Consider the following 288,358-nt stretch of genomic DNA (forward strand, 5'->3'; position numbering starts at 1 on the left):
ATAGAGAAGGCATGTGTCAGTGGAATGGGATGTTCTGAATCCTGATTGAAATTCATACATCAGCTTTTTTTCGGTAAGGTACCTATCGACCTGTTCATAAACTATTTTTTCCATAAGTTTCGAGATGGAATTAAGAATAGAAACAGGTCGGTAGTTGCCTGGGTCTAATTTGCTTCCTTTTTTATACAGTGGGGTTACCCTTGCTATTTTAAAGTCAAGGGGGACGTGTCCCTGTTTGATGGAGAGGTTTATTATGTGGGTGATGATTGGGGTAATGGAGGCAGCTGAGTCTTTTAGAAATCTGGCTGGAATATTGTCATGGCCCGTGGCCTTTTCTGAGTGTAGAGCGCCTAGCTTTTTAAACACCTCATCGTTTGACACCATGGAGAGTTTAAAATCATCATTGCGTACACCCAGTTTATTGTAGAACTCACGGATGTGCTCTACACCATAACGCCCTGAGTGGGGTGGTAGATTGTTAACTAATTTAGTGGCTATGGTTGTAAAGAAAGTGTTTAAGCACTTAGCCACATCCAGCTTGTCTGTAAGGAGAGAATCACCAGATTTGATGCTGATGTTTGTAGACCTGGTTTTGAGTTTTTGACTGCAACCTAGTTGGCTATTAAGTAGCTTCCAAAGGTCACGTGGTTTGTTTAAGTTTTCTTCGATTTTGTTATCGAGGTATTCTTTCTTAGCAGATTTGGTCATGGTAATTACCTGATTGCATAGTTTGTTGCATTGTTTTTTAATTTTCTCAAAGTGGGTTTTGTGATCTTCGTTTAAGTGTTTCACTAATTTTGATTTGTATTTTTGAACTTCAGAGCATTTTAGGTCTCTGACTTTCATAGCATTTAGAATGTCCGAATTCATCCATGAATCAACCTAGATGTTGGCGAAGTGTTCCTGCTGTCCTGCGAACGTAGCCAAGAAGATTGTTCTATCTCGAACTCCTAACCGCTACACATTTGATCACTTCTGATAATAATGGACTAAACCACATGTAAAGCCAAGCTATAAGAAACATTGACTTTCTTGACAAACTAATGGGAAATAGAGATTGACGCGCCACCACTTCAGCACCTGTGCACGTGGTCAGCTCCCTCTAAAGCGCTGTGACGAGAGCAGCGAACAGCGTTGCGTCTTTCTTCAGCCGCGGAGAAGACGGATGGTTGGATGTCTCTGAAATTGATTGGACATTGGACCTTTGAGTGATAGACATTTATCAAGAGGTTTGGAGATTTTCGAGGAGGGAAAAATAGAAAAAAAGAAAAAGAAAACGAGTTTAAAGAGTGGAAAAACGAGTGTTGCTTTGAAGACTGATATTCCATAATCTTGGTTTTCAATTATTTTGGATGCCGTGGAACGAGCGATATTGAAGATGATGAAACAACACGTTGCATGATGGCTTAGCGCCTTAGCTGATTCAGCAACCATTCATAGGCAACCTCAACTTGCAAAATGCATTCGAAGTGAGTTGAGCATTGCACGAGGTAAGGGTGAGCATATTTATCTGCATGTGACTCTTATGATGAATTGAGGATGTGATGAGATAGACTCGAATCTCATAAGATAACCACATGATATCCAACTGTAGCATGGCACATAAATCACTGTACATTTACATTACAGCAGTATTATAACATCAGGAGATAATAACATCATATGAGCCATAGCCTACTAGTGGTCCCACACTGAAAAACCGAAAAGCACCCATATCAAATTCAAAAGGCAAAACATATGGATTGTTCTTGCTTTACATTTTTCCGAGGTTGGATAAAGAAATTTCCCTACTTAAAGTTTTTTGCTCGTATTGACCCATTGCTGCCTGAGATTGCTGAGGGAAGCAGTTTCTGAATCCACCGATAGATATTTTTCCTTGCACACGCCAACAAGCAAAAGCAACACAATGTAACAACTCAACCGCCGTTAACATTTACGCCGAAACGAATTCCTGAAAATGTATACAATAAACACAGAAGTCATTACTAGTAATGTTGGCTCTCGGATGACGGATATAAACCTTGAAACGTGATTCCACCAACGTCCTTCAGACACCTAAGCAAGCCAGAGATGCCTGAGATAAGATGAGATAACAAATCACGTCCACTAAAAATAACTTTGCTAACTGTGATGAGCAATTAACACCATGACAAGTGCAATGTATAAGACATTTCATTAATGGGAGAGCCTTTCACATTCATTAACAGGTATGGAGAGAAGATATAGGCATCTTAGTTGATGAGCTGGGGGGGGGAGGTCTGGTCGTTGGGGGTTGGGGGATGTACAGCTTAACCATTGCAGTAGAAATGCTGAAATGTGAAACCAGAGAAATCTATGCCTATAGGCATCTCCACCATACTGATTTCCAGCACAACACCATGCATGAACAGTGCAAGAGTGTCAGGGAATGTGACAAATCACAAAGCAGTCTTCTGAGAAATCAGAATGTGGGTATTATTGATTTGTAGGTGGGGTAAGATTAAGAAGAGAGCGGGTGATTACTTGTTAAACCAGGGCATGTTCCAATTATTGACTCTTCACCCAGAAGTTTGCACTCATGCACTTCTCCTCATGCATTTACAATAATTGGATTGGTGCAAGTATGGCTGGATAGAGTTTACCCCATGTTTCTTAATGTACACCAGTCTATTCCTTTTAAATCCACGAGGGGGAGTGTACAAGGGCACACTTCAGGAGAAGGGTAGAGCATTGTATATCATGCAACCCTGGTTTAACAAGTGATTATCCCCGCGATCATCCGTTATCTATGTTGGCTGCAATTGGCCCAATGAGTTTAGGAAAGTAAAATATTATTGCTGACAGTGGCTTTAATTCAAATATAAGCAAACAAATTCCAGGTAGCTTGCTGTTACACATCCAAGTCGTTGCATAGTCCTAACTGTAAATTGCCACACCTGCCACTATTTGTTTTTAAGCTTTGATTCATAATGAAGCTGTAAGCAAGAATGCGTCGTACACAAATAAACAGACAGACAGAGAGAGACACACACACACACGCACGCACACACACACACACACACACACACACACCACACCCACCACACACACACCACACACACCACACACACACACACACACACCACACCCACCACACACACCACACACACACACACACACACACACACACACACACACACGGGGGGGGTAGTGGTGGTCTAGTGGATAGTGAGTTGGACTTGTGATCGGAAGGTTGTGAGTTCAAATCCCGCCTGAAGCCACACCACTACTAGTGTGCCCTTGGGTAAGGCACTTAGCCCTCAGTTACTCCAGGGGGAATGTCCCTGTAATTCGTAATTGTAAGTCGCTTTGGATAAAAGCGTCTGCTAAATGGCAAAATTATTAATTATTAATTATACACACACACACACACACACACACACACTTGTCATAAGGTCATCTGAACTAAGAGGTGGGCTGGGTATTCAGCACCACAGAGACAAAGAGGAAGACGGCTGGCTTTGTGCTCCACCGAATACAAGTGTCAATGTTATCTGTAGAGCAGGGGCGGAGCCAGATCCTTTTGAGGGGGAAAGAGAAATTGTGACAAAGATGTGCACTGAAGGCAGGATTTTTACATTTAAACAATAAACTTTATTAACTTTTTTATTTGGTTAATTTTAAGGGAAAATAAAAGAAACATGCATGTTCTATAAAATAGAACAAAGAACAAAGTATATGAACAATTTAACAAACAAATATATATAGTATCACTATACAGGCTCTATAGTAATCAGTAGTGAGCAACAGTCAAATTCTCACAGTGGAATTTCAGTTCTCATTAGAGGTACTGTAGAAAAGGCTCTGACATTTCTGGGTGCTTATCACACAGTAGGGCAAGGCCATTTTTCAGTCTTTCAGTTCATGAAAGGCCACATAAGCTTTCAAATGATGTGTCAAACATTGAAATCTGAAAGAAGAAGTTATGCATATTTTAATGCTGATACCCCCAAATTAACGAACAATGTGAATCGTATTGAATCGTGAGTTGAGTGCATCGCTACAGCCCTAATAATTATAGTCCATAATGCATCTAGTGGGACTTGTGTAGTTCCTTACCATCCCATCTGGGCATCAAAGCAGTAATACAAATAGAAGACAGTACATTTAAAATGATTGCCCACTGTTACCAACATACCATGCCAAACCATTTCCCTCCCCTTGTTAATTGCGGCAGTATTGCACTATTTTACATCTTATTTTTCCATCTTCATAAAGATCAATAAGTCGGAATGCTGCGCAAAAGTAGGACCCCTGCAGAGTGGAGTATCTTCATTTCGACAGTTTGACTCTTCGGGGCTCTTTATGTCTGCGTGCACCCTCTGGGAGAAGGTTGCGGCTGCCTAAAATGAATGAATGAATGAATGGTCTTTATTGTCATTGCTATAGTACAGGTACCAAACAACGAAATTTAGGAGGGGTGGCTCCCCTGGTGCTAGGAAAGAAGAAAAAAACAAACTAAAAAATGAAAAAAAAACACAAGAAGGGAAGGAGCTGGTTTACATAAATAAAGGCTATGTACACTATCCACTAATAAAACAGTAACGGCCCACCACAGGCTCAGTTTTTTCCCCTCAGCCGCCAGGCTGCTAAATGACTCTGGCTTCCCCCTCCCCCCCGCCCCCAAGTCTGCCCAGGACTGAATATGCACTGGACCTCTGAAAAACTGCACTGCACTTATATAGCACTAGCCAATGCACTGTCTGTCCTGTTTTTGCATTTGTATTTGTATTTGTATTTGTTTTTGTTCATATACATGTGAAAAAAAGCATAAATGCACCTACTGTAATGCCAAAACAAATTCCTATATGTGTCAAGCATAATGGCAATAAACGTTATATGAATCTGAATCTGAATCTGCACGCGCCCATATCGAGGATTTCTAAGTCGGTGTTCTGTGAACACTCATGACACAAGCCTGATCCTCGTTCGAGGAATCACCTGAGGCTTGAATTCCAATCCCGAGTTGCCTGATTGCCTGATTTATTTTTATCGCCGCTATACTAATCAACGTTAGTGGAGCAGCCCCCTGCTCTTGACCCTCTTTGCTTGAGGTCAGAGTGACCTTGAGTTTAAATCATTAATCAACATCAATGTCATTAGATAAAATAACTATTGGAATGGAAAAAATTTTTAAAGTCATTCATTGATGTTTAAATGGTTGCAAAGAGAATGGTTGCGGAAACACTTTACACTGTTCGTATTATTACGCTGTTATAAGTACTGTAATTACACATTGTTACACTGTAAAGACATAGGTGTAACAATAAACCTTTGTTGTAACGTGTTTATAGTGACATAATATATAATAATATATGCCATTTAGCTGACACATTTCGCTGACACACCAAAGCGAGTGAGTGCATACATTTTTCATAAATGGTACCAGCGGGACATGTTGATCTGCTCATTGATCCTCAGAAGTCTTAACAGAAACTGTATGACAAGGCAGAGACAGAAAATATATTGTATTATTGTATTAGAAAAAAAATCTACATTTCTAAAATTATAATAATAATATAATACAAAATTCTAACATGGTTTGGTCTCAAAAATCACTCTGAAACTATCAGAAATATCCTAGTCAACCGTCTAATGCAGGTTTCTTTCCCTGTGTTATAAACCAAGAGTGAACCCACACCTCTGCATAGGAGTCCTCACTAATGACAATGTTGGTTTATGAACACTATTAGTCCACCGAAGACGTATAACCCCCATTAGTCCTTGTGGCCAGCTGAGGAATATCTCCTTCTGGCATTTCCAAGAAAGAAAGCAAGCTGCACACTCTTGCTCTGATGCCATTATTTTATTTAACCAAAGTACTGGCATTTTCCACCACATTTCAGTGTGACATTTCGCTCATGCAGGGGTAAGAACTGTCCCTGCTTTCTGCACATCAGCATTTTTGTTAGTGTTCACAAAGCTATGTGTGGAGAGAGCGTTGACTGCACTGGTGAAGTGTAAGGGCAGCTTCTGTAGTCCTCCACATCGACTCTTGAGACAATATTTGTCAGGAGGTGGATAAACAACGGTGACCTCCACCGTCGCAGCTTTCAACACAAAGGCTTTTCTTGTCTTGAGGTTCAATGGCTCTCGATTTTACTCTTTGAAGACTGACACTACTTTGGCAATTTCTGGTTGAAGCATAAATCTACCGTATGTGACCGACTGATATCATATCCTGATTCTCCTGAAGGCCACTGTAGGTTAGCCCACTGAGGTAAAGCCTAGGTGTTGGCTTGGGGAGCTTATGAAAGTCCTAAAAGGCAAGATTACTCATCACGGTTTTCTGAACCACCTCCATTACACATGCAGTATGCTATCACTAAAGGGCTCTGCACACAGCGTGCGATTTCTGTTGCGCGTCAACATTCCATTTTGAAGTTTGAATGGAAGTCTATGAGAACATCGCATCTCAACACACACGGCCCCGATTTTAATCGCACGGCGAAAATTCGATTCCATTCATTTTGAAGCTAACATTTGCAAAATTTGACAGTGCGACAAAACTCGCACGCAGTGTGCTTTGTCCCATTCAAAATGAATGGAATCGAATTTTCGCCGTGCGATAAAAATCGGGGCCGTGTGTGTTGAGATGCGATGTTCTCATAGACTTCCATTCAAACTTCAAAATGGAATGTTGACGCGCAACAGAAATCGCACGCTGTGTGCATTGGCCTTAAGAGAGACAGAGAAGAAGGCTGGTCATGGTCACCGCAGCAATATACTTAGAAGCGAGATTGGAGACTCATTTGATCATTATCATATACCAGGTATCTTCAATTCTGAACAAAGAAAGCCACAGGGTGCAGACATTTGTTTCATCTCTGAACTAACACATCTGATTCAGCTAATGGTGGCCCAAACTGAAGACCATCATTTGTATGATTGGTTTCGTTTTGTTTGATGTGTTATCGGGCTGGAATGAATCCATACAATGCAGCTCTCTGGAACTGGAGAAGAAAAGCTGACAATATGTGACACATTCTAATGCTTTGGTCCTCATGTCGGGTTCCGATGTAATGATCGGACATTTCTTTAAAAAAATCAGAATACATTTCCGCGTTGTTGAAAATCAATGACACATCGCTAGTCAACTAACACAGCTTGTTTTGTAAAGTAGTGTTATAGTTAACTAGGTAGCAGTGGGGGTTACTCACCGAATCCATTTCGTTGTAGTATTTTGGCTTGACTAGTGAGTTTGTGTTGTTTTTCGAGAGTATACAATTGTGAACATAGCATTTATACAAAACAAAAAAAAAAGTACTCTCTGTAGAAAAGACTTGACAAAAATGAAATGGCAAATGACATAATACTAAACAACAAAACAACTTACAAAGAGTGACAAAAATTAAATAACACAACCATAAAACAACAACAACAACAACAACAACAACTGTGTCAGTATCACCCACACCACAACAAGCACATTATTGCTACCCCTCCAGTGTTACCTCAATCCGTAATGAGTGGGAAATGCATCCTCTGAATGATTGGAAGAATGGACCCCATAACTGTAAGGCTTTTTAAAGACTGTTTGTCCAACCAGAGGTGTGAGGATGGATCCGTGCCTATGAATCACAGCCTACAAACAGCACACACACAGATGCTTCAGGGCAGTCATGTCAACCACTTAGGCGGGCTGGCTTATTGTACTCTGTGTGTGTGGGGGACTGATTACAATTGGCTATAAAGTGGTATGAAAACAGATCAATCATGTTCATGGTCAACCTGACTGCCTATACCAGTAAGCCTTTTTTCTTTAACCCAATAGGGGGTCAACGATCAGAAAGCTCCAATACAGACTGATTGCAAAAGTGTGTAAAATGGTTATCGGACATTGGATTGTAATATGTGATGTTTGTTTTATGTTATGTGGGAAATCTACAAGGTGATTTCCCTTTTTTGAGCGACACTAAACATCTATAATTACATCTAAGTAACATTCTATGAGATATCATTTTAATAGGTTAGATTCAGTGAAATGCTGTTATTCCAAATGCAACACACAGAGCATACAGTACATCCTATGTATACAAACCTGCCCTCTTTCTTTTTTTATTAGGACTTTATTTTTTATTTTTCAGACACAAAATACAATTCCACGTACAGAGATATACAACACATGTGAATGGGAGGGTGTGTTGTCTCCGTTAGTGGAGGGTCTGGGTCACTGCATAGTTCAGCTCTTAACACCCAAGCCCACCACCATGGAATGAATGTCAGTATTATGTGTAAGCACGTACAAACCTCCCCACTTTCACTCACAAATGGAACATTATAATGTTCCATTTGTGAGTGAAAGTGGGGAGGTTTGTATGTGCTTACACATAATACTGACATTCTGACATTCAAGGTATATACAGCCACTGTCACTGAGTTCAACATCATTGCTTGGACAAAGATAAACACTGGGGAAGAGTTAGCTGACAGAAACAACTATATTTATTTCACGGGGCGAGTCAGGGATATTCGTGAGGCCAACGAGTGCAATAAATAAGACTAAGTCCAGATTTATGAGTCGGGAGGTTGCAGCGCTGGTGTGATTACTGTGTGAGTTATACTGCAGAGTTTGGTTATTAACAAAGGAGACTGCCTCTGATGCCTCATTAGGAAGATAACCGTCTGGTGAGGTGTTCTGTTACTTACATCTCCTGTGGCTTTCTGTGTATATAAAGTTAAGCAATGGGCTGCAGAATATTCTCAGCACTTTGAGGTGAACATAATACAGTGCCCTGTGAAGTGATGGGACAGTGAAGCATTTGTTCTTCTTTAGGCTCTAAACTCCAAAAGTTTGTATTTTAAATCAATTAATATGAGGTCACATTTGAGATTATAAAATGTTCATCTTTTATTTGTTGGTATTTATGTTGCTTGATTCAGAAATTACAATGTAAAATCCCCCTATTTTAGGGTAAGTGATTTATGAAATGTCGAAACTAAGCACTCATGTTAAGTATTTGGTTGACAATCCTTTGCATGCAATAACTGCCTGAAGTCTGCAACCCATTGACTTTACAGTGTGGTGCAAAAATGTGGGCGCCCCTAGTCAAAATGCCTTTTACAATTAATATCTGAAAAGAAGCAAACCTAACCTCTAAATGGTACAAAGTTTTCGTACCTAAGTGGTACACATTTCGTCACATTTTAAAGGAAGATTCATTTAATTTTTTTACTTTTTACAGTTTCAAAATAATAAAACAAGGAAAAAGGAAAACGTTTGGGAACCCTGTCAGCTAGTACTTTGTAACTCCTCCTCGAGCCACTATAAAAGCTTGCAAACGCTTCCTGTAGCCAGCTAAGAGTCTTTACATTCTTGTTTTGGGAATTTTTCCACATTCTTGGTTGTGGCCAAAAAGTTACATTTTGGTTTCGTTAGTCCAAAGCACATTATTCCAATAGGCTTCAGGTTTGCGTGCTTCAGATGCTTAATTTTGTGTTGTAGGAAAGGCTTCTTTCTGGCAACTCTGTAGGTCTTAGTTGTTTAAGGTACGCTGTATATTTTCTTGGTCTTCCAGATCTTGCCTTGACTTCCATTGTTCCATTTATTTTCCATTTTCTCATGATGTTATTGTTTCTGACAGTGGAAATGGGTAGTTTGAAACATTGCGAGAGTTTATTGTAGCCTTCTCCTTGATGGTGGTAGTGAACTATCTTGATTCTGACATCCTTGGACAACTGTTTAGAGGAACCCATGGTTTTTAACACTAGACACAACAGCCACCGCAGTCTGATACTTTAGAAGGCATGGAGTTACTTCAAAATATATAGTCCTTTGAAGTCCATTGAAGCCCTAACGAGTAAATCACCTTGGTCTGGGCCTTAGTAATCATCTTCTCAAAAGGTAACAAAGAATAATCCAAAAGGGTTCCCAAACCTTTTCACAGGGCCCTTTTCCTTTTTTATCATTTAAATTAAATTAAAATAAGAAGAAACCTTGCATTTAGTGTTCAGGTTTGCTTTCAATCAGAGATTAATTTTAAGACATTTGAACCAGGGGTGGCCACATTTTTTGCACCCCACTGTACCAGATGCTGGGTATTTTCTCTGGTGATCCTCTGCCAGGTCTGTACTGCAGTCATCTTTAGTTGTTTGTTTCATCATCAGGAAATGCATGATCAATTGGATAATACAATTTAAAAAAAATGCTTCACAGCTGTCCCATTACTTACTGATAATTATCCTTTAATCATCTAAAAGTCATTCTGGTTTTCACTAATGGTATTGTAGGTTAACTAACTTTTTTTACTTGGAAATAAAAGTGTCCTTATATTATTATCTTTCTTATATTTCAGAGGGCTTAGCAAGAGCCTGAAGAGAGGCATAACAATGGCTTTGATTCACAGCGACAACTTGTTAGACGTTTTTTAACTTATCTTAAAGCCATTACCCTAACCATAGCCTTAACCAAGTTGTAACTTAAAACAGTTAGCGTTCAGGATTAGTAATGACATCAGGATTAGTAATGACGTCAATTAGTCAATCAGACACTAGAATCTTGTCGCGTTGTAGTCCTCTTGCGGGTGTCTTATCTCCATGAAAAATAAGCACCAATAGATCTCCAATGGATTTGCAGATGATTCTTATTGCTAGGAAGGGACTCACCCAATGTCTTTTCCCTCAGGATGTCTGGCAACCTGTCCATCCTGAGGCCTCCCCCAGTGGGCGCTACTGAGATGCCAGCTCTCCGCCTCGACAACACCTCTCTTCTCCCGACACTGGCGGATTGGGAGGCACCCACCTTCACCCGGGCCGCCCAGTTTCGCGTTGGAGCCACCTTCATCCTCTTTCTATTTGCCGCATGCAGTAACCTTGCACTGTTGGTCAGTGTGTGCCGAGGGCGTGGCCAAAGGTTGGCCTCACACCTGCGGCCGCTCATCGTGAGCCTGGCCACGGCTGACCTGATGATGACGTTTGTGGTGATGCCGCTGGACGCGGTGTGGAACATCACAGTGCAATGGTACGGAGGGGACGCCATGTGTAAGCTGCTGTGTTTCCTCAAGCTGTTTGCCATGCACTCCTCGGCGTTCATCCTGGTGGTGATCAGTCTGGACAGGCACCACGCCATCCTGCACCCGCTAGACTCACTCAGCTCCCACCACAGGAACAAAAAAATGCTGGCCCTGGCCTGGAGTCTGAGCCTGCTGCTGGCGTCCCCACAGGTGAGTGGGAGTAAAGAGAGGAAAGAGAAGTGGTTGAATGCAGGGCTTTACCCAAAGTGTGCACTCGTGTTTCCAGGTAACGCAAGGCAAATCTCTCACAAGCATCAACTCCAGAATAATGAAAGATTTCAGTATGAGAGTGTTGGTTTGTGTTTATGGTTAAGTTAAGTGACAGGTGTGCACACTAGATGTTTCATACACTGGTGTGCACTCTTAATGAGAGCAAGATGGATCTCTGTGGTCAAGTCATCTTGTCAATGTCACACACACACACACACACACACACACACACACACACACACACACACACACACACACACACACACTGTTTCTAGGTAGACTAGTTTTTGCTACATAACTGACTACACACTAGTCCCAGGGGCAGTGTTGCTCTGAAGTGGTCTCCATTTGTACTACTTGACTTAGAGAAGGGTGTGGCCCACATGCTTCCTCTACTCAATGCTATGTCTAGTCTGGCCTGGACACCAACATGGCTGCCATGGCACATGGCAAGTGTAACGTCCCGTCCTGTGCGTTAGTGTCGTTTGTCTTTGTTTTTGTTATTCTTTGATTTCCTGTTTTACTCACATAGTTTTTTGTTTCTGTCTCTTCGTTATCTGCCCTTGTGTGTTTTCCCGCTTGTGTAATTGTCTTACAGCAAGTGCGTAGTGAGTGTCAACACTGCAGGGGGGTATTCCGTCAATGTCGTTAAAGGAAAATCCTTATATAATAAATGTTCCTTTAGCAGCGTTGATGGAATACCCCCCAGGTCTGAGAACAGAAGTTGTAAGGCGTAGGTGAGTGCATGTCACTCTGAGGCTTGACAAACACATACGCTGACGTTTATACTTCCGCGTTTTTAACACCTTCACACAGTCAGGTTGAGAATGTTAGTTTAGTTAGAGTCTATTAACTAACTATTATAGACTATTTTCTCCCTCACACCGCTGAAAACGTGTACAGCCTGAGCGTACATACAGCATGGGTAGTATGACCTTTAAGAGACATTTTGAATTTTTGATACCAGATGTGGACGCATTGCCCAAAGGACCCTTTAAAGGGGCAATCTTAAACATAGTTAAAACTATCATGTTGAAGTTACTGTATACAGTGTTTGTTTACAATTACATTGTTTACAAACAATGCCATAAACAAGCTTATATTTTAGGTTCTGTTGGAGTAAGACCCCATGTTGTTCTTCAAGAATCAAGGGCTACACAGTATATGAATCATTTAAAAGTCAAAGAAAATGGATGTACCAATTGCACATTGCACCTTAAGGATGATTTGCTGTCCTGCCATTGTGAGTCATTCAAAACAGCACTGCTAGAGATCCCGAGAAAAGAGTATTCTGAAGATTATGTAAAATAAAGAAGTAACAGTGCACTGGTGTGTGAGGGGAGCTGGTGGAGAGAGGATTGTGGGTGCATTGATTGGGTTTGACTGGGAAACCAAACGTTTCCTCAGCTCATTACAGAGGGGTTTAGGCAGAGACGTGAGAGCTTACATATATTGCAAAGCTATATAATACCCTTACCATACAGATGTACAGTATGAAGTAAAAAAAAATATAATAAAAAAAAAATGAATCCAATAGGCCAGTGTTAAAAAGGTGCATACTCCCATGCTGCAGCAAACACAAGCTGTGAGGATGTATGAAGTGCCAAATCATGGAAATAAAAATGTGTGAATGGTTGGTGATGGTTTGCCTTATCAGCTTGTCAGATCGCCAAAGTTTATTATAGCAGCTCATGAATTACAGAGATAAAGAGTGTAAATGGTTTCAATATCAACTTGTATGGTTTCAATATCCTTATCCATTTTGCACTATTTTTAAGTGTCAGTTATTGATAGCAGTAATTATTTACTTTATAAAGAGTAGTCCAAATGCTTTCTACCTCAACCCACAGTTGAGGTACACCTGGCCACAAATAGAAGCGCCAATAACGCTTGATAACAAGTGTAAAGTGCCATACTTTATGCTGCAGGGGAGAATCAATGTGTAGTTTAGAAATGGGGTGGTCAGGAGTGGGTGGGGTAGGGTGGGGGAAAAGGAAAAGAGGCAGCATGCATCCCTTATTAGGGTAGATTCATGAACCCAGAGAGACAAATAAGCCTGATTTGCTGTCAAGGCAGAACCGAAGCTTCTGGGAGCTTAATCTCTGCATTTGTCGGGAGGTGATTCATGGAGCTCCAGCATCTCGCCTTAGGGCACTTACCCCGTAATGTAATATTCAGTACTGACGTAGAGAGGGAATGGCAGGGTTGACGTGGCGATGGGAGCCATGGGCCCTGCCTGAGGCCCCACGTGACAGCCCTTTGATGCAGCAGAAGGGACAAGGACAGGAGCTAGAGAGAGGGGAGATACCTTCTGAAGATGTTCCCACCGTCTCCCATGTTAGGGGAAATAGCTGCATGATGTTTTGGACTCCTGCCATCCAGACATTAGCTAATTGCGTCCCCCAAGGACTGTGAGCTTTGTTTGGATTACTGAGGATCAGTGAAGTTTAGAAAAAGCAGGTGTTCTTTGTTGGGGGGGGTGGTGGGGGGGTTAAGTCAGCAAGACTCCATTTAGAACACAAATGAAGGCACTCTATGAAGAGGTTACCTGTGTGAGACTTCACAGCGTACTGTATAAATAGCGTCCAGTAATCATACTACATAGCCTTTACATCATAGGATATAGCCTTTATTTATGTAAACCAGCTCCTTCCCTTCTTGTGATTTTTCTTTTCTTCTAAAAGTGTTTTTTTCCCCCTTTCCTAACACCAGGGGAGCCACCCCTCCTAAATTTCGTTGTTTGGTACCTGTACTGTAGCAATGACAATAAAGTCCATTCATTCATACTGATTTTTCTAACCATTCATTAAACATTGGAAGTTGTATTATAGGAAGAAGTACAACTGCATTATTGCAATATTCATTAAAAAGTAATAATAATTTTAAAAAACTCAGATTAAAAGATTTAAACACAATTAACATAATTAATTACAGTATCTGTCATAGATACAGTGCCGTCCATAAGTATTGGAAAGAGGATTCATTTTGTCTTATTTTAGCTCTATACACCATCAGTTTGGATTTGGAATCAAACAATTACTATGGAAAAATAGTGATCAAAAGTCAAAATTAAGATTATCAGATTTAATTCAGTAGAATTTTAAAATAGACTTCCCCTATTTCAAAGCTCCAAAAGAATTGGAAAAAGTCATATACAGTGGCTATCGAAAGTCAAACACACCCCTTTTTCCACATTTTGTTGTGTTATTTAAAATGTAGTAAATAACTTTTTTGGGCATCAATCCACACACAATACCCCATAATGACAAAGTGAAAACAAGTTTTTAGACATTTCTGCAAATTCTAAAATAAGACAAAATGCGAACTATTTTGAAAGCCATTTCAGCATCTTGCTTCCTGTGACATAAAATCCATTTGATGGATCCACCTGGAATCTAATTTGTGACAAGCATTCAGTAAAAAGAAGAGATGTTGTGTCAGTTGGTTGCTGTTGGCCACTGCAGTACAGTAATTAAACAAAGAATGCTGCAGACATGACTCAGCTGCTGCAATTTCTCTTTCAATTAGACCACTAATTTATTAGCAATGCTCTGGCACAAAATGTCTACCACCAAGGCAGTTCAATCGATCGCCAATTCAATGCCATTGGAAAACATTTTAGATGTTGCTGTTTCTTTTTTGTTGCTGTTACTAATCCGCCCTTTAATCCCCCCGTTTGATAGCTGTTCATCTTCCGGGCCATCAAGGCAGAGGGTGTGGACTTCACCCAGTGTGTGACCCATGGCAGTTTCAAAGAGCGATGGCAGGCCACGGCCTACAACATGTTCCACTTTGTCACACTCTACGTTTTCCCTCTTCTGGTCATGAGCTTCTGCTACACGCGGATTCTTATCGAGATCAATCAACAACTCCACAAGAATAAAGGTACTTCAACCTAGCAATTCACTACACCTCACTACTGCTGGCTGCACACCCCTGGTCAATGTGATCTCTCTTTACCCTTTGCACTAGTGCTGTTTACAATACTACCTTTTCACATACCGCATTATTGCACATTGCACATACCTCTTTTATACATCTGTACATTACATACTGTACCAATAAGCTACTTTAACGGTGTGCTCATAACTGTATATACCTCTAAACTACCATACATGCCATACTGTACCTATCACTATCATTGTCATGTTTTTTATATCATGTTCTTATATCACTATTTGCACTTCTGGTTAGATGCTAAACTGCATTTCATTGTCTGGTACTTGTACTCTGCAATGACAATAAAGTTGAATCTAAGCTGATCAATTGTAGGGCCAACATTGCATCCGAATGGTTCAAACAGTCAGACTGCATCATTTAGCACAGGACTAGTCTTAATCTGTGTCCGAGGATCGGCCCTTATTGTATTAACCATGTAGAGGACAGAATGTTACAGATGTATTCACCTTCACAGGTGGAGAGTCATGCCTGAGACGCAGCGGCACAGACATGATACCTAAGGCCCGCATGAAAACGCTGAAGATGACCATCATCATTGTGGTATCCTTTGTTGTGTGCTGGACTCCGTATTACCTGCTGGGCATCTGGTACTGGTTCCAACCAGAGATGCTGCAGCTTACACCTGAGTACGTCCACCATGCCCTGTTCGTCTTCGGCAACCTCAACACATGTTGTGACCCTGTCATCTATGGCTTCTACACACCCTCCTTCCGGGCGGACCTTGCGAAGTGCTTGGGCTGCAGTAGGACCAGGTGCTGCACTAGGACCAGGGACTCCGGCGCCTCGCCCAGGTCTCTGGATCACCTATCAGCCAAACACGGCCCCCACAGCGGAGAACAGGAGTCGGATGCCCCCAGTGTGGATCAACAGGGCCCAGAATAGCACCCCCTGAGGTTATACGTATTGAGGGTTGAGGGGGCGAGCAAGCCTGGAAGTAAGAGGCACTCAGGGCTAAGTGACCAGACCAATTCTGTGAGATGGAGACAGTGAGGGTTTCAGTGGGGTGGCCAAAATGGCGTCCCCCTAGTTTGCAGTGATCTTTAACAATTTTGAGAACATTGTTGGACAGAGGCACTTGAGTATAAGGTGTTAAATACATTTGCACGTTGCATATATTTGTTAGTATATCAATCTCAACTCATCCAAACCTGCACTACAATCTAGTAGGAGCCTATGCCAAAGGGCACCACTACTCAAAGTGATCGCATATTGGCAAATACTCATGTTCCCTACTGCATCATAACATGGCCAACCTTTATCACAGAACCATGATGAACACCTGATAAGTGGGTCATGATGGGCAATGAATTACAATATATGTAGTGGTGGGGGAAGGTGTGGAATCAGGGAAAGTGAGTGAATTTGTCAGCAAATGTGAGCTGATGTCATCTTCTGCTGTCCAATATACTGTAGGTTGTTATCACTAAGCATCAATAGGCTCTGGCAAATCTATGCACACTTTATTGGCAAATGACAAATGAAGCCAAATTGGAAGATGGAAGTTTATGCAGTCAGTCTGTCGGAAAATTCATACAGTCCCCATGCATTCACTGTTTTTAATGATAACAACCAGGAAGGAACGCCAGGAGGGGGAAGCAGCCGCAATAAAGGCTACAGTAAAATCAATGTTTGCATGTCAATCTTCTATGCACAACGGAATTTGGTAAATGAAAAACGTTATTGTTCTAGGGGAGGAGTGGAATTGGATTGTGCTCCTCATTCGAATTGTATTGCTCTAGTAGTGGCTGGATAAATTGTCATGCTTTTGTTTGTTAATGGGAAACATTGGCAAACAACAATTTGAGCTTGTTGTAAGTGGAGCTCAAGCATGCACACAGGAGCTGAATCAAAATGTGTAGTCTACAAGTCATGAATGTCACACATATCAGCAGCTGTCCAAGGCTACAGAGATTATGACACTTATATGAAAGTACTTCATTTGTAGCCAACTATGATACATCATAACGGACAGGAGCAGAAAAGAAAACTGTTAAAAACGGACAGAAGGCTACTACAAATTACTTGTTGGATGTGCGTAGTAAGACACTTTAATTTGTTTTATTCTTGTTGCACATGGCATGTAAACATTTTTGATTCATTCATTTTGATCTCATTTTCACGGACACACATATTCCATGTCTGACATCATTTCATGAAGTGTCCATGAAGACGAGATTTGTTCTAAGTTAAGGTTTATCCAAGGAGCATCATTTCAAATTTCTCAGACCAGACAATAATGTCCTTTTCCAAATTGAAACAACAACTCATAAGCTACTCTTCACATAACGCAATGTTTGCAAACACACTATAACACGCTGAAAGCATATTCATTATGCTCAACGGTGTTTCCTGGTGCTTGTGTTGCCGAGGTGAATGACCTGAAATAAAACTCACTAGTGCCGTCACAGTACTCTTGCGACATTGTCACACTAGCGGCCAACTTCTAAACTCAGGCCTACTTTACGTTGAGTGGGTCCAATTTCACTGGAACATAATGAGCATGATTTCTGAGGCAGTTCAAGATTCAGATGCTGGCATCATAGGATAAAGAGTTCAGTTGGGTAGAAAGAGTTAGATTCTGTACTCTATAATCACATTCACTGTGTCAATTACCTTAACATGAAAGGTTATTTTTAGTGCTGTTCCACCAACACCTCTAAAATGCCACCAATTAAACCCCTGGTGTGCCCTACCTTATACTCATGACAGCGTGAGTCACACATCTTGCCATCTCCCCACAGGTTTTCCATGCAACACTGGGGCTTGTCATTGCCACAGTGCACAAGAGGGTCTTACATTCACACAAGACACTATGCAGAACGTCAAATAAAAACCACGTTCCACAGATGTAACAGAAGATAATGTAAATTAATCGGCTGCTTCACCAAAAAGATACTGTCCAGAGAACTGTTGAATTTGGTGCATGTCATGAGAATATTGTCACATGTTACACCAAAGATTCATACCTTCATGAAATGGTATGTACAGTATACCTGGTGTGAGAGTAAACAACAGATCCAATTTAGCTACATTTCTTTTAGCTACAATGACCTCTGAGACTTCTGGTTACCACGTTGACATTATTCTCACTTCATGAATAATCAGAGATATGAATGCACATTGCACTCCCAAAACAAATCCTCATTGTTGGGTCTGAGAAAGAACTCATTATAACATGAAAGTCTGATTTGTGGATTTAATCGATCAAACTTCTAGGGGAAAACACACAGTACCTGTACTTGCCGAATCTGAGATTATGTTAAGAATTGTTACTCATCCAAAGAGATTATTTATGAAGATGTATGTATCACTTTACTAAAATAGACCATTATCAGACCACATTATCATTCCCTAGCACCAACTTGTGATGTCTTTTTTTTGGTGCTAATAACAATAATTATAATGCATTAGTCACTGTCAGTAGAGTGCAATGGGGTAGACCTGGGAGTCTACCATACCTTATTCTGAATGTGTTCAATTGAATGTATTTTTGCTGTTGTTTGGAATGACTAAGTATAACAATTACACTGAACAAAAATATAAACAACATTTTTCACGAGTTGAAATCAAAGACCTAAGACTTTGTCTATGTACACAAAAGGCCTATTTCTCTCAAATTGTGTTTGTTGAAATCTGTGTTAGTGAGCACTTCTCCTTTGCCGAGATAATCCATCCCCCTGACAGGTGTGGCATATCCAGATGCTGATTAGACAGCATACTTAGGCTGGTCACAATAAAAGGCCACTCTAAAATGTGCAGTTTTATCACACAGCACAATGCCTCAAGTTTTGAGGGAGCATTGTGTACATAGAAAAAGTTGTTGTTTGTTCAGTGTATTATACCAAAAACATGTCACCATTAATTTGCTACTATAATCATTTACTTTAGTTTGATAACACCTAATATCCCATAAAATGGAATGTTTGGTCATGAACATAATGACATTTCCCTAGGAAACTTTGGTGGCACTAAGGATAAGGATAATCTGCACTGCTGATTGTCTAACAGCCCAAAAAAGAGAAAAATGTACTGTAACAGGATAAAAGAGAAATATAACAGGGAGGGATGTGTTATTTTACCGTGGTTTGTCTGCTCCTCTTTACCCAGACAGAATGAAGTAGTATGACAGGGAAGACATAAATGACTCTTCTATTTGCTGTATCAGCCAGAAAGAGAGACAAGGAGACAGGGAGGTATATTTTAACGGTGTAAAAAACAGTCTGCGCAAACACAGGCACTGGCAAGGAGTGATGGCTGTGGCGCTATGGGGCGTGTCTGAAATATTTGTGCTATTTTCAGGACCAGAATCTTTCAGTGCATCTGATGCTCATTGTCATGGACACGCCTCTATTACTGCTATTCCACCCACATGAGTGCAGGCGACAAAGCGCTTCAACACTGTGGTATTTTTATTGACGATGTTTGTGTTTGGACTTTCATCCGTTTCACACTTGCTGAAAATAGACCCCAGGGTATACCAGAAATGAATGTGTCAAGAGTGATGGAGACAGAGAGAACAAGAGAGAGAGAGAGACTAACAGAGAGGAAGACAAAAGCGGCAGAAAGATAGAAAGCAAAAGAGATAGTTAAAAATACAGTGTCACTGTAGTGGCTGTCAGTCACAGGGGCGGGGGACATTCATCCTGTGAATCAGTGAGGCAGGAGAAACAGGAGAGCTGTACTTGGCTGAAAGACTCTAATCAACCAGGGACAGAATCAAGAGAGGACAATTTTATCTTTTGGAAGGTCCATAATGGCTCCTCAACCCTGTTCAAGGTTCCAACTGTCACCCGGCATTGTTTACATCCAACTCACACGTGCACGCACACGTGCGCGAACACACACACACACACACACACACACACACACACACACACACACACACACACACAGACACTCCATGAAGAGGCAGCTCATTAAAGAAGGCACCCTGGTGTGTGTTTCTTCCTTTCTTTCTCCTTTGTTCTCTCTGTATTCTACTGTAGCAAATGACCTTCATTTTCAAGCAGGGAGGCAGAATGATGTTCCCAGAGGTGTGGAAGATCTTCCATACTGAAATATGAAAATCCACCTCAGAAGTGAGCTCCCCCGTCCCCCCAGCTAGTTATGAGTAATCAGATGGAACATGAACGTGAGGAAGTGGGAATTAAAGGGATTATTACTGCACACCTAGAGGATCATTCATTATGTATTCTGAAACTTTTAACAAAAAGGAGAGCCCTACCCTGTACATGTTGACATCCAATGAAAATGGCACCTTTTATGTTTCTAAGTTTGTAACATGTTCTTACCTGTACTTAAGAGGAAGCTCCACAGCAGCCTCAGCCACCGGCAGAGCTGACTCTTTTGGACGGGCCCATATACGAGCCAAAATGATGTTTTCATTTTATTATTAATTTTATTATTGATTACTTTATCTCCATGTCATGTGTAGTATATTATTCTGAGCAATGATCTGAGCATATCCACAAACAAATTAAAGGTTTTACCTATCAAATGGCATCCTGCTTTTGCATCTGATCATCATATTTCTAATGTTATGTTAGGTAGAAATTAGTCACATAGGGCTTTCAGCACAAGGATAACAGGACCCATTAAAGAATGACTAAAGAGTTAAAACAATCCTTTGAATCTTTTAGTTCAGAGCCATGAATACTAATTTGGATATTTCATCATTCAGCTCTGTTCAGAGAAAAAAACTCTCCAAATAAAAGTAATATTGAAGTATGGCTCTTGAATTGGGGAAGGAAATCAAACCTGGATGAGCCACTCAGTTGCTAGTGCACTTTAAGTCTGTGGTTGCCGTACGACTAGTCCATACATTTTGGAATCTAAATGAGTTTGATATTTGATCCGTCAGAATTACTTTTACAAAAACTCAACATCAGTTTTCCTGGTAATTTACCCTTAGTGGTGTGACAGCTAATTTGCTCTAAATTTGCTCCTAATTTGATTAATTAATTAAATTTGCTCCTAATTTGAGTCTCCAAATGCACTGAACTTCTTAGGAATAAGCACCAGTGAGCCATCTTCCTGGTTGTGTCCTAATACTATTTTCTATCATCCTCTTATCTCTCTTCCTTCTCAAAAAGCATTGGAGAAAAAAGGGAGGGACCATAGGATGCAAGGAAAAATGGACAGACAGGAGCTGTCCTTGAACTTGACCTGGACAAACAGAGAATAGCTGACAGGGGGCCCAGGGGAGGGAAGGTTGGTAGATGTAAGAACCCCCCCCCCCCCACACACACACACACACTACTTCCAATGCAATGCAGCAGTTATAAAATACACCATGCACTCCCGTGGTGCTCCCATAATCCTGCACTATAGTTTTCTCCCCATGTCTTCTCTGTGGTTGCGTAACGTCTCTCTGGAGATAATAATAATAATAACCTTTATTTGTATAGCACTTTTCCTGCAAGGGTTGGAGCTCAAAGTGCTTTAACATATCCACACAGCATACAAATAATAGAACAACAGTAATCAATAAAACACACAATAGCAATAATATAAACTACATAATAAAACAAGAATAAACCATACAATCCAAGGGGCATAGAACAAAGAGAAAAATAAAATAACAAAAGAATATAATATATCTGTGCTATACCTGCTGGTATTCTCTGCCTCTCTCCGGTTCAAACCTCATTGGTTACATTGGCTCAGTTAGTTAGTTAGTTACAACCCTCATGAGATGACATGAAAGACACAAGCCGAAATGAAAATCAATGTCATGGATGAGGTATAAACCGCTCATCTTGTCCAGTCAACTAAAGGTCAACTTTACAACAACAAGCACAGGCGAGGGGGATGGCCACACACACACACACACACACACACACACACACACACACACACACACACACACACTGGGTAAACAGATTTTATGTACCAGACAACCCTGACAAAGGTCTGATGCTTAGCCTTGATAAACTAAAAGGGATATTTTCCTTTTTTGTGGAAGGCAAAAAACACCCAGACCTTGGATGACACCATTGGAGTGAGTGAGATTTTTTCAGGGGCTCACACTAGCTATCTATCTAGTGCATCTTGACTGATTTGTGGTCTTTCAAATGATCTTCGCCTCTCCTGTGCCAAGTCCAGGAGGGGGAGAGAACGCCTAATCAATGAAGTAACTTTCTTATTTCAGCAGAAAGCAGTTGGTAGAGAAAGAGAATGTGAGAAAAGTGAAATAGCTATAACATGGCTAATGGATTTCAATGTAATACAACAGTAATACAACATTACAATGCGACATTGGAATGACTTGCTCCTGACTTGGGTGCTTCAAGTAGGCCTAAAGCTTTACCCAACAACACATGCAAGACAGTACTTAATATCCCATATTATGAAACCGATGACCCTACTAACACAGAAACTGTGAAATAATCCAATTCAGTCAGGTTTTTGTGGGCTGCATATTTCTGAAAATATGTGATTCACAAGCCATTCAGATCGGCTGCCTACGTAAGCTGGGGTCTTATACCGCCCCCCCCCCCCCCCCATCTGAGTATCTCCGCCCACGGCAGAACTATCAGTATGTTTTGTTGGAGAGATAAACAAGAACTGGGGCAATTCCTGTGAATTGTGAATGTTGACTCGTGTTCTGGTAAGACTGTTCCATAGATATCCATAATCAAAATACTGTGATGAATATGTTAGAGATAGTTACGGGAGTCTACGTCTCATCCAAGTCATCTGCGAGTAGGCATATACACACACACACACACACACACACCTTATGTATATTGTTCCTCTGGCCTTCTTGAGCACTACAGCTAACTAACCATTACGGAGTGGGGCATGGGGAGAAGAACCTCATTTGGATTTAAAGCGACAGACACAAAAATAGCCTATCGAGAGAAGCACTGGAGCAGAGGCATGCTATGATGGGATCCCAGAGACCTACATTAACTTGTGGGAAAAGAGCATCATAGGTTTCCATTCATGTTTGTACCAGGCCAGCTAACAACATCTGGCAAGCACCAAGAACAATCAGTGTTATGTGAACGGAAGCTTGTCGAACAAAATACCAAATACCTATGTGCTCGATATGAGCAGCCCCAATAAATATTGAATGACATACAGTATCCTCCAGTGGCCTTTTCTCTTTTCTTACAGATCTTTCTCTCCACACGAGTCACTCTGTATTCCTCTTTCTCTTTCCATTCCAGTCTAATGTCACTTGGATGAAACATATACCGTAGAGCTCTGGGGTATGTCGACTGTTGCAGTCCCCTGGTAATTCTCTGGGCTCTCAGCTACTGTGTGGATCCTATCAGGAATCATATTCACCACAGATCTCACCAATGCCAAGGTAAAGTAACAATGGCAACCCCGTAGCCTGTTATTGGGAGAAAAAAATAAACATATCTTTCCAATCTGTCTACCATCCAAATAGCAGCAGAAACAATCAGAAACCTCTGTTGGAGGTGAAATGGCTCATGGGAAATTAGATGGACGAGTATGCAGGCAGAACACTTTGGTCTGTTTTCCCCTTTGGTTTACTGTTTCCCCATGGTCTTTGTTTGGAGTTGTAATCTGGATCAGTTTGTGTCATTTTCTCACCTGGAAGATTAAGAAAATGTTTAACTGGGTGACTATCAGGGCTTGTGGTATGTGCTTGAATTACAGTACACACTGTATGCAAATACAAGATGGCTGCTATGGGGAAAGAAAATGATTGTAATGATTGTATGTAATGATTCCTTATTCCTTTATTTGAAAGGATTTTGACAAGGTAATTGAAAATAAGACGTTAGAAGGCGTCATCTCACGACTAAGTCAGTTTTAATCAAAATAAGAAAGATTAGACGAGTTGTTTTACTGAAATGTGAACGGAGCACAATCACATGAAATCAAACACTGCAATAAATCTTTGCAAAAGCTCTCTAATATTGTTTTGGTTAATGTACTTGGCACAGACCTGCAAAGCCATTAAGCCCATTTGAGAGTAATGGAATTGGTAAATGGTGTGTAATCCTATTAGAAAAAACTTTGTTTTAGCACCAATCAGGATTTTATTACCAAGCACAACCAAAATAAACTGCCGACAGCCATCATTAGTTGTTTTGTCTCCCATCTTGGATTGAGTCTAATATTATTTCTACTGTTTGTTTTCACCTCTGATTTGACACCAAACCAGACTATTCATCATATTATTGCATCCTTTCTGATGTATTTTTATTCGATTAACTCTAGGAGCGCGGACCCATATTCACCTACTCTTTGCGCGTCCTCGAGGTCAAATGACGTAGTAGTCTTTACAGTGGGAAGCTGTGTACTGACGCGCAAAGATCGCTGGATGGCGCCGCTTGTACATTAGCCTGGCTCCGCAGCCTGAATTGAATTGAAACTCTGAAACTTGCAACAAGGAGTCATGGCTGAGGAACGAAAAGCTAAAAAAAGAAAAAGAAAATGACAACATTGCTACTTGTAAAAATGCATATGTTCCTATGCGCAGAGAAGCAGGGAAATGATTAGCGCAATCTGACATGAATAAGCGTGAGTTGGCTGAAAACTAATTTTCATGCAACATGGAACAAATTAAATTATATATAATGTAATCAAGCTTCAAGTGTATTTGTCAGCTGATATTGGCAGATATGTCTTAAATCTGAAAAATGGTCACAAGTTGATTATCATCCTTAAAAAATAATAGTAATAAACAGAGCTGCCAAGTCTCACGCTTTGGCCGTGAGACACACGCATATCAACCAGTTACTGCCTTTAACATATGTTATTGTCATACATCCTAAATGAATAAATGTTATCAGGACAAGCAGAGAATTCTAATAATTCAAGTCAGACAGACTAGTAAGAGAAGAACAATGGCAAAAAGATTATGGCAGAATACGCTAGATTTATTATCATTCTTAGATTTATTATCATAAATCATTCTTGCCTAATTTTCAAGAACAAGTTTTGTTCCTGTTGTTATTATTATATGTAAATTAAGCACTGTGTTCTCTGTTTACAAACATTCTCAGGTTTTCTGGATTGAGATTTGTTGATTGGTTTGCTAAAGTTGTCATACGAGTCTGAAGGAATAAAAGCAGAGAATTCTGATAATTCGTAACGTTTATTTGTCATTCATGATGATCATTGCTGTGTTTCTGTGAATTCATCTATTCTCATACAGTACTCGTCGTCTCTGTCAAGTTAAACCCATGTTAATCACACACTCGCACACACACACGCACACACACACACACACACACACACACACACACACACACAACTGACAATGTAATCTATATTAGTTTTACATTTGCTAATATAAAGCCTGCATAATTATTGCTCTACTGCCCCTTTCACCAACCCAAGAATTTTACTCTGTGTACCTTTATATTGATGTAATAAAAACAATCAACTTTAGCAATAAGAAATAACACATTTATGTAGATGGGCAATTACAGTGGATGGCACTGAGGGATCGCTCGCTCCAAGCAGGTTTCAAACCCCACTCTCCAGCTTACACATACATACAGTATCTTAATATCCTATCACTATTGCGTATGTAACTTGGGTATACCCTGCTGTGGAAAGCTGGCTTCAGCTCCGACATTTCAAATCCGAAGGATTGGATTTGGGAGACATACTGTACAGTTTATCATTTCATAACTGTCTGTACATATACAGTGGGGCAAAAAAGTATTTAGTCAGCCACCAATTGTGCAGGTTCTCCCATTTTAAAAAGATGAGAGATGCCTGTAATTTTCATCATAGGTACACTTCAACTATGAGAGACAGAATGGGGGGAAAGAATCCAGGAAATCACATTGTCAGATGTTTTATGAATTCATTGGTAAATTCCTCTGTAAAATAAGTATTTGGTCACCTACAAACAAGCAAGATTTCTGGCTCTTACAGACCTGTAACTTCTTCTTTAAGAGGCTCCTCTGTCCTCCACTTGTTACCTGTATTAATGGCACCTGTTTGAACTCGTTATCAGTATAAAAGAAACCTGTCCACAACCTCAAACAGTCACACTCCAAACTCCACTATGGCCAAGACCAAAGAGCTGTCAAAGGACACCAGAAACAAAATTGTAGACCTGCACCAGGCTGGGAAGACTGAATCTGCAATAGGTAAGCAGCTTGGTGTGAAGAAATCAACTGTGGGAGCAATTATTAGAAAATGGAAGACATACAAGACCACTGATAATCTCCCTCGATCTGGGGCTCCACGCAAGATCTCACCCCGTGGGGTCAAAATGATCACAAGAACGGTGAGCAAAAATCCCAGAACCACACGGGGGGACCTAGTGAATGACCTGCAGAGAGCTGGGACCAAAGTAACAAAGGCTACCATCAGTAACACACTACGCCGCCAGGGACTCAAATCCTGCAGTGCCAGACGTGTCCCCCTGCTTAAGCCAGTACATGTCCAGGCCCGTCTGAAGTTTGCTAGAGAGCATTTGGATGATCCAGAAGAGGATTGGGAGAATGTCATATGGTCAGATGAAACCAAAATAGAACTTTTTGGTAAAAACTCAACTCGTCGTGTTTGGAGGAGAAAGAATGCTGAGTTGCATCCAAAGAACACCATACCTACTGTGAAGCATGGGGGTGGACACATCATGCTTTGGGGCTGTTTTTCTGCAAAGGGACCAGGACGACTGATCTGTGTAAAGGAAAGAATGAATGGGGCCATGTATCGTGATATTTTGAGTGAAAACCTCCTTCCATCAGCAAGGGCATTGAAGATGAAACGTGGCTGGGTCTTTCAGCATGACAATGATCCCAAACACACCGCTCGGGCAACGAAGGAGTGGCTTCGTAAGAAGCATTTCAAGGTCCTGGAGTGGCCTAGCCAGTCTCCAGATCTCAACCCCATAGAAAATCTTTGGAGGGAGTTGAAAGTCTGTGTTGCCCAGCGACAGCCCCAAAACATCACTGCTCTAGAGGAGATCAGCATGGAGGAATGGGCCAAAATACCAGCAACAGTGTGTGAAAACCTTGTGAAGACTTACAGAAAACGTTTGACCTCTGTCATTGCCAACAAAGGGTATATAACAAAGTATTGAGATTAACTTTTGTTATTGACCAAATACTTATTTTCCACCATATTTGCAAATAAATTCTTTAAAAATCAGACAAAATTACAGGCCTCTCTCATCTCTTTAAGTGGGAGAAGTTGCACAATTGGTGGCTGACTAAATACTTTTTTGCCCCACTGTACATATCTTAATATCCTATCACTACTGCTACTATGTGGACAAAAGCATGTGGACACAATTATTGTCTGGGACTGTTTTCATGGTTTGGGCTAGGCCCCTTAGTTCCAGTGAAGGGAAATCTTAATGCTACAGCATACAATGCGATTCTAGCTTCCAACTTTGTGGCAACAGTTTGGGGAAGGCCCTTTCCAGTTTCAGCATGACAATGCCCCCATACACAAAGTGAGGTCCATAATGACATGGTTTGCGAGTTTGGTCTGGGAGAACATGATTGGCCTGCACACAAAGCTCTGACCCCAACCTCATCGAACACCTTTGTGATTAATTGGAACGTCGACTGTGAGCCAGTCCTTCTCGCCCAACATCAGTGCCCGACCTCATTAATGCTCTTGTGGCTGAATGGGAGCAAATCAATTAGATAAACACATCTTATTCACTTCTTAGTGTCCCCCTGCGACCTCGGCTAATATTGAAGAGCATTGCAGCCTTGGAAAAAAAAGATGGCGGCCAAATACTAGCATACACAGAAACACAGAAATACTGCAAAATAACTTTATACTAGCTAGTTTTTAAAAATGTAAGTATACTGGGTGGTAGAACACACATATCTAGGAAAGGTCATGAAAGGAGGATCCTGAAATTTGATCAAGTGCAAAAGTATAAAAAAATGTTTACTCAGTCACATGACCCCACCCGTCGCACTTCTAGTGTTAAGTCAGTACAACAGTTGATATTTACAGATGAACAATAGTCCACGAGGCTTACTCTTCCTGCGTTTTCTCCTTAGTACATTTACAGCAATGAATTGGACATTAGGTATTTGTTTCACCAATACAGTTCATTCACATGTGATAAGGAAAGGAGGCAGGGAAAATAACCCATTACTAAGATGCATTCGCTGTGTGCGCCTGAATATGAAATTAGAGGTTCACATTTCCTTCTGAAATTGCCTTATCTTTACATACAGCATGGTCATGCTGTGATTGAGTTTCCTCCCTGGATATGTTTCCCAGCAGGGTGTGGTAGTATGCTAATATGCAGCAGACAGCTGTTTCAGCAAACTGATTCCAGCATGATGTTTTCTAACACAATGCTTCTAGTGGCTGCCCGCTTTCAAGATGATAAGCTAATAACAGTCTGAATGTGCTATTAACAGTCAGTATGTTGACATGTCTCCATAGGGCAGTATTCACTATGATGGGGGGATTAAGTACCTCAGTACACACAACATTCAGATTTGTGAAATTAATCATTTAGATACTAATTTTGCATTGAAATTCTGGGATGGATAATGATGGCTAATGATGATCATACTTTATCAGGCTTCCAACAAAGACAGAATGAACATAGCATGTTCTCACCTCTATCTCATGTCTCTTCCTCATGATGCAACTTAACACCGAGAATAACGACTACTCCACTGTGTGTATTTATAGCACTTATGAATAATTGATATGATCCCTAGAATGCATCAAACGGGGGAAGAGAGGAGGTGGTGGACTTGGGTGACGAGAAAGATAAGATAGATAAGATATCACTGAGAGATATCAAGGTGTCCACACATGTTCTTGATGTCTGGCTGGATCGCTGGCCCTCTCTCTCTTATTCTCACCAGTGTTCAAATCAGATACTCTGCCTGCAAACTTATCTCTCAATCATGAATAACAGGTACTGATTGAAGCTGTCTGTCATGAGCTCTGGCACAGGGGACTAGGCTTTTTTTGTTTAGGCTAATGTGGATTTTAGTGCCTTGGACAGCTCCGATTCCAAGTGAAGCAAATGTAGTAGTGAGAACACACCCTAAGAGTCTAAGTCCATGTTTGTGTTATCCAGAAAGTCATCTAGTACCATGGTGCAGTCATGCAACTTTTTCTCATTAGCATAATTAGCATAAATTAGGTGTAAATTAGGTGAAAATCAGGAAATGGCTATATTTTCACTTGTAGTGAACTTAGAAAGATTATCTTAAAGTCTAAGGGGGTATTCTCACTAGAACATTTGCTTCACTTGAAACAGAGTTTAGGATAAAATTTGCTTTGCTCTGCGTCTGCTTTGCTCTGCGTCAGAACCAACGGATGCTCCGCTTGAAAAGGGTGGTTTCGCTCCGGTTACAAACGACGCATCCATCACTTTGCTTCGCTTTTGGTGAGAACGCTGCCCGAGGCAGTCCATAGGAAAACAACAGCGCACGCGTGTTGATCTGGATAAGAGAGGGACAACAGCCAATTCTAAATGTTTCTGACCAATCAACTACACTCCACAGCAAATGCGACTAAGAACGGCTATAAATGGCAATAAACCTAGGTTAAACAACTCCGGTTTTCGTATTGATATAGGCCAAGTCTCTGTATTAAATTATGCTGCATAACAGACTTCAATGACAAAATATTATTCCCAATATTACATTACAATATTAAGTAAGGCTATGCCCAAATTCGTAAGGCTATGCACTAGGCTACACTCCTAGCTCTCCACATTGCACCCTATTATGATATTTTTGATGATGAATCGTGTCACCTCGAAACTCCTAAAACAATCTACGACAAGACACATTTTTTACCATAGTTTCGTCAACATTGTGCCAATCAGTGTCATTTAATAAATGCCGCAGCTGTATGCAAGACCCATCATTCATCATCAAGTTGTTCAAGTTTCAACAAAATTGTCCTAGTAGTGTCAGAGAAAAGACGTGTGACCTACGAACAAACACAAAAGTAGTATGTTTCAGATTTAACACATCTCAAGGGTATCGGCAGTATTGTAAATACTCAGACACGACACACCGTAGTTAATGGTCTTATTTTTATTTGGTTTACACTGTGACAGGTGTCATTTCATCTGAAAGAAGGTAGGACTGAAAAAGCATATTGCTTCAGTTAACATATTCAAACAGTCATATCAACCAGAAACCTATTCATCAGAGATTAATAGAGATGAGAAAAACTAAATACGATCTTACTCCTTGATAGTTCCATTCATTTCATAATCAACAATGACTCATTTGTGCAGTTAGAAAACCAAAATAAATGGCCAATGTTTAGGTTTCTGGTTATTACTTAAAAAGAACACATTCAACTCATGTCCTCCTCTCTTCCATTGGGTTTCAAAAGCAGTTTAAAGCTTTGGGGCTTTTTGTATGACACACAGACAAAGTAAATGGTTTGAGAGAAAAGAAAATTCTGAAGATTAAAGCATTGCTTTTCTCATTGGTTCTAGCATTCATTCACTACTTCTCTACATTTCATATGTTTATTTCTACTCAGTGTAAATGTTAAGCAAGAGGTAGGGTGTTTGTCTGACATTGAGAAATATTTAGTTAATAGCTTCTATTCAGTAGGTCTATCAATATAGAAAACTTTTTTTATGTACTTAAACAGCTAATAGGTATTGTTTTCAATACAAAAGTCTGTAATACTGCATTTGTTAGACGTGATATCAAAGTATGGACGAAAATACACAGCAGTTGTGTAGAATATGGCTTAGGAAAACTCCTATATGGCTTACTATGGTATGGCAAGTGTCCATCTTTGCAAATAATTTAAATAATATGGTGGATGCTGCGAAGATCATAAAAGTTGAGATCTGACAAAGACAGTGGAAATATACATTTGGAAAATGCAAGACAGTTTGAAGTATCGTTACGATGTATGACTCTACCTTTTGCCGACAACACACCTTTTTCGAATTCTCAAATTTCTAGCCAACATTTTCACATCATTCAACTACAATTTAAGAAATAAAAAAGTCAACCAACATGAAAATCAAAGGGAGGAGGAAAATCAAAATTGGCAATAATTATAATATTAATAACAATAACATTTTAAAAATGAACTTATTAATAGGTCTTAATTTTGGCAATATTTCCTCTACAGGACAGCAAAAAATGAAAGAAGAAATGTTTTACAAAAAGAACAGCCAAACGTATTATCATATTCTTTTTTCAACATTTTTTGTTTTGTTCAAATACATATTGAGTCTCAAATTAAACATCTTGTAAGTCAAAGAATAAAATATTGACCGTAATGTTTTTTTTGTTCATTTTGCCCCTTGGTATCAGGTTTGTTTTTCATACTCAAATAGAAAAACAAAAACAAAAGCAAGAATGTTAGATGAGGTAGGCCTATTCACAGTAAAAAGAGAAGGCATTGGTGAAACCTACAGCTCCAATAGTCGAACTATAACCTTGAGGACAGTGTAACTAAGTGTCTTTGTCTATTGTCTAATTATATTCTGCACCAAATTCTAGAAGCAGAAATTGGCAACAAAAGATGGGCAGAGAATATTGAGATGGCCTACTGGAAACTCAGAGAGAGAAACCTGAATTGCAGCCAAGTCACAGACATTCAAGTACTTGCAGCATAACATACTTTGAGGTTTAAAAAAAAAAAAAAATACTAAAATGGAATGCTTGAAAGATACTTGCCAAGAGTCTCAAATAGATGGACAGTCATTGGCTTGAATGAACAAAACTGGAATCAGGAATCTGTTCAGCAGAAGAATAGAACTATAGTAAGAGGTAAACTGTAGCCTACCACTGTATGCTCAAGGTTAAGCAACTATCAGTAACTCAGGGAACACACCCATACAGTATAAAACATTTTAACCACACATACTGTACACACACATGAATATCCCTGTGCTTTAGTCATGAATAAATGTAACTGAAAAATTATTTGAATATATATATGTTAAAATATGTATGAGGTATTTGGTCATAGTGTTTTTATAATTCAAAAGACAGTTATTTGGCAATTTCAACTCCATCTTTATAAAGAGAGATCTTTTTGTATATTGTATGAAAATATATATCCCATTTTTCAGTTTTCAAAGTAAAATGTTATATTGAAAGGAAAATGAAAATATGTCGAGTTCCATGTCATAAGAAGCCTACCAGGAAGATGCATGAAAACCACCCTTGCAGTGTTAAAGGTGAAATACACTATTGTTGTTAAGTATTTGCTTTTTTGGTTTAGTTGGCAGTAAGCTGTTGTCCTGCTCCTGTGTTTCTTGGTTTGTCTCATCATAATGGCAACCCCTTAAAACAGGAACCCAATTGAAAACAACAATGTTCCCAGCGAAAGAATGTTAATCATGGGAAAAAAGACTGAAAACCGTAACAATTGTACATCTTTGGATATCGTTCAACTTGGTTTTCATGGAATATTTGGAAGGTTTTGTTGAAACAAAGGTCTACACAGTAAAAGCTAGTATCGCACCATGTGAACTTAAGGAAATAATTTCAATACAGAACAACATAAATGAGTCACTTGAGAAACTGAAACATGGTCCACCGACCTTGAAAACAACAGCAGGTTTCCATAACAACAAAGGCCTCAGAGGCACTGCTAACCAATCACCTGTTGTTTGGTGACGGAAAGATTCCTGAAGGTGGCCATCTCAGCAACAATACACATTTCTAATATAAAAAATCATGGAGTCCTGCAGGAAAGGGCTAGAACATCCACCATGTCATCCATAACAGAATAGCGAAACTTGGAGCTGGTATCACAATGTCCATGCAATGCACATATTCAGATGTGCATTTATGTTTGTCCCTCACTGTCAGGCTTTCTATATTTCCCAGCACACGATTCCATGTCAAGTCGTCCTTCATGGCGAGGAGATGAGAAGTTTGGGAGCAGCCGGTGGTGCTTAAATATAGACACATCCCTCTCTTATCTCATGCTTCCGATGTTGACTGAGGATGACATGTTGTTTTGTTGTTTGAGTCGAGCTCAGCAGCTGGGTTTGAAGACATTATGTGACGTCATCAAAGATGGAAACCTCTCCATCATCCATTTGAGAAGCTGCAGAGCAGAGGGTGAATAATAGCCATGCGCCTCCATGCTGTAGTATGGACGGGGATAGAGCTGCCCAACTCTGGATGGTCTGTACTACGTGAATGCAGAGAACCAGGGTTTGGGTGACGTGTTTAAAGCCCAATAGCACAGTTCGAAGCTGGCAGTGGATTCAAACAGGGAACGGTGGTTGGGAATTATACAAAAGTTACAAAATAAAGGTGAACTGGCATTCGTCCTCCACTCTGTCAATCTATCAACCTTCCACTGTTTTGTGACAGTGTGGGACGGATCCAACCAGATACATTCTGGGGAGAGAGGGGCCCAGTGACACAATCACAATCGAAGTTTCCTGCTTTTCTTCACAGGAAGGGGCTAAAAAGGGGCGCACCACCCCTGTGAATGTAGAGAGCGGCAGCAGCGACGGGCACAGGACAATTGGCATTGGCATCCAAATAGGAAAGGGGAAAGAGGGCATCCGAAGAAACCTTTTGGTTATGAGGTAGGTATGCTCGACCAGCAGCACAACAGGCAAAATTGGTTACCTTGATAGCTCCGACGTTTCTCGTCGGGCCGAGGTAGCTATCTTTGGAGGTAAAGAGTTTTGGTGGGGGAGCAGAAAGGTAAGGGAAGGTTGGTTGGGATAACAGAACAGGCTGAGTCTCTGATTCCTCCACATCGGACCGCCTCGAGGCTAACTCGGTGAGACAAACAATCCACTCAGTCGAGGTCGGATAAGGCTAAGGCAGGCTGTAGCCCTGAGGTAAACCCTCCTGTAGAGTTAACCCGAGCTAAAAACGTATCTACTGAAAACATGAAAGCTACGAATCACTTTGGTATTGGCCTCAGTATTAAATGGAGTAGTCTTGGGCTAAAATACAACAATATATTTAATCTCTTCTGTCAACTCAACTCAAGACGTCCACTTATCTAAAGGACACGGTCACTGTTCAAATTGGTCAAGGGCCTCAGTCTGTCTGAAGTTGGCAGAAGCTGAAACATGGCACTATCGGCAACAAACTTAAACTACGTTAAATGAAACGGGGCTAAAAGGTTTTGGTTTTATAGGAAGCTTCCTTGAGACTTGAGGGAGTGCCTTAACAATGTCTACTACCACACAGGAAAGATGCATACTACATTGGTGAGTTTTCACAAAGGAGCAGTTCGAAATGTTCACATGTGAAAACAAGCTAAAATAGACTTTCAGCTTTGGTTTAAGAGTTAAAAAGAACAGATAAAGAGGACAATTCACAATGACCAATGAGTCATTGTGAATTGGGGTTAAATACTGGATATCCCTGGAATTACTTCAATCATTCAATAAACTGGTGGTATGCGCATGTTGCTGGATGCTTATGATAAAAGGTTTTTTGTGTGTGGTGTACTGTGTAAAACACATCTCAAAATCTCCATCTCAATCTCATTCACTTCTAGAACCAAGTCTGCTAGCTGCAAGTAGTCAGGCTATGGATAAGGCTTTGGTGGGCAGGTGAGGTGGAGGAACCATCGAACGATCAGCCGTTTGTTCCCAGGGGGGAAGGAGGGGAAGGAGGGATGGGGAGGGTTGGTAAAGAGGTGTTTGGGCGCTTTAGCCAGTGCCTGTGCCAGGAGGCTGCTCGATGAGGACTTGGCACTGAGCCGACGGAGCTTTTTGCCCCCCCGCGACCATCACTGGGGCAGTGGGGTCACACCTCTGTGGATAGGACAAAGATGAACATGTTTACAGTTAATGGTAACTAATACATAGGAATTACAAAACAAATAGCAAAAGGTACACCTAAAATGAAAAAAATGCGCTTGTGTGTGTAGTGTATGCTAGTGGATTCAAACGTTTGAGTGTGTGTGTTTTTATGTGTGTGTGTGTGTGTGTGTGTGTGTGTGTGTGTGTGTGTGTGTGTGTGTGTGTGTGTGTGTGTGTGTGTGTGTGTGTGCGTGGATGCGTGTTTGTGTGTGAGGCGTTCAGGGGTCAGTTAGTGGCACTGCTATTTGGCAGGCTTGGACAAGTGCATTACCTGACATACCTGGGGTACTGGGGTTCTAAATAATTGTGTGTGTGTGTGTGTTTGTGTGTGTGTTTGAGAGAGTATGTGTGGATCAAATCGTTTCACCTGAGGCATTAACTCTATGACTTCGGGCATATGGATCACCCCTTCTTTCGGGGCACCAGCCCTATGTGCCATGTGTCCTGCATCCCCTGACTGGGGTAGCCCCCAACCATCTTGGGTCCCTTTCCTACAGAAGAAGCTGGGGAGAGAAAGGATCATTTAGACTTTTCATCACCCAGGCACAGGAGACCTTCTTTGTGGGCATGACTTGACTTATGCCGTTGAATCTCTTGCAGAGCAAAGGCCATCATGCTCTTTGTGGGCATGGGAGAGATTATTTGATTTTGAATACCAGGTGTAGACGCACATACTGATCAGATTGTGATAACAGAAGTCTGGGTTTTAGTGTCAAGTGTAGAAAAGGCACATTTGTTTTGTCCAGTTAGGGAACATGTGAGTTTGTTCTTGATGCAATATCCACCATTAATAACTAATAAGGCAATGCACAAATGTCCTTGTTCCATTATCAACTCCCATAGACAAAATGAATAGAAGAGTGACCTATGACCTTACCTGCGGCGGTAACCGAACATAAGGAAGAGCACACAGAAGATGATGCAGGCCATGCCAATGTGGATGCCAACCACGATGCCTGTCATGGACCCCTCACCGGCCTCACAGTTGCATGGGCTCTGACCACCTGCTCAAACACACAAATACAGATATTAGTATTAACTTATTAGTTGTATATAAGTTAGTCCACACACACACACACACACACACACACACACACACACACACACACACACACACACACACACACACACACACACACACACAAACACACACACACACACACACACACACACACACACACACACACACACACACACACACACACACACACACACACACTCTCTACATCACCACCTGGTGTTTCAAACCTGAAATTACTATGTTTTGCTTAAAGTAAATAGGAAATGATCCAAGAGTTGTTCAGTTCAGTTTAGTTTCTTGTTTTAAGGTAGGGACCCACATCACACTTACATTCATTAATTCTTGTCTGTTCTACTGGCATCCAATATCACTATTACAGCTGTTGTCAAGGTCAATGTAGAATTTTTTTTATGCAAGAGGTTTTTGGCTTGATATAGTTGATATACTGTAGCAGCGTGTGTTCTGAGGTCTCACCGGCACTGTTCTTGGCGCTGGTTCCACCCTCAGCCAGGGAGACCAGGCGCTTGTTGGCAGCACCGTCCCCGTTGCCGTTGTACGCCACCAGCTGGATCTCATACACAGCAGCAGGTTCTGACGTGTGAAATTAAAATCAAAATCAAAATGAGTGATAATGGGAATCAAACGCAAATACTGATTCTTTCAACTGACTGACTGATAGTGACTTTCCACTCCGAGAGATTTTTGTGTTTTGTGATACTTGGTCAATAATGGGCATCCAAAAACCTGTGCATTACAAATGCATGTACAGTAAATCTTAAATAAACTACATTTATGTAGAGTAAATCTCAATGTATTAACTAACATCTAAACAAAACCCTAATGTACAGCTCTCAATTGAATCCAAAATACCATTGATTCAATTCAAGAATTTGGTACTACTTCACCTCGGTATTGACCATGGAAAATGTCAAATATTTTCAAGAAAGTCCAGTGGCTTTTGCTATGTGTGTGTGTGTGTGTGTGTGTGTGTGTGTGTGTGTGTGTGTGTGGCCTCACCCAGGTGGGAGATGGTGTGGGTGTTGATGTGGCCAGGGAACACTTCCTGCCTCTGGAAGTCGGGCTGGGGGACCTCGCGGTACGACAGCTTGAAACCCTCCACCTTGCCCGGCTTACTGGGCAGCTCCCAGAACACCTGCATGGCTGTCTTGTTCAATACCTTGGTGAAGAAACTAGGAGAACTGGGAACTGTGAGGAGAGAGAGAGAGAGAGGTGGGGCGGTAGAAGAGATAGAGAGGAGGATATGTGAATTATCATACAAATGGAATTCCGTTTGGATGAAGACAGAGAGAGAGAAGGGAAAGAGATAGTAAGGCATACATTAAACAATCAAAATGTGAATAAAACTAACAGAGAGATTGGAGAAGAATACAAAAAAATATATAAGATATCAGTAAAATAACCCCCCCCCCCTTCCAAAAAAAAAACAGGAACGAAACAAAACAAACAAAAGAAGGAATGCGAAAGATGTGCAAATTAGAAAGATGTGCAAATTATCCACAGTATTGTATTGATTATTTCTCCTTCCAACATTGCATCCTTGTGTACATATAACGTGACCTACCGCCCCCTAGTGTTGTGGCGATGACGGTGCTGGACTGCTGGCTGGCGCCCAGGGGGGAGTAGGCTTTCAGGTAGATGGAGTAGGTGGTGGCGGGCTCCAGGGTGGTGAACTCGTGCTGGAAGGTGGTCTTACTGACTGCCTCCTGTAGCTCTCTGCTGTCGGGCTCTGGAGTAGGACAATAAACAGGAAGTGAGATATTCTCAGGAGGGGAGTCAGGAGAGGAGTCAGACGAGGAGTCAGGAGGGGAGTCAGGAGGGGCTATAGACTTAAAATAAGTGTTTTAGGGCATTTCTACTTTATTGGGATAGACACAGTAGAGATTGATAGGAAGGATGGGTGACAGAGAAGAAGGATGACATACACGATATGTTCAGGGTCAAAATCAAACCAGGAACCTTATGATGCGCTTTGGAATAAGGCGTCTGCTAAATGCCAAAAATGACTTTTCCGTCTAGACTGATGATCAACTGCCCTTTTTAGGATTGTTGGGACGGTCTGGTGAAAAGGTCTGCATGGAGGCAATTCTCAAGTTGGGCAAATGACCAAAAAGCTTATTTTTGTAAAGAAAAAATAAATATGTTTTCTGTTTTTTTCATTACGAAAGTGTTAAAGAGCCCACTCAAAAAAACGAACAGAAAAATGACCTTGCCCTACTTGGGGACTTTTTCACCCGACCCTGTCACATGTGTCAACAATTCCTACAAATTGTATGAAGAAGACCTTTCGTGCTGGACATGAAAAGGTGGAAAAGGGAAAAGGTGTTGTAGTGATCAGTTCTAGTAGTAGTAGTAGTGTGTATAGCACTAGTGACCATGGCGGTAATCTGGGATAGTACAAGCAATGATCATAAAAGCAGAAACGTAACTATCCGCATGTCCACGACTAGTAACTATGCACTATGGGGCAGTAGTAACATCTCTGTGTCGACACCGTCTCCTCACCTCCCAGCATGCGGATGTGCAGAACGTATCCGATGATGCCGTCAGTGACCTCGGGGGCGGGCTGTGCCCAGGTCAGCTGCATTGAGGTGGGGGACAGGGCCGTGGCTGACAGGTCCTCGGGGGCCTCAGGGAGCTCCGTAGACTGGGTGAGGGCCAGGCGGGCGCTGGCCTGGTTGGTGCCGGCCGTGTTCTCAGCGATGCACTGGTAGATGGCCTCATCCTCTGTGGTGATGCGCGTTACCGCTAGCGTACTGTAGGGGGAGAGACGTCTCTTAGAGTCAGAGTCTGGGAATCACTGTCGTCATGTGACAACCAGGCTTCAACTACAACTTCAAAAATGTGTAGGATAGAATGACGCATAGCATTGCAGCAGCGTGATGTGGCAGCCTACATACTGTACTCAATATCGACCCTTTTTAGGCTGGTATCCTTGGTTTCCTGTGGCGTACCTGTTGTTGGTGGTGAGCTTGACGTTGTCTCCTGGCGTCAGGATCTTGCCGTTCTTCAACCAGATGAGGTGAGGCTCAGGTACGCCCTGGGCCATGCAGGTGAACACAGCACTGCCCCCCGCAGGTCTGGAGACAGATTGCGGCCACTGGAGAAACTCAGGTGGAGCTATGGAGAGAGAGAGAGGGAGAGAAAGTGAGAGGGAGTTAGTTTTGTGTGATTTTTCAATGTCGTTTAAAGCACTGTCAAAATGTCCACCTTTACACTTGTGCTGTATGCTATGCCAATGTAGTGTATTGAATTGATAGAAATCGGGGAAAAAGAGAAAGAGAGAGAGAGAGAGAGGATGGATGATATCTACAGGAAGGACTGCACTCCAAATGGGTCTATGAGGCTGCCTTGGCTACGTCCTGTGATTACAAACAATTCCCAGTAGAGGGCAGCAAAGCTGTTTCAATGGAGCTCTTGAAATGACAATGAACATGCATGGCCATGAACATGGAAGATGAAAGTGTTGAGAGGGGTAGTGGAAGTTGGGGTAGTGGAAAATATCTTGATTCAACAAAAGGGGAGTCTAAGCCTCATAGTCATGCACTGTCAATATCAAACTCAGTTTGGATAGAAAATATCAGGTACCCTTTAAAAGGGGTGAAATGTCATCCGATTTTGTCTGTCTGTCTGTCTGTGTGTCTGTCTGTCTGTGTGTCTGTCAGTGTGTCTGTGTGCCTGTCTGTCTGTGTGTCTGTCTGTGTGTCTGTGTGTCTGTCTGTCTGTCTGTCTGTCTGTCTGTGTGTGTGAGAGAGAGAGAGAGAGAGAGAGAGAGTGTGTGTATGCGTTTTTTTGTTCCTGCTCGTTCTGTTGGTTTTCACAAACCCCCCTTACCCATCACCTCTAAACGCCAACTAGATTATTTTTTTTCAGACAAGCCCAGACCACGACTAAACATGTGGCCTAATAACTAGGAGTCAAGTTTGTGACCTGTGACAGCAGCGTCCCGTCCCCAAATTAAACTGACACTCTGCTCGTCCCCTTCTCCTGTCACACCAGAGAGGGACAGATGCAGTCTCGCCGACACTTTCGCCTCCACGGGGACACAATGGCCCAAGTCTGTGTGCACTCCCCCACCCATCTATCTATCTCTCCTTGTATCTCATTGATCTACTACCCTCCCCCCCCACCCCTCTCGTAAAAATGGGCCTGCTCACAAACCTATTGTCAGGTCTCTGGGAAGGGACCAAGGGGAGAGGGTGGGGGTGGGCTGTAGGGGTTAAGGAGCAGGGGACATAGGGAGTTAGGGGAGGGGGTGGCCGAGGAGGAGCCCGCTTGAAAAGGAGCACCATTAATCAATGGAAGGGGATGGATTTTATTTCTTGCTGGGGGCAGCGGGGGCCCCCAATCTCTTTCATTAAGGAAGAGGAAAATAAAAGATGATTTCGCAAGCTGGGCCCGTAAAGATTTACGGCCATGTAGACCTTTTCCTGAAAAATACTTTCTTTTGATCCTACAAAGATTTATATATTATTGTCAAAACTATGGGCTTTTAGGACTGCACATGGTAATTAAGGAAGATATGATATCATAACACATTAGAAATACATAAAGCTAATTATTATTTTCGAAGTGTCTTTTTCCTCGGTACACCTATCAACTATCAACTCTTGTATCAACTAACCAACCCCGTTACGCCTAGACTGACAGGGATACTCCAGAACAATCTAACATGAATGTATGTCTGTCACTTCAGCTCAAGCATTTTGGAGAGCTGAAATTGAGTTAGAGTAAATTGTGGTGGTGTTGTGTGTGTGTGTGAGAGAGAGAGACAGAGAGCCTGCTGACAGAACCCTCATCAAGGTCAGTGTCATTGTCATTGTGTTTGCAGACGCCCCCCAGCTGTCCCAGACTGTCCCAGGGAGAGAGGAGGAGGAGGGAGAGAGGAGGAGGAGGGAGAGAGGAGGTGGAGGGAGAGAGGAGGAGGGGGGAGAGAGGAGGAGGAGGGAGAGAGGAGGTGGAGGGAGAGAGGAGGAGGAGGGAAAGAGGAGGAGGAGGGAGAGAAGAGGAGGAGAGAGAGAGGAGGTGGAGGGAGAGAGGAGGAGGAGGGAGAGAGGAGGAGGAGGGAGAGAGGAGGTGGAGGGAGAGAGGAGGAGGAGGGAGAGAGGAGGAGGAGGGAGAGAGGAGGTGGAGGGAGAGAGGAGGAGGAGGGAGAGAAGAGGAGGAGGGAGAGAGGAGGAGGAGGGAGAGAGGAGGTGGAGGGAGAGAGGAGGAGGAGGGAGAAAAGAGGTGGAGGGAGAGAGGAGGAGGAGGGAGAGAGGAGGATGAGGGAGAGAGGAGGTGGAGGGAGAGAGGAGGAGGAGGGAGAGGAGGAGGAGGGAGAGAAGAGGTGGAGGGAGAGAGGAGGAGGAGGGAGAGAGGAGGTGGAGGGAGAGAGGAGGAGGAGGGAGAGAGAAGGAGGAGGGAGAGAGGAGGTGGAGGGAGAGAGGAGGAGGAGGGAGAGAGGAGGTGGAGGGAGAGAGGAGGAGGAGGGAGAGAAGAGGAGGAGGGAGAGAGGAGGAGGAGGGAGAGAGGAGGAGGAGGGAGAGAGGAGGTGGAGGGAGAGAGGAGAAGGAGGGAGAGAGGAGGAGGAGGGAGAGAAGAGGTGGAGGGAGAGAGGAGGAGGAGGGAGAGAGGAGGTGGAGGGAGAGAGGAGGTGGAGGGAGAGAGGAGGAGGTGGGAGAGAGGAGGAGGAGGGAGAGAAGAGGAGGAGGGAGAGAGGTGGAGGAGGGCGAGAGGAGGTGGAGGGAGAGAGGAGGAGGGAGAGAGGAGGTGGAGGGAGAGAGGAGGAGGAGGGAGAGAGGAGGAGGAGGGAGAGAGGAGGAGGAGGGAGAGAGGAGGTGGAGGGAGAGAGGAGGTGGAGGGAGAGAGGAGGAGGAGGGAGAGAGGAGGAGGAGGGAGAGAGGAGGTGGAGGGAGAGAGGAGGTGGAGGGAGAGAGGAGGAGGAGGGAGAGAGGAGGAGGAGGGAGAGAGGAGGAGGAGGGAGAGAGGAGGTGGAGGGAGAGAGGAGGTGGAGGGAGAGAGGAGGAGGAGGGAGAGAGGAGGAGGAGGGAGAGAAGAGGAGGAGGGAGAGAGGAGGAGGAGGGAGAGAGGAGGAGGAGGGAGAGAGGAGGAGGAGGGAGAGAGGAGGTGGAGGGAGAGAGGAGGTGGAGGGAGAGAGGAGGTGGAGGGAGAGAGGAGGAGGAGGGAGAGAGAGGAGGAGGGAGAGAGGAGGTGGAGGGAGAGAGGAGGAAGAGGGAGAGAAGAGGAGGAGGGAGAGAAGAGGAGGAGGGAGAGAGGAGGTGGAGGGAGAGAAGAGGAGGAGGGAGAGAGGAGGTGGAGGGAGAGAGGAGGAGGAGGGAGAGAGGAGGAGGATGGAGAGAAGAGGAGGAGGGAGAGAGGTGGAGGAGGGAGAGAGGAGGTGGAGGGAGAGAGGAGGAGGAGGGAGAGAGGAGGAGGAGGGAGAGAGGAGGTGGAGGGAGAGAGGAGGTGGAGGGAGAGAGGAGGTGGAGGGAGAGAGGAGGAGGAGGGAGAGAAGAGGAGGAGGGAGAGAGGAGGAGGAGGGAGAGAGGAGAGGAGGAGGGAGAGAGGAGGTGGAGGGAGAGAGGTAGAGGAGGGAGAGAGGTGGAGGGAGAGAGGAGGAGGAGGGAGAGAGGTGGAGGAGGGAGAGAGGAGGAGGAGGGAGAGAGGTGGAGGAGGGGTGATGTGACGGGTTAGGGTGCAGGTTTGCTAGTTTACACACTTCAGCCAAAAGAGATTGTTCTCATTGTGAGAGTGAATGGGGGCTACTCCATGCTACCGTTCAGTGTGTGTGTGTGTGTGTGTGTGTGTGTGTGTGTGTGTGTGTGTGTGTGTATATGAGTAATGAATCGACGCCCGAGAACCTCCCCATCTCCTGAGCTGGAGTACACTCCATACTTGAACTTTTGATCAAGACCGTTGACCATTGCCAACAGAAACCCAGCTATTTCAACAAAGGTCTGCGTTTCTCATTATTTCAACGAACCAAGAGAGGAAAAAGCAGTGAATGCTTTTCTCCAGGACCGTCTCTCTGTCTGTTTCCCAAAGGTGGGGCCTAAACCACATCTAAAGTAGTGCTCACTTCACTCCTGGTTATGAAGGTGTGTGAGCCTTTGTCTCAGCCTTGCACCACCACGCCGGATTCAGCTCGTCAAGGATCTTGCTGATGAGTTCAGTTGAATCAGATCAGGGCTGAAAAGAGTTCACACCCCCTTCTCTATATACGTACATCATACAGTATAGATCATTGATTCACACATTGTTACATTATAACACTGTCACTGTCATGTAAGACCATCCAAAATTAAATGAATGAATGAAGAACACTTTTGTTCTTTAGAAACAAACGGCATACTTTCATATCTTAGATACACACATGGTTGTCAAATGGTATTTTACAATCCTAATCATTTAACTCTATCCGTTGACTAAATCTATCTATTTGAAGTTACATTATGGAAGATTTTGCTAAAAGGATCCTCTAAATCATCCAAAATAATGTCCAAAAATGACCTCATTGGACAGAACGAAGGATTATCTGGTTTAGCAAGGCAATTGATTACCATACCGCTGAACAGTATACACATACAGAACATCAATCACAAATATACTGCATGAGTTCCTCACTTCACCACCATCGGTATGATATCCTATAATACGTTATTCAGTTTGTCTATCTATCCTCAGACAACTAGAAACCATGAGAACTCCCTGACCCGACACCTAGGGTTTCAACCCAACATCCAACAACAATCGCCATAACATCGGCAAATATATATGCACATATATTCAGATTCTGTGAATGAGGAATGATGCTCAGCTTTCCCTATGCATGAGGCATGCTAACCAAGAAGCCATGGGAATCGGATTTGGATGGATAGACGTCCCATAGAATTAAGCTGTTGTGCACACACAATGGCCGCCCATGTCCCATTGTAGTCGCCCCTGAGCCCCCCCTGTCTATCTGTCTGCCTGCCCTGTCCCCCCCTGAACTCGGCCTTGCCTCTCTTGCCTGTCGCTCGCAGCTGTGACAAGGACAAGTGTCCCCACAGGCCAGAGAGTGTGTGTGTGTGTGAGAGAGAGAGAGAGAGAGAGAGAGAGAGAGAGGGGGGGGGGGTTTACAGGGGGACAGAGAGAAGGGACTGTCTCGCTGTTCCATCAAGCCATGCCAATCAAAGTGTCTCTCTATAGCCCCCAGACCAAAGCCCCTAGCCAATGTAGCTGTATCATATAGTCCCACTCCTCCGTACCTCCATTACTCAGAGCCCCACCCCCCACCCCTCTCATGCATCATTTCCTGGGGGCCTGCTGGGAGAGGGGTCAGGGGTGAGAGGTCAGGGGTGATCCCTCACTCTGACACAATTATTCTGCTCCCCCCACCTCCTCCACTTGGGGTTTGATAGTATTGTCTTTTTTTTTTCTTTTTTTCTACCAATAGCTTATTATTATGCATTTTTGCTTTCCGGATTTCTATTCTCCTTTTTTCTTTATATTTCCCCTGCATCTACCCTTTTTGCTTTCTGTTTCAAATTCTGTTTTCTCTTTTAATCATCCCCTATATATAATACATCCTCTCTTAACATCTGTGTGTGTGTGTGAGAGAGTGTGTGTGTGTGTGTGTGTGTGTGTGTGTGTGTGTGTGTGTGTGTGTGTGTGAGAGTGTGAGTGTGTGAGAGAGAGAGTGTGTGTGTGTGTGTGTGTGTGTGTGTGTGTGTGTGTGTGTGTGTGTGTGTGTGTGTGTGTGTGTGTGTGTGGTACATCTATCTATGTATATCTACATATAAAACATAGATAGATATAAAAGATAGTAAAACTCTTTTATATCTATCTATGTTTTATATGTGCATGTTTTCTATACTTGCATATATCCATATAACTCTCTCTCTTTCTCTCCCTCTCCCCAGATGGTGGCCAGCCATTGTCTAAAACCCTAAACCCTGTCCCTGCATCTGTCCAGGTCAGGTAGTCCCTTGGTAGGTCGCCTCCACAGCCCCTATCAGCTTGGACCACATTATTGGTTAGGGGAGGGCTAGAGGGGAGGGCTAGAGGGGAGGGGAGGGGTAGGACAGATGCGACCAGGGAGACTGGGGTGCAGGGTGTGAAAGGGCATCCAATGATATGCTAAAGCAAGTCTAGACCCTAAACTTGCCTGTTAAACAGTGAAAAAGGGTGCAGGAGGCCGAGGTGGTCAAGTTCAAATAGAATCATTGAACTTGTAAGATGTCCAGACACTCTAAAGCAGATGGTAATGATGTAATGATGATGACGATGATTATTTTAATGATAGAACAGACAGTAAGACATTATGCATTTTACCAAGAGCTTAAGGGCTAACTAGCATTGATATGGAATCATAATTCATGTTCATTTTAGATTTGGATTGGTACTGATCTAAATGGTTCTGAATTATGGAGTGGTTTTGTTACACGGTGCCCTCCATAAGTGTTTGGACGGTTAGCCCAAAAATTGTATTGTACCTCTATACTGCAGCACTTTTTAGGGGGGTTTGAGATTAACTGATACATACTATATGTGGTGAAAGTAAAGAATGTCACCTTTAATTAAGGATATGTTCATGCATATCTTACAATACTATCTTACAATATAAAGCTACGGATCACATTAGATGTTAGGCTATCTGTCTAAACTATTATCAAGTACACTGTATATGCCAATGAGATGTGGAAAGTATAGAATATCAATAAATAAGTCAACAAAGTTTTATCATGGTTGTCTGGAACCATGTCTACTGAATTTCATGTAATACTCTGTGATGCTCTGATGCTTTATTTGTAACTTGAACCATGAAAGAGTCTTAGCATTTCTCAGCGGGTGCGAGTTCTATGAAATATGTGTGAGAAGTGTCTGAGAAAAAAGGGCAAATATATATTCAACCATGATGCAAGATTCTTGCTTGATTTTCTGAATGACAATGTACTGACAATGTCACTAACATCCACACTTTAACAATACTATGTCAGGTCTGACTGCTTTGTCCTCAAAGGCAACGGTGGTCAGGTAAGTCTCTTTGTTCCCTTTCCAAAGTCAATCAATAAATTAATGAATATATTAGACCACCAAGCCAGATCCTGACTGATAGAAAGCAGATATTGATTGATTGAGTTGGATTAAGAGGCAGGGGGATTTGTAATCTATCTGATATACACAGCTATACCTAAGACCAAACACATAAAAAAATGTGTGTACCAGAAGACATTAATAAAACACACACACACACACACACACACACACACACACACACACACACACACCTATAAAATCGATGTGTGTGTGTGCATTTGAGTTTTAAATGCATGTGTTTATATTCATCTAAACATGTAGAGGAAACATATATTGTCTCCTATATGTAGGTGTAAATCAAACCAAGGTTATTAGGTTATAGTGAAATAAACAACAAAACAAAGCATCATGACACAGAATAGGCATTTTGGTAGACAAAGGAAGTGTCAGGGAGGTGGTAGAGAAGGGGTCATTTCTGTTATGCATGTCATCCTAGTCCTAGTCCATCATCTATGGCCAGCTGGACCCCCAATATCAATATCCAGCCCTCATTACAAAATGGCCACTGAGCACAAAGCCCCAAGGCCTCTCTGCTCAGGGGTCAAAGGTGACCAAAGTAGGGGGATGGGTCTCAGCTCAGCCTTAAGGTCATGGTCAAATCCAGCAAAAGGTTAATATAGTCTGACCTTCCCCAAAATAACCGACACACACACACACACACACACACACACACACACACACACACTCCACCATCCTCATTACCCTCCCACCCCCCCCCCCCCCCCCCCTCAATCTCCCCCTCCCATCCCCCCTCTATCTCCAACCCCCAAACAGAGCCCAGTGAGTGTCAAGGGTTTCCCTGAGGACCTGGCCCAAGCAGAGGGTGCATGGAGGTCTGTGGAGGGGGACGGTTCAGTGGTTTGAGAGGGGGGCTGAGAATGGGCGGTGGATAGTGGGATATTATTGGGGGAGGCTAATGCTAGGGATCTGGACAGTGCTGTGTTAAGACATTGTATGCTATACGTGGATTAAGTCTCCAGAGGCTCAAAATAGTATAGTGCAAGGTTTAAGGCAGGTACAATGCCAGTGCACAAACACTCAATAGGTAGGGATGATAACCAATCAACCACCATGTATCTCTGCTCTATTGTTGTACTATATTTCCCTGTATTCTCTGAAGGAGGTAGACTAGTGTGAAATAAATGGAACATACATTAGTAGGCGAGTGCTGAGTGGGGAAAATATTTGAGCAATGTGCAGCTATTCTCCCATCCCCTCGTAATACAATACCCTGTACCTGGGACTACCTTGAGCTACCTATAGTTTCTCTAGTGTAGTCCCTCTCCTCACCAGTGGTGTAGTCTAGTTTTTTCTAGTGGGTATACTGTGATTTTTCCCTCCCAGCCTCATATCGTTCATTTCGGAACGCTATAAAAATAAATCTGCGCTCCCTGTCTAACGTTATATAACATTACATGTTATAAGGCTGATCTGTGCATGATAGTGCTGCATTTGGACATATTTCATGTCGCATCTCCCCCCCCGTTGATGGTATATGATGCTATAGTCAGTCCCAATGGTCCAAAATTCAAGTGCTTCGTAACACAGACACAGAGAATTTTATGAATGAAAGTGAAAGTTCTGTCACAAAACGCTGTTACGTATCCTCACACATTTTTAAGTGGGTATATGGAAATCCTTGGCCTTTCCTAGTGGGTATACGGCGTAGTCCTGCGTATCACGTAGACTACACCACTGCTCCTCACTACAGTATCACTCACCTTGCACCACCAGCCTCCCCAATGCCGTACGTCTCATCCTGGTCCCCGGGCGGTTGGCAGAACACACGTACACCCCAGAATGCTGCAGCGTGGCGTCTGAGATCATCAGGTTGCCCGTGCCCAGCACCTGGATGCCCTCCACCCCAATGGAACGCCCATCTGGAGGATGAAAGAGAGAGAGAGAAAGAGAGAGAGAGAAAGAGAGAGAGAGAGAGAGAGTGAGAGAGAAATAGAAATAGAAATAAAGGAGAGTTAGATGGTCATGTAGGCCATTCTCCAAACATGATTCAAGAATGGACAACATGGGGACTACCACACTCCAAAAAATAACCTTTAAAAGAAAAAGATATTTGGAAATGAATTTAGGGTAACCGGGTCCTACCCAGTCGACTCCAGGACACAATGGGTCGTGGGTTGCCAGTGGCGATACATTCCAAGATGGCGGTCTGATGAACAATGATGGTCAGGTTCTGAGGTCCTGAGAGGATCACCGGCTCCTTGTAGAGGCGTGGGGCTGCCACTGTAGAGAGAGGAGGGGGAGGGGGGGGGGGGGGGGGGAGGGGGTAGAGATAGACAGTGGAATGATGACAAATGTAAGACAATACAAATATCAATGGACAGACAGACTCAAATGTGTTATTGAGTGGTTTGATCCCTCAACTACACATAAACAGACACTCACTCACCTGTTCACATACACCTACATAGCAATCAATGACACGCACACACACACACACACACACACACACACACACACACACACACACACACACACTTACAGAGGGAGGCCTCTCTTACCAGTGACGGTGAGCTGGGCCTCGTGGCTGTAGCGAATGTTTGCAGTGTTTTTGGCTACGCAGCGATACACACCACTGTCAGCCCGCTTCACCCCTGTGATCTGCAGGATACCAGTGGGCAGGATAGTGTACCTGGAGACAGGAGAAAGATGTTTAGTCTGTGTGTGAGTGTGTGTGTGTGTGTGTGTGTGTGTGTGTGTGAGTGTGCAATTGCCTGCATTCATTTATGGGGTTCTGAATCACTTAATATTATGCATTTTTGCTTTCCCTAATTCTAATCTCTTTTTTTTGTATCTACCCAACTCTGTTTTTTTCCCTCTTTTAATTATGCCTGTGTGTGTGTGTGTGTGTGTGTGTGTGTGTGTGTGTGTGTTACCTGTTGTCGTCAGTACTCAGAGTGGATCCGTTCCTCTCCCAGGCGATGCTGGCTTCTGGGATCCCATTTACCTCACAGGTCAACCTGGCTACACCACCTTCATCCACCGTCATCGACTCTGGGTGTTTATGGAACTTAGGGAGGGCTGTGATAGAGAGACACACAGAGAGACAGAGAGAGAGAGAGAGAGAGAGAGAGAGAGAGAGAGAGAGAGAGAGAGAGAGAGAGAGAGAGAGAGAGAGAGAGAGAGAGAAAGAGAGAAGGAGTTCCAGAAAAGTGTTCAGAAAACTGAATGCTGAGCGGTCCAGCAAAACACATTAAAAAAACAACAAACTCCCCAGAGATCAGTGTTTGTGATTGGCTTAGAGCAACGTCCAATCAACCTGGATGATTTCGTAATCAATAATAATCATGACGGGTGCTGTGTTTATCCTTCAATTAAAGTGCATCACCATGGTAACCACATTTGCCAGAAGAACAACACAAATTCTCTCAAAGACCATAATTCTCCCCCTGCGGCCCCCCTCTGGTTTTATTTGGCCAGGGGAGGGAGGGGTCAGGGGTGTGAGCGAGGGAAAGGTCATTCACTCAGAGGGGGTATGGGGTGTGCGGGGGGTGATGTTATTAATGTCCAGTCCCAACTGGGGAGCTGGTTAGATAAAGGAGAGGAGGTGGGGGGTTGGGGGGTTAAAACCGTCAGGTATGATTTAAATGCACGCTGGGCAGTATCAAATGAGACACACAGACACACACACACGCACGCACACACACACACACACACACACACACACACACACACACACACACACACACACACACACACACACACACACATCAAAAATGGCTTAACCAACATGGGAGAGTTTATGGGATAGGTTATGTCTACTTATATTTCCTACCGATAACACACGATGGTTGTTACCATGCATCTTAAATGTGTCTTAGTTACAGTTACAATCTATAACATCCAATGAATTTCAGAATTTGAACATATCTTTCTGAACAATATTGTATGTTTCCTTCTAATTGCTATACTATTTGAAAGGAATTAATTATAAGTAAAACTTTGGAAGGACTGCAAAGAAGTTTGGAGGACCAGCACGGCAGACCATTCAAAGGATATCTGCTATTTTTAGTTGACGGCTGCGTATATTTCCAAAATGTGTGTGTGTGTGTGTGTGTGTGTGTGTGTATGCCACTTACATGCCAGCTGCACTCTGGCCTTGCGACTGATCAACATGCCAAAGTGGTTTTGGGCGGCACAGTCATACTCCCCGGCGTCCGTCTCGTTGCTCTCTCTCCTCTTCTGGAAGTTCTTGATCAGAAGTGTCCCGTTGGGCAACACACTCGCCCTCGACCCAGTGGGCACGGGCACGCCATTGCGGCGCCATGTCACCGAGATAGGCCCCTCCCCTTCCACCTCGCAGTCCAGCATCAAGGGGCGGTCCCGCACAGCGATGACATCATTGGGTTCCTTCAGGAAGGCCAGCTCGGAGGCTGCGGCCAACACTGAGAGAAGACATTGTTATTAGTACATTGTTATTAGTACATTGTTCTTAGTACATTGTGAGAGAGAAGACATTGTTATTAGTACATTGTAAATTGAGAAGACATTGGTATTAGTACATTGTTCTTAGTACATTGTTCTTAGTACATTGTGAATTGAGAAGACATTGAGAAGACATTGTTATTAGTACATTGTAAATTGTGTCCGCAATTCAGCCTGTGGCTGTGATATATAATATAAAGTAATACAGTTACTTTGTGGTCAATAAAAAAACGATTCTCTCTCACATCAGTACTGGTGATGTTGATGTAGAGTGTTTTCAGATGGAGGACGTTGATGCTGGAAGTGATGATGATGATGATGATGATGATGGTGGTGGTGGTGATGATCCTCAGGAATACAATGCAGGCCACTGATGATGATGATGATGATGATGATGATGACGATGATGATGATGATGATGATGATGATGATGATGATGAGATGAGATTAGAGGGCTGATGAAGAGGAAAATGACAAGGAAAAGGAAGATGAGAATGATAATTAAAGCATGGAAAATTAGAACAAATATAATAGAGATACAAAATAGATTTTGATTAGGACAATGGTGAGAGTAAAAATTAGATAGTAAGACTCTGAGTTCCTGTGGGTAATATTGACAAAGATGATGACCAATAACTAAACAAAGGTAACTAGAGGGTGAAAAAACAAGTTAAAGAGAGCAAAGGAAAGACAGCATGTTGACTGAAATGCCAATACTAAAAACCTTTTCCAGTATTATCTAATAATGGTATCGAAAAACTAAATGCAAACCCCTCACTTTTAAAACAAGTTTTCCCAAAGTGGCCATTTGACATGAGTAACAGCGATACCATGGAAAGAGCTTGATAAATCCACTTTCAATGGATTTCCTACAAACTATAGAGATGAAAAAAACACACTTTCGCACACTCTTGGGACTGAACTGACATCAGTGAGATTACCTATCCTCTTTGACCCACCATCTCTTTATCCCTCCACAGAAGCTCTCCAGGGCAGCTAGACAGTGTTGCGGTCCAGAGGTTGAAAGTCCCTCTGCTCATACTGTAGGCTTTACAATGCCAACACCCAAGAAGTGTTAATTGGCTGGGGTGGTGGTCCTGACTTTATGGAGTCATGAACATACCGAACACTACATTTTATGACGCCCAATCATTGTTAAGGTGAGGAAAGGAGGGGGTTGGAGAGACACTAGAGGATCGGCCAATCCAAGTGTACTGGTATCATCGATCTACTGTAAGTAGGCTTCCCTTTCATAAATTCTTCTCTGTTAATGACCAACCCATAAGTTTCACGTAGCACCTCAAGCATGTATCACCTTGTCTTACATCACCATTGTAAAACAAAGCTCCTCAGATAATTAGCAGTTTTAGGAGGTTCAGATATTTCAAATATATAGACCATTGGCTCTGGGGAAATATAATGAAGGAGGAAGCACCTCCTCAGTAGATTCCATGGCCAGACCTCTCGTAAGAATGATATGTGACGCAAATCACAACAAAATATATGGCCATCTGGCTCTGGGGAAATATAATGTAGAAGGAAGCACCTCCTAAGTAAAATCCATAGCCAGACCTCTCAGAATGACATGTGACGCAAATCAGGTAGGAAACATACATTTCTTGAGTGTGTGTGGGGGGTAACTGGACTGTTCTTTTTGGTAGTTGCTGCCCTCCAGAGAAAAAATGTAATTATGGTTCTCTCAACATGCTATAGTGATATTCCTACCTCCACAAAACCACTCAAGTAGTTTCCATATTCTCTACTACTATTCTCCACTTTCACCCTGCTGTTAAACCACAGTAGCTGAACTACAGATAATTTGCTGTTTAATATACAGTATAGGTACCGTACATCTAGGCAAAATGCCACCACTGACAAAAAGGCCAATAACGATGTACAAAGTCATTATATATGTGAAATCTACAAAGTTAATAGTGTTGTTCATCTACACACACACTCTTGCATGCTAGACAACATTTAGGCTCTTGTTTGCTTAATAATACTTTAATGACCACTGAATAACAAGGTTGTTAATGAAGGATTTAGAGGGGAATAAGAGTGTGCTGGAGCCATCCTTGGCTGGGTTTTACAGCACTGGGCTGGGAATCACACACTGATATATAGGGAGGTTTATTGAGTGAGCGCAACAGCGTGAAGCCCTAACTCTTCCCCTACAATGATACTGGATGAAAAGTGGGACTCCCTCTCTCAGTGGTGAGCAGTCCACACTGTGGGTGCTGGTGACAGCTTCATTCTCCAGCCAGGCTGCTGTGTGTGTGTGTGTGTGTGTGTGTGTGTGTGTGTGTGTGTGTGAAGGGGGTACTGAAGCGAAAAGTGAGAAACAACAGCACAGAGGGAGGGGGTTGGGGTGGAGAATAGCCGTAGAGAAGCCTGTTTAGGGTAGAGTTTTCAGAAGGGGTGAACTTGCACTTGACTTTGCTCCAGCCTGATTGATAGCTCTGTTAGTTAGTTACCTCCCCCCACCCCCCACCAACCCCTCCACCCCATTATCCCTTTCACAATACCCCACACACACAATTCATTCCCCAAACTGCCCCACAATACAACTGAATGCCATGCAGCCATTGAAGCAAGAGAGAGCTCAAACAATGCAAGAAGGACAGAAGAGGAGGGGGACTAGGGGTCAAGTTTGGATGACTTCAATTGAGTCTGGGTGGAGGACTTGTCTAGTGATAGCAACCCCCCTTCCCTTTTGCCCCCCCATCCCCCATCCCCGTCCCCATTAGTCATCACCCACTCGGAGGGGCCAACATCTGCCCCCCTCTCGCCAACCCCTCTGCCCCGCCCCTCTGTCCCTCGCTTTCCTTCTTTCACTTGAACTTGGAGGTGACTTTCCCATGCCACCCCCATCGCTCAGACTTCGGCCTCAGTCACGTCGCTGATGCTGCTGACACGCCAGGCCCCCATTTTTACACAACCATTAAGGGGGGACTCCCTCTGTTCCCCTACCCCCTACCCCCCACCCCCTCTCTCTCACTCTGACACCATTCGAATGTCCAATCCCCCTTTCCCAGCTGTTCGAGATAAAAAGAAGAGAACGATGGGAATGTTTCGCTTAATTTCTGTCTCTTGAGCTTACGCGGCGAGATGTGAAATCAAGACGGGGGTTCACCTTCCATGGTTAGTGTCTGACGTCTGGGTTCTCTGACCTTTCACCTCATCTGAAGGAACGACAATAAACACGACCCAGACACAACATCAAAACAACCACAGCTGCCAACAACACAACCTCTGTAGCCATCCCACATCCCACCAAAACACCATGTCACGCAGCTGCTCGCCCTTTTTCCTTCTTTCCTCCATCCATTCTCTGCCTCTTTCTTCACTCCCCCCCCCCCCCCCCATCTGTCCTCAGTCTTCCTCCTATCCCGAACCACAGTCCCCTCCTCAACACATCAGCCTATGAGACCTACAGCTAAATTCCCCATTTTTGGCTCTGGTCCAGCACATGCTGTGTAACATTCAATGCCTCCAGTTGTTTTTTTGTTTGTCCAATTAGCCGACTCTTTTCTCCCTCCCTTATCGCACCTCCTTAATCCACCACCGTAGACTTGTGCCGTTACAAACCAGAAGGAACAAGCCAAGTCCAGTCCATGGGCAGTATATCTACAGTGTAGTAGTTTGACAGAATAACCCTTGAGGCTACAACCACAATTTAGACCTCAACTCACTCACATGAATGAAATCATTATACATGTATCATATCTATCGGGCACTTTAGAGGTAATCACCAGCGATTTCCACTCAGTCATCCACACTTCAAAGTTGTAATCACAACTGTGTAAGGTGCTCTTGAACATCTTGGGAACACCATCGTCTATCAACTGAAACTGCAGTGATGGGCCACTTTGGGCAGAGCTCAGTTTTGGTACAGTGCTATGCGCACAACTGCATGCTTTAAACAGAGCCACAACACACGTAATCCCTCTGGTGTACAGCCAAGTGAGGACTCTTGTCTGAACCTTCAGTAACTAAATAAGCCAGCCTTGGAACAGAAGACAGGGGGGCCAGGTTTCAGAAACAAAGCTGCAAGCATACAACCTCCTCAGGGGCAGATCACAGCAGCCAAGGCAGAGGCCCAGAACCAAAGCCACTCTGCCTGAAGTGCAACTGCATAAAACAGCACCACCGGGGCCTTGGGTCTTTGTCTTTACAAAGAGCTACAATTTGTAGCGGTAACATGCCCCCATAAGATACCGGCTAAGCTTAACGTCTGATTTCCAGCAGAGAGCAGTGGATTATGGGATACCTGGGGATGAACTCTGCATGGCGTAGAGAGAGTAAGATGTCAGTCATGGTAAGGATTATCTTAATGTCAGATCTGGTGGGTGGAAATGTTGGATTATGGATACCTGGGGACTTCTATACTGGGGATGTCACGAGTGTGTGATCGTAATAGGAAGTGTGATTTAAGACTACACTGGTAGCACTCGGGTGACTGGTAGCACTCGGGAAGATAAAGTTGGAAGATCAGAACCGATTTTCTGGTGTTTTTTTTAAGAGAGGAATAGTTAATGCTGCCTTTCAATGATGACACAGTGCGGCTGTACACTGTCAAACGCAGCTGTTGAAAAATGGTAGGCACTGGTTTTGCACTTAAACTGAATTATTGCTTATCAAAATAGGGGGTAGTAATAACAATAAATGAGAATAAATATGCATCTCATACAAAACTAACCCTGCTCAGCCTTAAGTTCCCAGCTGTATTCCACCCAGTCCCAATGCAAAGCCCTCATCTCTACCACTGCAGCCCCTGTGTTCACCCCTGTGACCCTGGGTGTGACTGAGTGTTCAGGTTTAGGGATAAATTCGCCACCCATCTGGGTGCTCATAATGAGGAGACGGGGTCTTGGGGGGAGAACACTGGGGACAGAGCCCCCACCCCCACCACTCTACCCCCCCCTTAAAATCCCAAATCTCCACCCCTCACCCCCAAACTGTGACCCTAGCCCCTAAGAGGTCATGAGAGAGTTGCGTGAAGGGAACGGGGGGGATGACGACAGCTTGCGCTCGCCACCAAAAGCACCAACCACCCACCCACCCACCCTCTGAACCCCTCCTCTTTGTCTATTGTCCCATTAGACTTGGCCGTGAACTTCACGGTTTCCATTGTAGACGGTGGTGCAATGGTGGCTAAGCCCCCCAGGAGTGTGAAAAGGGGGTTCAGGGGTAAGGCAAGAGAAGGCAAACACTGCTAAATCCCTTCATTGGTTGCGTCCTCCTTTCTTTGTGGGCAGTTGTATGTGTGTGCGGTAGTGGTGGTTAGTGAGTCAAGCCCAGTAGCGAGTGCGAAGTAGAATCCTTAATTGACACGTCCCATACTATCTCTTCTGTCCAACCCTGGGAACCCAAGCATGAAGGGGAAAAGCCGACTTTGGGATTATATGGACTTAATACCTAAAAGGAACATCTTTGGTGTGCATTCAACTGTATTTATATTGTTTGCTCACAAAATACAATTTTTACAGTGTTATAATGTTCCATCAGGTCAAACACATGAGATAGGTATGGACAATGGTTCAATGAGCTTGATAGAACTGCAAATAATCCATTGGATGAAATACTTCAATGTTACTGCGGTTTCCACGTCCAAGATTTGGATAACTGATTGGGATAACAACATGTCACCTCAGATACATCAGGATCTCCTGAATTTGGCTTTCTTGAGACAAAAGTTGACCAATTGATTTAAATCAAATCAAATTGTTTCATGTGTAAAACGGTTAACGGTTGCTAATTACATCAATCTAGTGATATATACTACACACAAACACAGCAGAACCGTCTTCTCTCTAACCTCTCCCTCTCTTCACCATAGCATAGGGAGAACCAAGCACAGGCTGAATAATAAGCTGAATAAGGACCAGGCAAGCAAGCAGGGAGAGAGGATGGAGGGGGGTAGATAGGCCTATACATGGGAGATGAGGGGGGAGTCCTGGGCCCAGCTGGAAATAGGGATAAGGGGGTAGTGGTGAGGGTGTGTGTGGATTTGGAGACCAGCATCTCAGGGCTGAGCCCATTGTCCTACTAATAGGAGTTAAACTCCACCCCCTCCTTTCCCTCTTGGCTGGCTCTATGGCACGTTCTGTTTCTCCGGGGTGGTGATAGTCGCTACCAGATCTTGTGCAATGTAGCTTCCCCCCTGCTATTGTTTAGACCTGCTTCTATCATTAATTAGAGTCGTCAGACAAATTGGGGGTGCTGGTGGAAACACAGGACTCATTTCCGATTGAGCTAATTAATTCACACGCTTACAAACACTTCCTTACACACCCATGGGTGTGTTTTTGGGAGGGGTTTGGGCATGTAATGACAATTAATTACATTGGATGGCACTGGGGCAATGTGGGTAATGTTGGCAACAAACCAAACCTTCAATTGGCTTTGCTACCTATATGTTGAGAGCATTCACATTTAGGGTTAGGGTTAGACAGTTGTTTTATGGTAAGAGCATTTTGGATTAACAGTTTCTACTTATTTCAGTGGCGGTATAAAATATTATACCAAATTACTGTACTGTTTGAAAGTCGTATTTGGCAAGTTGGTTATTGAAGGGTGTACTTCCAATGATCAAGAAATCTGAATTTCCCTGCAACTTGTAAGAAGATTGTAAGAAGCTGCACTATCAAAATGAATCTAACCCCAAATTAACAGAATTTGAACTGAACTTATGTCTTCACTTGTTTCTTCTCCTCAAAAACAGAGAATCTAGAGAATACAGAGGTTTGAAAGATGTTAATGTACAACTTCTGCCTTTAAAACTGAAACAGGATCAAAATGCATTGATATTGTGTGAACTGGAGCTGCTTATCATTGTCTTGTACCACTGGTAGTGAGAGTGACAGCGAGAGAATCAGCTCTGATTGAACAATGGCAACTAAAATATTTGACTTTTAAGAACACAAAGCAGAGTTGCTACACTCTGCTATCTCTACTATAATACACTCTGCTATCTCTACTATAATACACTCTGCTATCTCTACTATAATACACTCTGCTATCTCTACTATAATACACTCTGCTATCTCTACTATAATACACTCTGCTATCTCTACTATAATACACTCTGCTATCTCTACTATAATATAGTGGTATCATCAGTTGTAGACTCTGATTCTAGTCTAGTTATGCATATGATTACCTATTCTAAGCTATAGCACTGTGGGAAACATGGTTATATGCATTGAATATACATACCTAGAAACAACCACTCAGACTGTTGCTTTAAACCAACTTTAGTCGTAGGCCTACATGATATACAAATAAAGTCCATTCCATTCCAAATACAACTGTGGTGGGTCCAGCTATATTAGCTTGAGATGGATCTCACCAGTGGGGGACTTCTTCTTCTTCGGCGTATGGGTAGTTGTTTTTCCTCTCCACTCCACCAGGCTCGGGGCCGAGGGGCTATCCTTTTACCACCCCGAGACCTGGTTGAGGGGCTCACCCGGGCTATATTTCTGGACACCCCTCCAGAAGCCACGTCATCGTCTCGTCATCTAATACCGACAGACCATGCATCCCGTTGGGTGGGTGGTACACCGGGCAATCCAGGATAACATGGTCTGCGGTTTGGTCCTCTGCGCCACACTCGCACGACGCATTTGGGGCCAAGCCCCATCTGTGCATTGATGAGCGGAAACGCCCGACGCCGGTCCGAAGACGATTGAGCCTCACCCAGGATAGCCTTGGCAGGTCCATCCCGAGGGGCTCAGCGCCGGCGACTGAGATGTGGTCGCGGAGTTTGGAGGTGTTAGCCTCCCACTCCGCGCGCCACATATAATCCGCCCATCCTGCCGCACTGATGTTGAGATCTCTGCATTGCTGCCTGAGATCCTGTGCGGCAGGCACAAATGGGTGTCTCGACTTGAGACGCCGGGAGGGCTCCTCTGTTATAGTGAGCCTATCATGGAGCAGATGGTTATTAAGCTCCACGGCCCGGCAGGCGAGACGTGCTGTGGCTCCCATGCGGCGGAGGCCTGCGGGCTGGATGCCTGCTAGGATGGGAAGGTTGTCCACGGGGGTAGGACGCAGGCATCCTGTCACAATGCGCAAGGCTTCGTTTATAGGCGAGTCGATGAGGCGGGTGTGGGCACTGCGACACCATACTGGGGCGCAGTATTCACTGGTTGAATAAACGAGGGCTAGGGCTGCCGTGCGCAAGGTCCTTGCGCCGGCGCCCCAGCCCGAGCCAACCAGTCGCCTCATCAACGCCACACGAGCTGTTAACTTCTTGCGCAGTGACTCGAGGTGTCGGCGAAACGTGAGCGTCCTGTCCAATGTCACGCCGAGATAGATTGGCTCAGCGGAACATGGCAGGGGAGTTCCATCTAGGTGTACTCTAAGCTCACGTTTAGCCTCCCTGTTGTTAAGGTGGAAGGCAGCCGACACCGTCTTTGCCTCGCTAAGCTTCAATCTCCATTTCCGGAAGTATGCCACTAGTGTCTGCATGTCCTGGCTCAGAATCCCCTCCACAGACTGCCAATTTCCAGCAGAGTACACCACTGCGAGGTCGTCTGCGTAGGCGTACTTCCGCGAGAGTGTGTTGGGCAGGTCATAGGTGTAGATATTATAGAGGAGGGGGGCCAGGACCGATCCCTGAGGGACGCCGTTCTTAAGGCGTCGAAGCCTGCTTAGCTGTCCGCGACCGGTGGTGAGGGTAAAGCTGCGGTTACGGATGAGCTCCATGATCATTCTGACCATGTGCCTGTCCGGCAGCAGGCGGAGCAGCTTGCAGGAGAGGCCGCGATGCCATACGGTATCGTAGGCAGCCGTCAGGTCTATAAAGACGGCCCCGGCCTTCTTTTTTGCCGAAAAGCAGTCCTCGATGTCTTGAGTCATAAGGGTGACTTGATCTACGGTCGACCTCCCGCGTCGGAACCCGGCCTGCTCACGTGGGAGCAGCGGGTCGACAATTGGTTCTATGCGGGCGTAGATGAGACGCTCGAGGATCTTGAAGGGGATGCATAACAGAGAGATGGGACGGTGACTCTTAGGGTCCCCTTCAGGCTTATTCGGTTTAGGGATCGCAACAACTAGGGCTCTTCGCCAGATTCTGGGGATCTTGAGTTGGCGCAAACAGGAAGTGAGGAACGCTCTCAGCCAGGACTTCAAGGCGGGTGCGGCATGGAGAATAAGCTCCGGGCAGATGGAATCAGGCCCCGGAGCTTTCCCTGGCTTTAGATGCTGGAGGGCAGCAGCGAACTCCTCCGGGGTGAATTCACCGGAGATGTAGTCACTGCTAGGTGTTGGGGCCCTCCAGAGGTCTGACACTTCTTTTGCCACAAGTCGAGACGACTCGCGGTCTTTGCCCTCGTATGACCCACTTTTCACAAATTGTGATGCGATTTTATTTGCAGAGATGGGGCAGTGACGGGGGGAGTGTCTGGACCTACCAGTGAGATTGTTCATGATACTCCATGCCTTACGGCTGGAGTGCGAGAAGTCGATGGAGTCAATGGCCTCCTCCCAGCGCTCTTTTAGACAGGAGTGGGGGACTAAGGCACAGGGACAAAAGGAGGCAATCGGAACCTCATGGTAGGGGAGCGCATTAGTTGTAGTTCATTCTCATTGTAGATGTTTGGGATTATCGTGAGTCCGAGGGGTGTCTTGTTAGGAATTAAGAATCTGTGCTTGGCCTGTCTGTGCTAGGAAGAGAGAGAGAGAGAGAGAGAGAGAGAGAGAGAGAGAGAGAGAGAGAGAGAGAGAGAGAGAGAGGTTGTGTGTGTGTAAATGGACTGCACTTATATAGCGCCTTTATCCAAAGCGCTTTACAATGAGCTCTCATTCACCCATTCACACACACATTCACACACCAATGGCGGCAAGCTACCATGCAAGGCGCCGGCCCGCTCACTGGGAGCAATTTGGGGTTCAGTGTCTTGCCCAAGGACACTTCGACATGTGGCCAGCCGGGGCTCGAACCGCCGATCTGCCAACCTTGCGATCATTAGACGGTGGCTCTACCTCCTGCGCCACAGCCGTGTGTGTGTGTGTGTGTGTGTGTGTGAGAGAGAGAAACGTGCAGAGGTGTCTGCAGGGGTGTCTGAGGCAGCTGTGGGTCTGGTGTTGGTCTGTCTAGTTGGAGGTCAATCATTCTGCCCTCAGGGTTAACGGCTGGCTGTTCTGTTTGACCATGACCGTGAGGGGTATACAGGGATGGGCTGGCCAAAAAGCCCTGGATAATTTACATGTTATAAGTGTGTGTTTGTGTTTGTGTGTGTGTGTGTGTGTGTGTGTGTGTGTGTGTGTGTGTGTGTGTGAAAAAAACTACTGCTGACTATAGAAATACACGTTTGTTACCAAAGCTTTGAGCATTTTGACTGAAAATACCTGTTCACAGATTCAATCCGAGGGTATGTTACACATCTTCAAGTACGATTTATCCAGCAAACCCTGTGTCAGAATTTACTCCAAGCTGATACTGGTTTGGCAATAATAAAACTAGGGGAAACCTATTAAGGAAAACGGTTGGAGAGAGAGAGTCTGTTGGTGACCGGTTGTGTTGTTCACTATCTCATTCTGTGTTTCATACACCGCTGGCATGTATTATGAATGAATGAATGAATGAATGAATGAATGAATGGTCTTTATTGTCATTGATATAGTACAGGTACCACACAACGAAATTTGGGCTCCCCTGGTGCTAGAAAAGAGCTGGTTTACATAAATGAAGGTTATGTACACTATCCACTATACTATACTATACAAATAAAACACTGTGCTGTACTATTACTGAACAAATGTGCATGGCTTAAGTTGAGTAATTAGTGAAAATAAGGTTGGGTCTGTGGATATGTAAATGATCTTGCGCATAAAATAAAGTATTTACAGTATCGCTTCATTGCATGTCACAACATCAAACAGAAGACATTATTGTCGGTCATTAAAAGCGCTGGAAAACGTTGTGGCTCTACCATACTCACGTCGAAATAAAGACGTATATAGACAAAACATTCATGACACAGTCGGTCCGTGCATGATGTAAAATAAACCCGTATTTTCAAGGTCAAACGCCCACCTCCAAAAAGTTGTAAATACCCCAATGGATCAAAACATGGCCATTTATCTTTACGCGCGACTTGACGCCCCATTGATTATCACTAATTACATCCATCCTTTCCTAGGGGTAGTATACTACACACGATCCCTTATCGACAGTAGTTTGACTGGCTTTAAATAATAGAAACCGCAGAAGTTGTGGAGTTCAGAGAAGACGAAGGAGTGCTTTTACGCATGACATTATTGCAGCTACACACTGCATGGCTCCCGTTTAACTCACACCACATGCGCGCTTGACAAATCGTGACGTTAGAATTATAAGGTTCTATCTCCACTTTTGGTCAAAATTGAGTTTTCTACATAATCTGATCCATTAGGTGTTTATTAATGTCTGTGTGGTGTTTTATTTTTAAAATGTTGAAATTTCCATCTCACAAAACATAAGGGAATGTAAAAACTTTGACGCTCAATATCTCTGAACTACCCTAAACGGAGATAGAACCTTATCATTCTAAACTGAGATAGAACCTTATCATTCTAAGCTCACCAAATAACAAAAAAATAAACAATGATAGAACACATCTCAAATATCCCAGCAAAAGCAGCAATCAATTTGATATCGTCAGTTGGTGTGAACACACATACTAATCCACAGCAGGTCTATAGTCTAGTAGTCTATTCCTCAAACACCCTAAAAACATTAATAGGTTAACGTTCAGTCTACCTGTATCCACCAAATAGAGACGGTCATGACAAAAAAAGAATAGCCCTATTGTTTTTGTAATGCAACATTCAAACCCTTTGGTGTAGACCAAATCCTCCGTGCGTCTCGGGTGGACCACTAGATTAGGATACTTGTAGCGAACTCATATTTTTTGGTATAGCCTATATTATTATTTATTCATTTTTACAAACTTTCTCCATACAACTGACGCCCTCGGACTGACTAAATGAATGCTGTGACATTGCTGACGTGTACTTTATTGTGCCCATAATCACTCAAACTACACATAAGAACTAACAATGATATAAGATAATAGCAGCCAGTAATTTAGAACAAGCGGAACACTTTCTTATAAAAGTGCAAATGCAATGTATCTGTTATAAACATTTGCACATGGACTACGCTATATCCAATATATTAGTAGGCTACGGCATGCCCAGATAAACAATACCATGAAACAATATCCATACCAATTTAAAGATCAGTAACAGCATATTTACCTGAAGAAATTACCACCAGTAGAAAAAGCTGAAATATCCTCTTCTGGTTCATGGTTTGGTGTTAATCCGTTTTTAGTTTGATCTTTAGTTGACGTTGCAAACCGTTAACTGGAATTCATCTGCTCTCTATTTGATTGTTGCTTGTTGTTAAAAGTCGGAAAAAAATCCCCCTTGCTTTACTGCAAGTCCGTAAAATAATGCAATATATATCATATATAGCCTATATAAGAATATCACACCGAATCTCAACAAAACATTTCCGTTTTCAGTCCCCCTGTCCAGCGAACGGGCTGGCTTGTGGACTCCTTCAAGGCTGCTTTGTGAATGAGGTGTTTGCTATAATAGAAGGGCCCAGGCAGAGGACGGGGGTTATTAGTTATGCGTAAGGTATTGTTGTCCCCGCTGACACCACGGGCAATGAATGGACACTGATATAAGAGGAGGCTGGGTTATGTAAACGAGCCTGACAGGACGGGGGCCAGTCAAAAGGCGGGGCCCCTTCGCATCCCCAAGGCATCCCAGGGACACTGAGTAAAACCAGCATGAGAGAGGAGCACGCATGAGTTCCCTAAACCTCACCTTGAGGTGAGTCACCTCCAAAACACTTCATGCTTATTGCTGTATATCATATAGAACATTAAGGCTTCGGAAAGCTTACAATTTAGGTACTAAAACTGACTCCTTTTGCTGGTCTCATTTTTGTTGAAGCTCATTCACATTTTTCATTGCCTTGTGAAAGTAATGGGACAGTGAAGTGAAAGTTATGGTTAGATTTTAAATCAATATGGGGTAAGTCGAGATCCTCAGTGTTTATTTCAGTGTACATATTGGTTTCACCATTTAAAAATATATAGTCCCCCTATTTCAGGGCACCAAAAGTAATGGTAAAAAAAGTAACTATTGGCTTGACAGGTATTTCTGGTTAGGTGTGTTCTGTCATCATTTGTGTAGGCATAAGAGAGCTCCCAATAGCCGCTTTTCAACAGAGGTTCCTGTTCTTTTTTTTTTTTTTACTTTAAATGTTTTTTATTATAATTTTTCTTTTATCAAGTGCAGTCAAACAATATGTCACAACATATTGATGTTACATAAAGGTGTCACGGGTAAGTCACAAAAGAATAACAGTCCATGAATATCTTTCTTAAAAATAAATAATAACAATAAAGTAAAAGAAGAAAAAACAAACAACAACAACAACAAAAATAATCCCTATTTTCATCGCTGGCATTAACAACCACAACAGCCAATAAACATAATCATTATCACCATAGAGGTTCCTGTTCTGATGTGGTAATGAGTTATATTCTTCAAGAATCGAATGACTATATATTTAAACGTTTAAAAATGTATGTACTAGTCCCAGATTGCCCTATGAAATGTGGAAATGTATAGCCAATTAAAACACACTCTGATTCCCATCACCAGTCAATTCAAGAGCAGTTTTTTGGTCCTCAAACTGTCTTTTATCATGTCTGTGACTTCAGGTAACAATCATATAAGCAGTTTTTTCTTTTTATGTAAGCCGACACAGCACGAATATGTGATACAGTATTTCAAACTTTCCATCAACGATATGCTGTGAGACTGAGATGATACAGCCTATACATAGAGCTACACAGTGCATAATCCATAACAGCAAACAAATAACTCTGCATGCAGAGCCTATGCATATAGAACATCGATAGGCCTAACACAGTAACATATCATGAGAAGTTCTAATCTAAAAGAATCTAAAAGTTTTTGTTGTTGATGTTCAAACCTTCTTGACAATGACACAGTGAAGCACATGAAGCGCCATGTGTCGTTACTAAAACCACATCAATACTACAGCCACGAGCTGCAAGTTGAAAGTCTCTCCAAAGACCATTCAGTGCAGCGACACATGCAACCTCAAACCATCTAATCATCTCAGCCTTGTGAGCCTCAAAGAGACTCAACCCTGGTTAGAAAAACTCAATTTTAGAAAGAAAACAAACACTTTCAACCACCCTTTGGCCCCAACGGTTTCTTATTATGAGTTATGAAAGGGAAGTGGCTCGATGGCCAAGCTATTGGAATGCTACGCGGTGCACAGCATGACCGAACAGCCAATTAACAGGCATCAGCGTACACAGCAGGACGCCCCTATACACGCACAATAGGTGCCCCTTATAGACTGAGAACAACAGGGTGGGGAGCAGTGTGCTTTTCATTAGGTGGTCTTCTGTTCTGGTCTTTCCAAAAGGACATGCAAAACAGATCTAATTAGGGATCGGGTCCATGAGGGACTGACTTAGATGTATAACGAAGAAGATATCAACATGCAAGATGGGGGCTGGGAGGAGAGAGAGGAGGGCTACAGCATAGAGATGCATATTGACCCTATGCATCTGAGGGTAGATACACACATGCACGATCTCACACACACCTTTTGTAGTCTTGTTCATTAACTAACTCATTAGTGAGTTACTCAGTCAATATTCCTTTCATAATAAGCCTGGTTCTCACAATATCAAATCAGTATGAATGTTGTTCTTTCCATATTCCCAATAATAGCCATATAATGGCCATTTAATTAAAGTTCTATTCTGCAATCGGACACCAACCTTTTACTCACAGCCGTTGGCTGCAGCATCATTGACAATGTGCCACTTCAATGTTAGTAAGCAATCTTAAAAAAAAAAAAAAAAGCGTTGTTGTAGATATGCTTCTACAAAGACTCAGGAGTTGACACTCATGAGACAGCTTCACTCAGACCTCAGTTCTATTCTCTGTGGCTTCACTCTCGAGACACAAGTCTCTAAGGACACAATTTCCCAGAAAAGGACATTTCTATACACTTGAGGGTTTTGAAAGAGGCACAGTTTCTCCACTCACATACAGTACTATTTATTATATTTACAGTATTTATTTATATCTATTGTTTCATCTTATTACTTCTAACTAGCTCATTGGCTATATTAGTTGCTCAGTGATCATACCTCATCCGGTTCCTCACCCTGGCTCATGATCACCCTGGTTCCCAGAAGTATAGTATAGTATAGTATAGTATAGTAGCCGAGCCATATAGAGCGCATATAGAGCAGGTAACAATCATATACGCCGTTTTTTCTTTTTATGTAAGCCGACACAGCACGAATATGTGATACAGTATTTCAAACTTTCCATCAACGATATGCTGTGAGACTGCTGGGAACCAGGGTGATCATGAGCCAGGGTGAGGAACCGGATGAGGTATGATCACAGAGCAACTAATATAGCCAATGAGCCATATAGAGATTAGACAGGAAATTCAATTGAGCACCATAACTCCAATAAAAATAAAGTATCTACGAAACGAAGGTTTCATCAATAAATTTATGGGATTTTGCCGACATACCTTCTGCTTTGTACTTGGGTTAAGTTAACTGAGTTACATGTGTCAGTCTCATGAAAATGATCAAAATAAGCCTGGATTTTCTTTAGGGTAAACTGACAACTCCAGTGTCAGATAATGACAGGTAGTGTAATGGGGGAGTGGTTGTCCTGGGGGAGTGGTTGGCGGTGGAGTTAACCAGCTATGGTTCCAACCCATTACCTGCCTGTGAAAAGTGTGAACATTTTGAGGATGATTTTGATGTTAGTTGACTTGAGGTCTGTTAGTTGACTTGAGGTGTACCAACATTCAAATATGCATATCATCTTCAACTTTTCCAGATTTCAATGTATGACATCATTTGAAGCTTACAATCTGCCCTTTCATAATCTGTCAAAAACTGAAAAATTAACCTTTTTTACCAGACCGTCACATTTTATCCTGGCTACTTTTGATCTCTCTCATGACCGTTTGCGACATATGAGACAGATCAATGCAGACGGAGTAGCACTATCTGACATGTCTCACCATGAGACAATGACTGCCATGGTGGTCAATGGTGGCACCACCGTGGCGATTAAGTTAGAAACAACAGCATCCTCCCTAATACTAATATAAAGGCTAGAAAAGGAAGATTTGCTTGCTAGGTGGTAGGCTGAGTTTATGTGGCTGTTGAAGTTTAGACTCAAATTAAAGCTTTGTAGTAAAAACCAAATAGTAGTAGTAAAAACACATTTCCAACCACTTTCTTTGCTGTATCACTTGAATTCCTTGTTGCAAACACAATTGTGGATATGAGAGATTATCTTTCCATTAAGGGACTCTTTTTGGCCACTTGGTTGTACCAACTTTATAGTGACTGAGATGATGTTGTCCCATCGACTGCTTTTTCCTCTCGTGTCAAACAATAGTACCAACTTAATAGCAATATAGTACGTCGTCATTAAACTTTTGGTGTTACCGCATGCTCTCCAAACACAGCCCTTCTGCCACAGGTGTCTATTAATTTGTGCCAGTCGCGTGCACTTCCTCCAACTCTCAACATATCTCTTCTAAAGTGATCTGATTGGCTTAGAGCACATCATTCAAACAAACAAGGCCACGGTATTTTCTCCAGAAATACAAAATAATAAAATGTAACACGAACATGGCATTCTTATTAATTCACTAACAAAAGAAAATACACTCTTTTAATTTCTGCTTATGCACACATTTTTCCGATCTCTACATGTGGATTGATGACAATGTTTTTTTATTTAATCAATAGTAAATTTAGTCATTAACACAAGAAAATGTAAATTATGATTCAAAATAGATATTTAACAATATATACATAAGGTATATACTATATATATCGAACACGAAATTACTCTGGAGCAATTAGGGGTTCAGTGCCTTGCTCAGGAACACTTAGACACGTGGCTGTGATGTATTGTGAAATATATTAATATGCCTAACCAGTAGGTGGCGCTCCCTACCCTAATTGGATACAAGCATATAACCTGTATGATAACCGAATAAGCTAGTTCAGTAACGTGATGGTCTATCTCATGTCGGTCTCCGAGTTCTTACAATATTACATGGTGTCAGCAGTGGGATTCCGGATGAGGTTGTGTCAGACAATGGTCCACAATTCTCAAGTGCAGAATTCAGGAGATTCACAGAGAGTTGGGAGTTTGTACCTTCCACATCAAGTCCTGGATACCCACAGTCCAATTGACAAAGTGAACGGGCTATCCAGACAGTGAAGAACATGCTAAAGAAAGCACAGGAAAGCCAGAGTGATCCCTACATTGCTCTGTTGGAATACAGAAACTCACCTCTGGATGGAGTGAAACTGTCTCCTGCACAGCTGCTCATGGGTCGAAGACTGCAGAGGAAACTGCCAACGTCAGCACAGCTGTACGACGACGTGCATAAGAGCATCAAGGAAAGGCAGCTGAAACAAAAGCGCTACTTTGATCAAGGAGCAAAACAGTTACCACTTCTGGCGGATGGAGAGAAAGTGAGAGTAAGAGTCAAGAACAACTGGCAACCAGCGATCGTGGTGAGAAGTCACGACAAACCCAGATCCTTGGTAATCCAAACACCTGATGGAAATATCTACAGGAGGAATCGGCGACGTCCTGCTGAAGACCAGAGAAATGACTTTTCCACAACCACGCTGTGTAGACGTGGAAGACTTTCCTTCAGTCAACTAGTGCACCTGCAGAAAGTGACACACCAGTGCCATCACCTGCACAGTCACCAGTGAAAGGGACTGTGACACCAACTGGGGACAGGGGAGAACCAGTCAAGAGGTCAAGGTGTGGAAGACTGATTAGACCACCAGAACGTTATTCTACTTAAATAGCAACATTTAGTTTAGTAGTAGGCTAAAAGAAAAGCATTGTGTAATTGTGTGTATAACATTCTGTCATCAGAAAGAAAGACCTGATTTAAGTTATAGTTTAAAATTGATTTTAAGTTTAAAGATAACATAAGTTTGAAAGTAACTATTGGTTGGAATGTTAAAAGAAAAGAAAACAAATACATATATATATATATATATATATATATATATATATTGTAATGTGTTGAAACGTAAAGTTAAGAAAACAGGAACATTCTAGTTAATTTGTTTGTAAGTAATATTTCTTAAAGGGGAAGATGTGATGTATTGTGAAATATATGAATACGCCTAACCAGTAGGTGGCGCTCCCTACCCTAATTAGATACAAGCATATAACCTGTATGATAACCAAATAAGCTAATTCAGTAAAGTGATGGTCTATCTCATGTCGGTCTCCCGTGTGACTTCTTACAATATTACAGTGGCCACCCGGGGATTTGAACCGCTGCGAGCTGGCTCTACCGGCTGAGCCACAGCCGCCCCAACGGAAGATACCCAGCGCCTGGTAGGGTCAATGGGTTGCAGACTTCAGGCAGTTATTGGATGCAAAGGATCGAAAGGTCAATCAAATGATGAACATGAGTATGGACATTAGGCCTATATACATTTTTCCCAGTACCTTTGTAGCCCTTAAATACAGTAGATATTGTTAAATGTTTGATGTTTAAAAAATGTTGTACTTGGTGAACCCGATCTGAAAAACATTGAATTAAAGCTTAGAGTCTGTTCTTTGACCCCATCATTGTTTGATTTAAAATTAGTAGAGCTATAGTTCTCCTTGCAAACACAAATAAAATGGAGTTCCTGGAGGAGCTGCTTTCAGTGTATCTGATCATCCAGCCAATTGCTCCTTAATTGGCCAAGTCACCAGTTGAGCAGGGGGTTTATGGGTAGTATAGTCATCTTTGGGCAGCCATTTTAGGACCAACACTTAATTAATGTCACCCTAATATACCAAATTCACTGTCTTACAAAATCTCATATACCACAACTCGTGAGCAAGTACACATATCCCTATAGGTATAAAGCATGTACCATCCTTGCAACCTCAATGTAATGGTTTAGTCCTGTGTGGGAGTGAAAGCATTTATGTACCCTATAAAACCATGATCTAGTTGGATAAGGACAAAGAACCTGACCTCATATATCGCCACAATCTAGCTATTAAAGTGTGTTGCCAAAGAGGACAGAATGGTTAAGAGCAGAGCGCTCGAGGGTGGTTGTTCCTACCACATTGTCAGTGGAACATGCCACTGACCAGTGAATCTTCCTGTTTTCGGGACACTGCAATAAATTAATTCACACTCAATAAAAGATTCACACTCTACAGTGACATTTGATTTGGGGTTTGAATAAAGAACATTCACACTCTACAGTGACTTTTGATTCAGGATTGAGTAAAGGGCATGCTATGGATGTACTGGGGATGGTTAGAGGCACTTCCACCATCAAGTATTTTAGAGTCAATGTACATAGCGGAATCTAAAACAGTATGTGCAAAATAAATGTTACTATATTGTTACACAGTATGCTATTTCATAAGCCCTAACCCTAACCTGTGAAATGTATTTCCTTTAAGATTAACTTTGTTCATACAGTATGTGCATTTTCAGTATTTCAGTCGCATACTCTCATGAAAAACTCTCATCATTGATTTTATGTTAATGTTATTTTTTCATATTTAACATGAATTGAGCTAGAAATGGTAAGTTTAAACATGGTTCTTAATGGTAGAACTGATGATGACGTTAGCTGCATTTATTAACTTAAAGAGCTATAAAACGTCACATGCTGAGCTGGGCGGTTGGGTCATTTTTTTTATACGGTGCCTTTTCCGTCCCCAGTACTAAATCATGTTGTATTTTGTCTAAATTTGGACAAATACTAATTCCATTAGGTTTTTCATGTATAGTCAATTGTTATTTATTATGAATACAATGATATGGGCTTCTAAGTTGTTGTTTTCTACATTTTAAAAGCTTTGGTTAAAGATGTAAATTGGATTTTGCATGGGATTTGGGATGTCCCCAGTGTTGTTCATTCAACTTCAATCCCAAAAATAACTATTAAAAACATATACATTTCCAAATATGTTATTATTATTTCATTTTCCTGATCAATATCTATTGAAATCAAATATAGTTTTTATCCATTTTTTTATTTTGTACAAAAAATTAAGGTTTTGCTTACAATATTGCTTGTCCCTGCGATCACTGTCCACCCTGTTATGCTGTGTTTGTGTATGTCCCTTTTAAAAGAAAACCATATTTCTCAATCACATCACTCTCATGAGGTGACATCACATCAGTGGAGGGGATTTCAAATGTGGTAAGCTGTGTGATTTTCTACCTCTTTTACCATCTGATTTTTATGTTTTTATCCAGTGAGTTTAATGTGGTTGACCATAACGTGTCCACCCTGTTATGCCTAAATATTGAGGAGATCAATCAAATTGAATAATTTCAAAAAAACGATTTAGTGCAAATTAGATTCCTCATCAAGTATTCATGGTCATTCTAGGCATTATGCTAACACAGGCAGGCTAAAGGCTAACTTTAACTCAAAATGTCCACCCTGTTAGTGTCCACCCTGTTATGTGTCCACTCTGTTCTGGAGACACTCGCCCTATTCAACTACAGAGGGTATTCTAAATAAAATAAAATGTAGGTGCCTGAGCTCGACCACTATGTTTTTCAGCAAGCTAGATATGTCCTTTATATAATAGAACATTAAAATATAGATAAATCAACAATTTATTTTTAAGTTATGAAGTCCAAATGGCACCGTATTAAAAAAAAATGACCCGGTTAACACCGTGAACAGTATACATGCTTATGCTGTTCTTTTTGTCAATTTTGTTCTTTTTGAGTTATTTTTGTCAATTCAATCCCTAAATTATGGCATTTAAGTACGGTAGCATTTCAGGGACTGCAGACACCAAAAAGCCATATGCAATGCAGTCACATGTGTTTACCTTTGTTTCAGAATTATGTCTGGCAGAGATCTAGAGAAAGGGTAAAGGGCTATGATAATGACCACTTGATAAGCAACAAAACCATCTACAGTGAAATTCATATCAAAGGCAACCATTCAGACTGATTCTGACTTTGCAGTGACATAAGGCAACTTTTATTTGAATAACCTATACAGATTTTCTGTGTGCACACATTGCTCATGTGTTAAATAAAGGCTTTGGCTGAAAAAGTGAATTCACTCTTTTGGTTGAAGGTCTGGATGGCAGCACTGTATTGCATCTGTCTGTATTAAACACTCTAAACTAAAGCATTCTCCAACTACATTCTGGTAAACTAACTTTGCAAACAGACCCCTTTCATGAAGGGTTACAAAGTCTCATATAACCTTAGACACATTCGTAAAACCCTATAGATGCAGTCAAAGAGCATTATGAGATGTATGTTAAGTAGTAAGGCTCAAGATACTGAGATATATTGTGAACATATCACAGACAAGGACCCTCTCCTGCCTTAACTATTCATAGTATTGGCAAGATGTGTCAAACGGCCACTTACCAGGACAACTTCACCAATGTCACAATGCCATAGCGTGGGATAACACATCTGTGGCAGAAATGCTAGTCAAAATCAATTGACAAACAATTGACTGTAGCCTATATCCCCACACTAACCGATCAATCGCTCAATCGATAGCAATACATAATAGTGCTATGACTGTTTATAAGGCTTTAATACACTTCATACAACAGTTCAAGATAATCTTTGCTGACATAATTCACATAGACAAAGGCAACTAAGCAAACCATGGAATGCTATTTGCTAGCAAAGTCTTATTTTTGGTAACTAAGTGGGAAACGGAGGATGCCTCCATTGTGAGGTTTGATTTACCCAGTCATGTTTGGCTGAAAACTCAAAGCCGGATATGAACATGAAAATATGAGTATACTGTAGTTACAGTAGCATTATTAAACCCTGCTCATTTAGGGTTCGGGTCAGACTTGCTCTATGCCAGTGTTACCATATCACTACATTGATCGATTCAGATCAGGTACTCGACAATGACCAGTTGAGTAAAGTGTAATTGAGCTGGGCTGTAACAAAGCATACACAAAATAGGATTCTCCAGGACCGGGATTACTGGGTTAAGGGTAAATGTGTTGTGTAGAGTCCCTGGTTAGCTGCAATTCAAAAATCTAATCTATATTAGTGGTCTTCTTCTGCGAGGCTTAGCCAAATCACAACTATACCCTGTTGTATCTGCTAACAGGAATGAACAATCTCAGGTAAACTAGTCAGCAATAGGAGCCGTACATATTCAGTCCATCTCTGAATGCCCTGAGGCTTGTGCAGTGTCAATGAACATAAGGCAATATGACACACTTCACTAATAGTGGTCTCCCACAAGGTATAGTGGTCTTCTCATGCGGGGCATAGACCAATCACAACTATACCCTTCTCTGGTGGTCTTCTCCTGCGAGGCATTGACCAATCACAACTATACCCTTCACTGGTGGCCTTCTCCTGCGAGGCATAGCCAACATTACTACTCTATCCTTCACACTATTTAAAAGCAAATGTTTTTCGATGAAGTGTGAGGAAAGTGCCACATGCAATGACTTGTTATAACACCCTTTATAGCTCAAGTTTGCTTTTAAATTATTTGGGAAGCCTCTAAGTATATGTCAGCGTTATAAAGGGTTTATGAAGACCTCATCTTTGTTTAAAGTAGGACCTTTTGCTGACTATTTATGTTTATTTGTCAGGGACCAGGTATAACATGTCATTGCCCCGGATTTAGCAAGATAGCTAATTGGGGCAGGAGACAGTGGCTGAAAAGCACATACTGTACATGGACATAACATCCAGAGTAATAGAGTCGTCCGCTGGGGTGTGTGGTTAAGCAGTGAGAACTGATCCTAGCTGTATTAACAACCCTTGGCCTGCTCATTGCCAGTCATGCAGTAGCGCTTTATCCTATTATCCACATAATGGGCTTTAGGGTTTCACATAGCCACGATCACAGTGGCCTAATAGGAGCTGGCTAAACCCCCCTCTTCTCCCCGCTGTTGCTTTTCAGCTTTTCACGCTATACCTCACTCACAGACTGTTGAGCCTATTAGGCATGGTAAGGGAGGAGAGGAGAGGAGGTGAAGGGAGGAGAGAGGGAGGGAGGTAGAGGCTGTTAAAAAGGGAGAGGAATGAGAATAGAGAGGGAGAGAGAGGAGAACAAGAGTAGAGAGGTATGATAATAGAGTAGAGAGAGAGAGTAGAGAGGTATGATAATAGAGTAGAGAGAGAGAGAGGTATGAGAATGGAGAATAGAGTACAGGTGCATCTCCATAAATGTTATCGTGGAAAGGTTCTGTATTTTCCGTAATTGTATTCAAAAAGTGAAACTTCCATATATTCTAGATCCATTACACATAAAGTGAAATATTTCAAGCCTTTTTGTTCTAATGTTGATGATTATGGCTTACAGCTCATGAAAGTCAAAAATCCAGTATCTCAAAATATTTGAATATTACATAAGACCAATCAAAAAAAGGATTTATAATACAGAAATGTCGACCTTGGGGGAGCTTCACAAGGAGTGAGGCTGGAGTCAGTGCTTCAAGAACCACCATGGAGAGACATACACAGGAACAGGGCTACAAGTGTCACGTTCCTAGTGTCAAGCAACTCCTGAACCAGAGGAGAAAAAGAGCTGGACCATTGGTCAGTGGTCCAAAGTCCTCTTTTCAGGTGAAAGTAAATGTAGCATTTCATTTGGAAATCAAGGTCCCAGTGTCTGGAGGAAGAGTGAAGAGGCACAGAATCCAAGTTGCTTTGGGCGTGTGCTGCATCATGATTTTAGTCAGCCAGAACACTCCACCATGCCCACCAACCAGGAGCAAACAGCTTCCAAGAAAGTTGCCAATTGTTGTGAGAGAAGTAGTGCAACACTGGATCAACTGAATGTAGCCCTGGGGCCACTGTCTAACTGGTTATGTTATGTTATGTAGGTGCATGGAATTCTAACCGTAGTCATAATCAGTCATCTACATGTGACTAAGCTCATTCTGGTAAATTCTGGCAAAAGAGATAGTAGGAAATAGTCAGATTTCAAAATAGTCAGGATTAAAAATAGTCATGGAGTGAGACAATCGACATTTTGAAAGTTTCCTTTGTGGTTTTCATTATGCCTTTTCTCAGTATTATTATTTCATGCAATTTTCTGTTTCTATGTTGTCATTTTGTATGTTGGATTTTTCCCCCTTGAAGGTTCTTATGACCACTGTGCAGGTGACAGGTGTGTAGAGCCTAATAGAACTAATAGAACCGTGTGTAAAATCCAATTTAACTTGAAACTTCCCAGACAACTGGTCCAGATGAATCAGTGTTGAATGTTTGTACCAGTGAGTTAAATGGTGGTTTTGGGAAGCATTGACTAGATATTGAGGGACACTATTGACATTAGTCAATAGTAAATGTGGCAAGAACATTGTGTTATACTGTACATGTTGTGCTGAAGTGCTGAATAGCAAGTATAAATGCAATAAAACTGGAAAAAGTGCAATGAATACAAAATACGTATGCATTAAAATTAAGCTTGAACTAAAACAAATTGTGTGAGAGGAAGTGGCAGGGTGGAGAATACCGCTTACCAATATAATTAATAGTTGCCCTAAAACATACAGTAAATCTCACAATACAAAAGACCAAGGCATTTGGGGAATCTGTCTCTATTTTTTTTTGCTTTTCTTAAAAAAACAAACAAGACATTTACAACTGAAGTCACAGCCATATAAATTACAACAGCAAACACAATAAATCTTAAATACAGATCTCCTCTCTCTTCGTTTCTTTGTTCCTTTTACCATTAAAAGAACAGACCATAAAAATGGTATATTCCCTTATATTCACTTGCAGTCCTGTGCATTGAAATACAGTGGCCATAAATGTGATGCTGCCTACGTTTGGGCAGTAAAATAACAAATCAACAACACTCTTTGAACTGGGAAAGGAAACTCAAGTGGTTAACTTGAAACAACAATGCTGTCCCAATATTCCCAACAGCTTCCTCTCTTGAGTCTCCTTTATGTTGTGACTAACAGGTTGAAATCAATAATCACCTATCATGAAGTACAGAAAAGTTCCTGTTTTAATAGAAATGGAACATAAGTTACCACAATTAGTAATTCAGTGTTGAGTGCCCTGACGGCAACGAAAGACTGAAGACTGTTCAGTTGCTCTGCAAGAGGACCATGGGATCCCTTGCCTGCTGAGGTGTAATTTCCCTATCAATTGCCTCGATTCAATAGGGTATACTGCCCTCTCCTGGTTTAGATTGGTCACTGCCACATCGATCAGTATGACCAGGAGTGGCAAGGGTACATGGTGCACCTGTCCTGTTAGTGGTTGCCACTTGGTGGCCACTCAGTTTATCCTAATCCTAGCCTTAATCTTTAGGCGGGAAAACGTTAAACAAACATCAGATCAGTATCTAAGGGACAAATTCATTCTACCCTGGGAATAGGTTAGTCATAGCTATATTGAGCTAAACAATAGTCTAACTTACACTCCAGTGATACATGGGTAAACACAATATCAGTGGCATTTTACGTATCTCATCCACAGATTAAGACTTAAACACCATGAGATATGAAAGTTGTTCTCCTGTCCCTTCCCCCCCCGAGCCACTTGATGCCAGGGAAATGTGTACTGTAGACAAGAGACTTTGGAGTTTCCACAGCAAGGGAGAAAAAGACAGATTGATCTAGTTGGAATCACAGCTTTACCTGCCCAAGAGGGACAATAAAATGTTTCACTTTTTTCACTCAAACAATCTTCAAAAGCAAGGCAGAACACAAGGCATTCTCTCTTGTGGCTCTGAAATACAACACTACTAAAAACAACAACAGCAACTTATGAAGAGGACAGTAGCATTTAACAGTGTGACTGACAACATTATATGAAACCAAGAAAAAATAAAATGAAAATACTATATTCTTTCATTGTGCAATTAATATAACTTTTGAATATACAAGGCTGAACCACAAATAAAGGGTTAAAATAAGAGGAGAAAGGCCTCATGGTTACATGGAGACAATGACAGGTAAGTAGAGGGTCCAAAGGGAAGACATGTTAACCCTTCCTCTCCATTAGCCTTATGGATTTTATTCCATTTCTTTTAATAATCCTTTATTTTCTTGCTGGTCAGTTTCATTTCAATTGCTTTCAATAACACAAGCCTGTACAATGAAAAAGAACATGTGTTGTTATATACACTCTTTTAGCCTATTGCCATCTTCATATGCCTTTTTTAACCCAACATTGAGGTTTGCAGTATGGTGATGAACAGTCACTCTTCTCTTCATGGTCTATTTGAACACATGCTCTCGACATCGGATTACCTAGTCTCCATTGGGACTAGTTGGGCGGAACTTGGAAGATAACGTCCAAACAAAGATGCCACCTCGCAGCTAAAATGAGAGTACCTAAACTCTTGTGGAGAGAATAAGAATGATATCCTGAAAAGAAACACAACATCATACACGACATCGTCACTTCCCCCCAAGCATCCCTCCCAAGGTATTTTTTCTTCAGTCTCTCTCAAAATTACCCAGAGTTCAGCAGCCTTAGACTGAGCCCGCCCCAACCACACAACTATGAAACAAATGTATTCTGTTGGTGTTCTCTGTTGAAAGTAATTCCAGGTAGTGGTTCAGATGGGTGGGGTTTAATGGACTTCCTGTGGATTCACAATGACTGTCAATGTCTGTTGTTCCCTCACCTCTCCTGTCTGGCCATAGCTGTCTTCTACAATATGAGCTGGTAAAAACATAAAGGAAGTGTTTGAAATCCAACCATCAGAGTTACACTGACAAGAATTGTTGCCTTACCCCTCAAGCTAATAGATGCCTCTCTATCCTTTTTTGGTAGACATCATCCTCTCCCAGAGTCTACATCATCTTCTCCCAGAGACGACATCATCCTCTCCCAGAGTCGACATCATCCTCTCCCAGAGTCGACATCATCCTCTCCCAGAGTCGACATCATCCTCTCCCAGAGACGACATCATCCTCTCCCAGAGACGACATCATCCTCTCCCAGAGACGACATCATCCTCTCCCAGAGTCGACATCATCCTCTCCCAGAGTCGACATCATCCTCTCCCAGAGTCGACATCATCCTCTCCCAGAGTCGACATCATCCTCTCCCAGAGTCGACATCATCCTCTCCCAGAGTCGACATCATCCTCTCCCAGAGTCGACATCATCCTCTCCCAGAGCCAATATCACCCTCTCCCAGAGTCGACATCATCCTCTCCCACTTGACATCATCCTCTCCCAGAGTCGACATCATCCTCTCCCACTTGACATCATTCTCTCCCAGAGTCGACATCATCCTCTCCCAGTGTCAACATCATCCTCCTTTAGATTGGCTGAAAATCCCTGGTAACGTCACATTGCTGCTGCAGTCTCCCAAGGTATAAACGTTTGTAAGGCCAAAGTAATGAATTCCAGAAAAAAACACACAAAAAACAGCAACAACAGCAACCACAGCAGCAGCACTTAAAAAGATGTGAGATGAGGGAGTGAGGGGGGGGTCCCCCTCGTCAGATTATAATCTGGTGTAATACATTTTTATGACATTTCCTGTCTGGAAGCAATGCAATGCAGGGTATCGAATATGTTCACATTAAATGCATAGATTGCAGCTCAGTATCATGCCTCACATCTTGCATATGTTTGAAATGCATGGTATATGACTTCAACATCTGTAAATTATACATTTGTTGAGGCAGAAGATGGAGATATTATGAGAACTTTGAGCACAGTCCAGGAAGGCTGTTGATAGCCTGTGCATATCCGATTCCTCCAGTCAGATCCTTCAGTCAAATCTGCTTGTGGTAAGTGGTTGGGGTCCAAGACCAGTTTAATAGTGAGAGTGAATAAAGCTCAAGTGTGGAATACTTGGTTCACGAAAATAAAACCAGTGAGGTATACCAGCGTGGACTACAGTTTGTGCAGTGTGGCAAGGCAGTGCCAGGGGGCACCAGAGAGGTCTGAGACAAAAGGGTGAAGGCAGCAAAAATGTGTGTTTTCAGTCTATTTTCCCATGTCTCCCCTTCTTTCGAGGGCCAGGTATCAGAGTTCCAATAGAGCCGGCAGCGATGGCAGCAGCGATGGGGGCGCGTGCGGACTAGAGTGGGTGGAGGCTGCAGCAGTTGCTGGGGTGGATCAGCACTCAAGAGTCAGCAGGAAGCTCCGTCTGCAGTCCACGGCCTTAGGGCTGGGCGGCTGGGCACGCTTCCTGCGCAGTTCATCGCGGCCGAGGGTGCCGCTGAGCCGAGAATAAGCTGCCTTGTACTTCTTATCAAACGCAGCTGGAAGGGAAAGAAAGAGAGGGGGAGGGAGGGAGGGGGGGGAGAAGATTATAATTTGTTTGGCATTTGGATTTTTGTGAATTGCTATACATCACTTGCCACTCAAACAGTTTCTCAGCATACCAAGAAAGATTCCAAGTACTAGGCAGTGGCGGAAACAATACCCGAAAGTCCTACTTAAGTAAAAGTAAAAAAAAGAAAAGAAAAGCTAATTAGTCGGGATGCTATTTTCCAGATTTTTACCACTTTTTTGCACTCTGCACAGCATAGAAAGGTCTTTGAAAATAGCTTCTCAATATATGGGCACAGCGTTGGCGTAGGAAAGCGAGCACGTACGCAAGCTATTAAGTTTCCCTGAAAATCACACTGAAAGTACTTCACTATCACACCATACGTGTCACACCATCTATCACACCACTATCACACCAATCTAGACAAATTGATGGCAGCTACTAGATTGTAATCAAGTGCAATACTGAAACACAACTGTGAACATTTCAAACCTGCAAACTGCGACACTTTAAATGAATGTGCAATAATACTATGTGCAATATGACAACCCTCGGGTACATAAGGTTCAGAGATAGGAAATGTTAGGATATTTATAGCATAGCATAGAGTACAGCACAGTGTTTTATTTGTATAGTATAGTATAGTGGATAGTGTATATAGCCTTTATTTATGTAAACCAGCTCTTTTCCCTTCTTGTTTTTAGTATTTTTCCTAGCACCAGGGGAGCCCCCCCTCCCAAATTTCGTTGTATGGTACCTGTACTATATCAATGACAATAAAGACCATTCATTCATTCATTCACGTGACTCCTGGTTTTCGCTTTTTTCCATAATATGCAATTTGAAGTTTTGAAGTACCCACTCGATATAATAAAGAACAGTTTAACAATCACTAAATACATATAATTTGTGGATTGGATTCACTGTTTTGTTTGCCGTAGGCTACTGGTAAGGGAGACATGGCTTGTAAACATACTTTATGTCTAGTTATTAATTATGTTCTACCAGCATGTTGTGATGTTATAAAAAATGCAGTTAGACGTTCGTAGCGATGTGACATTGTTAGCTGCCAGCTGTTAGCAGACTTGTTGGTTGATCAGAGTGACTTTTTATCAGAGTGACTTTCTCCCAATCTCTGTTTGAGGTGTACCAACATTCAAAACGTATATAGTCATAAACTTTTTTTCTGGATTTCAATGTACCGCTATGACACGTCATTTGAAAGCTTACAATCTGTAGTTTCAGAATATGTAAAAAATGAAAAATCTCAGCAACTGGTTGATCAAAAGACAGTCTGGTGTCACATATTTTGTAGTTCATGTTCCACTAGCATCACTCTTGTCCAATTCGAATTCATATCTGACTTTCATGGGAGTTTCTAGTACTCGGCTGCCTGGTGTCTTCAAGAGCCAGCTTACCAACGTGATCTTTTCCCATAGCAGCCAGGGTGAGGAAGAGGATCTCTCTGTAAAGACTCCTGCACACAAAAACAACATAGACAATATTTAGCCATCAAGGAAACCAGGAGTAGCAATTATTGAAAGACATCTTACAACAAACTTGTTAAACTTCAACTGCTTAACCTGCTCAGGTCCCATTTTCCGTTTTTCAGAATTCCCCATAAATCTTTTACCACTTTTACAACAATCCATCAGCTATCAAGGGTAACACAAGCTGGATGATCTGGAGAGGTTCTGTAAAGAGTAATGGTCTCAGAATTCTTACTCTGTATTCTCCAACCTCATTAGATGTTACAGGAGAAGACTGCTGTTTTATTGGCAAATACATTTACTTCAATTAAAGGTTGGATGTTTCTTTTTTTTCAGTGTGACATTAAGCTAATTCATCCTTAAATAGCCCTTTTTACTCATATTTACCAGAGGTGCCAATAATTGCAGAGGGCACTGTATATAAAAGACATACATCAGCAGAAAGGCCTAATCAACAACTGATGATTTCCCCCATTTCACCTTTGTATCTTGGCAGTGCCAGGTTGCTTGGCGATGGTATCAAGGAAGAGGGTAACGGCCTTGTGGACCTCGTTCATACCGACCCAGCGCAGCACTTCCTCCAGGAAGGCAAGAGTGAAGGGGTGGTTGTGCCTCCTCCAGCTGTAGCTCTTCATGGGCACACCACCTGGAGAGAGGGGGAGGGAGGAAGGGAGGTTCAGAGTGAGAGAGGGATTGATATAGAAAGAGAGGGAGAGAGGAACAAAGACAGGGGTAAATGGATAGACAGGGATTAATTGACAGAGAAAGAGGAGGAGACAGAGGAAAAAGAAAGAAAGAGAAAGTTGGGGATAGAGCGATTGAGAAATGAAGAGGATGTCTGAGGAAGTGCTGGTTCAGGACTTACCTAACTGGCCGAGATTTCTTTGTGGCCCTTAGTGACGCCCATAACTCAAAAAACTATCACTGCAATTAAAGAATTGCACTGGCTCCCTCCCTGTCAGTTATAGAATAGACTTCAAGATTATTTTACTAGTCTATAAATCACTCCACTGCCATGCACCCAAATACATCATGGACATGCTTGTGAGATACACACCAGGTAGACCCCTGAGGTCCACTGGCACTGAACTCCTGACGGTCCCAGAAGCCAGGACCAAGAGACATGGAGAAACAGCTTTCAGTATATATGCTCCCAGACTATGGAACACCCTATCTGAGAGCCTGAGATTGTCCAAAACATTTAAGCGAGACCTCAAAACCTACTTATTCAATCTCTCCTTTTAAATGTCCATCTTAGTTGTTGCTTTATCTTCTTTGCTCTTTGTGAAGCGCATTGGGTCACATTTTGTGAGAGAGAAGCAATTCATGATACGATTTGAACAATTTATTGAAATAGTTGTCATTTCCATAAGTTGATTATAGGTTGAGTGGTCTTACTGTGTATCCTCCAGAGGATGTAGAGGGGGGGCCAGTGGTCTGTATCAGGGGTCAGAGTGTCCCACAGGAGCCTCACTCTCACCGCAGAGTTCTCCGACTGAGATCAAATCAAAGCAGAATCAGAATCAGCATTGCTTTTATTACATCCAATGTTCCACAAGAGTACAATTCTTAGGTTCAGGTTCTTCGACATTGGTATTGCAGCAGAATACAAAATCAACAATAATAGAATAAATTAAAATAAGTAATAATAATTAATTAATAAAGAAAGTAGAATAAGGTAATGAAGTGATAAAGATAGTAGTTGTACTACAGCGGGACCAGTCGTACTGCAGTAGAACAGTAGTGCAAAAATGCTGTGCAGGTTACAATGAGATGAAATGCGATATTATACAAGTTGTAGTCAGGTAGTGTGCAGGTAAAAAAGGGAACACACTTAAACTTCTGGGATATCGATCTGTCCATTTAGGAAGCGTAAACAATTGTTAATCAATTTCACCTGCTTTGGTGCAAATGAAAGGAGATGGACAGGTGGACAGGTGAGGCAACAGCAAGACAACCCCCAAAAAGGAAATGGTTTTGCATGTGGTGGCCACAGACCATTTCACTCTCCTTATCCTTCCTGACTGATTTTTCTCCAGTTTTGCATTTTGCTAGTGCCCTTGTTACTATTGTAAGGACCGGTATCTGCTTCTTTGTGCAAGGAGGAACAGCCTCCTGTATGCACTGCCAGAGCCCTACAAAATGACCTCCAAGGGACTACTCGTGTGCATGTTTCTGACCAAACTGTCAGAAACAGACTTGTGCTCACAGCCCAGCATCTTGCTGCACGAGTGGCATTTGCCAGAGAACACCAGAATTGGCAGGTTCGCCATTGGCGAGTTACCTAAGTGAGCTGGTTGGTCAGTAGAGGGCGGTGCAGTTACCTGAGTGAGCTGGTTGGTCAGTAGAGGGCGGTGCAGTTACCTGAGTGAGCTGGTTGGTCAGTAGAGGGCGGTGCAGTTACCTGAGTGAGCTGGTTGGTCAGTAGAGGGCGGTGCAGTTACCTGAGTGAGCTGGTTGGCCAGCGCTGAGAGGCGGACCAGCTGTAGCAGGTTGGTGGGAAGGCCCAGACGCTGGAAGTACCACACCAGGTTCCAGAAGATGATGGAGTGGTTGTCCAGGAGCAGGGCCTGGCTCAGCACTGCCTCACCCTCGTTTTCCAGCAGGCTCTCCAGCTCCTTCCGCAGCACCAGAGGGCTCAGGTAGGCCACTGTCACCAGGGGGGGGGCGCCAACTGAAGAACCCTGGTACGGTCATATGTCAGTCGTTAAACACACCCTGATCCACTGCAACAACCCTGACACAGTCACACGTCAGTCATTGAAACACAGTCTGATTCACAGCAACTCACGATAAGTGCATTTGCCCTAAAGTCAGTAAAACAACTATATCACAATCATCACAAGTGAGACTTTCTATAACAATGCTAGTAGTTTTCCGGGACATAGAAGAACTTTAGATGTTGCTTTTTACTTCGACTCAGTACAATGCATTCAACTTCCAACTTCCATTTCCATGTTGTTGAGAGATGTTGGCGGTTAAGTTTCAAAGATGTGACTTGATGCAGATATTTTGGGTAGATTTTGGGGTTTCTAATTGGCACAGTGGAAGGATAACTGATTTACTGTTCCTTTTATGAGTCTCGTAGAAATCAGTGACGAGGTAAATTCGCAGAGGGCAATTCTGAATTGAGTTGGAATCCCAACACTGCCTGACAGAAATGTGTAAGAGATAACTATTAGACAACAGTATGTCTAAAACTATTAGACAACAAGAGAAAGAGACAGTGTTGTGAAGAGTACCATGGTGGTGCTGCTGCTCTCAGAGTAGCTGCTGGTCTCAGAGCTGGAGTCCTCGCTGATGCCGTTGTGGAGGTGGCGCAGGAAGGCCTCCTGACCACCAGGCGTCTTGGAGGTGTTCTCCATCTCATCCTCGGCATTCCAGTTGTTACGCTCAAGACTTTGGCAAAAAAACATGTTTTGGTTATATGTCTAAATGCAGAGATCACAGAACCTCATTCTGTAGAGCCAAAGGTTGTTTCAAAGGTTGTTCCAGTTCGGCAACAACACACTGAGCAGACTCAAGCATAGCTCTAGAATTTAATAAATCTGATATCTCATTCTAATATTCTATGCGCCAGTTAAGCCCAGTACTGGACTGAATCACATTTTCAATGTAAAATCTCCATTGAAGATGCCTTTCAGTCTAGGATTAGGCTTAACACTAGAAGAGCCGTGAGGGGGAGCCTGTGAGTAAAAAATCTATCTTTGCACTCAATCAAATTTCAGGACCCTCCTTTCATGACTTTTCCTAGATATGTGCGTTCTACCACCTAGTATCCTTACATTTTCAAAATCACTTCAGGATAAGATGTTATAAAGCTGTTTTGCAGTTTTTCTGTGTAGGAGGCAGGCTAAAAAAAAGAAGAGCCCTCTAGTGATCTCTGTGTGTAAATAGCAGATTTACATTCTAAAAAGGCTCTACTAGTAGTTAAAATAGGCACAGCTGTTGTAGTGTTAAGCCTTGTCTGTGAAACTGGTCCATTATTGAATATTTCCCATAAAGGTTTTGGTAACATATGGCCCTAGGTGGAAAGACTGAATCATGATAGGAGGAGATGGAGTTTATAGCAGAGGAGGCCAACCATCCTCATGGAGTTCTACTGCAGTCTTCTGTTCTGACACACCTTATTTAGCCAATCAAGGTCCTGATGAGCAGCTGCTATGTACAAGAGCTCTAAGGACTAACAAAAAGCCTGCAGACGGTATGCTGTCAAACCCCAGGCCCAGACATGTTGACCATGTAACTTTGTATGAGATGACAGGCACTCCATCCTCCTCCCATCTCACACACAGGCCGTGTTCGAAATGGTATACTAGCATACTGCATACTAGCATACTCAATACTGCATACTAAATTCATAATAAGTATGCCAATACCAGCCGACCGTTCACACTGTAGTATACTGCATCTCAGTATCCCAGAATGCCTTTCGCACCAGGGATTTTAAATCCTTTATTTATTTTTTACCTCTATGGGCTAAAAGCTATTGTAATTTTGGCTCTACAAGTGTTAACATGTCATTTTATTAAGTTTTAATATGTTTTCAGGTGAGAAAGTAACCATGTATATTCCCCAAATGTGGCCAGTTTATCAAAATAACCTGTTTATATACATTTCCCCCCCCCCTTCTGTTACACTAGCTACGTTACCTTAGTTACCGTAGATACCATAGATAGCGTTACTACTTCGACAGAAACGTCGGAACTTAATAGCTAAAAAAGTTGTAAAATGATTTAGGGTTAGGGTTAAAGTTAGGGATCATGTAAACAACAGCTGTATAACGAGTTTGTATGACACAGTTTGACGAGACTGAAGAGACGCGCAATGCATTTTGGGGAAGTTGAGTAGGAATAGTGTGGTGTCATGGCATACTCAAAGATTCGGGAAAATCAAGTATACATACTAGATTTCTTGCATTCAAAACTTTCACATACTATACAGTGTGAACGCACTGCATACTCAAAATCTACGTCATATCTAGTATGAATAGTATGCCATTCAGAACACAGCCACAGTCTAGTCTCTATCTCTGTCACAGACTATATCAAGTTCTGCGAGGAGAGCATCGTCCCCATTAAAAAGGTACGGTGCTTTCCTAACAACAAGCCGTGGATAAATGGGAACATCAAGAACCTTCTGAAAAGGAAGAGGAGGCTGTTTAAGGCAGGGGACACTGAGGGAGCCAGGGCCGCTCAGAAGGAGGTGAAGAAGGAGCTGAGAGCAGCCAAAGAGGAATACAGGAGGAAATTGGAGGGCGGGCTAGTGGCCCACAGCTCAAAGGAGGTGTGGAAGGGTTTCAAGAAGATCACGGGCCACAAGCAGCCACATACTGTGGTGGAGGGGACCCGAGAGCAGGCGGATGACCTGAACTGCTTCTTTAACAGGTTTGACCAACCATCCCCCTGTCACCCCCCACAGCCCCCGACCCTCTCCTCCCCTCTCCAATGTACCGCACCCCTGGCAACAGTAGCCCCCACTCCCCCTGACCCCCTCACACCCCAGCAGCAATTGCCTCCCCTTACCAACACCAGGAGCCAGGGAGCATGCTTCACACCTGGAGACACCTGTACTCACAGCTTTATAACATCTGAGCAGGTGAGAAAGCAGCTCTCCAGGGTGAATGTGAACAAGTCCAGAGGTCCAGACAACATCAACCCCAGGGTTCTGAAGGTGTGTGCTGGAGAGCTGGCGGACACATTCCAACATCTCTTCAGTCTATCTCTAAGACTGAGGAGGGTGCCACAGCTCTGGAAGACCTCTTGCATCGTCCCAGTGCCAAAGAAGGGACGGCCCAGCACCCCAAACGACTACAGACCTGTCGCCCTGACACCACAGGTCATGAAGATCCTGGAGAGGCTAGTGCTGCAACACCTTAAGCCCCAGGTGAAGGACTTCCTGGACCCCCGGCAGTTTGCATACCAGGAGAGCATGTGGGTGGAGGATGCCATCATTTACATGCTGCACAGGGCCTACACACACCTGGAGAGGCCACAGAGCATGGTGAGGACCATGTTCTTCGACTTCTCCAGTGCATTTAACACTATCAGGCCATCACTGCTGGCTGACAAACTAGCAGTGATGTGTGTGGAGGACTCCCTGACGGCTTGGATCCACAACTACCTCACAGACAGACGTCAGTATGTGAGACTGCAGGGCTGTCAGTCTGAGGTGGTGGTGTGCAACACCGGTGCCCCCCAGGGAACTGTTCTGTCACCCTTTCTCTTCACCCTCTATACCTCCGACTTCCAGTTTAGCTCCGACCAGTGCCACCTGCAGAAGTTTTCTGATGACTCCTCTATCGTCGGTTACATCACAGACGACAGGGATGAGGAGTACAGGGCCCTGGTGGAGAGCTTTGTGCAGTGGTGCGACACCAACTACCTTTTGCTTAACACCAGCAAAACAAAGGAGTTGGTGGTGGATTTTAGGAGGAAGAGAAGGACCCCAGCCCCCATCACCATCAAGGGGGTGGAAGTCGAGAGGGTGGACTCCTACAGGTACCTGGGAGTACAAATTAATAACAAACTGGACTGGACTGACAACACCGAGGCTCTTCTCAGGAAAGGGCAGAGCAGACTGTTTTTCCTGAGAAGGCTGAGGTCTTTCGGTGTCTGCAACAAGCTGCTGCGAATGTTTTATCAGTCGGTGGTTGCCAGCGTTCTGTTCTTCGCCGTGGCCTGCTGGGGTGGAAACATCTGTGCCAGGGATGCTGCGAAGCTAAACAAACTGGTGAAGAAGGCCAGCTCTGTGGTGGGGACCGGGCTGGACAGCCTAGAGGTGGTGGCAGAACAGAGGATGGGGAAAAAACTGGCGGCCATGCTGGCCAATCCCTCCCACCCGATGTACTGCGAGCTGGCGGGGATGAGGAGCAAGTTCAGCCACAGATTTGTTCTCCCCCGTCAAAGTACAAAAAGATTTGGACAGTCCTTTGTTCCAGCTGCACTCCGACTCTACAACCAGGCCCTGCAGGGTGGGGGAGACCTGGAGCTGGAACTTTGGAACTTGGAACTTTTTACTTATTGAGCCTCCACTGTTTTATGTATTTTATTGAATGTTTTCTGTCTGCCCTAACTGAGCTGTTTGACAACAAAATGTCCCCATTGGGGACAATAAAGGTTTTCAATCAATCAATCTCTCCAGCCACCCCTGGATAATGGTGATAGTGTGGTGGGTGTATGAGGAAGGGGTGTCCCTCCTACCTACTGACGGGTCCCAGGTCACAGATCTCTGCATTGAGGAGGGGCACAAAGCTGGCAGAGCAGAAGGGACAGCTGGAGTTGAGGTTGGAGTCGTCTGACGTCCAGCCGGCCATGATCTCCTCGTCATAGACTAGGGAGTTACAGCTTCGACACAGGGAGCAGCTGGACAGCAACACCTGGACAGACACATAATATATCATATTAAAGCCATTTAGCAGACCTATCCAGTGACAAAGTGACAAAGTGCTAGGAGTACATCATTTTAAAAATATGGTCTCAGCATAATATCATTCAACAGTTCTGTAAATATTCCATATTTAGTCAAAGGGCACATTTTCAAACAGTTGTGTTAAAAACATTGATAGTATGCATCGAGAATGAAATCTAAATTAACTCGAATCCAAACTCGTAGGGATGCCCTGCCTGGCCTAGAAATAGTCATACATTGTCAAGTGCTTGTGTGTATTGTGTGCCATCTGATAGTGGTTAAGGTTGGTGTTTTACCTCGAGTCCTGCCCCCTCTTGATTAGAGTCCCAGGACTTGCGGAGAGGAAATGCCAGACTGCTAGTCTCAGTCAGGTCAATGTCACTCCCCACTGACAAAGAACTCTAGAGAGAGAGAGAGAGAGAGAGAGAGAGAGAGTGTATGAAAGAGAGTGAGAGTGTGCGAGAGCATGTGTGAGAGTGAGTGAAGGTGAGAGGGACAGAGAGACAGACAGACAGAGAGAAAGAGAGAGTACTTGTACTGTACTTCTCACTTCATAACTGCATTTTTTTTTGTCTACAATGCATGTTTTGCATTATATCACTATTTGCACTTCTGGTTAGATGCTAAACTGCATTTCGTTGTCTGGTACTTGTACTCTGCAATGACAATAAAGTTGAATCTAATCTAATCTCATGAACTCCTATGTGTCATTTAGCACCAGGTAATTACACATTTAAAATCCATTGTGGTGATCGTACAGAGACAAAATTATGGAAATTGTCCAAATACTACCTAACTGTACATTCCGGACTTACCTCTGAGGTAGCATTGTAGAGCCTCTCCTTGGCCTTCAGCAGGCTCTCGGCCACCTGGGCTTTGCGAGACTGTCTCTGTTCAGCCCTGCGGCTCCCTGCCACTCCCCCTCCTGGTCGGTCGTCCACGCTGGCGGCCCGGCGGACCGAGGCTCGGTGGCGGGTGGGCGTGAGGAGCTGCTGGAGCTTCCCTGCCAGGCCTCCGCGGCTCGGCGAGGCCACGTTGTTGTAGTTCTCGTCCACCGCCTTCCTGCTCACCGTGTCTCTCAGTCCAGACGGCCTACAGCATCCATGAAAACGTTAATCCAGACACACGCTTCACAACGAGGAAAGTAAAGCAATTTGGGTGTCGAGAAACACTGCTAGATGAATCCAATCAATCTGTTTTTGTTATTAATAATGACTAATCAATTACGGTTAGAATTAGAAAACACAGTTTCAGCCCGTTTCTGCCATTAAGATGATAATGTTCCACTTTCTAGATCTCTAATTCGACCGTAAATAATGATAACACCAAATTCCAAAGTATTTAGCCATTTTAAATGCACTTTAAATGCACTGAATAAATTGTGTTTGATGTGACCTCTGACCTGCTGTCTCTCTCCCCGGGATTACAGCTGCAGTCAGTCTCAGGGTCGGGTGTCTCTGAGCACTCTCTGTAGAAGGTGGACAGGCAGATGTCACTGCGCCGCACCAGGACACCAACGGGGGGCAGTGTGGAGGTGTCTCGCGGCCCCACGGGGGGCTTACGGGAGGCTGGGTCGTCGTTGCCGTTAGCCCCCGTGTTTTGGGGTAACAACTTCCTCGAGAGCTTGGACTCTGTGGATGAGATTGAGAAGAGGGGAGTCACATTATGTGGTCTCTGCATACTCTATGGCTCTTCACCTTGGGAAAACAGCTTGCATCTTGTCTAAAGCAGTTCTCTTTTGTGATGCATCATCCACAATGTTTCTGATGACCAATAAAAAATGCTGTTTTTGGAGCCAGAATCCAGTGGTTTAGCTGTAACCTAGGAGTTACAGTAGTTGAAACCTTCTGAATGTGTGAGGAGGAATGACAGTAGTTGAAACCTTCTAAGTAAGCAATTTACCATGAGAGGAAGGGGGTTGTGGAGACATTACCACTGGTACAGGGTTGTGGCACGAGCCGAAGCCGACATAATACCACATAATATAAAAATACACAGTTGTAACAATTCATTTATTTACAATCATTAATCGTTTCAGAATACATATATCCTTCCACCACAGAATATAGTCCCATAAACAAGATCAACCATTGCATTGTAGGCTAGGCCACATTCACTTGCCTTTGAGCCAAAAAACAAATCAGGTGTTCTTAATCAGATTGATTGGGAGGCGCATTGATACTGGAAATGCGGTTGGAGCTGAACTGAAGGGAGTTGGGGTATTTACCGCTGTTGCTAGCCAATCAGAATCCAGTATCCAAACATGCTGTTGTAGAAATGTGAGTCTAGGAGGAATGACAGTAGTTGAAACCTTCTGAATGTGTGAGTCAAGGACAGATCTCCTGTAACTCACTGCCAGTGGAGGCTCTCATACTGTTCAGGCTGTTGCTCTTCACCAGAGGGCCTGTCAGGGATTCGTGGCTGGAGCTTTCACTCAGGCCGCTCCAGCTCGACTGGCGAATCAGGTTGGAGTGTGGGCGAGTTCGTTGGTGACCGTCCATAGTGACATCTTAAATCAAAGGGAAAGTTGTTTTAACAGTTCACCTTCACAGATAATACTTTGGTAGGATATCAGGCACAAAATGCACATAATGCATGTACTGATCAGTATAATCCATGTCAGGATTTGCTAAAAGCTGGTACAGTATTTGAATTAGAATTCCATAACTGTTATGTCATACTGCTACCAACCTTATACATATCAACATATGGCTCTAACTCATACAACAAACTGTAACATGGACAAACAATCCTTACCTGTCCGTGAGCCTATAGAGCCACACTTCTGCCGCTGTCTGATTGGCTGTCTGAACTGCGCCACGGCCATCAGGACGTTGCGTAGTTTGGCCCAGCGCAGGCGGCCTCCCTGATTGGTGGAGGGCCACTTGCTCTCCAGCACTGCCTGAGCAGAGTGGGAGGAGGCAGAGGAGAGAGAGTAAAGTGTGAGCCTTGACACATGACACAATTTGACACAATTATTTCTTAAATATTTTAAACTATTTAAAATATGTATTTTGCAAGCATACAGCATCCTTGAAGAGCATATAATAACTCAACTTTGTGTGCATACTAAAAGTACATGACTAGGAAGCATGCTATATGAACAGTTCATAGAACATAAGAACATATCATAGAATACTCCTCTCGAATGACAACCCCAAACGCTAATGCTACCATTTCGGACATTTGCACTTGAGCCAGTGTGTACACATTGTTGTAATATCCATAGGTGATAGTGTTATTACCTTGTTGTAATATCCATAGGTGATGGTGTTGGGCGTGATCCCAGCTTTCTTCATCTCCAGGAGGACTCGCACGGCAAGGACAGGCTGGCCGTATTGACCACACAGCTGCATCAGGATCCTGTAACACACCTGAGAACAGGGAGCACCGCCTACCTTACACACATGACTACAATGACGGGAATGATTCCTATTATTTTGCTGATTTTTGATTTGATTGATTGATTGATTTAGTGGAGTTGAGTTTATACAGGGACAATGCACATTCATCCAGTTTTTGCTAGCCGCTAATTCTCAGTGGTCGTCCCTATGGAAGAGCTGCAGGGCAGAGGAGAGAGGATCAATGAGCCAACTGACGGCAGAGATGGATTATCAGCATTCACAGACATTCAGACATTCAGACATGTGACTAGAGCACAAATGTTTTGTCTGCAACTGCATCGTCTTTATTTTTAATTGTGCATTAAAAGTTGCAATCAGAAGGTCCAATTTCTTTTTAAAAAATATATCCATTTTGGGGTGGGGTGGTCCAGTGGTCTACCACAGAGCGCACATATGGCCACGTGGGCATGGGTTTGAAACCAGCCTATTCCCTGCTGACATACCCCCCTCTCCTCCTTAGTTCCTGGACCACTCTACTGTCTCTGTCCAAAAGAACCTGAAAAAATGGGACAACCACACTCCAAAAAATAACCTTAAAAAGAAGAAAAAGTTATAGGAAATAAGGATGGTTTGTGGAGAGGGCAGGGCTTGACATTAAGCTTTTTCAGGTACTCTTGAACTTGTACTTGTCCAAGAGTTCAAGTTACTTACCGCACGTGCATGTGTCTGTATGTCTAAAACAATCCAGTAATACATTACATTCCAATTCCAATAATTCCTGTGGATCTCCGTGCACACCAGAGAACGTTCCATTTCAAAGTTTAAACTAAAGTGGTCATGCCACTTTATTAATGTGTGCTCTGCCAGCCTGAATGTCTTGATTCAAAGGCATGATGTGCCAGATTCTCTAGGCATGATTGTTTTAATTTTGAGTTATTTAATTAAGTTAAATTTGGTTTTAGAATTTGAAATTATAATCAATATTCACAATGATTTAGTTGTGTTCTTATTTGTTGTTAATCCAATGTGACAACTTGCCCGACGTAGTGTGGGTAAGTTGATGGGGCAAATTGTCACAAATGCACACTGTCTATTTAGCAGTCCACTTTCCTGCCGCCAGTTTTAGGTGCTTGAAGGAACATTGTGCTTGCTGTCTTGAGTAACGTGTCGGTTTCTTTCACTACGGACTTAACATTTCCAAGCACCTTTCGCGTGCAGTGGGGTTAATAACGGTCACGCAATAGCATCAGAATTTCTGATACAAGCTACACCGCACTTCATAAGCAGCAAGAATTAGCTTGTTAATACATTTATTACTTTTCCAACTGAAAGAGGAATTAATTTTTTGCAGTTATTAAATACCTACATTTTTTTTTAATTATTATTTTTTTTCTCTTTGTTTTGACTTGTCCATCAGACAAGTGCAGGAGGAAGTCCACTTGTCCGAACATAAATGTACTTGTCCCGGACAAGCGGATAAGCCTTAATGTCGAGCCCTGGACGGTCTCTCCTACCTCGTCAGGCAGCACCACCTTCCGGGTCTCCATGTGCTTGAGGATCTCGTAGGCCGTGTGCAGGGCACGCACCTTGGCAGTCTCTGCCCGCACAAAGGTAGGCAGGTAGATGAACCACAGACCGTAGCAGTGGCCCAGCAGGCACTTGGACCACATGTCCGGCACCGCCGAGTACTTCTGTGCCCGCTTCTGCGCCAGCTTAATCTCCTAAAAGGGGTGTTGGGGGGGGCGGCAAAGATTAAATAGACTGTCCGATACAAATGAAAAGCAATACCATTTAAAGGTCTATTCAAGGCAATGCTATTGCCTGATTAGATATTGTGGTTACTTATGTTGTCTGGTTATTCAGAGATTTCAAACGCCAAAAGAGAAAGACAACGTTACAACCAAACCAGAAGCATTTGGTCAGACTTAAGTCTCTCTCTTTCATGCAGGAGTCATGAAAGTCAGCAACCACATACAGTACCAATGATGAAACATTGATGCTGATTTTGCCAATAACAGTAATTTCCTTGGAGCTAACTGGTTCAGTTTATTGTGAATCACATGGTTGCAAGCTCAAAACCATGGGTGAAGTCTCACAACCCCACTTGGGCCTGGAGTATTAACCCAAAACACACAGCCACTGTGTCTGCAACTTTTTAATATTGAATGACTGGTGATGAAATATAGATACTCATTCAAATAAAATGCCACAATATCACAGTGAACTTAGTCCCTCCTTCCTTTGTCTTTGTGAAAGAACTGGGTTGTACTGTAGCTGTACTCACTGGAAAGGGCCTTTCACAGACACAACCCACACATATTCATTATATTTTCATTAGCATGGAAGCTCCAACTAATGAATACACCTCTAAATCAAGTTACTTCTCAGCCCAGAATTCAAGGAAAAAGTAGGTTTTATAAAAATAAAAATAAAAGTGTTGTGTTTTTCTTTTCAAACACATTGACCTATCTGTAGGTGTGTTTGTGTGTGTGTGTGTGTGTGTGTGTGTGTGTGTGTGTGGGCTGGCGGTGGTGGAGGAGGAGGCTGAGGTTGGTACCTGTTTGGTGCGTCGGGGAGCAGGGCTGCTGGGGGCGCTGCCCTTGGCTGGGATGCGGAGCTGGTCATGAGGTTGGTCGAACAACTCTACCCTCAGGAGGGGGAATGTCTCATAGCTGCACAGACAGAAGGGTGACACACTAGCATACTAAAAACAATGAAACCATGTATTTCTAAGAGGTATAAAGTGTAAACCACACACATACAGTCAGAGTGTGTGTGTGTCAGTGTACGTGTGTGTGTGAGTGTGTCTCTCATAGGGCTTTCACACCGGCAAAGAACCGTGCCGGTTCGCGTTCGCATTCGGAAACCTCTGAACCTTGGTGCTGTCTGGCGAACGAGCCCGCGTTCATACCAGTGTAACCGGAACCATCCGCGGCATCAACGCTGGGTGATGAAGGGGCGGGATAAACAAACATTTCACTGGAAAAGAGGATAATATCTTCCACTACAGTATCTGAAATAAACACCATTTTCTGTGAAACAAAACAAAAGACACTTTCTATATGCGTTCTTTTACTAATCAGCTGCTCCATTACTGGAATAGAAATGGCTTACGAAATTCGCGTTCGCGCATGTCCGCGAGCGTGTGCGTGTGTGTGTTTGCTGAGCATGTGAAGAAGATAGAGAGAATAATGACACTTTTGATATTGTTTTTGATCACTAATGATTAGATTTAGATTAGATTACATGTTGTCTACTTCCTCCTTGCTGGTCTCTGCAGCCTAGACTATGACACACCCACTGACGACGTCACGGTTCTACGTTTCGTTCTCGCTTGAGAACCACTATTTTTTGGTGCCCGCTGCGAACCAACTTTTCAGGTTCCGAACCAATTGAGCTTCGGTCTGAACGCGCCGGCCCGTTCCAGACTTGGTTCGCGAACGCGAACCGGCACGGTTCTTTGCCGGTGTGAAAGCCCTATCAGTGTACGTGTGTGTGTGTGTGTGTGTGTGTGTGTGTGAGTGTGTGTGTTACCTGTAGAGAGCGGGGCACTCTGACCCGTCAGGCTCCTGGGGTTCCTCAGGGGGCATGATGAACACTGTGTGTTCTCCACTGTGGGTCTCGTCCAAGTCTATCAGACGCACCTCCTCTGGCTTCTCCACATCCACCTGCTCTCTCACACACACACACACACACACACACACACACACACACACACACACACACACTTCTGTCAAACACTTACTACAAACTACTACTGTAGATTATATTTGGGGTATGAATAAGAACAATTATATGCCCGTATGAAATAAAAATATGAAACTATTCTGACCTTCTGGACACACTCGTCGAAGAACTCGAGACAGGCATGGCGGTCGCTGACGAAGGAGCACTCCTCGATGAACTGAGTAAACATCTGGGTCCTGGTGAGCTGGTTGTAGAACTTCTGGTGTGTGCGCTCACGAGACTTCAAGAACCCTGCAGAACGGATGGATGGACACGCACACGCACACACACGCACACACACACACGCACACACACACGCACACACACACGGCTGGTTCAGGATGGTTCTGCAATATCACACACACCTCCCCATACCCCTGCAGCAGGTAGGTACAATTACACACACTACTAACCCTGCAGGTTGTAGAGGGAGCTATCGACCTATCGAAGGAGGCTTGGGTGATGGGGGGGAGCAGCCGGTAGGTGCGATGACACACACCCACACCCACCCACCCACCCAAACCCAAAAATGTACACACCCACGCACACACTCGCACAGCCTCCCAGAGTACTGACCCTGCAGGTTGAAGAGGGAGCTGCAGTCGGTGGTGCGGTCTGAGGGGGCCTGTGTGATGGGCAGCAGGAAGGTGCGGTAGCCCCGCAGCAGACAGCTCATGAAGCGCAGGAAGGCCTCCTGGATCTCCAGCTCCAGCTGCTTTTGACGCCCGTAGATCAGGTCATAGTCCGTCAGCAGGAACTCCAGGGTGGCCTCCTCCTGACCTGGGGTGTAGACTTGGACGGGAGGAGAGAAAAGGGGAGAGAAAAGTAGAGAGAAAAAGGGAGCGAAGATTGAGAGAGGGGGAGGAGAGAAGGGGGGAGGGAATGAGATGGGATTTAACAAATCCTTCAATTTGATCAGAGACGGTATAAGACAGGTCACTAACATCACAGAGAAAGAGCAAAAGAGATGCAGGGTGAAATGTTGTGAAAGAGAAAAGTAGGTGGTCCACAAAAGGAGGTGTAACAGATATCGTTGGGCTGATATGGCAGATATCCTGACCTGGCTGGGAAATGGATCCGGGAAAAACACAGCACATATTTCATGGTTTGAAAATACTTGAAAAATGTAGAAGTGTGTGTGATTTAGCTCGTCCTGCATGCCGTATTAGTACTTCTGATAGTACTACATTGCTCCCATTTGTGCCTGACAAGTGAAATGAAGCACACTCTCTTGCCAGAGAGAGATCAAAAGAGATAAGAATGTTGGCAATGCACAGTGTCCACCCATCACTCACTCTTCTCCAGGGTTTTGTGCAGGTTGGTGAGGGAGTTCACCAGGATCTTGCCATGCTTTCTGGGTAGCGATCGCCACGACAGCGGCTTCTTGTCCTCCATTCTGAGGAAAAGAGAATGAAATCATCACGGTTTGTTCACTTCTTACATTGTTCACTTGTTTTGTTTTATTTATTTTATGTTTTATACTGTGTGATGTTTTGTTTTACTTATTTTATGTTTTATACTGTGTGATGTTTTGTTTTTATTCATTTTATGTTTTATACTGTGTGATGTTTTGTTTTATTCATTTTATGTTTCCATCGAGGACCTCTTTGGAAATAAGTGTTTTAAATAATGCTTTCAAGTGCCATGCTCTGGACATTACTTAGTATCATAATGTGTAAATGCTGCTATTGTAAATTCCTAATAAAAATCAAATCAAATCAAAAATCACCACAAAGACATTAATACAAACAATAAACAAGCCACGGGTATGAGGAGAAATTGCACACTCAAAGCAACAACAACAACTGACTTTTGATATGAATCTTAGTATTCAATGTAATAGTAGCAGTGTACAGTATTGGAAACGAACAAATGACACATTTCACATTGGCTTCGTCGAGTTTGTTCTTGCCTCATGGACAGAGTTCAGTTTGGAAGCCCAGTATGATCACTTGACAGCATAGAAAAATATCCAGTGTATTGGGTCATTTCAACGTCTCAACTATGTAATAGCAACACCCTGCTGTCAGCATTCGAGGTTACTACTTACACTTGAACTAGTTCCTCAGTATCAGCGTCTTTTTTTTATTTTTTTACAGGTTATTTTTCTTTTATTTTCAGTTTTTATTGGACAGAGATGGTGGAGAAAGACAGGAAAGTAAGGAGGAGAAGGTAAGTCCTGGTGCTATACCACTGGACAACCCCAGGCCACAGCATACTCACTGAAAGATGGTGTTGGTGTCGAGGTCGACACACACCACGTCGGTGGGGGGGTCATAGAGGTCGAAGTAGCTGGAGTGCACACCCACAATGAAGGGCATGGGGGCGTTGAGGACGTCAGCCAGCCGCAGCGGACACAGGGGGATGTAGGGGCAGGGCCACCGCAGGGGGAACGTCATCTGGAGGGAGAGGACCGTCAACCAAATGATTCAGATTGCTTGTGCGTATGCAGTATAAAATGTACAAAGTGTGCGTATGTGTCTGTGTACCAATATGAAAAGTGGAATGAGTCGAGAAGCAGCTTATGGAACTCACAAACAGCAAGAGTCTGCATGTAGATATGGTGTGTGTGTGTGTGTGTGTGTGTGTCCGTGAGCATGTGTATACGAGCGCTCGCAGACCTGTGTTTGTATGCATGTGATGTCTGTTTGTATCTGACTGAGTGTGTGTGTGTCTGTCTGTCTCTGCCTGCCTGCCTGCCTAAGCATGTGCATATGCATACAACTGAGTGTGCACAGGTGTGTGTGTGTGTGTGTGTGTGTGTGTGTGTGCGTATATGTTTGTGTGTGTGTGTGTGTGTGTGTGTGTGTGTGTGTGTGTGTGTGTGTGACTCACAGACACCAGGGCCTCGCTGACGGAGGTGAGCACGTCGGGGCGGAGGGAGTGGAGCAGCAGTTTGTGCTCCGTCAGCACCGCCAGCAGCAGGACGCAGGCGTTCTCTGGCCCCAGGTTCTGGAGCAGCTTCACAAAACTGGCGCCACTGTGGAGGGGTGAGGGGGTGAGGGGGGGGAAGGAGTATCAGTCTGATGTCCATAGGCCATCTCTTTATCCATTTGTTCATTTAGTCATGTATTCATTCTGTGTCAGCGGTTATAATCTCTAATTGTGCGCCAGACGAGCTAAATCAAACGCAGCTCGAGCTTTAGAAAATTATCCTATGTTAATTTGTTCACCCATGTCTAGTTATAAAGACGTTTTCACAAAGCTAGCAAAACTGGAGAAGAGAGGGGAAAATGCAGCTGTCAATACAAATGCAGGCATATCAGGCTCTGTACTGGACTGGAGCAAACTGATTATTCTGCAGTCCCTGGTGACAATAAAGAACAATGGTCCTGAATAATTTATAACAATGAGAGGCTTTACATTTATGAATGTATTCATTAACCAGTGCACACCCAGGGTTCTATCGACCTGATATCTACACAGTTAAAGTCAACTGATTAGAATAAAGAGGGTTGAAGAGAACATGTGTTTGACTGACCTCAGTGGTAAGGGCGAGGAGACTGGCTGACACAGGAGAAGGTTATCGTATGAGGAAAGCTGCAAAGAGATGTTCACAGTGAGACCACACAGACACAGACAGAGACACACACGCTCGCACGCATGCACGCACGCACGCACGGACAAAGTGGAGAATTATCTATAGGTTTCAGGGACAGAGATTACAACACCCATGCTTAGATTTAATTCACCACCATGCACCAAATTGGCCTCTGCTCATTTGAGACAAGCCAATTGGAATCAATTTGAAAAGCTCCATTTGTATCATCTGCACGCTACCTTGAAAAAAAACAAATGCTCCTACGCTCTACAGCCAGGATTATATAATTATTTGCAATGTGATTCGATATGATTTATATTGACTGTTTGGCTGATTTTACCCTGTTCAGACTGCACACTCTAACCACCGCCAATTTCCTGTGGAGGAAGTATTTAGAAAGAAACACCACAATGATGATTCTGTCAGTGTCAAAGAGAGTGCACGGCGCACACACACACACACGCACGCGCACACAGACACACACACAGACGCACGCACGCAGGAAGTGCAGGCTTTCTATGAACTAACTAAGGAAAACCTGATCATGAACTTGACCTAACTGAATCTTCAGGAGAAAGGCTGTCTTAGCAACAGTAGTTGTATTATTCAAAAATTTTAAAGGGACAATCTGGGATTCAAACAATAACAAAGCGGTGGCCCTGCCACTTTTTCTTTGGTAAACAGCTGAGGGATGGGTTGAAGAAATGTTACCACTCTCAAATGCATAGACAGAGCTATGGATACAAGGACTAACCATCCATGAGATCAACATGACATTTTTAACCATGTTTTAAAGCTATACAGTGTTTGTTTACAGTAACACAAGCATATCATTTGGGTTTTGATGGAGTAAGACAGTTGAAACTAAGCTCATAAAACATACAAACAAACAAACGTATATTCTTCAGGAATAAAAGGCTATAAAAATAAATGGATGCATTAATACAACATTGTTCTCGTAAAGGGTGGTGCTTATTGTAAATGAGAATAAGGGAGATGATATGGCAGACAGGTGTCGTACCTGCACTAGGATGCGAGGACGCTGAGGGGAGGGGAACGGAACGTTGTGCATGAAGCTAGAGATGTGCCTACAAAGAGAGAGAATAAATCAATCAAACAATAAATTTATCATACAAACAACTTACCAATCAGTTATTAATAATTTGGAATCAATCAGTAGATAAGCCAATATGTATCAAGGTTTATCAAGATACGTAGCACAACTCCAATCAAAGATCATATACTTAAGTTATACTTATACCATAAACGTAAGCAAAAAGAATAATTGCTTGCGAGGACCAACTACAAACCTATTTGTAGTTGGTGCCCAAAAGGCTATTGTAAAAGGGACAAAAATCTGTTCAAAGTACAACAAAAAAAAACTATTAAAGGGATACTTCACAAAAAAACAAAAAAAAAGGAACAGTCCACCATCAACGGTGGACTGATAATAAATGTACTCGAACATTCTTTGCAAAGTATCTGAGTAAAGTAAAGTATCTGTTCACTGACTTCTCCAGAGGCAGCACGTGGGGGCCGGAGATGGAGTAGCGGTAGACGAAGGTGAGGAACTTCTGGAACACGGTGAAGAAGGGCCAGTGCGAGAGCACACAAATACTCTTCTTCACCTGCAGGGTGCGGTTGGTGATGGGCCGGCGGTCCACCACACTCACCAGGCCCAGACGCACACTCTGCCGCTCCGACAGGCACTCGCGAGGGAAGGCCTCGTAGAACTGGATGGCCGCGCCGTACACCTGTGTGTGGGGGTGTGTGTGTGTGTGTGTGTGTGTGTGAGGAGTTAGCATTTAACAATTGCTAGATAGCATGACTGATTTATGAGTGAAAGATACCTTTTTTTTTAAAAACTATTACAGATTTAATATATTGCAGCTCAATTAACTTACACTTATCACCTGTTTGGTGCAGGGCTTGACAATAAGCTTTTTCAGGTACTTGTCCAACAGACAAGTGAACTTATCTTTTACTTGTCCGAGAGCTCAAGTTACTTGTCCAAATATGACGGCGCACGCGTCTGTCTGCCTGTCTACTAAAACACTACAATCCAGTAATACATTCCATTCCAATTCCAATAATTCCTGTGGATCTCCGTGCACACCAGAGAACGTTCGATTTCAACGTTTAAACTAAAGTGGTCAATCATGCCACTTAATTAATGTGTGCTCAGCCTGAATGTGTTGATTCAAAGGCATGATTTGCCAGATTCTCGAGGCATGATTGTTTGAGTTATTTAATTAAGTTAAATTTGGTTTTGGAATTATAATCAATATTCACAATTAATTAGTTGTGTTCTTATTTGCTGTTAATCCAATGTGACAACTTGCCCGCTGATGGGGCAAATTGTCACAAATGCACACTGTCTATTTAATGGTTTACAGCTTCTTACTGAAATAATATATGAAGATATAATCAATACAAAATATGTGCCCAAGACTTCTTTCATTTGGTATGACATTTATACCATTTGTGATGTATTGTGCACAGTAAATGTTAGACAGCGTGTGACAATATACCCTGCACTACCCTACTCAGCGGACATTGTGCTGGCGTTTCATCCGATGACATTGCGTTTCCCCGCTTTTCCTGGCACCTGGCCAGTTTTAGGTGCTTGAAGGAACATTGTGCTTGCTGGCTTGAGTAACGTGTCGGTTTCTTTCACTACAGACTTAAAATTTCCGAAAAAAAAGAAGGTTGGCACTTCCGCAAGCAGTGGGGTTAATAACGGTCAGGCACACGCAATAGCATTAGAATGTTTGATACAAGCTACACCGCACCTCATAGGCAGCAAGAATGAGGTGTGGCATAGCTCCTTAATACATTTATTACTTTTCAGATCGGACAACTGATGGAGGAATTCTTTTTTTGCAGATATTAATACATATTGATTGATTTATTTTTCTCTTTGTTTTGACTTGTCCGTCCTCCTGCACTTGTCCGAGGAAGTCCACTTGTCCGAACATAAAATGTACTTGTCCCGGACAAGCAGACAAGCCTTAAAGTCGAGCCCTGCTATTTGGTGCCGTGAACGACACTGGCTGAGGTTTTAAGGCAGCGCCTGAAGGGTACAATTGTATATGCTTTAGCAATCTGTTTAAGGTCAGTCATGTTGGCAAATGTTTATATTAGCATTTATATTAGCATTTCCCAGTCATTTCAAATAGGGTTAGAGGATATTTGTTTAAAATAATTGTTGAACTATCAAAGCCCCAATAGCTGCAAATCATGTTTTCCCTCCTTCTTAGCAGACTGTGCTTTTTTAAGGTGGTCAAATATTGGTATCAAGACTTTTAAATACTTTTTTTGGAGTACAGAGCTAAAAGAAGAGAAAATGCTTCCTCCTCCCTCATATGGAGGGCACTGTGCTCATTAATAGGAACCGAAAAAAATACAGTATAAGAACCAGTATCGAATTCAAGAACTGAAACTGCGTGGCCCTGTCGGTGGAGCACGGTGCCAACACAGCTTAGACCAAGGGTTCAATTCGCACTGGCACCATATACACCAAAACATGTACGCACCTACTGTCATTTGCTTTGAATAAAACAGTTGGAAACAGCTTGTGTGATGAAGGAGGGAGGCTGATGTACCTTGTCTCCCAGGGCGCTGGTGAGGACGAAGGTGGAGAAGACGGGCAGCTGGTACTTGGTGTTGAGAGGCCAGCTCTCCACCGTCACACCCATGGGCAGGCAGAACATGGGCACAGAGTCTGGCAGGGCGAACGACTCCAGGTCCGCCTCTGGGTACCGGTTGATTAGACCTGCAAGGGGTTAACACAATGGCACACATACACACACACACACACACACACATTTTGAGAGAGGAATTAGCAAGGTTAGCATTGTGATGCTTCGTGTTTGGAGCAGCCGACGACACTCACCTGCCTCATAGACCAGGGCGTTGGCCTTGGCTACCGCTCTCTTATAGCACAGGTAGAGGGCCGGACCCCACTGTGGATACAACATACACACAACTGGATCAATGACAGACACAGCCAGTCAGACATGTGCTGAAAATAAGAGAAAGAGAGAGAGTGGAAATTGTGGAGGAGAAACGGACAGTGGAGGGAGAGAGCGACAGTTGGATGGCACAGCTGATTAGTGAGACAGAACAACAAAAAAAGGAGGAGAGAGGGAAAAAAAGTAGAAAACAAATGAGAAAGTGAGAAAGATGGAGTGAAAGACAGGCAGAACAAATTCAGAGAGAGAGAGCAACAATGGGCCAGAGAGAGAGAGAGAGAGAGAGAGAGAGAGAGAGAGAGAGAGAGAGAGAGAGAGAGAGAGAGAGAGCAGAAATGGGCCAGAGAGAGCTCTGGTCTCACCATGCCGGTGTTGAGGTTCTTGTCCACCCTGCAGAAGGTGTGGGGGGCCACCTCTCCTTTGCTGGGCAGCAGGAGGGAGATGTCCGTCACACCTAGTGTGTGGAGAGCCTGGGAGTCGGGCGCACGCCGGTACGTCAGGAAGGTGCGGTGGGTGGCCGGACCACCGGAGCTCAGGCTGGCTGAGCGGCTGTAGGGGGTGGTCTCAATCACGTACCAGCCCTGCTTCACCGTCTCCTTGCCCTCGTACAGCACACTGGGAAGAGGAGGCGAGGTAATGGAGTGTCAGAGGTGGTTTTGGTTTTAGTGTCATTGAATACGTTCTATATACCTTACACTAGGGTGGTGTTCCCAGGTGTGATTTGAACTCATGACCTTCTGATCACCAGTCCAACTCACCATCCACTATGGGTGTAACAAAAATATTGGTTCGGTACTGCTTTGAAGTCACGGTTTTGGTTCGGTTTTCGGTACCGCAGGGTAAACATTCAGAAAACATATAGTGGTTTACTGAACCAACTGTGGGTCTTCCTTTCTTAATTAAGAAAGCAGATGCCTTGGATAAGTCATGGACAATTGTAGTTTGTGCTTGTTTATAAAGGGCAGGTATGATTTGTTGGCTGAAATGCGGACGAGAGGGAACTACGTAACAAGGCTCGATTACTTTCAACATAATGTTTAAAACCTGTGTTCTCGACAACAGAGTATGGTCCACTGCTATAAAAACACCTATGGCATTTGTTATTGCTTTGGCCCGGTCTGAATTGTAAGCGAAAGGCTGTTAAGATGGGTTTGCACTTCAGCTTTTTTCTTGTACCTGTGATGTTCACACAAGGTGATGCCGTCTCAATTGAGTGAGGAAGTTTGACGTACAGCCAGCGTCACACCCGATCGCAATTGAACAATGCCGGCATATAGCTTTGGTCCGATCCACCTGTCTTTGTCCATAGTCATTGTAGGTAATTGAGAAACCGTAATTTTCTCAAACAAGAGACATAAGGGACGCTGGAGGAATTTCAAGCTCTAGTTTAAACTAAAAACGAAACTACCGACAATCTCTCTGTGGCATGTGTTCGCCTGTGTATTGGCTGAGATTACTTTAACACTCTGTGTTCTGCAGCTGTAAAAGAGCGCTGCATCCATTCGGTACACACGCGTACCGAACCAAAGACTTTCAGTACGAATACGTGTACCGTTACACCCTTACTATCCACTAGTCCACCACTACCCCTAACACTGTATATATGTAGATCAGTTATTCATCCACTGCACAGCCTTTTATACTTTGTGTTCTTGTACTTTGCGTTGAGTTGCATTTTTGTTCTTTGTTGTGATTATGTGTCACTGGTGGCTGCAACATTGTAATTTACCCGGGGGATCAATAAAGTACTACTACTATCTACTATCTATCTGTCATTTAAAATGCGGTAACAGTATGCGTCTCACCCAAGCTCCAGGATGGGCGGTTTGTCATGGCCACGGCGGTAACAGAGGTACATGTGAGGGTTGTTGATGAGGCCGGCGCTCAACTCGGCCGGGTGACCCCCTTGGGTCTTCTCGATGCAGGTGAAGCCCTCGGGCACATCCTCTCCCAGGCCACGGGCAATGACGGCCAAGTCTGTGACGGGCTCCACCGCCCGGCCGGCCCGCTGCTGGCCCTCCTCGTCCAGGGGGGCGGAGCCCCCCGGAGCCAGACCCGCCACCACAAAGTAGTCCACCAATTGGGGGCACTTCTCCTCTGTCATGGTGCCTGTCTGGATGGAGGGGGGAGAAACAGGGAGGATTGAGGGGGAAGAGAAAGAGAGGGGGTCAAGTGAGGGAAGGAAAGGAGAAGAGAGAGGGAAAAAATATTGTCATTATGTCTCAACATACATTCACTAAACATTATTAGGAACACCTGTACACCATCTCATTCATTCAGAGGGTGTTAATGGTGTGGGGAAAGTTTTCTTGGCACACTTTGGGCCCGTTAATACCAATGGTAAATGGTAAATGGACTGCACTTTAAGGCTGCCACGATTAGTCGACTAGTCACGACGACGTCGACTACCAAAATCGTCGCCGACATATTTGGTAATCGCCGTAGTCGCATGTTTTTTGGGAGCTAAAATAAGCGTTTTTTTGTTTTGTTTTTTTGCCTAGCACCAGGGGAGCCCCCCCTCCCAAATTTCGTTGTTTGGTACCTGTACTATATCAATGACAATAAAGACCATTCATTTCATTCGATAAGCATTCGTTTTTCTTCCCTGAAGCTGCCACTGGCTAGCGTCTCCCAGTGTCTTTGATGTACATGCGCAGTGTCGGTCATCCGGGGCACACGTGACTTCCCCGGAAAAACAAACAGAGAAATGTCTTCCTGTCCTCGTACCTCTAAAGTGTGGGAGCATTTCAACCACAACGTTGAAAAAAAGAATGTAAAATGTAAAATTTGCAAAGCTGAACTCGCTTATCATGGCAGCACGTCTATGATGCGCAAGCATCTAAAAAGGAAGCACGTTGTGGCAGATGACGAGGAAGACGATGGCTCGTCTCGGTAAGCTAGTTAGCTTGTTATTGGCTAACGATATCGTTACGTTAAAAGCCTTCTTACATTATTTTACGTTGTCATCAAAGCGATACTTATCAAATAGCTAAAAATGTTGTCTTAACGTTACAGTGCTAAGAAGGCGCGTTCTACTATGAGATGAGTGAAGCAAAGCAAAACTTTTGTACTCTGTACAAGTATTTATTTTTGTTTTTGTATTCTTTTGGTTGCCTAGTGCCTAGCCTACCTCATTTTACTCAGCAGTTTGCACCCTCTACTACTCTTTACATTACATTACATGCAAGTGATGCCAGAAATAAATCTGCAAAGTTCATTAAAATATCTATTTTTGAGTGAACAATCATTTTAATTGTCTTTATTTTTAGTTAGCACATGCCTACAACAACAACTAACAACTTCAAGCTAAATTTAGAAGATGATAGCTAAATAAGAGCGATTGAGTAATTGTGCGATAAGCTGTAATTTATGATCCGATTAGTCGACTAATCGTTAAAATAATCGGTGACTAGTCGACTATGAAAATAATCGTTTGTGGCAGCCCTACTGCACTTATATAGCGCCTTTATCCAAAGCGGCCTCTCATTCACCCATTCACACACACATTCACACACCAATGGCGGCAAGCTACCATGCAAGGCGCCAGCCCGCTCACTGGGAGCAATTTGGGGTTCAGTGTCTTGCCCAAGGACACTTCGACATGTGGCCAGGAGGGGCCCGAACCGCCGATCTGCCAACCTTGCGATCATTAGACGGCAGCTCTACCTCCTGCGCCACAGCCGCCCCACCAATCAATCATCGCTTCTTTGAGTATTGTTGCTGACCATGTGCAACCCACATGGCCACAATGCACCCATCTTCTAATGGCTACTTCCAGCATGATAATGTGCACATGTAACAACGCAAAGGTCGTCTCAAACTGATTTCATGAACATGGCAATGAGTTCAGTGTTATTCAGTGGTCTTCCCAGTCACCGGATCTGAGTCCAATAGAACACCTTTTGGATGCGCTAGAACGGGAGATTCACAGCTTGAAAGTGCACCTTAAAAATCTGCAGGAATTGTGTGATGCAATCATGACATCATGGACCAGGATCTCAAAGGAATGTTTCCTCCAACATCTTGTGAAATCAATGCCACGAAGAATTGAGGCTGTTTTGAGAGCAAAGACCCTACCCAGTATTAGTGTTCCTAATAAATACATACCTATTACCTACTCTCAACATAAACACCCTCAATATATACACCCTCAACTCCTGACTTATGCAATGGGCTATATAGAGAACAACGATAGTGAGGGCAATACCATTTGACATGGGATAACACACACACACAAACCAAACCAACTCACGAAAAAACGAATAACTTTCATGTAGCCTAGATTCCATCCCACACTCCCCAGTCATGCTGGTCGGAGGTCAATGATGTGTGTGTGTGTGGCGGGGGGGATCTCCGCGATCAATTTATGTGGGAGATTTACTGTCTAGAGCAGCATTAACAGGATGGATGGGAGGATGAGTCATTAGGCCTCAGTCACTACAGAGAGGGAGAGAGAGAGGGAGGGAGGGAGCGAGAGAGAGAGAGTGTGCTGGATTTTTCCCCACACACTGTGCTTCGTTAAATCAATGTGTGATTAAACTTAAGTGCACTGAGTGAGCGGGTGGAGTGAGGTGAGATAAGGTGGGGTGAGGTCGGAGAGGGTGGGGTGAGGTGGGAGAGGGTGGGGTGTGGTAGAAGAGGGTGGGTTAAGGTGGGAGGGTGGAGTGAGGTGGGGGTGAGGTGGGAGAGGGGGGGTGAGGTGGGAGAGGGTGGGGTGAGATGGGAGAAAATGGAGTGAGGTGGGAGAGGGTGGGGAGAGGTGGGAGAGGGTGGGGTGAGATGGGAGAGAGTGGGGTGAGGTGAGAGAGGGTGGGTTGAGGGGCATAACAATAGGATGCTGTCAAGTCATGCAAGGTAAAAAACCTTCTTACATAATCTCTCTCTCTCTCTCTCGGCACATGACTCTAGGGCTTGATAATAACTAGGCTAACTGACATCCTAAGGACAGCCATGTCAACCTGCTCCTCTGTGAAAGCACTGATACTGGCCCACAACGAATATGGGGATGCCCAGAGAAATGGGACGTCAGAGTCTTACTGAGAATTGGGACATTGGGAAGAGTCAGAGTGTTACAGAGAAATGGGAGGTATGGAAGAGTCACAGTGTTACTGAGAATGCCCAAAGGAATGGGACATAGTGAGGCAAAATTAAGAGTGTTACTAATATGGGACGTAGGGAAACGTAAGAGTGTTACTATGGGACGTAGGGAAACGTAAGAGTGTTACTATGGGATGTAGAGAAAAGTAAGAGTGTTACTATGGGACGTAGGGAAAAGTAAGAGGGACGTCCCATAGTAACACTCTTACTTTTCCCTACGTCCCATAGTAAACTAATTACTCTTCATAAATGGGACGTAGGGAAAAGTAAGAGTGTTAAAGACCTTGAAAAGAGTGAGAGTGGAGGAACTCCCCGCAGGTGGAAGTCCCCATTAACCGGAAAACAGGAAGTGGACACTGACAACCTGTTTCCTGTCATGTTTCCCAGCACTCGTCAGTGGCTTCCTAGTGGCACTGTGGGGTGGGTGACATCTAGTGGGAATTAGGAGTGGATGCAGGAAGCTATAAAATGAACTATTTTTGATCAAATTAATAAAGGCTAGAAGTAATTTGTCCAACCTTTATTTTAATGCAAAACAAACATAGCAGTCAATCATGTCATGATGTCATGGCACACAATATGTTCTTGCAATTATCAGGAATTGAAATCGAAAATGAAAGGGAGTCATGCAGAACTTGCAAAAGACACAAAATCCCATGGTGTCACACACTGTATGTTAAAATTGCTGTTGCATCACTGTTTCCCATTTTTTCTGTATTGGCCTGTGTGTGCATGGTGGTAGCATCAACACGGACACACGTGACGTGAGTACGCAGAAAGGAAGGTGTGGAAAACCCCTTTTCAATGTTCCGGATTTGCCCCAACAATTGTCTTTATTAGTCACAATCCCGATGCCAGCAAATCATTTTAACATATCTGTATAAAGAGAAAAATGTGCATCACAGATTAACAATGAATCTATCAGATCTCCGACACTACAGGAGCTTGTCAACCACATCTTGACATGGAGCTTTTTAAGTCACATTAAATTAGACCAAACAGGCTAGTGCATGGAAATACACTGAAAACTAAACTTGCCGGTAGTGAATAGTGGAAGGAACTGTGTGCCTACTTGGTGTCTGAACGAGCTCTGAAGTCCACCTGACTGAAAAACTGAGACCATTCACATGGGACTGCATTACACACATAAGCAAGCACATCATAAACGTTCACAAAAGCTGGTGTGCTCAGATCAACAACAACACAAGCTTGCCTTTGATTTGACATACCGGATACCCAACACTTGTAGTTGACACTAGTACCTATACATCCGGTACCTACTCACACATTTCAAACATTTAATTTGCTAATTAAACAACATATTTAGTAATCATAGAGTAACTATCTCTGATCACCAACGAGATTGTTGTTAAAATCAAAAGTGAAAGAGATATGATGTTGTTCAGTGAATTCAGCCTTTTAGCAGCATTTTGTGCACATTTTGGCATGAATATAAGTGAGTCGGGTTTTGACAATACAATCCAGTGCCAAACTGTTCAAAACATCCGGTTGAGAACCCTGTATGTTGTATGTATACCTCTGATAGTGGCATGCTGAATGGGATGCAGGGAGGTAAGAAGAGGGGAGAAGTGCTAACAGAATGGGATGGTGGGAGGTAAGACGTTTGGTTAAACTAAACATATCAGTGTTTCTGACGCTTTCAACGTTACCATTATTTGTCAAAAGAAACTTGTGTCAATAGCAAAAAAAAGGACGCTTGTGCTCCAGCAAGCATGGCAATGACTTATGACCCAAAATGTGTGTGTGTGTGTGTGTGTGTGTGTGTGTATGTGTGTGTGACTCATAACTCATAGGAAACACCCTGAAGTAGATGTGACAACATTCGGTTACAGTACATTGATTCCGGTTCCCACATCAGAAATAATATAGCCTTGATCTCAGCTTGTGTGACATTTTGTGAGTTCAGTTTAAAATATGACTTGACCCAGGTCTGCAGTGCAGGAAGGGGGGTCAAGGATAATCAATAAGACATTAGAAATGAATCCATTGTCTTGCACGGCCATGCCCTGTTGCCTAATATGCTGTGTGCAATGAAAGATGGGGCACAAAACAGAAAGTGATAGCAAGTGTAGCCAAGGCCTAAAGTACATCAATCAATTCTAAATCAACCAGTTTGTATAGCACATACTTGTAGTATGTCAAAGATTGCTTGTTACCCGCCAGAGAAGTAACACCTTACCAACCTCTCACTTTCACATCAACCTCCTGAGAAACAGAGTTTCAAAGGGCAGGAAGCGAAAGCAACAGAGATATGATATTTAAAAGAAATTGAAGACAAAGCTTCGGTCTTTGGCTACACCTAGTAGGTGTTTCTGTGAGATTACTAACGTCCCATTTTAGTTTATGAGGTATGGAATTTCCAGAGTGCTTTCAATGAAATCCCCCCCGAGTGCACGAAGGAAATAGTGACAAGAGCCGAGGACTACCCTGAGGTTAAATCTCCATATCAGTCAACACAGCTGTAAATAGACCTACACTAATCTGTGTGTGTGTGTGTGTGTGTGTGTGTGTGTGTGTGTGTGTGTGTGTGTGTGTGTGTGTGTGTGTGTGTGTGTGTGTGTGCATCTGTGTGGGGCAGGGGGTATTTCATTATGAGTTTTAATATGTTTAAATAATATGTTTTAATAAGTCTGGAGAGAGAGGTATGTGTGCGTGTGCGTGTGTGTGTGTGTGTGTATGTGTGTCTGTGTGTGTGTGTGTGTGTGTGTGTTTAATATGTTTTAATAAGTCTGGAGAGAGAGGTATGTGTGCATGTGTGTGTGCGTGTGCGTGTGTGTGTCTGTGTGTCTGTGTCTGTGTCTGTGTGTGTGCCCGTCCTCTGACGTTGTCACGTGCTGTCCCTGTGCACACAAAAGGGACTTTGTGGGCTGACCAGGCCTCCGTTTAGGGGTGGCATTGTGGCCATGTCCAAGTAGCATCATTGTACCAGCTACCAGGCTTCTTTTCTTCATCACTGACTTCCACCACCATCTCCCTCTCTAAGCACAAGCACACTTTTTGTGATCTGGAACAGATTCATAACCACATTAGTAAATGCAGATTATTTAAGTGTTAATCATAATATTTGTGGCAGAATCTACCCCAAACCCTCATTTTGGTTATCAAATGCAAGGATGCCGATCATTTAAATGTAAATGTTCTATGTAGGCTAATGCAAGCAAGTAATTGATCTGTTATACCCTAAACCTATTTTGAATCAAGTTTAAACTGCTAAGTATTTGAAAAGCTGGTTCTCGGTAAGATCTGCTGCATGCTTAATAGCCTACATGATTGCCTATATGGTGTGCAAAACCTGGTGAAAATTGTATTGACATAGCGATGGTGGAATGTTGATGTGAGGGGGACAAGTCAGGATGAGGAACCTGCTGTTGGGAAGAGCTAGAGATAGCCTACTGCTGACAGACCTTGGAGTCATGAACCCCTTTCACACATATGAGCCTTCCTAGTTCCCAGGTAAGGGGTATGTGTTAACACGATTTACAGGGATATTCGCTCAGGCAATTGTGTGATTGTGTGATTCCATGGAATTTACCAGGAAGGCTTAGGTGTGAACAGAAGAATGAACATTGCCTGGTCCGGCACGTAAGGGTTACGTATGTCTGACGCAAGACGTTTTCACATGGAACTAGTTAACCAATCATAGCGAGTAGTTTCTCACTTGGCACTTTTGGTTTGCTCCACTGATGTAACGAAGTTGGCTTGTTAACCCACATCACATCAGCCAAAGTAGTGATGAATATAATTCCACAACTGGCTACTACTTCATTTCCAATCATAGTTAGCTAGATTACTTACATAGCTAGCTTACTTACTTAGCCTACTTATCAAATGTAAATGTTGTGATATAGATGCATTACGGAGCTGTCCTACATCGCGCAATCAGCAGGGAGAGAGCCCGCAGCGCAGAGTGCATAAGAACTGTCCCAGACCCCGAATACCACTAGCAATATGTCTAATTGAGTTAACTCGTATTATGCTTACCATCACCAAGTTCTCCCATACTGTGCTTTTGGACTAGTATAGTATGTTTATTGGTAATCAAGTGCTTTAGTTGGCGAGCGAACTTGGTGATGGTAAGCATAATACGAGTTGACTCGCTGTTAAATTAATGTGAAAAATATGATGGTAAATGTATAAAACGGAAGTATGATATATGGCAGATATATATGGTATATGGCAGTCTCACACACACACACACACACACACACACACACACACACACACACACACACACACACACACACACACACACACACTAAAAGAATGAGGCCCAGAGAGGAGAGGTACTGTCCCTCAATGGTAACAGCATCATCCACAACTCAACATTGAAAAAACATCTCTTAAGAGCTTTATCTACCACTAATAATAATAATTTAAAACGTGCTTGAACACACAGATGCACAAAAATATCAGTAGACATTAGGGCTGCCACAAACGATTATTTTCATAGTCGACTAGTCACCGATTATTTTAACGATTAGTCGACTAATCGGATCATAAATTACAGCTTATCGCACAATTACTCAATCGCTCTTATTTAGCTATCATCTTCTAAATCAGCTTCTAAATTTAGCTTGAAGTTGTTAGTTGTTGTTGTAGGCATGTGCTAACTAAAAATAAAGACAATTAAAATGATTGTTCACTCAAAAATAGATATTTTAATGAACTTTGCAGATTTATTTCTGGCATCACTTGCATGTAATGTAATGTAAAGAGTAGTAGAGGGTGCAAACTGCTGAGTAAAATGAGGTAGGCTAGGCACTAGGCAACCAAAAGAATACAAAAACAAAAATAAATACTTTTAAAGTTTTGCTTTGCTTCACTCATCTCATAGTAGAACGCGCCTTCTTAGCACTGTAACGTTAAGACAATTTTTTTAGCTATTTGATAAGTATCGCTTTGATGACAACGTAAAATAATGTAAGAAGGCTTTTAACGTAACGATATCGTTAGCCAATAACAAGCTAACTAGCTTACCGAGACGAGCCATCGTCTTCCTCGTCATCTGCCACAACGTGCTTCCTTTTTAGATGCTCGCGCATCATAGACGTGCTGCCATGATAAGCGAGTTCAGCTTTGCAAATTTTACATTTTACATTCTTTTTTTCAACGTTGTGGTTGAAATGCTCCCACACTTTAGAGGTACGAGAACAGGAAGACATTTCTCTGTTTGTTTTTCCGGGGAAGTCACGTGTGCCCCGGATGACCGACACTGCGCATGTACATCAAAGACACTGGGAGACGCTAGCCAGTGGCAGCTTCAGGGAAGAAAAACGAATGCTTATCGAATGAAATGAATGGTCTTTATTGTCATTGATATAGTACAGGTACCAAACAACGAAATTTGGGAGGGGGGGCTCCCCTGGTGCTAGGCAAAAAAAAACAAAAAAAACCCGCTTATTTCAGCTCCCAAAAAACATGCGACTACGGCGATTACCAAATATGTCGGCGACGATTTTGGTAGTCGACGTCGTCGTGACTAGTCGACTAATCGTGGCAGCCTTAGTAGACATATCATGACAACATAGCCTAATTCATATGATATGGAATAGGCTCAGTGACAAAACAATAGGGGTAATGGGGGTGGGATTGTGGCTACAGGCAACCATATGCAACACAAAAAAAAAGTTTGTCAGAGTTAGTGGATTTACAGGGGACAACAAGCAGTTCAGCATCTTTGGATCTGTGGGTGTGAGGGGGTTTGTAGGGGTTGACCTGGTACACTAAATCAGGTTGAAGACCATTTAAGTCTTTAGAAGTTAAAAGCAAGACCTTGTCTGTGCACAGTTTTGAGATTTTTAAAACTATCATTTTAGCAGCTGATTTGAGAGCTGACTTAGTTAACCTCATCAGTGTGTGTCAGCTATCTGGCTAATCGAGAAGCAACATCCAATGGGTCAGGGCTGGTCCACAGATGAGGAAGGTTGAGAAACACTCACCTACAACATCTGTCAAGACAATAGTATGAGTGAGGTACTCATAAATAGCCTGCTGTGTTGATGGACTATATCAAAATTAAGCCAACCTAAACAAGGTCTGAGACATTTGGAGGCATGGTTCAAATACACTGTTGACACAGACTACTGAAACAGCCGCATGTGGGGACAGTGTTCATTTCATCACTTTCTGTTTCATAGTCAACAGTAAACAACAGTTAGCACCAGAACATGTGGTAGGTCTATATTTGACACTCCTCCTTTTCAAAGCTCTCTTTCTGATGTTGCAACACACACTGTTAAAAGCAATGTATCAGAAAGCAAGAGTGTCTTCAATGTGGAGAATTTCATAATCCCTGATAATACTTTGATTAATCTAGGCCTAAATGCCATCCACAATTTAGTGTACAGCAGCGACTCACTTTTCATGAAAATTGATATAGGTGGTCAGGTCACAGCTTAAAAGGTAATTATCCCAGTCATTTAGCTTTCTCAGTGCACATGATGATCTGACCACAAAATATCCAGCTCAAAGCCTCTGCAAGACACTTCCCTCTCACTCCCTTTCCCAGGCCATTAACTAACCGATGGGGGCGGGAACACAACCACCACTGGATGCTAGCTTCTCACGGTGCACAGTCAATCTCCTTAACCAACACAACAGTGTCCAGGGAGAGTGTCACAACATTCAACCCCAGTGTTACCTCAACGCAACGACGACACACCGCTCTTGAGATCACAAGAGGCTCTGGAGGAGAAAGGTTCAGGCCAAATCAGCCAAAGTCCCAGTACCAAACAGGCTCGGAGGCAGCGGCGGCCATGTTGCCGGGGCTCATAACGGCACTGTTTTGCTGAAAGGTATTAATTCCGCTCCAGTGCGCCCCGTGGAGCCAAGTGCACGGCTCTGTCTTTGACTGTCAGCGCTCCGGAGAGAGGTGGTTATTTCAAACGGACTCCTCTATTTAAAGCCCAGTCAGAAATACTCTGCCACTCGCTAATAAAGACCCCTTCCGCGATAGCTTCAGTAGCTTCTACTCTTTTCTCTCTGACTTTTCTGCAGCACTGGAGAGGACCAAACTCTTCCTGATACTGGTGTGATAACTTGCACTACAGCAAACAATAACAGCCACTTCCTAGGATTTGTGGAAATGTGCTTCCCACGGGCCTCTTCGGAATTGAAGGGATTATTTAAAAAATGCAGACATAGCAACATGGGAGAAGAGCACAGACCTAACCGTCGACAGGAGAGGAGATAAAGTGACAGGCACTTACTTGAAGAAGATTAAAATATCTAGAGTTAAAAATATCCAGACCTCCTAGCGAGAGAGCATCATGAAAAGCACCAAAGGGATTTAATAGAAGACACTTCATCGAGAGATTCAACTGACTGGGATCTTTTGTCAACATTTCAGATCCCATGATACGTATTGTTTCATTATCTGCAGCTTGGAGGCAGTCCATGAACATAAAAAAGTACCCTGCACTTTCAGAGATGCTAGCTCATCAACTTTTCCGCAGTAAGTTCTGTGCAAGTACAATGTTAGACCTTCGATATGCACAAATGCCCAGCATTGTGACAGTTCTAGATGATACGTTCTTGTTCGGATGATTCTAGGTCTGCGTTGTTTATGTCATAGTGATATGGACTGCATGCATCACAGTCTGTTCAGTCTCATCTTATCTAGACTCGTATACTTATTCTGTAGGTATACAGAATATATAAGGCAAAAAAAACTGCAAGACTAGTAATGACTACATTATGGATTACAAAGCAGAGGAGGGCAACCTCTGTAATTCAGTTGATGCCCCCTGACAATACTTAACAGCATTCATTAATTACCTTTACATCACTTGCGTAGTCACTTGAGACAGCCAGTGTGTTGTTATCACTGGTCTAGGAAACAGAAATTATAGGCTACACAATTTGCGTACCCAGATCTTCATTTAAAGAGTTTCTATCTTTCCAATTACAAATTGTATCACATAATCGTACAGTAGTCCAATGATTTCCTTTCCGTTACGTGGCTGTGGTGTATTGTGGTTTTACCTATCCCTTCGGGGGGACGTAGGCTACAGCGCTTTGTAGAGGACAAGGGGGACAGACTGGGCAGAGACAAAACTCAAAAGAGGAAGAAGGGGAGGTTGGGAGGAATGACCTACTGGCTCGAGCAAAGGGAAACAGGATCACTGTGTGCATGACCGGGAGAGGTGGGGGAGACTGTGTGTGCGTGTGTGTGCGTGCATGTGCTTGTGTGTATGTGTGTGTATTTGCGTGTACTGTATAAGGCACTGAGGATTGCAAAGTCAGCAAGGGCTGAGAGAAAGTAAGAGCACCAAAGAGGAAGAAAGGAAAGGATTAAAGGGATAGATGACAGTGAGACGGCAGAGTGAAAGAGCCAGAAAGAGACAGGGAGACAATGAGAGAGGGAGACTGAGGGGTTTATTTTGAGCAGTTGCCAGGTTTGATTTAGACTGTTGGATGATGATACCATTCAGCGGACAAATATATTCCCTGACGTGGAGCGAAAGAGTGAGCTATAAATGTGATGTGATGGGTGCAGTGAGTTCTTCTGTTTGACATGTACAAATGTGCGTATGTGCGTGTGTGTGTGTGTGTGTGTTTGCTCGCATGTGTGTATACAGTGGGTCCAGAGTTTTCAGAAAAGCAGGGATTTGCATTAGGCCTAGTCATGGATAAATATGAAGGATACAGGATGACATTAATGTGCATGTTAAAAGACGTGAGGATCCATAGCAGATGGTGACAGAATCATGAGATCATTTGCCAATGGAGCCAAGGGCTGTAGAGCTGTTCAGCTAATCAGGGTACCATTGAGTGCAGAAACTCCAACAGCAGCAACCCAAGCTAAGACCTACGCACAACACTGACCAACCATCATAATCCTCAATAGCCACAAGGTTTGCTATACAGTAAATGTCTGACATTCCACAATTCCCTCAAAGAATCTGTTTGGCAGAATTTGTGAATCAAGTCAATGTAACAGTGTACAACAACACCACTGTGACCATCCCAAATTTGATGGGCAGGTTTGTGGACAGGCCTTTGCTGATGCAAAGTACTCCAACAGCGGCAGAAACTGGTATTAAAAAAGCACTCTTTGATGGTAAGTAACTGACTGACAGATACAAGGTACTTTAACTGCATCAGGACAGGTCCTAAGCCTGCTTTTAGGAGTGACACTGTCTGAGAATGATATGAGTTGCATGAATCGCCTCTCATCCTCTCTATTGTTGCTAGTGAGATGGGGGTGAGCGAAGACTAACAAATAGACTAGCTAGTCTCCATGATCACGGTGCAGCTGGACACGACAAGACGACGAGCCAAACCGCAACCATATTCATGTCCCATCCCTCCACCACTACGCCCATTTCCTGATCTGATGTATTTATGAGTTGTTTTCTTTGTTTTTCTGGCAGTTATCACAGCTGCCTAAGCATTTTCAACACCACACAGAAAGAGCCAGTTCCTTTTCTCCTCAAACGATGAGGACAGCCATGCAGCACATCTGTCATGTCACAGACTAATTTTGGCCTTTCCAACTAGTTTTTGGCACTGGGGGGAGTAACAAGGTCAAGGGTCACCATTTGGATGAGATGGGATCTGCCTGGGATGTAACTTCTCGGATGATGACATCATCGTCCACATCTGAGCCGCCCTCTATTTCCTATTTCAACATGTCAAAAGTGAAACCCTAGTTCCTCCTTCAAATACAACATCTGTTGAAAAAGTCCCTATTCCTTATGAGACAAATCAGGTTATTCTATTCATACAGCATGATGAACAATGTTTACTACTACAGCTAGTCTTCATGGACATTCCTCTTGCACAAAGCATACTTCTGAGATGAGATAGGTGATAAGATAGGGGGTCATGTCGTGAGATAGTGTAAACACTCGCAGTGGAATGTTGAGGTAGTCTGTAGGTAAGAGAAGGAAAAGGCACAAGGCTTATAAATTCAGAGCCGACTTTCAGTCTAGGTATTTAACTATGTTTGCAGACACCATCAACACATCAGTCAGTATTATGTAGGCTAATGCAGGAAGCAGGGACAGTCACCTCCAATTCAGTCAGTTACCCTAACCCTTCATTTAATTACATTTAAAGAATGTTAAAGATCCTAATTGAAAAAACAGGATTTGATTTTAGAAACTGCCACTGAATTTAGATGGAATTAACTTCAACTCTGATAGCCAGAGAGTTCTTACTAGGCAAGCTTTTATATACGGGGTGTCTTTGAGGTTTCCATTCCGTGGGAAACATGCATCTTCAACATGCATCAAGTCATGGCCTACCCTCAACAAGAGGTGACATGCCCAGGTGTAATTGCAATCTCAGGTATAAAACAGACTGTAGATAACATGAGAAGGAGAGAGGGGAAGTACAGGCTACTTGAGTGCCACAGAAGGGTATATTTAGCAAAACCTGATAAGTAGGTCTACATGAGGAGACACCCTCCAGCCACTATGTCCCAAATCTACTACTGAATATAAAGTGCTTTTAAGCTTGATAGATACATGAAGGGCTTGGAGAGAGGTGTCCCCACGTCCTTGGAAATCACTATGACTATGAGTTTTGAATCGCTTTCACTACCAAGTCAAATGTTAAGTGGATTCTTGGGACGCAAAAAGGCTTCCAGAAAGAATAAAATTAATCATTCCCGAGGGTCAAAGTAGATTTTTAACATTTGGACTGTTAATTTTCTTCCCCCATTGAAATAAACGTAAATTAACATACAGAACAAATGTCGGTTCTGTACCACTATTAGGCCTAGTTGTTGTTTTTATATGAAACATGCACAGAAAAAAGTATACACAATACACAAGCATAATATTAATATATTTCAGTAATTATTATTACTATTGTAGTGTGGAATGGGACAAGAGACTGACGACATTCAACTGCGCGTTGTGTAAGTTAGTTTACAGAGTGTTGTAGGGATAGGCTAACAAAGTCCATCAAAAGCTCTGCCTGGGCAAACTTCAAGAAAATAGACAATCGTGTCCAGTGTGGGATATGTGGAAGAAAATTATCTTACCATGGTTCCACGTCAATGATGCTATCGCAGCTAAAAAACGACTGTCCTAATTGGCAACATGGTGGCTAAAGATATGCTGTCTATTAGATATGACTGCCTATACAGTAGAGGGGAGGGGGTTTCGAGAATTAATGGCATAAGTAGCAGAGTACATGATTTAAAAAAAAAGAAAGGAAAAAACGTCTCGAATAGATGCATGCTGACTGCTCAGTCCGTTCGCAATGCTTTAGCCAAAGTAGCTATTATCACAGACAAATTAAATTCCATTTAATCTTTATTCCTTTTTTGTGTATTTGGACATTTTGATTGGATAAGGAACAATGTGGGCCTGCATTGCCTATGCAGAGGAGTAGGAAAATAGGTGAGGTCAACATGACAGTTCTTGCATTAATGATTTCATGTCAGGTAGTTGTCAGTTCCCCAACTAGGTACTTAACATAGACAAGCTATCAGAACATCTGTTAAAGGCTCTGACTACCACACCTGCTGTGGCACTTTTAGAGCATGTGTGCTTCTCTGATAGAGGGCTCGCCACAATACAGTACAAAGACGGAGCTTAATGTTCCAGTGAATTACCACTCTGTCAACGTCTAATAAGCTGATAGGTTAGCATAGTTTAATAAAATTAAAATGCTGCGAGCATCTGACTTAGCCTAGGTGTCAGGGAGAATCTGTTCAGGTTGAAGTGTGGTGTCTTGAGATCTACACAAACTAATTATCAGGAGGTTGAACGACTTATTTTCAGTTGGAAGTTGAGGATGTGGGAGACAGTTTGTGGGGGCTATCTCCTTCTCGGATTTAAATCTGCAATGATTCAAGTTGTTCGGACTTAAATCTGCAATGATTCAAGTTGTTCGGACATCAGAACGATACTTAACAAGTATCAAATACAAAATAGGCCTATCTTCTGAATACAAATCCACAATGTGCATTTCCCTTAACCCTCTGCCTAGAAATTTGGAAAACATGGTAAACAGAAGGGCCTACCTAAACCTGTTGATGGTATCAGCACTGTCAGTGCAGTAAGCCTAAATGTCCCCCACTAATCTCTCTTTAACATACCATTTTCACCAAATAGTTGGACAGAAACAGAACATTTCTGAGCAATCGTGTCATTACAAACATCACACACATACCATCAGAACGATGAACATTGTTTATTCGGAAGGGGGGAAGGATTTTCCAGATGCCTCAGTGCTGGAGAGAAGTGGGGCAGACAGAGGGGGTCTAGACAGGAGATTCCCTGTGACATCATAGGACAGTGCCTTGGAAGGCGAGCTTCGTGCTATAGCCTGAACACAGTCAGTGATCATTTATTATTATTATTATTATTATTATTATTATTATTATTATTATTATTATTATGCCTTAAATGAATTCAGGAGATTATGTTTTTTCTGTGGCACATCCATATAGTATTATTCTGGAATGTATCGCATGCCATAGAGACTAATGCTAAGTATGTGGGATGTGCTTATTCCAGCTGCGTTTAATTAAACAGAAGCATGATTGAGACCCCCACGCATTGCAGCCTAATGTAGCACTAATAATACATATCTGGACGCCAATAAACAGATTAGCTATTAAACACTATTTCGTAGTGTCACAATATGACGATGTTTCAAAGCTAGTGGAGAATGCAGTTGAGTCGTGCAGGCATGCAAATAAAATCCGGCCATGAGTCTAAATTCTGGAACACACACCGTTAACTCATCAAAACCACATTGAACAAAAATATTGTCTTGGCTATCATTATTATTATTCGTTTGATGTATTTGCGTAGCTCGAATGAGAACACACACACACACACACACACACACACACACACACACACACACACACACACACACACACACACACACTGCAATTGCAGTCTTGTCTCGTTAATATTCCCAAGCATTGCGGAATGGCAGCCTGCTAACAGCCAGCTGTTTATCAACACAAACACATCATGTGTCTCTAACCTAGCAACAAACAGCACTTATTGACACTTGTCATTTCGTAGAGTAGTAGTGGGTTTCATTTAATGACCACTGAGGTTAGGGGTTTCAAAATGTCACTGCGGGTGCATCGTCCAACACACAGTGAGTGAGCTAAGCTAGCAGAGAATGATTGCATTGCCTCCGAAATCGCCAGCTAGCTTAGCTTAGCTTAGCTAACAGACAGAACACCCCTGCCTAGGACATAAGCTGTCGGCTGTCTTACCTCGTGACGTTCGCTGACAGTTCCGATAGCACACGGCGAGTGTCATCTTTAGGTCATATTTGGACATTTAACGTCCATGTTTGCTGTCTTGTTGTCGCACTATCGAGGTCGGTTTCTGAATCGGAGCTGGTGGTAAATGTGCCTGTGTCGTATCAGTCCGCTAGCTGCTCGGGGAGCGGAGCGAATTTGCGAAACCTAGGATGGTAGGGGAAGGCAGGGCAATACCGCTACCTGATTGGTTGGCGAAGCACTCGTGAAGAGCCCCCTCATTGGCTGGCGAGTCTGCTAGCAATATTGGGCTAACGTAAACGTTATAATGCTAAGCTAGCAATATTGGGCTAACGTAAACGCTAGCTAGCTGAAATGCGGCGTACTCGCCAGCCAATGAGGGGGCTCATCACGAGTACTTCGCCAACCAATCAGGTAGCGGTATTGCCCTGCCTTCCCCTACCATCCTAGGTGAGAAACACTGACAGAAGCACAATGTTGGGTCGTACCGCCACAAGCTTCGTGCGGCAAAGAAAGACAGAGAACACTTTTGCCACTTCGGCTAACAATTTCGCTGGTAGAACAAACTATCTATTTGTTTGTTCGTTCAGGATACATGGTGAAATGTTTTGGGTTGTTGTTGTTGTTGTTGTTGTTGTTGTCCCTGCTGCGTTCAGCTGTTGCGTTCTGTTTACTAGTAGTACAGCCAAGGCAGCTGTCTCGTCATGTTTCGAAAATGCAAATCCGAATGATATGAGTGTGTTTGAAGTTCCACTACACATGGCCTGCAAACATCTGAGTTCATATGCTTCGATTTGTTTTATTTAGGTGTGTGTGCGCTGTTGGGATGACTTTGGAGACGCGCAATACTAGTATGAAGGCGCACATAAACCCTTTTTTATTTATTTTTAATAAAATGACTCCTAAATACCTTTGAGAGTATAACCTGTATAACACCAAATAAATAAGGACTTGTCACGGTATTATTTGTTTTTGTTGACAGGATATTTTGTTATGATGTAGCCTACAGCTTGTAAAAAATATAATGCTGCTCCTATGAAATGTAGCCCAATGCATTGAAGCGATAAGTCATATAATTATATTGCTATTTGCATGTTAAAATGCATTTTCCACATTGTTTTCATTGTGTTGGTGACCTTGTATGCAGATATCCCTGATATTTCAGTTGAAAACCAGCATCTAGATTTGCAAGGTAATATAGGCCTACTTAAATATTCTTAACTTCTCTGTGAGACAGAGAAGTTAATTGTTTATATAGACATGTATTAATTGGACAAAGACGACAAGTCTTAAACAAAATCTTTTCTCATTTTATTTTTTTGTAAAATAATGTGAAGGTACAGTCTTTTAAAAATCTTTTCTTGTTAGGTTTAAGAAGCACCTATGGTTTAAGAATTAGAACATTATTTACAACAGACATGGGTTCCCTGGTTATTACACATTTAAAATAAACATTTAAAACAAAACATGTAAATGTATTATTCTGAAAAAGAATTTTTCCTCAGCCTAAACATGAAGCAAATAAAATAACTACAAATGAAAACACAGTACAATAATATTAATATGACAGCAATGAATATAAGATCAATACAAATATGGCCATCTTACTGATCCCTAGCACATACATGACTTTGCTGTTCAACAGCAGCCCCTAGGGGCAGAATATACTACAGCAGTGCTCTTGCCATGCACAGTATTCAAATACAAAGTTATTGCATAACAGGCAGATGCTGAGATCTATTAGGTTGCAAGCGTATGGCCATAGACAGACACACATTAACTGCAGCAGTGAAGAACAGCAAAGATGCGAGACAAATTTACTATAACTGAAGCGGTGGGGTGGGGGCATGATGAGAGCCAACAATGCCTTCTCTCAACTAAAACAAAACTACAGTATACAAATTAGAAATTTCAACTCATAACTGGCAGTGTATTTTTGGACACACATCTTGCTAAATACCTGAAGAAAGCACTTCTTTTTAAAAATGTATTATTGGCAAAGTGACAGATATATTTCTATGAGGCATGGTGTAACAATGTCACAGATTCAAGATCAGTTCTTTGAGCGCAAACGTGCCACACACACACACACACACACACTTTCTCTCTCTAGTGCTGCCTCCCATATTGTCTTCTGGTATTCCAAATGGCAAGTGCAGATAATAAACAACAACAATAAAATTAACTTTCTCTGCATTTCAAGTCTGTTCTCACACCAGGTGTAAATGATGGATATCATGTTATTCAAACAACTCCAGCCAGCTTCCAGCGCTGACCTTGAAACTAACTGGTACTTCATTAAAAAAAGAAGAAAAAACCCTTCAGTTCAGACCAAATCCAAAACATACCTCCCCCACCTGCATGACTCCTTCTAAATGGACATGACACTCCATTCACTATATCCCACAAAGCCTAATTCATGAAAGACTCACTAAACCTCCATAATATACCAACCCTCCTTTTTCCATTGGAATCTCACTTAAAAAACATATTTTCAGTTTTGTTTGGAATGGTCCACAGTGCAGTATCATACATAGGCCTACATCAGTATAATAACAGATGTCACACAATAAGAAACAGGACGAAGCAATTCAGACTAACTTGTAACACTTCCCAATTTGATTTGCATGCTGGATGGCTATTCATTTTTTGGCTTCTTCCGCAAGTGGCTTACTTCAAAATGCATAATGACTGCTAAACAAGCTATATGTAACAAGCTACATGTATGTCTACATGACAGACGTACAGAGGGGGGCACAGTGTTAGTTCACAGTGGTAGCAGTGGCTTTAGCATGTCACAACCATCACAACATCATGGTTTGACACCAAAACATCTTCAACCATCACTCCTGTCAAAACAGGTTTTTATCAGGCTAATACGTTCATGTAAAAGCTCTATGGTTCCAATAGATAACGTTCAATATCTGTCAAGAGACGTTCAATATCTGTCATCATATAGGCACCCCAACATATCTGGAAACTAGATGGTGTCTAAAGGCCTATAGTTCGATCTACACAAAGAACGGTATGGGACATGGACATAAAGTATTTTGATATACCTTGAGACCTAGGCAGTTTCTCAAAAGCTTCGTGGCACTAAGATCATCTTTCTACTCATTGCTTACAATGGATTATTTGCTACAAAGCTTTCAGAACCGTTGATCTAAAAAAACTGCTTTTGGAGTGTCCATCACTTTAAGGAGTTCAAACTCCACGAAGACTGGCAAGGGTGAGTTCCCATGATGTAACAGTTGTATTCAGCTGTTAAAGCCCAATTCCCACATCAAGACAGTCAAACATTGGCTCTCTATCCACACTGTGATGAAGGCCTGATTTTCATAAACTATGTCATAATGAAAGTTTAACGATATGATCTGAAGCATACAAACTTCCTCTTCCTGCCACTCAATATTAAACGTACTGTAGTCTTTACTTTACAGACACTATATCAAACAAATATTTTGCACCAAAAGCATTAAGTTTCCATTGAACAGGTGAAGTTTGAGACTAGAAGAGTTATGGGAAAAAACAAAGATTGTGCATATTCAATGACGCAAGGTTAAAGGATAAAAATGGCAGAAGATGCATTAGACAACACCCAGACAGCACAAGAACATTTAACATTGCAAATTGACAAAATTGTTCAGAACCTGTTGCGCTTCAAATCATGCAACTGGTTCAGGGTGAAGCTGAACTAAAAGACTTCTCTTCTTAAATATATTCTTATAATTATTTATGATACATTATTTACATATACATTTAGACCACTTTTGATTAAAAAATAAAACTTCTTCATAGTAATTACTACTTTGTTACGTAAAAATATGTTACTATATACTCTGGCTATGGCCCTTTCTATGGCAACACAGGTGCAGCAGGTGGGTAGGGTTAGGTGGTGTCAATCACAGTGACTAAAATTACCTAACTAAAACAGACGCTAAAGCTCGAAGACCTTGGGATAGTAGTAGCGGTTAAAATACAAGGACACAGCTGTGCATTCGCTTACATAGTTTTGGCCTTGAGGATTCCATTTACACTTATCTACGATAAAACATAGGCTACACGTAATTGAAATGCAGGTGCCTTCAAATACTATGCATTCTCAATTGGTATTTTCGAACAAACCGCTTTAAAGGGAATGTGCAGAAGAAGTATACGATCTACAGAGATGATATAGCAGGCACACGGGGTGGTAAGGAGCAAAAGGTCCTCAGCTTTACGTAGATGATGAGTGGTATCAAATCAGGCTGGCGGACTGGCATCAAAGGAACAGCAGCTGCCATGATGAGAAAAAGCTGGGTGCACTGGGCAATGGGTTCCATGAACTACTTCAAGTCAATATGGGTACTATATGTGGTCATCTCCGATTTGAATGGTTAATTTATTGAGTCATTTTCAAGATTTGAAGTCGCTAGGATGGTTTGAGTTGACTGACATGAGAGGCCCAAAACTGTCAAACGATGTAAACAGAAGCTCAGAAGATGGCTGCATCTTGAGCACAGTGATAATCTTGCACAGATGAACAGAAAATTGCCACATTTCTTCATAGCACATGAAAACAGCCTACTAAGTACATGCATTGTACTTTCTCCTGAGGGACTTAATATCACAACTTGAGAGTAAGAAAGTCATGGGGGACTGCAATCGAATTGGCTCTTCTCTTCAGTATACTTAATAGTCCATTAAAAGACAACAACTCTTGGTAGCCAAGTCCGCCATTGCTTGACCTATATTGAATTGAACGAAGAAATTGTAATGACGAGTAAATTGGAATGGAAAGATCCTGGCTTATTAAGAATGCATATCATATGGTTTTCAAAAAGATGGCATTTTCAAGTGTAACTGACTTTTTATATAAAGCTGACATCACATGCGTGATCCCTGCACATTTGCATTATCCGAAGTGCATTTTGTTAACATGCAGATAAGACTCGTACAAGCTAATGCCTAACATTTTCTCTTCACGAGCATTACAAGCGCAGTTTCAGTTAAGTGCCTGGATGCAGCAGAAAGCACCTCGATCAAAATGTGCTCCAAAAGCTGACTAATCAGTTCCAAAGGGAGCATGTGTAGTTCCTGCCAAAAACACCAAAACCTCCCAACTGTCCCCCAAGTCCTGTGGTTCCATCAACCACCACGAAAGGGGGGGGGCAAAGCAGGGCTCAACCCTACCCACTCCACCTGTCTGGGGTCACTCCACCCCCTTCACCCCGTCAATGTCCATTCCATGGGGGATCACTTGAGGCGGTCCGAACGGAAGGAGTCCTCCACTGCAGGGTCGGCCAGCATGAGGTCCCCATCCAGCATGCCTAGTCCCTCCAGAGCCAGATGGTCCATTCTGAGGGGGTCATCCAGGGCGAAGGGGTCCATCTCGAAGCCAGGGACGTGGGAGAGAGCGCTGGCAATCTCTTTGGAGAGGCCCGTGGGAGAGTCTCCTGGTGGAAAGAGAAGGAGAGTACACGACAGTGAGCATGTAATCTCACATGGGATGAAAAAAATTAACCCTGATTCCAAATCAACCCATCACCTCGATCATCTCTCATCTGGGGATGTTAGGGTGCCTGGTCTGGGGCAACCATTAATGTGGAGCCCTTGTTGAAGTACATACAGTACTGTTCCAGTGGGAGCTGAACCTCACCAGTCAGAATGATGTTAGGGACGTTGTGGCGTCCCTCACCACCGTAGTTCTGGTTCTGATTCTGGTTGTTGAGGAGCTGCTGGTCACCTGAGTCCTGGAGGTCCAAGGAGCCCTGGTTGATGGAGTAGGGTGCATCTTGGCCCTTCCCTGCAGTGGTCCCACAGCCCTGGCTGAGGTTGTACGACAGGCCATCTCCCTGAGTCTCCATGTTAAACTGATGGGGTGATGACAAGTAGGTTAGTACCAAAACAAGCTAAATTAAAAGAAGATAGCTATTGTTAACAACAATGAACTAGCTAGCTCACTCCACCGACCCAGTGCTTTGACATAAAAACAGCATCGGGTATCAGCAATTGTTTGTCAATCAGACTATTTGAATTCTGGATAACTCACAAGCCTATCTGGGAAAGCTTTTCTGGGAATACACAAGTCGTACCACAAACATGTTAAATAGCATTATTAATGTTACTATCAACCTTCAACCTCTGGTGGAGCTCTTCAGCTAGGAGGGTCCCCTAAACTAAATATTGTCAAGAAAGTTCCTGATTGGACTGTGTGGTCTAATGTCTTTTTTTTTTTAAATTAACATTATATCAGATTATATCAAACTTTTATATTTACGTTTCGTAATGTATCTAAGCAGATGTTATCACAAGATTTAACAATGCATTCAAGTGCTCCTTGGAAACCTAGAGCTTTCCACCAAGATTTAGCGCAGTTTTGCACAGTGCTTCTAATTGGCCAATTCTGAGATAGCTCCAACTGGGAAACTCTATTGGAGACCTCAGAGGCACACGAGTTGGAGAGTCGGAAATGTCCACGTTTCATATTTCCAAGGAGCACTTGAGTGTGGCATGAGAGGAAGTCTTACCTGCTGAGACAGCGTCTGGTTCTGTCTGGATGTGAGCTGCAAGCCCAGGTAGGGGTCATCCAGCAGAGAGTTCAACAGTAACGTGTCCTAAAACACAAGAGGAGAACAGGTGGTCAAACAGCATATATGCACCTAGCCACTACTCACAGCCGCTATATCGCTGCATTCAGAGGTCGAGTCCTCAAACAATTAACTAATGTGATTGGTTCTGATTAGAAACACTGTGGACAAAAGTCTGTATAGCTCATAGAAGCCCCTCCCCCAGGTCGTTGTGGTTCGCAATCAGGGTTTTACTTGCAGAGAATCTTTGTGCGGCCCGCACTACACAACATGCTACAAATGTATTCACCTCCCATTAACAGTGCATCTCTCTCCCGTTAATCCTGCAGATTATCCTGTTAATCCGCAAATTATATTCACCAAAAATCTTCCAAAACAGCTTCATTTAGTTTCATTCATGATTTAGTTTTACTCAAAGACATTAGGTTAGTTAGGTGTCTTGCTCAAGGGTAGGAAGAGTTATCACATCACTTGAGATTAACCAGTAGGGATGTCCCGATCCCACTTTTTCACTTCCGATACCGATTTCTGGGCTTCGGGTATCTGCGATACCGATATCAATATTTTTGGGGGAATACTTGGGAACAAATACTTCCCCAGTGTATAGTCCACAACAACAGTTGGTTATTAAAGACTGCCCGCCTTTATTCAAAAAAATAAAACTGTACTCTACAGTGCTCAAAGTGACCAACCGGTTTAAAGTTAAAACTATTTTATCAGCAGCATTCAGCATTGTAGAAAAAAAGTTACTGTCTGCCTTCTACTTTGTCTGTCTTCAAGTTTTTATTCTACAAATGGCAAATCAATTATAGGACCCTTTTTAAAAGTGTAGCCTAGTTAAGTCACAGTATACCCCTGTACTAGGGATGTGCATAACTCAACATTTTCATGGTCAATTAATCAGTGGGTGGTATGAATGATTAATAGATTTCTCGATGTGTGATTCATAAAGACAGCTACTGGATCATCAGCAAGAAATCATTTAATATCTTAAACGCCAAAAAAAACTCCACCTTTAACAGTGAAAAATCTAATTAATTCTGGTATTAATCCTCATGAATTTCTCCTTCTGAATACTTAAATTAGGCTAACATAACAATAATGCAGAACAGAAGAAAGGAATGCCGCTAGTTCCCCTTCGCACGCACCCTGCGCCCGCATTAGAGCGATGCACGCATTTTGTATAGCTGTCCAGCCATTTCCAATTACAATGTTTACCAGTGGTCTAGTTATAGCCCACTGGGGCTAAATCAAAACGGCCAATTACACAATTTTTTTTTTATAAAGATTAAATGGAATTTAATCTGTCCGTGGGAATAGCCCCTCTACTGTACGAATAGGCAGCATTTATTTAGCCACCGTGTTGGCAATTAGGGCAGTCGTTTTTTTTGCTGTGGGTTCTGTCACACTTGCAAGTGAATGTGTTGTTGAGGCTGTCTTCCATAGGGAGAGAAGACCAGATTTCCTGAGCCTTACCAGTCAGCTTACACTGCAAAAGTCTGGTCCACACATCTTTTGGCCAACGCAGTGCAGCGGCAATGCGCCCAAACACACCGAAGTAAAACTCAGACTCTCGGAAAACAGGGACCAATTAAATGTTTTTACTCGCATCAAAACCTGAGGAACAATGCCGCCAGCGTTAGATCCCATTGCTATTTCACCTTTCTGCAACCTTAGCTAACGCCTTAATAGCCATGTCTCACTCTCTCTCTCTCTCCTTCCTGCACCTCCAACTGAAGATGAGCTGAACACACTTTCAGCATGGGATCTACCATAGAGCCAGGAGATGTAAACACTGCCATTTCTACAAAGAGACCAACAAAACAACAGCACACATATTCCTACACTAGGAACGTAGCCCTCACAAGGCTAGACTAGGCTAAAAACAAGCAGCCAAGTAGCCCAACTGTAAACTAATTTACACAACGCGCAGTTGAATGACGTTAGACTCTCTTCGTCAGACTACTCGTCAGACTACTGTTGTTATCACGTGAGTGACACACTGTATCGGAGCGCAGATTGGAGCCTATTTCTTTCTCCCCTCCGATCTGCGATCCAGCATTCTGGGCCAATATCGGACAGATACCGATGTCATGGATTGGTTCGGGACATCCCTATTAACCAGTAACCTAAAATCTCGTAAGCAATTGGATTTCCCATAGCCTTGCAGAAACAGCTCAACAATCTGGAGGAGACTGGGGCTTCATTGACAATACTGCCTACAGGCCAATGTCTCCACTAAATAGCAGTTTCAATGTCACAGCGTCTCAAGCAGACAAAGACGGTCTGCTCTCTGTGCTTCTAAAAATAGATAGAAACAACAGCTGGGTATCTATTTCACATAATGTTGATGTCTCTCTCACGTTTCATACATCACAAACACATTGAAAACACCTGTGCCCACACTGTATGACATCATTGGTTAGAGTTGCAGTTAAGATCCTGTGCAACCATTTACAGAGTGGATATTGAAAACCTATTTGAGAATTGTACGTAAATGTATTAAGCATGCGTTACAAAATTATAACAGCAACAGTCTGAATATTGAATGACCTACTGTAGCATTCTGTTTTTCTGAAAGTGCACTCAATAACAAGTAATGTGTCCTGCGTAATGTAATCTCATTATCTGTTATTTCAATGTGATACAATTTATAGGCAAGGAAGTAAACAATAAACAGAGGATGAACGAGTGTATTGGCAGACACTCCAGACGAGACCAGAGGCTGTCCAAGGGCACTGGACATGAAACACTGTCTTGATGACCTAGGCCCCGTCCAGGAACAAGCCCTAATTCCTTCAGCCTAGTGATCTGAAAGGTGATCTGAAACAAGATGGCAGTGGCTCCACTTTGCATCATCTTGCATCTAAACCGCGGTGTCAGACTCTAGTCTAAGTATCATACCAAAATAACATCCATTACGGTTTACTGGTGTTACTCTTCAATGTACTCCTAAAAATAGTGCCAGTGTGTTCCACAAGCACCAGTCGTTGGACAAGTAGCCTACTAACATGTATTTTTTGTCCGTCATTAAGAACTACCAACAGATATCTGATATCGGGGGGGGGAGAAGTGGTGGTTTTTATATGCCAATGGCGGTGGTTTGGAGGGTTTGTGTGTGGAACTCACGTTGTAGAGGCCCAGGTCTGTGGCCAGGGAGTGGCTGATCTGCTGAAGCTGGGGGAGACCACTCTGCCTCTGCTGCAGTTCCATTTGTTCCTGCTGCTGCTCCTGCTGCTGCTGCTCTGTCAACTGTGTCTGCTGCGACTGCATCTCTTGTGTCTGCAGACACTGCAAGTTCCGCTGCTGCAAGTGCTGCTCCATTTTGATCTGAGGTGAGGGCACTTCATTGACCTGCTGCTGCTGCATGCTGGACCCAGGTGGCCTCTGCTGCTGCTGCTGTTGCTGCAAGTGCTGCATCTGCTGCTGGTTTTGGGCATTGCGCAGGTTCTGCATGTGCAGCTCCTGCAGCGCCTGCATCTGTGAATGTACCTGCTGGTGCCGGTGTTGTGCCAGTAGCTGTTGGTGGTGCAGTACCACGGACGGTTGTTGGCTGGCCTGGTTAGAGGGCATGCTACCCTGCTGGGGCTGATGGGCTGCTGGAGGACCCGACTGGTGTTGCTGTGGCTGGCTGAAGGGGTAGGGAGGGAGCCGCTGGTCCATGGGCAGTTTGCTGGTGTCCAGAGGGACGCCCTGGAAGAAACAAACGCATCTGATTGGACTAGTGAGCGATTGGCATGCATATTAGCCAACAATGATACATTCTTTTGATAATTTCTGGACACATTTCAGAAGAAGCTGATAAATGTTGCACCTATGAATTGTGGAGCAATGTAAAGAGTAATGTTTTGCAATTATCAGCCAATATAATGTTTCAGTAACAGTTTGTTGATGAAGAGGTTTACATTAAAAAAAAATCTATCCACTTAATCAGTGTTTCCGCTATATACTTTTAGCAGCCCTCCACTGAAAGATCTTTACCGCCGCTCCTGTGAGATTTTAGAATTGTATGATATAATAATAATAATAATAACAATAATAATAATAATAATAATAATAATAATACATTAGACTTATATAGCGCTTTTCTAGACACTCAAAGGCACTTTACAAACTGAAAAGATTGAGTAGTAATAATAAAAAGACACAAAATAGATAAAAGAAAGTATAGGGGCCAAATTAAGGTAGTGCTGGGGACACATGGGAAGGGGAGGGGGAGAGGGATTAACTGGTGATGGCAAGCTTGAAGAGGTGGGTTTTGAGGGCCTGTTTAAATGTTGGGAGGGTGTTGGCCTGTCTGATGTGGTTGGGGAGGGCGTTCCAGAGGGACGGGACTGTGGCTGAAAAGGCCCCATCACTCCAGGTCCGGAGCTTGGTGTATCCTAATACATCACATGATCAGTAGCTACATCCCTCATTTCCCAGTAGACAACAGCCCTACAATAGAGGCTGATGTCACTCCTACTGCTCTACCCTCTAGGCCACACATGGCTTGCTTACCTGTGTTATGGAGGACAAGGTGGGAGAAATGGTGGGGGAGAACTGTTTGGCATGGTGCCGGCGAGACTCCCCTCCCATGGGCAAGATCAGAGGGGAGAGCTGTGCACGTCTCCGTGGCGACGTGCTGAGTGGCGGCTGTCCCTGGCCAGTGAGCAGAGGCGAATAGGAGGAGGGGCATGGGCCGGACCCACTGCTATAACTAGGGTTGCTGCCCACTGATTGGAGCGACTGGCCACTCAGAGAGGAGTTGCTGAGAGAGGAGTGCAGGGATTGGTTGCTGAGGGAGGACTGTAGGGAGGGGGAGGAGCTGAGGGAGGACTGCAAGGAGGGGTTGCTGAGAGACGAGTGCAAGGAGGTGGAGCTGAGGGAGTTGGGGAACGAGTGGCTGCTGAGAGATGACTGGATGTTGGGGTTGCTTAGCGACGACTGCAAGGAGGGGTTACTGAGGGTGCCCTGAAGAGACGCCAGGAGACCTGAGCAAATCAACGAGAAGAAAAAGAAACAAATAATAATTTGTTATTTCACCCAAGTTCGACATACAAATCTTGGATCCATGATTTTTAATACTATAGAAATGTTGCAGTTAACAAACAAGGAAGAGAAGACTACAAATAAATACATCTGAATTCAATGTTCATTACAACAAACTTTCCACAACAAATGTACGCAAGCATGATCTGGTCGGCGTTTGACAATAGTGTAATACCTTGTATTATTAACAAACTTAGGCTCATAAGAACAGAATAAAGGAGGGGGTAGTCAATCAAATTGCAACACTATTTCAGCATTATACCACACAGTCACTAGAACCTGACAGATATCGGAGCAACGATAATATCAGCTGATATTGGTATTTTACAGAAATATCTGTATCTGCACATATCCTTCCGATAATGCTAGTATATTACAGGCACACACAGATATTATTTACCAACCATTTATATCACCAGTTAACATGGCTAGCATGTATCCATGAATTTCAGAGTCAGACGTTCTAGGTAACTTTTGTCACAAGCCGCTTGGTGTGTAGTTCCAATCAACCGTATCAGCATGCATGACACAGGTTTGTTTAGTCTAGTAGTGAAGAGAGCTGAATTGACCACTTTGATAAAGTTGTTTGGGGGAGGGGGAGGCCTGGAATAAACCATTACTGGAAATGACAGTGGTTGGCATCCAGCAAGTGCAGAGGGTATTTTAACAGTATGTTAAAAGAGTGCATTTTTGTAAATGAAATATACTGTCTGTAACTGAGCATACCAAAATAAATTCAGTGGGTGATCAAACTGTGTCACAACAAGTTAGATTGAACAGCAAATCACTGATATAAATATGCAGTTCATTGAACATGTGAAATTGTCATTTAGCATAGTACAAGTAACCCTGCACATGGAATTAATAAATGTTGCTCTATTTATCAATGGAGATAATATTTACCTAATCCTAATCCAGATTTGAGAGCATTGTTTGCCATTGTTTTCTTCTCATGAAAACGGATAAAATAACAACAGCAAGTTTTCTTTGGGTTATCGGTGAAGTCGTAAATCATCATCGTTCCCCAAAGAACTGTGCCGGTTGGGCTCTAACAGTCACAATCCTTTATTATGTCTCTCGTCTAGATTAAAAATAGTATATAGACTATGTAGAGAAACAGACCCCATCTGCTTTCCCTGAGAGAAAAATAAATGTTGCGCTAAACATCATATCAGATGAGGTGCAAGGCCTTGGAGATGAGGCCCATAGATTCAGGGTGCATCTCTTTATAGTAAGTAGACTCATCCCATTGTTTCCTTCTCTCAGCGTGCCTTGGATTGATGAGAGCAAACTGGATTGATACAACTGGATTGATGAGCAAAATCCTGATAAGCATTCACCATTTTGCTTCCACCTATAGTGTTTTCAGACCAGGACAAGGAGACAACAAGACAAGAAAAGGGGGCAAGAGGAGGACTACTTGGGTTCAGTCTGCATTGAGATGCGCTCTTTAGGCTGAGGTTAGGACGACTCAGCAGCAGTTTCCTGTGTGCGGTTGGGCCGAGTCACCTCCAAGGAGATGAGGGATAGCGACTTTTTCCGATTGCTCAGCCGCCCCCTCTCTTGCTCTCTTTCTCAATCTAACTTGCGCCCACCCAAATACATCCCGTAGCTTTCTTTTTCTCTCTCTCTCACACTCACACCCACTAACTTCCTCCACTAGATACACAGCGTAGATTTGTGAACTTGTATGGTGCAGTAAGCTAACATCAATGAGAGCACACACAAACATATAACCCGTCAGCTGTCATGTGCCACACACAAACGTACTCTCAACACAAGTATACACATCCTCACTATACATCCCCCCCTGTTCCTGCACTATACACACAGGCAGGAGGTGGAGGGTATGAGTGGCCACACAAACTCCAAACACACACTCCCACATTCCCCACACCCCAAACATTCATCAACACACACACTGTACCTGGCGAGTGATGGAAGGTGCTGCTGAGACACACACACACACACACACACACACACACACCTCACCTGGCGAGTGGTGAAAAGCATTGTTGGCGTTGATGCCCAGCTGGGTAAGGTTGGAGGCCAGGTTGCCAGTGCTGCTGCCCCCGCTGAGGGAGGAGGGGTACCCAGGCTCGTCTGGGTCCAGCGGGGTGGGCAGAGGCGAGGGGAAGTGCAGGCTGGACAGGTCTGGCAGGGAGCCCCCCGTGTTCAGGGCTGAGGGGACGTGAGGCGTGCTGGACTGTTGATCCGGGGAGGGGAATATGCTGGGGGAAGAGAGGAGAGGGAAGTGATTGAAAGAGGGTGGAACCCAGAGGGTTGAAGGGTGGACAAAGACATGAAAAACACAAGACGAGACTAGGGGTGCAAATGTTCAACGGAATTTAAATACAAAACCTCTGGAAAAAGTAAGAAAATAAGATCAAATTAAACTTAAATAAAAATTCCAAGTGCTGAGATTAAAAAAAGTACTTGGAAAAATGCAATTTCTGAATTGCTTTATTTTATTTGATGTAACCTGAATGTTGGTCCAATTAAGAAACATGCAACTCAGGCCCAACACAGTCTAGACTGTGAGTGCATTTGGAATTCATAACTCTGAACAATTGCCCCCATGAAATGTTTGGATAATTGTTGATGATTGTTGAAGGATTCATACACTAAGGGTATTTGTGTATGTACAGTATGTGTGCCAGATAGGGTGACTTCAGAGACCTGTACTTCAGAGAGAATGTACTCAAAACCAACCTCAGCTTCAGAACAACAGAGGGCGGGGGGGGGGGGGGGAGGAGGGAGGGAGAGAGAGAGAGAGAGAGAGAGAGGAGTACAGTAGAAAGAGGGGAAGAGTGCGGGGGCAAGAGGAAGGACAAAGAGAGCGACAGAGGCAGAGACAAAAAGATAAAGAAGGTGAGAGTGTGAGTGCCTGCCCACTAGATTACATTCCAACCTAACCCCCAGCCATGAGAGAAAGAGACAAGAATGTGCAAATGTGAAAGTTATGGGAGCATAACGTTGCCCCTAACTAACTGTCCGCATTAGTCACTGTGAAGAGGAGGAGGAGGAGGAGGAGGAGGAGGAGGAGGAGGAGGAGCAGAAAGAGGATGGACAAGGACGAGAGAGACCAACGAGGGATCTCATTATGGAAGGAAGTGAAATAGAGATGGAGATGAAGCTTTTACATCAGGAACATATATTTTAGTTTTTGTTTCAAATCTATTTATTCATATTGAGAAGTTGGACTTACTTGATACCAGGTACTTCACAGGATTTGGGTCGAGAAGACAGTAGGGGGAGCTGTGAAGGACAAGCCTTTATTGTCAGTTACACAGGTAGAATGTAGCATAAAAGGTCAAGTGAAAGGTCAGAGCACAGGGTCAACCATAGTCAACAGGGTCAACCATAGTCCAGAGTTTCCCATACATAGACGAGAGTCTTTCCGAACCGAAAGTAGCACTTTTCTTTTTTTTCTTCAAGCAGGTTCGAGCAGGTTCGCGGAAGGGCCCCCCCCCCCCCCCCACACCTGCTATATTCTCAAATAATCCACCTGCCACAATCTCACAACATCCCGTGGGAAACACTGTAGTGAACAGAGCCGTTTGAGGTTAAAGGGTTAGTTCTGTGTTTTGGGATGTTAGACCTAATTTTCCACTTATTTGGAGTGTTAAAGGCTCACCCAGACATTTGTTTTTGGTCAAAGTCACATTCTTGAGCAACTACAGCTGGGCTTGGACGCAAGCAGAAGCCATAGAGTGGAAGTGGACAGGGCTCCAAACACATCTCTGTTTGATTACTTATAAACATGGCAAAGCCCAGCAGTAGTTGCTCAAGAAAACTATTTTGCCCGAAAGAAGTACCGGTATCTGGTGAGCCTGAAGTCAGTGGAAAATGTTATCCTGAAAATACCCTTGAAGTGCCTTGCTCAATGGCACATAGCAGTTGGTCGGCTCCTTGGATAAGATGCCAATAACCCTAACCATAAGCAAACTGTCACTCAAAGGATGACAAGCTAGCTTTGCCCCCCAATCAGCTCGTACAATGGGTCTCAAAGTAATGTTATGAACTATGTTCATTTAAACAATGTTTAAAACCCAAGATCCTGGGAGGGAGTGGGCGTGTTGTTCCTGACTCTGACCAACACAAATGACTCATGACAATATCTGAAGGATTAGTGAATCAGTTGTTCTACCAAGAAACTGGGACAGAAGCCCATATGGTGCAGCATTCCAGGGGCAAACCAAGGCGACTTAGAACATGGACAGAGCACTGGTGTGACGGCATTTACAGTGTCCCAACCTTTTTGGTGTCCCATGGTTTGAGCAGTTTGCCCTCGTCCAGGACATTCTCTTCAATAGGGGGAACTGGGTAAGGGAACACTAAAAAAACAGAGAGAAGGAAATCAAGTAATCCGCTCTTGATGATGAAGACTTAAACTGAGATCAAGATGATTCATTTTTTCCCCAATCACTCACAGTACAGGTTCAGACCAACTTGAAGAACAAGCATTCTGGAGAGAGATTTGATTATGTCTCATAAGATTTAGTGTGTGTGTGTGTGTGTGTGTGTGTGTTACATTATCTGCTGGACTCAGTGTGAGTAAGACTTACTTCTTCGGCCCTCTCCCTCACCCTGACCTAGAGTACAGGGAGACAAGAGTACAGGGAGACAAAACAATCAGAACGCCGGAGCAAATGGTGATATCGTGTCAAACCTTGATAACAAAAAATAAATAAATGAAAACAATATGGTTCTCTGATATTTAGAATGTTAGAACTTTGCGGCTGAACTTAAAGTTAAATTTCGGCATCATATTAAAGGGGGGAAGTAAAATTAAAGTAAAAATGCATAGGGTTATATATGGTTATCATAATTTTTTATATAAGTAATTACAGAAAAGGTTTATGACATTTGTGGCTGTGTTGCGCATTGCATAGAGCGAAATCAGATTTCTGTAGATGATTCGCAATGCATGCTGAGAGCGAGGGGTATGGCTCCGAACGTAGTCTGGTCATGAAAAATCTCCAAACAAAGCCGTGGAAAGCCCTTCCCCCTAGCCCTCGATGAAATATGAATTGGGACACCCCTACCCTAAACGTGAACACGCAAAACGAAGCCGTAGGGGTGAAAACGAAGCCGTAGGGGTGAATTGGGATTGGCCCTGTGTGTGTGTGTATGTATGTATGTATCTGTGAGTGTGTGGGTGTGTGCGTGCTCACCGGTGCGTCTGCTCTGCGGTACGTGTGTGTGTCCGGCACTGAAGGGCTCTCCTGCGGGAGGGTTCATCACACTGGTGTGAAGGGCAGAGTCTGAGTTGGTTCTGCGGCAGAGACATACAGTGAAGAGAGAAGGAGATAGGGTTGCAAAGGGTTGGAAACCTTCTGGTAAATTTACAGAATTTCCCCCCGGGATTTTTCCACGGGAAGTTAACCTTTTAGTGAGATACACATATGGCAATTCTAGGTCTTGACATATTTTGGTTAAATTATTTCCAATTCAATGGAATTGCAAAGCACTCTTCCATCACATGTACAGCTGATTCTCAAGATCTTGCGCATTCTAAGATGCTATTGAGCCCACACTACTACTGTCTGAGCCAAGGACGACATGCTTTCTGGTCATATAAGTAAGGGTTAGGGTTAGAATGGATTAGGGGTGGGCATCGACGATCGATAATTGATCGATAAGGATCTTGGTCGATCACAAAATCAAAAATTTGGTCGATCACAAAAAAAAAAAAAAAAAGTTTTTTTTTTTGGGTGATCGACCAAATTTTTAATTTTGTGATCGACCAAGATCCTTATCGATCAATTATCGATCGTCGATGCCCACCCCTAGAATGGATCATTGGGGATGATTCAATATTCCCTTTCTTTTGATGTTCAGTGAAATCATCCCATGTGAAGAGTCAACTCTGTGAACAAAAATGGTCTAGGAATGACCCATCCCCATCTCACACCGGCATCAGACGATTATGTCTGTCTCAGAATAAGGCGTTGATCCTGTGCACTGTTGCGAGAGGGGGCAGAGAGAGAGAGAGAGGGGTGGGATTCACCTGTTGAGTGCTGTGATGGGGAGGCGGAACAACTGGCTTTTGTCCCCGGGGAAGTTGCCTGACCAGTTCCTTTCATGATCGACAAAACAAATGGTTGTTATTCTCCAAAGTAAAAAAGGGAAGGCTTGGAAAGCAGCCGCGAGCAGAGATGCAGAGATATAGACGGAGGAGGAGAGAGAGAGAGAGAGTGGGAGACTGACATGCGACAGAACACAGGGGCCCCAAGTGCTGCGTTCTTATAATTCCAATGTGGGAGGATGCAGAGTATAGAGGGAATAGTGTAGTTCTCAGAGTGAGTGAGTGAGTGTGTGTGTGTGTGTGTGTGTGTGTGTGTGTGTGTGTGTGTGTGTGTGTGTGTGTGTAGGTCCACATATGTTACCACATGCAAGTGTGCAAGCACCTTTATGTTGGCAAGTGCATGTATCCATTTTAACCATTTAGTCTCCCTGGAGTAATTTAGGACTAAGTGCCTTACTCAAAAGCACACTAGTGGTGGTGTTCCCAGCTGGGATTTGAACTCATGACTTTCTGATCACCAGTCAATATCCACTAGGCCACCACTACCGTTAATATAAATAAACAAAACCACATTTGCACACGTGTGTGTGTGTGTGTGTGCCCAGGTATAATATACACTGATGAGCAATCACATTATGACCACCTGCCTAATATGCTGTTGGTCCTGTGTGCCGCCAAAACAGCGCAGACCTGCCAAGGCATAGACTCTACAAGACCCCTGAAGGTGTCCTGTGGTATTTGGCACCAAAACATTAGCAGGAGATCATTAAAGTCCTGTAAGTTGCAAGGTGGAGGCGCTGTGGACCGGACATGTCGGTTCAGCACATCCCACATGCTCAATCGGATTGAGATCTGGAAAATGTGGAGGCCAGTGCAACACCGTGAATGCTTCATCCTGGTCCTCAAACCATTCCCGAACAATGTGTGCAGTGTGGCAGGGCTCATTACCCTGCTGAAAGAGGCCACTGCCATCAGGAAATACTGTCGCCATGAAGGGGTGTGCCTGGTCTGCAACAATTTTAGGTAGGTGTCAAATTGACGTCCACATGAATGGCCGGACCCAGGGTTTCCCATGTTATTCACTTCACCTGTCAGTGGTCATAATGTTTTGGCTCATCAGTGTATAGTCATGTGAAAAAGATAGGACACCCCATGAAAACCTTTGTCTTTTTCAACATATTCAAACATATGGCCATTTGATCTTCATTTTAATAATATTGAGAGATGGAGGTAATATAACAAATTCAAATAAAATTGAAAACCCTAACCTAACCCTATTTTTTAAAAATATTTGTAAAATGTAATTAATACAAATGCAACTTCCTTGTGAGGAAAAAGTGTTTTCCTCACAAGGACACCCCCACATTGGTGACAGCAGCTGGTGAAAGGAGGAACAAGTCGGCAGCCAATAAAAATGTTCTGACTTAAATTTTGGAAAAATGGAAATACATTTCAATGTTGTTTAAAATCACAACACACGCTCACTAGTCAAGACCAAATATTGCAATGCAATGGATTCGGTGAGTAATCCCCACTGCTACCTAGTTAACTATAACACTACTTTACATTGTTAGCAGGCTCACAAAACAAGCTGTGTTAGTTCACTAGTGAGTGTGTCATTGATTTTCAACAACACTGAAACGTTTACATTTTTCTAAATAAAGATCAGAACGTTAAATCGGCTGCCGGCTTGTTACTCCTTTCATCAGCAGCTGTCACATTTATTACTACTTAAAATGCCTACAATTAGAATCAAGTGCACATGAGGTGCAAATGATTAGAACATTGTTAGAGAGGATTTTGGAGGTCTTATTTAAAATAAATATATAATAATAATAATTTATGTTGATTGTTGAAGTGAGTGGTATTATCATGTGGTATTATCAAAAGAGCTTTCTGAGGCCTTCAGAAAGAAGGTTGTAGATGCGTATGTGTTTGGGAAGGAATTTATTAAGATCTCCAAACAATAAGAAATCATAACCCACTTTTTTTAAGTGGAGAACATTTAAAACAACTGCCAACATGGCCAGGTCAGGCCATCCTAGCAAGTTCAGCCTAAGAGCAAACCGCAAGATGCTTAAAGAAGTCTCCAACAATCCTAAAATGTCATCACAGGACCTAAAGGTAGATCTTGCCACAGTACATGTATCTACCATCAGAAAGAGACCGCACAAGTCTGATTTTCACGGGAGGTATGCAAGGAGGAAATCCTTGTTGTAAAATAATCCCATTCCCATCATCAAATAATCCCATCATAGCAAGACGGCAAGAAGTTTGCCAGAGTACACCTCGGCTAAATTTAAATTATTTTCAAATGTCAATGTATGACATAATTTGAAAGCTAACAATCAATCTGCACTTTTATAATCTGGAGAAGAAAAAAACTGAATAATGACACTGGACTAGTTATTCCCCAAAACACCAGCTGCTGTCACATATTATTAAAATGAAGATCAAATGTCCATACGTATAAATATGTTGAAAAGTGAGTGCGTGCGTGCATATGTCTGATAGTGGATTTTCATGTTTGTCTGTAAGGTTGGCCGTTCCATTACACGGTTTTGAAGGGTTCGGCCCGCCAAACCCTGGTTAGGCTGATCGGTCCACGTCATTGGAATTTACAAAGCCGTTTGTCAGTGTTCCAAGCCCTCCAGTCCAGTGCTTATCTGGGGGGAAATGGGCCAAACGTATGCTTACACCACCAGAAAAACACTCTACAAGAGCAGCTGCCTCTCTCCCATCCATCTGATTGATGGCAGCCATTTTGCCAAAGTGCAGCATCCGAGCTGAATAACTGTGGTTTCAAGCAACCTTCGTTTCGGTTTTGCATCATTGGTATTTTGTGATCTGTCTTTGATAAAGCATTATTTGGACAAACGTGAAGATAAAAGCGGAACGGGGGGTTTCATTTTAGAGAGTGGTGTAATTGTGGGTCAAAGCGAGTTTCCCTCTCTGGAAGAGTGTGTCCTTTTCATTTCCAAGAGGAAGAAAGAAAGAAAAAAGAAAGAAAGAAAGCAGCTGGCAAACAAAGCAGGAAAAAAAAAGAAGATCCATATTTGGATGCCAACAAATGGAGAACAAAAAGGAGAAAAGAAAAAGTTGCTGTTCTGAACAGCGACTGAAGGCTGTGAAGGAAAGCTGATTGAAGTAAATTAGGCATCTTGTTAGTCAGTCCTGAAAGCCGTTAGTATTAGCTGTTAACTGGAGACCTAAGCGAACATTCCAAATGCCACGGAGAGACACAACCAAGCAAGATGCATTGAACACAAATAAACAGGTATCCTCTAGGACTCTTGTGTCTCTACAGACGAGCCCTGATCATTACCTTCTCCAGCTGGGGTCTGGGGGTGGGGAGAGATAGGCAGAGTTGTATGGAGAGCTGTCCATCTGAGGAAAAACACTGTCAAGGCAACAACAAATGCCTTTTTTCCTTATAGGCCTAATGGTGTATAACATACACATATGACTAACATAAGGAATATCTTGATAAGATAGCCAGAATACTGAATGAAAATACAACATTCATTTGGTCCAGCTTGCAGTTAGGCAGACATACTGTCTGGTTAACCACAAGACACTTTTAAGGAGCTTTGGAGCTGAAAACTACTTCTGTAACATTGAATGCAGATTCATGTTCAGTCAGAGTGTTAGTTTGCAGGAAAGAACCAACAGTTGTTGTTATGGTAGTCCTATGGTAGTGTGTGCTGTGGTATTGAAGGATACTTGTCTCCTGTAGGGGCGCCCTGGGGAGATGAAGCGCCGGTCCCTCTGGACCCTCTCCACCAGGCCATGGTGTCGCGTGGAGCGACTGGAGTCCAGGTTGGAGTGGAACGAGCCCTGAGGGATGGAAACAGACAGGGGGGGGGGGGGGGGGGCAAGGGAGGAAAAGATGGAGAGGGAGAAGAGGAGGAGGTGGAGGAGTGGAGAGGAGGACAGAGGAGAAAAGATGGAAAAGGACAAGGAGAGATGAATGAATGAATGAATGAATGGTCTTTATTGTCATTGCTATAGTACAGGTACCAAACAACGAAATTTAGGAGGGGTGCTAGGAAAGAAAAAAAAAACAAAAAAAAACAAGAAGGGAAGGAGCTGGTTTACATAAATAAAGGCTATGTACACTATCCACTATACTATACTGTACAGATAGACGACTAGGGTTGTCATATTGCACATAGTGTTATTGCACATTCATTTAAAAGATAAAGAAGGAGAAAGAACTGTATGGTTAATGTATGGTGTTTGTTCTTATAATCGTTGTGCTGATATTATTGAGATGTATAAAAAATGGTTACTCTATTCTCGTTTTATTCATGTTTTTTATTGGTTTGACAATGAACGTCAATGATGCAGTAGTACATGCTAGCCAGGCTATTTAAATGGGTAAATCACATTTATTGGGGCAACAACTGGAAATACAAATGTACGGAGACTAGGGTTGGGCGGTATACAATGTTTGCAGGATTAAAAATCACATTGTAGGGCTTTGAGGGAGCCGTCAATTTCAAATGATGAATTTGTGACAGCGGCTGGTGAAAGGTGGACCAAAGCCCTAGATCCAGCCTTTCCGCAAACCTACTCAAACACTTTCTGCGAGCAGCTCAGAAAAATGCACAACCCCCCCCACTGTGTGCTGTGAATCACATATCCTTCTTCTGAGTAGAAACAGTCACATGACATGCGATTATGATCGTTTCTAAATAGTTTGTCTTTTTTGACAGGTTATTTATTTGACAAATTACATTGTTTACAAAAAGTTTTGTCATCACTTTTACAGCGTGAAAAAGAAAAAGGGGGGAAAAAATGGTATTTGAGGTCCACTTGATTTAACTTGGTGTTTGCACTTTTGGGAACTATTCTACTTTTTATTTGAATCCAGACATGCAGCTTGAGTATTTGACCTACGTCTGGTACACTAACAGAGAATAAGTGAACCAGGTCAGCAGCAAAGTTCTTACCTGAAAGTCGCCTGTGTTCCTGCCGATCTGGTTGACATTGGGCAGGGAACCCCCATAGTACGGGCCCTGGTTTCTGGCCAGACGGACCTTCTGAGCCTGGATCTGGAGAACAGAGAGGGAGAGAGAATTTCTAAAAATGAAAATCAGTGGACAATTGTCATGTCATGGAAATGAAAATGGACATTGCTGAAGCATTTTTATTCTTTCCTGAAATTGTAAATCGGTCGTTGGAACGATGGAACTTTGAGTGTCGGCATACAGAGTACCAATCTGAGAAAAAGGATTTTCTTTTACACCCCTCGAAACACCTGCCTTGTAAATGTTGCAATCAGTTCTAATGTCTCAAGCTTGAAGTAGCCTAATTCTAGAAAGAAGACATAGTTGTTATTGTCGTGACCACAGTCGCGTATAATCTCAGCTGTCAGTCGACGACACATGTATTTGGCGTAGGTTTTTACAACAGTTTGCATCACGGCATCGGATCGGTAAATAGCATTCCCCATCTCTGATTCCTAATGCAGCATTTTAGGGCATTTTATCGGCTCGATACCAATGCTCAGTATGGGATGGTTGCATCTCTAGTTGGTACACTAGCCACTAGGGGTGTAACGATACATCGATTCACATCGATGCATCGATTCATTGACTAACGATCTGATTACATCGACGCAATGTAAAAACATCGATATATATCGTCATCTTAAAGATACACCTTTATTTTTAATTTGCACAGGCTGCATTCGTAAACTCGCTCTTAGAACGCTGGAGAGCACAGTGGTATCAACGTCATAAAGGGACCAAGACATCTGATTGGACAAGAGGCAGTGTTTCCTCTACATGCATTTCATCGTGGCGGTCCGCCACGATGGAATTTCCTCCGCCACCATTCAGATTTCTCAACCGAAAAAAAAAAAAAAGATTTAGGCCGCTTTTCAGACCTTCACAGCGCTAGACACACCCACAAGCGCTGAAACTGGACCAGTCCGTGTGTGTCGCGAGTATTGATTGATTGATTGATTGATTGAAAACCTTTATTGTCCCCAATGGGGAAATTTTGTTGTCAAACAGCTCAGTTAGGGCAGAAAACATTCAGTACAGAAAACAGAAAAACATTCAATAAAAAACATAAAACAGTGCAGGCTCAATAAGTAAAAAGTTCCAAAAGTTCCATCTCCAGGTCTCCCCCACCCTGCAGGGCCTGGTTGTAGAGTCGGAGTGCAGCTGGAATAAAGGACTGTCCAAATCTTTTTGTACTTTGACGGGGGAGAACAAATCTGTGGCTGAACTTGCTCCTCATCCCTGCCAGCTCGCAGTACATCGGGTGGGAGGGATTGGCCAGCATGGCCGCCAGTTTTTTCCCCATCCTCTGTTCTGCCACCACCTCTAGGCTGTCCAGCCCGGTCCCCACCACAGAGCTGGCCTTCTTCACCAGTTTGTTTAGCTTCGCAGCATCCCTGGCACAGATGTTTCCACCCCAGCAGGCCACGGCGAAGAACAGAACGCTGGCAACCACCGACTGGTAAAACATTTGCAGCAGCTTGTTGCAGACACCGAAAGACCTCAGCCTTCTCAGGAAAAACAGTCTGCTCTGCCCTTTCCTGAGAAGAGCCTCGGTGTTGTCAGTCCAGTCCAGTTTGTTATTAATTTGTACTCCCAGGTACCTGTAGGAGTCCACCCTCTCGACTTCCACCCCCTTGATGGTGATGGGGGCTGGGGTCCTTCTCTTCCTCCTAAAATCCACCACCAACTCCTTTGTTTTGCTGGTGTTAAGCAAAAGGTAGTTGGTGTCGCACCACTGCACGAAGCTCTCCACCAGGGCCCTGTACTCCTCATCCCTGTCGTCTGTGATGTAACCGACGATAGAGGAGTCATCCGAAAACTTCTGCAGGTGGCACTGGTCGGAGCTAAACTGGAAGTCGGAGGTATAGAGGGTGAAGAGAAAGGGTGACAGAACAGTTCCCTGGGGGGCACCGGTGTTGCACACCACCACCTCAGACTGACAGCCCTGCAGTCTCACATACTGACGCCTGTCTGTGAGGTAGTTGTGGATCCAGGCCGTCAGGGAGTCCTCCACACACATCACTGCTAGTTTGTCAGCCAGCAGTGATGGCTTGATAGTGTTAAATGCACTGGAGAAGTCGAAGAACATGGTCCTCACCATGCTCTGTGGCCTCTCCAGGTGTGTGTAGGCCCTGTGCAGCATGTAAATGATGGCGTCCTCCACCCCCATGCTCTCCTGGTATGCAAACTGCCGGGGGTCCAGGAAGTCCTTCACCTGGGGCTTAAGGTGTTGCAGCACTAGCCTCTCCAGGATCTTCATGACCTGTGGTGTCAGGGCGACAGGTCTGTAGTCGTTTGGGGTGCTGGGCCGTCCCTTCTTTGGCACTGGGACGATGCAAGAGGTCTTCCAGAGCTGTGGCACCCTCCTCAGTCTTAGAGATAGACTGAAGAGATGTTGGAATGTGTCCGCCAGCTCTCCAGCACACACCTTCAGAACCCTGGGGTTGATGTTGTCTGGACCTCTGGACTTGTTCACATTCACCCTGGAAAGCTGCCTTCTCACCTGCTCAGATGTTATAAAGCTGTGAGTACCGGTGTCTCCAGGTGTGAAGCATGCTCCCTGGCTCCTGGTGTTGGTAAGGGGAGGCAGTTGCTGCTGGGGTGCTGCTGGGGTGTCAGGGGGAGTGGGGGCTACTGTTGCCAGGGGTGCGGTACATTGGAGAGGGGAGGAGAGGTTCGGGGGCTGTGGGGGGTGACAGGGGGATGGGGGGGGTGACAGGGTCGGGGGCTGGGTCGGGGGCTGGGTCGGGGGCTGGGTCGGGGGCTGTGACAGGGTCGGGGGCTGGGTCGGGGGCTGGGTCGGGGGCTGGGTCGGGGGCTGGGTCGGGGGCTGGGTCGGGGGCTGTGACAGGGTCGGGGGCTGGGTCGGGGGCTGGGTCGGGGGCTGGGTCGGGGGCTGTGACAGGGTCGGGGGCTGGTATTGAACTTGAGGCTGCGTTCGTAAATTCGCTCTGAGAGCCCCGGAGCGCACACTGGGTTCAACGTCATAAAGAGACCAAGTCATTTGATTGGACAAGAGGCATTCCGTGAGTGCTGATCAGATTTCCAGAGCGTATTTACGAACGCGCCCTGGCTGTCACCCGAACACCGCGAGCTAGCGTAGTGTAGTGTAGTATAGGATGCGTAGTGTAGTGTAGTGTAGGATGGAGAGAGAGAGGAGAAGCCTCTCTATGTGTTACCTATGTCCAGTGTACTAGAACCACTCTAACAGGAGTGTTTGTCCGTGAATAACACCGGCTATGCCCGGGGTAGAAACACAAGACTATAGCTGGATAAGGTCTACAGGGTCATTTTAAGCCGCCGACCAGCCCTCTACGACCACGGGAAGTCATGTTAAAAGTGAAGATACTTCTGTTAAACTAAGCTAAGCTAAACATCGCTAATCGCTAACTCCCTCCTGGGCTTAAAGTGACAAGTAATAACGTTGTGAAAAAAACCGTCAGATCAGTGTTTTTGTTTTTATTGACAACGGAATTACATGCTGGAAAAACATGCAGACACAGACAATAAGAGACACACGGGAGAAGTACAGGAAAACATTTTATTTTTTTGGGCCATCCTCGAGTTTTGGCTGAAATTACGTCATTGTTTTGAGCGCGCGTGCGCGTTTCATGCGCGTGCACGCGAAAAAATTGCGCGCGCGGTCAGCACTACCCGCCGCCATTGTAAAAATTCCTGGAGGAAACACTGAGAGGCATTCCTTGAGTGGTGATCAGATTTCCAGAGCGAATTTACGAACGCACCCACAGCGTCCCGCAACTCGGTGAATGAATTGTCTCCGGTGACGGTGTGAAGACACGAGAAACATTCCATTTTTAAAGGGGGGACAAGTTCTTCCAGTTTTGTTTCATGGGACATTAATGTTTTAAAGCTGAATATCTCTTGTTTGTGAGACTAGTGAACGGGTCTATTTTTCTTTTTGTAACAGAAGAATACTGTATAATACAATATGATTTAAATGCTGGATAACTGGAAGAGCTCACAAATAAAATGGTCAAATCATATTCTAGTTGTTTTTGTGAGTTGATAATTGTGTTAGATTGGCATATGATATCGCGTCATATCGATCATATCGTCATATCGATCTTGAATCGAATCGAATCGAAATCGTATCGTGACTGACATTGTGATATCGTCAAACATTGTATCGTCATACAAACAAATCGATATAATATCATATCGTGATGAAGCTGGTGATTTACACCCCTACTAGCCACGTGGGAATCCGTGGGCTGTTTATTCACTGGTTGGGACTTGTGTGGCAAGCAAGTTACAGGTGTCCATCCTTCACTAAGGCACTTCTGCCTTGAATTTCCCCAGGCATTTCAACATAAATTACTATAATTTTAAAAAGCTTGACTTATTCAGCTCAGAGAGAGAGAGAGAGAGAACATTACACAGGTCCCTATCAGTCAAGATAAACCCTTTGTGGCAGCATGAGGGATCAAATGCGTTTCTAAGGGTCCTCTAAAAATAGGCTAACAAGTGTACCCTTCTGACTACAATGTATTGGACTTGGGGACCTTTGATGTCATTATAGTGTCCAATCTATTACAATTCCACAACTCAAGTGGCATTGTCAAACTGTGTTAATAATATGGCTCTGATCCTGACTTTCTGTGAGTACTGAATACCCTGTGGCATTGGCAAGACGATCTGCAATATCGTGTCCTTGACAAAAGCATTCGAGCTGAACTCACTCAACTCTGCTGGGATAGCTGGCTGCATAGAGCCGATACACATCGCTTCAAGCCATATCAGTGGGCTACGATAATAACCAATTAGACATCTTTATCATAGAACAAGTATCAACAGTCAAATCATTATCACCAGCAAAACTGTGGTTGTTTTACAAATGTCAAAAGAGACAGTTTTAAACAACTCGTTATTTCAGTAAGCCACTGAAACACATTGACGATACAGAGTAGACAAACATTCCGGTGTTGTCTTAAAAAAGCTTGAAATCTCACTGTGTGATGTAACCTACAGTTTATGAAATGTTTAGGCTAATGCAGCCACCAGACACTGAAAACAAAGAGCAGTCAATGTAGGCCATTCATTGTAAAAGAAAAGATCATTATCCCGAAGAGACAATCATTCACGAGACAAACTAGCAACGATGAGGATAAGTTCGCCTCATGTTTAATCATTCTCTCATAGAAATATATAGCGTTGCCTTTTGGGTTGATAAAACAAAACAAAGTCTAGGCCTACTATGCTTACGGCTGTCTGTAGGAGACACGGGTGACATTTGTGTTTTTCTTCCCGTTAAACTGTTATTACATGCTCATAACATAACATACAGTAATACAGTAACTGCCATATATTGAAAGCTGAAGTAAACATGGAAAAAGGGGCCAAATCCCTCCTATGACATGTTCTGACATCGCATTTTGTAAAAAGAAATCATGAGAAAATCGTATGGTGAACCCAGTATCATGAATCGTATCGAATTGTGAGTTGCGTGTATCATTACATCCCTAGTATCGATGCATCCCTAATGGTAGTTATACAGACGCCTCTACATTTTGGTCTGTTAAGGTTTTTCCTGTATTGAACAACACAATTCATGCAAGCAGGTATTCCATCCCAAAACAGGAGGAGGCTACCTGGATAACAGCCTAATCAGCATCAATTCAGTTCTCAATCATCAATTCTGATGATAGCTTTAAATGTGTCCCCCACCCCACCACCTTTTTTTCCAAACTTACATGAAGGAGAAAAAAAGATTCAGGGAGGTAACAATGACAAAGTATTGTGTTGTCTAGCTCCCAATGTGACATTGAGCTCTGTATCTCATCTCGTCTATTTAGGCTACATATCATTATGACAGGGCAGGCCAGGCCACTGGTGACTTCCATGAACTAGAATATGACATACAGTCTTGATAGGACATAGCCTAACAAGATTACATCAGCCTTCAGTTTCCTTCTGATTTATGAATCACTTCCAGCACAGCAATGAGGATACTTACAGTTTTTATCCATTGTATACATACACAAAAATTGTGTAACTATGCACACAAGTCTGAACACTTTAAGCTTGTGTGTCTACAACAAGACTCCAGAGTGCTAAACTCTAAGCAAAATGTGTAAAAATGCACTAAATTCTTTTCAATACTAAATCGCATTTTATAAAAACTCTAAGCACAAATCGCATCATTTAGCACACTTTGTTCACCTGGAAAACACTGGCCTTGAAAATACCACGTCCTAATTACCAATTGGTCTCACTCACTTTTCACCTGTTCTTGAACAGTTTGAAAACTCAATTGGCATGTGTCGAAGCATAAAAGAGGCCTCAGGTGACCTCTATGGTGTTGGGGGGAAAAAGGAGCAGCATGGAGAACAGAGAGGAAGAGTTAGAGCAGGAGGAAGAGGAAGTGAGCCAATATGTGGCTACCGAAGCTGGGCAGCGAGTCCAGCCTAATTTGAGCTTCTTCACGGTAGCCTCAGTTATCAGAGCATTTAGAGATGAAAATGGAGGATGAGGCGGTGGCCCTGACCATAACAGCCGCATTATTAGGCCTACACGAAAATAGGTTGCTTACCGGGACTGTGTTCTCAATAGGGGTGGGCATCGACGATCGATAATTGATCGATAATTGGTCGATAAGGATCTTGGTCGATCACAAAATAAAACATTTGGTCGATCACAAATTTTATTTTTATTTTTGTGATCGACCAAATGTTTTATTTTGTGATCGACCAAGATCCTTATCGATCAATTATCGATCGTCGATGCCCACCCCTATTTCTCAACGCTCTCTGGAATTGTACTTAGCTGCCTGAACTAAAGGTTATTTCAACAGCAGTAGTTTAGCAGACAGGAAGATGTTAGCTTGCGCATCATGTCAGTAACTTACGAGTTTAAATAAAGGTTTGAATGAATGTGACTTGAATGAGCTGTAGATGACCACCCACCCCCAACCCAATAGTTTTTTTGCATCTACATGATTCACGTGGATGACCTATTTTGAGGTAAAAACTGCAAATTTGGACCACTGATTGATTATGTCGTTTTGTTTTACATTTATGAAATATGTGTAGCTTATACTATACTGTATACACTTTTCATACAATGGAGGAGGCATGTGACGCCAGATTGCTTGGCCAGGGAGAACATCACAGGCGATGTAGATAAGGTCCTCTGGCCTGATCAGGATCAGATGCGGACTGATTTACATGTAGATCTGTTTCATCACTTTTTTTTGTGGGCCGAGTCAGTTCAGTCAGTTGAACATTGTACTGTATTACAGTAACAAATAGCCTACATATTTTATTTGTTACCTTTTTGTATTCGTGCACTGATCATTACATCCCCAGAAAGACAGGCTAAACATGTTCTTACTGTAGTGTGTTCCTCAATTTACTTATCATTGCAAGTATTGTGAGTTTTGCCATAATAGGTAACATTTATGTATTCTCAGAACTCTAACAATGTTGCATTATCAACTACAAGTTTAGAGTATGACTCTAGGAAGCTGCCTTGTGAGTTTAGCTCAATTGGAGCTCAGTGGATAAACAAAAAACTATTCTGATAGTATACAATGATTGTGTCCATGCAATATTCATGATATATTCACAGTATTATATTACAATATGGCAACGTCTTTATAATGTACCATGACATTGCAACCTATTTTACGACAAAAAAATAAATTTAAAAAGAAAAACTATTTACACATTAATACATTTGAATATGTAACATGGCCTCGAGCAAAAAAATAAACACTATTTTGATGGCAGTATTTTAAATTTAGCACAGTGTTTCATTGATGCTCTGTAAGAGATATTCATATAGCTGTGTTTTGGTGGATAGAATCAATTTGAGAAGAGATTTCTCTCTCTCTCTCTCTCGTTTCGCAGTGTGCTCTGTCTCCATTTACCGGTAACCGTCCCTCTTGCCACATCATTCAGCCATGCCATTAGTCTGATTGGCCAGCCCACACATTGCTGCAGTAAAAGAGTGTGTAGGGGGGAGGGCACAAGGACAGGGGCTCAAAGGAATTCCCAGAAGAAACAGCACTGGGATGGCAAAGGGGAGTCGATGTGAATGAAGGAGGTGTGTGTGTGTGTGTGTGTGTGTGTGTGTGTGTGTGTGTGTGTGTGTGTGTGTGTGTGTGTGTGTGTGTGTGTGTGTGTGTGAGGGTTTGGGGGTGAGCCAGCAAAGAGATTATTAGTATTAATAATGATAATAATAATAATAATAATAATAATAATAATAATAATAATAATAATACATTTAGTTTGTATAGCACTTTTCACAGTAGCACAGTAAAACATTTATTACGTTTATTTTGAGCCATTGAATGCACTGCCAACAATGCAATTCATGGGAGGATGAGCCTCTTCACTGCACTGGCTTTGCCACCTCTTGACCTCTCCTCTCCCGCTTCTCATAATTATTGGAGAGGAAAGAATATGGGCTACATTTAGTAACAACCTGCAAGCCATGGTCAAATTATATTTTTTTAAAAACAGTCTAAATACTGTAACCCAATATTTAACTTCACATGTGATTATTTCACCCCTTCATCATCATCATCATGGAGGTAAAAATAAATGTGTCATTCACAACAACCCTTCCAGCTCTGCTGCAATCAGGCCACTGAGTCAACCTGAATGAAGGCATGAATGAATGAACGACACACGTGTGAATGTCTACTGATGTTCTCTGCTGGTTTCAACACACAGCTGCATTACTTGCATGTGGACAGCTTATTCTTTAAGCTTTTACTAGTCTTGAAAAACTAAAATGTTGACAGCCAACACTACTGAAATGTACCTGTAACACTGTGAGTGACAGCTGAGAGCGGACCAATGAGAACCCTCCCTCTCGTAAACACAGCAGGGCATGGGAGTGAACAGTTAACTCTGACAGCAAGCAAGATAGTTAGCTGGCTAGTGAATAAGCTATGCTAAGATTGATAGCTAAACCACAATCTCAACAAGATAACGTAGGTTAAGAGTGGCTGGTGGTTACAAAAGGATGTGTTAAACAAGTGTTAGCTAGCTACTAAGTTAGCTAACTGGTAGCTAAGTTCACTCGCCGCGATACGCTAGTTTGCTGGCTAGCGTAGGTTAGCTGTGCTACCAAACCATTGAATAGTAGCTAGTTACCTTGGCTAAAAATACATCTTAAATATCAATTCAACACTGTAAAACACTGATTAGCTAGCTAACTACATTTGACATTTAACATAAAAAGCACAACTAGTTAAAGCCGATAGCATAACACGATAACTTGTTAGTGTAGCACTCAGGCGCACAGTTTAATCACCTCAGTTGAGTTTAAAGACTTGTGGCAAGATGTCAACCTTATCAGGACTTTAGCTAACTGGCTAATAACGTTCATTCAAGTGTCCACATTACATAAATCACGCTGTAGCTAGCTTATGGACATATCTAGCCAGGTAGACACCATGCTTGCTAGCTTAATAAGCAACGAGGGATAGCGATAGTTAACTAGCTAGCTAGCTGTCCAGTTGAGTATTCAGAGAGGACTTGTCAAAGCTCCAGGCAGGCCTGTCTTCCCTCCAGCTCTCCTCCTCCTGCCCCTCTCTCTCTCCCCAGACTTACCCTGGTCGAGGTGATATCCATCATCACCTCCTGGAAAGCGGCGGTCTCTTCGGCCTGACGTTGTGTATGGAGAGCTATTTTCTCGCTGAACTTTCTGGGGTTTGACGGCCCGGACCCAGCACCCGAATTGGGTCCTGGTCCGGGTCCACAACCACCCGTAGCAGACATCTTTACCGAGCGACTTCACGCAGCGGGATGATCCGTGGTGGTGGTGGGAGGAGGGCAGGGGGAGGGGCGTGTGTGAGTTCCCTCCACACGCACTCTGGGACATGTAGTCTTTTCTAATAAGGCAAAGACAGCCCTAGAAAAGACTGTATCTGTCTATAGAATGATGTAACCAGTACCAGTAACCAATTTGCATTGTTAACTATTGATTAACAATAACACTAATTATTATATAATTATATAAAATAATTATATATTAATATAAAATAATTATATATTAATATAAAATAATTATATATTAATATAATAATTATTATTATAATAATAATTATTATATAATATATTAACAATAACACTAATTATTATATCATTATATTAAATAACTATAATAATAATAATAATTATTATTATATAATATATTATAGTATAATTATATTAATTAATTAATTAAATTAATTATTGATTATGTGTTTTTTGGACTGCATACAAAAACACTTGTGTTAATGTCTTATCACCGTTATTATTGGATAAATCGACATGTTGAATTTAAATTGCCTTTATTCAGGGGAAGATCAAGCGCAGTGATAAGTGTTGCTTATAAAAATAGATTGGCCTAGCCTTTTTCTAAAATAGAAAAGAATGTGACAAAGAATGAGAAAGTGCATTGGTTTCTAAATACATATATCTAACAATGTATCTATTATCTTTGGCAAATACTCTTCTCAGAGAGTAAGACACTGAAAGGGCTCTAGGTCTATTCAATAAAAACCAGAAACCAGGCATTTCTGGATTAAGACAATCAGCATTCTTCCTACACCAAGAGAAAGCAAGTTTGAAAAAAAAAAAATAAGCTTCTGTTTCTGTCTCACAATAAACATATCAATGATTGCATTAGTCCAAACATGGCACAAGAAGAGTCATTTTGTCTTATATCCAAATTCCTTGATTTAGTCATTTTAAAAGGGTGCATTAAATAATTTTTCCATCCTTAACATTTTTGTGTGTGTTTTTTTTACTTCTATGTGTTCGGTGAAAACACTTGTTCTGGTGAGATAGTTCTGAACCAATCCTTGTGAAGGATAAGACACTATGATTGGAATGGATTGAGGACCTAGCTACAGTTTTATAAACAGCACCCCTGTGACCACTGCAAACCCAGTGAGCAACATCCCCACTTTGGGAATGCGGTTCTGGGGAGAGATGAGCTCATGAGGCAGGATCTCCATGAAGGTGATGTACATGAAGGTGCCAGATGCCAGGCCTTCTAATGTGGACCTGGCTAACTGGAGCTGGGGAGAAGATTTGGTCTCAGTGAGGGCGATGCCCAACCCGATTCCCAGTGGGGACATGACAGTGAAGAGCAGGAGGCAGCCAGCCACGACCACCCTCCGTAGCTTCCCCTGGATCAGCTTGAGGGACAGGCTGAAGGAGATGATGCTCTTGTGGATCAGCAGGGCCAGGCAGATCTCCAGGACCCGCTGGCTGTCCTCCTGTAGACCCACAGCCAGGCCCTCGAACACAGAGTGGAGTGACAGGGAAAACACCAGGACGAAGGCCCGGAGCGCCGAGTGGGAGCTAAGGTCCACATGAAGGTGGACCCCCTCCCCTCCAGGGCCCCTGTCGAGCGCTTGGATGGTGGAGTCCACTAAGGGGCGCCTTTCCTCTGAGTGTCCTGCCGACGGTTCTTTAAGGGCCAAGACGATCTGTTCCAACACCAGGACCAAAAAAAAGCCCATGGCCATGATGAACTCAGGCAGAGGGAAATGGAGCTGTGAGTGGTATAGAAAGAGAAGAAAAAATACTGTCAATATACTTAACAAATACTTGTCCAAAGACACTGCTTTCACTGGCTACTGTGTAGAAAGGAATGATCACACCAAAACGAGTCATTGAAACCACAGCATCATGGGAAAGTCCCTTAGTGTCTGTGGTATAGCACATCACTAAAATAGAATTAGCCACCCTCAAAGCTCAAGAAGTCAGCAGATTAAACAGATAATTTTACATTTTGAAAACTCAATGTCCTCCATGTCAGCCCAGCCTCATTATTTTTACTCATCATTCAATTTTGACACAGATAAAAAAAAAAGGAAGCACTACACTTCCTACACAAGAAACAGCAGATGCAAATGTGAAATGACTATGAATTGGAAGAGACGAGACGAAACGGGAAACAGAAAAGGGAGACTTTCTCAAATCCTTACTGTGATACCAAGGCTAGCAAAAGCCTGGTTGATGCCAGCTAGGTAGTCTGGCACCAGGTCCAGGAGGCAGGTTGCCAAGAACACTCCTCCGGCGAAGCAGCTCACCAAACTCAGCACCTTGTGGCGCGTTTCTGTAGAATGTCACAGACGCAGCACTGTCACAGACGCAACACAGTCACAAATAGTCTGTCATGCGAATTTATTGATAGGCTTTACTCTAAGTCCATTCAAAAACACATCTGGATATATTACAAAGAAGCAGACACCCCTTTATTATTATTATTATCTGTGAAAAGTTAGGCTACAGAATAATGTGCCATCGCATTCATATAACAATATCTTTGATTATTTGGAGATTTCATGTACAATTTATCAATGTCTTTGAATGCCTTGGATATTTTCATGTACAATTTATGAAGAGTCTTTATACCAGCTTCTCTAAAATAAGCATACTGATAGTGATATTATGCTGTGGCTCTTACCTGGGTCGACATTGAACCTCCCAGCTCGTTTGACAATGCACAACGGGGCAAAGCCACAAAGTAGTGTAGTGGAAAAAAGCACAACCAGTGCTCCCAGTTTGATCTCCAGTCCTGGGACATCTGACGGGCTGCTCGTTAGCTCAGATTCCCAACCCTGGGAAGAGCTTTTCCTGAGGGCCATCTTTGTCACTAACTGAGGTCTAGCTCTCAGACGCCCTCCATTGGTTTACTATTGAAAGGCAATGGACCGGAGAGAGGGGGGGAATCTGCAACAGAAAAGTCATAAACATGTAATGAAATTCATAAATCGAAACGGAGTCAGGGAAAATATCATTTGTTTTGTTTGGAGTTAAACTCCCCACATGTGTGTGCTAGACTGGGATAGTGATAACAATGAGATTCAACATCTGGAAAATCGGAATCACCAGCCTAATGTGAATGAATTGTTTGGGGGAAGGAATAAACTGTAAACATACGTCAGATAACGTTGTCAGTGACAGTGTGTAAGATTGTAATAGCTTTGCTGGCTTTTAGAATGTTAGTAGTTTGATATACTAACTAGGCAATGAAAAGTTTTCAGCAACTTGGCTTGGCTGGACTTCAACTACAGCTTAGCTCATCGCCCAGAATTCAGAGATTAGCTAAATGACATAAAAGAAAGTAAAAAATGAATTACCTTTAGTCGCCTTATTTCATTGGACAGCCGGTCGTACGCTTATTGGCACAATCTTCGGTTTAACAGGAAAATAATAAGATGCGGCAGAGTGATATGACCGCTAAGCTCCAAAACTACATTCCGTACGGGAAGTGGTGACGTCATCAACAGTCCGGATAGTCAGCTGATCAACAAGGCTTTCGGGACGCGACGGAGGGAGGGAGGGGCGGAGGGGCATCACAACACGCATTATTTTCCTGTCTAAAATGCTGATCCTTATTTTATGACAGGGCTGCCAAGTTTCACCAAAACTTTGGAGAGAGATTTTTTGCCGGTGGAGCGACGCAAAACTGAGCACGTTTGGCAGCAGCGGCCCGTCTCTCCCACCCAATTATTATTATTATTATTATTATTATTATTATTATTATTATTATTATTATTTTTGCTAGTTTCTTACAATTTTAGATCATAATAAACCAGCACAAGAAATGAAAACAATTGAATTTTTTTATAAAACAAGACAAATTCAGACAGTAATAAAAATATATTATATTTATTATCATCTATCTATAAATCAATCAATCATGTAACATCAGAATAACTATTTTAACTGTCAATCAACCATGTAACATATTAATCACTCTTTTAACTGTCAATCAACCATGTGACCTATAAAGTTACAACATCTTATGCAGTACAACAACCCCAACCCTTACAAGTGGTGTTCATAACTCTGTGTTGTTTATGAACTGTAATCGTTTTGCCATACATTTGGTGTAAACTAAAGGACTAAACACATCCTACGTCAGTTGTGAAGAGGTCACTTCCAAACTCGCGTGGTATAAATGCATGTGGACTCTGGTACACGACATGCTACATTATGTCGTAATCATGCACACAATTGCAACTAATGAGTGTTTTTCGTCATGTGCCGTCCTAGACTTTGGATCTCAAGTAATTCAAGTAAAGAGTAGTAGACCCTTCACAGTCCCAAACAGATTGAAAAGCCATCCCAGAAAGCACCGACGGACCTGGACGAATTCGGGTAATTAAAAAAGTCGTTGAGATGACGTCGTGGAAAAGACGTCATAAAAATCCAGCCAAATTGACCTCTCATCACGATATCTTTATAACGTCTTTGTGCTTCCTGGGATAATTTAATGAGAGATGCAGAAATTGTAATCTATAGGTCAAGGAAGTCATGTGAGGTAATAAACATCGGCGTGTAGAAAAGAACACAGCCTTGTTAAAACATGAGAGAGAAAAGGTAACTGTGAAAGCAGTCTGACTGAATGTACATTCAAAACAAGTTATATAAAGGGCACTACATCTTAAAGCGAGATATGAGCGATATCACCACATTTCACTTTCACTTATTCTGTGCACACGTAAGCACGCAAATGCAGCATGATAGCCACATAACAAAAAAGCTGGCACCTGAATCTCCACCAAGAAAAAAAACACAATTTCATGGCTACGTGTTTGCAACATTTGAGTATGTGAGAAATGTAGTATGTAGGCTATACTAGATTTGGCCAAATCTTTGAGTATGTGATTGATGCATGCTATTCCTACTCAACATCCCCAAAATGCATTGCACGTCTCTTCAGTCTCATCAAACTGCATCATACAAACTCATCATACAGCTGTTGTTTACATTGGCTGTGTTCGAAATGGCATGCTAGCATACTGCATACTATGAATGAATGAATGGTCTTTATTGTCATTAATACAGTACAGGTACCATACAACGAAATTTAGGAGGGGGGGCTCCCCTGGTGCTAGGAAAAAAGACTAAAAAGACTAAAAACAACTAGCATACTCAATGAGTATATACTGCATACCAGTGGAGGCTGGTGACTTCCAGAATTGAGGAGGCCAATTTTTTTTCCGCTTGCTCGCTTCACTTGCGATGGAATGTTCCCTGTTCTTCTTATCTGTCTTTGTTAAAAAATATTAATTTGTGTTTGGCGGTACTGAAGGGATTGGGACACTCTCAGGATGGTGGATGAAGCAGCTTTTATTGCCTGCACAATGGGTCATCAAATAAACAAAACAATTGGCATGAATCTCTGGTCCGCCTGCAGCAGCTATTGTCCCTTCTGCTCAGGCTCACAACATTCACCACAACATACTACATACAATCAATGACATGTCAAAAGCACTCAAACACTATGTCAATCAGACACACAACATACAATTCAGAACAATACTTCATCCATTTCTAATATTTATCCTGCAGAACAGCACTCATACACGCGTGTGGCGGAAAAAGGTACTACACGTGGAATGCAACATGGCGTTACTGACTAGCCATGCCCTAGATCGCGAATGCTAGCAACACCACGAGTGGACTCTTACAAAATGCACCAAAACATAAACTCAAACAACATATGTAATAAGTTACCTGCACAATGGGTCATCAAATAAACAAAACAATTGGCATGAATCTCTGGTCCGCCTGCAGCAGCTATTGTCCCTTCTGCTCAGGCTCACAACATTCACCACAACATACTACATACAATTATTAATTATTAATATTAAAAATAAAACTGTTCAATAAATCCTAAATGTTGTCTACCTATTCGATGTATAAATCGCGCCAGAATCTCGCCGACTTCCGAGGTCATTTTAAGCAAAAGTATTTGGCCAAATGAGCTATTATTTTCAGGGAAAATGGCTTCATGTGTTTGGACGAACAAAATGTCAATCTTTCAGCCCTGGACTCAATGCATGGTGAGGCCAGGCCTCCTCTGCCCACCCATTTTCAGTGATTTGGCCAATCACATATTGCCATGAAAAAAATTGCATTACATTGACTTCTATGAGAAACCACTTTCCTGGGGGAGGCCTGGCCTCCTCAATACAAACGGATAGGGATTCTGGCCTGTAGGTGCTTTACAATTGCAATATTGGGTTTTATTACAATTGCTTTACAATTGCAATATTGCTTGCTACAGCAAGCACAATAACAACTAGGGGTGTAACGGATCACGGATAATCCGTGATCCGTTCGGATCGCCCTCCACGGTTCGGAACGCATGTGTACCGCGGATCAATAGCAAAATCGTTTTTTTTTTTTCCCTAACACCAGGGGAGCCACCCCTCCTAAATTTCGTTGTTTGGTACCTGTACTGTAGCAATGACAATAAAGACCATTCATTCATTCAAATGTAACCGGTAGAAAAACAATCATGTGCGCTTTATTCTCACTCTCTGCATGTGTACTGAGTTGACAACAACATTCATTCACTCATCTCTGTCCCAATTATATCACGTCATATCACCCGCTAAGCAGCCTGGGTGATTGTGTAAACACACAAAAAAAGTACTCTGTTACTTTGCAGCAGTGATGTTATATATATGTTGTTATATATATGTTGTTATATATAGATGTTATATATATGTGATATATATATATCAGTTTTGACATCTTGAATGTTGTTTTTTTGTTTCACACATTAAAAGTGGTGTTTTTACAGAATTCAAGGAAAATGTTGTTTTTATTAAAAAATATATATGTTTTGTGTTGATCCGAAAAATGATCCGATCCGTGACTCAAAATCCGTGACACGATCCGATCCGTGAGTTAGGTGATCCGTTACACCCCTAATAACAACCAGGGCTGCCAAGTTTCACCAAAAGTTTGGAGTGAGATTTCTTTGGCGGTGGAGCGACCCAAAACTGTGCACGTTTTGGCAGCGGCGGCCCCTCTCTCCCACCCAATTATTTGTGCTAGTTTCCTGCAATTTTACATGTTGTTCATAATAAACCAGCACAAGAAATGAAAATAATTAACATTTTATAAAACAAGAAAAAAATTCAGACAATATATCATATTTATGAAATCTTAATAAACAAATACAGTAGCCTACAGACTCTAAAAGAAAAATGGGCCCCATCAACAGGACTCAGCCCCTTGGTCAGCAGCAGAAAGACCCTTGGTCATCATCTTATATACAGTGCATTGCTCATAGATGGCTATCATGTTATACAGTACATACCAGGGTTTTTCCTGGGTCAGAATGAGGGCTTTGGTGGTTGATCTTGTGCGAGCGCAGCGCACCCCAAATTTTTTTGAGGGACCCCCAATTGTTGTATTTGTATTGTAAATTGTAATTATTATTAATGTACCTGGTTATGTTACAGTAGAGAAACAAAAAACAGTTACCAAAAAACCCTGAGTATTTACTAGCTAAGATTGACAAAAGATTGGCGTGGTGCAACCGAAATTAGTAAACAACTAGTTTGAAACTTGCTAGTAACAACTAGGGGTTTAGTAACTACTAAATGCCTGCATTTATAATGACTTATGCCAAATTGGTGCAACCCAGTCCAGTAGGCTACCAGATACGATGTTGTAATGTATGCACATAATTTGCTACCACGGTTGCCAGACGGAATTGACAATGTCCAGCCCAACCGGTCTAAAAGCTGCCGTGGCATCTTTCTGCACGCGCGTTAACTTGAGTCTGCAATCGAAGCGGCAGGCGAGCGCTGATGGAAGAACCTGTGTTCACGCGAGCTGCAAGAACGTAGCAAGCAGTGGTTGCCAGGTCCAGTGTGACCAAAAGTAGCCCAATCTGGCAACCACTGCTTGCTACGTTCTTGCAGCTCGCGTGAACACAGGTTCTTCCATCAGCGCTCGCCTGCCGCTTCGATTGCATGAGGATTAGACCTTCAAGTTCTGATCTGGGCCCACTGAATGCAGCCAGGGACTGGCAGATGCGAGCCGACCCCGGATCGCAGCGACCACCCTGCGACCAGACCTCATCCTATGGTCTAAAAACTGCCAGCTCCTCTACATCATTGAGCTGATAGTGCCCTGGGAGGATGGCATCGAAGAAGCATATGAACGTAAGAAGCTGCGGTACTCCAACTTAGCAGCCGAGGCAGAGGACAGAGGCTGGAGGGTAAAGGTGCGCCCGGTGGAGGTGGGGTGTAGGGGCTGTGTAGCCAGCACATCAGCAAAGGTCCTTAGGGAGGTTGGAGTCAGGGGACAAGTTCACAGACAGGCCATCAAAGAGCTGGCCAACACCGCCGAGAGGACAAGCCATTGGCTGTGGCTGAAGAGGAGTGACGCCATCTGGGCTGCTAAGGGAAACACCTAACCACGGGACACACACCCAGGCTTGATCAACCTGTGGTTGATAAATGGCCGAAACACCCTGTGATGCGGAGGTATACAACTGACGATGTGTCCCGGTGGTAAAGCCTTATAGCAGCCTTTCAAGAACTCCCCTTTAGAAGTGGTGCAATACTAGGGATTGTAACAACTAGTCCTTTCAAAGAATCAAATCTAACAGAGATTTTGGGAAACGTGCAGTCCTTGTGCATATAGCCTACTGTGTTAAACGTTGCGATCAAGGGTTTTTGTGTGGCATCAATTGAAAATGAAGAATTCAGTCCCAGGTTCATTCTGATATTGTGGAATTGCCCAGCTTTAATTTGATTTGCAATGCCCAGCAATGCACATTATGGATAGACAATGAACATATTTATCAATGTGTTCTTTTACACTTTTACACTTAGTAGTAACAAAAGCTTATTTTCTTTATGAAAACAGGGGATATAATACATAATATTTACCAACAAACACAAACATTTCAGTATTCGCTATGATCTACAAACAGGCATCAATATCACCACCAAATAGGGGCACTTCAGTCCACTTCTTCAATGGTTGGCCCCTGTGAGCTGGCACGTTGCTGTGCTCCACAGCTGCTTGTGGGCATTCCTCCCTGGTACAGATTGTTGATGATGGGGTTACACACTTTCCCCAAGTCTTTCAGTTGATGCTCATACTCCTCTTTGTCAGCCAGCTGGTTGTTTTCCAGCCAGGAAATGGCTTGGTTACACTTTTCAATGACTTTCTTCTGGTCCCCTTCGCTAATCTTGTCCTTCATGTTCTCGTCTTGCACACTGGTCTTCATGTTAAAAGCAAAGGACTCAAGGGAGTTCTTGGCAGCTATCTTCTCCCTCTGGCTGTCGTCTTCAGCTTTGTATTTGTCAGCGTCCTGCACCATCCTCTCAATCTCCTCTTTGCTGAGCCGGCCTTTATCGTTGGTGATGGTGATGGTGTTCTGTTTACCTGTGCTTTTGTCTGCTGCAGACACATTCAGAATGCCGTTAGCATCGATGTCAAAAGTCACATCAATCTGAGGGACTCCTCTTGGAGCGGGCGGAATTCCTGAAAGCTCAAACTTCCCTAGCAGGTTATTGTCCTTGGTCATGGCTCTTTCCCCCTCATAAACCTGAACCAGGACCCCAGGCTGGTTGTCAGAGTAAGTGGTGAAGGTCTGTGTTTGTTTGGTAGGGATGGTTGTGTTGCGTTTTATGAGGGCGGTCATGACTCCTCCTGCCGTCTCGATACCCATGGACAGAGGTGCCACATCCAGTAGCAGCAGGTCCTGGACGTTCTTGGAGGTGTCGCCCATGAGGATGGCGGCCTGGACCGCAGCGCCGTAGGCCACCGCCTCATCTGGGTTGATGCTCTTGTTTAGATCCCTGCCGTTGAACAAGTCCTGCAGGAGTTTCTGGATCTTGGGGATTCGGGTGGAGCCTCCAACCAGGACGATGTCATGAATCTGAGCCTTGTCCATTTTGGCATCTCTGAGGGCTTTCTCCACAGGCTCCAGAGTTCCCCTAAAGAGGTCAGAGCACAGCTCCTCAAAACGGGCCCTTGTGATAGAGGTGTAGAAATCAGTGCCCTCAAACAGAGAGTCAATTTCAATGCTGGCCTGGGAGCTGGAGGACAGAGTCCTCTTGGCCCTCTCACATGCTGTGCGCAGCCTCCTCAATGCTCTCTTGTTCTGGCTAATATCTTTCTTGTATTTCCTCTTGAACTCTTCCATAAAATGGTTGACCATGCGGTTGTCAAAATCCTCCCCACCCAGGTGAGTGTCACCTGCAGTTGCCTTCACCTCAAAGATGCCGTCCTCAATGGTCAGGATAGACACGTCGAAGGTGCCCCCACCCAGGTCAAAGATCAGGACGTTGTGCTCTAACGATTTGCCTTTGTCCAGGCCGTATGCGATGGCAGCTGCTGTGGGCTCGTTGATGATCCTCAGCACATTCAGCCCAGCGATCACTCCAGCATCCTTAGTGGCCTGCCGCTGTGAGTCATTGAAGTAAGCGGGAACGGTGACAACAGCATTGGACACTTTCTGCCCAAGGTAGGCTTCAGCAATCTCTCTCATCTTCACCAGGACCATAGAAGAAATCTCCTCAGGATAGAAGGATTTGTTCTCACCTCGGTAATCTACTTGAAGTTTAGGCTTTCCGCCATCGCTGACAACCTTGAAGGGCCAGTGTTTCATGTCAGATTGCACCACCTGCTCATCAAACTTTCGCCCAATCAGTCGCTTGGCGTCGAACACAGTGTTGTTGGGGTTCATGGCCACCTGGTTCTTGGCTGCATCTCCAATGAGTCTCTCTGTGTCTGTAAAGGCCACGTAGCTGGGGGTGGTTCTGTTGCCCTGATCATTGGCAATGATTTCCACTTTCCCATGCTGGAACACCCCCACACAGGAGTAGGTAGTGCCCAGGTCAATGCCAATAGCTACACCTTTTGCTGAGGACATCTTGACTGTTCCAAGTTAGGAGGCTACAAAAGAATGAGAGTAAATATTAGAGAAGTGTATTTTAAATGGAAAATGTAATAAATGTTTCACATAGAACTGCAGAGCTGGATTGTAATAGTCTTAACGCCCCACTCAATGATATTATCCTTTTTACACGTTTGGATGAACGTTCCATTCCGTTGCAATAGCATGGCCCATGGTGCCGCAATATTCAAATAACATGATTTATCTACAACTAGGCTTCTATGGTACTGGGAGGAACATTAAACACCTACTGTAGCTTGTCACCCCACGCGTCTTTTTACCGTCTGTTAGTTTTACCAGGGCAGCCCGCATCGCCACTATTTTTGTTACTTATAGTATACACCAGTCAAGCTAATTCAAGCATATGTAGGCTATTCTACAATTCAGACAGACTAAAATAACATAACATAACATAATCATGCTAACTATGTGTCAATACAGCATAAGAAATAGTATAGACATTACTAATTATCAAAAACAGGTATGCAACAGCGCACTCCTATGACATATCTCCTGTGAACTCGCGGTAATGAACCCAGAATCTGTATTTCTGGAGAGTTTGAGATTATGAAGTGGTGGGCCAATTACATTGTGATGCCACAGCTAATTATAAATGAATATACTGTTGTCTCCATCACTGTCAATTAAATATAATCTTACTGATTTTTTTTAATTTTTACTACGAATTATTTTCACACACCTGATTCAATTATTTTCACGGAATAGAAATTACTAAATGTATGTCTGAAATTACGGATGATATTGTTTATAACAATATACAATTATCAAATAGCTGCAGCATTAATTTCAGTTCTCATTAGACTCAAAAACGTCTGGCTACTTACTTACAGTGTATGGAATTGCGCGTCTTGTGTAAAAGGCTGGTCTCCTCAGTCCTCACTCTTCGTTGTTCAATCGTAATTCTTGCTGTGTTCATATCCAAACTGTGAGAACCTCACCGATATATAGTTGATTTACTTTTCTAGATATTTCTCGAACTTTCAGTCCGACTCTTCATTGACCAATGAGAGCGCAGAATTCCGGTGTGACGACGCGGCCAGGGCGTGCCTGTGTACAGCAAGCGAATGTTTTCGAAACTTCCTCCTCCTTCTACAGTGTTCTACTCCTTCTACAGTGTTCTACTCCTTCTACAGTGTTCTAACAACCAACTTATCCGTCTGAAGCTACAATACTGGGACCATTCGTGATTGGGCTACACGCAGTCAAATACTAGGCGAACGTGTGTGTAGGACACAAATAAACTTGGATTTCATCCATTTCAAGTGGCATCTGTAATCATGATGAGGTAGACATGTCTAAGAATGCATTTCACCATGTAGATTCCCATTATAGTGAAAATACCACCGCTCATCCGTGATCAGACGGATTTCCTCACCCTGGTATTCCACGAACGTTGATTATTATATCGGCGATTTTAAAAAAAAAGCTGCCTTCAGGCAACTCGTGATTGGGATTCAAGCCTCAGGTGATTCCTCGAACGAGGATCAGGCTTGTGTCATCAGTGTTCACAGAACACCGGCTTAGAAATCCTCGATATGGGCGCGTGCACGCAGACATAGGCCCTGTCCACACCTATACGTTTTTTTGATAAACGTTTTTCGTATATAAAAATATGACCATCCACAGCGCTGGAGTTAGGGGGGTGGGGGCCCCTGGGCTTGAGTCATTGTTCGGGCCCCTACCTACACTAAAAATGATAAGCTACAACTACACCAACCAGAACCTATGACCAGAAACACACGTATCCCAATGGAGTATGTTATTGGCATAAAGCACATGAAGAAAAAGCAAGTGTTAGGCCTGAACCAAGCGGTCAAATGTGGCAGAACCCCAGAACAGACGGACACAGAGACAAGGGTGACAATAATAACATGTTTATTTAATAAAGACAGACAAAATAACAAACCTACACTAACAGGGCCTACGTGGGGGGAGTGTGTGGGTGCCTGAGACGAAATGTAAGTGAGGTGTGTATTGGACAGCTACAGTATGTGTCTGGGCGCGAGTGTCTGAACTCATGAAGCATCTACGACTGGTTTGAAAAACCCAGTACGTTTTGGAGTTTTTCTCAGTGTCTCCCTTTCGCGTTCCACTTTTTCATTTTTCATTTTTCTTTTTTGCGCTCCACTCTCGTAATTCCTCCTGTCCGCAATTTTTTTCAATTTGAACGTAATTTATGAATTCAAAATCAAAGAGCAAATATTTATTCATACATTTGGATTTATTTTGGGGCCCCTTGTAGCCCGGGGCCCCTGGGCTCAAGCCCAGGGTAGCCCATGCATAAGTCCGGCCCTGACCATCCACACCAGGGCCCCATTCCACTAAAGGTGGATCAGTATAGCGGCGATATAAATAAATGCGGCGCTCAGGCAACTCGAGATTGGAATTCAAGCCTCAGGTGATTCCTCGAACGAGGATCAGCCTTGTGTCATCAGTGTTCACAGAAGACAGGCTTACAAATCTTCGATATGGGCGCGTGCACGCAGACATAAAAAGCCCTGAAGTGTCGATCTGTCGAAATGAAGATACTCCACTCTGCAGGGGTACTACATTTGCGCAGCATTCCGAATTATTGATTTTTATGAAGACGGAAAAATAAGATGTAAAATAGTGCAATACTGCCGCAATTAACAAGGCGAGGGAAATGGTTTGGCAAGAAATTGCTGACCGATTAAATGCGTAGGTCATACTAGCCAGTGGCGGCTGGCCGATAGAGGGCGCTGGGGCGCCGCCCCCACCTTCACTTCCTTGTTGCGATTTGTAAAAGTTTTTTTTTTAAATAAACATTATTTATTCACAAAATGTGGCTGATATTCTGTCGGCGCCTATCAGCATTCATTAAAAATCCTCCAATACAATAAACATTTTTATCTGTGTGTGTGTGTGTGTGTGTAAAACTCACTGTTAAAATACATAGGGAGAGAACGCGGGGCGCCGTGTCAATGCAAGTCTATGCCAGGACGAATACTTTTCGCTTACACGTGAGCTGTAGCAGCGCTCCAATTGGCTGTCTCTATTTCTTGGCCAGGACGCACATTTGTGCGCCCTGGCCAAGAAATCTCCGGTTGTATTGCAGACAATGCATTATGCTGAGGACTCCCGACTTCCGGTTTTCCGGACTTCGGGCTTCCGGAGTATTTTAAATGAACATTCGTAATGTCTGTCTCTGATGTTCATGGTCAATTAAATCAGCCTATTTTGTGCAACTAATAATGTTCCCGCTAATGGGTTAACCAAGCAGCCTTGCACCTAACGTGCAAGCACCTATCTTCGAACTATTCATAGCAATATGCGCGGGGCAAGGCGGAGGTACGGGTAAACACGGCTCATGTTCTGTCATCAAAGGTAAGAGTTGGTTTTCTTTAACTCAGCTGATGCATTGTTGTGTTTCTGACATGGTCTGGTTGTGTTTCTGACATGGTCTGGTTGTGTTACAGACATGGTCTGGTTGTGTTTCTGACATGGTCTGGTTGTGTTACAGACATGGTCTGGTTGTGTTACAGACATGGTCTGGTTGTGTTTCTGACATGGTCTGGTTGTGTTACAGACATGGTCTGGTTGTGTTACAGTCATGGTCTGGTTGTGTTACAGACATGGTCTGGTTGTGTTTCTGACATGGTCTGGTTGTGTTTCTGACATGGTCTGGTTGTGTTTCTGACATGGTCTGGTTGTGTTGCAGTCATGGTCTGGTTGTGTTACAGACATGGTCTGGTTGTGTTTCTGACATGGTCTGGTTGTGTTACAGTCATGGTCTGGTTGTGTTTCTGACATGGTCTGGTTGTGTTACAGACATGGTCTGGTTGTGTTTCTGACATGGTCTGGTTGTGTTACAGACATGGTCTGGTTGTGTTACAGACATGGTCTGGTTGTGTTTCTGACATGCTCTGGTTGTGTTACAGTCATGGTCTGGTTGTGTTACAGTCATGGTCTGGTTGTGTTACAGTCATGGTCTGGTTGTGTTACAGACATGGTCTGGTTGTGTTTCTGACATGGTCTGGTTGTGTTACAGTCATGGTCTGGTTGTGTTTCTGACATGGTCTGGTTGTGTTACAGACATGGTCTGGTTGTGTTACAGTCATGGTCTGGTTGTGTTTCTGACATGGTCTGGTTGTGTTTCTGACATGGTCTGGTTGTGTTTCTGACATGGTCTGGTTGTGTTTCTGACATGGTCTGGTTGTGTTTCTGACATGGTCTGGTTGTGATACAGACATGGTCTGGTTGTGTTTCTGACATGGTCTGGTTGTGTTTCTGACATGGTCTGGTTGTGTTTCTGACATGGTCTGGTTGTGATACAGACATGGTCTGGTTGTGTTTCTGACATGGTCTGGTTGTGTTTCTGACATGGTCTGGTTGTGTTTCTGACATGGTCTGGTTGTGTTTCTGACATGGTCTGGTTGTGATACAGACATGGTCTGGTTGTGTTACAGACATGGTCTGGTTGTGTTTCTGACATGGTCTGGTTGTGTTTCTGACATGGTCTGGTTGTGATACAGACATGGTCTGGTTGTGTTTCTGACATGGTCTGGTTGTGTTTCTGACATGGTCTGGTTGTGTTTCTGACATGGTCTGGTTGTGTTTCTGACATGGTCTGGTTGTGATACATCATTGAATGTGTTGACCTGCTGTGATGTGTTGACCACCATCACTCTCCATCATCATCCATCATGTGTCTATGAAATAGATAGTTACTGTACTACTGACTGCAGCATTCATCTCTGCTCATTGATGTAGCCATGTCACACAGACACATAGTACACATATTCATCTGCTACCTTTATTAACCTGAGTGTAGCTGTGAGGCCTGTACTAGCCTTGTTGACTAGACTTCCTCCTTGTCTGACACTGGGTATTGGACCGTACTGACGTCCATAGACCGGTCACTCTTCCACCTCAGTGTCTGTAGTTGACAGGGTAACTTCTCCATGGCCCACACGGTCATTTTAAGGGTGAAAGTTGAAATTATACAGTGGTTGTAAGGCCAGTGCGTGTTTTATGCGCGTGCACGCGGAAAAAAATCGTGCACGCGAAAGAGGACCCCCCCGCCACACTGCTGTGCCCCACCCAACATTTTTGCCACCAGCCGCCACTGATACTAGCCCCAGTTATTGTTATATGTTAATATTTTAATAAATGAATATTACTACTGTGGTGATATCCGCAGCAGGCTACAAACCGTCATATCGCCACAATGGCCTAGTGGTATCGACCGCTGCCACAGGATTTATTCGTCATTTTATATCGGTGGTTCAAATCCCTCTTCAGACGCACTTTTTACTGCATTTCGTTGTCTGAATCTAATCTAAAATCTCATCTAAAAAAGTATGTAGACTATAAAATTATGGTGCAGGCTAATTTACAAGAACTGACACGATTACAATGGTGTTGGAAGCCTTTGCATGAAATCTTAAATGTAAATGTAAAAAAAAAAAAAAAAACTTAGTCAAGTCTCGAACTCGCAACCTTTGGAACCCCAACCGAATGCCTTAACCACTACGCCAGCCAGCCCACTGTGATGACAGCAATGCAAGTTGATAGACATACCTATTCATTTTATTTTATTTTTTACACTTTTTAATTTATGTATCCATCGATCTATCTATCTATCACACTTTCAAAATATCAAGTTATCTATCACACAATCAAAATATCAAGTTATCGATCACACTTTCAAATTATCAAATTATCTATCTATCACACAGTCAACCAATCTATCTATCTATCTCGTGTGAAGTGGGAACTAATATTTCCTAGGGAGGAACTGTCGTTCTGGGTTTAGTTTCCGCCTGTGAGGCTTTTTTGACGGGCGTCTTACCATAGCCTGTGTTTTAGCCTGCTCGCGACCAGGCTAATTATATCTGACTCAGAAGGAGCTCAACCAAGCAGCGAATTATTTGAGCCACATTGATGGCACCGAACGCAAGCTAACATTTTCGAGGCTAAGAACTTTATCGAGGCTTAGAACTTTATCGAGCTTCGTGGAATAGGGCCCAGCATGTTTAAAAGCAATATAAACGCTGTCATTGAGCATTCCACACCAGTAGTCAGCGATATAATTTTAACCTCATAGCCCCGCTGGCCAATCAGACGCCTCTGTCTCTCAATGTTCTCGATCATTAACCGTGCATTTATATGTAAACAGGTTAAAATGAATGAATGAATGAATGAATGAATGGTCTTTATTGTCATTGCTAAAGTGGGCCCTATTCCACAAACCTCGATAAAGTTCTAAGCCTCGATAAAGTTCTAAGCCTCGAAAATGTTAGCTTGCGTTCGGTGCCATCAATGTGGCTCAAATAATTCGCTGCTTGGTTGAGCTCCTTCTGAGTCAGATATAATTAGCCTGGTCCCGACCAGGCTAAAACACAGGCTATAGTCATCCGTGCGTCAAAAAAGGCTCACAGGCGGAAACTAAACCCCGAATGACAGTTCCTCATGTGTCTTTTAGGAAATATTAGTTCCCACTTCACACGAGATAGATAGATTAGATAGTTTGACTGTGTGATAGATAGATAATTTGATATTTTGAAAGTGTGATCGATCGATAGATAGTTTGATTGTGTGATAGATAACTTGATATTTTTAAAGTGTGATAGATAGATCGATAGATCAATAAAGAAAAGAGTGTTAAAAAAAAAGAAGTAATTGTCTCAACTTGCATTGCTGTCATCACAGCGGTCTGGCTGGCGTAGTGGATAAGGCAGCCGACTCGAGTTCCAAAGGTTGCGAGTTCGAGACTTGACTAAGTCATTCTTTTTTCTTTTTTTTTTACATTTAACCGAAGATTTCATGCAAAGGTTTCAAACACCATTGTAATCGTGTCAGTTCTTGTAAATTAGCCTGCACCATAATTTTATAGCCTACATACTTTTTTAGATGAGATTTTAGATTAGATTCAGACAACGAAATGCAGTAAAAAGTGCGTCTGTAGAGGGATTCGAACCACCGATATAAAATGACGAATAAATACCACAGCAGCGGTCGGTACCACTAGGCCATTGTGGCGATATGACGGTTTGTAGCCTGCTGCGGATATCACCACAGTAGTAATATTCATTTATTAAAATATGAACATATAACAATAACTGGGGCTAGTATGACCTATGCATTTAATCGGTCAGCAATTTCTTGCCAAACCATTTCCCTCGCCTTGTTAATTGCGGCAGTATTGCACTATTTTACATCTTATTTTTCCATCTTCATAAAAATCAATAATTCGGAATGCTGCGCAAATGTAGTATCCCTGCAGAGTGGAGTATCTTCATTTCGACAGATCGACACTTCAGGGCTTTTTATGTCTGCGTGCACGCGCCCATATCGAAGATTTGTAAGCCTGTCTTCTGTGGACACTGATGACACAAGGCTGATCCTCGTTCGAGGAATCACCTGAGGTTTGAATTCCAATCTCGAGTTGCCTGAGCGCCGCATTTATTTATAGCGCAGCTATACTGATCCACCTTTAGTGGAATGGCCCCCAGGTACCAAACAACGAAATTTAGGAGGGGTGGCTCCCCTGGTGTTAGGAAAGAACATAAGTCAATTAAATATAATCTTACTGTTTTTTTGTTTTTTTACTACGAATTATTTTCACACACCTAAAAGTCCAGTTAACAGTGAAAGAACTAGAAGCACTTTGTTCACATGCATTTTCCTCGCTTGTGTAGCCTCGACCACCGTTGCCTGTTGTAAACAAAGTAGTTACTGGTGCCAGGATATGACATTGGAGGGAACAGCAAACAGCTGTAGTGCGCTTGATCATAGAAATCTACACGCATGATGACGTGACGAATACAAAAAACTCTGTCTATCTCGTCCACACGTCGAAAATATACAGCGTTTTTTAAATTCTTCACTCTGGCAGGCGTTTTTAAAAATCTTTGTTTTCATGGGGCAAAAACTCGTTTGCGTCTGGACGAACCCCCCAAAACGAATATATAAATCCACGTTTATCAAAAAAACGTATCGGTGTGGACAGGGCCATAAAGAGCCCCGAAGAGTCGAAATGAAGATACTCCTCTCTGCAGGGGTCCTACTTTTGCGCAGCATTCCTACTTATTGATCTTTATGAAGACGAAAAATAAGATGTAAAATAGTGCAATACTGCCGCAATTAACAAGGCGAGGGAAATGGTTTGGCAAGAAATTGCTGACCGATTAAATGCGTAGGTCATACTAGCCCCAGTTATTGTTATATGTTCATGTTTTAATAAATGAATATTTACTACTGTGGTGATATCAGCAGCAGGCTACATATAGTCATATTGTCATGATGGTATAGTGGTATTGACTGCTGCCATAGTATTTATTTGTCATTTTAATACAGTAGTTCAAATCCCTCTTCTGACACACTTTTTACTGCATTTCATTGTCTGAATCTAATCTAAAATCTCATCTAAAAAGGTATGTAGGCTATACAATTATGGTGCAGGCTAATTTACAAGAACTGACACGATTACAATGGTGTTTGAAGCCTTTCTGAGTAGTAAATTATGTTCTTCTAACTCCATCACCGTTGCTAAACGAAAATCTCGCAAATTTAAGAGTTCTCATACTATAATAGTATGTGTTTCTTCTAGGGGTGGGAATTGCAAGGTAACTCACGTATCGATAACCGTACAATATGTTGCCCGCCATACCGGTACATCGATTCTGCGATAATTGATACATTGAAAGTAAATTCATCAATGATACATCACAATATCTGTGTTAACTGGTATTTCATAATGTGCTTCCAGTGTTATCAGCATTCGGCAGAAACCTTTGTTTTCCACAACACTGCAGGCGACGGTCCTTGCAAATAAACCCAGCGATAGACTTGGTAATAGTCCTAGCCCTCGGGGAGTTAAAGGGAAGCCTTGTCGAAATATAATCGTTCCAGACTTTAGACTTCTTCCCCGCTTCGTGCCATTTCAGCCATGCATCTTCTTCATTTTTTATAACATCACAACATAGTGATAGAACATCGACATGCTAGAAACACATAATTAGATGATCACACAGCCCCAAACACGAACACGTCCCAAAACGAAAGTATTTACAAAGGTCTCCCTTAACATTAGCCTATGGCAAACGAGAATAGTGAATCCAATCCACAAATGATAAGTATTTAGTGATCGTTAAACTGTTGTTTATTATATCAAGTGGGTACTTTACAACTTTAGTGTTATGAAAAAAAAACGAGTCTCCGAGTGGTTTAGCCCTAGGCTGCATTCGTAAATTCGCTCTGGAAATCTGATCAGCAGTCATGGAATGCCTCTTGTCCAATCAAATTACTTGGTCCCTTTATGACGTTGAGCGCAGTGTGACCCCCGGCGCTCTCAGTGCGAATTTACGAACGCCTCCCGAGACTGGCTCGGTACCCTTTTTACCTAGCTTCTACCCTGTTGCTACGCTGCTTCTAACACCAGGATCAGACGCAGGGTGAGAAGTAGAAGAATCGATTTTATTTGGAAAAATACTTTCTTAAATGGTCGAAATACGGTATTTTAATAATGTTTAAACTGTATTTCACACATTCTGATAATTGGCACAAAAAAGAAAAAAAAGAAACACACACACTTTATGGAAATTACCTCGAGACCCTCGGGAGTCATCTCGCGACCCCCACTTTGGGAACCCCTGATCTAGAACGTGTATGTCAAGAATTCAGTGCAACATTTACAAATCATACAACAGGTCAAACAACATCCGACAACAGTTTGAGACTGTTGGACTTGTTGAAGATACGTCGTCTTGCTGCGCTGGCTTCGTTCGGCCACGCCTCCAGGCATCTATTATGCACACCCTCTTCTGTTTTTTGATTGGGCAGGGTAACTAAGTAACCAATCACAGGCGTTGGATGGGAGGTTCTTTGGAGATCATTAAAGAGTAGTAGGCTACAGCGTCGGCATTAGCTGATTTATTATAACGAAGTAAACGTGTTGGTTACTTTATTAAAGAGTAGGCTATAGTCTAGTGGGGAGAAATCTGCACTGGCTACACGTGAGTGTTTTTATTGGCAGCAGTGGAGAAGTGTATCGACGTTCACATACGCAAAGTGTTGGTATTCGTCCTTCCGGAAGACTGACATAATAAGAATTGCCAGCTGGATGTAAAGGGAAGAGGGATACGTCTCCTCCTGTGTGTCTGGGTTGATCTTAAAACATCAGTCGATTGCATTTTTTTGTACATTGGGCCTAAAGGGAAAATATTACTGGGAATGTACATGTGGATCGTTTCTATTCGGAAGAGTAATCGCTTCTGAAAAACAATAAGACTGAAGTAAGTAAGAGGATCGTGGTGACGTATGAGAGTCTGAATACAATGTAACTCTTGTTTATCCGGCTTGACAAGGATCCTCCTACACGTGACTGGGCGAGGTGGTGTCAAACTCACCCTCTGTATCCATCCATTCTTCACAAATGGCACAACATTTAGCTCCAAATATCAATGACAAAGAGTACAATCTGAAAGCTATTGGGTAGCAAGTACAGCAAAATGGAATAATAGTCAGTCAACAACAGTCAGTTTCTTGTGTGTGTGTGTGTGTGTGTGTGTGTGTGTGTGTGTGTGTGTGTGTGTGTGTGTGAGAGAGAGAGAGTGAGAGTGTGAGTGTGTGTGTATTCAACAGGATGCTGATATCCTCTTGCGAAAGGGCTTTAACTGATCAAACAGAAATTATAAAGACTGCAGTTACTATGCAGTTTGCCACACCTTTTCCATAAGTTATTATCAGTGGGTACTACTTCTACACAGACACGGGTTCCATAGATGAAACACTTCAAAAGAGTGGATTTGAAATGTGACACTGGTGTTATGGTTAAATACATTGAATACATCTTCTGTTAAACAGGTTTTTAAATCACTATTTCACATTTTCTAGGACATGGATGCAGAGAACGGAGAACTGTTTTTTGGTCACAGGGAAGAGGACAGCTCAACAACAGAGAATTGGGGACTTGATGGGACATTTTCATACTCTGGTGTCATCTACCCGGTCTCAGAAAAACCGCTGGAAGAATGGACGCTAGATCCCAAATGTGTGCGTATGTTTTTGCATATTGACAAAAATCTAAAACAAAAGAAGCATATAATGTTTTCAATTTCAAATGAAAGAGACAAATTGACAGGTATAATGCATTATGCTCAGTTAAAGCAATTACACAACAGGGTGGGTTTAATTGTGGTGTAACCACTGCTCTGGTGTGGTCAAAGCAAAAACACCTCAAGTTCTACGACCCCAATTGTATATGCTATTTTAGCATCTCTCATAATGGTCCTGACGCATTCTCAGCCATTTGGAGTTGAATGAAAAAGACAACAGATCAGTCAATAGTCAATGAAACAACAACCCATGAAGCTTATAACAAGTAAAAATGCATTATACCTGGATAGGGGTGTAACGGATCACCTAACTCACGGATCGGATCGTGTCACGGTTTTTGAGTCACGGATCGGATCATTTTTCGGATCAACACAAACATTTTTGTTTTTATAAAAACTGCTTTTTCCTTGAATTCTGTAAAAACACCACTTTTACTATGTGACAAAAACCAACAACATTCAAGATGTCAAAACTGGTAATATATATATATATATATATACATACATATATACATATATATATATATATATATATAATATATATAACATATTCTACACTCAAACATTACATAATTATACTGAAATACACTCAATTTAAATGATAGGAGAGAGGGAGGAGGCGCCTGGTTGCAGCAGTGAATCACTGGGCTCTTTAAAGCAGATGAATACACATGTTTTATGCCACTTTTAACTAAATAATAAAGTGAACCCTTATTTTGAACATGGTATGAAAAAAATGCCTACATTATCAGAAGTTGTCGAGCTACCTTTTTCGTGCCTCCCGTCATAGTTGACAGAGAAGCCAAAGTGCTCCCATACATGGGATTTAAATGACGAGGGAGGCATTTCGAGTTCTTCTCCGCCGAACAACGTAACATGATACACTTGGGCCGCGTTCGTAAATTCGCTTTGAGAGCGCCGGAGCGCACACTGGGTCCGACGTCATAAAGGGACCAAGTAATTTGATTGGACAAGAGGCGTTCCTTGAACGCTGATCAGATTCCAGAGCGGATTTACGAACGCAAAAAAAAAAAAAAACGAGTTTTTTTTTTTTTGCTATTGATCCGCGGTACACACGCGTTCCGAACCGTGGTGGGCGATCCGAACGGATCACGGAATTTCCGTGATCCGTTACACCCCTATACCTGGAATGGTAAAGTGTCAACAACACCTCTTCATTACGCTGTCACAGGGTCTGAATGACAGTGAGCCTGAGGACGTGCTTCATGCCATCAATCCCAATGACATCTTCCCCTCTGGACCCCCTGGGGATTCCCTCTGTGAGAGTGACAGTGGCATTTCTGAGGACCCCTGCTCAGAGGTTCCAATAGCAACCACAACTGCAGAATCCTCCCAGGCCCAGACAACCATCTATCAGGTGGTCTATGACATCAGCAACCTGGGAAACATCAAGACAGAGCCAGAGCATCAAGTGGATGTTATATCCATAGAGCTTGGTGAGGTTTGTGTGCGTGTGTGTGTCTTAGAAGAATGACAAGAACAAGGAAGATATGGAGCAAATGCCCTGCTCCAGATTATGATGAAGTGGTTTGAAATGAAAGATTATGAAATGACTGTATAAAAAGGAGGCTCCTGCACACTGTCTCTGCTTGCAAGTGTAGTAATACATTTGAAATGTGCAAAATGTTGTCAAAGAAAGGCTGTATGTCATAACTATTCCTTTTTAAGGCTTTGCTGTGACTATTTGTAACTTCTCAACAAGACGGATTCTTCTACAGATGAGTGGAGTTCTCAGATGTTGATCTCTGAGTCCTGTATCGTCAACGAGCTGCCCGTGGTGTCTGCTGCCAGATTGGGCTACGCCCCCTCTGTGAGCCCACCAATCTCCATCACAGCCCCCTCCAGTCCAGACAGCCCACTGGTGAGACAGGCCCTTCGTCTCAATAGTCTTTCCTCTATTCCTTGCATTCCTCTCTCCTCGATTCCTGCTCAAAACACATTGAAGGAGAATATCAAAGAAAAGGGACCATGGGATGTGAGAAGATCAGAGAAATAGAGGGAAGACTGTTGGAACACAGGGAAGGATAGTATACTCCAAAACTCTAATTGGTCTGGGTAGACTTGAAGTCGAGTAATTTACACACAACATTTTTGATCAGTGAGACTTAAAGGGATAGATCACTTGGAGAAGTTTTCAGATGAAAGATGTTACACCTTAAACGTTTAAAGTCAAGTATATTTTTAACTGTGATGTGCAGGCCTGAAACCCCTGTTTAATGGAAAAGATTGACACCATCTAATTAGTTTGATTTAGAGAGTTTCCTCTATGTTTATCATTGGGGCCTAGACTTTTCTTGTAATAATGTGGATAAATCTGCAAGCCTCAAACCCAGAGACATTTTAAAGATGCACACCATGTACCGGTACTGTAATATACACAGAATACAGTTCCAACAACTTTCTGGAATGTACGGAATACAGTGCCCTCAGTACCTTCAATACAGTGACTTCTTCGCGCTCTATATTCCAACAGTTTGAATTTGAAATCAAACAATTACTATGAGATTAAAGTAGAGATTCTCTGATTTAATTAAATGTTTTCTTTTTCAGATTGGCTTCACCATTTAGAAATTACAAACATTGTTATACATAGTTACCCTATTTCAGGGCACCAACGTATTACAAATTAGCATGACAGGTGTTTCTGGTTAGTCAGGTGTGTTCCGTCACATCATTTGTGTAGGCACAAGAGAGCTGTCAATGTCTTGTTGTATTGATTCTAGACTTTGCGTTTGGAGTCTGCTATTGGTGTATGTCAACATAAGAGATGTTAAGAAGCTGAAATATCAGAAAAGTCTATCAGAAACCATAGGTAAAACATAGGTAAAAAACGTACCAAAATCAACAGTGTGTTACGTCATTAAAAAAAGAAAGAACGAGGGCCCCGCGGTGGCGCAGCGGTCTAAGCATTAGCCACTAGTGCAAGCTGCCCACCGGGGACTGGGATCGAATCCCGGTCTCGCCAGACCCGGATATGGCCGGGGCACACAGGGAGCGGCATATTGAGCGGCCGCTCCCAAAGGGGGGTATAGGACTATTTCCGGACAAGGATCCGTCGCGCAACACCGCCCCCGTCTGGTGCTGGAGTAACGGTGTCGGGCTCGAGGAGCCAGTCAGCTAGTCTGCCTGGCGATCTCCTCTGGGGCTGCCGGCCACGGGGTCGTGCGGCGGATCCTACGCAATAGGCAGGGGATAATTGGATGCTAGGTTGGGTGCAATTGGATACCAAATTGGGTGAAAAAGGGATAAAATCTGAAAAACAAAATTGAAAAAAAATAAAGGCATGAATGTGTCAAGAGACTACTATCTTCACAATATGTGACATGGCCTCTGTGGAGTGACACTATACCGACTGTATGTATAGACTATGTACATATAGGCACCATCAAATAATGTGGTGGGGGATGGGGATTGCTAGGCTGGGACCCTTACTGGATGGGCAGTATTTCTTAATGGGATTATGGGGGGGGTTGAAGATGCTAAACCCAATCTCCTCTTCCTCCTGATCAGCTTTACCCCGACCTTCAGCTTACAGAGGAGGAGCAGAAGTTGCTGAACCAAGAGGGGATCGCTCTCCCCAACAACCTGCCCCTCACCAAGGTCAGACACACCTCTCTCTCTCTGCAACAACCTGCCCCTCACCAAGGTCAGACTCACCTCTCTCTCTCTGCAACAACCTGCCCCTCACCAAGGTCAGACTCACCTCTCTCTCTCTGCAACAACCTGCCCCTCACCAAGGTCAGACTCACCTCTCTCTCTCTGCAACAACCTGCCCCTCACCAAGGTCAGACACACCTCTCTCCCCAACAACCTGCCCCTCACCAAGGTCAGACTCACCTCTCTCTCTCCCCAACAACCAGCTCCTCACCAAGGTCAGACTCACCTCTCTCTCTCCCCAACAACTTGCCCCTCACCAAGGTTGGACTCACAGACTACTGGTGCAAGGAGTCTTTTAGTCTTTAATTCTTTTGCTATTTTTAATATTCTTACTTTACATTAGTTAACATTTTGTCCCTTTTTAAAAAAAAAAATTTTGCTCTTCCTATAAAGGTGCATTGTATTGCATTTGTGTATGAAATGTGCTATATAAATAAAGTTGAATTTCATTTCATTTGATATGATTTGATGGTTGCACTATCATTGTGAGTCAAATTTCAAATCGCCCCCCAGTCTTTACGCCCCAGGCGCATTGTATATAGAATATTACATATTTTTGAATTGATCACAGATAAGCACAGTACACCTTTCTTGGTTAAGCCTAGTTTGGCAATTTACTTTGTAAGATGCAAGATTAATTGAATATTAAGGTAATTTCACTGAACTGAATAGCACTTAATCGATTTGACTGGATTGTAATTTAACTGAACTGCATGGTACTGCACTTACAGGCTGAGGAACGGATCCTGAAAAAAGTAAGACGCAAAATCCGCAACAAGCAATCCGCCCAGGATAGCCGGCGCAGGAAGAAGGACTACGTAGATGGGCTGGAGAGCAGGTAACGAATGTTTTTTTTTTTTTTTTTTTTAATTTTTAAAGTTATTTTTTCTGAGTGGGGCCGTCCCACTCATATTTTTCTTTTTAATGACAGATATAGTAGAGATTATGACAGGAAGGGTGGGTGAGAGACAGAGAAGGGATGACATGCAGGATATGTCCGCGGCTGGAATCGAATCGGGAGCCCTGCGGTACATGGTCAGCGCTTAATCCACTACGCCACCTAAGCGCCCCTTTTAAAAAGATTTTAAGCATATTTTTATGGTGGATCACCTCTACGAACAATCCCATCTTCATTTTCTTTGCATTTCCTCTTTATATTCACATTTGGCACAGTGTACTGTAGGGAGTTATTGTTCATTACAGCACAATGTGCCTTCTGTTCTATTGTCATTGAGGTGTTGGTGATTAGACTATTCACAATGGTGGCAATACTGTCAGATGGTATGAATGTGTCCCTTTTATAGACGTGTGTGTGTGTGTGTGTGTGTGTTTGTGTGTGTGTGTGTGTGTGTGTGTGTGTGTAGGGCAGCGACTTGCTCAGCCCACAACAAGGAGCTGCAAAGGACTGTAGAGCAACTGGAGAAACACAACATGTAAGAAACAGAAACACAACATGTAAGAAACAGAAACACAACATGTAAGAAACAGAAACACAACATGTAAGAATTCGAAACACGAATTACATTACATTACATTACATGTTGTAAGAATCAGAAACAAGTGGCTTTTTTATAGCAAAAAATCTAATCATTTCTTTTTCATCATTTATGTCCACAAATATCTACCTCCAATTACTCTGCAAGTCAAGAACATCTGCAAGTAAACCTTGATGCCATGTGACTATTATATACTTATGTGAATGGCCTACTGAACAACAGCAACACTTCAATTACAGAGGCTATTTGCTTCACTTGACCCAATGTTTTGATATACCGGTACCTGTTTTATCTCATGGTCCAGTATAGCATACAGTATCTGGAGGATATACAGTACAGTATTGTGTAATAATGCTATGTGATTGTGCCTTGACAATGTCTTCTGAATTGAATAAGTTCTATTGAATTGTCATGTCCTTGTATGTCCAGGTCTCTTCTGGCTCAGCTGCGCAGACTGCAGTCTCTGATCAAGCAGACGGCCACTAAAGCGGCACAGACCAGCACCTGCATCATGGTAAGAGCAGCTTGAAAGAGTGTGCTGAACAAAGATCTATATACAGCTCTGGAAAAAATGTATGAGACCACTGCAAAATTATCAGTGTGTGTTTTAGTCAAATGAACATGTTTCTTTTATTCTATAAACTGCTGACAACAGTTCTACCAAATTCCAAATAAAATATTTATAAGCATTTATTTGCAGAAAATGACAACTGGGCAATATAACCAAAAAGATGCGAATCAAATCAAATCAAGTTTTATTTGTATAGCGCATTTCTCACAAGAAATGAGAAACCCCCCGCCCGTGGGGCCTCAGCCGCCCCACACACCTGACCCGCCCCACCACCAGCACCACCCTCAGCCAACCAAGCACAGACCATAATAGCCCTCCACCAGGCTAGCCAAGCAGGTGCCCCAGCGGCGGAACAGACCAAGCACGCGAGGCGGCCGGAGTTCCCCGAGGAGAGGCCCAAGGACCACGGGCGCATAGCAAGCAAGCAAGGGCGAAAAACCTGTACCCTGTGTATCCAGGAAAAATTCCCTGCATCTTATCAGCGTACACACTGTCCATAAATTATTTAATCATTATTATATAAGTTATTTCTGCATCATTGAAACTGCTTTATCCAGCACGGGGCACAGATCCTGGTACAGGTCCTGGCACTGGTACAGCCTGGTACTTCAGCTCCCAGGTACTCTTTCCTGTCAACAGAAGATCTCAAGCGCAGTTATGATGCAACAACACAACAACAATAACAACAACAATACAACCTGGTGTTGGTCCAGGTACAGCCTGGTGCCGGTCCTGGTACTGGTCCAGGTGCCACTGACAGCTATCAGTGCCCGATCAGCACCCATGTCTTTCCTGTCAACACATGTAACAGCACAGTAATCCTAGTTCTATAATCTCCAATTTCTCCCTAGTTTCAAAAGGCGAGATTGAATAAGTAGGTTTTGAGGTCTCACTTAAATATTTCCAGAGTTTTGGACAACCTCAGGCTCTCAAGTAGGGTGTTCCACAGTCTAGGAGCATATATACTGAAAGCTGACCCTCCATATCTCTTGGTCCTGGCAATCGACTAATCACTTTTTTGGGGAAACCTGTCAGGAGAGCATTACAGTAATCTAGCCTGCTAGTGACAAACACAATGCATTAGTCTTTCAGTGTCTGCGAGAAAAGATTGTACCTTAGTAATGTTTCTTAAATGATAGAAGGATTGATGCAGTGTTTACAGACCTCAAATAATGTGAATTCATATACATTTTTAAACAAAACAATACTAATGTTTTAACTTGCAGGGGTGCAGACTTGTCACCTTTCTGCTAAATTAGCAATTTTTTCCTCAAAATAGGTCATCCACGTGAATCGTGTAGCTCAAAATTATTATTATTTATAAAAATAAAAAACGGACTCTGGCTGCATCAGCATTCTCATCCTCCTGGACCTCTCTGCAGCTTTTGATACTGTCTCCCACACCATCCTCCTCAACCTCACCCAACCTCCTAGGTGTCACCGGTACAGCCCTCTCCTGGTTTCGGTCCTACCTCTCCAACAGGGAACAGTTTGTTACCATCAATGACTCGAGTTCCCCCCCAGCCCCAGTCAACCAAGGTGTGCCTCAAGGCTCTGTGCTTGGGCTCCTCTTCACCATATACAGGTGCTTGCACAGGCTCAGGCTTGGGCTTTACTTGGGCTATACAGGTGCAAGCACAGGCTCTGTGCTTGGGCTCCCCTCGGCCAGATCATCCACCATCACGGCCTCATCTTCCACTGCTACGCTGATGATACCCAAATCTATCTCAGCATTACTCCATCCTCTCAACTCCCACCTCAGTTTCTTGTCAACTGCCTACGTGAAATAACAGCCACAACATCCCCACCCTGGATGCCTTTAAAACGGCCCTCAAGTCCCACCTGGTTTCAGGTCCCCTGAAAGGCACTATATAAATTTAAGTTATTATTATTATTATTATTATTATTATTATTATTATTATTACATGTAGAGATGCAGATTTTAAGAAACATTTGAAGTGGTCTCTGAATCTTTTCCACAGCTGTATATAATCCTAAGAAAGTACCAATTGTTTCAATGTTCCGTCTTTGAGGTATTGTTGATTCTCCGCATTAGTGCAAATACGATGTTGTGCGTGCGTGTGTGCAATCAATGATATTATTTCCTATCAGATCATCCTCTTCTCTCTGGGTCTCATCATCTTCCCAAGTTACAGCCCTTTCTGGGGCTCACCTGTAGAAGAAGAATACACACCAAAAGGAGGTATGTTCACTTTGTTACATAATATGACAGTGAGGAACATATTGAATGGAACAATAAAGTATATTTATTAATTGTTTGTTTCACTTCAATACACATATTAAAAGTCCTTTCCATGACTAGGCAGTCTTGTTCTGGGAAACCGTTTTATAAGTACACTTTCAACCTATGCTGTTAAATGTGAGTTTCAAAATACTGTTTGTTGCCAATGATTAGAGGGCGTTAATAAGGTGGCAGTTACAATACAAAGGGTTGGCAAGGAAATCTGTCTATGTACTGTTAATAAAAAAACATATCCTAATATAATAATATTAGTAATAATAATAATAATAATAATATTATAGTAGTATAGTAATAATCAGACTCCAAGTAATTTAATTAACACTGCAAAGAATTGTTGTGTGCTGATAATAGTCAAGTTACAATGAATGGAATGAGGCTTTAATAATATTGTACAATGATATTTATTTAATATATATTTATTGATTTATGATTATTACAAGGCAAATACATCATAGAGAAATGTTGCATTCTCTCTCTTTCTGTAAATATGTACTTTATACGTGTTTGTATGTATGTATAGAGAGATATACATATACATATTATTCTTATTTCAGTCATATCCAGAAACATCCTCACAGATCCTGCTTCATCCCTTCAAACGTCAGAGGATGTGGAGAACCCTCTCATCCTGCCAGACTCTCTACCAGCATCCCAGGACCTCAGTAAATCAGATCCCCTGGATGTCTCAACTATTCTCAAGCAACCAATAGAAAACCCTGAAATCCCTGATATTGAGGGCATGCCCCTGGAGGACAGCCAACTAGTGAACGGCTCGGCCCTTGTTGACGGGCGGACTGAGCCTCTGGCCTTAGGTCTGATGTCAGCTACAGGCAAAGGAAGCACAAGCCTTGACCCCACCAAACCAGCCCATGCTGATGAAATGTAGACTTTTTAAATGTAACTGATTAGTGTAGCTTCATTCCGTTTGCTTCAGAGCTCTTAGCTCCTAGCATTCATTGCTATGGACAAGTCCAGGGTGCAACTACGATAACCACATTGGTTTCATCCAGTTCCTCTTGGGTGTGTTTAACGCCTAACCATTGCCTTACTACCGTAGTACTGTGAGGTGCAAGCAGGGTTTCAGTTGGGATTTGAGGAGGTGATGGAGTTCTCCACAAATTATGGTTACTTTATGAGGTCCTTGTCTTTCTATTTAAGTCCTACAGTCCTACAGTCCTTATGTCTTTTATTATTTGGGAAAACCGTCCCAACTTTGAACTTCCAATTCAAAAGGTTAGTTGAGCTGTGTTTCAAACTAAAGGTTGCTGAAAATTACCACAGATTAATATATTGTTTTTACTATGCATATAAGCGTCTATTGATGTACGTACACTCACCAGAAGAAATGGTGGATGGTATTTTTTAATGAAATGTCAAATGTGGTATGACATGTTGAAAAACATGGTCTGTATCTTTCTTGCCTAGCAGCATGACTTAAAGCTGAATGCAGAGGGAGTTGTATTTGTAATCCTAGCAGCCTCATATCTGTTGCTTGTTTTTATGAAATGGCCTTTGACCTCCTTTGGTTCTAAGATAAACAGTGTCTACAATCGCAAACATGTCTTATCTTAAGCGTAACACTGCAATCTAAATGTAGTACGCCTCCCTCAGAAGAACATGCATCTTCATGTTAGTGATTACCCTGGTTTGCTGTGCTTTATGTTTTGTATTTATTAAAAGGGAACACTTTTAGGATACTGGTTTTGTTTTTACTGGTGTGGGATATCCAACGTTTGACTGTTAAGAGCATAGAGAATGAATATTCAGGAAAATGTAGTTTATGATTCAGGCCAAATTTAAATGTCTGATATCGACACAACTGTGATCCAAAACATCATTGTAATTTGAAAGCAAGGAAAGGAAATCAGGCCCATGATGTTAAACAGTAAAAGCTTTCTGAGTCAAGTTAGCCAGGGGGGTATTCCACGAAGCTCGATAAAGTTCTAAGCCTCGATAAAGTTCTAAGCCTCGAAAATGTTAGCTTGCGTTCGGTGCCATCACTGTGGCTCAAATAATTCGCTGCTTGGTTGAGCTCCTTCTGAGTCAGATATAATTGGTCGCGACCAGGCTAAAACACAGGCTATGGTAAGACGCGCGTCAAAAAAGGCTCACAGGCGGAAACTACATCCCGAACGACAGTTCCTCTTTTAGGAAATATTAGTTCCCACTTCACACGAGATAGATAGATGGATAGGTTGACTGTGTGAAAGATAGATAATTTGATATTTTGAAAGTGTGATCGATCGATAGATAACTTGATATTTTGAAAGTGTGATAGATAGATCGATAGATCAATAAAGAAAAGAGTGTAAAAAAAAAAGTAATTGTCTCAACTTGCATTGCTGTCATCACAGCGGTCTGGCTGGCGTAGTGGTTAAATGTAAATAATAGAGCTAATGTATGTATGTATGTATGAATGTTATGGAAGTGTATTGTCTGTATTTAAGTGTTTAAGATGAAAAATTGTTTGAAAGTATGGTATGAGGACCCCAGGAAGAATAGCTACTGCATATTTGCTGTATCTAATAGTGGATCCAAATAAACAAACCAAACCAAACCCCTCCTCCCCCTTACCTCCGATGGTGGTCTCCTGGAACTCGTCGAACTAGCCCTTGACGAAGCGCAGAACCAAGCTGGACTTGCCCACAGCCATGTCCCCCAGAAGCACGAGTTTGAACTGGCAGATCTTGGTCTGGGGCAGCGTGCCGTTGGGGCGACTGCTTCCTCTGGTGGTCATGATGGAGGAGGGCAGGTGAGGTCTCTCTCTCCCTCTGGTCTCCTTTCGTCTCCTGTTCTAACTAGCTAGCTCAGAGGTGATTAGATGAGCTAGTCTGCTGCACACTTGCCAGCTAAAGAGCTAACTGGATGCACTTTATTATTTTACTTAAAGTAGATATACAATCTTTCTTATTCTGCTAGAATTGGGTTTCATGGTAATACCATAATGGCATATTTACAGTACATGGACAGTGGATTGAAGCATTGGAAATGTCTGTTTTTTATAGATGGATATACGATTTTTTTTCAGGTGAGAGTAAAGTCAAAATGACATTATCTGACTGCATTGCCCACAGCAATCCAATATTCAATTATAATAATGTTATAAATTGATATGGATCAATTTATACCTCTTATTAGATTATAAATACTCTGGTTGTTATGTTGGGGGCCACCCGCTGTGCCGACGGACCACGATGCCGACAGTTTATTAGCGGATTTCTGCGAGAGCTGACAAGACGGTACATGTGGGAAAACTAGGGTTAGGGTTAGGTGCTAGGGTGCTACGGTTAAGGTTAGGGTTAGGGTTAGGTGCTAGGGTGCTACGGTTAAGGTTAGGGTTGGGGTTAGGGTTAGGGGTAGGGTTGGGGTTAGGGGTAGGGTTAGGGTTAGGGATATGATTAGGGTTAGGGTTAGACATGCCAGCATGTACCAAGTCGACATAGCACCTAACCCTAACCCTAGTTTTCCCACATGTACCGTAACAGAGAAGCGGAGAGCATTCACATGCAGGGAGGGCTGTTGGCACAACGGTCCGTCGGCATATTGATGCGGCACCGTTATGTTTGCCTTTTGGTTGACAGCAAAAGAGGGAGAGAGGAGGATAGAGAGGGAGAGAAGGAGAGAGAGCAGGATGGTGTCGGCACACCAGAGAGAGAGACAGCAAGAACCAGGTGAGAAAGTGGACAGGTAGTCAAGACCACACAAGTAGCCTTGTGAACCGATGGTTCTCGAGCCTAATGGCCCATAGGGCAGGATTTTCCTGTTTCTGTAGCGTGAGGCGGCTTGATGTACAAGTACACCCCCTGGACATGACGCTGGTATGTCGCAGGGTCTTACCCCCAACCAACCCGTAATGCTGAGTTATCATCACCGAGGGGGGGGGGGTTCCATGCCACAGTCCATGCCACCCCCCCAAGGCAGCAAACCTAGGGGAAACACTGAGAGCAGATAGATGAACTGTTCAGTGTCAATCCTGTAGAGATGGAGATGGAGGTTAAATCTCCAGAATAATGTCCAGCTACAATCGCAACAACATTCACAACATTTCTGGAGCCTGGTAGACCCAGACAACTATAAGAATATTCACCAAGCAGCCCTGAAAGTATTTGCTTTATTTGTCTACATACGTTTGCGAATCAGCTTTTTCTGATATGAATGTAATGAAATCTACATTCTGAACAAGCCTGACAGATGACCATTTAAATGACTCTATAAGAGTGAACCTAAGTGGATACACTCCAGCATACACAACTGTAGTAGACTCCATGCAGTGACAGTCATCTCACTAAGGGTAGGAATGAGTCAACACACTTATTACACACATGCACAATATTTTTTGAAAGAGACAAAAAGACAAAATAATTCGTTATGTGAATGAATGTAAGTAATAAGATATGAGTAGCTCTCGGCCACTTACATTTTTTCAAAGTAGCTCTCAGATGAAAAAAGGTTGTAGACCCCTGCTTTATGCTGATACATGCCTGCCATCTAGTGGACATTTAAGGGAACGACCAGGTAGGGGGATATTGCTTGTAACACAATCCTCATTCCTTCTCTCTCTAGTCTAACCTAATCCCATAGTAACCTTCATAATTCAGTTCTAGATATGTATTTTCTTTATGTGGCTAACACAACTCCAATTAAACTGCTTCATAAAGTTAAAGTTAATACATGTATAGTAATAAACACTTTAATAGTAATTACTTTGTTGTTTAGTATCAGGGAGGGAGGGAGAATGGATGACCATCTTTCTTCAGTAGGCCTACCATTTCTAGCTCATGTATATTTCTGTCTTGTACATGATTCTTGTTATGATTCTTGTATATGATTCTTGTATATGATTCTTGTTATGATTACATTTCTATTGGGATATTGCCTCAGGCATAGCTGTAAACATGCTTAGCTACTATATTTGTTGCTGTAATCGCAGTTGCTTCTAGCTATGATATTTAAGATCACTTATCTAGTTACACAATCTTTTTTTTATACTTTATTGCAGGGTTAGACATTACATTTCAAGTTCATTTCATACACTTTACAAGTTTTCTTCACTTGTCTAAGTTCATCCTGCATCATTATTATTATTATTATTTTTATTTTTTAAAGAGAACAAAAAAAGAATAAAGAATAGAGAGAAAATACAGAAAAAGAAGAGAGAAATTATAGGGATAGAGATAGAAAAGTAAGAGATAAAAGGAGGGGGGTGTGAGGGGTGGGATCGGTGAGGGGGGGGTTTCTTCCTACTCATTCATTCGGTCCATTTACTCCAGTTCATAGTGAATTGCTCTTCACGGTTTCCCACTTTATAAGTAATTCTTTCCATTTCTTTTATCTCTTCAACAGTTTTTTTCCAATTATTATTATTATTAAAATTTTCGGTGTTAGGAAGATCTTCATATTTATTTTCCAAGCAAATTCTTTCCAGAATTTTGATTGTGTTGTCTTAAATATTCTTTTGCATGCTTCTTTCCAATCTTCATCCGTAATTGTTATTGCTAATTCGTTTTCCCATTTTTCTTTAGTGTTATCTTCTTGTATCTTGATTTCTTGCATGATTTTGTAAAGTTTTGAGATTTTTGTCGTAGTTACACAATCTTCAGCATAACAAGTTCATAAGATATGAAAAATGCAAAAGGAATGCAATCCAAATTATTTTTTATTCACGGTGGACAGCAGCTCCGGCCAAGGCTGTTTGCAGTTGTGAGCGTCCTCTGGAGGACGGGCGCTAGAGACAGGAGAGATAGTTCATATGAGCTTCACCAGGCCTATAGCTACAGAATAGAATACTTTATTAGTTTAGTTAGTATGTCCTTGGTCTATGTGTTCTATGTGTTGACTTACCTCTGCTGTGTCCATCGTCGTGAAGACGGTTACTGGGGGGACGGAGGCCGTCTGCCTGGACCGCAGCTCAGCAGCCCAAGGCTCTTCACAGATGTGAGCATCCTCTGGAGGCGGGAACGCTTCTGTTTCTTTGAAGCTCCGCTCTCCTCACAAGGCGGCGTCTCAGCTGTCACTGGGCTGGCCGCTAGAGAGAGGAGAGAGAGTTCATATGAGCTTCACCAGGCCTTAGCTACAGAATAGAATACTTCATTAGTTTGGTTAGTATGTCCTTGGTCTATGTGTTCTACATGTTGACTTACCTCTGCTGTGTCCATCGTCGTGGGCAACCTCGATGCCCTCCTGTCCTGGGGCTGGAGGCTGGACACCTACCTTGATGTCCTTCTGTCCTTCAGCAGGAGGCTGGACACCATCATTGATGTCCTCCTGTCCTGGGGCTGGAGGCTGGACACCAGCCTGGTTGGTCCTCTTGCACTATATCAGTTGTTACAGAAGAAGAATCAATGACAGAACATATCTCTTAAAACCCCAGTATTCCTACAACAACAATGCATAGCTTGTCTGTTGTTTTACGATAAACTGGTAAGACTTTACCTTTACATTACATTTCCTTAATGTGAAATTATGTGGAATGTGGCTCTCTTATAAATTCACTGTATATTTCTGTTTTACCTTGCGCTTCACCATTGAACAGAATTTCCTGAATTTCCCTTTCTTCTTCTTCTTCCTCTTCTTCCCTTGCTGGGCAGCGAGGGCCTGGCTCCTCTCCTTCTCCAGGTCGGAGTTGTCACAGACGAGGCTCCTCTTTTCTTGCTCCATATTGTGGAGCTTTTGGAGGAGGCCTTTCTCTCTCTGTCGGCCCTCCTCCTCCACCTCCTCCCTCGCTCTCTCCAACTCCGCCTTTGCCAGAGCGCTGCTGGCCTTCTCCGCCTCCAGCTCAGAGTCCTTGGACTCCAGCTCAGAGTCCTTGGCCTCCACCACGGCCCTGCATTTCTCCTTCTCCTCCTCCAGCTCAGAGTCCTTGTCCTCCAGGGCCTCCCTCTGCAGACTCTTGTTGAGGGGGCTCCTCTTTTCTTGCTCCATATCGTGGAGCTTTTGGAGGAGGCCTTTCTCTCTCTGTCGGCCCTCCTCCACCTCCTCCCTCGCTCTCTCCAACTCCGCCTTTGCCAGAGCGCTGCTGGCCTTCTCCGCCTCCAGCTCAGAGTCCTTGGCCTCCAGCTCAGAGTCCTTGGCCTCCAGGTCAGAGTCCTTGGCCTCCACCACGGCCCTCCATTTCTCCTTCTCCTCCTTCAGCTTCCACTGAGTGCTCCTGCTCATGACTACGATATAAGAAACGGAAGGAAGAGAATATGAAATTACGTATTTTATATTTATATATTATTATTATAGAATGACTTGTCCCCTATGAGTTCATGGATGACTGTGAGGCTGTTTGAACTTCAAAAGTGACTGACGTATAGATATTGTGCGACATTGTGATCGAAGCATCAGTTGTAAGTAAGTAAGTAACGTGCCAAGTAAGTAAGTAAGTAACGTGCCAACGTGCCAAAAATCTGTATCTGCCAAAAATCTGTATCTGTTGTATTTCTACCTTCCTAAATGATGGCTAGGACATCGGGTTATAAAGCAAAAGCTTCTTTATATAAAACAATCTGTTGGCATACACTTTTGAGCACTTTCAAACAATAAACGAGTTATTGGATGTTCACTTTAATTCTGGACGTTACAATTTGCATTTCTCAAAAACAGTTACAGAGTTACCGATTGTCGATCCAAACAGAATTATATGGTGCCTATCTTTTCCATTCATTTGGAGTTGAAGCATGTACAGCAGGGTTCGAGTTATGTGGGAGCCAATGGGAGCTGAGCTCCCATAAGGAAGGTCTGAGCTCCCATGAAAGCAGTAAAATCATACATCTGTGGGGGTCGCTAATAATACATTACCACAACCATTATTTGATAAAAAATGTCAATGTAATGAGTATTATTTATATTAATTTATATGAGAAATATTCTAAAATAAACACGTTTTCCAAAAGAACTACGCGCACCAGCATTAATCCCCTGTGAATGACAGTATGCCTTTGACTGCCTGCACTTTACCACCAAGACACTATGGGGCGCAGTAGAATATTGTGCAACAGCAGAATATGATCGTTGAGCGCTTGCGAACGTGAAAACACGATTATTGAGAAGAAAACATTCAGTAGCTAGCTATCATGCCGCCCCAAAAAAGGCCACTGCTTCCGACCGAGTCGACAAGCCTGGAAAGTTTCGTGTTTTCATCCAAGAAACCAAACTTGAATTCAGCTGCCCTGTTATGACACCTAACGTTGAAACTGTTGAAATAGCAGAGCTCAAACAAAACCAAGTGCTTCCGAAGAAAGTAGCAGAACTCACCTCCAGTATGTATAAAGAGACAGCTAGTTCGTTCAGAGCAGCTTATACTGTCGCTAAAGAAAGGATGCCTTATACAAAACTGAATCCAATTATGAAACTTAATGAGATGAATGGCACGACAGTTGGCCCCTGCTCACCGATCCGATCATTCATGTGCCCAGATTGTAGCACATTGCACAAGAGATGAAACAAATTCATTTCTAATGTCAAATCACTTGATTCCCGTGGTAGCATAACATTAGATGAAAGCACAATTCATGGACGAGCATACATGATTATTTATGTCAGGTGCGATGTCACTGGAAATGGAGATGTGGACAATGTGTCGTGCTAACAGGAAAAGTGAATGGACTGTATAACAAAAACAACAAAATTATTGGCAGAGATACCCGTGACTATCACTTATAGCTGTTGTTTCATGTGGTGCTGTTGATGTGGTGAAATGAGTAGCCTATGGCTAATTAAAACTTGTAAGTCCCAACGCTGTGTGGGCATGATTCGCGCGCGTGCATGAGAACATTTCGCACTGTTATTTTGGAGACCCCCACAAAGCTCAGTTTATAACACGAACCCTGGTAGAGGCACTTCTTTTCTAGCTCCTTATCGTGGAGCAGGCCTTTCTCTCTCTGTCGGCCCTCCTCCACCTCCTCCCTCGCTCTCTCCAACTCCGCCTTTGCCAGAGCGCTGCTGGCCTTCTCCGCCTCCAGCTCAGAGTCCTTGGCCTCCAGCTCAGAGTCCTTGGCCTCCACCACGGCCCTCCATTTCTCCTTCTCCTCCTCCAGCTTCCTCTGAGTGCTCCTGCTCATGACTACGATATAAGAAACGGAAGGAAGAGAATATCAAATTGCGTATTTTATATTTATATATTATTATTATAGAATGACTTGTCCCCTATGAGTTCATGGATGACTGTGAGGCTGTTTGAACTTCAAAAGTGACTGACGTATAGATATTGCGCGACATTGTGATCGAAGCATCAGTTGTAAGTAAGTAAGTAAGTAAGTAACGTGCCAACGTGCCAAAAATCTGTATCCTTGTTGTATTTCTACCTTCCTAAATGATGGCTAGGACGTCTGGTTATAAAGCAAAAGCTTCTTTATATAAAAAAATCTGTTGGCATACACTTTTGAGCACTTTCAAACAATAAACGAGTTATTGGATGTTCACTTTAATTCTGGACGTTACAATTTGCATTTCTCAAAAACCAACAAACTAAACTGTCAACTTCTATGACGTCTTGCCGCAAGGCCTTCTGGGACCAATTAAAGTGAATAATTTAAATCTAAAAAGTTAAAACACTCTATTAATACAGGCGGGCCGTCAAGCCCGTAGACTTTTACTTGTCAAGGCACATTTTTAAAGCGCAAATCTGTAATTCAAGACTCTCCGGTAATTTACACACAAGACTCACGTTGATCTCTACTCAGCGCACACACACACACACACACACACACACACACACACACACACACACACACACACACACACACACCTCCGGGTTGGTCTTCCGGGCTGGCTGCTCTATCGGCCTTGTTGTCGTCCCCGGGGGCGGCCCTGAGGGGGGATGACTTCAGAGACTTGGAGAACGCCATGTCCTCATCCTCACACTCATTATCCAGCTGCCAAGACTGGACACTGTGGACATTGAAGCCATCTTCTCCCTGGCTCTCCATCTCTCCCTGGCTCTCCATCTCTCCCTGGCTCTCCTTCTTGTTTTTTGACATTTCTGCAACTTTCTACAAACAACTGAACAAGGAAGAGAATGTGAATGACGTATTTTATATTTATATATTATTATTATTATTATAGAATGACTTGTCCCCTATGAGTTCATGGATGACTGTGAGGCTGTTTGAACTTCCAAAGTGACTGACGTTGATATTGCGTGACATTGTGATTGAAGCATCAGTTGCAGGAGCAACGTGCCAAAAAACCATGATCCTTTTCGTATTTCTACCTTCAAAAAATATGGCTAGGACGTCGGGTTGTAAAGAAAAAGCTTCTTTATATAAGAATCTCTGTTGGCATTGACACTTTTGATCACTTTCAAACAATAAACGAGCTAGACTTTGACACTCAGCGGAGTCAGCGCTCGCGCGCACACACACCCGCGCAGCCACATCCAGACCCCCGCCCCACACACACACACACACACACACACACACACACACACACACACACACACACGCACCCGCGCAGCCACACCCAGACTCCATTTTTTTTAACATCTTTAAATCCATGAGGTCTAGGGCCTATATACCCATCAATAGTTCACACTGCAGCAACAGCAGCATCACATCCGAGACACAGTGCCAACTAAGTTACAGTAATAAATTATTACTTCATAAATTATCACTTCATAGATGTTCTACTACCAGTAGATGTCGCTGTTTGAACACATTCCTGAGACTAACATTCACATTTTTAGCAGGAATTTCACCATCACCAAACTAGTTAGCCTATTTACAACCTGTTACATAATCATTATCCAAAGATATCGTACTCACGTAACCTCTTCAGTGTCTCTGTACCAACTGCTAAAACCATCTGTTGTTCTACTCTCACCTTCTAGAATATCACCTGGCAACCCCATTATGACATCATCACTCTGTCAGGACCTTCCTGCACCCAATGCACCCTTGGAACCCTCCAATGATGTCACTCTGACATGTAGCCTAATGTTACCATGACAACCCAGCAAAATGTAAACACAATTTATAATTTTCTGGGTTGTCAAAATGACATGGTTATTATTGCTAAAAGATGGAGGAAGTGTCATAACTGCAACAAGTTCCCCAAATTCATTGTAATAATAATAATAATAATAATAATAATACATTAGACTTAAATAGCCCTTTTCTAGACACTCAAAGACGCTTATGTAGTACAACTACAGTAGGCTTTACATACATAAACATTTTCAGTGTTGAAAAAATACTATTAGAGGCCAACAAGAGTATTCAAGTAATCCACTCATGTGTAACCAAACAAGTATACAAACTTCTCCTTATCCTACCTAGTCAGCCCAAAGTAAAACTAAATGTTGCGTATGGGCCATATCAGATAATAAATAACCTGAAAACATAGCTATCCATTTGAACCTTATCAGCCACCTAAGTTAAGGAAAGTCTCATGAGAAACTCATGTTTACCAATTATTTGGTCTTGGGAATGTTAATTTACACCGACAGAACAACTTGAATATTCTCTGTTTAGTGTCAAAATAGATAGAATTGTATTTTTTCCCCAAAAACATCCAATCAATGGCTTGGTCACAGATGTTATAATATATATATAAGGAAGACAAGTGGTACAGTACTTACCAAGGTGCCATCTTTCTGCAACTGCCTGTCTTCCAGAATGTTGGCACACCCAAGACTCTAACTCCACTATGATCACCCATTATGACATCAACAGCCAGCCAGCATAATGTATGGTTACGTTTTTGTTTGTTAATATTTGTAAACTCCCAAAAAGATAGTTTTGACTGATCTACTGAACATCTACATGATTAACAGGGCTGCCAAGTTTCACCAAAAGTTTGGAGTGAGATTTTTTGGCGGTGGAGCGACCCAAAACTGTGCACGTTTTGGCAGCGGCAGCCCCTCTCTCCCACCCAATTATTTGTGCTAGTTTCCTGCAATTTTACATGTTGTTCATAATAAACCAGCACAAGAAATGAAAATAATTTACATTTTATAAAACAAGAAAACAATTCAGACAATATATCATATTTATGAAATCTTAATAAACAAATACAGTAGCCTACAGACTCTAAAATAAAAATTGGCCCCATCAACAGGACTCAGCCCCTTGGTCAGCAGCAGAAAGACCCATGGTCATCATCTTATATACAGTGCATTGCTCATAGATGGCTATCATGTTATACAGTACATACCAGGGTTTTTCCTGGGTCAGAATGAGGGCTTGGTGGGTGATTTTGTCCACATTTTTTTTTGAGGGACCCCCAATTGTTGTATTTGTATTGTAAATTGTAATTATTAATAATTATTATTAATGTACCTGATTATGTTACAGTAGAGAAACAAAAAACAGTGTGAGACACTGTCATGAGGCCCAACAGTATCATGGTGCAGAGATTCAGTTGTGTGTTTAGGTTGAACATCCATTGCAGCCTGTATCCATACATCAAGTTCATCTTGAAATTCCATAAAACGTTTAATTTTTGGTTCATACCAGTCCGTCTGGTCGTACCCTTTCTCCTCCTCAGGGTGAAGCACTTGCACTGATTTATGAAGTCGTTTGAATTCATTGAGATTTGTATTGAACACATCCATACGATTGACAACATTTTCAACATCATTCTCTTGCATCAGAGCTTTTATTTCCTTCATTTTTCTTGTCAAAGCACTCAGATTCCCTCTGCGTGTCCCAATTAATTTAGTTAATGTTTCATTTGCATTTTGAATTGGACCTTCGTCCGGTTTTGTGTTACTTTCGACGTCCATTACGTCGCACAAGTCCTCTATTTAGATAGATAGAGTCGTAATGTTGTTTTATTGCATGGAACAACGTGACAGTTTTATATTGACGGTGAAAAGCAGCGCTTTTACGTAAGCGCTTGAGGTACGTAAGCGCTTGAATTCCTTCCCGCCCCAATTATTCAATTGTCGGCTTTGACAGACATCCACGTTATCAACACTTCACAAGCGCTTCCATCAAACATCAAACATTGTATCAAACAATTTGTCCCAGGGCAGAGCAGAGCTTGGGCATTTCAGCTTTGTTCACGAAACGATGGTCATATAGCGCGTTCTGTGATCCACTTGCGTTGTCCTTCCAAACAATAGATACAAAGTTTCCGAGCAGGTGCGTAAAGTTTCCACTTGAATGCACCTGCGTTGTCCTTCCAAAACAATAGAGCGAAAGCTTCAACTTAACAATCAATTGTTATTTCTCGCCGTGAGAAATAGAGATGCGGCGTGAGAGCGTGAGAACTGGTTGAAATGTGTCACATACAATGGGGGAAATCAGTATTGAACACATCAATATTTTGTCCAGCAAATGTATTTCCAATGAGTCTATTCAAGTGAAGTTTGCACCAGACTTTGGTATTAACTCAAACAATCCAGACAAAAAATCTAAACATTTAAGTCCGTAAATAAAGTTATGTGGAATAAAGTGGAATGAAACAGGGAAAAAGTATTGAACATGGTAACTGAAATGAATTCAATACTAAGTGGAGAAGCCTTTGTTTGTAATGACAGCTTCAAGGTGCTTTCTGTATGAAGTAACTAATCGCCTGCAGTATTCAGGTGTGATTTGGCCCATTCCTCTACACAGATTGTCTTTCAATCTTGAAGATCGCAGGGTGCCCTCTTGTGAATCTGGATCTTCAGATGCTTCCACAAATGTTCAATTGGGTGCAAATTTCACTTGAATAGGCTCATTGGAGATACTTTTACTGGACAAAATGTTGATGTGTTCAATACTTATTTCCCCCACTGTGTCTACTTCTGCAGATGACCACACTAGGAGCTCCTCAGGGTGCAGCCTTGGGAACCACTGAATTAACACTACGACAGCCGTGCCTATTTTACCAACTAGTAGAGCCGCCTTAGAATGTAAATCTGCTATTTACACACAAAGATCATTAAAGGGCGCTCCTTTTAGGTGGTCCTTTTCTGATATTGTTGGCTTAGGCTATGATAGAGCGTCTCTTCTATCATGTAGCCAATCATTTCATCATTCTTGCATTGTGTTTTTTTTAAAAATGGCATGGGATATGTGTATTGAGAAAAGTATGTGTGTGTGTGTGTGTGTGTGTGTGTGTGTGTGTGTGTGTGTGTGTGTGTGTGTGTGTGCTTCTTTTTTAGCCTGCCTCCGACACAAAAAAACTGCAAAACAGCTTTACTATCTTATCCTGAAGTGATTTTGAAAATGTAAGGATACTGGGTGGTAAAACACAGATATCTAGTAAAAGTCATGAAAGGAGGGTCCTGAAATGTTATCGAGTGCAAAGATATAAAAAAAAAAATACTCACAGGGGTCACCATGACCCCTCACTCTTCTAGTGTTAAGAAAATACTTCCCCCAATTCTACATCAACCTGTGACCCCATCTACTTCTTGAGATCTGAGCAGATTGGACAGGTGTACACAATTGTTGGACGGGCTGGCTGTAATGCATGGAAAGGTATGACACCATTTCCTGTTTATTTTTTAAAATATAATAGTTCAGAATGTACACATTTTGATTTTATGCTCAGGCATAACAGGGTTTATACTAAGGTGGTGTTGCATCAGGTAGACAGAACAGTTTCGAGGGAGTGTGATGTGTGTGGGATACAGGATGAGAACTTAATGCATATGCTTTTTGAATGTAGAGAAATTAAGGGATTCGAAGAAAGGTTGAAAGGACTAGTGAAGAAGCACTGGGGGGTGGAGGTGGTGGGGATGCAGGAGTGGAGGAGGATGGTGGTTTTTGGGGTGGAGGGAAAGAGGAGGGGAGTGAATATATGGTGTTTAAATGATGTATTATCACAGGCTAGGTATGCAATTTATTTGAGGAGAAATTTAGCAAGATTTGAGGGAAAGTGGATAACGGTGTGGAAAGTCTTTGAGGGATTGGTCAGGAAGAATGTGGGACTGATGCACAAGACAGGGCAAAAAGATTTTGAGAAGTTGTTTATTAGGGATTGTGGGTTTATAAGGGTGGGGGTGGATGGAGGGTTGGAGTTTGATTTAGATTTTTGAAGATGTTTTTTTTGTTGCATTCATTTGTTATTGATTTATGTTAAAGGGTTATTTTGGTTATGAAGGACTGACGGAATAATAGATGGATGCATCTCATACCAAAATGGTATGGGTGTGTTTTGTTTTTATTTATTGGTTTTTAATTGATTTTATTTGAATTAGAATACAATGAAGGCTATAAAATGAACATGTATGAATATGTATAGCTATGATTGTATTTAAAAGAATATTTTTATAATAAAAGATTACAAAAAAAAAAGGCAGCCTGCTGGAGTTCCAAAGGTTGCGTGTTCGAGACTTGACTAAGTGATTCTTTTTTTTCCTTTTTTTTTTTTACATTTAACCGAAGATTTCATGCAAAGGCTTCAAACACCATTGTAATCATGTCAGTTCTTGTAAATTAGCCTGCACCATCATTTTATAGCCTACATACTTTTTTAGATGAGATTTTAGATTAGATTCAGACAACGAAATGCAGTAAAAAGTGCGTCTGAAGAGGGATTTGAACCACCGATATAAAATGACGAATAAAACCTGTGGCAGCGGTCGATACCACTAGGCCATTGTGGCGATATGACGGTTTGTAGCCTGCTGCGGATATCACCACAGTAGTAATATTCATTTATTAAAATATGAACATATAACAATAACTGGGGCTAGTATGACCTACGCATTTAATCGGTCAGCAATTTCTTGCCAAACCATTTCCCTCGCCTTGTTAATTGCGGCAGTATTGCACTATTTTACATCTTATTTTTCCGTCTTCATAAAAATCAATAATTCGGAATGCTGCGCAAATGTAGTACCCCTGCAGAGTGGAGTATCTTCATTTCGACAGATCGACTCTTCGGGGCTCTTTATGTCTGCGTGCACGCGCCCATATCGAAGATTTGTAAGCCTGTCTTCTGTGAACACTCATCACACAAGGCTGATCCTCGTTCGAGGAATCACCTGAGGCTTGAATTCCAATCTTGAGTTGCCTGAGCGCCGCATTTATTTATATCGCCGCTATACTGATCCACCTTTAGTGGAATGGCCCCCAGGTCACTCTTCATGATTCATCAACAGGAATGGAGAATATGGATAATGTTTTTGTATTAAACAGAGTATTATTCAGTCAAATATGAAATTCAGCCTATGGTCTGTAATGGTGGTTTATTCTCAAATCAAGGCTTGTTAATCACAGTTGGCAAATGACTCAAGTATTCTCAGTTCACATTGCCATCACAAAATCCAATGTAGTTAAAGGTCATTCATTGTCTTTTCAACAAAAATAACAGAACTTCAGCTCAACAATTGTTGGGAGAGGAATACTGATCAAATAGCCTATTGTTTGCAGGGAGGTGCATGTAGACAAAGTCCCCCCCTCCTCAAGCTCTCGATTGGACCTATACTACTTGCCTCCACTATTATACTGATCTGCATACATGATAACCTGGTCATTCTTATACAAGATGACATCCAGACACCTTTGTTTCGCTGCTATCCATGGCATTGAATCTGAAGTAGTACACTGCTTTCACTGGGGCCACGAAGACACCTGCATCAAAGGAGAAGTAGGGAAAGATCACACTGTCTGTCCATGCACGTAGGACAGGGAGATGTGGGGTGTTCGTCCCCCTGTCAATAAATGTATTTTTGTTATTGTTTATTTTATACAGCTCTCGTGTTCTTATGCTGGTTTGTGTGACAGTAGAACAGTTGTCGTCAGAATCAGGATAAATAGCCGAAATGTCAGGTGTCAGTCAGCTTACTCCATCTGTCTCACTATGCGATTACCGGTACTTTGTTTGGTGGTGTGCATTGACATAGAATCCTGCTAGATTGCTGCGCGGGTTTGGATGAGTTAGGATTCATATACTGACAAATACAGTGCCCTGCGTCAGTCCTGGGACGGTGAAATCAACAATCACGATGAGGTTTAAGTAGAGATTCTCAGCTTTTATTTGAGGGTATTTGTGTACATATTCATTTCGCCGTTTAGAAAAGGCAATACTTTGTATACATAGTCCCCCTATTTCAGGGCACCAAAAGTAATAGGACAATTGGTTGACAGGTGTTTCTGGTAAGGCAATTGTGTTCCATCACATCATTTGTGCAGGAATAAGAGTGATGTCAATGTCTAGTATTGATTCTAGACTTTGTGTTTGTCTTTTGAGTCTACTATTGGTGTCTTGACAACATGAGGAAACCATTGATAGGCTTAAACATCTGAAACATAGCCAAAACCTTAGGCTTTCCAAAAACAACACTGTGGAACATCATTAAAAAGAAAATAAAGCATGGGTGAGCTCAGCAATCGCAAACAGGCTGGTAGGCCAAGCATTACTTTGGATGATTGAAGAATGCTCACCATAATTAGGAAAACCCCCAAAACAACTGTCCCACTGATCAGGAACACTGTCCAGGGAGGTAAGTGTGAATGTGTTAGCGACTACCATCCGCAGAATACACCACCAGCTGATCTACAGACACTTCACTGCAAGGGACAAACCACTAATTACCATTAAAAAGGATGGTCACTGACAGTTTGCTAAAAAGTACCTAAAAAGCCTTCAGATCTCTAGAAAAAAGTGATTGTGGACAGATTAATTATGTACCAGAGTGATTGCACCACCTCCTCTCTGAAACATGATGCTATGGTTTGAGCATGTTTTGCTGCCAGTGCCACTAGAATTGACTTGTCTTTACTGATGATGTAACAGCAGCAGCAGAATGTATTCTGAAGTGTACCGAAACATCTTGTCTGCCCGAGTACACATGCCTCCCAATTTATTGGATGGGGCTACAGGACAGTGACTCAAAAGATACTGCCATAGCAACTAGGGACTTTTTCAGGGCGAAAAAGTGTAAAGTTCATAATTTGCCACGTCAATCTAGATTTTAATCCAATTGAACATGCATTTAATTTCCTGCTGATAATATTTTAGAAGATTGGTACATTGTGGCCATGAAGGGATGCACATGGTCAGCAACAATACTCAAATAGGCTGTGGCATTCAAGCGATGATTGAGGGTCCAAAGTGTGCCAAGAAAACAAAGAAAAGTTAATTGCATGAATGAGAAGGTGTACAGGTGTTCCTAATGAAGTGTTTGGTGAGTATACAGCGGGGGAAATTCGTATTCACCAAATTTCTACATTTTTCTGACCAATCTGAGCTCACCCATGCTTTATTATCTTTTTAATGATCTTCCACAGTGTTGTTTTTGGAAAGCCTAAGGTTTTGGCTATGTTTCAGATTTTTAAGCCTATCAATGGTTTCCTCATGTTGTCAAGACACCAATAGTAGACTCAGCCTTGAGATGAAGTCCATTGGAACCTTTCAATCTTATCCATAGAGGGTTGGTTTGGGTCCTGGGTTTCTGTAGCAGTAACCGACTATGCTAGTCGATGTTGTCTCCTTTCACTGTTCTCTGTTCACGGTTTCATACGCCATTTGACATGTGGTGAGTGTGCTTGTCCTAGGACATCACAGAAATAACCATGTATTCATCACTAATTATTATTTAAAAAAAGACCTGCAACATCACAGAAATAACCATGTATTCATCACTAATGATTATAATAATAATAGTCAAGACAGGCTTTGTTTAAAGTAAATTTCAGTGCCTCAATACACCTTACAGTTTAAAAAAGCTGATATTCACAACATAGTGTTTACACTGTAAACATAGCCTCTGTGTCCCAATCCTCTGAGTGTGAAATGGCCCTCCTGCCCCTGAAGCCAGCCCCAGATGAGACTGGTTTACTGAAGAGGAACCAGAACCTCAGCCCTACCTCTGCAGATCAGGGGGCCATTCCACTAAAGGTGGATCAGTATAGCCGCGATATAAATAAATGCGGCGCTCAGGCAACTCGAAATTGGAATTCAAGCCTCAGGTGATTCCTCGAACGAGGATCAGCCTTGTGTCATCAGTGTTCACAGAACACAGGCTTACAAATCTTCGATATGGGCGCGTGCACGCAGACATACGCAGCCCCGAAGAGTCGATCTGTCGAAATGAAGATCTCTCCACTCTGCAGGGGTACTACATTTGCGCAGCATTCCGAATTATTGATTTCTATGAAGACGGGAAAATAAGATGTAAAATAGTGCAATACTGCCGCAATTAACAAGGCGAGGGAAATGGTTTGGCAAGAAATTGCTGACCGATTAAATGCGTAGGTCATACTAGCCCCAGTTATTGTTATATGTTCATATTTTAATAAATGAATATTACTACTGTGGTGATATCCGCAGCAGGCTACAAACCGTCATATCGCCACAATGGCCTAGTGGTATCGACCGCTGCCACAGGTTATATTCGTCATTTTATATCGGTGGTTCAAATCCCTCTTCAGACGCACTTTTTACTGCATTTCGTTGTCTGAATCTAATCTAAAATCTCATCTAAAAAAGTATGTAGGCTATAAAATGATGGTGCAGGCTAATTTACAAGAACTGACACGATTACAATGGTGTTTGAAGCCTTTGCATGAAATCTTCGGTTAAATGTAAAAAAAAAAAGAAAAAAAGAATCACTTAGTCAAGTCTCGAACACGCAACCTTTGGAACTCCAGCTGGCTGCCTTTTTTTTTTCTTTTATTATAAAAAGATTCTTTTAAATACAATCATAGCTATACATATTCATACATGTTCATTTTATAGCCTTCATTGTATTCTAATTCAAATAAAATAAATAAAAAACCAATAAATAAAAACAAAACACACCCATACCATTTTGGTATGAGATGCATCCATCTATTATTCCGTCAGTCCTTCATAACCAAAATAACCCTTTAACATAAATCAATAACAAATGAATGCAACAAAAAAACATCTTCAAAAATCTAAATCAAACTCCAACCCTCCATCCACCCCCACCCTTATAAACCCACAATCCCTAATAAACAACTTCTCAAAATCTTTTTGCCCTGTCTTGTGCATCAGTCCCACATTCTTCCTGACCAATCCCTCAAAGACTTTCCACACCGTTATCCACTTTCCCTCAAATCTTGCTAAATTTCTCCTCAAATAAATTGCATACCTAGCCTGTGATAATACATAATTTAAACACCATATATTCACTCCCCTCCTCTTTCCCTCCACCCCAAAAACCACCATCCTCCTCCACTCCTGCATCCCCACCACCTCCACCCCCCAGTGCTTCTTCACTAGTCCTTTCAACCTTTCTTCGAATCCCATAATTTCTCTACATTCAAAAAGCATATGCATTAAGTTCTCATCCTGTATCCCACACACATCACACTCCCTCGAAACTGTTCTGTCTACCTGATGCAACACCACCTTAGTATAAACCCTGTTATGCCTGAGCATAAAATCAAAATGTGTACATTCTAAACTATTATATTTTAAAAATAAATTCCTCCATATGTTCTTCACCTCCAATCCTGGGAACACCTGCCTCCACACCTTCTCTGCCGCAGGCTCCTTCACTCTGCTCTCCAACAGTGCCCAGTAGCACTCCTTCACCTTAACAGCTGAGAAGTCCCGCACTGTTTCCCCTTTCCCTAGTCTTAACCTAGGTAACTCTGTTTGCTCCTTCCCTCTTAACTCCCTATCTAACCTACTCACCCACTCCCCTGGTATACTCTGCTTTATTTTATTATACATGCTCACTACTTCTCATCTCCTCATCTGTTTCCCTAACAACTTCTATAATTGCCTGCTCTGATAGGAACCCTGGCACTACCTCATACCTAAAATCCCTTACTCTAATCAGTCCTGCCCTCCAGAAACTCCTAGATTCTAACATTTCCCCCTCTCTTCTTATTACAGGGTAATAAATAAAACTGGAACATTTAGTATCTCCCCTCTCTTCTCACACTGATATCCTACCTCAGGCAAAAAACTACCCCAGGCTTTAAACACCTCTTTATAGAATTCCGGCACCCTATCATACATCCGTGCTTTAAAGCACATCAAGCTGTGGTCACGCTGGTTTATGAAAGAGTTAAGCGGGGGAGGAGCTTTGTTATGCAGAATTTTATGGATGAGACAGATGTTTTTGTATTTGATCTTCACCACAGCTTTACACCAGGAGAGGCAGGAGGAGGTAGACATCAGAAAACGGGCTCATTGTCATGTATGGGATGGAACAGGAAATGGTGTCATACCTTTCCATGCATTACAGCCAGCCCGTCCAACAATTGTGTACACCTGTCCAATCTGCTCAGATCTCAAGAAGTAGATGGGGTCACAGGTTGATGTAGAATTGGGGGAAGTATTTTCTTAACACTAGAAGAGTGAGGGGTCATGGTGACCCCTGTGAGTATTTTTTTTTAAAAATATCTTTGCACTCGATAAAATTTCAGGACCCTCCTTTCATGACTTTTACTAGATATCTGTGTTTTACCACCCAGTATCCTTACATTTTCAAAATCACTTCAGGATAAGATAGTAAAGCTGTTTTGCAGTTTTTTTGTGTCGGAGGCAGGCTAAAAAAGAAGCACACACACACACACACACACACACACACACACACACACACACACACACACACACACACACACATACTTTTCTCAATACACATATCCCATGCCATTTTTAACAAAAACACAATGCAAGAATGATGAAATGATTGGCTACATGATAGAAGAGACGCTCTATTATAGCCTAAGCCAACAATATCAGAAAAGGACCACCTAAAAGGAGCGCCCTTTAATGATCTTTGTGTGTAAATAGCAGATTTACATTCTAAGGCGGCTCTACTAGTTGGTAAAATAGGCACGGCTGTCGTAGTGTTAATTCAGTGGTTCCCAAGGCTGCACCCTGAGGAGCTCCTAGTGTGGTCAGCTGCAGAAGTAGACACAGTGGGGGAAATAAGTATTGAACACATCAACATTTTGTCCAGTAAAAGTATCTCCAATGAGCCTATTCAAGTGAAATTTGCACCCAATTGAACATTTGTGGAAGCATCTGAAGATCCAGATTCACAAGAGGGCACCCTGCGATCTTCAAGATTTAAAGACAATCTGTGTAGAGGAATGGGCCAAATCACACCTGAATACTGCAGGCGATTAGTTACTTCATACAGAAAGCACCTTGAAGCTGTCATTACAAACAAAGGCTTCTCCACTTAGTATTGAATTCATTTCAGTTACCATGTCAATACTTTTTCCCTGTTTCATTCCACTTTATTCCACATAACTTTATTTACGGACTTAAATGTTTAGATTTTTTGTCTGGATTGTTTGAGTTAATACCAAAGTCTGGTGCAAACTTCACTTGAATAGACTCATTGGAAATACATTTGCTGGACAAAATATTGATGTGTTCAATACTGATTTCCCCCATTGTATGTGACACATTTCAACCAGTTCTCACGCTCTCACGCAGCATCTCTATTTCTCACGGCGAGAAATAACAATTGATTGTTAAGTTGAAGCTTTCGCTCTATTGTTTTGGAAGGACAACGCAGGTGCATTCAAGTGGAAACTTTACGCACCTGCTCGGAAACTTTGTATCTATTGTTTGGAAGGACAACGCAAGTGGATCACAGAACGCGCTATATGACCATCGTTTCGTGAACAAAGCTGAAATGCCCAAGCTCTGCTCTGCCCTGGGACAAATTGTTTGATACAATGTTTGATGTTTGATGGAAGCGCTTGTGAAGTGTTGATAACGTGGATGTCTGTCAAAGCCGACAATTGAATAATTGGGGCGGGAAGGAATTCAAGCGCTTACGTACCTCAAGCGCTTACGTAAAAGCGCTGCTTTTCACCGTCAATATAAAACTGTCACGTTGTTCCATGCAATAAAACAACATTACGGCTCTATCTATCTAAATAGAGGACTTGTGCGACGTAATGGACGTCGAAAGTAACACAAAACCGGACGAAGGTCCAATTCAAAATGCAAATGAAACATTAACTAAATTAATTGGGACACGCAGAGGGAATCTGAGTGCTTTGACAAGAAAAATGAAGGAAATAAAAGCTCTGATGCAAGAGAATGATGTTGAAAATGTTGTCAATCGTATGGATGTGTTCAATACAAATCTCAATGATTTCAAACGACTTCATAAATCAGTGCAAGTGCTTCACCCTGAGGAGGAGAAAGGGTACGACCAGACGGACTGGTATGAACCAAAAATTAAACGTTTTATGGAATTTCAAGATGAACTTGATGTATGGATACAGGCTGCAATGGATGTTCAACCTAAACACACAACTGAATCTCTGCACCATGATACTGTTGGGCCTCATGACAGTGTCTCACACTGTTTTTTGTTTCTCTACTGTAACATAATCAGGTACATTAATAATAATTATTAATAATTACAATTTACAATACAAATACAACAATTGGGGGTCCCTCAAAAAAAATGTGGACAAAATCACCCACCAAGCCCTCATTCTGACCCAGGAAAAACCCTGGTATGTACTGTATAACATGATAGCCATCTATGAGCAATGCACTGTATATAAGATGATGACCATGGGTATTTCTGCTGCTGACCAAGGGGCTGAGTCCTGTTGATGGGGCCAATTTTTCTTTTAGAGTCTGTAGGCTACTGTATTTGTTTATTAAGATTTCATAAATATGATATATTGTCTGAATTGTTTTCTTGTTTTATAAAATGTAAATTATTTTCATTTCTTGTGCTGGTTTATTATGAACAACATGTAAAATTGCAGGAAACTAGCACAAATAATTGGGTGGGAGAGAGGGGCTGCCGCTGCCAAAACGTGCACAGTTTTGGGTCGCTCCACCGCCAAAAAATCTCACTCCAAACTTTTGGTGAAACTTGGCAGCCCTGTTAATCATGTAGATGTTCAGTAGATCAGTCAAAACTATCTTTTTGGGAGTTTACAAATATTAACAAACAAAAAAGTAACCCTACATTATGCTGGCTGGCTGTTGATGTCATAATGGGTGATCATAGTGGAGTTAGAGTCTTGGGTGTGCCAACATTCTGGAAGACAGGCAGTTGCAGAAAGATGGCACCTTGGTAAGTACTGTATCCACTTGTCTTCCTTATATATATATTATAACATCTGTGACCAAGCCATTGATTGGATGTTTTGGGGGGAAAAATACAATTCTATCTATTTTGACACTAAACAGAGAATATTCAAGTTGTTCTGTCGGTGTAAATTAACATTCCCAAGACCAAATAATTGGTAAACATGAGTTTCTCATGAGACTTTCCTTAACTTAGGTGGCTGATAAGGTTCAAATGGATAGCTATGTTTTCAGGTTATTTATTATCTGATATGGCCCATACGCAACATTTAGTTTTACTTTGGGCTGACTAGGTAGGATAAGGAGAAGTTTGTATACTTGTTTGGTTACACATGAGTGGATTACTTGAATACTCTTGTTGGCCTCTAATAGTATTTTTTCAACACTGAAAATATTTATGTATGTAAAGCCTATTGTAGTTGTACTACATAAGCGTCTTTGAGTGTCTAGAAAAGGGCTATTTAAGTCTAATGTATTATTATTATTATTACAATGAATTTGAGGAACTTGTTGCAGTTATGACACTTCCTCCATCTTTTAGCAATAATAACCATGTCATTTTGACAACCCAGAAAATTATAAATTGTGTTTACATTTTGCTGGGTTGTCATGGTAACATTAGGCTACATGTCAGAGTGACATCATTGGAGGGTTCCAAGGGTGCATTGGGTGCAGGAAGGTCCTGACAGAGTGATGATGTCATAATGGGGTTGCCAGGTGATATTCTAGAAGGTGAGAGTAGAACAACAGATGGTTTTAGCAGTTGGTACAGAGACACTGAAGAGGTTACGTGAGTACGATATCTTTGGATAATGATTATGTAACAGGTTGTAAATATGCTAACTAGTTTGGTGATGGTGAAATTCCTGCTAAAAATGTGAATGTTAGTCTCAGGAATGTGTTCAAACAGCGACATCTACTGGTAGTAGAACATCTATGAAGTGATAATTTATGAAGTAATAATTTATTACTGTAACTTAGTTGGCACTGTGTCTCGGATGTGATGCTGCTGTTGCTGCAGTGTGAACTATTGATGGGTATATAGGCCCTAGACCTCATGGATTTAAAGATGTTAAAAAAAATGGAGTCTGGGTGTGGCTGCGCGGGTGCGTGTGTGTGTGTGTGTGTGTGTGTGTGTGTGTGTGTGTGTGTGTGTGTGTGTGTGTGTGTGGGGCGGGGGTCTGGATGTGGCTGCGCGTGTGTGTGTGCGCGCGAGCGCTGACTCCGCTGAGTGTCAAAGTCTAGCTCGTTTATTGTTTGAAAGTGATCAAAAGTGTCAATGCCAACAGAGATTCTTATATAAAGAAGCTTTTTCTTTACAACCCGACGTCCTAGCCATATTTTTTTAAGGTAGAAATACGAAAAGGATCATGGTTTTTTGGCACGTTGCTCCTGCAACTGATGCTTCAATCACAATGTCACGCAATATCAACGTCAGTCACTTTGGAAGTTCAAACAGCCTCACAGTCATCCATGAACTCATAGGGGACAAGTCATTCTATAATAATAATAATAATATATAAATATAAAATACGTCATTCACATTCTCTTCCTTGTTCAGTTGTTTGTAGAAAGTTGCAGAAATGTCAAAAAACAAGAAGGAGAGCCAGGGAGAGATGGAGAGCCAGGGAGAGATGGAGAGCCAGGGAGAGATGGAGAGCCAGGGAGAAGATGGCTTCAATGTCCACAGTGTCCAGTCTTGGCAGCTGGATAATGAGTGTGAGGATGAGGACATGGCGTTCTCCAAGTCTCTGAAGTCATCCCCCCTCAGGGCCGCCCCCGGGGACGACAACAAGGCCGATAGAGCAGCCAGCCCGGAGGACCAACCCGGAGGTGTGTGTGTGTGTGTGTGTGTGTGTGTGTGTGTGTGTGTGTGTGTGTGCGCTGAGTAGAGATCAACGTGAGTCTTGTGTGTAAATTACCGGAGAGTCTTGAATTACAGATTTGCGCTTTAAAAATGTGCCTTGACAAGTAAAAGTCTACGGGCTTGACGACCCGCCTGTATTAATAGAGTGTTTTAACTTTTTAGGTTAAATTATTCACTTTAATTGGTCCCAGAAGGCCTTGCGGCAAGACGTCATAGAAGTTGACAGTTTAGTTTGTTGGTTTTTGAGAAATGCAAATTGTAACGTCCAGAATTAAAGTGAACCTCCAATAACTCGTTTATTGTTTGAAAGTGCTCAAAAGTGTATGCCAACAGATTTTTTTATATAAAGAAGCTTTTGCTTTATAACCCGACGTCCTAGCCATCATTTAGGAAGGTAGAAATACAACAAGGATACAGATTTTTGGCACGTTGGCACGTTACTTACTTACTTACTTACTTACTTACAACTGATGCTTCGATCACAATGTCGCGCAATATCTATACGTCAGTCACTTTTGAAGTTCAAACAGCCTCACAGTCATCCATGAACTCATAGGGGACAAGTCATTCTATAATAATAATATATAAATATAAAATACGTAATTTGATATTCTCTTCCTTCCGTTTCTTATATCGTAGTCATGAGCAGGAGCACTCAGAGGAAGCTGGAGGAGGAGAAGGAGAAATGGAGGGCCATGGTGGAGGCCAAGGACTCTGAGCTGGAGGCCAAGGACTCTGAGCTGGAGGCGGAGAAGGCCAGCAGCGCTCTGGCAAAGGCGGAGTTGGAGAGAGCGAGGGAGGAGGTGGAGGAGGGCCGACAGAGAGAGAAAGGCCTGCTCCACGATAAGGAGCTAGAAAAGAAGTGCCTCTACCAGGGTTCGTGTTATAAACTGAGCTTTGTGGGGGTCTCCAAAATAACAGTGCGAAATGTTCTCATGCACGCGCGCGAATCATGCCCACACAGCGTTGGGACTTACAAGTTTTAATTAGCCATAGGCTACTCATTTCACCACATCAACAGCACCACATGAAACAACAGCTATAAGTGATAGTCACGGGTATCTCTGCCAATAATTTTGTTGTTTTTGTTATACAGTCCATTCACTTTTCCTGTTAGCACGACACATTGTCCACATCTCCATTTCCAGTGACATCGCACCTGACATAAATAATCATGTATGCTCGTCCATGAATTGTGCTTTCATCTAATGTTATGCTACTACGGGAATCAAGTGATTTGACATTAGAAATGAATTTGTTTCATCTCTTGTGCAATGTGCTACAATCTGGGCACATGAATGATCGGATCGGTGAGCAGGGGCCAACTGTCGTGCCATTCATCTCATTAAGTTTCATAATTGGATTCAGTTTTGTATAAGCCATCCTTTCTTTAGCGACAGTATAAGCTGCTCTGAACGAACTAGCTGTCTCTTTATACATACTGGAGGTGAGTTCTGCTACTTTCTTCGGAAGCACTTGGTTTTGTTTGAGCTCTGCTATTTCAACAGTTTCAACGTTAGGTGTCATAACAGGGCAGCTGAATTCAAGTTTGGTTTCTTGGATGAAAACACAAACCTTTCCAGGCTTGTCGACTCGGTCGGAAGCAGTGGCCTTTTTTGGGGCGGCATGATAGCTAGCTACTGAATGTTTTCTTCTCAATAATCGTGTTTTCACGTTCGCAAGCGCTCAACGATCATATTCTGCTGTTGCACAATATTCTACTGCGCCCCATAGTGTCTTGGTGGTAAAGTGCAGGCAGTCAAAGGCATACTGTCATTCACAGGGGATTAATGCTGGTGCGCGTAGTTCTTTTGGAAAACGTGTTTATTTTAGAATATTTCTCATATAAATAAATATAAATAATACTCATTACATTGACATTTTTGATCAAATAATGGTTGTGGTAATGTATTATTAGCGACCCCCACAGATGTATGATTTTACTGCTTTCATGGGAGCTCAGACCTTCCTTATGGGAGCTCAGCTCCCATTGGCTCCCACATAACTCGAACCCTGCTGTACATGCTTCAACTCCAAATGAATGGAAAAGATAGGCACCATATAATTCTGTTTGGATCGACAATCGGTAACTCTGTAACTGTTTTTGAGAAATGCAAATTGTAACGTCCAGAATTAAAGTGAACATCCAATAACTCGTTTATTGTTTGAAAGTGCTCAAAAGTGTATGCCAACAGATTTTTTAATATAAAGAAGCTTTTGCTTTATAACCCGACGTCCTAGCCATCATTTAGGAAGGTAGAAATACAACAAGGATACAGATTTTGGGCACGTTGGCACGTTACTTACTTACTTACTTACTTACTTGGCACGTTACTTACTTACTTACTTACAACTGATGCTTCGATCACAATGTCGCACAATATCTATACGTCAGTCACTTTTGAAGTTCAAACAGCCTCACAGTCATCCATGAACTCATAGGGGACAAGTCATTCTATAATAATAATATATAAATATAAAATACGTAATTTCATATTCTCTTCCTTCCGTTTCTTATATCGTAGTCATGAGCAAGAGCACTCAGTGGAAGCTGAAGGAGGAGAAGGAGAAATGGAGGGCCGTGGTGGAGGCCAAGGACTCTGAGCTGGAGGCCAAGGACTCTGAGCTGGAGGCCAAGGACTCTGAGCTGGAGGCGGAGAAGGCCAGCAGCGCTCTGGCAAAGGCGGAGTTGGAGAGAGCGAGGGAGGAGGTGGAGGAGGGCCGACAGAGAGAGAAAGACCTCCTCCAAAAGCTTGACGATATGGAGCAAGAAAAGAGGAGCCTCCTCAACAAGAGTCTGCAGAGGGAGGCCCTGGAGGACAAGGACTCTGAGCTGGAGGAGGAGAAGGAGAAATGCAGGGCCGTGGTGGAGGCCAAGGACTCTGAGCTGGAGTCCAAGGACTCTGAGCTGGAGGCGGAGAAGGCCAGCAGCGCTCTGGCAAAGGCGGAGTTGGAGAGAGCGAGGGAGGAGGTGGAGGAGGAGGGCCGACAGAGAGAGAAAGGCCTCCTCCAAAAGCTCCAAAATATGGAGCAAGAAAAGAGGAGCCTCGTCTGTGACAACTCCGACCTGGAGAAGGAGAGGAGCCAGGCCCTCGCTGCCCAGCGAGAGACTGAGGGGAGCCTGGCCGGGGTCACCTCCACAGCCTCGGTCACACAGCCTCAGAGGGATGCTAGTGGGAAGAAGAAGAAGAAGAAGAAAGGGAAATTCAGGAAATTCTGTTCAATGGTGAAGCGCAAGGTAAAACAGAAATATACAGTGAATTTATAAGAGAGCCACATTCCACATAATTTCACATTAAGGAAATGTAATGTAAAGGTAAAGTCTTACCAGTTTATCGTAAAACAACAGACAAGCTATGCATTGTTGTTGTAGGAATACTGGGGTTTTAAGAGATATGTTCTGTCATTGATTCTTCTTCTGTAACAACTGATATAGTGCAAGAGGACCAACCAGGCTGGTGTCCAGCCTCCAGCCCCAGGACAGGAGGACATCAATGATGGTGTCCAGCCTCCTGCTGAAGGACAGAAGGACATCAAGGTAGGTGTCCAGCCTCCAGCCCCAGGACAGGAGGGCATCGAGGTTGCCCACGACGATGGACACAGCAGAGGTAAGTCAACATGTAGAACACATAGACCAAGGACATACTAACCAAACTAATGAAGTATTCTATTCTGTAGCTAAGGCCTGGTGAAGCTCATATGAACTCTCTCTCCTCTCTCTAGCGGCCAGCCCAGTGACAGCTGAGACGCCGCCTTGTGAGGAGAGCGGAGCTTCAAAGAAACAGAAGCGTTCTTGCCTCCAGAGGATGCTCACATCTGTGAAGAGCCTTGGGCTGCTGAGCTGCGGTCCAGGCAGACGGCCTCCGTCCCCCCAGTAACCGTCTTCACGACGATGGACACAGCAGAGGTAAGTCAACACATAGAACACATAGACCAAGGACATACTAACTAAACTAATAAAGTATTCTATTCTGTAGCTATAGGCCTGGTGAAGCTCATATGAACTCTCTCTCCTGTCTCTAGCGCCCGTCCTCCAGAGGACGCTCACAACTGCAAACAGCCTTGGCCGGAGCTGCTGTCCACCGTGAATAAAAAATAATTTGGATTGCATTCCTTTTGCTTGTGCATTTTTCATATCTTATGAACTTGTTATGCTGAAGATTGTGTAACTACGACAAAAATCTCAAAACTTTACAAAATCATGCAAGAAATCAAGATACAAGAAGATAACACTAAAGAAAAATGGGAAAACGAATTAGCAATAACAATTACGGATGAAGATTGGAAAGAAGCATGCAAAAGAATATTTAAGACAACACAATCAAAATTCTGGAAAGAATTTGCTTGGAAAATAAATATGAAGATCTTCCTAACACCGAAAATGTTGTCAAAATATAGGCCAACAGGCAATGCAGAATGCTGGAGGAAATGTACGGAACGAGAAGCCAATCACACACACATTTTTTATACATGCCCTAAATTGAAAAGGTTTTGGGAGGCAGTTCATGTAAAAATAAAAAATACATTTACCTTACAAAATCCTATACATCCAGTCAATATTATACTCGGTCTTATTCCATTAGATATACACAGGGAGGGAGATACATATTTGTACACCATATTACGTATTGCAGCTTTAAAGCAAATTACACGTAAATGATTGGACTTAAACCCACCATCTGTTAATAATTGGAAAAAAACTGTTGAAGAGATAAAAGAAATGGAAAGAATTACTTATAAAGTGGGAAACCGTGAAGAGCAATTCACTATGAACTGGAGTAAATGGACCGAATGAATGAGTAGGAAGAAACCCCCCCCCCCCCTCACCGATCCCACCCCTCCCACCCCCCTCCTTTTATCTCTTACTTTTCTATCTCTATCCCTATAATTTCTCTCTTCTTTTTCTGTATTTTCTCTCTATTCTTTATTCTTTTTTTCTTTTTTTGTTCTCTTTAAAAAAAAAAGAAGAAAAAAAAAGAAAAGATGCAGGATGAACTTAGACAAGTGAAGAAAACTTGTAAAGTGTATGAAATGAACTTGAAATGTAATGTACAACCCTGCAATAAAGTATAAAAAAAAGATTGTGTAACTAGATAAGTGATCTTAAATATCATAGCTAGAAGCAACTGCGATTACAGCAACAAATATAGTAGCTAAGCATGTTTACAGCTATGCCTGAGGCAATATCCCAATAGAAATGTAATCATAACAAGAATCATATACAAGAATCATATACAAGAATCATAACAAGAATCATGTACAAGACATATAATGAATCATTAGAAATATACATGAGCTAGAAATGGTATGCCTACTGAAGAAAGATGGTCATCCATTCTCCCTCCCTCCCTCCCTCCCTGATACTAAACAACAAAGTAATTACTATTAAAGTGTTTATTACTATACATGTATTAACTTTAACTTTATGAAGCAGTTTAATTGGAGTTGTGTTAGCCACATAAAGAAAATACATATCTAGAACTGAATTATGAAGGTTACTATGGGATTAGGTTAGACTAGAGCAGCGTTTCCCAAACTGTGGGGCGCGCCCCCCTAGTGGGGCGCGGGGGTACTGCAGGGGGGGGCGCAGAAATAAAAAAAATAATAATAAAAAAATTAAAAACTGTGGGAATACTGCTGCCTTTTGCAACATCGTACCTGTGTGAGATAGGCTTTTCTGCTGTTGCTGCTATCAAAAGCAAATACAGGTCGAAGTTGAACATTGAGAATGAACTGAGAGTGGCAGTCTCAAAACAACAACCCCGCTTTGAGAAGATTTGCAAGGCAAAGCAAGCACACACAAGTCATTGATCGTAATTGTGATAGGAATGTGTAGAGTAAGAATAGTGATGCAGTAGAAATTAGTTAATGTTGATATGTTGAATATTTCAGTGGCACAGGATCATTTGCCAAGCACTTATGTTCCTTTTCAACCCATAATAAAATATAAAACTATAGTTGGATATATGTGTCTTGTTATTATTAGAAGAGAAAATGTAATGTTTGTACAACTTTATACATTTAATTATATCAATCTAGGTGGGGACCGGGTTAGGGGGGGCTCGAAAATATTTCCAATTACCCAAGGGGGGCCTGATTGAAAAAGTTTGGGAACCGCTGGACTAGAGAGAGAAGGAATGAGGATTGTGTTACAAGCAATATCCGCCTACCTGGTCGTACCCTTAAATGTCCACTAGATGGCAGGCATGTATCAGCATAAAGCAGGGGTCTACAACCTTTTTTCATCTGAGAGCTACTTTGAAAAAATGTAAGTGGCCGAGAGCTACTCATATCTTATTACTTACATTCATTCACATAACGAATTATTTTGTCTTTTTGTCTCTTTCAAAAAATATTGTGCATGTGTGTAATAAGTGTGTTGACTCATTCCTACCCTTAGTGAGATGACTGTCACTGCATGGAGTCTACTACAGTTGTGTATGCTGGAGTGTATCCACTTAGGTTCACTCTTATAGAGTCATTTAAATGGTCATCTGTCAGGCTTGTTCAGAATGTAGATTTCATTACATTCATATCAGAAAAAGCTGATTCACAAACGTATGTAGACAAATAAAGCAAATACTTTCAGGGCTGCTTGGTGAATATTCTTATAGTTGTCTGGGTCTACCAGGCTCCAGAAATGTTGTGAATGTTGTTGCGATTGTAGCTGGACATTATTCTGGAGATTTAACCTCCATCTCCATCTCTACAGGATTGACACTGAACAGTTCATCTATCTGCTCTCAGTGTTTCCCCTAGGTTTGCTGCCTTGGGGGGGTGGCATGGACTGTGGCATGGAACCCCCCCCCTCGGTGATGATAACCCAGCATTAAGGGTTGGTTGGGGGTAAGACCCTGCGACATACCAGCGTCATGTCCAGGGGGTGTACTTGTACATCAAGCCGCCTCACGCTACAGAAACAGGAAAATCCTGCCCTATGGGCCATTAGGCTCGAAAACCATCGGTTCACAAGGCTACTTATGTGGTCTTGACTACCTGTCCACTTTCTCACCTGGTTCTTGCTGTCTCTCTCTCTGGTGTGCCGACACCATCCTGCTCTCTCTCCTTCTCTCCCTCTCTATCCTCCTCTCTCCCTCTTTTGCTGTCAACCAAAAGGCAAACATAACGGTGCCGCATCAATATGCCGACGGACCGTTGTGCCGACAGCCCTCCCTGCATGTGAATGCTCTCCGCTTCTCTGTTACGGTACATGTGGGAAAACTAGGGTTAGGGTTAGGTGCTACGTCGACTTGGTACATGCTGGCATGTCTAACCCTAACCCTAATCCTATCCCTAACCCTAACCCTACCCCTAACCCCAACCCTACCCCTAACCCTAACCCCAACCCTACCTTAACCGTAGCACCCTAGCACCTAACCCTAACCCTAACCTTAACCGTAGCACCTAACCCTAACCCTAGTTTTCCCACATGTACCGTCTTGTCAGCTCTCGCAGAAATCCGCTAATAAACTGTCGGCATCGTGGTCCGTCGGCACAGCGGGTGGCCCCCAACATAACAACCAGAGTATTTATAATCTAATAAGAGGTATAAATTGATCCATATCAATTTATAACATTATTATAATTGAATATTGGATTGCTGTGGGCAATGCAGTCAGATAATGTCATTTTGACTTTACTCTCACCTGAAAAAAAATCGTATGTCCATCTATAAAAAACAGACATTTCCAATGCTTCAATCCACTGTCCATGTACTGTAAATATGCCATTATGGTATTACCATGAAACCCAATTCTAGCAGAATAAGAAAGATTGTATATCTACTTTAAGTAAAATAATAAAGTGCATCCAGTTAGCTCTTTAGCTGGCAAGTGTGCAGCAGACTAGCTCATCTATCACCTCTGAGCTAGCTAGTTAGAACAGGAGACGAAAGGAGACCAGAGGGAGAGAGAGGCAGAGAGAGAGAGAGAGAGTACCCGTTCCCAGAGTCCCGTCTGTCTGAGCTCCCCCCCCTCCCCGGGTGGCACCCACCCCCCCCCCCACCTGCCCTCCTCCATCATGACCACCAGAGGAAGCAGTCGCCCCAACGGCACGCTGCCCCAGACCAAGATCTGCCAGTTCAAACTCGTGCTTCTGGGGGACATGGCTGTGGGCAAGACCACCATCGGAGGTAAGGGGGAGGAGGGGTTTGGTTTGGTTTGTTTATTTGGATCCACTATTAGATACAGCAAATATGCAGTAGCTATTCTTCCTGGGGTCCTCATACCATACTTTCAAACAATTTTTCATCTTAAACACTTAAATACAGACAATACACTTCCATAACATTCATACATACATACATACATACATTAGCTCTATTATTTACATTTAACCACTACGCCAGCCAGACCGCTGTGATGACAGCAATGCAAGTTGAGACAATAACTTTTTTTTTTACACTCTTTTCTTTATTGATCTATCGATCTATCTATCACACTTTCAAAATATCAAGTTATCTATCACACAATCAAACTATCTATCGATCGATCACACTTTCAAAATATCAAATTATCTATCTTTCACACAGTCAACCTATCCATCTATCTATCTCGTGTGAAGTGGGAACTAATATTTCCTAAAAGAGGAACTGTCGTTCGGGATGTAGTTTCCGCCTGTGAGCCTTTTTTGACGCGTGTCTTACCATAGCCTGTGTTTTAGCCTGGTCGCGACCAGGCTAATTATATCTGACTCAGAAGGAGCTCAACCAAGCAGCGAATTATTTGAGCCACATTGATGGCACCGAACGCAAGCTAACATTTTCGAGGCTTAGAACTTTATCGAGGCTTAGAACTTTATCGAGCTTCGTGGAATACCCCCCTGGTGGCCTTCCTAAGAACTGACTCTTTTCCGGACTAACTCACTTTGCTGAAAACGTTTAACATACATTTTGTACATATTCAACATAAGGCACATATATACATTAATATTCGACATGCATTATGTTCAGTTTATATTACATTTATACTCAACATACATTTGACAATTAACATATCCGTAACAAACTAGAGTGATTAGATAGTTATTCAGATGAGGTAGCCTGACTGCACAAAGACAACCTAGCAGCAAGCACGGTATTGATGACCACTCTACCAGTGGTACAGAGCCTCTCAGTTTGTTAGTCAGGATGTTTCTCTAATATAATTGTCAAGGTGTGAAGTGTTTGCTACTGAGGCAGTGCAGTCGTGAGGGCCTGCTATGCTGCCCAGAGCCTCCAGGGGGCAGCACTTCCCCACAGTTTTTTGTGTGACATTTCTCTGCACAATTACCACAAACACCGACAGCCTGCTGTTTCAGGCGTATAGTTCAGAAATTGCACAAAAAATACGCAGCAGAAGAGATAAAACACAAACTGAGTTTTTAGAAAGTACATCGCACAACTAGTATGGGCCCTTAGTGCTACTGCTTACTAAGTTCAAATCATAATATATTTAACAGTTCTCTCTCTCTCCCCCAGGCCACCATCTTGTCTCTGGTCACCAATGTAATCGACAGCATCATCATTTCGGCTGGCACTGATGAAGTGGTGGGTACCAGACCTGGGAGGAAATAGTATTTCAATTACATTCAAGGTTCTCTCCCATTTTTGAGGGGGAAATTAGAAAATGTCTGTAGCATTTAATTTTTTCAAATACATCTGTTTATTAAGTAAGTAAGTAAGTACATTTGATTTATAAAGCACCTTTCGAAACAAAGTTACAAAGTGCTGTACAGTGGACATCACATAAAAACAATCAGGTAAAAACAAGTTAACACAAGGCACATAAGGGCATAAGAGCAATAACACAACAAGAGATAAAACAAAACAATGACCTAAGTGGGTCAGGTAAAAATGTCATGGAATAAAGTGCAAACAAAACAGGTGTGTTTTTAACAAGTTCTTAACGGATTGAGGATTCTTTATCGACACTGGGAGGGCGTTCCACAGTGTGGGAGCCACTACTACAAAAGCTCGGTCACCCTTGGTTCTGAGGTTGGTCGAGGGTATGACCAGAAGGCCCTTGTCCGAGGACCTGAGAGATCTCACATTGGGCTTTGCCTGTAATAATTCCGAGATATAGAGAGGGGCCAGCCCGTGTAATGCCTTATAAGTTGTTAAAAGGATTTTAAAATCAATTCTGTATTTAACAGGTAGCCAGTGAAGAGCGGCCAAAACCGGGGTTATATGAGCTCTGCGATGTGTGTTAGTGAGAATTCTGGCAGCTGTGTTTTGTACTAATTGTAGTCGGTTAATAGAAGAGCGGCTGAGGATAGAGTAGAGTCCGTTACAGTAGTCTAGACGTGAGGAGATAAATGCGTGCATGATTTTTTCGAGGTCTTGAGAAGTAAGGATTGGTTTGATTTTTGCGATATTGCGAAGATGGTAGAAACATGACTGTGTGACCTTTTTTACATGGTATTCAAAATTCAAGTGGCTATCAAAAAAGACTCCCAGATTTTTGGCGGTGTTACTTACATTGGATGCCAATGAACCGAGGGACCGCCGAATTTCATTCGAGGTACTCTCAGGGCCTATAACTAGTATCTCAGTTTTATCTGCATTTAACTGTAGGAAGTTTTGTGCCATCCAATTATTTATTCCAGCAATACAGTCATGTAAGATGGTGAGTTTGCTGAGATCACTTGGTTTAAAAGAAACATATAATTGCGTATCATCTGCATAACAGTGATAGGATATGCCATGAAAACTATTAATAAGAGCACCAAGGGGTAACATGTAGAGGGAGAACAGGATTGGACCAAGGATTGAACCCTGGGGGACCCCACAGGCCAAGGGAGATGTGGAGGAGACATAGCTGTCGATAGCGACAGCCACACTTCTCCCTGACAGATAGGACGAAAGCCATTTCAGAGCTACCCCATCTAAACCCACCCACTGTTGGAGCCTATTTAAAAGGATGTCGTGGTCAATAGTGTCAAATGCTGCGCTTAAGTCAAGCAGCAGCAGCAGCACTGAGCACTCTCCGACATCAGCCCTCATAATGATGTCACTTGACACTCTAAGAAGTGCAGTCTCAGTGCTGTGCTTCTGACGGAAGCCAGACTGAAACTTATCAAACAACTTGTTATTGTCAAGAAATTGTAAAAGTTGGTTACAAACAACTTTTTCCAGGACCTTCGAAATGAATGGGAGTTTGGAGATTGGCCGGTAATTACTGTGGACTAGGGGATCAAGGCCTGTTTTTTTCAGGAGAGGTTGGATGATGGCATGTTTGAAATGATCAGGCACACACCCAGAGGATATGGAACTGTTAATAATAGACAAAATGTAGGGACTGAGGCTATTGAAGACAGCTTTTAAAAGTGCGGTTGGGATGGTGTCAACAGGACTAGAGGAGGGGTTCATGTGTGAGATAATTGGGGTAAGATCATCTAAGGAGATAATGTTGAACTGGCGTAGCGAGGGAGCTGGAGGAGGCTGGTCGACAATGATGATGTTTGGAGGTGTTATCTTGGATCTTATATTGTTAACTTTATCTAGAAAAAATGATAAGAATAGTTCACAGTCATTATCAGAGTAGACAGGAACTGGGGGAGGAGGTGGATTAACCAGGGTGTTTATAACTGCAAAAAGAGCTTTAGGCTTATTCTTATTAAGGTGGATCAGGTTGGACAACATTAACAGTTTGTTTATTAAGTACCGTTGGCGTATTTGAAATTCATTAATCAAGGGTTCGATCAAGGGTTTAGAGCACTGGCAGACTCAGGGGGGGGGGCAACCGCCCCTCCTGGTGCCCCCACGGTTGAAAAACGGCTCGCTTAAGTGCCCTCTTGAGTGGCAAAATGCCCTTTTGAGTGGCGAAAATTAGAGGATGTGCCCTATTGGTGCCCCTCCAATGGTCTAAATTTGACCATGTGCCCCCACCGTTGAAAAACGTCGCACTAAAGTGCCCTTTTGAGTGGCAAAAATGCCCTTTTGAGTGGCATAATTAGAGGATGTGCCCTATTGGCTGCCCTTCCAATGGTCTAAACTTGACCATGTGCACTGATGGGGTCCCATGTTGTGCATTAGGTGCCCTTTTCTTCTTTTCGCCCCTGCCCTTCATTAGGTGCCCTTCTTCTTTTCGCCCCTGCCCTTTAATTCAAAAAAGTTGACCACCCCACATCAGTATTCCGGCAACTGGTGTGTATTGCTTTGGATCTCTCGAGCACAGATATTGTGTGGCACTGTGTTTTTGTCATTTTAATGAGTCATCTACACTAGTATTCTCTTTCTTTCAGTTTGTCATTTCACTGTGTTCAACTGCTCCCCTGTGATGAGAGATGAAAATAAATGTTGTTTTTCAGATATTTTTGATACCACTTCCTCCTCATATTATCTCATTTTCGACTTTGATGAGGGTTATTTTTGCATCTGTTTTTACATTTTTAGGTTTCATCTTTTGAGATCAATAATTGTTTACACAAATTGCTCCATTTTATTTGACTGTTATACCATTTTGTCTTGTAATATTACAGGAAACAGTTTGATATTAAAAAAAGCCTTCTTTCTGACTCTGAATGCAATGTTATACTGGAGCTAGCTGCACACAGTTTTCTGACAAGCTGCCTGTCAAGAAAGCAAAGGTCATGTCTGCGAGGGTCTGAGCAGCCAGCTTAGACAAATGATTCAGGCACAGTGCCGGCGCACTGCTGCCAGGTTTTAATGAATGAACTCCAATAACTAAATGTCATTGTCAGTTAGGGGGGTAGGTGGACGAGCTGGGAGTACCATGCAATTAAAACCTAAATGCAGGCTTTTGTAATTGTGTCTTTTGTTAGGCTACCTAGGGGGTATTCCACGTACCAAAGCCTCGTTCAGGCAACTCTCGATTGGGATTCAAGCCTCAATTGATTCCTCGAATGAGAATCAGGCTTGTGTCATCAATGTTCACAGAAGTCCGGTTTGGAAATTCTCGTTTTGGGCACGTGCCCGCAGTGAGAACGAGCCCAGAAGAGCCGATTGTCGAAAAGAAGATACTAGACTGGAAAGTGACAGCGCAGCGCTCCTACTTATTGATCTTTATGAAGATACTTTTTTTTTTAAAGTGCAATACTGCCGCAATTAACAAGGTGAGGCAAAGAATTGCTGACCGATTAAATGCGGTAGATATTGCACTTTTTGATGAATATTATCTCCTCTTGATGTGACGAGTCGTGAAAATGATACCAGGACAACAGTATGACATATTTTATTCAAAGTACTCAATTCAAAGGTTTCGTGGGCTTATGAGTTTGTTATGAACAGAAGGATTTACAATGCCTCACACATTGAACTAACAGAGCTTTTTCAATATTTAACTTTTTTCCTTGAATAATTCAGCGCAGTAAACATACCTTAGTTATTGTTGATTCTCCAGCTGACTAACCACATCCTGTTCAACCGAGAGGACAAACAGAGTGTGCTATTGGAGCACTTGGAGTACTAATGATTAGATAAGTACTTAGGATACGATAAGAGATGTACTTTTTCCCCCCCCTCCTTTTGAAGTGGTCCAACCATTACTACAGAGGAAAATAATCCAGGAGGGAGCTGGTTAGACAAGCTACAGTATTAATGACTTAAATGACTTAAAGATGTAAAATGTAACACGTTAAAAAATCATTTATAAATACTGTTTTGGTCCTGAAAAGTGGTTTCTAAGATTCAGTGTCTAATATGGGTAACACAGGTTTGTTTACTATTGGCCATGGGTGTTCTAGGGGAGTGGACTCATCGATTTTCACCTTTGTGTCTCTGGTAGCTGCCTCTTAAAATTGTGAGTGCATGCAGAAACACAACAGCTAATGTCTGACACTGCAAGTCCATTTCGGGACGGTTATATCTTTATCAGGGAGGTTGTTCAAACTGAATTTTGCTTCGGTGGCCAGAAGTGGCAGATATCCAACAGGCTCCCTGCTCACTTTCAGTGTTACTATAAGTAAACATGTTGTCCCCGTCAAGTGATGTCGCAACCCTCTATAAAAGGAGAGTGATGGAGAAACCTGTGAATGAAGCAAGACATTCATAAAAGTTTTACTATGGCGCTCTGGTTGTCCTTTTATTTTATTTTTTTACAGTACTGTGGCCCCGTTGTGCACAGGGAGGGCTTTTCTCTTGGTGTGATAATATGAGAGTTCCAATCGTACTAACTCTGTATTGATATAGGTAACCTTTACAGGAAACCTTTAATCAAACGCAAATGTTGGCTTCAAACACATCTGTCTATAAACCAAGGTTACACAACTCTGGTTTCCGTATTGATAGAGCCCAAGTTTGATTAAGCAATATCACACGAGAGGGAGTGTGTTATACTGAATATCACGGCTGTGATTCGGTCGTAGGTACGAGGCCATAGGCCTCCCAAATTCGTTAGGCTCCACTCTTACAGTTGCATTCGTAGCCAGACTGAAAAGTTACCGGAACCAGTAGTGCTTATTTGATTCATTATCAGTGAGTTCTTAGAGCTTTGCATTGATTTCTCAAGATATTATTCCTGGAATGTGTTCGGCTATATGCCTATTGCATTAGCTCTCCACTTTGCACCCTATTATGACGTGTCTATTGACGTCACCTCGACTCCGAAACAATCAGACAATCGTTTTGTAAATATCCCATCTGTATGACAAGACCCGTCATTCACCCAAGTTTAATCAAAATTGTCCCAGTTGTGTCGGCGATGCAGCTTGTGACATATGCACGGACAGGGACCGAATCATGTGACAGGAGCTGGTGTTGTTTTGTTCCCCAATTCTGCAAGGTCATTTCTTAGGTTTTGAGTACAGATTGTAAGCTTTCAAGTGATGTGCCATACATTAATATCTGAAAATAGTTTAAGAAGATATGCTTATTTGAATGTTGGTACACCTCAAACTAAAAAGCTGAGAAAATCGCCTTGAATCAAAACAAACAGACTGTGCTCCATCGCACTAGCAAGCTAGCAGCTAACAACAAAGAACATCGTTATGTAACATATATAACATTTGCATGTTTAGCACATCACAACATGCTGATAGAACATAAACATACTAAAACCACATAACAATATCACACATATTATAATAAAGATGACCACACAGTCCTTGCTTTTGAACTAAAACGTAAGTTTGTACAAGACATATATCACAAACACTCACTACAAAGCACAGCAGATGATACTGTGATACAGATTGAAAACAAGTTTGTTGACAAATTATAAATATTTAGTGATCCTGAAACTGTTATTTGTTATTTTGTGTGGGCTGTTCAACACTTAAACTTGTAATATAAAAAAGAAAAGAAAAACACATTTAAACAAAAAAAATAAAGTTTTGGGTCATTTACGGAAAACGTCATGTTTTCCGACTTGGTACACCTTTCTCGAGCCCCTGTCACATAATGGCTTTGTACTAGCAACCTCAACCTAGGTCTTCTATCTTGAGGAAAGAAATCAAGTTCTTTTTGCAAAGTTTTCCCTGAGACCAATCTGTTTCTGACTGTCCTACAAAAACCCTGTTTATTTTCAAACAAGTTCCTTTCAAATTCAGGCAGCAGAGAGGTGTTGAACTAAACAACAAACAATTGCCACATGCCACAGCTACCCATGTCAGGGTCGGTTACACAGAGCTGAGGCTATAGAATGTGCAGTATGCTTACAATCCGCTGAGTCAGCCCTCTCCCTCCCTGTCATGAGGGCATCTCATGGGCACATCACTGGTATGAAACGGAAACCTCGAAAATCCTATTCATGCATTACCAAAGGCAGATTTGTAACATGAGAAACACACCTTAGTTATTTGAGGTTATTATTTGTGGAACATTGTCAACCCTAAAATGCTAACATGTAGTCTACTGCCTACTGAATATAATATAATCTTGATTTAGATCTGATTGTGGTAGAGCTATGCATCTGAACTTTATTGGTTTCATACTAATACCTAACTAACACTTCTGAAATTAAGGAAACACTTGGCTGAATACCAATGCAGTTTTTCCATTTATTTTGTACATTTTTATATCATTGCATAAATTAAATAAATGTAGCTTTTTATTCATGCTTTACTCATGTAAAGAGTAAAATCGTAATTATCAAAATGACGTGTTTGAAATTGTATATATGAATGAATGAATGGTCTTTATTGTCATTGATATAGTACAGGTACCAAACAATGACATTTGGGAGGGGGGGGCTCCCCTGGTGCTAGGAAAAAAAAACTAAAAAACAAGAAGTGAAGGGAGCTGGTTTACATAAATAAAGGCTATGTACACTATCCACTATACTATACTATACAAATAAAACACTGTGCTGTACTCTATGCTATGCTATACCTATTCTAACATTTCCTATTCTCTGAACCTTATGTACCCTAGGGTTGTCATATTGCACATAGTGTTATTGCACATTCATTTAAAGTGTCGCAGTTTGCAGGTTTGAAATGTACACATTTGTGTTTCAGTATTACACTTGATTTCAATCTAGTAGCTGCCATCAATTTGTCTAGATTGTCCAGGGCCTAGAACCTAGGTCTTTGCTGTGTTCAGGGCCTGAATGGCCCTGGGGTAGAAGCTGAGCTTCAGTCTGTTTGTCCTTGCGATATATAGGCCCATGTTATGTGATATTTCCTAATTTCATGAAAGATTAAAAAATGTTGACATTGGCTGGTGAAAGGGGAACAAGTCACCAATCAAAATGTTTAGACTTTTAACGGAAACATATTTCAACATTGTTAAAAATCACATCACACACTCGCTAGTCAAGCCAAAATACTGTAATGCAATCCAATGGATTCGGCGAGTAATCCCCACTGCTACCTAGTTAACGTTTAGCATTACTTAACATTGTTAGCAGGCTCACAAAACAAACTGTTGAGAGAGGGAGTTGACAATACTACCGAATGAATGAAAATGAATGGATTTCTATTATGTTACTGTACTGTCTGTCAATTATATTTGAATCATTGTCTGGGTCTACCAGTACACGCATGCCCAGTGTACCTGAATACGGGGTTCCATGTGGCCAGAGATTATTTTGCCCCTAGGCCTTTAATGTCGGAATGTGCCTCTGCCGACATGTTTGCTGTAATTATATGACTTGGCAGAAGGCAGTCATCACTCAATGCTCGTCTCATTCACAGAACAGCATGGGTTGCTTGCACTGTTTGATCGCGTCATCAAAAAAACTTCTCGTATTCGGTAAACATTCAGTCTTTTCACACATTCAGCCACGCGTTATATGTAACCTGCCTGCTTAGACCGCAGTCGAAATTACACATATCCGATTTGTAACTGATTGAGGCCGGCATGAGATTGAGGCCTGAATCGGATCTGAGAATATCAGATTCAATGTGCTTTTTTACTGCTTACACCTACATGTTACATATCCGATCTGTGCCACATGTGAGCAAAAACATCAGAATGGTGTCACTTCGACCTGCGGTAACCAGCCTAAATGACAGGTGTGAGTTTGTTGTGAGCGAGAGATTGTGAATGGTGCAGAAATTAGCGTTCATGGGCAACCTCTTGCTGCGCCACTCCTGGTAAGGAAGGGGGGATACGGGCTAGAGGGCACTGGACAGGAAACTGACTGACTCCCACACTGTTAACCTACTAATGGGCCTGTACCCAACCCCCATCCACTTTCCCTTGCACAAAATTGTCTGTTAGCTAAATGGCGTAGGTAGAAAATATAGGCTACATATGTAATGGGTGGATAGAAATAATGAGGTGTGAAATAATTAAGTGTAAACTAGTGATAAACCTTTTTCAAAACATCCAATGCTATGGTAGCAAAGAGCCTACTCAAGGACCATGCCTATGCTGAAACAAGACAGGGCTGTCGTTACCCATTGGTTTGAAAGTCAAGGTCAGGGTTGAATTATTGAATTATTAATGTGGAAAATGTTTAATGTTTTGTCGCAACAAAGACTGGTTATGTCACTGAGACTGTAACAATAAGGTGAGCTTAATGATACAGAGAATGTGAGAGCAATTCTATTGAGGGGACAAATACTGTTAGAGAAAGAGGACCTGATATGATATATAAAGAGAGTGGGTGTGTATTGATGCTCTATTGTGTTGCATCCTGTCCTGTTCACACACTACCTTTCTTCTCTCACCCAGTGCTCCAGCTCCAGTATAAGCGGGCAGGGCAGAGGTTTGGGAAGCGGACATGACAGTGCTGGTTTCATCTGAACCACAGGGGAGATAAACCGCTCAGTTCAAAGACAATTGTGATTTATGGCCGGCTGTGACGAGAGGTCTCTCCTTTTGTTTTCCTCCTGGATCCTTTATGGTAGGTCACATGGATGTTAGTTGAGTTTATTGATCTGTAAACTTGCGGTACAGTAGGTAAGAGGTAAGATAAGCCTAGCCTAGAGAGAGAAAATAACATAAATGTCAAATAGGGAGGAACACAAGAAATCAGGGGGAGGGGAAAAAAGACACACCTGCTAAAGGAAGAGGATAGGGGTACCGGACTGAGTGTGCATAGCTTTGATTGTCAAACTGAAGAGCATTTTCCACCTACACAGATTATGCATAATATGTGTATGGATCTAGGCCTTCTTACCTTTTACAATGGACAATAAACCAACCATTATTTAAACCTATTTCAAGAATGAGACTACAATCCAATGCACAATCAATTCTGCCCACGTCAAATACAAACAAAACTCAAACAACAACAAACAATAGTCTCTGACATAACATGATGGATCAAAAGCCCATGGTAGTCATGAAGCAATAGTCTTGACTAACAATGCTTACAGAAACAGCAGGACAGCCTCTCAACCAACAGGGGACAATGTTGGAGCTGAAAAGCTGTCTTTCAAGAAGCATATTTATGGAATTTATACTGTAAAAACTTCATAAATGTACTACTGTTTCCAGAAAGATAAATTATGGATTTTACAGTCACTGAGCGATTTATTATTACAACACCTGTACACCTTCTCATTCAGGGGGTGTAGTGGTGTGGGGAATGTTTTCTTGGCACAATGGCCAAAAGGTACCCATCTTCTAATGGCTACTTCCAGCACGATAATGCAACATGTCACGAAGCAAAAGTTGTCTCAAACTGGTTTCATGAACTTGACAATGAGATCAGTGTTCTTCAGTGGCCTTCCCAGTCACCTGTGGCTTCATTTATAAAACTGTCGGACTGTAGGATCGACGTGAAAAGGTTGTGTACGTACGAAAGATAGAAAGTTTATGCACACAAATATTCAGATTCATTACACAGTGCGTACGCACATCCCTTTCTAAATCACAATCAGCTCTAAATTCTGAGCACTTGAATGAGCGTCTTGTCCCACCCTTTTAACACCCATAGTTGCCGATAAATGGTCAGTGAAACACCCCTAATTAATGTTAGTCCGTACTGACTGCATGACGACAATGAAGGCAAATCCCAACAGAAAGGCAAAAAAAAAGAAATTTCACCCTGTTGTGTTTAACAAGAATGTGACTGACGCGATAAGAAGCTATCGTTGCAGCTTTACCCTGAAAATTATACGTTTTTGCCACATTTCCCTTCTTCAAAATAGCTATCGTAGATTTGCAGATCAGACAAACGCACCCAATATGACATAGTGAAAAAAAAGTCCTCCTCCCATTCTGGATGGAAGTTGTACGTTTTTGGTTTCTTACTTGGTCCAGCTTCCCCACTCATTTTTATACCCTTTCTTTAGTATTATATAGTAAATAGTAGAAATTGGAAGGCTAACTAGGTAATTAGCTCGCCAGTGTTTTGCAGTTGGCGTGGTTGACCGTGCATGCGTGGTGAACAGTGTGTCAGAAAAGATGAGATCTCAGACTGGCTTACCTGTAGGTCAATCAAGTGGCAAATGCCATAGTGAGGATGGATGATGTTGTTGTTTTTTCAATGCCATGCGATCTACCCACACTACCTTTGTGATCGACCGGATGATCGCGATCGACGTAGTGGGCACCCCTGCTGTAGCAGGTAGGTTAGGTTCTGGTGTAGGGATAGTTAGGCAGCAAGGCTTTTGGATTAGGATCAGGTGGGGAAGAGGTGTTGGCAAGCTTAGGGCCTTTTGATATTTTTGTTTGTTCTCTGGTGGCACACTTACATGACCCATCTCCTGTTCCGTCGTGGCTTGTTGCGGCTGTGGCGCAGGAGGTAAAGCCAGCGTCTAATGATCACAAGGTTGGCAGATCAGCAGTTCGAGCCCCGGCTGGCCACATATCGAACAACCACAGCAAATTCCTTGTATGAGAAAACCTACTTGGCGAATAAAGTCATTCTGATTCTGATTCTGATTCTGAAGTGTCCTTGGGAAAGACACTTAACCAAAAATTGCTCCCAATGAGTGGGCCGTCACCTTGCATGGTAGCTTGCCACCATTGGTGTGGTGTGTGAAGGTGTGTGAATGGGTGAATGAGAGGCCATTGTAAAGCGCTTTGGAATAAGGCGCTATATAAGTCAGTACATTTACCATTTTGTTACTTGAATTTGAAAAAAGCTTTTTCTTTAAAGGTTTATGTTGTTTATGTTGTTTATGTAGATTGGTGTGTTGACTTGGAGCACCACACTACTGTACAGGGTTTTCCAGGTGTTCACTTAGGCTATTACATGCTATTACAAACCGAACCCCCAATATCTTCCCCCTATTGTGTTATGTATGTCCTCCCTCCGGTGGTCTAACTATGGAGAAGGAGGAACGTAACAGCCTGAGTGAACATCCGGAAAAACCCTGTACAGTAGTTCTGCGCAACTAACACGTGATGCCAATATATGAAACTGCACTCGTATCTGTCCGACTGAGGCATCGAAAACGCATCAGTTTAAACAGAATTTGTCCTACTGTTCACCTTATTATCGTAACATGCAAGTATTGTTTAATAATTACAGATCCAATTAAATATAATTCCCGATTAAACTGTACAACATATTTGAGGAGTTGTTTTGCAATCCGTTTGTATTTATTATCCGTAATTATGTTTTTTTGTGTACACTCCAGGGAACCCTTCATATATATAATATAGTCTGGTTTTCTAGAATAGGCAAAGCTACCTGGCTGAACACCTACCTGAAAGCAGATGATTGTGTCCTCAAGGCTCTGCAGACACTTTCTCAAACCAACCAAGTTACAGAGGATCTGTTATCTACATTAGCTACGTTTGTATGCACTGTATACTTAGGAGAGGATTCAAATCAACAACATCCCAGAACTGAGATGTTATCTTTTCTGCAAGCACTTGGCAGAAAGTCCTTAAGCTCCCTGGCATCCAGAGCGATTCGGCAGTAGAGTGATTTCCCAGCGATTTTCCAATAGAGTCCCCCGTCGGTAACCACACAACCGTCGGCAACCACAGTCGGCTTAGCTCCACCGAATAGTCCACCATCGAGGTCATATTTAAATGTATTTTACACAATGCCATCAATTTCAAAGTGTTTCTCGAGTTTCATCCTTAGTTGCTAATTTCTCCAGTTTATGTGTGTACACATGGGTCAGTGTGTCCATGGAGGACCGCACATTCTCCCGCCAAGTATATATATATTTTCTACTTTTGCTTAAAAGTGGTGTAGGGCCTACACCTTGACAATAAGTTAAGTGTTCTTCAGTGGCCTTTCCAGTCACTTGATCTGAATCCAATGGAACACCTTTGGTATGGTGGAACGGAAGATTCACAGCTTGAAAGTGAACCTGAAAAATCGGAGAAACTCAAAGGAATGCTTCTAACATCTTGTGCCACAAAGAATTGAGGCTGTTTTGAGAGCAAAGGAAGGCCCTACCCAGTATTAGTATAGTGTTCCTAATAAAGTGTTACAGTAAGTGAGTGTATATGCGCAACTGGCACTTTCCTTTTTGACATGCACACAACAGACTGAATCGAAGAATATGAGGGGGAGAAAGAAGCAGAGTATTAATTAATGGGTACTTTATTAGTATGTGATCATTTATATACAGTGTGCAATGGCAACATTCTTTTATTAATGACTTAATGACACCAAAGTGCATAGTTACATTGATTTGTTGAAGATGGTGTAAGGGTGAGTCTTAAGTTCTAATGCTCAAAACAGGAGGTGACAGAACGTTTGCCATATTTTCCTTCTGTGAATGGACAAAAATACTAGACACGCATGGTCAACTACAACATTTGCTTTAATTTGCCTCCTCTGTTGTACTGCTTGAATGGAAACAATAGGAAATCAGAACACTGAACAATAGACATAAGACATAAGACATGTTCATAAATGTTTATCTTCAGGGGAAAAGGTGCAATAGAAATGTGCAATAACTCTATTCTAAGTGCCTATTTATACATTTATATATTTTTATAGTATTATAACGCCACTGACCTCATGTCTTTTAGCTTGCTTTTATAGTTGTTTTTATTTTCTTAAGATTGTTGTCTTTATTTGCACTTGACACCACGGACCTCATTGTCTCTTAGCTTGTTTTATAGCATTTTCGCTTTTTAATTGTCTAGTGTGTCATATTTGTGATATGTTATATGTGTATATGTTTGTGAATATGTGAATATGTTTTCTGTTTTTGCACATTCAGAAGAACCACAACAATTTCATTGTAGCCTATAGGCAACTGTACAAGGACAATAAAGTCTATTCTATTCCATTCTAAATCTGCACTGTAAGAGACTTAAAGAAAATACCCATTTTGTATAGATCCACTTTGCCTCTCCCTTTTTTTCTCTCTCTCTCTCTCTCTCGCCGTCTCCCTTCCCTCTCCTCTCCAGTGGAAACGGAAGCCTGTGCCTGAGTGCGCTGCCACCAATGAGGTGTACGCACACACACACACACACACACACACACACACACACACACTCTCGCTCCCCCTCTCTCTGATACACACCCACACTGCTCCAGTGTCAGACACTCAGTCTCTACTCAGACTGCCCAAGACTGCCTCTAATGCACAGGCTCTCCAGCAGCAGTGGTCCACTGGAACCTGGCAGAGAACAAGGAGTACGATTGCATGAGACCAGACAATCTTACACACACATCAGTGAAGAGGAGTAGGACATACAAGGGGAGGAGAGGCATTGTGTCTTTGACCTTTGGCTGTGGTGGATTCTTTTGCCCTGGTGTGACACACTGCTGTTTCCTCCTTTTTCCTCCACCTGACGCCGAGGGATTTCGGACCGTTTCTCTAGCTGAGTCGACCCCGACAGGCCAAGAGTTGTTCTTCCTTCAGTCGTGGATGGACCTTTAACTGATTTGAGGGTTCCTTGAGTTGTGCTATGTCTTTGCTCTCTTGCGCTACTTTCAAATTGAGTCAAAGTAACTGATACCAGAACAATGGAACAACATGCACATCGTTCGTGCTTGCAGGCCTACTCTGTCTGACTGAGGTCACCGATTGAAGACTCCACTCTTAACGTTAATTGAAGATCATCAAGAGTCCACTCACAAAAAACAAGATCATCCTGTGTCCATTCTCTTTCTTTTTGGGAATAACACTTTGGTGCTATTGGTTGTCTCCTATGACTGTGTCTGTAATTTCCTTTTCATCTTTTTCCCTCAACAAAACGATTGGGCTTAACAACATTCTGTTCGGATATTCCTGGGCTCTCACTCTTTGCAGCGTGCAGTTAACTGCGCACCGTGGGTTTCTCTAGCTCTCAGTCTCTAGCTCTCACTGGCGCGTCTCTCTACCCGCTCTTCACTCACCTTGGCGAGACGAACCACAGACAAGCATGGAGGAAACAAACTCAATTTAAGGTAATTTAATTTCAGTTTTAGCCTCTGCCTACTGGGGTTGTGTTTTTTTAAGCTGTTTAAATTCTTTATTAGGCAATTATCAATTAAATGTTTTTGTCCTGTTTGTTACTATGTACTATGTATAAATGTAACTGTATAAATGTACAGTGTACTATGTAACTGTATAAATGTACTATGTATAAATGTCACTGGCTGCCAGTTGTCTAGGAAAGTTCACCTTCAGAACTGAAAGGACCTACAGTACATGTATTGTTTGCTCACAATTTGTTTCTCAAGGACCAGGTTGACATTTACAGTTAACTGCATATTCGTCACTTTTGAATAGTCCTAGAGGGTGAAAATACCATGTAGCCTAGTAACTGCAGCCTGACATAACTGAGTCATTCTCCCTCAGACGCATGGCAGTGCAAAGGCCACTGGAAAGTGACATGAACTAAATTGTTAGAGGGAATTCAGCCATGACAAAGCACAGCAGCCCCAGGACGAGTTACAGTTGTCAGGCTACAGGCAGAGAGTAGTGTTTGCACAGACATGAAGTGTGCGCCTATGCCTTTGAAATTCATAGTGTTTTTATGTATGTCTGTGTGTCTTACAAATAGTTCCCTGTGTGTGTCTTCAGGATAAATCATTTACTCCAGTGCAACCTAGCGGGATGAGGATGCCCGGTCTTCTGGAGGGAGGGAAGCTCTTGTTGGCTCTGCTCCTGCTGCTGGGCTCGTGTCCCAGGTCGGTCCGTTCCAGGTCCTCGCGGCACCATGACTCGCGCAGACAGACCCGGGACCACCATAACATCACGCTGGCCGTCATATTACCGCAGAGGAACACTGCCTACCCCTGGGCCTGGCCCCGCGTGGGCCCCGCTCTGGAGCGAGCTCTAAGAACCATCAACGCTGACCCCAAACTCCTTCCTGGCCACCACCTGGGCTACGTCTTTGAGAACAGTGAGAATGAGGCAGGTGTCTGCTCCGAGTCCATCGCCCCGCTCATGGCTGTTGACCTCAAGTTTGCCCATGACCCCTGGGCCTTCATCGGGCCGGGCTGCACCTACACCTCCTCCCCCGTGGGCCTCTTCACCACTCACTGGGACGTTCCCATGGTAACAGCCGGCTCGTCAGCCGTGGGATTCGATGACAGCAACGTGTACCCGTCCATCACAAACACGGGTCCCACGCACAAGAAGCTGGGCAAGTTTGCCCTCCACCTCTGTGAGCACTTTGGTTGGAAGAAGCATGTGCTGCTCATCTTCAGTGACGACAAGGAGGGCGACCGGCCGTGTTACTTTGCTGTGGAGGGCCTCTACATAGAGCTGCACAAGGAAAACATCACCACGTCTGACCTGGTTTTCATAGAGAATCCTGCAAGTAACTACTCTGAGCTCATCCACAGCATCAAGCAGGATGGGCGAGGTGAGTCCCTATGTTTGGTTATTTCAGACCTCCAAAAATCACACAGGAACATCACACATCTCTTTATCTGTGTCCTACCATTGAAATAGGACATGTAGCTTATCCCCCCTGTCCTTTAGGGCAGTGCTATGTCTACTTCTTTGTCTTTTCTTTCTGGAACTTCATTTGGTCCAATAGTGTCATGAAGAATCCACAAACCTGGTTTTCAATTGTATTAATTATTTATTTATTAGACGTTTTCACAACAAGGAACACAACACAACACAACAGCACACAACTTTGCTATAGTGCTGTATGTTGGTCTACTGTAGAGCTATGGTATTTCTGTAGTGTTTTTCACTTCGGATTCCAATTGACATTTTTTTTGTAAAAATTATATTTCTTTTTGTATTAAATTATGAATTTCAAATGGGTTTTTTGGGCTGTGCAGTGGAGATTCAAATCAAATCATCAAATCAAATCAAATCAAATTTTATTTGTATAGCGCATTTCTTACAAGATGTAACTCAATGCGCTTCACACAATGAACATTTTCAGTCAATCAGTCAATCAATCAATCAATACTGACAGAGTATTAGAATGACAAAAGTCTGGATTTAATGGTGACAGTTGTTTATTTCACCTTTATTTAAGCAGATGTTGGTGGCTGGATTGAGTGGTGGCCAAGGAAGTGCATGCTTTAGGCCAGGGGTCGGCAATTAGGTTTGGCCTCGGGCCCAAAAAAATTTTTGCCACTAGATGGCGGGCCAGAACATAATCAAAGGCTAATTTAAGTAATTGATTGTTAAAAAATGTGACACGTTCTAATGCTTTGACTTTTCTTTCGAAAAATGTACACATCGCTAGTCAACTAACACAGCTTGTTTTGTGAGCCTGCTAACAATGTAAAGTAGTGTTCTAGTTAACTAGGTAGCAGTCCAATCCATTACGTTGCAGTATTAGGCTTGACTAGCAAGTTTGTGTTGTGATTCTCAACAACGTTGAAACGTAGTTTCACCCTTTTCCATAGTTTTGAATAATAAATATGTGGACTGACGATGTATCGCAGCCTAACTTATTCTAATAATTATTTAACATCGTTTTATTCTGAATTATTCCCCCCTCCTCCCAGACAAGGTCACATTATTTATTATTGGATTGGTTGTTTGCGTGCCGGGTGAAGTTAGCTAAACAGTTAACCTGCTAGCAAGAGAAACATCATGTTACTCTCCAAAGGTCTAAAGCGGAAAGTTGACGGTGGAAACAGGGCATTTAAAGAGGAATGGACAGCGAACTATACGTTCATCCTACCTGGTTTCATCAATGCAGAGCCGTTGTGAGACTCACATCTTCCGTACTCACGATGTTCCCTTTCTATACAAGTCGTCCTTTTCGTCAATGAATGTGATAAAGACGCACGAGAGGAATCGATTGATGCATAAAAATAAAAATAAACTGCCTGCGGATTAAAGTGACGTCAATATCACCAGATATCAAGCAAATAGTGACCGATGGGAGATGCCACTTTTCACATTAAGTGAGTACCAAGCCTGTCGTTATTGTATTTAATAACCTAATTGTATTTAGTATATTTTGAATGAATGGCTCATTGTACTTATTATCCCTAATAGCGCGTTTGCTCTGTCGTTTCAGGAGCATAGGCCTACCACCACTTTGCGCCGATTTTGTTGTCAATGTTTTTCAGAAAATTAAACAGAATTTGCTTTGTTACTGTTCATATGTGTGTTGCAGTCACATACGTAAACATTACGTTTGAATGATTTAATGAGCTGATGTTATTTTTTTCAAACCACACACCGCATGTTGGCTATTTCAGCACCACGCCTTGTCCACCTACTTATGATTCACTATGAGGGGTTCAGCGTCAGTGCGCTTCGGTGCACCCCGCTGCCTGATTGTCTGTCCCTGTGTCATTCACTCTCAACATGGATACAAGTACAATACGCATTATTCAGGTGGAGGTAGATTCTCTATTCGGACATTATAGGCGCGGTGTTGGACTGTCGGTCCGATATTGTAAAAAAAAAAAGAAGTGGATTCTCAAAATAATCTGCTGGGCCAAATATTATTGGTGACGGGCCAGCAATGGCCCACGGGCCGCCTATTGCCGACCCCTGCTTTAGGCTAACCTGTGTGATAGCTTTAGGCTAACCTGTGTGATAGCTTTAGGCTAACCTGTGTGATAGCTTTAGGCTAACCTGTGTGATAGCTTCCAGAGAGCAGGTTGCTATTGGGAACGAAGATATTAAGGAATGAGCTAAGATAAAGGGACTTATCAAATACATGGGTAGCCTACCTATGACCACATTCCTTTACTTATGCATAAATATGCAAAACATTCTGTATTATTCGATAATAGGCTATTATGCAGTTAATAAAATTGAATCAAATCTGTGTCTGGGGTGGAAAACGTGTAAGAAACTCTAATCAAATGTTAATTCCTTATTATATCCATAACAATACATTTAGCCCTGTGTTGCTAGAAACAATCTTGAAATGGTTCCAGAAAATTAAAGGAATCTCAAAGAAATTGCTTTCTATTTCACAAATCATGCTTCCTCTCTTGATGAGGCAAAAACACATGTAGAGTATTAGAGTACGCAATCTCATAAGTTAATTTAATCGCACCGTTCACTTGTTTTTTGTCTTTGGGTCTTAGAAAAACACTAGCCTATATAGTCTACATTTAATGATTATTATGCCTATTATTTGGAATACTAGTAATATTATTTATGTTATGAATCACCAATAATAATAATAGGAATAATAAGAGTATACATTGCAAAACACAACCAATCTTGACATCTCCCCATGATAACCCAGACAGATGTGTCATTAGCACAAATCAGATACGACAGAATATGACATATTCTGATTCGGTATTACTACCAAAATAGGAAATAACATGTCGTCTCTGTTACAGTGCCCTACATACGTATTGGAAAGAGGAAGCATTTTCTCTTCCTTTAGCTGTATAATCCAACTAGTAGAGATTGCCATCTATAGGCTACCGGTAATTGTTTTTTTCATTCAGATTGGTTTCACTATTTAGAAAGTACAACATTGATTGATTGGTTTGCAAGTTGTTGTTGAGTTCAAAATAACATAAAACATTTAGAATAACTGCAGTTTCTTTCTCAGAGCAGCTTTAGTTATCAATCTCTCCAATCCTCCCTGTTCACAGCTGAACTGGCTGTTCTACCATAGACAGCAAGGAAGGGACGCTAATGACAAGGGATGTCATTGTTTGCAAATGTTTGTGGCTTTGATGATGATGATGATGATGATGATAACCAGATATCAATGTTCCTCAGAGTATCCTAAATTGAATAATGTATTGGTGTGCATCTACATGTTATAGCTTTTCATGCTAGGGTTTTGCATTAGTTTCAATGGAGCATTTCCACTTCCTACCCAAATGGTAAATTTATAGTTGGTAAATGAACAATAAATAACACTTTGGCAACAGCAGCAACACCAATACACTTTGTTGGTTTTTCAGTCAAGCTGTTGAGAAATACAGCATTGAGATTTCAGACTTTTTAAGTCCTTTTTTAAAAAACATTTCTTATCTTGTGATTTGCTAAGAAAAACAACTGAGGTATGTTACTCGGTCAATCTACTGTACAGCAGATTTGAGTCTTTCTTTGAGATCTGTGAGCCCTTGCCCTCCCCGGGTGAATTGGCCTATTTAGCTGGGGCATTAGTTGTTGATCCTTGCCGCAGGGCACCATCGCAGCAGCAGCCAGAGATAGAAATATGAGCTCAATCGATGATGGAGCAGGCCAGGCAACTCAGTACTGCAAATGGCCTGCCCTGAGGACAGTTAGAAGGTCTGCGTCATTGGATGATAGTGCCATTTTTTTTGCGATACAATCTTTATTTTTTTATATATATACAGGCCCTAATGACATACTGTACATTGCAATCAATTAGTCTAAATGTGACCTGGTGTGGTGAAAAAGTCCCCAAATAGGGCAAGGTCATTTATTTTTTAATTGTAGCTTTTTTTTTCTTTTTTCTTTTTTACAGATTATGAAGGTGCAGTTGTAAGCTTACAAATGATGTGTCATACATTGAAATCTGAAGTTGAAGAAGATATGTTTATGTGAATGTTGGTACACCTCAAACCAATAGGCTAGGTGCACGATCTCACTACTTCCTGAAAGGCAACTGGTATGAACATATCCTGTCTCACTCTATTGGTTTAATTGATTAATCAGCTGTGCGGTAAACCGTTGGAACACACAGTGCACAGCTGATTATTCAATTAAACCAATAGAGTGAGACAGGATATGTTCATATCAGTTGCCTTTCAGGAAGTGGTGAGATCGTGCACCTAGCCTATTACCGGAGAAAATCGCTCTGAATCAAAACAGGCGCATTTTCTACCATCGCGTTGGTAGCTAGCTAGGTAGTAGCATAGCTAACCTAGCTAAGAACATCTAACTGCATGTTTAGCACATCACAACATGCTGATAGAACAGTAACATGCTAAAAACACATAACTACACATAATTAGATGATCACACAGTCCTTGCTTTTGAACACATCCTAAAACCTAAATTATTATTATTATTATTATTATTATTATTTTTAATTAGATTAACTTTATTGTCATTACATAGTACCGCAATAGTAATGCAACAACATAATTGTGCGTCTAACCAGAAGTGCAACAAATAGCAATTATATTGCAGTGATAAGTAGCAGTATTCTATACAGTAAAGTGCAAATGGTAGCGTGATGTGCAATGTCATACCATGATGTCATACAATGGTGACTGGATGTATATGTGCAGTGGTATATATAAATTGAGATTATATACAGTGAGCAATTGTACAGGCTATGATACATATGATACATATATGATAAATATGTTGTATATAGTGATACTGTAGTATACAAAAATACAGGCTGTGGGCTATGATACACAGGGATGGGCTATGTACAGCATGATCTACACAGAACACAACTGTAACTGTATTTACAAGCCATGTATCACTAACCCAGGAGCCTGAAGCAGGACGGGACGTGATACCGTGAATCCAATTTCCAAATTATAAGTATCTAGTGATCCTAAAACGCTTGTTTGTTATATTGAGTGGGCTCTTCAACACTTAAACAACACATTTAAAAGACACACATAAAAATAAGGTTTTAGGTCATTTGTGTGACTTGAGAATTGCCGACATGCAGACCTTTTCACCAGACAGTGTCACATTTAACCCCCGAGAAAAACATGTTTTGAATGCAACATTATTAATATACCTTTTCTAAAGGCACGTGGGTAGCTGTAAATGTCATCATTCAGTGGTCACATAGGTCTTATATGATTATCCAGGACAAATACTGTCATCCATAGGTCATATGTGGCTTTGATTCCACTTATTGGACACCTAGACTAGACTACCCGTTAGAAAAGAGCTCAAAAAAGTAGACCCACAATATCTTCTTTCACTATCTTTATTCAGTGATAATCAACAGACAATCATGTATGAAGGATCTCGCTTAATTCAGTCGTTCCTCTGGAACATCTCCTCATCCTCGTCAGTTCAGGCAGGTTCTGGAGGGTAGTGTATATCCAGGATGGATCTACCCGGCTTTGTTTCTTACTAGGAGAAAAGTAGGACGTTTAAGGATAACAGATTGCAGAGTTGCACAATTTTACATGTAGGTTATGACTTTTTTATATTTAGATTGTTCCTATTGATAATATGACAGTTCATCATCACACATTAATTCCTGTAAATGTGTAATGGAGTATAGAACTATACAGGTAAGGGAAAGATACAGTTATCCATGTCTTCCTTCCTTTTTTATCTGTGATTTATTGTACTTTATTGTCTTTTATGAATATAACACCCTGACCCATCAGTTGGCTGCTTTTTATTTTTCATATAACTGACTGTGATGAAAGACAGACCAGAATCAGTGATATGTTGTTCAACTGAAAGGCATCGCAATTTATGAAAACATTTTTAAATTAAAAATAATAATGAAGGACTTGTTGATAATAAATATGCAAATTGTAGAATTTACATAATCAACTAATCATTGCAGCCCTAATATATCTTTATATATATATAAATGTGTGTGTGTTTGTGTGTGTGTGTGTGTGTGTGTGTGTGTGTGTGTATATATACAGTGTGTGTATAAGATATATTATAGATATATAATTGGACTGAATCTATTTCTTTTGCATTATCTTTCAATGTCCTTGTAGACTAATAGCACATCAGACATTGTTTGATTTTGAAATGTTATGTATTTACTGTTATGTTTCAACATTGAGCACAGAGAGATGTGCAATACAGTGAATATAATGATTCATTGCTTCTCCAATCTATAGACCAGTCACTTTCTTAGATTAAATATGTAAACAAACACATATGACCCTTGATTGGTTCCCAATGAGCTTCCCTCTCTTGTTCCCACACGGGTATAAAAACATCTCGCAAGAAGACATTTATTAACAGAGGTCAAGAGCCCTGCTGCCTTATAAGGGAGCTGCACTCAACATATCAGATCTGTCGGTATTTCCTGCTAAACAGACTCTGTCATTGGGCTAATTTTCCTGGCTGGACCTAAGTTTTCTGTTGTCTGCAGTTTGTCATTCGTAAACTAGAGGTGAGCGACTAAGGGCCTTGTTCAATCCAAACTGGTAGCATGTCTTTTTGTGTTAACTCAGAAACAACACATTTTCTCTTGCATAGCGAGAAGAAAGAATGGTTGACTCACCGTGTTTTTTCGAATTAATTCAAATGTGCACTCTTGCAGAATAGGTGGGTTGTTGTTTTCAGCTTATCAAGGAAACATGGCCCAGAATTTGATTGTTTTGTGAGGCCTGTAATACATGTGTAATGGTGGTGAGTGGTTTGTAGAATGGCCAAACTGATGGAAAAAGAAGAGGGAACAAAAGCTAGTAAACCTACTGTATGTAGGTAGCCTATGGAGCGTGTGGACAATTGTGATCCACATTTATGAAGTTGGGTTAAAAGTATCTGTTAACCATAGTGGTGCAGGGAAGAATAATGTTTAACTTAGGGGCCATTGTAAGCTCATGTTTTTTATTGCATGCACTCGCCTGCATTTCATTCCATTGGTGGCCAATAGGCTACAGTATACTGTTGTTCCATCAAAAGATCCATCAAAAGAAACAAAAGTACAATGGTAATGGACATTTATCAGCTTATAAGCTTGAAACACACTTTTACAACTTCATTTCTGCAGAACAGAGTAAGAGTAATTTGGATCCAGGCGGAACAGCATTTATGAGTTCTGATCTTTTTAACCAGGGTACGGAAAAAGTTAGGATCTCCACAATTTCTTATGTATAACATCTACGGACCTATAACATCTACCATCACTATACTAGGAGCTTTGTAGTTTCATAAAGATCAGTACAGATGGACAGAATTATTTTAGGATCAAGGCAGGAGTACAGTATGTTAAGGATTTATGCATTACACTTGCATGCGGAAATTCATAATACCAACACTCATTAGACCTTACCATATGGTTGTGAAGAGAGAGAGAGAGAAGGGAGATAGAGAATAGGACGGGAGAGACTGGCTTCAGGGAGAGAAAGGTGTGTGCGCACACACACACACACACACACACACACACACACACACACTCTCACACAGAGTGAGAGAGCGCAGTGCCATGACCTTTTCCTCAGGACTCATCAGTAAAGAGGAAGTGTTTCACAATATGTTCCTCATCACACCCCCGCCCCTTCATCCTTGTTCCCCTGGGCCCAATAAATAAACACGCACATCATCAGCTACAGGAAGAGGCACCATTGGTGGCCTCAGGCATCGGAGGGATGGGGTAGTTTAGAAGGGGAGGGTGAGGGAGGTTGGAGGTGCGTTGTCTCTCCTACCATGACTTTTGTGGTGCAGCCTTAAGCTTAGCTTAGCTCTGTTGCCCCTTTCAACCCAGAGGAAACCTGTGTTTAAAAAAAAAAAAACTATCTTTGTCACATCCATGCAGGCAACCAACTGCCCTCTTGATCCTATCCCCTTACCCTTTCTCCAATCCACTTCCAGAGACCAACTTCCATTCCTTACCATCATAATCAATCCTCTCTCTCCACAGGATCTGTCCCAGCTGTCTTTAAGAGTCATGCCTCTTCTCAAGAAACCAACTCTTGCCCCGTCTGCTGATCATAACTACAGACTCTAACCAACTGTCTCCTTCTGAACAACCTCCTTGACCCTCTCCAGTCCGGCTTTAAGGCTGGGCACTCTACTGAGACTGCTCTGCTTGCTGTCACAGAGGCCCTCCACTCTGCTCAAGCTTCCTCCCTCTCCTCTGTTCTGATTCCTCTGGATCTGTCCGCTGCATTCGACAGAGTAAACCACCAGCCTACGGCAGCACTTAAAACGTCTTCATAACTCATGTCTGCTGCAGCAGCAGCATTGAGGTAGACCACCCTTGCGATGGCAGTATGAAACCTTTCAAACTCTGGCCTACTGTAGGGTATCAGTCTTCCTCTGGCTCTGCACCTTTGTGAACAGTTGGGACTTTAGGGGGACAATACATGCCTAACATGGTAGCTTACACTTAGTGCTGCCTTATCGTTGTCCATCTACTCCTTTTTTTCTGTAGCCTAAGCTTAGAGAAACGCGATAAAAGACGTTGAAATCTGCAGCTTCTGATGCACCTTGTCTTGTGTGTGCATGTGTGCGCGCGTGCAAGTCTGCTGTATCAAACATCACGGCTAGTGTTACAATTTTTAAAAAACACAGACTAAGTGGATCTTGCCTCAATGTTTACCTGTATTGCCTTTGGTAGGCTGGGTTTTAAGCGTTTGGGAAGAGTTTTTCAGAGAGCGGTTTATCTTGGGCCAATGGGCTTTGAAAGCCCTTGAACTGATTGACAAATTGACCCCAGTTCCAGCTCAGCATTCTTAACAACCCATGCAGATAAGGAAGAGGAGGAGTGTGAGGTTTGGGAGCCTGTATGCATTATTATGTACCTTTATACTTCATAAAATGTTATAATCCAACAGGAGCATAACTAGATGACCACACAGTCCTTGCTTTTGAACAGTCTTAAATGTAAATAACTAAATGTAAGTAACTAACACTTTTGTTTGTTATATTGGGCTCTTAAACACTTTTTGGTTACCCAAGAATACGGCAACTGTAAATAAAAGGTGTTGTAATTTCTGAATGTTACAACCAATATGTACACAAATAACAAATGGAAGCTTTTTTTTTTTTTTCAGTGTTGAGCCAAAATGGGGGAAAAATGCTTCACTGTGTCCCAGTACGTACGCAGGGCACTGTATCTCAATTGGCCCACACTGGCCACATGCCAGCTAACTGAACAATCTATGCTATTTTTACATGTACATTTCCTAACTAAATAACTACCCACCTTCAACCACAAGTCCATGACAGATTTATTGTTTCAGTTACTAATAGTCATGCTGGTTTGGGGATTTTACCTTTTATAGGCAAGTTAATTCTGCTACTAGACAATATTTGATTACATATTTGTCAGGACTGGGACATAGTTATATAGTCATGTAGATATCAATAAGGCATCATGGTTAAGGCCTAGATCATTTCTTGACTTGCTTTTTCATCAGGTGGTTCCATCTCCCAGCACCAAGAGGCCGATATAGACTCTTCTCAACACATGTAGACACATGTGAAAATATGTTGCTAGCGGTACACTAGTGGTACACTTCTCCACTTATAGAATTCAAAACTCGTTTAAAATTGTGCTTCCAGTCCATTTAGAAATGTTACATATTTAATGTCATTGTGGGTTGGAGGGAAATCTGGAACTCGGAAATAATGCAGTGGTGCCATGAGGATACGCTTTGAACTACATGTTAATGATGTGACAGGTCAGGTGGTAAACAAATTATTAGATTAGCCCTAATCAAGGTTGGTCAATAGCATGCAAACAGCCTGCTAAGAAAGTCAGCTAAGTCTGAGACACGATTGAATAAATGAAAGCGAATATTTAGCAAATCAATCACTAGGCCGAAATCATGTAATGAACCCCTGTGGACACCGCTCTCCATGGGTCCTCAAATGCATGTCCTGCACTGCTCCTGTGTCCCTCCTCCTGTGCCTTCCCAGCCTGCCCTCCCATTGCTTTCCTTACCCCCCACCCTACCTGGGTGCGTGTTAGTCAGTCATCCTTTTGGACCGTCTTTCTGTCAGTATCATAAGGCTATTCAGAATGTCTTTGTCAAGAGCTGAAAAGAGTGAGAAATCACTGGGAATATAAAGGATATACCGTTTTTTAACAGTTTATACTTAAGTAGTTAGGTTACTTACACCTACACACTTCAGAGCACTATCTGTGGAAGGTAGAGTGGGTTTGCGATTTTCTTTAATGTTGACAGGTCTTTGAGAAGTGTGAGACAGGTGACTGAGAGATCTGTGAAACTAGACTAAACAACTGAAAAAAGTGAAAAGCTGAATGTCTCTGAATGTTGACCCGGTTAGCACTGTGTCAGACGACCTGTGACTGTAGAGGTAGTTGACGTCACTTGTGCCTCAGCTCAAACCCTTTCACCCCAAAGCTGGGACTTCCCAAAGGGTGATGTAAGATCCTGAATGCTGCCTCTTATTCTACCTCGTCTCCTTCTGTTCGCCGTGGCTGCCGAGCCGGCGGGGCAACCATGCTGAACTAAAGTACCCTCAGGGCCGTGCACAGGCCTGCTTTTTACCTCCCTTCCCCATGGCCCATCCATCTGGCATTAGTTAAAAATGAATGTCCTGGAATCAGAGAGGCGAGGAGAAGGCGGGAAGAAAGAAGACATGTGTGGTTTGCCTTTAAGCTGAGGGAGATGATGGTCGTCGAGGTGGTGGTGGTGCTTCTCTATTGGCATGAATGTGCACTAACGGCACACACACACACACACACACACACACACACACACACACACACACACACACACACACACACACAGTGAGTTATCTTGGTGTTGTAGTTCAACCCAGCTTTTCTTCAGGGGAGTAGTTTGAAGTCCATGGAGGGGTTGACAGCTTATTCTACAGTTATGGCTGAGTCCATGCTCCGATCCTAAGATGACGTCAGAGTTCTATTGTCATCTTAGGATAGGAGCTGATGTCCAAATGCAGCCATGCTATCTACTGTTGTATGTGCAGTGTGGTGTATGACGCTGTATTTATGGTTAGTTAGTTATCTGTTATACTGTAAGTGTTGTACTCAGGGTGGACTGGACACTCTAACCGCAAGGCCACTGAGCTGGTTGAAGTCATGTTAGCTGGCCATTTGATCCGCCTCCTCTCAGACTTGGTGTTAGACTTGGTGTTCGTTTGCAACACTTGGAGGTTCCGGGCACTATGGGGTGACTCCTGGCCTGGCCCCTCCTGCATCTCACCAGGTTGAACACCTGTGCGTTGTGCTGCTCCTGTCAAACACTTCATCTTTGCTTGGTGGATCTTCAAGCCGGGATCGTTTTTCCATTAGATTCATCATAGCTTTTTTGGGAGTCCTCCTCACAGAGGACACAGATTGGGTTAGGGTTACCAGCCCGTTCTGCCCCGGTCGCCGTCTCTCCGAGCAATCACTAACTGTCTAGTAGTCACCACACTATTCACGGTTGTCACCCAGTCTTTCCTGGTTGTCACTGATAATAGATTCAGACTGTAGGCTGTGTACATCTTCAGTGATGTTCCATTTGAACATTTGTAAGAAGAAAGTTTTCTTGTAATAAGGGCTGTCGTAGTAACCATGTCACAGACCCACTACAGTTGTGTCAAACCTCTGATGGGGTTGGAGCAAACAACCGCAACAACCTCCATTATTGCATGTTTTCTCCGTTTTTTTATGTTTTGTTATTTGTGACTTCCTCCACAATGTTCAGCTGCTTGTTCCCCTAGACATATTATATTGAGTTCTGATAACTGTTGAATGGCTGAGAATCTCAGCTTTCTAACCATTCCAAATCGTATCTCAACTCCCAATAATGAGTGAGAAAGATCTGATTACAGTTGCAGTATTGCTGAACACTCATTTGGAGAAATCCACTTCACTCTATTTTCAGATAAATTATATTGCATTATAATGCGTTTACATTTGCTACTTTAAGCTTTCCACCTTATCATTTAAGGAATGAAAAGTACTTTATATTTACATTACGATTTTGCTTTTGAAACAAAGTGAAATGTATAGAAAACAATGTTCTGTAAAAATCTGTTGAAAAAAGATTCCACCGCAAGCTGTGGTGTTGAACTGTTTACCTCACTGTGGTGAGAGGAATTCCAAACCGTGACAGCAGTTCTAATAGGCTTTCCAGCATGGTCTGAACTTTATTCTCTTTCACTACTTTTACTAGGCTACTATCTTTTTTTCTTTTTAGAATAGAATAGAATATACTTTATTGTCGTTGTACAGTTGCCTATACAATGAAATTGTAGTGGCTCTTCCGAAGGTGCAAAAAAACAGAAAACATATTCACATATTCACAAACATATACATATAAGATAAACATTTATGAACATGTCTTATGTCTACTGTTCAGTGTTCTGATGGTCCATGGGTAGAAACTGGGTAGAAACATGTTTTCATTCTAGATCTGTTTCTAACGTCATGTGCATGGAGTGTCTACTATCACTACATTGTCCCATTATTGGTATAGTCTATAATGTTTATTATAAAAGGGTAAGGGTAACAACAAGGATAAATAAGATATGTACCGTACTCATACATTTGTATCATGCTTTGAGGATTCAGAAATCCTTAGTATGTAATAGAACATGAGTATACCCTACCAACTATACAGAAAACACTGAAGCTGTTTAAATATATCTGTAGAAATAAATTAAGAGTGAAGATTATTGTGTAGATTAACTGGAACACTAGATAACAGTGCTCTTGTGCAACACAATGTCTTACAAGAGGTTATACATTTGAATCCCACGTGAGGATGTGTAATCATGACTGTAAAACATCAATGACACAATTGCTCAGATAAGTGAAATATGTGGGGAGGGAAACTAGTTTTCTGTTTCTGTATCAAAGTTTCTGTTTTGTGCCTAAGTATACATTTGGTTAGGAAATTCATATTATGTCAATACTCTGCTTTTAACAGTGTTTTTATGTGAATAGGCAACATTTAAAAATATTATTTTAAACTGTGAAATGTTCAGATGCTGACCGTCAACCGCCAATGTTAGGAATGTCATTTTCAACCCATGTGCAATCATGTAGCAATGTTAGATAATAAGCATCAAATGACAACCTTAAGTCAGCGTTGAAAAATAACCACCACATAACAACTAATAAACTGCAGACCTCCAGCATTTGCATTTTGACGTTTAAAACAATACTCTCACAACCGTTGTATAACATCAGTTTGGCTAGTTTTGGACTGTTGCACAACTGTGACACAATGCCCATTGGGTAAAACTGTTGAAACAGCGTGGGGGATAAGTCCTTTTCCTGACCATTAGGCTGTTACAGAGACAAGATGATATCACACATCAGTCTACAAACACCTACTGTACACACACACACACACACACACACACACACACACACACACACACACACACACACACACACACACACACACTAAAACCAAAAATATGATGTCAAAATGTTAGCGATGTCGAAATAAAGCTTGGTATTGTCTCTGGATGGAGTCGTGGAACTGTTAGTGTAAATCATCGATCAGTCAGAGACCTTGATATGACGACTCTATGGGAGCTTAATGGTCTGTTTACATAGAGTTGAACATGAAGAACAGTGCTCAAGTTCCCCATAGCTGACAGCAATGAAAAAAACCATTAGTGGGAGAACTGATAGAAGGGACTTCCTCAGAATAACCTTTATTCAAATCTACAACTCTGGTGTTGTCTTGTCATTTCTCGCATCAGTTAACAGTTTGATCAGAAGTTTAGTTTCTCTCTTGAGGTTTTCTTGCAAGGACATTTTACCAAAAGCCAGCAGTGTTGTTTGTTCTGTGACTCGCAAGATAATCAACACTGTATTTCCAGCCAGATCCCAGTCTTAAGCAGCGATCAGAGATGCCCCACCAATATGCCCCAAACCACATTGAGCAATGGCCTACGCTTTCTTTTGTTCATTTTCTGTAGCATTGTGGCATTGATGGCATACAAATCACAAGAGGTATCACAATCATGTTTAAGATGGTGACTGCACGGACACATAGGGGGGTCTCTTCAGCAGAGGGTCATCCATAATTAAGTTCCATTGACGTATTTAAGTAGAAACGCTATGGATGTTATGAGGATGGCAAAATGCAGGGAATATTCCATTCAACAACATCAATAGGTTTAGGTTATTTACATTAGGTTACATTTAGGTTATTTACATACCCACCCTGTGCATGTTACTCAAATGTACCTACCCTATACCCAACATTAGGTTGCTACAACCTAGCCAACAAATGAACGTTTATAAATCAAGTGCACAGGAGGAGAGTAACATTGAACTAACCAAGATGACAGTGACACACGATAATGCCCTGCACACTGTTGCAACCCCCTCCTATTCTCTCATACAAAGATTAGAATAGATTAGATTAGATTCAACTTTATTATCATTACGTCATGTACTGAGATGACGAAATGTATCAATATCAACAGTACATAAGCCTAACTTTGACTGAAGTATGTGAATAGAGACGCGTCAAAAGTGAGATTTGTTTTGCTTGGATCTCTATTGTCAGAGACAGGTCTGTTTACTGCACTTGAGAGAAATGTACACTTAAAAATCTGTTTTCATTTAAACATGGAGCAAATATAATAATGCAATGTAATCTTGTTTTGTGCACACATTTATTTTCATAATGCCGTTAGGGAGGACGATTATTTTTCTAATGAGCATGACGTTATTTGATTCATATGAACACATTGAACACAGTGTTTTATCTGTACAGTATAGTATAGTGGATAGTGTACATAGCCTTTATTTATGTAAACCAGCTCCTTTCCCTTCTTGTTTTTAGTTTTTTTTTCTTTCCTAGCACCAGGGGAGCCACCCCTCCCAAATTTCGTTGTTTGGTACCTGTACTATAGCCAATATATATACAGTATATATACAATATATATACAGTACCTGTACTATAGACAATAAAGACCATTTATTCATTCATTCATTCATTCATTCATTCATTCATATTCCATTCACCACTTTGCTCGTTGTATTATTCCTTTTCGCGAAATACCTGCAACCTCCCTTCCCCCCTATTCAAATCAATTTCAGTAGAGTAGGAGTGAGTAAGGGTTAAAGTGTTAAACGCTCTTTGCTTCGTGAGCATGCTGTGGAGTGGGGATGGGGGGTGTAATCGGGACAAATTGCGAGGTCTTCATCTTGTGGTGGTGCATGTGTGGTTTGCCTTTAAGCTGAGGGAGATGATGGTAGTCGAGGTGGTGGTGGTGGTGCTTCTCTATTGGCATGAATGTGCACTGCTTTTTCTTAGTGTGTTCAATACTTTTTTCCTGTTTCATTCCACTTTATTACACATAACTTTATTTACATATGGACTTTAATGTTTAGATTTTTTGTCTAGATTGTTTTAGTTAATACCAAAGTCTGGTGCAACTTTCACTTGAATAGGCTCATTGGAAATACATTTACTGGACAAAATATTGATGTGTTCAATACTTATTTCCCGCACTGTAAGTGGAGCCAAACAGCACCAACCTACTCTGAGCCAACCGTCGCATGTGAGCGAACTGTGTTTCACTCAATGAGGCATAGAACTCGGGCAGAGTGACAGTTTCAAACATCTCCTGGATAAAGTGTCACACTGGAGATTAATAAACTTCAGCTGCATGTTCATAGTGCTTTCTCATAATCATATGAGAGGGGGCATGACACAAGTTCCTGGGAATCCTCAATATTGGAGAAGTCAGAGAAGTGCTGCATAAACTCGGCAATAAGTCTGACAGTATGCCCCTGTATCTCACTGCGCTGGGTGGCGACACCTCCACAGTCAGTGTCGGAAAATGAATGAATTACATCTCCCTCAACTGCCTGGTGAACAACACGAGCTTGGCTCTGACTTCACATGGTTGTACAGTTCATGCACAAACACATTTTCCCCCTGTAGTCTTACGTTAAGGTCGTTTAAATGGCCCAGAATGTCAATGGCAAATGCAAAGTCGTGCAGCCAGCCCTCATCATGCAGTTCGGGGAAATTCTCAGCTTTACCTACATTGTCCATAAATGCCAATCTCTTCTCTCAAATCCCATTCCCGCTTAAATACTCTCCCTTGACTTAACCGGTGAATGTTTGAATGATAGTCACCATGCTTTGCATCAGTGTCCTCTAACAGTTGAATGAATTTACGGTGATTGTGTCCTCTAGCTCTGACAGTTTACCAATTTTTCATGCTCCATTTTCTTTTGAAAACAATACATTCAATGACGACTTTTCGTTTTTTTGGAAAGGCTCATTTTCAGACTTCGTCCACACACTGTAGGATCGAGCAGGGGATCGAGCAGGAACAGGCAGGGGCTCCTACGTCTACTTCCATCTACTGGAATTCTGCTGTACTGTAATGACATTTAAAAAATCGCATTTATAGCATGTGACATCATACTGTGCTGAAACTAATTAGAGTATAACAGAATCAAATACATTGCTTTTGTTAAAAGATTGTGGGCGGCAGTCTGGATCGCGTGCCGTACTTTGCCCATGCCTCCTATATGGCATAGCCAGTTCTCCTCATGGCCACTTGGGCTTAGTTCACACGGCAGGTCTTGATGCTCAATTACGATTTTTTTATTCAGATCCGATTTTTTGGTTTGGCAGTTCACATTACTTTTAAAATGTGACCTATATTTGACCTACATTGACTCCCGTGTGAACATTCCACGGGCCTGAACAGACCCGTATGCGCAGAAGGACAATTCGGTTGTTAAGTCGTGACGTGTTTCCGGGTCCAAAGTTGGCTGAGGCGCTCTCTTCGAAATGCCTCAGTAATAATAATAATTCATTATATTTATATAGCGCTATTCCGAGGCTCAAAGACCCTGACAATATGGGGAAAACGGGAAAGTGCTGCGTCCCTTGTTGTACGAATAGATCCGAGTCTAAAAAACGATTGAACTGTCATTCTACCGCTGTAGTACACTGGTACTCTGGTGCGGGGAATTTCTGGTTTGGACCCGGAAATTGCAAAACGTCACGTTTGACGTCAGACTTAACAACCGAATAACGATGCCGTCAGGACGTCACGCACAGCGCATTGTTTACGGAAGTAACCATGGATAACATGACGGATAACGTTACAACCTTTGCCGAAGCCGGCAAAGATATGAGCAAATGGTCAAAAGAAGAAGGATGAGGAAAAAGAGAGCCAAATGCTTAGCTATGGCTTTTTGTGGAGCACTCGCTGCTATCCCTGCACAGAGGTGTCTACAGTAGGGAGGAACCAGCGCAGAATTGTGATGATTGTCTCTCTGTTGCTCTAGACTAGAGTGACGTAAAAGTCGCATTAAACGCGACATGACAGTTCAGACGGCGGGCGCGTTGCTAAATATCAGACATGTCTCCGATATAATACCACCTCTGAACGTGACCCAGGTCGGATTTTAAAAAGTCAGGTTTCATGAATCATAAATCGAATAGACTCAAACTTGAGGTCTGACCTACAGTTCCTGAGCTCTCAGGTGGTAATTTGGCATTCTTTTGTTGCCTTTTGCCAGGAAGTGACTGATCACCTGATCCTCAGCAGTGGTTTGACCCTGACATTGAACACAAATAACCAGCGTCTGCTCTCAAATCTCTCTGAGCTGATATATAATAGTCTACACACCCAGTGAACTCCATAGCCTCTTTGTGGAACAGCAAAATGATATACAGAAAGCACTTCCTCCTCTTTTCGCTCTTGCTTGGAGGCAAGGTTGCAGGTGTTGCACAATTCCAAGAAGGAAGGATAGGAAGAGCTCTCAATGCGTTGAGACAGCTAAATCTGACAGGCAAGACTGTGGCCGCTGTCTTCAGACAGCTTCCATTTCAGCAGCTTCCATTTCAGCAGCTTCATTTATTCGTAAGAGCCACAAGCCAGATGGCCACAGTAGATTAATACAGTAGGTGCATGACGTTATGCCACTTATTTAGATGTCAATAATGGTAATTCTGTCTCACTACCCGCTTGTTCTTCTTTAGAGTGATGGGTGAGGAATGGTTACTGTATTTGTGTGTTCATGCAGTGAACTAACAACACACAAACTTGTAACACACAAGTTTCAACATACAAATACACACAGACAGTTTTCGAGTGAAAGCAAAACCTTTCATCTCAGTCATCAGTCCATCATCCGAGAAAGATCACTTCTCATTTGTCAGTCGGTGGTGCTTGGAGCTCTGTGACCTGCCTTGCTCTGTCTATACAGGGTACCACTCTACCGTCTAGCCGGGATCCATTCCTGTTTAGTTAACATTCTCTCACGTTAGAAAGTGCTGGGTTCTTATCTAACCTTTTAAATCTCAGAACACCTGTTACAGAGTTACAGAGTTAAACTGCTAAGATACAGTGCTATTCTATTCTGAAAAAGTCCTGCTACATTGATGGAACTCCATAGCAGATGAGGACTAACCAGGCTGGCCATTGTAGATCCATGGCTAACCCTGGCTCTACCTGGTGGATATGGGGATGATGTAATCATAGGGGTCCTTGTCTCAGGGAGACCACTCTAAGGGCTTCAGGTTTTCGCCGTGGTTTGGCTGTTCACTTCCTGCCCTGGGCCATTAAAGCCTAAAACAATAGAGTCGTCAGAACAGGAAATGCGGGCCACAGGAATGTCATCACGCCCCTGGAGACTTCCTGTGCCACTCGTCCACAAGCTGCCTGAGTAGACCAGACTGTAGGCCAGAACACATCAGACTAGATAGGACCCCAGTAGACCAATGCGCAAGAACACATTAAACTAGACTAGAACATGTTAATGTTCAGACTTTTCTTTTGAAAAATGTTGAAAATCAATGACACACTCGCTAATCAAGTAACACAGCTTGTTTTGCAAGCCTGCTAACAATGTAAAAGTAGTGTTATAGTTAACTAGGTAGTAGTGGGGATTACTCACCGAATCATACTGCGTTGCAGTATTTTGGCTTGACTAGCGAGTTTGTGTTGTGATTTTCAACAACATTGAAATGTATTTCCGTGTTTCAAAATAAAAGTCTGAAAGAACATTTTGATTGGTTGCCAACTTGCGGCCCAAATGACCAGACTGTGTCACATATGAAAAACACTCTGTCACACACACACACACACACACACACACACACACACAAAATATATAGTTTTAGTAGAAGGCGATAGGGAGAAGGTTTTTCCTTCTATCAGTGGCCCGAGCTAGATTACTCTTCCTGCAACGAATGGTGGACTGCTGATTGACATGCTTAGTATTCAAATGTATTGATTGTAAGTCGCTTTGGAATAAGGCGTCTGCTAAATGCCAAAAATGTAAATGTAAATGTAACACACACACACACACACACACACACACACTGTGACATTCACACACTCCCCACTCTTCTCTTGACACCATGCCAGCCTGCAGTAATCACCGGGGGGCTAATAAAGGGTGTTACTGCGGCAGTAGACCTCTGGCTGTGATCTCTGCTGATCAGAGCTAATAGAGCCCTGTCTCAGCTGACTGCCTCTGGCACCGCCACTGTAACCCAGTACCATTAGCCTCGGGGCATAATGTCAAGTGTCCCCTCTCCTCTCTCTCATTACCCATGTCTCTTCCGCAAAAGCCTGGTGACTCATCATCCTCATCCTCAGCTATAATAAGGTCACCTGTGTGGCAGTGAAATATCTTGTCTTCTTGTCGGTGTTATCTAAAAGACTGCCTCAGTGCAATTATTTGGTCATTTGGCCATTGTCTGATCTAGTGTGTGAGATATTAGTCCAGATGTTGTTTGTAGCAAACAATTCCTTCTATGTTGTAATCAGTGGTCCTGCAATCAGTGGTCTAGAGATGCCTCCTCAGTCTATAGCCACTGTTCAACAGCAGTGCCAATGTGTGTCAAGGCTTCCTAGAGGCCAGCGAGTGCTCAAAGCCTGGTGCTTCGAGCCTGGTGAAGAAGCCTGTTTGAATTTCAACAGCCGGGCTTTCTAATCCCACCATGTGATCTCCAGTTTGTTCACATACTACAGCTCGTAGACACATACAATTCTCCGGTTTCTACTGATTATTTGAGCTTACTGTATAAGTAGACAAATAAGTTGTGTGTTAGATTGTTCATGCATATTCATTAACCCATTCTACTTGCATAATGAAGAAAACTTGATTGACATGATTTATAATCAGGAACTACTAATTATGTCCTGTATTATGTATGAATAATTTGACTATGGGGGGGGGGGGTAGTCTTCTTTTAACAGTCTTCTCCTCTCCAATCCCACTCGTCCCCTCCGCTCCCACATCCCTCCCTCCCTCCCTCCCTCCCTCCCTCCCTCTCTCCCTCCCTCCCTCCCTCCCTCCCTCTCTGTAGTGGTGTTTGCGTGCTGCTCCCCAGATGCCTTCAGGGAGTTGATGATTCACTTCCGGCGTGCGGGTCTGCCGCAGGAAGAGTTTGTCTTCTTCTACATTGACGTGTTCGGTAAGAGTTTAAACTCCCAGAATGCCCAGCCCTGGGCCAGAGGGGATGCTGACGACCTTGTTGCCAAGGAAGCCTTCCAGGTAAATATTCGTGAGGACAGAAATAATATCTAATAATACATGATAATATTATGTAATAAAGATTACCAGCCAGATATCCAAGATCATTTCAGATCGTTTCATGTTACTTCCCTACTTATATCTTGAGTCAATAATAACCCTTTGATATGTCACTCCTAAAAGTAGCTCAAATGCAAAAATGTAAGTCACTCAATAAGTTGAATTGAGTTCATCTGAGTGCACATTAGGGTTAGGGTTAGTTAATGTGATTTAAATGTGTTCATAGGCTCTCTGAATTGCATAGGATTCAAGTACAGACTATGTGGATTAGGCTGTCACTACCAACTGAGCAAATTTCATAATTTCCTCTTGATCCTCCAAACTCCCCAGTCCCTATAAGTGACAAGCATAAAAAGGAAAGAAAATCCCCCCAAATGTTCACTTCATTATTATGGGGAATTTTGTGTAGATCAGTGATTTTAAATTAAATATTATTATAACAGTGAAAATACCACCGCTCATCCGTTATCAAACTTTGCTGAGGTGCTGGAACTGGAGAGTATCAGTAGAGTGCAAAATAACAGCATCCGCACACTCAAAAACAAAACAAAAAAACGTTGTTTATTGCAAGCTTTCGATCATAGACCTTCTTCAGGCATAAAGCAGACAAGTGAATGCAGTGGTTGTAAGGGTTCAAACAACATCACTTGATTTAGCCAATGCACAACACCTGTGTCAAAGATTTCACCTAGTGACTAAGCATCAAGGGAATTTTAGTCTTAGATTTAGTGGACTACAAAAACATACACATGTGTTCATGAGACAGGAAACACCAAAAACAAATAGGCTATTTACAATATATATATACATAGCAGAACAAAAAACAATAGAGAAATGCTACAAACATGCAGACATCAGGCAGTAGCCATCATATAGCATAGAACATATACAGTACATCTAAAGTCAATTCTTCATAGCATAACAATCATGTCAAAATCCTAATTTAGACCTAGGGGTTGTAGACTTTCTAGGGTATGGATCCAAAAAAGCTCTCTGGCATAACTTCCTGTCAACATCACTCCCTCTCTGAAGAGTAATCTGCTCTATGCCCTGGAACCTAAGGGAGGAAATGGGATGGGAGTGGTTATTGAAATGACAGGCTACAGGGTAGTTCACATCTTTTTGTCTTAGGGAACTTTTGTGTTCACTGATTCTTTGTTTGAGGGGACGGGGGGTTTTACCAATATAGATTTGATCACTTTGGCATTTTAACATATACACAACATGTGATTACTCCCCTTACTGGGATTTCCCCCCCCGTTCTAGGGTGTCTAAATTCATTGGTTTTACAAGTATTGTGGCACTGGGCACAGTTGCCACAAGGTTAGTTTCCCTGTTTAAGGGGAGCCAGAAGGGTCTGTTTAGGGTTAGGCAATATGTTGGCTCTAACCAATTTATTCCACAGGTTAGGTCCTCCTCTTTCATAAACAAAAATAAGTGGATCCGTAAAACGTTTTTTTGTACAATGTTTGAGTGTGTGGATGCTGTTATTTTGCACTCTAATGATTTATCATTTATAATGATATATTATAAAGTCAGGTTGTAACACAACTAAATGTCCAGGGGGTGAATACTTACTGAAGACACTGTATTACAAGCACTTGGATCAGAGTCAAGTCGATCATTCCCCTTCTCATCTCGGTTATCTCTTGTGAAACAAGCATCAGCTATATTCTTCACTGACCTACAGTACAGAGCAGGGCCCAAAGCAGTCATGGTCTGGTTCCTCTCTCTTCCCCATGTTTGTCCCAGGTGTTAAGTGTGCTGCTGGGGAAACGAGATGACAAATCAAATGTAGTATATTTCTTTTCACACCATGAAGTACTTTCATTTTCTTCTCAATTCCACCATGAGTAACAGGCTCTGCCCTGAGGTAGCTAGCGGCTGCAGCACAACCAGTGACACACCAGACACAAGGATTTGAGTCATATCTCACAAAGCCTGAAATAACCCAAAAATAACTCTGAAAGAAGAAAACATTCTGATTATGGGTAAAAACAACAGTTTTTTTTTTTTGTCAATCAAATCTCATGTTTTAAACTTTATTTTGCAATTAGGGTTAGAGCATGGCAAAGTTATCCACACCAGCAACCTTCAGGGAGGCATTTGTTGGGTCACAGCAAGAGAAAAAGTCTGGGAACCACTATATTAGCCCTACTTTAACTGATTAAGAACACTTCTCTTTTCCCCCTTGTGTTATTACAAGTTAGCCTTCAAAGACCTTTGTTTTCTGCTTCAATGAGGTCGGTCCTCCTTTATCTATACACACTGTTGGGTGGGAGAATAGAGGAGATGAGATGATTTGATGATGGTTATTGGGAGTTTTGAAAGATGTGTTGGGCATGACTGGTCTCAAAGACCAAAGATAATAGAAAAACTAGGCTCTAATAACACTTGCTTGTTTATACAAGGAGGCACATGCTGTTAAGTTCTCACAGTCAATGGGGGGACTCCTGAATCAGGAATATCTTTCTAATTGTGATGGACTTATGTGATAAAGAAAAGTGTTCTAGATGGCAGCTTAGGCCTTAGAAATATGACCCTACTGATTCAGGGTTCCCACCCTGGTCTTAAAAAGCCGTAAAGTCTAAAATCTGGCAATCTGGCAATCGAATTTATAAGGCCTAAAAAGGTCCCACATTTCTGTTATTCGGTCTAAAAATGAGGTGCTAGGTCTTAAAATTGAGATCATGCAAGGAAATCAGTCCAACCAATCTATTTGCGCAGAAATGAATCAAGATGGAACCCAAAAAATGCCAATTCGCTTCCTTTTTTGTCTGTATGGCAGTGAAATCCCTAATTTCATCACCTCGAGGATGACAAAAAGCAATCATATGGTGTCGCGAATAGGTCTACAATTCTATTCAAAGAGGTCTAAAACAGGTCTTAAATTTGACTTGTTGAAACTTGTAGGAACCCTGCTGATTTCAGATTAGTCAAACCAACCTCTAACTGGTCCCTTTCTTCTGATTTAAGTAATCATATCCCTGATTTGATATTAAACAGTCATGTTTGATAACAATGCCTTCTCCTTCTTTGTCTTTAGAGTGTGAAAATCCTGACCTATAGAGAACCACAGAACCCTGAGTATAAAGACTTTGTGAACAACCTGAAGACAGATGCAAAGACAATGTTCAACTTCACAGTGGAGGACTCACTGGTAAGAGGTGTGTGTGTGTGTGTGTGTGTGTGTGTGTGTGTGTGTGTGTGTGTGTGTGTGTGTGCGCGTATTTTGTGCACACATAATAATGCCGTTGCTAACCTCCTGCCCTTCTTCAACCCACTCAAATAGGGAGTGAAAATATGAAGTGGGTTGTTCAGGGACTTCACACCGTGGCCATTGTTACCAAATAGGTGGGGGAAGATGGGTGGGGGAAGATGAAGATGAATTAAACGTCCAGAAAAAAGGAGGAGGATATGGGAGGAAAGAAGAGAAGATACTTGAGAAATTAGGACAGCGTAGAAGAATGAGGACAGAGTGAGTGAAAATGGAGAACGAGAGTGACTCACTCTATGCACGCACAGATGGGATGATGACGATCAGAAGGTGTACTTATAAAGATGAAACAGAATTTGATCACTGCGTCGTACAGCATTGAGTTTGGCAATGAGAAGGTAAAGACATGGACAGTAGTTCAGTGTTTAAAAGGTTCATGGTCATCCTTTTCCACACATTTTATTTGAGGAATAAAATGCAAATCCTAAGCAATACAACCACTATCGTTGATCAATTTGAATGGAAGGGCTTATTGTGAATTATTATAATATTATTTTGTATTTTTTTGTATAATTATAACGCTTTTTTTTCATTCTGAATTAACAATAATTGCAGCCTGGATGAATTACATGAGGAGTAGCCTTAGCCTATGAGTTGAGGACAAATTATTGTCTGGTTGGAGAAATTCTAAATGATGTCCTTGGATAATCCTTAATTTAGAACAGGTCTTCATGGACACTTGATAAAAAAATATGTCAGACATGGAATATACTGTATGTGGTAGTATTTCCCCTACCGTTGAATCAGACATGAGGACCATTTGGATGTCTTTGGCCAACTTATTGTTGTTGCTCAGTCTGGTTGTATGTATGGACTCATCACAAGGCAATTTTCTAAAGGACTATGTAAATGTAGACCAGTACATGGGCTGAGCTCTTTTGTGTCATTCAAATGAACTTTTGATTGGTCTCTATCTTGAGTTCTTGGTCTGTACAGGCAACAAGTATAAAAAACAGCGAATCCATGTCTGTGTAAGTGGCTTGTGTACAATGCCTGGATGATTGATTCAATTTAATTTGGAGCAGCAAGCTTATTTAATTAGCGGAGCTTATCTGCTCATTATATTCTCCACACAAAGGTAGTCGCATATCTGCAGCTGGATCACTGCTGTCTTATTGGTTTATTTATATATATTAAAGGTGCAATCTGGAATTCAAACCAACACCAAAGCGGTCTCCCCACCCTATTTTTGGGTGGGGCTGGAGAAATGTTACCACTCTCAATTTCACAGACAGAGCTATGGATGCAAGGACTGACCCATCCATGAGGTCAAAATTATAGTTTTAACCATGTTTTGAAGCTATAAAGTGTTTGTTTACAATTGCATTGTTAACAAACAATGGAGTAAAACAAGCTTATATTTGGGGTTCTGATGGGAAAAGACAGTTAAACTAAGCTCATGAGGCATTTATAAGTTACATTCTTAAAAAATCAATGACTGCGTTTACATGCACACCATAATCCGATTAAGGTCAATAATCGTATTATTGGAATATTCTGATTAAGGTGTTTACATGCGCTGTAGCAACTGGAGTATTCCATTTACATGTTAATTGGCATATTCCGATTCGGTGGGAGGGACAATAGTTGTTACTATTTTACACTTACGTTAGTGTTGGTAGCTTGGTTGCGGTCGTTGAGCAGGCGTTAACCCACAGTTAAATCATAATGCTTGTTTCCAACATAGTCCTCCGTTATTGTGTTCTCCTACTTGCGCTTTTGAACCACAATTTAACTACAACACTCCCGCTGATCCACTTTGTCCTCAACATTGGAAGACAAGAGCGAGAAGAAATGGCGAACGAGTGTATCTTGCTGTCCCTAGCAACAACACAACGATTGCATGCTCGAGGAGAATCGAGCATGCGGAGACGTAACTGAACAGGCGTATGCCAGGGGTCTTAATCGGAATATTGCCGAATCGGTCCTTAAGCGGATTCGGTACGCATTTCCATAACACTTGCCCAATCGGAATATTGACCATAAGCCGCCCAGATTGACACTTTAAGTACATGAGGTATTGTATACATACTATATACACAATAATAATAATAATAATAATAATAATAATAATAATAATACACAGACACAGACACACATACTAGTGGTGTCATTTGCAGTATATAAAGTATTATAAGAATATGAAACAAAATATATTATAAATATATTACAAATCATAAAACATTGTAAGATTTTTTTACCCAGTTGCCACTCCATGATAAACTGTAATGATGGAAAGGTCATTTAGTAGTGAAGGGGGAGACATCAATTCTGCCCCTCTTCTTGAGCTCCCTTCCCGCGATGGGCCAAAATGGACACGCTCTGATCTCTTACTTTGATGTGTACTTCTGTAAATACTGAATTGTCATTTGACTGGTACTGATAAGATGACGTCTGATTGATTCTCCTTTGTAAACAGCTCTTGATTTGATTAGAAGACGGGTATAAAACAGAATGTTTAAGAACATATACACTACATTCGTTCTCTTTGTTTTCTGGTCTGTGGTCCCAGCTGTTGCCCATGACGACTGTATCCTGGCCATGTGGTCGGGTCCCCCTCCGTCTCTCCCTCTCTACCTCTCTATCTGTCATTTACCATGAGGGTAGAATGGAACATTTCTCTATGATGTATTTTCACCAGTATACCGTGGCAGTAAACTGGCCTTCTACAAAGAAATTATTTGTTCTCCTTTTTTTCATGAATTAACAATAATGGCAACCTGGAGGAAGAGTATTTTATAAGTAGCATCATGTAAAAATTATGTCCTTGGATAAAACCTAATCAAGACAAAACATATTTCAAGTTTCAAGTTTATTGTTACGTCACATTCACTAGTGTAACAGAGTAAAATTCATTAGGCTTCAGTTCCTGACATTGCATTGCAGCACATGACATACGGCATAATAATTCAAGCATAATTCAAGATTAAAAACTATCAGTGGTACAGGACATACGTGACAAAAAATAATAGGCATAATATAAGATAAGGTGGCAATAATACAGGTAAGACAAGACAGGATACACTAGTGGTGCCACTAGTGATAATAGAGAGTTCAGTTGTAAAGTGGCTTTGAGCTTAAGGTTACTGTAGTTTGTGTACATGGTGTGAGCTAGGGGAAGATAGTCAATTGTCTACAGTGGGTCTGATCACCTGGGGGAAGTAGCTGTTTGTTAGCCTTTGAGTTTTGGCCCTGAGGCTCCAGAAGAGGCCTCACCCCTTGGACAGTTCGACCAGGCTGTGGTTGGGATCTTTGATCCTCCGGGCTTCGCTAACACACCGTTTGTCGTGATGCGCTTGGCTGTCCACACCACCCTCTGAGTCGCTTTGGGCAGTGCAGTTGCCATGCCAGGCAGTGATGCACCCAGTCAATATACTCTCGGTTGTGCCTCTGTAGAAGGCCCGCAGGGTCTTTGACCCCATGCGAAACTTCTTTAACCACCTGAGGTATAAGAGGCGCTGCTGTTTGGTATGCACGTCCCAGGTGAGGATATCAGAGATATGGACGCCAAGGAACATAAAACTGCTGACCCACTCTTGTTCCCGACCATTCCTCCTGAAGTCCACCACCAGCTCCTTGGTCTTCTCAGTGTTGAGAGAGAGGTTGTTCTCCTGGCTGTACTGAGCTAGGCGGTCGACCTCTCTCCTGTAGGCCGTCTCGTCGTTGTCGGTGATCAGGCCAATGACTGTTGTGTCATCAGCTAATTTACTAAATCACTGAGGTTACACAGTCGTGGGTGTACAGGGAGTAGAGGAGGGGACACAAGACGCAGCCTTGGGGGGCACCTGTGTTAAGGGTTAGAGGGGCGGAGATCTTAGAGCCCATTCTCACCACCTGGCGTCGGTCCGACAGGAAGTCGAGGATCCAGTCGCATAGGCCAGGGTTACGGCCTAGGTCTCTGAGCTTGGTGTCGAGCCTGGAGGGGACAATGGTGTTGAATACTGAACTGTAGTCTACGAACAGCATCCTCACCTTGGAGTTCCTGTTGTCCAGTTCGGGTGATAGCGAGTCACAGACCAGCTCTTTGACCAGCTTCTCACAGCATTTGCTTACTTCAGAAGTGAGAGCAACAGGGAGATAGTCATTTAGGCAAGTTACCTTGTTCTTTTTTGGGGCAGGGACAACAATGGCTGACTTGGCTGACTTGAAGCTGGCCATGGCGCTTTGCGTATGTTGACGCCCCTGAGGCGTAGAAGCTATTCAGCTAATCCGGGAGAGAGCCAGCTATGTTAGCTGCGCAGTTAGTTCTCCCTTTGAGGTCTGAAATTGTATGCAGCCCTTGCCACATGTTGCATGACTCATTGCTGCATAGCTGCGACTCTTTCACTATATTCCCATTTGGCTGTCTTAATCTCTCTGCAGAGGTCATAGCGGGCTTTCTTGTCATTAGTTATGTCACCGGATTTGAAGGCAGAGTCTCTCTCTCTAAGTGCAGCCCTTACTAATAATCCACGGCTTCTGTCTTCATGGACATTTCATATATTTATGACACATATATGTGTTTAATAAATATATTGTTCTACAAACTATGGCACATCAAACTCACAATTGTTAATCTGTAAATAAATGATGTTTTCACTGTTTTACTGTCCGTATCTGAGTCATTTGTAATTGCATAACTGCCGGTATTTCACTGTTCTTTTTTTTAATACAAATAACATTGTTGAATAAATAACTTTTAACTTTCATACTGTAGGTGTCATATCATTGCTGTAGCCTTGGACAGTTCTTGATGTATGACGTTCACGATCTTTAGGCTACACATTTTGCTGTAGCTCCTATGTATGCTTGCTTGAGCTCCACCTACAACAAGCTTGAATCATTTCCCATTAACAAACAAAAGCATGACAATAAATAGTACAATCCAGGCCCTATCCTCCCCTAGAACATAACGAATTCCGTTAGTTCATAGAATATTGACTTGCAAACATTGATTTTACTGTAGCCAAAGTGTTGCATATTTTAGAGAAATGTAATCACGAAAATAAATGGATGTATTCATTTATGCATTTTAAATAATTGTTAGGCTTTAGGAGTTGCCTAACCAGTGTGATATTGAGGCTACTGGTATATTAAGGAGTGAGCTTAGAGGCATTTGTAAATACGTATGGTCTAACCCTATGACAACTGCAGCATAACATGGCAAAGATTTGTAGGCTAACATTAGACAGATCACAGAACTGTGACGAACATCTCTGCTGAGTTAAGTGAGGCAATCAGGATGATGAGGGTTAAGTAATTATAATGAAGTAAAAGATGGGCAACAAATTACAATAGGGTCAGAGTGGGGGAAGCTGAGTGCATTTGTAATCAACTGTGTTGTCACAGTCATCATTTGCTGTCCTTTCGAGGTGATCATCACAGCGCGCACCCAGCCTACATCACACCAGTATTTCGAAATGTAGGCTTATTATATTTGTTTTTCTCAGACCATCATTTTGCTCTGTCTATTTGAACCATCATTTTGTCGACCTGTTTGTGTATGTACAGTATGTTACAGTAGTCTACAGGTATGTGTGTCTGATTGATAAAGGCACAATGTCCATGGAGACAGACAAAATCGTCCTGATTGCAGACATTTGGAACACTTTTGTGAGTAACTCGATTGCTTGTTGTAAGCCAGGAGACAAAATCTATATTTGTTTTGATGGTTTGCATGGTGGGGCATAGAGCCGATGGATTTGTCTGTGGACTGTGTTCTGTTTTTTTTGTTTCTTTCTTTTTACAGTGTACAGTTACACCAGTGATGTCTGTTAATGTTATATGTAAGCTTCATAATTCTTATGATTCCTAAGACCTGACTAAACACAAGCAGTTCATTATTTCTTGCATGGTATTGATCTAATTATTGTTACTGTTATTGTTAATGTCAAGAAATGTAGGTCACCAGGCGTCCATCTGGGTACTTTGGTTAGTAATGAGGGCCTGAGGCTTCTAGTGTTAAGGAGATTTTTGTGTGTGTGCATGGGCCTCCACATCAGTGACAATTTAGACATCAGGCAAAACAATTAGACATCAGGCAAAACAAAAAAACACGATGAGACCTGGCATGAGCTCAACAGACCACATTGTCCAACTGCCCACACACCCACACACACACACACACACACACACACACACACACACACACACACACACACACACACACACACACACACACACACACACATACACACAAACACTCTGACACACATGCATTGCATTCACCACGAATCGTATATGCAGGGCTACTATGTCATCCCCAGGAGGATCGCAAGCACACCATCTTCAGACAGGGCTGTCTGGCACACCTCTGAAGCTGCTTAATCATTGGCAGCAAATAAGCTAAGTGTAACTAATGTGATAAACAGACAGGTCTGACTCTGGAGGATAAGAGGAAAGCAGAGCCTAAAGATTCTGTCTCTAGCCTCACCACATTGCGCACCACATTGCTTAATAGTTAATTTAGAAAGCAAACCAGAAATTGCCTAAAATGTACAAAGCAATGCTTAGATTTTCTAAAAATGACCGGTCACAAAGTCAGTTAAAAATTCTAGTCATATCACACAAAAATACTTCAACATGGACGGGATTTGGATCATAGGAAGGCCATTTTAAACTACTCAGTGTAGCCCAATGTGGTTTGTCTGCACTTGGGACGTTTTCACATATGCATTTGGTATCTTTGTGTGATTTCCTGGGAGCTATTGTGATCGTTGTGCATATTGAGATAGCTTATGCGTAGTGCTGTTTTGTTCCTTCACTAACGCCAGTCCCAAGCTCTCCTACTGTGTCCAATTTCCATTAGATTCAACTTCTTCTTGGTCCTTAGTTACCAGAGAATTCCACAAAGTTTGTTTTGCTTTTTACCAGATGCACATTCTATGGTAGTGTCCCAATAGTCTGACCAAAGCCCAAATGCCCAATAAAGCATTTCCCCCATTACTGGTGTTGTAATTTTAATATTTGTTATTGTATTACTGGGATGATCTGGGATTCAAACAACAATAAAGCGGTCAATTTGCACAAATGTAACCACGCTCAAATGCATAGATGGAGATATGGACTGACCATCCATGAGATCAAAATGATAATTTAGTAGAATTAGTCATTCAGTAATTCAGTAGACCGCGGTGCTAGACCACTGGACCACCCCAGGCCACCGAAATGATCATTTTAAATGTGAAAATACAGTGTTTGTTTACAATATGTAAGCTTGTGTTTTGGATTCTGATAGGGTAGCTCATGAGGCATTTCTAATTTATTCCAGAAGTCCAGAAATGAATGTCAAATTCCAGATTGCCCATTTAAATTCCCTTTTTGGGATACAAAGACAAACAGATTACGTAAGATGTTTAACTAAATGTGGTCGATTCTATAGATACTATACTCAAGGTTTCCTAATCAGAATTTTTGTTCTGTAATTTTCAAGTTCATTTAAATCCGAAAGTGATGCCAATATGTCTATTTTTAAAACTTTTTTTTATTAGAACGCATGATGGATATAGGATTTCAGTATTTCACACTGATGTTATAGGGGTAGTGGTGGTCTAGTGGGTGAGTTGGACTTGTGATTGGAAGGTTGTGAGTTCAAATCCCGCCTGAAACCACACCACTACTAGTGTGCCCTTGAGTAAGGCACTTAGCCCTCAGTTACTCCAGGGGGAATGTCCCTGTAATTCGTAATTGTAAATCGCTTTGGATTAAAAGCGTCTGCTAAATGGCAAAATTATTATTAATTAAAATTATTATGTTTTCATTAGCCCTGTGTTTTAGACAGCTGGGTTCTCAGAGATCTCACAGTAGGTTTAATGGTAGCCCCGCCCCCATTTCCCTGTTTTTAATCCTGCAGATGAACATCATCTCCGGGGGTTTCTACGACGGACTACTGCTGTACTCCCACGCCTTGAACGAGACCATGTCTGCATCCGGTGGCAAACCAGTGGGGAAGACCGTGACCAGGAGGATGTGGAACCGTACCTTCTACGGTCAGTCCAGGAACTAGCACCATATTTTTATTTTATTTTTTATTTAACCTTTATTTATACAGGTAAAAACACATTGAGCCCCAAGGGCTCATTTTCAAGTGTGACCTGTTCACAGGCATACAACAACAACATCCACCACAAACAAATACAATACAAAACCTGGCCTACTAAACTAAAACTACATTGTCTAAAACTAAAACTAGTCTAAAACAGTCTAAGATAGTCTAAAACTAAACTAAAACTACAAAACCTAAAACTAGACTGCTAAAGAGCTAGGGACAGGGAGGGGTCAGCAATGGGCAAAAGGGAGGGTCAACTCAATTGCAAGAACAAATCATAGACTCGCACTGTATGTCTCTCAGCAAGAGCTTGAAACTGGAAAGAGGGATCAGATGAGACAGTTTCAGACTCTGCTGTAAAATAATTCCAAGAGGAAGGGGCTGCAAAGGAAATGACTGGAAGTCTCATCTTACGGTTGCATGCTACAGTAGATAAACTCATGATCTGATTATGTTAAAAGCATGATCAGTGATATGAGTGCATACGCAGTAGCCCTTTGAGGAATTGCAACAGTGTGGTTTGAACAGAGGTTCAAATCACAACAAAGCATCCCTGTTTTCCCTGCATACTGTTTTCCTGTTGAGAGAGAGAAGGGATGGGAAGAAGCGTGCTTACAAGCTGACTGCATGTGTCCTGGGTTTTGAAAGGTTTCTTATTAACTGACGCCAGTCTTAAGATCGCTTACTGTGTCCAATTTTGATTAAATTAGATTGAACAAGGGTTTTTTGCTTGGTCCTTACATTTATCCCGGACCATGCCTGATATGGTTCCAGAGATACTATGTGGATACATTAATACATATGTGTGTGGTTCTGCTTCTTTGAAATGTCCCCACATGTACATTTCAAGCCTGCAAACTGCGACACTTTAAATGAATGTGCAATAACACTATGTGCAATATGACAACCCTAGTCGTTTTATCTGTACAGTATAGTATAGTGGATAGTGTACATATCCTTTATTTATGTAAACCAGCTCCTTTCCCTTCTTGTTTTTTTAGTTTTTTTTCTTCTTTCCTAGCACCAGGGGAGCCACCCCTCCCAAATTTCGTTGTTTGGTACCTGTACTATAGCAATGACAATAAAGACCATTCATTCATTCATTCATTCATCAGCAGCCCTTTGTCAGGAGTGCCAGCCAGGATTGTAAAACCTGAGTTGTGTCCAGGTGGTATGAATCACCACAGTGTTCTCTCTCCTGCACTAGCAGTGCACTCTGTCTGGCGACATCTGTGAACTGTGTTTTGTCACACGGGCACTTTGTAATAGGTTGTGCTTTCCTGTGGTATCACATGCCAACTCACTGGATTAACTCTGAGCCACAATGGCATGCTGCTGGCCCCTACCTCTGAGGAGGGGGTCCTGTAAACAAAAACTACATTTTAGACTCTCAGAGATGGAATGTTTTTTCTGCTGTGTTTGTCTAAAGAGTGCCTCAGATGATTAGTTATTAAATCCTTTGTGGCAGAGTGAAAGAGCCAGCACGATACCTTTACAATCCTGACCATTTAGAAACGATGACCCAAGCAAGGGCCACCATAAAAATACCCAGCTCTGCAAGACAATCATTGATTTTTCAGTTGAATGGGGTTCTTTCAGCTCTCTGAAGTGATTGTGATTGTGTTCTGCAATTGGATTTGCAGTTCATAGATACCAATGTATGTTAATGTCACATGTTAGCATGTGGTTATATAGTTGTTAACTGTGGACAAAGTGTCGCCTTACCTTAAATACATATCTCCTCAGAGCATTCCATGGAATATGGAATGACTAAATAATAATGACTAAATAATTAAATTAAGATTATATAATGATTAAAGCACTTTGAGCTGCAACGTTTGCAGGAAAAGCGCATTACAAATAAAGTTATTATTATTATTATTATTATTATTATTATTATTATTATTATTATTATTATTATTATTATTTGAAAATGGAAAAGATTGATCAGTGGACTATGGTTGTGTCTTTTGGCTTTTTGGAGACTTAAGCAGATGTTTCCTCTCTGTGTTCCTTCAAGCTCTTGGAAAAGAAACAAAAAATGTCAGCGTTGTGAAACATGTTATTAAACAGTCCTCCGCATCTCTGCTGGCAGTTGGTGTTTGCGGAAGTCAATACATTTTTGGGTTTAGAAAAAAACTGTTTCCTGAATGCTGCAGATGAATGTGTCACTCTAATCCATTAAAGTGTATTTTATTGTGGCAGGTTCATTAACAGAAGTATTTTCTTGTCCAATAATATGGGGTTATCATTTGGGCTGTGTCAATACATTGGCATATTTTTGTTTCCTGAAATCAATTTAACTAATTGAAATATCTTAGTAAGATGCCAGCCTGTTATCTTGTGGTTGACAACCAATAGAACCTGACAAGATTAATTGAGTTGTGGTGCAAACAACAACAATTGGTCACCCCTCAATTTATTTGGTAAACAGCTGAGGGATGGGGCTGGAGAAATGTAACCACTCTTAAATTGATAGACAGAGCTATGGGTGCAAGGCAATAGTTTTAATGTTTTGAAGCTGTACAGTCTCTGTATACAATTGCATTGTTTACAAACAATGGTGTAATACAAGCTTATATTTTGGGTTATGATGACAGTTGAACTAAATTCACGAGGCATGTATAATACATATTCTTAAAAAATAAATTGCTGTATACAGTGGGATAAATAAGTATTCAACACATCAACATTTTTTTAATTCAACATATGTCCATTACAGCTATTCACATGACATGTGACATGTAGACCAGACATTGGTATTAACACTCCAATGCATAAAAGACGTTATGTGCTATAAAGGGGAATGACACACACGTTCATAACAGAAGGTGTGTTTACCAAGGCTCATGCATTTCACAAGTGTTTGACATTACTAATGCTGGGCAAACAGGATGGGGGTGTCAAATCCTGTGGCAAGCTGTTATCGCCTCTTCTGTCCCACAAGGGCCAGCAGTGTCTGTTTATTGGGACTGAGAGAATGTGTTTGTGTTTGTTAGTGGGGAATGGCTGTTGATATGAAGTTTGTTTGGGTGGGTGAGGTGGGATGGAGGACATGATTGTTGATCTGAAGTTAGTTTGGCTGGGTGGGGCGTGGGGGGCTCAAGGTTGTTGATCTGATATGTGTTTGGATGGTCAGGACAAGGTTTCATGTAAGACCACAGGTGACAATGAGGAGATTCACACTAAGTGAGAGGTAACCATGAGATTGGAGTGACGTGTTTGTCATATTTGGAGGATTGTTTGTTCGGCTCTCCATCCCTCTTTTACATCGCATATCAACTTACATTTTTATTCCACCCATCTGTCCTCCATTAAGGCCTCCTCTTTCATCCCCTTGGCCGATCGACCATCCTCCCCTCCTAAATGATTATGAGCTGGACTACAGCACACAAACAGTAGAGATCAGGGGAGGTTGGTGGAGGTACACTTTGTAGACAATGGTAGAGCATTACTCGCTGCCATTTAACATGTTAAATCCATAATATGAGTTCTTCAGTATCGTACTCTGGCATTCAACGAATTTGACCAAAAACACAAATCTTGTATCCTTTACTATTCGTTGTGTTAGTAAAAATTGCACTCAATAAATTGGTTGGAAAAAGTTATCCTCCCACATGCAAGATTATTTCATTTGACCGGGCATGGGGAGCTGCAGTTCATTTGCATTTAATGCTGAACACACAAACAGCCTGTGGAGAACATGACTGAAACAGAGGCATTCTAGAATGCCTTTAGATTAAAATTGGAGTGATATTTTCAGCACAAAACTTAAAAGACATGTTTTGCGGACCCCAGAAACCTCCAGTCATGTGAAAAAAGAGGACACCCCATGGAATATTTTGTTGTAATGCATGGGCTGAGAATGAGTAATATGCACAGTAGCTAACCCAGTTCAAAAAAGGAAATGTTTGAATCAATTCAATGCAGACTATATTTGTATTGTGTAATCATTTACTTATTAACATAACAAGGTTGTGTTTTAAGAAATGAAAACCCTAACCGTCACCCTAAAAGTAATTAAGTAAAAGTAATTATATTTTCACAGTGTCCTCTTTGTTTAAAGTAGATTTTTACAGTGGTTGTGATGTATTATTGCTTATTCCAGATTTGTAGGAGCTTCAGTGTCTCCCGCGCTTTTCAATCAGTTCATATTTTGTAGACTTATTTCACCATATCTACGTATGAAGAAAGGCTGTCTCGTTCTTCTTCTCATTATTTCCAGCTCTAACACTTCACTCATCCAAGTTCTATCATCTCTTCTCCCACAAAATCGGCCCCCTCCCCCTCTTTATCAACCTTCCTAGGCCAAGTTTTTTGCTTTCCCCTTTCCTCTACTTCCCAGTCTCCTGTACCAAAAATATTCATTTCTCTTCCAAGTCTTTATCAATGTACATCTGTCATCTTTTGCCTCTCACGACATACTGTTTCTCTATCCCCACTTCAAAACCGTTTTCCCTCTCTTTCTCTACCTCATAACTTTGTCTCCCTTAACCTTTCAATTATTAGCAAAAGCATGGCTATCCTGTCTTTTTCCTCCTATCCATACCACTGAGAGCACTCATTCTTATTTTACCCCCCCTCCAGTTCAATGCACTGTCCATCTCTTGTCATCTTTTCCTTTCTACTTCTGTCATTGTCACAAATTCTGCCAAACGTTGTCTTCCTCCACCTATTTCCTCCTCTTAGCACAATGCATCTCCCTGGATCCTCCAATTCTGTCTTTCATTTGCTACAGAAAGCTCTCGTTCCTCTTCTCCCCGTCATAGAAAAAATAAAGAAAAGGAAATCCCTAAAATAGGGGTGAAATCTAATCAGGTGAAACCAGATCCAATGTGACCAGTTTCAACAGGAACCATCTACGTCAATCTCTGTCTGACACCGGCCTCAACCTCTATCTCTCTCTGTCCATCTGCCTCTACCCCCTCCCTTCCCCTCTTTTATCCTCTCACCCCCCCCCCCCCCCCCCCCACTATCTATCAACTCTCTATCCTTTTTTCTGTCTCTGTCTCGTTCTGTGCAATGACCGCTGGTCATGTAAGCAGCTCTTCTGGCCCAGGTATGGGCTGGGTCTGGCTGAAAATGAGTGAAGCCGCATGGCTCTCTCTGTGTTCTCCACTACTGTAATGTGAAAAATAAAATTGCTTTGTTGATTGAGAATTTCAACTTTGCTTTGAGCGTCACCCAAGTATGCTCTCTTACAAAAGTCAACCCAAGCTATTCGGGAATTACTACCGTTCTGTCATTAGAATGTTATATAGTCGTGGCCAGTTCTGTTTGCTGTTTCTTCAAGAATAAGTAATAAGAATTTCAATAATTATCTGTCATTTTAGTGTGTAAGCAATTTTAAACTAACATCAGCCAAATATGACACCTAGGTTTTTAGGCTGGCGCTTGGTGTTAAGTGGTAATGATTTTAAGTATGCAGACAGTTCTCATTTGTATCTTTCTATCTTTCTGAGTTGTGTGTACATAGGAAAAACTGGTTAATTGGCTGTGCGTACATAGGGAAAACTGGTTAATTGGCTGTGCGTACATTGGGAAAACTGGTTAATTGGCTGTGCGTACATGGGGAAAACTGGTTAATTGGCTGTTGTAAAGCTGACTCCAGAGCACCTGCTCTCAAGGCCTCACAACACCTGTGGCTGTTAATCACATTATTTATTCTGGATGCATACACATACACGTACACAAAACACATCTCTTTCATTCTATAGAAATGGAAACGGCACTTTGACATATTATCCACTTTTTGCTGCAATCTTAAATACAGTAGGCAAAAATAATTAATGGAGTTCATGAATGCTCGTGGTTTATAAAGCAATTCATTGACATTTGGATGCTTATGCAAAGTGTAAGCCAACAATGGATGAGATTCATCAGATGTGTCTTAACCCCACATAATGGGCTTCTTAAAGTCTGCAATTGTTGACAGCAGCCTGTATGTCGCCAAATACTGAGAAGGAGTGTGCTGGCTAAATTACAGCATTTGATGTTGCAGAAAGGTTTGCACAATGTTCACACAATGAGTTCAGCAATGCGAACATTTGATTTTCAGCTGAGCACTGAGGTTTCTACTTTGTCAACCACCAAGCAGCTAACCAGATAACAGGGTTTGAATTTGTAATGTATTTTGTACTTTGTACGTATGTTCTCCAGCGCCTAAATATCTTTTGTATATCCAGGAGGCCGTTTTTTCATGATCCATGATCAGACCAGGTGGCAAGGACTTTTTCTTTTGTCAATGTGCTAATATCCTGTCAGATTTTCAATAGTGTGAGGTCATCAGGCCTTGAAAAAGATTTGAAGAGTGGTGGCCATCTTGTCACAATGGCATAAGATGCAGTGTGACATTGTGCTGGCTATGATTTTTTATTTATTTTTACATCTTTAGAGAAAAGTAATGGATTAAATTAGAGGGGCATCTTTATAGTCAGACCAATAACCACAGTGTGGAAAGGATGTGGGTAGAGAACAAACAGTATGAACAAAATAACAAACTAGATAATGGATATTTTGCAGCAGAATACTGACTGGCATGTCTAGTTAAGACTCAGTGCACAGTAGTTTCTTAGACTGGATGATGTAAGATGGTGAGCCAACGTCATAAGAACATTTTGAGAAAAGGAGATGGATATGTTTTGCTGTAGGCCTATATTATATGAACTGATATACAACGAGAGTGACATGGAGAGTGGTGGCTGGTATAGATCAGATAAATAGTCAGAGTCAGAAGGAGGAGGTGGAGATGGATGGATCAGGTTACAGCTGCTTTTATCTCTAGCTTCTGTTCCATTAACTAGGCCTAATGGACAGTCATCACAAGATGGGTGGGATTGGGAATGTGTCTGTCTACCCCTTTTCATCATCCCAGTTCAGTCCAGGAAAAGCACAGCTAAATGATGTATGAAATCTATGGAAAAAAATGACATTTTTTTACATTACATTTTTGGCATTTAGCAGACACCTTTACCCAAAGCGCCTTCCAACAAATTAATTTGTCTAACTAAGTGAATCATCTATCCAACAGTCATCAAAAGAAAAGGTCATCTATGCTAGGGTCAGAGGCCATTGGCAATCAAAAATGCAAGAGGAAGGAAGACCTTCTTTTTTTTAGAGGGGACGGAGAGGTTTCAGGAGGGACACTTACGGTGTAGCCTGAAGAGATGGGTCTTCAGTCTACGGTGGAAGATAGGGACTAACAGCAGTCCTGACAGCAGAGGGAAACTCGTTCCACCAGCGGGGTACAAGGTAGCGTGACTGCTGCATCAAGGCAGGAGATGACCAGTGTCCTCTGGTGAGGAATGGACGTATCCTCCTGATCTTGTAGAGGAAGAATTGTGATATTCGCCAAGTGATTGTCGAGGATCACCCCAAGGTTCTTGGCTGTCTGGGAGGAGGTCACCATAGAGTTCTCTGTGTCATGTTAAGGTTGAGCTTGAGGTGGTGGGATGACATCCAAGCAGAAATGTCTGCAAGACACGCAGAGATACATGTTGCCACCAGTGAGTCAGAGGGAGGGGGGGGGAAAGACAGGAAGAGTGTCGTCTGCGTAGCAGTGGTAGGAAAAACCATGTGAGGAGGAACTGCTGCATCCCCATAGAGGCAGTGGTCACAGATGACCAGCAGAGGTGGAAGAGCGGAGTGAACAGGGAGGGGATTGTAACCCATTCATACTGAACCCTAATAACAGCTAGTATTAGAAAGAGAAACGAACCCTGGCTCTGATTGCTAGTACATTGTTCGAATACCACCTGTGGTTCCCTTTGTTGTGGCACAGAGTCAGTCAGTCAGCTTGGTCACTTACGAACAGTGAAAGCAGGATTGCATGATTGCATGCCAGAGCAAAGCTACCACATACTAAGCCTCCGTCGCTGTCGCCCCATCAACTTGAAATCACCCCAATGTCATTAAAGTCATTAAAGACATAATACAGCATTGTGATTTTTGTGAAATAAAATTAGAATACAATAAATGGATGGATGAATTGATTAATCGCTTCAATGTTTGATACCTCATAACATGTTAAATTTCATAATTATTTGAAATTAAAACTTTCTTTTTTTCTTTGGGATTCATAGCATAAATCACAATCTTATAGTTTGTGCCTTTTGGTATCAGGTATTTACCAATTGTGCTGAAGTAATAAGTACCTGAAACTACTGTACCCACGTGCCATGTTAATAAATACCATCTTAAACTGGACCGTTGTGAAGCGTTACCAAGCCTTCCATTGCAAATTAATGTGACACTGTTTTACAGTGTTTCCATTACCTAGTTAACCTTTTCAAGACTGACCAGGATTCCAATTCCTAGAAGTCATGATATCCAGACAACCAAACAACACCCAACTGCTGGCCAAATGTAATTTTCTCATATCCACCACAGTCAACCTAAAGACTCGGGGGCTATTTCACTGAACAATTTTTATTTTCATCATATTGGACTTAGGGTTGTGACGATCTTGTTATAATCATATCCGTACTTGTATCTGTTAAATTACGACTTGGACAACCGAGAGTAGAATTGAAATGCTTAAAATGGAGTGGGTGGTTTAGAAACCCATTAAGCTGCACAAGCCGGTCAGGCACTTGCATATTACTGAGCACATTACTTCCCCTGGTTCCCCTCTCTGGCTGACAGGCCGCATCAGGTCTCCTCGAAGAGGTGAAGAGGTGAAGAGGTGGATTTGAGGGGGAGGGAGAAGGATATAAAGGGATGATCAGAAACCGGAAGAGGGGTAACAGTAAGGTTGGAGGTGTGGGAGGATCTGGTGAAGACAAGGTCAAGCTGATTGCCTGCCTTGTGAGTCGGAGGAGAGCGGGACAGGGTGAGGTCGAAGGAGAGGAGGAGGTCAAGTACTGCAGATGAGAGAAGCTTCTCTGACTGGAGGCTGAAGTCACCCAGTAGTGCGAGCGGTGTGCCGTCATCAGGGAAGGAGCTGAGAAGGACATCCGTCTCTTCTGAGAAGTGACCGAGCTGGCCTGGGGAGCGATAGATGACAACAATGTGAAGTTTGACAGGGGAGGAGACAGAGACAGCATGGCATTCGAAGGAGGATATAATATGGACAGGTGTGACGGACGGACAGTGTGTGATCACCTCCCCCTCGACCAGAAAGTCTAAGGCAGGGGTCTCCAACCTTCTTTCATCTGAAAGCTACTTTGAAAGTGGAGAGCCACTCATGTCTTATTACCTAAATGTATGTGTGATCACACATATCAAAACACTCTTAAATTCATCATTAGCATGCTCTGTTTAAAATGTCAATGTGTAAGCTCACTATCTTCACATCAAAGTCATAGAAAACATCAGTATCTTCTGTATCCATCTATCAATGTATCACATCACCTCCATTCACATATCAAAAGCACATCATCATTTTATGGTCCACATGTGTATAATAAGTGCATTCACATCAAAGAAAAACATTACAACTTTTTTTTCTCCTTAAATTTATTTTCTGCATCCATATATCAATGTTTACATTTTACATTTTTGGCATTTAGCAGACGCCTTATTCCAAAGTGACTTACAGTCGATACATTTGACTAAGCAAGTGAATCATCAATCCAGTCAGGAAGAGTAATCTAGCTCAGGCCCGGGGCCATTGGCAGCCATCGTGATAGAAGAAGAAAGAAAGAAAGATTTTTTTTGTAGTAGGCATACTCTACCCTACACATACTCTACAGAGACAAAACCCAACAAGAAGTTCAGCAGTGAATATTTAGCCCTCTGCTTAAAAGAATAGCTGGGTCCTGAAATAAACACCCCAACAGAGATCCTCTCCCCCAGCCCCCCCCCCCCCCCGCCCCCCCAGCCTCCCCCCCTCCCCCAGAGAGAGAGAGAGAGAGAGAGAGAGAGAGAGAGAGAGAGAGAGAGAGAGAGAGAGAGAGAGAGAGAGAGAGAGAGAGAGAGAGAGAGAGAGAGAGAGAGAGAGAGAGAGAGAGAGAGAGAGAGAGAGAGAGAGAGTTGTGTGAAACTGTCACACATGACGAAATGTTACTGCTATTATTAATTTCTCACAGATCCAGTTCCGGTTGTAACTACATGGGTAGTCATGCCATCGATTAGGTTTACTTTCAGAATTATGTATGCCAACACAGTCCTCATCCCCATTACTGTTTGGCTGATTGTCACCCCAGTACGCTGTGGTCAGAGGTGTGCCATCCACCCATTTCCAGGTCCCCTGTGTGTCTCTGTCAGTCAGACCAATCCAGACCTTCTTATTCATATCAATGATAAAGTCCTGTTCCTCTCTGCTGTTGATGACCACCAGGTCTGCTCCTCTGCCTCTGCAGTCCTGTCTGCTCTCCTCCCAGGTTCTACCAGTCTCAGTGGAGAGGAAGTAGAAGCTGGAGCCAAACTTCCTCCATCCTTCTGCAAAGCAGGTTTTCAGGTTGTCTCTCTCTTCAGTCAGGGCGTTGTTACTGGTCTGTAACTGGTCTCTCTCTTCAGTCAGGTTGTTGTAACTGGTCTGTAACTGGTCTCTCTCCCCAGTCAGGGCGTTGTTACTGGTCTGTAACTGGTCTCTCTCTTCAGTCAGGTTGTTGTAACTGGTCTGTAACTGGTCTCTCTCTTCAGTCAGGTTGTTGTTACTGGTCTGTACCTGGTGAAAGTAGACACTCAGGCCTATGATCCCAGCCAGTAGGAGAACACACAGCAGCCCCAGACACACTGCAGCAGCTCTGAAGGGTCTCTTCTCTGAAGTCTCCGTACCTGACAGCTGATCACCTGCTACGGTCTTTGGGGGGGCGTCCTCTGTGCCAGGGCTGGGGTCATGGAGTCCGGGGGTGTCTGCACTGACGTAGATATCCACAATCCTCTCCTCTACCTCCCCTCTGTTGAACCTGACCTTTTTAGCCATGTCAGGCTTGGCATAGATAACCTCAGACATCTTTCCAATACTTTTTATTCTAACTTTACCTCAACTCTACTCTATAGTCTCTTCGTCTGTGTAGCTGCGTTAGCATGTGTGCCTGACTGACAGGTGAATGTGAGACTGTTGTTGCTGCCCTCAGTAGCAAAGGAAGTGTACAAAGATGATGAGGAAGTACACAGGTGTTTGTGGTTGGTCATCTGTGCTACGTAGGTGTGACTCTTCTAGCATTGTGACTGCCAGGTCCTCCCATAGATGTCTTATGATGACTGATATATAGATGATTCACTTACTTTAGACAAATGTACTTAATGTAAGTCACTTTGGATAAAAGCGTCTGCTAAATGCCAAACATGTAAATGTAATAATCTACCAATGTAATTGGTCTTGTCACTGTTAAAGACACAGTCTGAGTGCTTTGTTGCTGTCAACTTAGATGGAAACTATATGAAACTATATGGTGCTTAGTTGATAAGTGACTATGTTCATGACGCCGATGTGGGCTAGGTAGGAGTACTCTAAAACACACACACACACACACGCACACGCACACGCACACACAAACACACACACACACACACACACACACACACACACACAGACAGACACACACACACACACACACACACACACAGACACACACACACACACACACACACACACACACACACATACATACACACACACACACACACACACACACACACATCCCAAAACCTGACCTTTTTAGCCATGTCAGGGTTGGCATAGATAACCTCAGACATCTTTCCAATACTTTTGATTCTAACTTTACCTCAACTCTACTCTATAGTCTTTTCGTCTGTGTAGCTGCATTAGACATTTACATTTTTGCCATTTAGCAGACGCCTTATTCCAAAGCAACTTACAATCGATACATTTGACTAAGCAAGTGAATCATCAATCCACCAGTCGTAGCAGGAAGAGTAATCTAGCTCAGGCCAGGAGCCACTGGCAGTTGTCGTGATAGAAGAAGAAAGAAAGAAAGATTTTGTATATTTTTTTGTAATACACTAGCATTGACTTGCACTAGCATTCACTTGCACTAGCATTCACTTGCACTAGCATTCACTTGCACTAGCATTGACTCCCTCCTTGCCCTCCCTGCCCTCCCTTCCTCCCTGCCCTCCTGCCCTCCCTCCCTCCCTCCCTATTCACTATTCTTCCTCACCAAAAATGACGAAGGTGAAATGTTACCAAGCTTTCCACTGCAAATTAATGTTGTTTTATAGCCTTTCCATTATCCTAGTTAACCTTTGCAATACTGACCAGGTCCACCCCCAATTCCTGGAAGTAATGATGTCACTCACCAAGCACACACATGACTAGTTGGTCAATGTTACGTATATACAACAATGTGAAGTTTGACAGGGGAGGAGACAGAGACAGCATGGAATTCGAAGGGGGATATGGACAGGTGTGACAGGGGAAGGGTAGTGTGTGACCACTTAGGTGAGATGAGGAGTCCTGTGCCTCCCCCTCGACCAGAAAGTCTAAGGCAGGGGTCTCCAACCTTCTTTCATCTGAAAGCTACTTTGAAAGTGGAGAGCTACTCATGTCTTATTGCCTACATTTATTCACACATAACATGTGTGATCACACATATCAAAACACTCTTAAATTCATCATTAGCATGCTCTGTTTAAAATGTCAATGTGTAAGCTCACTATCTTCACATCAAAGTCATAGAAAACATCAGTATCTTCTGTATCCATCTATCAATGTATCACATCACCTCCATTCACATATCAAAAGCGTATCATCATGTTATGGTCCACATGTGTATAATAAGTGCATTCACATCAAAGCAAAACATTACAACTTTTTTTTCTCCTTACATTTATTTTCTGCATCCATATATCAATGTTTACATTTTAAATTTTTGGCATTTAGCAGACGCCTTATTCCAAAGTGACTTACAGTCGATACATTTGACTAAGCAAGTGAATCATCAATCCAGTCAGGAAGAGTAATCTAGCTCAGGCCCGGGGCCATTGGCAGCCATCGTGATAGAAGAAGAAAGAAAGAACGATTTTTTTTGTAGTAGGCATACTCTACCCTACACATACTCTACAGAGACAAAACCCAACAAGAAGTTCAACAGTGAATATTTAGCCCTCTGCTTTAAAGAATAGCTGGGTCCTGAAATAAACACCCCAACAGAGATCCTCTCCCCCAGCCCCCCCCCCCTCCCCCAGAGAGAGAGAGAGAGAGAGAGAGAGAGAGAGAGAGAGAGAGAGAGAGTTGTGTGAAACTGTCACACATGACGACATGTTACTGCTATTATTAATAAACCACTTTCTCACAGATCCAGTACAGCTCGAAGCTACATGGGTAGTCATGCCATCGATTAGGTTTACTTCCATCATCATGTATGCCAACACAGTCCTCATCCCCTTTACTGTTTGGCTGATCGGAACCCCAGTACGCTGTGGTCAGAGGTGTGCCATCCACCCATTTCCAGGTCCACTCTGTGTCTCTGTCAGTCAGACCAATCCAGACCCTCTTATTCATATCAATGATAAAGTCCTGTTCCTCTTTGCTGTTGATGACCACCAGGTCTGCTCCTCTGACTCTGCAGTCCTGACTGCTCTCCTCCCAGGTTCTACCAGTCTCAGTGGAGAGGAAGTAGCTGCTGGAGCCAAACTTCCTCCATCCTTCTGCAAAGCAGGTTTTCAGGTTGTCTCTCTCTTCAGTCAGGGCGTTGTTACTGGTCTGTAACTGGTCTCTCTCTTCAGTCAGGTTGTTGTAACTGGTCTGTAACTGGTCTCTCTCTTCAGTCAGGTTGTTGTAACTGGTCTGTAACTGGTTTCTCTCTCCAGTCAGGTCGTTGTTACTGGTCTGTACCTGATGAAAGTAGACACTCAGGCCTATGATCCCAGCCAGTAGGAGAACACACAGCAGCCCCAGACACACTGCAGCAGCTCTGAAGGGTCTCTTCTCTGAAGTCTCAGTACCTGACAGCTGATCACCTGCTACGGTCTTTGGGGGGGCGTCCTCTGTGCCAGGGCTGGGGTCATGGAGTCCGGGGGTGTCTGCACTGACGTAGATATCCACAATCCTCTCCTCTACCTCCCCTCTGTTGAACCTGACCTTTTTAGCCATGTCAGGCTTGGCATAGATAACCTCAGACATCTTTCCAATACTTTTTATTCTAACTTTACCTCAACTCTACTCTATAGTCTCTTTGTCTGTGTAGCTGCGTTAGCATGTGTGCCTGACTGACAGCTGAATGTGAGACTGTTGTTGCTGCCCTCAGTAGCAAAGGAAGTGTACAAAGATGATGAGGAAGTACACAGGTGTTGACACAGTACACAGACACACACACACACGCACACACACACACACACACACACACACACACACACGCACACACACGCACACACACACACACACACACACGCACACACACACACACACGCACACACACACAGACACACACACACACACACACACACACACACACACACACACACACACACACACACACAGACACACACACACACACACACGCACACACACACACACACACACACGCACACACACGCACACACACACACACACACGCACACACACACACACACACGCACACACACACACACACACACACACACACACACACACGCACACACACACACACACGCACACACACACACACACACACACACACACACACACACACACACACATCCCAAAACCTGACCTTTTTAGCCATGTCAGGCTTGGCATAGATAACCTCAGACATCTTTCCAATACTTTTTATTCTAACTTTACCTCAACTCTACTCTATAGTCTCTTCGTCTGTGTAGCTGCTTTAGACATTTACATTTTTGGCATATAGCAGACGCCTTATTCCAAAGCAACTTACAATCGATACATTTGACTAAGCAAGTGAATCATCAATCCACCAGTCGTAGCAGGAAGAGTAATCTAGCAGCAGTTGTCGTGATAGAAGAAGAAAGAAAGAAAGATTTTGTATATTTTTTTGTAATACACTAGCATTCACTTGCACTAGCATTCACTTGCACTAGCATTCACTTGCACTAGCATTGACTCCCTCCTTGCCCTCCCTGCCCTCCCTCCCTCCCTGCCCTCCTGCCCTCCCTCCCTCCCTGCCCTCCCTGCCCTCCCTCCCTCCCTCCCTCCCTCCCTCCCTCCCTCCCTGCCCTCCCTACCTATTCACTATTCTTCCTCACCAAAAATGACGAAGGTGAAATGTTACCAAGCTTTCCACTGCAAATTAATGTTGTTTTATAGCCTTTCCATTATCCTAGTTAACCTTTGCAATACTGACCAGGTCCACCCCCCAATTCCTGGAAGTAATGATGTCACTCACCAAGCACACACATGACTAGTTGGTCAATGTTACGTGTATAATGTCTTTTAAATAGGTGCTAAATCATCGTCATGCTCCCCCTACATAGCACTAGCCTATCCCAGACTACCAAATGACGTGCAACTGCTGGGCAAATGTAATTTTCCCACACCCACCGCACGGTTAATCATTTGCTAGCTGCTGCCTGTATGTATAAGTGGGAAGTTAGTGTGTGTGTGTGTGTGTGTGTGTGTGTGTGTGTGTGTGTGTGTGTTTGTAGTCTCTCTCTGCCTTATCTCCCATCTCCCTCTAGCCAATCATCTGTGCCATATCACATCCCATCTCTCAGGCCTCATCTCTTTCCACTGCACATGCAGCACCTGCATGTTGTATTTATTACCCAATAACCTCATCTGAATTTGACATTTCCATGCCATTAATGGTTGGCATAACTGTCATAGCGTAAATGTCATTTCTCTTCTCCTAAATCTATAGCCGCTTCTCTAGATGGCTCTGACAGCACCTTTGTGATGTGGGCCGGAAATGAAAGTCTTACCAAGACAAGATCCTAGCCAGTTCCTAGATGTAATAGCATGATAGCAAAGCCATACAACCCCCAGGAAGATTATGGGGTAGATACAGTAGATTATACAAATGTATCCACTGCAACAGGAAGTAATACAGAAATGAGGCAGTGTCTCTCTTACATTCTTTGGGGAGAGCGCTGCACTTTCATGATCCAAAGTGTGTGTGTGTGTGTGTTTGTTTCTTTGTGGGTGCATGCATATACAGTATACCAGCAATGTATTTGCTTATGCACTGTACAAATATTAGTGTGTGTTTATCTGTTCAGCGTCAGTGTTAATGGGTGTCCCTCTGTCCTTGTTTTGGTGGATTTAATTTCCACATCTCTGCGTCATCACTCTCTCTTCCGCATTTTTTTCGCATTCTATTTTAGCCCTCCCTCTCCCACCACCCCCACTCTCTCCTTATATGCCTCTTCTCCAGCTGTTTCCCTCATATCCTCTCTCTTCTTCTTTTTCTCCCCCTTCAAACCTGTCTCACCCCCTTCAAACCTGTCTCACCTCTCCTCCTCTCCTCTCTCTGCAGGTGTAACCGGTCGTGTGCAGATAGATGAGAACGGGGACAGAGAGACAGACTTTGCTCTGTGGGACATGACAGACACCAACACCAGCACCTTTCAGGTACCAGACAGTGTCTGCCAAAACACACACACATGACGCAATAAGACATAATCATGTCAATATCAACACACACACACACACACCTTCAAACAAACCCCTTCAAAACTCCTCCCTCTCATCCTGCTGCATGTAGGTTCATACTCTCATAAAGCTGCCGTCGTGTGTACACAATCTGTGTGTGCTTTGGAGATGGGAAAATACAACTGAACACATAAGTCATATACACCAAGTCAGACCTTTTAGAGAAGTGAGCTCCATCCACATAGGATAATCATGACTAGGACTATAAACAGTCTGCTCATGCTGTAGACTACTAGCTACTGTATATGATCCAAGTGGAATCATAGCCTATGAAAGAAACCTAAAGAAGTCTAATATCTGATTGGAATCACATCTTTCCTCCCAAACCATTGTGTTTAAACGATGAACATGTTTTGGAACAAAATGGCCGACATACTGTTTGGGGGGAGTGGGAGCATGTCATCTGCACAGACAGTCACACTGGGAAAGGGGACATGACTGCTAACCTGTTAGGATTAATTCTATAGGAATGGACATGAGACAATACTGCAATAATTATGCATTTTTACAAATAGCCCTAATAGCATGCACTTAAAGATTGTATTCATACATACACACAAGTACACACATCAGTGAGCATTTGTCTAAAGCCCAATGCACACGGCGTGCGATATTGTTGCAGGACAACATTCGATTCTCCATTCACACCCACTCACTTCGGTGGTGTGAATGGAGAATCGAATGTTGTCCTGCGATTTTGTCGCACGGCAACATTCGATTCTCCATTCACACCACCGAAGTGAGTGGGTGTGAATGGAGAATCGAATGTTGCCGTGCGACAAAATCGCACGCCGTGTGCATTGGGCTTTAGGCCTAGTCCACACATACACAGGTATTTTTGAAGACAGAGTTTTTCCTCCTTCACTCTAAAAAAAAAAAGATTTATAATGCTCACATAAGCATGCCAGGTCAGTAGGTTGGCGATAAAACATTATGTCAAACACCACAGAAGAACATTAGGAGCATGCGCATTGATGGGCTTCTTAATGAGCGGCGAATACAACAACACCGCCATTGCACGAAATGTTGCCTCTGGATGATGTAAACAAAGGAGATAACGGAGCACACTCTGACGTCACAAGCCAAAAACTCAGTTTTACCTGAGGACGAAAGGCCAAAACGCATAGAAACGCATAATACCTGTGTATGTGTGGACAGGGTCTTAATCAGTGAATCGTATAATGCTGAGCTCTGATTGGTAAATGGAGGTCAAGCCACTCCAAAGTTAATAACAGACTGATGAGAGAGGGAGAGATTGAGAGGAAGAGATAGAGAGTGAGACAGAGAGATGGAGATAGAGAGAGTATGTATGCTTGTCCCATAGAGAGGGGTCACAAGGCTGGTTAGTGGCTCATTGAAACTCATCTTCTTATGTCACCTGATTCTAAATATGGATTATGTCAATTCTCTGTCAATGGCATGAGTACATGAGTATGTGTGTATGTGAGAAAAAGTGTGTGATTGTGTGATTGCCTTTTGAGGTTAGCTGTTTTTCTACTCCAATGTTTGATTGACAGATTGTGTGATTTTCCCCAAAGTCAGCTCTCCTCTTTTGAAATTATTCAAGAATCAATGTTTGGCTACCAGATAGCCTGCCCCCCACTCCCCCCCCCCCCCCCCCTCCACATCAAACCCATTCCATGTTGGTTGTGTGGTCGCCAGATTGTTTTCGTGTACAACGGCTCTGATAAGAAGCTCACGTCGATGCCTGGGATGGAGGTCCAGTGGCCACGGGGGGTCGTTCCTCTAGACGTCCCCATCTGTGGCTTCAAGAACGACAACCCTGCCTGCCTCGCCAGTCAGTAAAAGCACTTTGATTGATCTTCACCTGTAAAAAATTAAATGAACTATTATTGTTACAATTATTATTAGTGTTGAGAAATCACTTTTTGTATGACCTCCATGTAAGTAGTATCTGCTAATTGGCCACACTCTCACACTCGCAACGTCATTTTTGTCGATCATACAGGTCTTTTTTATCTAGGAACAGACACGTGCACACACACTAGGGTTGGGTAGTAATCACATTTCTGAAACCATTAAACCGTCCCCAAATTTAACCGCGGTTTACGGTATAACCGTGGGATTAAAAATCACGTAGGGCTTTGAGGGAGCTGCCAATTTCAAATGATGAATTTGTCACAGCGGCTGGTGAAAGGTGGACCAAAGCCCTATCCTTTCCGCGAACCTGCTCAAACACTTTCCATGAGCAGTGCTGAAAGATGTAATGATAAATGAATAATGTCATTAAAAATAAATGAATAAAAACAGCAAAAAAATACTTCTGGTTCGTAATGAGACAGTTGGGACAAATTCAACTATGTATGGGGAACACTGCACACTCACCCGAGTACAAAGCGCAGAGCGTGTTACAGAGATGAGGAGAAGTAGTCACGTGACACGTGATTATAATTGCTTCTGAATAGTATTTTTTGACAGGTTACTTATTTGACAAATTACTTTTTTTACAAAAAGTTCTGTTATCACTTTCATAGCATCTTCACAGCCACAGACAGTGGTGCTGGACAAAGACTCTTAAGGTGTTTATTATATATATGCGCACATTGCGCAGCAGAATATTATTTTTGACGTATTGGTATTGACACCGTTGCTATTGACACTATTGCTATTTTCATTACCATAATACCGCCCAACCCTACGTGACGCGTCTTTTTTAATGTTTGAAGTTATTTATTTGACAAATTGTTTACAAAAGGTTCTGTCGTCATTTTCATAGCATCTTCAACCACACAGACATTGGTGCTGGACAAACACTCAAGGCGTTTATCATGTATCGCAATTTTATAGACGGTTTTATTACAGTATTGACAAATACCGTTGCTATTTTCAAAAACGAACCCAACCCTAACAAACACACACACACACACGCACACACACACTCTTTTCCTTTCTTTTACACAAACGTCTTCATTCTACCCACACAGTTCAGTTCCTCTATGCCCCGGCCATAGATGTTGATGTTTTCTTTTAGATAGTAGGGCACACAACAGATGTCATCATAAGCAGTCATAACAGTTTCTGTCAGCTCATAAACTTGTCTCTCTTTCTCTCAGGGACTATCACAATACACCAGATGGTGACTATTGTGGTGTTCTTCATCATTGTCATCATCCTCACCGTCACTGTCTTCATCTACAGGTGAGTTATAGTCAGTCCAATTGTGATAATGTGTCTAATGGGTTATGATTATACAAACTACACTTTCTTTCTTTCTTTCTTTCTTTCTTTCTTTCTTTCTTTCTTTCTTTCTTTCTTTCTTTCCTTCTTTCTTTCTTTCTTTGTCACACATGCACACACACAAACACATACAGGAAGCTAAAGCTGGAGAATGAGTTGGTTGCGCAGCTCTGGAGGATCTCTTGGGAAGACATTCAGATGAGTAACCTGGAGAAAGGGCTACGAGGCGCTGGCAGCAAACTCACTCTGTCTCTGGTGAGTCTACACAGACACACTCACACACACACAGACACACACACACACACACACACACACACACACACACACACACACACCCTGACCCCATTCCACCACTGTCTCTTTTCTACAGAGAGGCTCAAACTATGGCTCCTTACTGACAGGAGATGGAAACTTTCAGGTCTTTGCCAAAACAGGCTACTACAAGGTGAGCATGCGCGTGTAATTAATGAATAAATAAGTATGTGTGCGTGTTGGTATGTTTGCGTGTGTTTGCGTGCGTGTGTGTGAGTGTGCGTGTGTGTGTGCCATGTGTTATAAGGACCTGATTTTTACATCTGTCTTCCATGTATGATATGTTTCTTTCTCCCAGGGGAACATTGTGGCCATAAAGTACATCAACAGGAAACGCATTGAGCTGACCAGAAATGTCCTCTTTGAACTGAAACATGTGAGTATTTTTAAGTTTTGATGTTCATTAGCCCCACCCTATGTTTGTTCTTATGTTGCATAGCATTTCTGTGTATTATTGTTGTGTGCATGTGTTGCGTGTGTTTGTGGGTCTGTTTCTGTCTGTCTGTCTGCCTCTGAGTGAGTGTGTGTGTGTGTGTGTGTGTGTGTGTGTGTGTGTGTGTCAGAACCTGGCTGTGTCCATCTAATGGACGCTATGTCCTTCCCTTTCCTCCTGTCCTCCTTCCCTCTACAGATGCGTGATGTTCAGAATGAGCATCTGACCCGTTTTATCGGTGCCTGTATCGACCCCCCCAACATCTGCATCATCACAGAGTACTGCCCCCGCGGCAGTCTTCAGGTATACCGCCTCCGGACCATAACTCTCTGCACGTCCCTTTGACCTTATAGTATCCCTTCAAGTCACCCTCCACCCTTCCTGCATGGAAATGGTCAATGGACTGCACTTATATAGCGCCTGTATACAAAGCGCTTTACAGTGGCCTCTCATTCACACGATCATTAAACACCGGCTCTACCTCCTGAGCCACAGCCTCCCCTAGAAGCATAGACGCGCTATATGTGTACACACTGTTGAGACGTTGAACGGAACAGCAAATGAGTTCCTCTATATACTGTATATATATATATACTGTATATGATAATATAAATGTGTCTCTTTTATTTTTCAGGACATCATGGAAAATGAGAGCATCACATTGGATTGGATGTTCAGATACTCTTTGATCAGCGACATTGTCAAGGTACTCACACACACACACACACACACACACACACACACACACACACACTCACACACACACACACACACACACACACACACACACACACACACACACACACACACACACTTTTTAGCACACTAATGGCTATACTCACTCAATCCAAGGCCACAATAAACTCAACTTAGGTACTTTGTGTTTTCTATAGGAAACAGCCTATCAACAACAGCTCCAGTTACTCACTCATGTAGCCACGCCCTAGTCTGCCATTGTAAGAGTAAACATGAAAATGAATTACTCCATTCATCTCTCATTTCACCTCTTTCCTCTCTCTCTCTCTCCTTCTCTCCCTATCTCTACAAACCCCCCACCCCCACACTCTCTCCCTTTATCACTCGCTCTCACTTTCCACACCAGGGCATGGCCTTCCTCCACAACAGTGTCATCATCTCCCATGGCAACCTGAAGTCATCCAACTGCCTGGTGGACAACCGCTTCGTGCTGAAGATTACCGATCATGGTCTGTCCAGCTTCTGGGCCGAGAATGACGTGGAAGACGCCCATGCCTTCTATGCTCGTGAGTTTACCTGGCATCAGGGTTCGAGTTATAAGCTGATCTCTGTGGGGGTCTCCAAAATAACAGTGCGAAATGTTCTCATGCACGCGCGAATCATGCCCACACAGCGATGGGACTTACAAGTTTTAATTAGCTATAGGCAGTAGCGGATTAAGGTGGTCAGTGGCCCTAGGCTACTCCTTTGTGTGAGGACCCCCCGCCCCCATACACAAGCCTCCCCCCTCCCCAAAATATACAACTCACGAGCACCCTGCACACACACCACTCATAATGCTTTACCATAAAACACTTAAACACTTTAATAACACAATAACACAACAGTGTTAATAATGCAAAGAATAAAAAAAAAAGTTCAGTGCATTCAGTTCTGTCTCTATTGCTCTCCTCTCCCGTTGTCTCTCTGTTACTGTCCTGTTGTCCGTCTCTCTGTTGCTCCCCTCAGCTCTAAATGACAGAAATGAATTAGCTAATTAGTTGGCATGTAAACATATAGTTAGGGTTGGGTACAGTTTGGGTTTTATTCGATACCGGTGACAAATCGATACTTTAAAAACGGTACCGGTACCGAAACATCATCCTCATCCTCATCCTCCTCCTCAAATACCAACATATCCTGACGCTACAGCTGCAGGCTACTCATTTCACCACATCAACAGCCCCACATGAAACAACAGCTATAAAAGCGATAGTCACACATGTATCTCGGCCAATAATTGTGTTATTTTTGCTATACAGAAGGAGCGAAAAATACATGTACA

At 42.5% G+C, this 288,358-nt stretch overlaps 10 protein-coding genes across 10 annotated transcripts in view; 3 read left to right on the plus strand and 7 right to left on the minus strand.

Moving 5' to 3' along the window:
* Window positions 1–10,643: 10,643 nt before the first annotated feature.
* Window positions 10,644–16,082, plus strand: LOC308166614 (gonadotropin-releasing hormone II receptor-like; the record flags this gene model as incomplete). Its single annotated transcript, XM_080540943.1, has 3 exons — window positions 10,644–11,180; window positions 14,924–15,125; window positions 15,655–16,082. The coding sequence occupies 3 exons, from the start codon at window positions 10,644–10,646 to the stop codon at window positions 16,080–16,082; spliced, it is 1,167 nt and encodes a 388-aa protein (XP_080397069.1).
* Window positions 16,083–34,767: 18,685 nt separating this feature from the next.
* LOC308165877 (immunoglobulin superfamily DCC subclass member 3) lies at window positions 34,768–62,759 on the minus strand (the record flags this gene model as incomplete). Its single annotated transcript, XM_080540053.1, has 14 exons — window positions 34,768–34,872; window positions 35,288–35,423; window positions 35,798–35,924; window positions 36,416–36,532; window positions 36,959–37,147; window positions 37,524–37,688; window positions 38,465–38,715; window positions 38,914–39,079; window positions 47,740–47,898; window positions 48,122–48,259; window positions 48,538–48,668; window positions 48,913–49,057; window positions 50,116–50,421; window positions 62,708–62,759. 14 exons carry the CDS (start codon window positions 62,757–62,759, stop codon window positions 34,768–34,770), a joined length of 2,187 nt encoding a protein of 728 aa, XP_080396179.1.
* A 15,836-nt stretch (window positions 62,760–78,595) lies between these two features.
* Window positions 78,596–120,727, minus strand: dennd4b (DENN/MADD domain containing 4B). Its single transcript, XM_080540296.1, has 29 exons — window positions 120,590–120,727; window positions 104,079–104,386; window positions 102,636–102,888; window positions 102,195–102,264; window positions 101,905–102,074; window positions 99,812–100,053; window positions 99,321–99,387; window positions 98,240–98,298; window positions 97,594–97,738; window positions 96,982–97,157; window positions 96,054–96,154; window positions 95,335–95,550; window positions 94,865–95,010; window positions 94,567–94,700; window positions 93,590–93,704; window positions 92,547–92,753; window positions 90,934–91,062; window positions 90,446–90,590; window positions 90,042–90,197; window positions 89,091–89,319; window positions 88,504–88,780; window positions 87,985–88,089; window positions 87,481–87,656; window positions 83,533–83,677; window positions 82,723–82,962; window positions 81,677–81,773; window positions 80,759–80,924; window positions 80,207–80,265; window positions 78,596–78,777 (listed from the first exon to the last, which is right to left on the minus strand). The coding sequence occupies exons 2-29, from the start codon at window positions 104,375–104,377 to the stop codon at window positions 78,632–78,634; spliced, it is 4,470 nt and encodes a 1,489-aa protein (XP_080396422.1). The 5' UTR covers window positions 104,378–104,386; window positions 120,590–120,727; the 3' UTR covers window positions 78,596–78,631.
* A 5,099-nt stretch (window positions 120,728–125,826) lies between these two features.
* LOC308166615 (CREB-regulated transcription coactivator 2) lies at window positions 125,827–152,993 on the minus strand (the record flags this gene model as incomplete). The annotated part of the gene is made up of 15 exons (XM_080540944.1): window positions 125,827–126,033; window positions 126,237–126,450; window positions 127,108–127,194; window positions 130,297–130,860; window positions 131,668–132,140; window positions 134,191–134,429; window positions 135,407–135,456; window positions 136,456–136,535; window positions 136,767–136,793; window positions 137,376–137,476; window positions 138,212–138,280; window positions 141,555–141,616; window positions 141,953–142,066; window positions 143,185–143,286; window positions 152,826–152,993. The coding sequence occupies 15 exons, from the start codon at window positions 152,991–152,993 to the stop codon at window positions 125,834–125,836; spliced, it is 2,550 nt and encodes an 849-aa protein (XP_080397070.1). The 3' UTR covers window positions 125,827–125,833.
* Window positions 152,994–153,560: 567 nt separating this feature from the next.
* Window positions 153,561–156,474, minus strand: slc39a3 (solute carrier family 39 member 3). The gene is made up of 4 exons (XM_080540650.1): window positions 156,353–156,474; window positions 155,677–155,942; window positions 155,195–155,325; window positions 153,561–154,759 (listed from the first exon to the last, which is right to left on the minus strand). Exons 2-4 carry the CDS (start codon window positions 155,855–155,857, stop codon window positions 154,106–154,108), a joined length of 966 nt encoding a protein of 321 aa, XP_080396776.1. The 5' UTR covers window positions 155,858–155,942; window positions 156,353–156,474; the 3' UTR covers window positions 153,561–154,105.
* Window positions 156,475–161,971: 5,497 nt separating this feature from the next.
* LOC308166573 (heat shock 70 kDa protein-like) lies at window positions 161,972–163,914 on the minus strand (the record flags this gene model as incomplete). The annotated part of the gene is made up of 1 exon (XM_080540901.1): window positions 161,972–163,914. One exon carries the CDS (start codon window positions 163,912–163,914, stop codon window positions 161,995–161,997), a length of 1,920 nt encoding a protein of 639 aa, XP_080397027.1. The 3' UTR covers window positions 161,972–161,994.
* Window positions 163,915–173,815: 9,901 nt separating this feature from the next.
* Window positions 173,816–184,624, plus strand: creb3l4 (cAMP responsive element binding protein 3-like 4). The gene is made up of 10 exons (XM_080540388.1): window positions 173,816–174,215; window positions 174,817–174,975; window positions 176,230–176,494; window positions 176,777–176,919; window positions 178,569–178,658; window positions 179,447–179,553; window positions 180,080–180,148; window positions 180,641–180,725; window positions 182,895–182,985; window positions 183,600–184,624. The coding sequence occupies exons 2-10, from the start codon at window positions 174,820–174,822 to the stop codon at window positions 183,929–183,931; spliced, it is 1,338 nt and encodes a 445-aa protein (XP_080396514.1). The 5' UTR covers window positions 173,816–174,215; window positions 174,817–174,819; the 3' UTR covers window positions 183,932–184,624.
* Window positions 184,625–233,131: 48,507 nt separating this feature from the next.
* npr1b (natriuretic peptide receptor 1b) overlaps window positions 233,132–288,358 on the plus strand; it is a gene marked incomplete at both ends in the record, with an annotated part of 65,689 nt that continues 10,462 nt past the window's right edge. Inside the window, 13 exons of the mRNA XM_080541252.1 lie at window positions 233,132–233,885; window positions 254,368–254,555; window positions 257,641–257,754; window positions 265,703–265,838; window positions 282,220–282,314; window positions 284,058–284,193; window positions 285,470–285,554; window positions 285,728–285,848; window positions 285,964–286,038; window positions 286,204–286,281; window positions 286,537–286,641; window positions 286,973–287,044; window positions 287,441–287,600. Coding sequence (XP_080397378.1) covers window positions 233,132–233,885; window positions 254,368–254,555; window positions 257,641–257,754; window positions 265,703–265,838; window positions 282,220–282,314; window positions 284,058–284,193; window positions 285,470–285,554; window positions 285,728–285,848; window positions 285,964–286,038; window positions 286,204–286,281; window positions 286,537–286,641; window positions 286,973–287,044; window positions 287,441–287,600 — 2,119 coding nt within the window. The remainder of the gene's footprint in view (window positions 233,886–254,367; window positions 254,556–257,640; window positions 257,755–265,702; window positions 265,839–282,219; window positions 282,315–284,057; window positions 284,194–285,469; window positions 285,555–285,727; window positions 285,849–285,963; window positions 286,039–286,203; window positions 286,282–286,536; window positions 286,642–286,972; window positions 287,045–287,440; window positions 287,601–288,358) is intronic.
* LOC308166199 (uncharacterized protein) lies at window positions 274,463–276,794 on the minus strand (the record flags this gene model as incomplete). The annotated part of the gene is made up of 3 exons (XM_080540463.1): window positions 274,463–274,467; window positions 274,696–274,881; window positions 276,038–276,794. 3 exons carry the CDS (start codon window positions 276,792–276,794, stop codon window positions 274,463–274,465), a joined length of 948 nt encoding a protein of 315 aa, XP_080396589.1.
* On the minus strand, window positions 279,081–279,929 carry LOC308166200 (uncharacterized protein; the record flags this gene model as incomplete). The annotated part of the gene is made up of 1 exon (XM_080540464.1): window positions 279,081–279,929. One exon carries the CDS (start codon window positions 279,927–279,929, stop codon window positions 279,081–279,083), a length of 849 nt encoding a protein of 282 aa, XP_080396590.1.

This window comes from Nansenia antarctica, assembly GCF_963989245.1.
Source record: "Nansenia antarctica genome assembly, chromosome: 10".
In the NCBI taxonomy this organism is placed as follows: Eukaryota; Metazoa; Chordata; class Actinopteri; order Argentiniformes; family Microstomatidae; genus Nansenia; species Nansenia antarctica.

Coding starts and splice junctions, on each gene's coding strand:
- dennd4b (XM_080540296.1), bottom strand. CDS start 104,377: ATGACAGAGGAGAAGTGCCCCCAATTGGTGGACTACTTTGTGGTGGCG. Junction 90,591..90,933: donor CCTATGGATATTACAACAAG/GTAATAACACTA, acceptor CACTCTGCTCAG/GCAGTGCTGGAGAGCAAGTG. Junction 89,320..90,041: donor TATGAGAGCCTCCACTGGCA/GTGAGTTACAGG, acceptor TCTCATCCACAG/AGTCCAAGCTCTCGAGGAAG.
- slc39a3 (XM_080540650.1), bottom strand. CDS start 155,857: ATGGCCCTCAGGAAAAGCTCTTCCCAGGGTTGGGAATCTGAGCTAACG. Junction 155,326..155,676: donor GAGGTTCAATGTCGACCCAG/GTAAGAGCCACA, acceptor GACATTCTACAG/AAACGCGCCACAAGGTGCTG. Junction 154,760..155,194: donor TTGCTAGCCTTGGTATCACA/GTAAGGATTTGA, acceptor TACCACTCACAG/CTCCATTTCCCTCTGCCTGA.
- creb3l4 (XM_080540388.1), top strand. CDS start 174,820: ATGGATGCAGAGAACGGAGAACTGTTTTTTGGTCACAGGGAAGAGGAC. Junction 176,495..176,776: donor TGTTATATCCATAGAGCTTG/GTGAGGTTTGTG, acceptor ATTCTTCTACAG/ATGAGTGGAGTTCTCAGATG. Junction 180,726..182,894: donor AGACCAGCACCTGCATCATG/GTAAGAGCAGCT, acceptor ATTTCCTATCAG/ATCATCCTCTTCTCTCTGGG.